Below are 238,639 nucleotides of genomic sequence, written 5' to 3'. Positions count from 1 at the left end.
CTGGCAAGGTCCATGTGTATAGCCACCGTTTACGCTGATGAAGGAAGGTATTTGCAATGAAGAAGTCATTGGTCTTACAAAATTCTATCATTTGGTCTCTGGCATTGTTTCTATCACCAAGGCCATATTTTCCAACTACTGGTCCTTCTTCTTTGCTTCCAACTTTTGCATTCCAATCGCCAGTAATTGTCAATGCATCTTGATCGCATGTGCAATGAATTTCAGACTGCGGCAGCTGATAAAAATCTTCTATTTCTTCATCTTTGGCCCTAGTGGTTGGAGCGTAAATTTGAATAATAGTCATAATAACTGGTCTTCCTTGTAGTGGTATGGATATTATCCTATCACTGACAGTGTTATACTTCAGGATAGATCTTGAAACGTTCTTTTTGATGATGAATGCAACACCATTCCTCTTCCAGTAGTCATTCCCAGCATAGTAGACTATATGATTGTCCGATTCAAAATGGCCAGGACCAGTCCATTTCAGCTCACTAATGCCTAGGATATCAATGTTTATGCATTCCATTTCATTTTTGACAATTTCCAATTTTCCTGGATTCATACTTCGTACATTCCAGGTTCTGATTATTAATGGACGTTTGCAGCCATTCCTTCTCATTTCGAGTCATGCCACATCAGCAAATGAAGGTCCCAAAAGCTTTACTCCATTCACGTCATTAAGGTCGGCTCTACTTTGAGGAGGCAGCTCTTTTCCAGTCATCTTTTGAGTGCGTTCCAACCTGGGGGGCTCATCTACCAGCACTATATCAGACAGTGTTTCTCTGTTATTCATAAGGTTTTTCACTGGCCAGTGCTTTTCAGAAGTAGACTGCCGGATCCTTCTTCCTAATCTGTCTTAGTCTGGAAGCTCAGCTGAAACCTGTCCTCCATGGGTGACCCTGCTGATATCTGAATACCGGTGGCATGGCTTCCAGCATCACAGCAACACACAAGCCCCCACAGTATGACAAACTGACAGACACATGGTGGATAAATCCATTAGTACTAATTAACTTTTCAATTACATGCAGGTAGTGCTTCGCTGAATAATAAAAATATACTTGTCTAATGCTTTCACTTTCTACCATGAGCTTGGGGGAAAAGTTCTCAAGCGTGAACTAAAAGATACTATGCCTTATACAATAGTAACACTAACTTGCTGGATGACTTTATCATCTAATTTCTCTGGCCCTACATTTACTCATATTTAGAATGAGTGTTTGTAATAGTCTGCTAATAAGGCCCCTTCCAGTTTTGAGACTTTAAAGTTTTAAGAGAGTCTCTTAAAATTTAAATCATTTAAAATCATCCAACACCAATAATTGTTAAGCTAAATAATTAGAGATGTTCTGTGATTTAAAAAATCAATATTGGCCAGACCTTTTTGGGGAGGGAGGGGGAAGTAATATCTACGTGCCTTCTAGTCTAAGGAAACTTTCAGCAGCCTGATTCCTTCAGAACTAACCTATATTGACACAGGTTGTCAGCTCCAAACTGTCTACACCTGTAACAAATTTCCTTCTTCAGTGCCTACATCTCCCCTAAACATCAAAAGGTTTTATGAGAAGTTTCCAAGTTATTACTTTATAGGAGCCCCACTCACTTTGGAATATTCTGAATGCCTCAACTTTTGAGTTTTAAGTTTGAGACAAAAAAAAAAAAGTGTTTTCTGAAACCATTAGCTTTTTTCTTACTCGAGATCATATGCATGTTAGGGAAAATAACTCATATGCTTCTGATTTACACTAAGTCACTAAGGCATTTCCAGTGCATGAAAAGTTCGGAGACAGTTTTGAAAGTGTTTAGTCCTTTTTTAAAATATTTCTTTGAAAAGCTAGCAAAGTTTGGTTAAGAATAAATTATTTCTAATGCCAAAAACTTTCAGTCTACAATTTATTCTAATAAGCTTTAAGGATATCCCAATCGTAGCCAAAAAGTAACCTACTCCTGTCAACATCACTGACAATGTGCTGTTTTTCGCCAATTATAATATCAGCTAAATTCAACAATGAACCTAAATGACTTCAGTAGTTTTAATCCTGTATTTAGTCTGTATTTTCACAGAGGGTGTGATTCTAATTTATTGAACTCCTTCTTAAACTGCAGGTGCTCTCAAATTAGAAGCCAGAGAAAATTGCTACTTCCTTCTTTTGAGTCAATTTTTGGAATCAGAAGGCAAGAACTTTGTCTTTCCAACAGTTTTTTTTTTTTTTTTTAACATATTCCTCACTCCCAATAGAATGTACCAGAAAATTTATAAATCACTCTGGGGAAATTTCCAGAGTTTCAAAATGTGAACAGCTGTGAGCTACCTAAACGGTTCATCTTGCCAGGGAATTGCTACTTGAAGAAATAAACAATTACTATTTTTTACTCAGAATATCCCACCATTCAATGAGAAAGTCTTTAAAAAGTTATGAAACTTTTCGTTTAACTCTGTATATTTCCTTTGTTTCTCCTTCACAAGCTACACACACACTGGGTCATTTAATTAGGAGGAAAGTCTTTAAACTTTTCTCTTCTGGCTGTCAATAAACTTTTCTATCTCTTCTGGCTGTCAAACTGTGACTCAAAGAACTATTGAGATTTAGAAGAAAAAAAATCAAACATCAAATTAAATATAATAACAAAGTGTTCGTATTCATATCCACATGGGGTTGAACCCAATGTAGCTATCCAGGGCTTGGAATCTTGACTCCTGTTTACTTGCCTGTGAAATGGCTTTACCCTAGCTCTTCAACAGATTGTACAGGTCAAATGAAAACATATAAAGTGCTTAGCATAGTGTGTTTCCCACATAATAAGTATCCAATAAAATCTTAGCTATTGGTACTATAATTTGATGAATATTTTTTAACATTTCAAAGTTTTAGAATATAGTTTTTGAGCTGTAATGACAATTATTCACTTAAATCAGACAGTTAAAAGTTAAAGTCAGAACTTGTAGGTAAATTTTGTCAGAGTAGCAATCTTATAAAATGTGAAATGGGGAGGATTTATAAAGTGATTTTATTTTTAACAAGATTAAGAAAAACGTAAAAATTATTTGATTTTTTAAATTTTCAATAACTTGTTTTTGTGACAATTGCCTAAGAGGTGCTAATAATATCTTTTAAGATGGAAACTTCTATAGTGTCAATAAAAGGGGTAATTGTTCTTTTTATTTCTGTAAGAAACCTATAAAAATGTTCCCATGAAATTTAAAAAGTTTTTTATAAAAAGAACATCATTAGTGCCTGTGCCATCCTCCGAAATATTCACAAACTTATCTTTAATGTACGAATATTAGAGTGTGTGCTCTGGACAGAAACTACGTAGGATACAAACATATGAAACCAGAAAGATAAGCAAGCTCGCGGTGATGTTCTATTTCCCTATCTTGCTAATAATCGCTATTTCTATGTATCTCCCTGAACCTCAGTAATTCATATCAATGCGACTTATATTCCATACAGTTTTCTTCCCAAAATACCTGAACTTGTTTGCCAGATTAAAGAATCTGAAAATCATGGTAGATGGCTGATAGCATGTTGTAATGAAGGAGAGCAGGTTTAATAAACACCTTAGTTTTCAAATTCCAGTTCTACCAACCTCCAGGTATGTAACTAAGATTCTGCTCCCTCATACACAAAGTGGAAATAAAATCTTCTTTGCAGAAATAAAATCTCCAAAATAATTAAAGAAAGAAATATCTAAAGCTCTTAGCATAGTTCTGAAAAAAATCTAGTCAGCAACAATGTCAGTTCTCTGCCTATTTTTCCCCTCCATAAGAACAGAGACCCAGCAGTTATAGTAGATACTGTTAGGTACTTAAATTAATGTAACCTAAATTAGGTATTACCAAAATCATGAAGAAGACACAGGACCGGACAACGTTTCATTCCGTTATATATAAGGAAGCCATGGGTCAGAGCTGGCTCCATGGCAGCTAAGAACAACAAAGTTGGGTACATAAAAATGCAAGGTAGGTATATAATTAACATAACCTAAAACTGAGTTTGTATGCTTTCTTACAATTAATCCAAAAAGAAAGAATCTTCTGAATTGTAGCATTTTTATTTTCTGAATATCCTCATAAACCACAAGAAATAAGTTTAAAGAATACCAATATGTAAAGGACTGTTGTTGACTCTGTAGACACTAACTTCAACTTACACTTTGCAGAAAGGCATACAAACACTTCCCAGGAAAAGTTTTGTTGTTGCCTCCCCACCCAGGCCACACCTGCAGTAAGAGCTTTCTTAAAACACGCTTTGGATCACATGAGTCATTGCACATAGAGTAAAATACAAATTCCTTACCACAGTCTACATGGTCCTACCTTCTACATCCTGATCCTTGTGCGTTCTTGCTCCTCTTGCTCGCTGGCCTTCTGGCTCCAGGAACACTCCAGGTGCAGCACTTGAAAGGTTTTCTTTACCTGAAACAGTCTTTGTGGAAGACTGTTTTGTTGCCCCTCCAACATGCCTTTTATTGAGCCAGTGCACTAATCTCCAAGCTGATGAAAGAATAGACAGCTAACAGCTCCCAGACGTAGCCTTCTCCAGAGAATTGTTTTCAGCTGATGGTAGTTGCTCTCCCTGATAATTATCCAGTCCTCATCCCCAGGAGTGGTTTGTGCAACATCTGACTAACAAGTAGCTACAAAAGACAAACTTCGAGGGACCTCTCTGAAATGCCGTTTATGCTCCAGGGTCCTCCCTCTGTGGATTAGGCCAGGCTCACCATTCACCATCCTTGATCATCTTGCTCTCCTCCCCAATCCTACTTCATCCTCTCTCTTAGTGCTTTTTTCTAAAGCTTGAAGACTCCTTCAGTAAATCACAGCACCCAAAACCCTCTCTCGGGCTCTGCTTCTAGGAAGCCCTACCAAGAACTGACCTCCTAAACTATGACAAGCCTGATATATCTTGCCTTTTCAGTCCCAGGGTAATTATTACTTCCAGAGAAAATGCTCTTCTACAAGAAGTAGGTTCTCCCTCCGTCTTAGCTACTCAGTCCTGGTCTGTTTCAGACATTGAACATATGATTTTTAAGTACTTATTTTTCTAATGTCTACCTGAGGGTAGAAAGTAAATTCCTTGAAAAACCCAAAAAAGGGATTATATCCCTACCACACTATCCAAATGCTTGGCACACACAGATAATCAATTAATATTTGTTCAATGAATGACTACGATCCAAAACCTTTGCATTCTGGTTATACAGATGTTTACAGAGATAGTTCCTGGAGGTAATTAATATGCCCCCAAACACTGTCTGTCTCAAATGTCAGCTGTATTAAGCCTAACAGGTGCTGGATCAGAGCCAATTAACGATTGATCTGTTTTTAACATATGGTGGTAGAACAAGTCATTTGTATGTTTAGATAGAGTAGGAGCCTCATTTATAAGGTATGAGGAGACCTTTATCACTCTGCTGTGAATTTCTGAAGATCTGACTTGTATTTCTGAAAAGATATATAGGAATTTATCCACTTTAGCCTAGCCCTGGGCTTCAGAGTTGCCCTGCTTTGAATTATTTTATGTATTTTTTAAAAAAATTCATTGGAAGACAAAAGAGTCTATATAATTTTAAATTGTAATATATTTGATTTTTATTGTGGTTTCTATGTTTTCTACCTTTTTTTAATGATTGTTGCCGTTATATTTCATTTTTTATGGGGCATAAGCTCTTTTCACTAGATATAATTTGATGTTTTAATCATATAAGAGATAATAAGTACCTGCCCATTATAGCTCTAGTTATCATGTGCGCCAGAATGTTTGCTTGGAAATCTTCCCTAGTCTTTGGGATTTTTTTTTTTTTTCATTAGAGAAAGACAGATAGAATTATATTTTTATTCCAAATAGAGAACAACTTTTTGTAATATGAGAATGTTTAACACTAGAGGGCAGGATGAGACTACAGATACCCAACTCCTCAATGCTAACTATAAAAAAGGCTCTCACACTTTGTCAATGGTATTACGGGTTCTTATGAAAATACATTGCATTATTTTTGAATCAATGCACTATACAGTAGCATATTCCTTTATATTTAAAACTGTTTCCTGTACATAGTAAAATGTGGTTATACATGAATGAGTCTTTGTAGAAAATAGAAAAAATATAAGTTTCTAATACTTTTACAAGTTACGTAACAATGAAGCTGAATAGAAGTCTGAAAAAAATTCATAGCATTTAGTGTCTTTCAAGCTTAATAATTAAAGTATTTAACAAAATAATGGACTTGGTCATTTAATTAAATGTTGCTTAGGCCAACATGCATACACACATAACTGAGTCTTTTATTTTAAAAATCAAGGTTGATACTAAGCAAATAAGCATTTCAGAATAAATTTGCAATAAATATATATACACAAAGATGAAAAGGACATCTTTCTCAATACCAATTTTAATTACCCTAGAAATAGGAAGAACTATTTTAAACTCGGAGCCTTGGTGGCACAGTGGTTAAGAGTTCAGCTGCTGTCCAAAAGGTCTACAGTTCAAATTCACCAGCTACTCCTTGGAAACCCTATGGCGCAGTTCTACTCTGTCCTATAAGGTCGCTCTGAGTCAGAATCAACTTGAAGGCAATGCGTTTGGTTTGTTTTAAACTCTTTTAGGAAGGAAGGATCTAGTTTCCCAAATGAATCACACACTCACTCACTCACTCACTCTCAGTATTTAAGGACCATTTGTGAGTACAGTATAGGTAAGTATGGTTAGGGGGATCATATATTATTTATCACCCAAACCAGGGCACCTTTGATAATGAAAGTATAAACTGGGACTACCCTAACTAGAATGTATGATCACTACCTTAAGGATGTTTACCCTCAGAAAGCTCATTCTGAACCTTCATTTTAAGAATGCATTTATAATATTTTGTATATAAAAATCTATTTTAATTAGTCCATCACATATTTCATTTGCCAGTGTTAGTTCTTTATTCTAGCAACAAACATTCTTTTTCTTCTGGGCTTAAATAATCATGAACACCCATATGTGAAAAACAAGCTTCCTGGAAGCTCCAATCCATCAGACTTTAATACGAGTTGATCAAAAGAAGACGCAGATTTTTTGGCCATTTTTTTTTATACGTTATTTAACTCTTTGGGGAAAACAAATTATAAAATACTAAGAAAAATAGTACATATGAATGAGTAAACCAGTTTTATTTATCTAAATATGGACCTCATGGAATGATTAATTTCAAATTTAAATGGTTTTCCGCTCTTTTCAAATTTTCATTCACCAAGGATATTTTTAAAACATTATGATTTCCCTCAAGATGATAGCTTAAAACATGTGCACGATTAGAGTGAAAAACCGGCTCATCGGTTTTAATGTAGATGGAGTACTTTACTGGAAAGCAACATGTTCATTCTCAGTAACTCTGCCGTTAGACCCAAGTCCTTTTAATAAAGGTGGTTTATATTGCTTAGCTTTGGGAGATAACTTGTAAAATGCTGGCAACAATTGCCAGGTATAAGAATAAAAAGTGAGATCAACTAATTAATTACCTTGCTATAAGATGTTCCTTTTAATGTAAAGATTCTAAGAATTTTTTGTTTTTTCCTCAAATTATTGGTATATTTTGTTAATAAAGCAGAGTATACGTAATTTTGCTGACTGAGTAAATTATCCTTGGGTGTAGATAACGACTTTCAGACAATTATGAACACAGGAATAATTAACTCTCAATATACTAACTGGAAAAGTTACTCTATTTTTGCATTCTCATCAAGGATGGTCCATCCACTATATGTTTCAGGTAAAAGTGTTTTGTTTTATTCTGTTTTTATGACAGAACTATGTTCCCAGGCAGTATCCACATGAATTCAGAAAAAGTGGTCAGTTCATCCATGAGAGAACTAAATTTTTCAAACCGCATTTTTGGTCTAATTTTACTAAGTTGGTCAACCTAAACAATAATCCAGAGAATTGAGTTAGCTTCCTTTGGAGGGTGAGTCCAAGCGCATTTCACGTGATAATCAGTACTCACTACTGGGGGACTATGGTGCTTGTGGGAACCCTGGTGGTACAGTGGTTACAGAGCTCGGCTGCTAACCAAAAGATTGGCAATTCAGATCCACCAGCCAGCCACTCCTTGGAAACCCTGTGGGGCAGTTCTACTCTGTCTCTAGGGCTGCTATGAGTCAGAACCAACTCGGCACCTAACAATAATATGGTGCTTGTGAGCCCTACATGAGACAACAAATCTATCTCTAGGCGAATATACTTATTGCTGAATGTGGGATTCTGAAATGAACAAGTGTGACTGTTCACCATTTATACATCGTTCTGCACTTATATATCCTACTTCACTTCTACAGAAAACTTATCAACAGAAAACCTATTGAAATAACTTCCATCTAAACTCCGAGTTGGCAGCATCAGTTGCTAATTGCAGAGAATACGGCACTTGATTCCTCATGTGCTAGACAATTTGTGCTGTAAACGCCTAGAAAGCAGGGCATGTCCCGTTCTCCTTCGACTCCCCAATGCAGCTAGCACGGTATCTAACTCAAAGTACAGTCTTGAGCATTACTTACTCAATGATTGCAAGTGTCTTTAATATGTTCTGGAAAAAGATTATGATATGAACATATACATATATATCACACATAAGATGAATTAATATATTAATAAATGCCACCTTGGCTTGGAATCACCCCATCTGTCATGATTTTGTTCTGCTGCAGTTTTCTAAATATTTGTCATCATTTTGGTGTGTCTTTGAGAAGTTTGTAGTATATACCTTTTCACTTGTCCCTTCATAACTTGGCATACCCTGAGCAGCTTCCTGGAAGTCCTCACACCATTTTATTCTTCTGGGGATTATAAAATGGCGTAAGGATATGATTAATGGGGTTTTTAAACCTATTGTTTCTAACTAGGCTTATAAGTGATACTGACAAAAATTCTTCCAAGAGTCTTCATGAACTATCGCCGTGCACCTAGGTGCCTGCTAAATAATTTAAGTATAAACACTATAACTCTATTAACCTTCCCTTTTGGAATAGAAGTTGATGTATAGTGTGGGGGGGTGGAAGCATTGAATTAAGAGTCTTATGACATAAATTAAAAGCATGGATCTCCCACTTACTAGACTTTTACTAGTGTTGGGCAAACGAAATTGATGAATTTTTGGGAAAATAAAAATATGAGTGCTTTCTCAGGCTTATGGGGAACAGTGTTAGTTTTCGTAATTCAATTTAAAAAAATACAGACAGGTCTTTTTCTAGGGGTCAGAAATTATGCTAAGCATAAAAAAATAAGAAGACATGGACCCTGGTAATTTGGATATTAAAATTCTAGTAACCAATTCTGCTCCGAATTTTAAGATGGGGATACGAAGGCTTAAAAAGTTTTTGGTAAAGGTCACACAGGAAATCAGGACTGAGATTTCATGTCTCTTGTTCCAATTTCAGTGCTTTCTCTTCTTTCTTAGTGGTCCCCTAAGCACTGTACTACCTTCACAGCAGAGTTCAGTATCCATGTTGTTTTTGATGAAGGGGTCATGATGTGTGTGAACGTGTGTGTGCGTGCAAGTGGTTATGTGTGTTTGCCACATTGACTTTTTTTCTTATGGACTAAAGGAAACAGCTCAGAAAGAAGTACAGTTCAGCAGTCCCCCAAAGAAAAGCAAAAATAACCCTTATCTGGAAAGACAATATTCTATAACTTGGCAAGTTAACTCCTTTGGTTGTTTTTACTACCCAAAAAACAAATTTGTGTGACTCAATTTCTTATAAGTTGTTTCTCTTAACTATAACTGATGGAGATTATTAGGTACTCTATTTTTTACATATATTGTATTTTTTTTTTTCTTTTTTACTGACCTTGGTCACATTACTCCTAAAATCAAAGACTGTGTAATAATTTTCTTCCATGGATCCAGGCAATAAACACGAAAAGCAGCAGGAGCATGAACTTTAGAAACAAGCTATCCCTTCAGTGTATGCTCCTTTGTTAGTCTACAAGAGGTATTGGCACCTCTTTTTTCCTCCTAAAAAAAAAAAAAAAAACACTATTTCTCAGTGTTTGTGATCTCAGATTCACTAAGAACTGAATGATCATCACCAAGTCTTATTTATTTCCAAATTTATAAAACTGATTAATTCATAGTCTTAGTGACATTAGGGAGTTTATATATTATTTGATCTAGTGCTTCTATTTTACAGCTGAGAAAATTCAAGTCTGGGGAAATTAAGTGACCTTTGGTGCTGTGTAGGCTTCAGGAATCATAATGTAATTATCATTCCATCTTACACATTTACCATATCACCAAAAATGATAAATGTATTTCATATTTACAATGTTCTTCCCTGGTCCTTTTCAATGATTTATTAAAAACATTCAGGATGTGTTTTTGACATAAAGATGATCTTTTTGAGGTAAATTTTTTCAAAAAAATTAAAGTATGTTCCATATTTTACATTTTATATATATATGTAAATCTACATTTTCTTCAAGCCTACTTTGAGGTACAAATCTTATAAATTATTTTATCTTATAAGTGGTAACAAATATAAGTCAAATATTAAAAATACATGTAATTATTTAAAATTATTCACATACTCTTAAAAGGTTCTATATACACTTAAACATACAGTCTGAAAAAATATTATTGCACACACAAACACACGCAGGCTTTGTTTAAGACACATGCATAGACATATGCTTATAAACAACACAGAAGAACAAACAAAAGAAAACTACAGGGAAAGGTTTCTTGGTCTAATTGTGGAAAACTGACTGGAAGCAGCATCTGATTATCAGCAGTTCTAACTTAACAAGAATTGGATCACAGAATTAATTGTGATGAATGCTATTATTATTTTTCCATGGTCATTTATGAAGAAACACATTAGATGATTTTTTTTCCCCCTGGATGCTTTGTAAACTATAATCCAAAACACACACACACAGGTACACAGACACACACTCCTAACTCTTTTGATTTGTTGAGCAGAGTATTACATTCTGACTTCCTTCAAATCATAGCAAGCTCTGGTTGGCAAATTCTAACAGAACTCAGTCAAGGTGAAAGCCAGCCAGCCTTTGCTGGCAACAATGTATTCATGCAGCATATGATGTCTTTCTGTTCAGGCTGCTTCTTGCTCTTGTCTCAGAATAAGAGAGGAGCGCTGCTTTCCTAGGGTGTGCTATTTGAGAAAGAAAGTAACCTAACACTAACTGCAGGCGGGGTCGGAGTGATGTAACAGGAAGCTCTGATGTTTCCCTTCTACTGCTGATCTCTTACAATCTGACAACAGTTCCAATCTACTGAGAACAAACCCTCTCTCCCCAGCACAGTGTCACCTCCTGCTTTAGGATCACCAAGCTCTGCTAACTGGATCTCACTCTGCCTGCAGGATCACATTGCAAGGCTTTTACTCTTCCCCACCTTGTCTGGGGGGGAATCTCTTCCACGGAATCTCAGAAAATCAAATTCCATCCTAAGAAAATTTCACCAAGAATTCCTTTAGGAGCTGTGCTGGGTAAGTGCATTATTCAATTTGGGTATATTTATTTCAGGGAGCATTCTCATGTAGATTAACAATGTTTCTGCTATTCAATTTACTTAGTAACATTGCATTAGTGACATAGTGTTGAAACGTATTCTCATTTATTTCACATGTCAGGGGACTGTACAGTGTATTAGCTCAAAATGCACATTAAATCTATTAGTACTAAAAAAAAAGTTACTACTAGATACCGTTATTCACAATGGTAGTCTAGAAAATAGATTTCAGAAGTAATAAAAATCGAAATGGATTAAAGCGCATACTTCTGAGCAAATATCTTAATCAGGGAACAATGTTTTTTTTGTTTTTTGGTTTTTTTTTTAGCCTTATTATTAAAGTTTATTAAAGCTAAGCTTTAATCTTAACACCTGGGAAGCCTTGTAGTAGGTCCGCCCGACACCAGGGAAGGCTCTTTAAACTTTCCACAGAATCGCTATTCTAAAAAAGGGATGAAAGAATATCTACTTTTTGAGTCTCAGAGTCTCACTCTGTGGTTGAACACAATAGTTAGAAGGAAAGTAATAGCTTTGGATTCATTATTTTTGCCTTCTATTTGTCTTTCACCTCTATATACACATACATCTCTATTGAACTAATGGAATTTTCATTATTCATTGTTGCCAGATGAGTTTAAAACTCTCTTTTGATAACCCTGAACTGTTTTCACTATGTTGAATGATGGAGTGAACTTCAAAGAAAAACTTACAGCTAGGGTTGAGAAAACGTAGAGATTGTTATATTAATTCTTAATTTCAAAACTTTAGCTAATAGCATATGTTAGTTTAACTTGTCTAGAATCCCTCTGCCAGCTTTCGGGGGAGGGTGTGATAGATATCTGTGGCCAGAGAAACATAACAGGGGTTCCTGAAGAAGTATATCGGATCATTAAGCTGGAAACTAAAGTATGTATTTAAAAAAGAGGAAGAATTTCCAGGATATAACTTACTGAAATGTTGAGATGAAACATCTGCTAACGATCCTTCCAACAGTACAGACTGTCCTAGACAATTTAAGAAAGTTGTGTCTATTTAATAAACTGTGGATATAAAGATCACAGATTTCTTGCTAAGGAAATTCAATGTCAGATTTGGATTCAAATTATGTTGATTGACACAATGTCTAAATAATATATTTTCTTACCTAAGTGAAATTATATGAACTGTGCAGGACTTCCTTCAATGGGAGCATCCTGTACTTAGTCACCCATAATCTGGCATATTAATAGTTGTCTGGTTACTCATCCTGAATAACTCCTTGGTAATTCTCTACTGGGGATTCAATATAATGGAAACTTAAAATAATACTTAGATTTGTGACTCTTTAAAAATATTGTATTCGATATCCTATCCCCTTGCAAGCTTTAATTATACTGAGTTCCCTGACACATTTGTGGAAATAGGAAAAGGACTATAAAATGTGACTTTGTAAATAGCCATTAGATAATTGGGAGAGGAAATGGAAAGAACATATTTAGACACTTAACCCAATGTCATGGAATAGAATAAAAATAATTTTATTTTTAATTTAGATTCATTTTGTTAGAAAGATATATCAAGTTAATATATTTTTATAATGAAGAACCCCCCAGATTTATCAAATTTTTATTTAATTGCTAGCCAAAAACCCCATAATTTTCTTGCATAATTTAATTAGCTATTCATAACTATACCAATAGTATGGCTTATAATCTTGATTTTCAACTAATACTGTTGAAAAATACTAGGCAATGAACTCTGAGGGTGATTAGGCAAAAGTCCATTATTTGAGTAAATCACTAGAAGTTTAAATTAAAATTTTATATTATTATATTCTAAAATTAGGTTCATTTAATAATAGAATGTCAGAGTGCCTATGAATGCTTTCAGTCATTAAGAAATAAATTTACTTTCTAGATGATATTTCCATGTAGCATCATAAAACAAATGCATTGAGTCAGCGGCCAGTTCTAAATATGAAAACCAAAACATAGAATTGAAAAATTACACAAATAAGGTGAGCTGAAATATGTTTTACCTGACAAGTTCAATTGTGTAAAAGAAATATTGTTACAAGCTCTCCTTTTTTTCCTATTGTATCTTAGCACATACAAAAATATTATTTTATAAGTTAAAATGTTTATTTTAGAATATATATTCACCCATTTTTAAAATATAAGAATAAAAGAAATTAGAACTTTGTAATTTTTTGAATTATTTTAAATTAATAATCAAGATATATGTACTTCACTCACCTGTGACTTATGATGAGATTTAAATGAAGTCAACATCCCAGAATATTTATGAAAACCTTTACATTCACCTGTATATATTGCACTATTCTTTTCACGAGTAACAGCAATTCATTTAAGTATAAATGTCAAAATAATATTAGAAAAAAATAATTTTTATATGCTTTATTTTCAAGTGGAAAAATTCTTTGATAAAGATGTAAAAAACAACTGAACCTCAGAAAATAGTATTGTCATATATCTCTAATTGATATTATATGTGGAACCATTACAACAATATGTTGCTATCAATTTTTATCTACATCATTAAAATTTGATAATAATTTAGTTTGTAATATTGTCTTAGACATTTATAGGAATATTAACAAAATAATTTTCAAGGGATCAAAATATGTATTCACTAAACAAAACTTTTATCATACTGTATATGGAAGCTTGAATGCAGCTTGAAAATTATTCTATTTTTAGAAACATAAGGATTATGGTGTCAACTTTTCAGGAAACAAAGATGTTCAAAAGAGCATGTCTTTAGCTTTATTCCTTATCTTATCTTTGTTAAGGATTCTGAAAGGTTTTTAAACCATAAATACAAGCTGTGTCATCGCAATGGTGTTCATGAAAGACACTTTTAGAGAACCAAGTTTGTAGCACCTCTCAGTTCTTGATTCAATCAGGATTCCAGAGACTACATTTAAATGGACAATGAGTACATAGCTATTTAAAACATTACTTGGAATCTGGGTCTGGGTGACTGCAAAGGCTATTTTCTCAGGAAATCTCTCCTTTTCTCTAAATATACTTGTATCACACCGCACCATTAATTTATTTAGCAAAATTCTCTTTTAATACCTGAAAATGTTCTGATGTAATTAGGTGGAAAAAAAGTCACAGTTTACCAGAAATGTAAGATCAGATCTGCATACTAATCAGATATATCAGTCATATACTCACTTATTCACAGAAAAAACCATTCTTGCCCAAATTCTGCATCAATAGCAATTATACAACTTACAGTATCTGGATAGTTTTTACACCTTAATTTTAGTTCACCTACCTATATGATGGTACATTACTTTGAAGATATGCGGTCTTAATTATTGTAAAAGTGAATGAATAATTGATAGAATACATTTAATAGTGGAATTTGGAATATAAATATTGAACTCTTAGAAAAGTTAGACTTAGAAAAAAGAAATTATGGAATATATGATATTTAAATCAATAAAATCCATTTAAATAACAAGAAATATATTTTTACACATTCTATTGTAATTTAGATTTAAATGGAAGAGTCCTTAATAAAGCCAGGTTATTATTTATTCATGTTGAATCTAATTAGGATCATAATAGTGTTCATTAAATCGAATTAGATCAGCTAATCTCTAAATTTTCCCATATCTGAGTAATCTTAAAATCAAATTTCTTTCTTATCTAATGAACTATTTTACAAAAAAGAAGTATATTTGATTAATGTTTAAAAATACAATAAAAAGCTCCCTAAAATTAAAAAATATATATATAATAAAATCACTTGCTCTGAATTGAGTTAAGGTCTATGTTCATTAGTTTATTAGTATTATTATCAGTGGATAAATTGCAAATATTTTTCTAAAACGCATTTCTTCCAAAATTTTTTCTTAAATTAATATGTTTACTTAAAAGAGAAAGTATTATTTAAAAAAGCTAACACATCAAAACGTTATCATTTGCATAAATGGCCAAATAATGTATTTATTTTCATGATCTCAAAAAAGGTTTATCCTTTTTTTCTTTTTAATTTTATTCCATACATTAATGTATGATATCACTTCGATCTTATTATCAATTTAAAAGACAAAACACCTAACCTAATTCAGCCCATCACAACCAAACCAAATAACCTCTATGGTGCTGAGGCTATTGGTCTATATTTTATTAAAGTCGTTAGACAGACCCAAATTCCCAGAGGAATTTTATTCCCCTTAACAAAGAACATTTTCTTTTTTTAATGAAAAACATGTTAAGATGATATCAACTTTTGCATAAATCTTAGTCATTCTCATTCAGGTTTAGGTTAACTTGAGTTTACTGGTGTTTCCCCATAAAATCATAGTGAATCCTTAGTATGTATCATGTGATATATTAAATGGCAATATATATCTAAATAGCTACTATATTTAACAGTTCTCCTTATAGCTTAGTCACATATTAATGAGCACAACATGCTTGGTTTTATCAATTAAATCTATGTTAAATTTGTCATATATCAAAACACTGATTTCATAAATTTTTATGAATGAGTGTTAATTTGAATCCATGTTCATTAATGAACCTGAGACCTATTATGCAAATATGTTGCACACAAACCTCAATTTTGCCTCCCTCTAAGGATAATTTGAAGGGGAAAATGGAACTTTGGTGAGCACTAGAGGAGAATAAATAACATTTTAACAGAAAATGAGGGAGGAGGACTAAAACTCTGGGAAAATGATGCCTTCACTACAAAAGTGTGATTTTTTTTTTTTGATCAATTCTGTAGTTATATTTAGATGTGAGGCAAATTAGGAGGCTTGTTTTTACTTGGTTAATGACAACTTAAAATTAGACTAACATAATGTTACTTATCAATCTGCAGATGTCTTTAAATATTCACTCAATGAAATTTTTCAGTTTGTTTTAAATCTTTTTAAAAAAACATATCAATACACTCTATTAGCTAAGGACAAAAATATCAAGCATTTGTATCTTAGAAATTTAGGCATAACTGTTGTTTGAAGCAATTGCCTAGAATGGATTACATCTTAGACAACAAGTATGTTATATACAAACCAAAACCAAACCTGTTGCTGTCGAGTTGATTCCAACTCACAGCGACTGTATGGGACATAGTAGAACTGCTCCACAGGGTTTCCAAGGAGCAGCTGGTGGATTCGAACTGCCAACTTTTGGTTAGCAGCTGTAGCTCTTAACCACTGCGAGATCAGGGCTCCGTGGTATATATAGTGCAGGGTTTTTAAGAACTCTGAAGGCCATTGCTACATTTTGAATGTGTTGAACGCAATTATCTTTAAATTCTCCGTTACCTAACTAATGTTCCTTGGAACGTGTCAAGTTTATTTGGGCAACAACAAAAGCTTTACCCATTGTTCTTTGACATTATGAGATGAAGAAAACTTGGATACATATGTCTTAACATCCGTGATGAACAAATAACTAAGACTCCTCTTTCTTTAGGTAAAATAGGAGAGTCCGCCTTTCAGCATGAGACATTACACACTGCACTAATACGAAACAACTCCTTATAAAAGGGTGGCTTGTTGCTGCTGAGGTTATTTAGCTCATTTTTGAGGGTTTGCCATGTGTCATATACTTAGTAATTCCTCATGAATTAACTCATTTAATTTTCCCAACAGCCCTAGGAAATATTATCATCCTCATTTGCTGATAATAAACTGCAAAACTGAGACACAGAGCTCCTAAGTAATTTGCCTAAAGTCACTTAGCTACTAAGTGGCAGAGTCAGGACTTGAATCCTGGACATCTGCCTCCAAAGCTCATGATCTGAACAACTCTGCTTTCCTTTCTAACTGGCAACTAGTGTCAAACTTGTCAGAACCTTAGGTTAAAGGGAACAATATGCCATCCTATTGAAACAACAATAAAGAATCTTAGTTTACGGGTTAATTTGTGAATTTATGTGCTCAGCAAGATTTTTTTTTTTTAATCGTATCTTCTGTTCCTCACTTCTTTCCTATCAATTGGGAAAAAATGGATTATTTAAAGTAGCTGACGTAGCACAGTTGCAATATGAGTTACATTACAGAAGTGCAGTTTCGTGGACTTTGGAATCAGATTGCCCACATATGAACCCCAGATTCACCACCTGTTTCCCCTTTCTCAACTTTAAAATGGAGGTGGTGTTTATACTGTTTTGTAGGATTTCGTGAGGAAGAGATAAAATAACCCATGGGAAGTATATTGACACATAGTAGGTGTTGAACAAATTTTAATGAGTACCATGTCTTTTGTAAACAGAACCAAAGAGATAATTGTTTCTGTGAAAAAGTTCATCTCAAACAACCAACATACAACAGGTTATTGTAATACAACCTGTTCATGAAAGAGGGAAAATGAGCTTGTGTGGTTGGTAACAACAGTTTTCAGAGTAATCACACTTTTGCTATCATTTAATACATGTGAGAACCTCATAAAACCAATATCATTAATCACCATTTCTATAGAACTTGAACACTTAGAAAATGTCTTCAAATTAACAATTTTAAAAGATATATTAAATGGAAATTATTATTTTTCTTTCTTTTACACATAAATTTCAATGAAGTGCATGGTCTGCCCAAAAGTCACATACTCATCATTGGCAAAGCTATGCCTTTAACCTAGTTCTGCTATGGCTCTAAATCCTAAATATTGTGTGTCACACTACTGCTTATTAACCCTATTACTGACACTGCACAAATTCGAATAATGGTAAAAATTCACCGAATTTAAAATTGAACCCCTCTAAAACAAAATAAGGAAACCCTGGTGGCGTAGTGGTTAGGTGCTACAGCTGCTAACCAAAGGGTCAGCAGTTTGAATCTGCCAGGCGCTCGTTGGAAACTCTATGGGCAGTTCTTCTCCGTCCTATAGGGTCGCTATGAGTCGGAAACGACTCGACAGCAGTGGGTTTGGTTTTCTGGGGCAACACAAAATAAAAAATGTAAAACTAATTAAGTTATTTATATGAATTTGGTAGATAATATAGTCTATCAGAGATAAATTTGGGTGTCTGTTGAGATGTGTTGAGTTTTGACCACTACAACAGCTGTACAAGCTCATAATTAAAAGAACATTAAGATCAACTGAAACTCAATTTGTAGGTGTCCAAGTCTTTGTGGTTATTTTGTTCCTAAATATGTCTTTCTTACTGAAACTTCTTACCACTGCCTAATGGTAGAAACCTGTATTCTCTTAAGTATTATATTTCAAAATACAAAGAAAGAGTACCTGTGCAATTGGATAGTATAAACACATTCAGTTTTCATGTTTAAGATAATTTATTCTAATTTATTTGTTTATAATACTTTATGAATTATGACCCACATTGAGAATGCCATAGAAACTATGAACCCTTTCTCCTTAAAAAAACAAACCAGCAAATGCATCTAAATATGTATGGAGTTACAGTTTGCCTGTAGTTTCAGGGAATTCATGGGATATCGCCTTTCTAACGCATGCATTAAGAATTCTTGGACTCTCAGTTTAAGAACCTATGTTCTAATTAATACAAATGACAAACATTCTTTAGATTGAGATAAACTATATGTATATATTTCTTAGCCACTTCAGATACTTTTTATAAAGACTCAGGAGCAGCACTCTAAAAACAGATGTGGATATCAGAAACAAAATGGTCTGCAAGATTATTTTAATCTAGCAGAGAGCATAAAAGCTGGCCTCTAGGAAAGAAAAACTACATAGTAGGTACAATCTTAAATTGGTTTTTTCCCATTTCCCATTCTGAACTTCTCTCCTTCCACTCAGTTTCTCACCTACACCTGCCTAATGCTCACCTTCCTCCATTAGCTACATTCTGACCTCATGTGGTTGAGAGTAGCATGTTTTTCTCTACAACATCCACATAGAACTTCTAGAATGCTCTTCCTTTGACCAAATTAAAATCTGTTATCATCGTATTGTATTTTATTTTGGAAGAAGCATTCTGATTTCTATTCACACCAGAGTATAATCCTGTCAGAGAACAGTTATAGTTTAAGTTCTGACAATTTAATGTTTGCTATAAGAGGATGCTATTATTAAATGTAGCATTGTGAGGATGGCACAGGGCTGGGCAGTTTTTTGTCCTGTTGTACATAGTGTAGCTATGAGTCAGAAACGACTCGACGCCATCTAGCAACATGATTAAACAGCATGATCTTCAGGTTAACAAACACTTCTGATGTGCCAGGCACTATTGTAGGTGGTCCCTGCTCTGGACAACATCACCTCCACCTCAATGCAATATGAAGGCAACGCAGATCAAAGTATGAACTTTGAATCCACATTGCTGGCTGCCATGGTATCAGAACTCAATGTCTTAACTAGGGTGCTTCCCAAAGTGGCAAAAACATCAGGTATTTTCTGTTTACATGTATTGTATTTGGGAAAACCATGGGTTATAGAAGAAATACACACACACATATAAACCTGAAATAAAGAACAGTCTAATAGATTCTACTTAGCTCACAATTTTATGTGTCTTGGTTAAGATATTCTGAAATAGCTTTTTTTTGATTGCTTCTAATATAACTTTTGGCTTTTCATACTTTAAAAGAAAGGATTTCCTTGCATTTTATTCCATTGTAAATGTCATGATTGTTATCAGAAATTGTTAATTTTTAGGATAAAAAGAACATGGTTAAATAAAATGATATCCTTAAGAATAAAGCTTTGAAGTGTTTGGTTTCATTAATTTTAACAGAAAGAACTTTCAAATGAGATATGAGTAAATACTAAGTTCTAGAAAAAATGACAGTGGTGAAATTCATAAAGTGATTTTCCTAAATGTTTAATTTTTTAATTAATTGAATTCCTCACAGTAGTCAATATCCTTAATTATTCACCTTCCAAGGAAGCTTTCACATACTACATTCCATGTTATCACTTCTAAAATTGTTAGAAAAGACTTAATAATGCCTTTCAATCCAAAAAAATAATATATATCCATGTTTAATATACCAGATTTCAGCCTACTTCCTTCAAAATAAATATACCTAAGTAAAAAGAAGTTTACCTTTGAGTCATGATATAACTCATGCATCCTTAAGAAAATCCATATATAGCGTTCCATTAGACATGGTAATTTTTAAGATTAACACTGAAAACTAGACTTGTTCAAAGAGTCAGCTGTCACAAGGTCTCAACTGCAGCCACTGAGGTACCATAAAAGGCTACATGTTCAAAACGAGTTTTATAACATGCAGCTTCTGAAGCTAGAGGTCTAAATAAGTGACATAAATCTAGTTAATGGGTTCCTAACTTAGAATTAGGAGGCTCCAGCTCACTGTGTCTTCAGAGGGTTTCATTAATTTTTTTTTTTTTTGACATAGGTCTTGAATTGGCATGTGATTTAAAAAAAAAGGATAGAGTTTTACACTTAGGCAACACTTTGCTCTTAATTACCCAAAATAGCTTAGACCTCAAACATGGGCCAACATCCTGGTCTATATTTGCCTTCCAGAAATAATTACATAATGTTGTAATCATGGAAGGGAAACAGTCTGTGAGTACAATATATAAACTTTTTCTTCTAGAACTCTATCCCAGGATAGAGTTCCAATTTGAATAACTCATTTGACTGAAATTGAGTTTGTAACAAGCAGTAAAGAACATTGTGCATTATATTACTTTGTTCAAATAAAATTATAATGAAAATCAATGAGGGGGCACCCATTTTCAATGAATTAACAGAAAATTTCTAGTTTATGTTGTCTTCTCTATTGTTCACATATGAATCACTACAGCAACTGAATAAGAAAAATACTAATTTCCCTTAACTGTGGCTGCATGTGGCTCTAACTTCCTGGATTCTAGATTTTAGCGTCATTTCTTTTTGTTGAGTCCTTCCCCCCAGACAAGTTTACTCCTTGCTAGTGCTTCTGAGATCAACTGACAACAAATTTAAAGGAGATGAAAAATGTACTGTTCTGCATTTCAACAGCTGGGGAGACCCCAATCCAGAACAATACAGATGTTTGAGTTTACTGTGGATCTTCTCGATACTGAGTGACAAGGTTTTATCATTGGTGTCTGTCCACGTTATTTTGCTAATGATAATTTCCCTATAGATCAGTTTTCTATTAATCTCACTTACAACCAATCAGTTTGCAGTTCAAGGAAATACTTTTAAAAGCAAAGAAATGTAAAAGCAAAATCTAAAAGAGAGTTAAAAGCTATTGTGGGTTATTTTTAGTAAAGGTGGGATGCTCCTCTTCCAGATATTTTTGGGCCCAACTTTGTCTTCTCCCTACAGTCTTGGCTCTCCTGTAAACTTTTCTATGGAACCTATCCCAACCACCATTTAAGACTACAACCTATACCTACACCACCACAGCTCTCTTGACTCTTGCCAACTTTCATCTGTTGTAGCTTGTTCTAGCTTTTTCCTATAATGCTAGTCACTTGCAACAAACCACCTACTATAATTTACATATTACTATGTTGTTTATTTTCTGACATCCCACTAACATGTAAGTTCCACAAGTGCAAGGATTTCTTCCCCCCACCCCCAACATATCCTGAGCACCTAGAAAAATGCATACACATAAAAAAAAAAAAAACATAGTAGGTAATTAAACACTGCTTAACAAATAATTAAATGATAATTTTCCTTTACACCAATCTCCAGTTCACAGGTAACTGAATATTGACTTTATGTGATTTTTATATCCAGCCTAGAATAGATGCTGGAGCTGAAATTTTGAAGGTGTTAAAATCAATATACATTGCCAAAGAGAAAATATTCAGATACTAATTACCATTTTATTATTCTTAGGCCAATGTAATATTTATTCTTTCACTGTCTTTGTAAAGGAAAACAAATTACTATAGATGCTTTATGCAATGTGCTTAGCCTTCAGGTTTCACTGAATTCCAAGGAGTGGCCTTTCAAACTAGGGTAAATGAAGAAGGTTACTCAGAATTTTAACACACAATGATGAAGCCTTTCCCCAAATGGCCAAACAATGTCTGGAATTGGCAGCAATTTCTTGTTGAAACTGGCAGACTTGCCAACGCTTGCCTCCCAACAAAAGCCTTAATCCATCACTTATTGCCTTTCTGGACAGTAGCTCTAAGGAGTCCATAGAAGGGAGAAGAAAAAAAAAATCTTAGCAGAGAAATGGGAAAAAAAAAAAATCATTTTTTGAAAAATGCATTAAGGCACAATGTTTTGTTGTTGTTAGGTGCCATAGAGTCATTTCAGACTCACAGTGACCCCATGCACAACAGAACTAAACACTGCCCAGTCCTGTACCATCCTCACATTTGTTGCTATGCTTGAACCCACTATTGCAGCCAGTGTGTCAATCCATCTCATTGAGGGTCCTCCTCTTTTTCTCTGTTCATATACTTTACCAAGAATGGTCCCTCATGATAACATGCCCAAAGTACATCAAACAAAGTCTCACCATGCTTACTTCTAAGGAGCATTCTGGCTGTACTTTTTCCACAACAGATTTGTTCATTCTTCTGGCAGTGCACGGTATATTCAGTATTCTTTGCCAACACCATAATTCAAATGCATCAATTCTTCTTCAGCCTTCTTCATACATTGTCAAGCTTTCACATGCATACAAGACAATTGAAAACACCATGGTTTGTGTCAGGTGTACCTTAGTCCTCAAAGTGACATCTTTGTAGCAGATTGCCCAATGCAATACATTGTTTGATTTCTTGACTGCTGTTTTCATGGGTGTTGATTGCGGATCGAAGTAAAATGAAATCTTTGACAACTTCAATCTTTTCTCTGTTTATCATGATGTTGTTTATTGGTACAGTTGTGAGGATCTTTGTCTTCTTTACGTTGAGGTATAATCCAGACTGAAGACTGTGGTCTTTGATCCTCTGCAGAAAGTGGTTCAAGTCCTCTTCCCTTACAGCAAACAAGGTTGGGTCATCTGCTTATCGCAGGTTGTTAATGAGTCTTCCTCTAATCCTGACGCCATGTTCTTCTTCACAGAGTCCAGCTTCTCGGATTACTTGTTCAGCATACAGATTGAATAAGTATGGTGAAAGGATATAACCCTAACACACACCTTTCCTGATTTTAAACCACCTAGTATCCCCTTGTTCTGTGCAAATGACTGCCTCTGGAGCTATGTACAGGTCTCAAATGAACACTATTAAGTGTTCTGGAATTCCCATTCTTTGTAATGTTATCCATAATTTGTTATGCTCCACACAATAAATGTCTTTGCGTAGTCAATAAAACAGGTAAATATCTTTCTGGGATTCTCTGCTTTCAGCCAAGATCGGTCTAACGTTAGCAATGATTTCCCTCATTCCAGGTACTCTTTTGAATCCTGCTTAAATTTCTCACAGTTTCCAGCTGATACACTGATGCAACCATTTTCAAAATATCTTCAGCTAAATTTTACTTGCATGTGATATTAATGATATTGTTTGATAATTTCCAGCATTCTGTTGGATCGCATTTCTTTAGAATGGGCATAAATATGAACTTCTTTCCATCAGTTGGCCAGGTAGCTATCTTTCAAATTTCTTGGCATAGACAAATGAGCACTTCTCCCTCTTTTTAAATGTAAATTTTAATTGTAAATGAAATTATTTCATTGTAAATTCTGTTTAATTTGCAAAAAAAAAAAAAAGATACCTCTGTTTTATAAGAAATGAGATACATAGTTAAAATTTATCAAGTTTTTAAGTGTTGATTTACAAACATTTAAAGATCATTCTAAAAAGAATGTCAACTGTCAATGGCCTTTCATCAGTGTATAGTTTGGGTCGTTTTCTAAACTTAGAGTCAAAGGACTATTTATAAATTTAAACATATATTTGGATTAAGGAAACCCTGGTGGCATAGCAGTTGAGTGTTATGGCTGCTGACCAAAAGGTCAGCAGTTCAAATCCACTAGGCCCTCCTTGGAAACCCTATGGGGCAGTTCTATTCTGTACTACAAGGTCGCTCTGAGTCAGAATTGACTCAAAGGCAATGGGTTTTATTTGGGTTAAGTAAAATTGTGATTTGTTTCAGAGCCTCATGGTGGGTCTTCTTGAAATTTATGTTCTTTATTGACACAACTCACAGTCATAACAACACAACTTTTTCTTTTCTAATTTAGATTCTCCATGTGTTTGAGACTCATATAGGTGACATTATTATCTTCTTTTAAAACAGAATGCCTATCATTCATTCACCTAGAAACAAACATTACCATTGAGTTTCACCTCCCCCCATCTTAGATATGTATCTCATTCAGGAAAATGATAATAATTTTCCCTAGAGGGAAACATTGATTTTCAAAAGATGTTCACAGTATTCAGAGAAAAAAACATATATATAATGTGTCAAAGGTAATTTTCGTGGTAATTCAGCATATTCTCTAATAATAGAACTGACTAGGTTTTAAATCACAAGCAACAAACTAGTTTGGATTAAACAACTCCCTCGTCTATATTGCTCAAAACATAAAAATATTTGCCAAATGGCTTCTTCTTACCACCATCCTTTTCGCTCTTTAACTCTTCTTCTCCAATTTTCTGACTTTATTTGATGTGGCCATTTTTGAATGTTGAACTTATGATAAAGTTTTTATTAGAAAACATAAGCAATAGTAAAATTCTTAACAAAAACTATATTTGGTTTAGTAGTTCATCTACATTCAAATTATTTCTGGCATGTTTATATGTGTAGCAAGACAACCCAATAATCTACAAATAGTTTCTTTGTCCCAAATACATTATAATAATAATAATTGGCAAAGTACAGGGTCAGCGGAAAAGAGGAAGACCCTCAGTGAGGTGGATTGACACAGTGGCTGCAACAACGAGCTCAAGCGTAACAATGATTGTAAGGATGGCTCACGACCGGGCAGTGTTTTGTTCTGTTGTACATAGGGTCGCTATGAGTTGGAACCGATTCGATGGTGCCTAACAACAACAATAATAAAATAAACCTGGAACTAAGGCTAATTTTAAATAGAGAAAAGAAAGACAATTTTTAAATTGCATGGGCTTGATGAAATGGTGGAAAAGCACTTAAAAATAAACTTAATATAAATAAATTTCTCAATAAGAATTTTCAATTTAAAATCTAAGTGAAAATATGACTGATTTTGAACAATGAGCAGAGTTCCTTTATACTTTCTCAGGCTAGTTTTATTTGCATCAGTCCGAATAAAGACAAATGGGTACCCCTTATATTCCTGTTCAGAAAAAGGCAGTGCCAAAATACTTGCCCACTTTCATCAGGATTCAGCAGAGGTACCAAATATTCTTCAGGGACTTTTCCAATAGAATCTTACTTGTAGGGTGAGGAAAGCCTAAAGTCTGAATAATTGCCTTATAATGAATTACATGTAAAAAATTTGCTATACATCTAAATGGTTTTGCTAATTATTACAATTTGTTCTCCACTGCATAGTGGATTTTAGCATATAGCATAAAATTCATACCTATTTTAGTAGTCCTCAAGCTTTTATATAGCCTGCATCACCTTGATTTTGTTAAGTATCTCTATTCCAGGACATTGAGAGTAATGCCAGAGACATAATTAGCTAGCCTATAGCATGAAATATGACCTTAAATCCATTTTTCAATTGATGATATGGACTAGAGATAAATGTTATTAAAATTCTCTGATAAGTCCTTTTTAAACTAATTCCTATTGCTAACTATGTCCTCACCTCAGGTGTTTCTAAAGGAGTGAATGTGCAGCCCATATTAACATGTATAACATTTTTTAGTTGTACATGTTATTAAATGTATAATTTAAAAATTTTACAGACCCTAAGCTTTGCTCTCCTGGAGTAAATCCAGATCACCACCACATCTTTTCCAGGTCTGGTAACAGTGTCATTGGCAGGTGGCAAGGTGAAAGGTTTGGAGATTAACCTAGATGTTGATGAAACTAGAAACAAAATGAACAAGAGTAGAAAGTGAAGGGCTAAACAAGAGAACATAGAAGATTCAGAAAACTTCCCACTGTTAGAATATACATATATAACAATATAATCAACTGAGTAATCATTGCTTACTGAGTAAAAAGACTGGTTTAAAGCCAGAGTGTGGGATAAAATCTGAAAGTTAAAGAAGCCCACAAAAGAAAAGGGAATTGCACAAAATAAAGAAGAGGAAAAGGCAAGATAAAAGGAGAGGTTCTAGAAGGAGATAGAATAATTCAGTAAGACATATTATTTTAGCCAAGAAGCTTAGTAAATGAAAATACAGCCCTGTGTCACATCAATTAAGATGGAAAGATGTTTTGGTACAAAGTCATGGACAAAAAGTTAGTGTGCAAATACCTCCCACCTACTTGGTTTAAAATTTAGGATGGGAAAACTTGATCTGTTTTTTGTCTAGGGAATGGAGTAGTGTATTGAGCCTGGGGTTCTTCTGTCTGATAAGAGCTTAGAAGTGTTTATGAAGAAGTTATGAAAAGTAAACACCACCCCCTGCATGATAATCACTGCCTTCATGCTCTAAAACTTGGCCCCAATTGGTCAAGACAAAGACTCTATTTTTAAGTGGAAAGTTCATAGATACTGACCTATTGGCAAGTCTCTGTCTCTCTAGGAAAGTTTCTCAAAAAAAGCCGAGAAATTGGACTACATTAATCATACCACTTTTAAAAGATCTTTTGCAGCAGATTTGCCCAATGCAATATATCGTTTGATTTCTTGACTGCTGCTTCCATGGGCATTGATTGTGGATCCAAGTAAAACGAAATCCTTGACAACTTCAATCTTGTCTCCATTTATGATAATGTTTCTTATTCGTCCAGCTGTAAGGATTTTTGTTTTCTTTATGTTGAGGTGTAATCCATACTGAAGGCTATAGTGTTTGATCATCAGTAAGTGCTTCAAGTCCTCTTCCCTTTCAGTAAGCAAGGTGTTGTTATCTGCATATTGCAGGTTGTTAATGAGTTTTCCTTCAATCCTGATGCCACAGTCTTCCTATAAACCAGTTTCTTGGATTATTTGCTCAGCATACAGATTTTGTAAGTATGGATACAACCCTGATGCACACCTTTCCTGATTTTAAACTATGCAGTATTCCTTCTTCTATTCGAACAAATGCCTCTTGGTTAGGTACAGGTTCCGCATAAGCACAATTAAGGGTTCTGGAATTTCCTATCTTCTCAAAGTCATTTTGAGGATTAGGGTGCACTGACCCAAGCCATCGTACTTTTGTGTGCATGCAAAAACTGGACAATGAATAAGGCAGGCAGAAGAAAAATTGATGCATTTAAATCACGCTGTTGGAGAACAATATTTAATATAACACTGGTCTGCCAGAAGAATGAACAAATCTGTCTTGGAAGCAAGGATGGCGAGGTTTCTCTCACTTATTTTTGGACATGTTATCAGGTTGGACCAATCATAGCTCAGATACATCAACAATTGTGAGGATGGTGCAGGACTGGGCAAAGTTTCATTCTGTTATACATAAAGTCACTATGAGTAGGAACAGATTCAAGGACACTTAACAACAACAACAGAAGTCATAACCCATTTAAAGCACAAAGGCTGTTTCACAAAATGCAAATCCTTTGGCTCACTCAAACGTACCAGATCAGTTCTGGGGTGACTTAGCATATGGAGGGAGTTAATACTTGAATGATCTCTGTGTTTCTTGAAAATATTTTGTCTTTACTAAATTGTGAATATTGTTTTTTAAAAAATGTATTATATAATACTATTAGGTTCAAATTTACAATAATTAAATAAAAGAGTGAACACGGCATATATTTAAATCAAATGAACAGACTATCTTTCTAAATAATGAAGCAGTAAGAATAAAATCACACTGAACTACTCATAAATAACAACACATATATATTACTTTCCATTCTAATCCTGGCTTTGAGGATTATTAAACAGTATTTGGTCTTGTAGCACTTCAAAAATGTCAAATTTGTGTTCGCAAATTTTTTATTTCCATTAACTCACATTGTGACTTGAGAAGCTTTTCTTGACCTTACCCTATGGACCGTCAATTTGCTGTTACTCTTAATAATCTCTGATGTTATTGCCAAGGATTTCTACGAAGTCAATGGAGATCTTTATATAAAAATGCAAAAATATCAAGAAAGCTTACTATTAAAATCAATCTCTGCAAATATTTTGTGAATTAAAAATCATTTTTAAATACTCTGTAAAAGTAGGCCTTAGTAAATTATTATTAAACTACTTATAATAAATTATTAAAAATACCATGTTTTCAATAATTTATTACATACTTATACTATATCAATAAATATTTATTACATTACAAATTGTCTAATATATGTTATAATTAGGATCATAATCTCATGTTAAAGAGATGAGTATTTTTACATTAACAGGAATTCTGCACATTTTTAGAATCTAGATTTTTCTACAAGCTATTTTGGAAAACAGCAAAACTTTTTTCAGTCTCAGGCTTTATTGGCATACATACGGAATTCAGAAGGTTCAAAGGTGAAGCTTTGGTATTTTCCCAACTTGTTAGAAAATGCCACTAAAAATAGAGATGACTTTAGAGATCTTTTTGTTTGCTTATTTTGGTTTTTGCATGGTTTTAAAATCTTTATTTTTTCATCCAAGTTGAAAATGTTATGAAAGTATCTCTCCACAGTTTTGGTGATTTTGGAATAAGTAGAAAGCTAAACTGTAAATGCTTACTCCTATCAGGAAATTTCCACCATGCATCTGTCAGGTTGTCATATTGTGAGGGCTTGTGTGTTGCTGTGATCCTGGGGGTTATGCCACTGGTTTCAGATACCAGCAGAGTCACCCATGGAGGACAGGTTTCAGCTGAGTTTCCAGACTAAGACAGACCAGGAAAAAGTACCCAAAGGTCTCCTTCTGAAAAGAATTAGCCAATGAAAACCTTATGAATAGCAAGGGAACACTGTCTGATATAGTGCTGCTGGAAGATGAGCCCTTCAGCTTGGAAGGCACTCAAAATACAACTGGGAAAGAGCTTCCTCCTCAAAGTAGAGTTGACCTTAGTGATATGGATGGAGTCAAGCTTTCAGGACCTTCATTTGCTGATATGGCATGACTCAAAACGAGAAGGAACAGCTGCAAGCATCCATTAATAATTGGAATGTGGAATGTACAAAGTACGAATCTAGCAAAATCGGAAATCATCAAAAATGAAATGGAACACATAAAAATCAATATCCTAGGCATTAATGGGCTGAAATGGACTGGTATTGGTCATTTTGAATCTGACAATCATATGTTCTACTATGCAAGGAATGACAACTTGAAGAGGAATGGTGTTTCCTTCATCATCAAAAAGAACATTTCAAGATCTATTCTGAAGTACAACACTGTCAGTGATAGGATAGTATCCATACGCCTACAAAGAAGACCAGTTAATGTGACTATTTTTCAAATTTACACAACAACCACTAAGGCCAAAGATGAAGAAATTGAAGATTTTACCAAATTTGCACTCTGAAATTGGTCAAACATGCAATCAGAATGCACTGATAATTACTGGTGATTGAGATCCAAGAGTGGGAAATAAAGAAGGAGGCTTGGTAGCTGGAAAAAATGGCCTTGGTGATACAAATGATGCCAGAGATTGCACGATTGAATTTTGCAAGACCAACAACTTCTTCGTTGTAAATACCTTTTTTCACCAACATAAACAGCAACTATACACGTAGACCTTGCCAGATGGAATACCCAGGAATCAAATTGACTACATCTGTGGAAAGAGATGAGGGAAAAGCTCAATATCACCAGACACAACAAGGCCAGGGCCTGACTGCAGATCAGACCATCAATTTCTTATATGCAACTTCAAGTTTCAACTGAAGAAAATTAGAACAAGTCCACAAGAGCCAAAGTACAACCTTGAGTATATTCCACCTGAATTTAGAGACCATCTCAAGAATAGATTTTACACACTGAAAACTAATGGCTGAAGATCAGACAAATTGTGGAATGACATCAAGGACGTCATACGGGAAGAAAGCAAGAGGTCATTAAAAAGACAGGAGAGAAAGAAAAGACCTAAATAGGGGTCAGAAAAGACTCTGAACCTTACTTTTGAATGTCGAGTAGCTAAAGAAAAGGAAAAAAAAAGATGAAGTAAAAGCTGAACAGAAGATTTCAAAGGGTGGGTTGAGAAGACAAAATAAAGTATTATGATGACATGTGCAGAGACCTGGCGATAGAAAACCAAAAGGGAAGAACACGCTCGATATTTCTCAAGCTGAAAGAACTGAACAAAAAATTCAAGCCTCAAGTTGCAATACTGAAGGATACTAGGGGAAAAATATTAACACAGGAAGCATCAAAAGAAGATGGGAGGAAAACATAGAATCACTATACCAAAAAGAATTGGTCAACATTCAACCATTTCAGGAGGTAACATATGATCAGGAACCGACGGTACTGAAGGAAGAAGTCCAAGCTGCACCGAAGGTATTGGCAAAAAACAAGGCTCCAGGAATTGATGGAATACTAATTGAGATGTTTCAACCAATGGGTACAGCACTGGAAGTGCTCACTTGTCTATGCCAAGAAATTCAGAAGACTTGGCCAACTGACTGGAAGACATCCATATTTTTGCCCATTCCAAAGAAAGATGGTCCAACAGAACGTGAAAATTATTGAATGATATCATTAATATCACATGCGAGCAAAATTTTTTCTGAAAATCATCCAAAAGCAGCTGCAGCAGCATATCAACAGGGAAATACCAGAAATTCAAGCCAGATTTAGAAGAGGATATAGATCCAGGGATATCATTGCTGATGTCAGATGGATCCTGGCTGAAAGCAGAGAATGCCAGAAAGATGTTTACGTGTGTTTTATTGATTATGGTAAGGCATTCAACTGTGTGGATCATACTAAATTATGGATAACATGGTGGAGAATGGGAATTCCAGAAGACTTAATTGTGCTCATGAAAAATCTGTACATGAATGGAGAGGCAGTCGTTTGAACAGGATAAGAGGATACTGCATGGTTTAAAGTCAGGAAAGGTATGTGTCAGGGTTGTATCCTTCCACCATACCTATTCGACCTGTATGCTGAACAAATAACCCGAGAAGCTGGACTATATGAAGAAGAACAGGGCATCAGGGTTGGAGGAAGACTCATTAACAACCTGCGTTATGCAGTGACACAGCCTTGCTTGCTGAAAGTGAAGAAGACTTGAAGCACTTACTGATGAAGGTCAAAGACCACAGCCTTCAGTGTGGATTACACCTGAACATAAAGAAAACAAAAATCCTCACAACTGGATCAATAAGCAACATCATGATAAACGGAGAAAAGACGGAAGTTGTCAAGGATTTTATTTTACTTGGATCCACAATCAACATGGAAGCAGCTGTCAAGAAATCAAAAGATGCATTGCATTGAGCAAATCGGCTACAAAAGACCTCTTTAGAGTGTGAAAAGCAAGGATGTCACCTTAAGGACTAATGTGCACCTAACCCAGGCCATGGTGTTTTCAATCGTCTCATATGCATGGGAAAGCTGGCAAGGTATAAGGAATACCGAAGAAGAGTTGATGCCTTTGCATTGTGGTGTTGGTGATGAATATTGAATACACCGTGAGCTACCAAAAGAAGGAACAAATCTGTCTTGGAAGAAGTAAACCAGAATGCTCCTTAAAAGCAAGGATGGCGACACTATGTCTCATATACTTTGGACATGTTATCAGGGGGGATCAGTCCCTGGAAAAGGACATCATGTTTGGCAAAGTAGAGGGTCACTGAAAAAGAAGAAGGCCCTCAACAACATAGATTGACACAGTGGCTGCAACAATGGGTTCAAGCATAGCAACAATTGTGAGGATGGCACAGGACCAGGTAGCATTTCGTTCTGTTGTGCATATGGTCACTATCAGTTGGAACTGACCCAATGGTACCTAACAACAACAACAATCAGGAAATTTATTAGATGGTTTAATTTTTGTTAGTAAATGTGTTGCAAATGTTAAAATAACACAGTGTATGTCTCATGTACTTACTGCCACTTTCCTCTGAGAAAGTATCAATATCTGCAGTAGCAAACTTTGTACTAAAAATAAATTAATGTCTAAGAAGAGAGGACACAAAGAAAACAATATAAAGCCCTAATAAAGATGATGGTGATACTTGAGAAAGCTCAAAAGAGTGTTTTTTTTTTAAGTAGCACCATTGGTTGAAGTGATTGAACAATAAAATCCAAATCAACTAAATCCTGAAAACTCAGAAATGAAATACAGCAAATGAGAATAATAGATGAACCTACTTGATGTAATGTTACCATGGTAAGGACAACAATTAAGTTAGGAAAAAAGAAAAAAGCTATTTTTTACATTTAATAAAAATAAAAAAGTATTTTTATTTTTATTAAATGGAAATCAGAACCTTGAAGAAAGGTATTGGCTAAACTCAGTCGATGCCTATAAAAGAAATCAAGTGTTGTCCAAAATAAAGAATATATAAAATCCAGAGCCTTCTACGTTGTTGTGTAGGTAAGAAATAATTTTTCCAATGGTAACAAGAGAGGCACCATCACTTTCATAAAATTTGTAGGCTTCATAAGTGATACTCTGTGTTCAACAGATAAACACAGACACAATTTTGAATGGAATTATTTATTTTCTCCCTCCCTTTATTTTCAGTGGAAATTTTGATAGGTATTTGATGGAGTTTTTGAGTAAAGAAAAGTGGAAAGTTAGGGGTATAATGCCAGGTATTATTAAACCATGTTCTCCTTTATGATGAGAAATGCTATTCACACATTTCCAGTTTTAAAAGCAATAAACCATATACTTTCCTATGTATGGAGCATCTGAACAAAAAGAAATAGTCCTTCTCTTAAAGAATTATAAGCACAAAGTAGTTTATTATAATTCTACAACATGGGGTTACTGCTACCAATTAGAAACAAATGTTTCAGAGGGAAATTTAACTCATTTTACATATAAAATTGGTTGTGATTCATAATCAGTAAAATGCAAATTAAAACCACAATTTGATCCTAAGTTACACCCACCAGACTGGTAAAAATTAAAAAGTATGAGACAACAACACAAAGTATTAGAAACGATGTGGCGCAATGGAAAGACTCATACACTGTTGGTGGGAGTATAAATTAGAACAAGCACTTCGAATTGCTAGAATCCTGTAATACCACTCCTAAATATACTCCCTAAAGAAACTCAGACACATGTGGACCACAAGATACATTAAAAAAAAAAAAAAGTTCATAGATTCATTATTTGTAACAGCAAAAAGGTGGAATCAATCCAGCAATAGAAAGGATAATTAGATTGTTGTACATTCACACAATGGAACCCTGCAACAGTGAAAAGAAAGAACCACAGCTACACACATGAACAATGAGACATCTCAAAACATAATGCTGAATCAAAGAAGCAAGTTACCGAAGATATTCAGAACGATTCCATTTTCATAAAAGTAATAATAGAAATAGCAAAACTGAAGAACACATTGCTTAGAAACACATACACATGTGGAAAAGCCATAAAGCAAAGTAAGGTAATGATCAGTACAAGTTTAGGATAAGGGTTTACGCCTAGGGATGTGTGTAGGGGAGGAGAATGATGGATTTCAAAGCTCAGTTCTAGGCACATGAGCATTTATTTTATTATTATTTGTTAAACAGCATATTTATACTATATACATGGATATTTTAGAAAATATTGTAAAAATTTCTGTGAATAGTATGCTGAATTTGATTCCACACTCTGGGATCATGTATTTATTGTTACTCTAGGGATCAAAATGCACAAAAAATGTAATGTGTTGGGCGTAAGGCCAGGAGTGAGGGGTGCGGGAGCTGGAACTGCCTTACATAGTACTGATCCAATGTGAAAGTTTACTTTCTCAGAATCAGTTATGATAAAGCCCTCTTTAAGATTTCAGTTAAATCACAGTCATCTACACAATTCATACACTTAAAATTTTACAAGCATGACTTTGGTGTGTGGATTCTATTAGCTATTTGGAGGAAATTTTGTAACACCAACAACTAAACTGGGAGTCAGTGTATGTGTGTGTGCAGGTGCACGCGTACTTGCCCCTGAGCCCAGTGGAAATGGAAAGGATTCCATAAGGCTGTGTTTGTGTTATGGTATTACCAATTTCCTAAGACTTTTAAATTAGGATGTTTCTGACATAGAAAATGTGCCCTCAAATCACTCAGTTAAATATAAGTCAAGGTAAACTGGACAATCTTCCTTTCAACATTAGTTTTGAGCCTGAAAAGGGGCACAAAAATCACACTTATATACATTAACTCTTTGCTTAGAAGTGGACAAATTTAAATTGTCAGTAGCTTCCCATGTTTTAAGGTGAGTTAAATCTCATTACTGCCATGATCTATACTCTGCCTCCCTCTTTGACTAGATCTCTGACCACTTGCCCCCCAGTTCACTGTTTTGACCACAATAGACTCTCTGTTCTTTGAATCTGTAAAGTTGTTCCAACCTCAAAACCATTGACTACACCATACCTTCTTCCAGGACCAGCCTTTCTCCAGAACTTTACAGGGTTGCTTCCTCACTTTATGTCACTGCTCAAATGTCACTTCTCAAAGGGGATTTCCTGGCCATTCTATTTAGAATATTCCATCTGCACCCTTGTTTTGTAACTCCCTTAGCCTGCCTTTTTTTTTTTTTCATTTTAACACACTCATCACCTGTGAACATATATATGTATGCATACATATGCATATATATTATATATATGTGTGTATACATACATATGCATATATATATATATTTTTTTATATACTATATACATATATACACACACACACCCAAATATATATGTTTGGAGCTCTGGTGATGCAATCGTTAAGAGCTCAGCTGCAAACCAAAAGTTTGGTAGTTTGAACCCACCAGCTGCTCCTTGGAAACTCTATGGGCAGTTCTACTTTCTACTACAAGGTCACTGTGAGTCGGAATCAACAACAATGGGTTGGGTATATATGTTTATTGTTTGTTTTCACCACAATAATATAAGTACCATGAGGGCAGGGACTGCTGTATCCCTAGTACCTGGACCACAGCCAGGCATACCTATATTCTACCTCTTCCTAGTGCTAAGTTCTTGAACAACAAGGACCATCTGCCTCCACACTTGTGCCCATTGGAGCCCCATTCTTAAGACATGCATCTTCCAAGGTTGCCAAACATGGTGGCAACCTAAATGTACCTGATAAATCTCCTCCCAACTTCTCTAAAATGTACCACTTAAAATGCATACCTTTATGATCTTAACAAAGAAATATACTAATTTATAACTTTAGGTTTTAAAAAAAGGTTTTAAGTTCTGTAAAATCCCACTATCTACTAAGGCCAAATTCACAGGAATGTTCTCTTGTCATCTAGGGTCCTACGATGACACACCAACCACTTGTGCTGCCACCTGTCAAATCTTTGGATGGTCCTACTTTCAGGTATTGCATACATTACAAAAGAACATTCTTAACGTAATAAAAGTAGCATGTTGGATTTCCAGTAAAGCCAAGGACAATATGAACATGTTAATAATAGTAAGAAAGCTTTCATAGGATAATATATAGTAAGCTTCTGAATAAAAGAGAGTCTTGAAGGGGAATCCAACAAAACTGAAAAACTGATAAAGATGGAATTATAGGTACCTGTGAAACTTATAAAATCATGTCCTTGGGACTTTGGGGGGTATGGATTTAATCCCCAGGCCCTTGTTTCCTTTGTCAGAGGACTGTTGTTGTAGGGTACCATCGAGTTGATTCTGATTCATAGCAACCCCACGTGACAGAGTAGACCTGCTCCATAGGGTTTTCTTGGCTATAATCTTTACGGAATCAGATTGCCAGGTAATTCTCCCACAGAGCTGCTGGATGTGCTCTAACTGCTAGCCTTTCAGTTTGCAGCCAAGCGCTTAACCATTGTACTACTAGGGCAGAGGACTAGGAGTATTAAATGAATTTCAATGTTTTATCAGATTTAGTAAGGAGACAGACAGACAGACAGATAGATAGATAGACCGACCAGACAGAGTCATGACATATGTGGCTAATTTTCCTGTATTAGTATATATTTAAAACGAGGAATTATTTTTCATATTATGAATATAAATAAAAATGATGGATAATGATATTAATATTACGCTCATTTAAATTAAATTCATTTTCTCTGTGGAGTTTTTTTTTTTTTTTCTGAGTCACATAGTCAATCTTATATGCCTATAAATGGGTGTGAAACTTAGAGGAACATAGAGGAAATATTAATTAATAAGGGAACAGAAAAATGGGGGGGTGAGTTGTTTTAAAAATTTAAACTGCGCTAACTACTATTTTTAGGATTCTGGCAAAGCAGTTTCAACTTTAATCCTGGGCATTAACTACAAGCTTCTAAAAAGACTACTTTTGCAGGTGGATGTGTCTTCATATTTATATTTGGCATTATAGTGCCAGGCCAAGTAAAATATTACTTGTGCAATATTATACCTCACTGCCCTCTTACCTACAAAATTAGTTTTACTGCCCTAACTTATTTTTGACTGCAAAGTATTTAACAATTCAACTATGTATCATCCTAATAAACTATGATAGCATTATATGACACATGAAAATACAGGCTACTAAATTGCTTTATCTTAAAATAAAAGCTAGATAACATAATTATTTTTTTCTGTTTTTAGGCAGTGATTTCTAAATTCTGAAGCCACACTTCTGGACCCAAAAATAGATCCTATATAATTGTTCTTTTCCCACAGCATGTTTTTTGAAAACTCATCATTGTTTTTCTGTCCTTTTATGTGTCAGCTTCCTTTGCACGTTACATTTTACATGAGTCACTACTCCTTACAGCAAGGTCTGAACACTCAAAATGCCTAGTTATATCTGACAGCTGGATTTTTCTTTCTGAACTTTTTTATGTGAAGTGGTGCCAGATCAGGCTTTACAAGTCCCCAATTTTTCTTAATGGAGTTATGTAGGTCAGAGCATAACATGGAAGAAAAACTACTTACTCGGAAAGAACTGGTTTCTGTCATTCTCTGTGTGCAGCAGACATCTCTTTTTGTGGAAATTAAGAGGATTAGGCAAGTTTTTTTCTGAGTCTTTCCTACCTCTAAATTATAGCATATATTTGATAGTTTGAAGGAGATAAATTGGACAGGGGTTGAAAATGAGGGTCGAAATTTAAACTGTTTTCATTAGCGTTAGCTCAAACGACTTGTAGACCATTGGCAAGATTTTTTGTGCTAAATTACTGCCCCCTTTGAAATTCATTGTATTTTATTTCTAGCAGTTTAAGGGGGGAAATGAACTTAAATTCCAGCAAGAAAAAGGTTGAAAAGTCATCTCTGGGGAGATTAAAAAACACACCTGAGGACCAGGATTATAGTTGGGTATCACATTAGTTTGAAATATGTATGCTTTAATTTTTACCACATAAAAGAAGCACAGAACTGAGATTTAGGAGTGGAGACTTCTAGTCCTAGCTCTTCCATCACTGCTTTGAAATCTAAGGCAAATAACTCATATCTACTGAGCTCCTACCTTCCATATCTGTAAAAGGAGGAGGCTGCACTCTAAGACTTCTCAGGTCCCTCCAGGCTGTGAGATTCTAGAACCTCTGAGTCCAAGTACCCTGAACTTAAAAGGTAGAAATAAAATGTCTTCTGAAGTTCTTTGTAACAAATGATGTGATTTGTAATAGTTCCTTTCCTCTGACTTTGAGTAGTTTTGAGTTGCTTTATTTATACAATTATTTATCAGACTCTGAGACTTGATGAGTAACAACTGGGTAAGAGAAAAACAAAAGGGGAACATCTCTAGCTAGAATGAATTTTGGTAATAAAAGGACCTGTTTCTAGTTGTCACTAAAGCTTAATTCTTTGCTGCTAAGTTTTTCTGACTCCCAAATAGTAAAAATGTGCCTTTATAAATTTCTAATAATTTAATGGCTCCGTTTTCACATTTAAATCTTAATCCAACTGAAATCAAATCTCAGATTTAAATGTTTCCCCAAAATGGAAAGATAGTTGTGTCAGCATTAAATAGTTCATCCTTTCTATTACTGAGTTGAAATTCAAAGTTTGCAGATAACTCAATTGTTTTGTATTCTGAAGTCCATTTGTTTTTTGTTGTTGTTATAATTGTGTTGTTGTTGGTCATCTGTTCAGGAGAACTTTAAAATTATTTTGTTATTACCTAGATTTATTAAATTTATAGATTATTTTGCAGGCAGTGAGCATTTTTAAAATTTTTAGTTTTACATGTATGAAAACTTATTTTATGTCAACCAAAAGAATTATCTATTTTTCTTCAAAACAGCTCTACATCTGGTGTGGGGGTAGGGAGAGTGCCTGGGTAAAGTAAGACTTTCACAACAAAGCAGGAGGAGGATTTTCCCAGAAAACAGTATGAATACTTCAGTCACTAGGTAGTGCCAGTTTCATTAGAATGGTGGGAAGCAAATTAAGATAAATCTTTTAAAAAATAGGCAGGTTTTCCATTAAGCTAATGAATTGTAAATTTAAGGGTCTCTCACTTGCACTTGCATAGGACCTTTCAAAGGTCTGGTATTCAATTTTGTGTTTGTGATTTTATGTTATTTTTCTTAAAGAGGACTCCCTTGTATTAATTTCCTGCAAACCATGAGCACAGCATGAACTCACGGAGTTATCAGTGATTCGATAACTCTATCTCATCAGGTAAAAGAGTCAGGGAAAATAAGAAACAAAGAGGGTTCTGGTGGGTAATAGGAGACTGGCCACTGGGAACTGGCCAGGTTTGTCATCATCTCTCTCCTTCTATAAGCTTCTGACCTAGGCCCAAAAACCAAAAACCCAAACCCATTGCTGTTGAGTAGACTCCGACTCATAGCAATTCCACAGGACAGAGTAGACCTGCCCCCATAGGGTTTCCAAAGAGCAGCTGGTGAATTCGAACTGCCGATCTTTGTGGTTAGCAGCTGAGCTCTTAACCAATGTGCCAACTGTACCACCAATTCGCATAAATAGATCAGAGTTTGGTTGCCTCATGTGCAGGAAATTGAACTAAATCTGGGAGTAAAATAGAAAGTTGCCCTAAAGAAACTGAGTTTGCCCTAAATCTAACTCTTTCTAGTTACATTGGCTCATGGTTTTATCTCTATCTCATTCTGTTTTCTGTCCTTTAATTTTTCATGTGCATGTTTCTTGTGCCCCAGGCACATCAAAGAAGTATCTGTGAACAAGAAGTATCTGTGAACTGCTTCAAATCTCTTAGGAGTACTTACAATGGCTACCGTATCCTAGAATCTCAATAAATGTGTACTAATGATTGCTTTAAGAAACTCCAGAAAAATTATGCCTTTAAAATGTGCTGAATATATCAACTTCATGACCTACCGCAAGGTTTTGCTACCCCTTGAAAACTTTATGGCACTGTGTACTATTGCTCAGAGTTAAAAATAGATACATTATCATTGGTATGGAAGACATAATTAATGGCTATAAGTTTTTAATGAATCAAAAGATGTACTTTCCTAATACATTGTCCAAAAATACCTATTCCCATGCTGCTGTGTAATGAGAAGTGTTTCCAATAAAAATGACCCAAATTAAAAAATACAAATTCCACGAAATGAAGTTAGTACAATAGATGAGGAACATTTTCTGTATATACTTGTCACTTATGTTAGCATTGAAATAGTTAAGATTATTGTGACCTCAGTCACTATAATTGTATGAAGGAAAAGTAACACTACTCTTAATGATATTATTTAATTTATGCCCCAAATACACAAATCATCAGTTTATCAGTGTCTTCTGGAAAGGCCTCCCAGGCATGAAGTCTATAAATGTAACATACCTTATATAAAAGAACAGATTAAAAATGATACTTCAAAAAGTATTATTATTTTATCTCACATGGGCATCTGTGGATTTATTGAATACATGAAGATAGTCTTAAAGTTTAAACCATTTGAAATTAATATCATTGTATTAATATCATTTTAAATGTATTTAAATTATTCACATAATTCTAAATTTATTTTTCTTGTAGTGATGGCAAATATCATATGCATATTTTGTTGCATATAAGTTTTTGAGCAAAGACTTCATTGGAGATTTTCATGAAGACTGTAACATAATATCAATAAATGATTTATTATATATCATTTGTGTTTACAAATATAGTGGCCACTCCATTTATGAATAGATAGATATTGGCAGAGGTATAGTGCTTAGTGGAACCCTGGTGATACAGTGGTTAAGAGCTCGGTTGCTAACCAAAAGGTTGACAGTTCGAATCCACCAGCCACTCCTTGGAAACACTATGGGGCAATTCTACCCTGCCCTACAGGGTTGGCATGAGTCGGAATCAACTCAATAGCAACAGGTTTGGTTATTTGGTTTGATAGTGCCTGGTGCCTAGCTCAGTGCTTAGAATTTAGTAAAGCTTCCAAAAGTGTTATCTCCTATTATTATCAAGATCATCATTTTTATCATTATTTCTGGTAAAAACTGAAATGATAATACAGCCTGGAAGGATTTTTTAAGTATTCATTTACAACCAAATAGAGAGAAAAATGTTTTTAAACATTCAATTTATGTGCATATTTTGTTGCATAGAAGGTTTTGAGCAGAGAAGACTTCATTGAAGATTTTCATGAGAAAAGACTAGGAGAAGTTTACATAAGAGCAATGTAAACAACTTCATAAGAAAGGGTGGAGATCAGGACTTTATCATAGTTCTTAAAACGTCACCTGGCCACCCAGTGATTGGTTTCCACCTCTCTCCATCTTTCTGGCTCCACTCTCCCTTCACTCCCTCCTTTTGCTTTATCATGCATTTTCCTGACTCTTTTCAGGTAATCAGGAAAAAGAATTTGAAACATAAAATGAATTTGAAGAGAATAAAATTCTCTGGGATGAGGGGATGGGTAGTAGAGTGGAACACAATTTCAAGGAGACAAAGAAATAAAGTAAAATTTCCAAGTATTAAGAAGAGCTCATTCATTTATTTTTAGATAAATGTGGTAGGTATTAAATTGCCCTTGTATTTGTATGTCATCACGGGCATTTCAAAGACTTGTATAACAGTTATAGTTTAAAATGCCAACATTTAAAATGTGCCACATGATCTGCAATTTATCTGTCACCATAAATAGGTGAAGTTTTTTCAAAATTATTTTAGAGAGATTGTCAACAGAAAGTTGGAAGAACACTGCTCTCAACTATTTCATTCATCTTCATGAAGAATATACTTACAATAAGTTTACAATAACTATATGTGTATTTTTATGATTTTTTATTTTCTTATGAAAATGAGTTATGCCTTTCATTATTCAGTGCATTTATTATCAGGAAAATAGCCTTCTTTTCCAAATTTGACTTAATTACAGGAGAATAAATTGGACCTGGGATAATAATGTGACTTGATTTTACAAGTATCACATGGTTATGTGCTGTTGGTGTTACTATTAAGCAAATAAATATAAGACTTTGCAAGAAATGGGTTGGTAGATACCAAAAAGTTTTACCTTTTTGTTATTAAGGATAATAAATTGTAAGGAAGTAAAGACAGCTCCTTTGCAGCTGGGGCTGTACAATTCTCTATATGCTCATTTATATTCTACTTGTGACAATAATAAGTAGCTTATTTTCATTTTTTTATAATGAAGAACATTATACATTTGCAAACACTTAAGAAATTGTCATTATTTATATTGTCATAAGTTGTGGGAAAACCCCATAATCTTTTTTCAAATTGAAATGACGTAAAATAAGCAACCAGTTAGAGAGAGAGTACCTATCTTAAAGGGGTTTTATCAGATTCCGAAGAAGCCCTGGTGGCGCAGTGGTTAAGCACTTGGCTGCTAACCTAAAGATCAGTGATTTGAACCCCCCAGCTGCTCTGCAGGAGAAAGATGTAGCAGCCTTCTTTTGTGAAGATTTACAACCTTGAAAACCCTATGGAGAAGTTCTACTCGGTCCTCCAGGGTTGCTATGAGTAGGAATCAACGCGATAGCAATGGGTTTGTGTTTTTTGGATCAGATTCCAAAAGTTTGTTCTATGGGCCGGACCCAGACCTTCCATTAACTATTAGACCCCTCAAAGCACATCTCAGCCACAGCTCATTAGACCCAGGTGAAATCTAATAGATTGCAGATGAATTCTAACTGTCAACGAAGTACGCGTTTCCCCTACGTAGGAAAACCCCGCATTTAAAAAAAAAAAAAAAAAACTTGTTCCTTGCTCTTAAATGATTTATAATTGTTTCATTTTCTTCCCATTGTGCTCCCCGGTCCTTCCTTAATCTTCTTAACTCTTTCAAAGTAAACTAGTTATCTTTTATGGAATATATCACTTTTGATGCAATGTTTTCCTAAAATATGCAGACCTCAGTATGAATATGATAAAGTGAAACTTTTAATTGGGCTAGGCTGCAATTCATGTATACCTATCCGAGTTGCAGATCTGCCAGTCGTTAACTTCCAGCCAGCTCTTCTAAACTTCCCATCGGTATACGACGTTTCCAGCACTGTTTAATTTTCTGTCAATATTACTCCATCAGTCACAAGATATTTATAAATGGCCAGATGGGTAAAACATTCCTCCTAGTGGCTTGTGGTGTAAATCTACAAATTGCTGCTAATATATTTAACAATATGTTACTTACATGCCTGCTAGTTTTTAAAAACAAAAGATAACACTTGTACATTTATAGATTCCTTTGGAAAGGAATAAATCTCTCCCTAAAGTAGTGGAGAAATGCCTAGACTTACAAAGAACCAAAGGGTGTGGCTTATGAAGAAAGTACAGTCATTTACTTCCTCTTTGCATGAAGCTCCTACTGGGGCCAAAAGTTCTTTGCTTTCAGACTGCTGTAGATATAAGACAAAAGGAAGCCCAACACCAATATTTGCAGCTTTTAATATGCTGAACCTAAAGCATTGCTGCCAATGAGAAACAGACTCTGATTTAAAGGAAAGTAAAGCTGATTCAGTAAGCCTGGTAAATAGGCCTGCCAACAATTAGTTAACTCAAGCAAGACTTTAGAATCACTCTTATTTTTTTGGGCCGCTTTACATGAAACCAAAATCTTGACAGGAGACTTCAAAACTTCTTCCAAATGTTCTGTCTACATAATGTCAAGGATCCACTAGACCTTAAGTAAGATAAATTTGAATGACCAATAACCAACTATTAATTCCCATTGAAAAGAATTACTTCACTGAGCTTATCCACATTTTAAATTACATTTGGCTACTGTAATCAGGTTTTAAGCAGGAGAACTCTAATCTATAAAGAAAATATGCATCTTTCAGTATTTTGTCCAAAGCCTTTGGGCATGTCAATAAAGGATTCAGAAAAACAGTGCCATGACACATAGACCTCCATGTCATTGGAAACACACACGTAAAATCACAACATACTTTAGAGTAAATTTTCCCACCATAAAAATAAGTTTTCTAAATCATAGCAGACATCAGAATTTATCTCTACAGCCACATCAGAAAAATATCCCTCAGTGATATCCTATTAAGAAAGATTTCTTGTTTTCTTTACAAGGGAAAAATGATACTGGATGCTTTTACAAAATCTTAGATTCGATATGACATTGGTTAGAAATATTTGGTGGAAAACTATATATGAATACGCACAGACACGCATGTATACATGGGACCTAGAAGCACATTGCCTAAATTTCAAATTCCTTCTGAGTAAAAATCTACGTAGTGAGAATGAGGAGAAAAAAGTATATTTGTTCACATAGATGTATTAAGTTAAAAAGAATAAAATGATATTTTATATTTCCTGGCTCCCATTTTGTGGTGTCTGGTTTGGAAAGATCTGTTTCTTAGAAGCCAGAACAATTCTTCTATTATATTCTTTTGTTGTTTTCGAGTCTGATGTCTTTGAAGGTCAAATTTGCCTTCAAAAAATTTTAGTAGTGTCAATAAATATTATTTTTGAATATGGAGGAACCATGTATTTCTGAGTCATATTTAAATATGTAATGTGAATTGTAATTTCTATTCTCTCTGATAGAACTCAATTCCTTGGAAATCTTTGGTGCCATTGCTGGGCGTGGAACTTTTCAAAAGCCTTATACTCAAAACTTCTAATATATTATTAGTGTTATAGCTTCACAGGACTAGAACTATCCTTCTAGTTTTGTATTTTTTTTTAATATGAATCCCCATATTGTTTAGATGAAAAACTGAGAAGAGACAAATTAAAAGACTGGTAAAAAGAAACAAAATGGTAACCTGGTGGCACAGCCAAGATTAATATCCACTTCTCTTCAATACACTTTTATTGACTATTGTACAAAATAGCCACAACTACCTCATACTTTCATTCTTCACACAAATTTTACCCCTTGTTCTTCAGGACATTTTCTTAAATGTTAAACTTGGAATTCGGCAAAGCATACTCTGATATTTACTGTATGATTCTTACTATTGTTAGACAGATTTGATAAATCTTCTCTTTCACAATGCCCCAATTTGTCACATAGTGTTAAGTCTGGACTTCAAGAAACCAACCCATTTTGGATTCTTATCCAATCCATTGTCCATTCAATTTGTCATAAAGTTATTTTTTAACTGGGTGCACATAATGTCCTGGTTTATCTTATATTTCGGGATAGTTGCTTCAAGAATTCTTTCAAGCAGTTGTGGTATAAACCCTATTCAAATTAGCGGTGTGATTGGTATTTGTATTGAAAAAAAAAAGGATTTATCAAATAACTTTCTGAAATTGCTGTCCACATCCTGGTATGATGAGGATGCTACTCAATTAACAGGGGCACATGTGTATATTTAAAGGCTTTGTGGCTACCGTGTATGTACCACATCTCTCGATTACCAGTTTATTGTGTTTCTCTTTAGGAAGCAAATTGGACTTATTTGGCACTACAGCCGTAAAAGACTGACTAGACTATTGAAAAAGGATTCAGAAAAAATGTATTCTATTACATGTGATGAAGCTAGACTAGTTAGCAGGGAGCACCAATATGGCTCGAAACCTTGGCAAAGTAGGCAAGAACAAGGATAATGCACAGACATTGTGTAAGAAACCGAAGCCTTTAAGTCATTGATTTTTTTAATCTGCCTAAACCCAGATGTAAATATGTTTTCTAAAAATACCAATTTTTAATTAAAATCTCAGTAATAAAGAACACTTGACCACTTGTGGATATAACTGGCATTCATACTTTTTCTTGAGGGTGCTGTTAGCTCGCTTCATGGAATTTTGCATTCCTAGAATAAGTTACAGAGACAGCATCAGGTACTCAAAAGGGCTTTGATTTAGACAGAATGTTTCTAGTCCCCCCTTGTCTCTGACCAACTGCATGAAGGCAGTCAAGACATTTCACTCTCTGGTCTTAACTATCCTCATCTATAAATTAAAGATGTTGCAGCAAATTGATCTTGTTTATATTGTAAAGAAATTATATTTAAACAAGAAAATACAAAGAAAATGCATACAGTGGGTCTCCAGCAAATGAAAGCAATTATTACTATTATTAATGGAATCATTAGGTCCCTCTAACTTTAATTGCTATAAATGGCATGGACTTAAGCCTTGGCACCTGATGGTCTGAATCTTTTCAAATGATCTATGTCTCTACTAAAATAGTATATAACAATTTGGATGCATATTGTATGTATAATTAATTGCAAGAGTAAAACACTGAGTTAACAATATATTCCATGGCCTAATCTCCTCTCTTTTTAATCTCCTAAAATGTCAGATAGTTATGCATGCATAATCTATCCAACAGGGAACACTTGCTACACAGTGTTCCAAAAACCATGTTGTGTACTATTTTGCTAATTCTAGAAAAGAGATACTTTCCTGAGTTAGAAAGGTTTCAAGTCTTATGTAATTGCCCCCAAAATGAGCAATTTTAAGGCAGAGGTTGTTTATTATTATTTAATGTAGCCTTTTTTTTTTCTGAAGTATTTTTAATGCTCTTAATATAAGCAAAGAAATTAAATGTAAAAGAAGAGTGAGGATTATTCATTTTAATAACCTCTCTCCAGGATCCAGCATGGTGCTGGGCACTTAGCAAACAAATGCTCCACAAACGTCAGTCTTTCAGCGACAGATTTTCTCTGTAGGAGGCATGCATTTCGTACGTGCTTCAAAATAATATTGATAAGTATCTACATAGCCTGTGACTGTTTGAGAGAGTGAAGTGCATCAATGTTCAGAGGTAACTCTGGCTAAGAACATATATTTAGAAGTCGGAGACTCGAGCTGTATTCACAAGCTCATTCACTATATTCGTTTCCTTATCTGCAAAAAAATAAATGAAAGGAGTGGACATGTCATAATTCCCTATTCTTAGAATCACTGCCAGGATTGAATGTAATAACATGCATATAGTGCCTAGGACAATGCTTAGCCCCCAGTACTCGTCATAGCAACCCTATAGTACACAGTAGAACTGCCCCATAGTGTTTCCAAGGAGCAGCTGGTGAATTCGAACTGTAGAACTTTTGGTTAGCAGCTGAGCTCTTAACCATTGTGCCACCAGAGCTCCTAGCCCACAGTAAACACTAAACAATTTGTAGCTATTCTTGTTTAAATTATGCTATTATTCTGACTTCAATTGTTATAAATAACACCAAATTAAACCTGGTTTATAATTATTTATTTCCTACTCTATTTTTGTTCTTTTAATAATAGATTACTGAATGTCACCTAGATGAATTTCTGTTCTTCTCTTACCAGTTAGGTAGAAAGAGGATATTTGGTTCAATTTTCCCTCATTTCCCCCACTTCCTAGTACCCTTCCACCAGCACCTATTTGCTGGAGATAATACGCAGAGGTTGCTATGAGTCGGAATCGACTCGACAGCACTGGGTGGGTTTAATATGCAGAGGACCTTTGAATTTTGCTGAGGAACAAAACAGGAAGGTGGTTTGCTGTGTTTTGTTTTATAGTACATATCTGGCAATGTTAAAGACCTAAAAGGTAAGAGGGTGATTCGCGTTTATTCTTCACTGGACACTTGCACTGGTTGGAGCTTCTAGGGAGCTGAAGATGAATTGAATTTTTTCATTTTCATGAACGAATTAGCAAAACTGTGGACGTGAGTCATGCTGCCTTAGGGCCTAGGTGACACCACAGCAGAGGGTATAGGTGAAGCCATTTTTCACCAGTTCTTCACAGAACAACAGCAATATTGTGCCACCCCAGGAATTGATGACTTTGAGAGCATATGGAGATAGTGCTTTTCTATTACTATTTTCAGGATGAAGTAGTAGTGGTGGCAATGAATTTTCTTCAGGTGACTCCAGGGCAGAGGATATAGACAGAAGAGGTCAACGCATTAGAGAAAGAATGATATGCGGTGCTCCCACAAGACAGACTGGCTTATGAAACATTTCTTTAGAGATTTCTAGAAATACTAGGGACTTGGTGGAATACTGGAGGTCCTATGATATCAGGTGTAGATAAAATCAGGAATTTGTGAATCACTGATACTGTGACTTGATATCCAGAGGCTGCAAGTGCCTAGCAAGACTTCACCACAAGAATAATTATGGAAGAACTTATTTAGGTATAATTGGTTAAAATAAATATTTGACTAATATGAGAAGAGTAGTAGGTTTCAAAGTGTTTGAATATTAAAACAACAAGTGAACGATAGGATTACCTAGCTAATATAAGACATAGCTTGTGCTTTCATATGAGTCTCCTAGCAGTGAGAAGGTATGTGATATTTCCTAATAAAGTTATTTTCAGAAGGGAAAAAATGAATACAGCTACTTCCACTTGGGCGGTCTTGCTGCTGATCTGTGTAACCATAAGCATTAATCTATTCCTGGCACAGATGGTTCTACCTAAGAAAAGTGACAAGTAAATTCTTGTAAGTCAGTCATGGTATAACAAAACAGAATTTTCAGATACCCTTTAGTATTTTTCAAAGGAAATTCTCAAATGGCTTTGAAATCCTTAACTCGATCCTTTCTCTAAATCCGTGCAACATACTCAACGTTCAGATATGTTGTCTACTTAAAAATAAAATCCCAGGCATGTGTTATTTATGTCTTTATGTATAAATAACCCAAGACTACATACTAGAATATTTATGTTACACATCTTCTGTTCTGAACACTAGTCTTCCTCCACACCTCTACTCTCTAATATCCTTTATATGTACATTTCAAAATTCTTTTTTATTTTTCCCTCAAACATGTCATACTCAAACATATATACTATTTAAATGTAAATTAGTTAGGCCTCCTCTCAACTTTAGACTCCAAATTAAGTTGCATGAGGCTCTTAATGACTTATTTTTCTCCTGGTACTACTTTAGTACTTAACAAGATCTTACAACTAGTTTCAACGTATTCTATTAATAGGCTTTTTCCTTCTTTCTTTTTTTGCCTGTACTGAGCTTTATTGAAGTTGTAGGCAAATACATGAAATCTAGTAAAGGCACCATGATCTAGAAAGATCTTTATCACTACCAAGTCAATCCTATCAATCAATCAACAAAGAAATGTATTTCTTGCTTTTTGGGAAATGAAATTCCCAGATTGATGAAAATAAAAGTGGAAAAACAGTATAAACATTTCTCTGGCTGCCTTAAAAAAAGAAAAAAGAAAAAAAAAAAGCACTTTTACTGATAATGCCCTTATGATTACAGCTCTCAGTCCTCTCAGCTTCAGAGAAAACAATAAACTTAGAGTGATGTGCGTGTCAACTTTTTGTCTTTTGGGTAGGCACTGGTTGTTTCTTAGTTCAGCTCTACATTAATGGGAATTCTTTTAGTCCTGAAAAAAAAAATCTGTCTTAAATGTCAGCATTTCCATAGATTTTTCTTCCACTTCTGTGTGTTCATGTGTAGTTAGCACAAAGATAAATAGCATACCATACATAGGCTGCCAATCTGATGCCATTTGAAGCCATAATTCCACATATGTACTTTGATTATGGGCACTATTTGTTCTATTATGAGGAAAGAAGGATTGAGTTTTCCATTTCTTATCAGTTTGGCTGCCAATAATTATGCAAAGTAGATTTTAAATGAGCTTATTAAGACACAGTGCTTACATTAAGATGTGAGTAATGGATTTAAAATGTGATCATGTATTTATATTTTCTTATTTAAAGTTACTTTTATATTTAAGAATGAAACATGATTGACTAATATTGAGAAATTCTAACAACTTTCTTGGATGAAAATTTGCTTTCTTAGGCAAGTATAATCATACCGTAATAAAACTTGGTAGGAAAAGCCACTTTTCTCCCATTTTTTGAGTATAAAATCTTTGGGCTTTGCACATAAACAACATATTTGCTACGCTAGTGTTCAAATTTAGATATGATGCTTTCCATTCCTCCTGATGGCTGACAATAATTAATAATATTCAATATTAAATTTGCACCATGATAATATTAAATAAGATTTATTGAGTGCCAAGCCACAGGAAGATCTCCAAAGAACAGAAGCCAAAAATAGACAAGGACCTTCCTCCAGAGCTGACAGAGAGAGAAGGCCTTCTCCTAGAGTTGGCACCCTTAATTAGGACTTCTATATTCCTCAATATGAGAAAATAAATTTTTGTTTGTTAAAGCCACCCACTTGTGGTATTTCTGTTAAAGCAGCACTAGATAACTAAGACAATGTTCATGAATGCAACTTTTAAGAAATCAAAGGATGCATTTCATTAGGCAAATCTGCTGCAAAAGCCCTCTTTAAAATCTTAAAAAGCATAGATGGTACTTTGATAATTAAGGTGGGTCTAACCAAACCTATGATCTTTTCAGTCACCTTATATGCACATGTCTGTCAGTTTGTTGTACTGTGGGGGCTTGTGTGTTGCTGTGATGCTGGAAGCTATACCACCAGTATTAAGATACCAGCAGGGTCACCTAAGGAGGACATGTTTCAGCTGAGCTTCAAGACTAAGACAGACTAGGAAGAAGGACCTGGCAGTCTATTCTGAAAAGCATTAGCCAGTGAAAACCTTAACAATAGATGCAGAACATTCTCTGATATAGTTATGAAAGATGAGCCCCCCAGATTGGAAGGCATTCAAAAGATGACTGGGGAAGAGCTGCCTCCTGAAAGTAGAGTCAACATTAATGATGTGGACGGAGTAAAGCTTTTGGGACCTTCATTTGCTGATGTGGCACGACTCAAAATGAGAAGAAGCAGCTGCAAACGTCCATTAATAATCAGAACCTGGAATGTACGAAGTATGAATCTAGGAAAATTGGAAATTGTGAAAAATGAAATGGAACACAAAAACATCCATATCCTAGGGATTAGTGAGCTGAAATGGACTGGTATTGGCCATTTTGAATTGGACAATCATATAGTCTACTATGCTGGGAATGACAACCTGAAGAGGAATGGTGTTGCATTCATCGTCAAAAAGAACGTTTCAAGGTGTACCCTGAAGTACAACGCTGTCAGGGATAGGATAATATCCATACGCCTACAAGGAAGACCAATTAACACGGCTATTACACACCAACAACTAGGGCCAAAGATGAAGAAATAGAAGATTTTTATCAGCTGCCGCAGTCTGAAATTGATCGAACATGCAAACAAGATGCATTGAAAATTACTGGCGATTGGAATGCGAAAGTTGGAAACAAAGACAAAGGATCAGTAGTTGGAAAATATGGCCTTGGTGATAGAAAAACAATGTTGGAGATCAAATGATAGAATTTTGCAAGACCAATGACTTCTTCATTGCAAATACCTTCTTTCACCAACATAAACGGCAACTATACACGTGGACCTCGCCAAATGGAACACACAGAAATCAAATTGACTGTATCTGTGGAAAGAGATGATGGAAAAGCTCAATATTATCAGTTAGAACAGGGGCCGACTGTGGAATAGGCCATCAATTGCTCATATGCAAGTTCAAGCTGAAACTGAAGAAAATCAGTGCAAGTCCAAGAGAGCCAAAATATGACCTTGAGTATATCCCACCTGAATTTAGAGACCACCTGAAGAACAGATTTTACACATTGAAAACTAGTGACCGAAGACCAAACAAGTTGTGGAATGACATCAAGGACATCATCCATGAAGAAAGCAAGAGGTCACTGAAAAGACAAGAAAGAAAGAAAAGACCCAAGATGGATGTCAGAGGAGACTCTGAAACTTGCTCTTGAGCGTCAAGCAGCTATAGTAAGAGGAAGAATTGATGAAGTAAAAGAACTGAACAGAAGATTTCAAAGGGTGGCTCAAGAAGACAAAGTATTACAATGACATGTGCAAAGAGCTGGAGATGGAAAACCAAAAGAGAAGATCATGCTCAGCGTTTCCCAAGCTGAAAGAACTGAAGAAAAAATTCAAGCCTCGAGTTACAATAGTGAAGGATTCCATGGGGAAAATATTAAACAATGCAGGAAGCATCAAAAGAAGATGGAAGGAATACACAGAGTCATTATACCAAAAAGAATTAGTCAATATTCAACCATTTCAAGAGGTGGCATATGATCAGGAACCAATGGTACTGAAGGAAGAGGTCCAAGCTGCTCTGAAGGCATTGGCAAAAAACAAGGCTCCAGGAGCTGATGGAATATCAATTGAGATGTTTCAACAAACAGATGCAGCACAGGAGGTGCTCACTTGTCTATGCCAAGAAATATGGAAGACAGCTTCCTGGCCAACTGACTGGAAGAGATCCATATTTATTCCTATTCCCAAGAAAGGTGATCCAACTGAATGTGGAAATTATAGAACAATATCATTAATATCACACGCAAGCAAAATTTTGCTGAAGATCATTCAAAAGCGGCTGCAGCACTATATCAACAGGGAACTGCCAGTAATTCAGACCAGTTTCAGAAGGGGATGTGGAACCAGGGATACCATTGCTGATGTCAGATGGATCCTGGCTGAAAGCAGAGAATACCAGAAGGTTGTTTACCTGTGGTTTATGGACTATGCAAAGGCATTTGGCTACGTGGATCATAACAATCTATGGATAACATTGTGAAGAATGGGAATTCCAGAACACTTAATTGTGCTCATAAGGAGCCTTTACATAGATTAAGAGGCAGTTGTTCGGACAGAAAAAGGGGATACTGATTGATTTAAAGTTAGGAAAGGTGTGGGTCAGGGTAGTATTCTTTCACCATACCTATTTAATCTGTATGCTGAACAAATAATACGAGAAGCTGGACTATATGAAGAAGAATGGGGCATCAGGATTGGAGGAAGACTCATTAACAACCTGTGTTATGGAGATGACACAACCTTGCTTGCTGAAAGTGAAGAGGACTTGAAGCACTTACTAATGAAGATCAAAGACCACAGCCTTCAGTATGGACTGCACCTCAACATAAAGAAAACAAAAATCCTCACAACTGGACCAATGAGCAACATCATGATAAACGGAGAAAAGATTGAAGTTGTCAAGGATTTCATTTTACTTGGATCCTCAATCAACAGCCATGGAAGCCACATTGCATTGGGCAAATCTGCTGCAAAGGACCTCTTCAAAGCATTGAAGAGCAAAGATGTCACCCTGAAGACTAAGGTGCACCTGACCCAAGCCATGGTATTTTCAATCACATCATATGCATGTGAAAGCTGGAAAATGAATAAGGAAGACCAAAGTAGAGTTGACACCTTTGTGGTGTTGGTGAAGAATATTGAATATACCATGGACTGCCAAAAGGATGAACAAATCTGTCTTGGAGGAAGTGTGGCCAGAATGCTCCTTAGAGGCAAGGATGGCGAGACTGTGTCTTACATACTTTGGACATGTTGCCAGGAGGGATCAGTCCCTGGAGAAGGACATCATGCTTGTCAGAGTACAGGGTCAGTGGAAAAGAGGAAGACCCTCAATGAGGTGGATTGACACAGTGGCTGCAACAATGAGCTCAAGCATAACAATGATTGTAAGGATGGCGCAGGACCGGGCAGTGTTTCGTTCTGTTGTGCATAGGGTTGCTACAAGTCAGAACTGACTCGACGGCACCTAACAACAACAACATATGCATGAGACAGTTGTATAGTGAAAAAGGAAGGCAAAGGAAGAATTGATGTGTTTGAATTGTGGTGTTGGTGAAGAATATTGAATATACCATAGACTGTCAAAAGATTGAACAAGTCAGTCATAGAAGAAATACTACCAGAACAGTTCCTTAGAATCAAGGATATTGAAACTTTAATTCACTTACTTTGGACACATCATCAGGAAAGGCCAATCACTAGACAAGGCATCCCAAAAAAAAAAAAAAAACCCCACAAACAAACCTGTTGCCATCAATTCTGACTCATGGTGACCCTATAGGACATAGTAGAACTGACCCATTGGGTTCCCAAGGAGTGGCTGGTGGATTCGAACTGCCAACTTTTTGTTTAGCAGCCGAGATCTTAACCACTACCCCACCAGGGCTCCAGGCCAACAAATATGAGGAAAACCCTCAATGAGATGGATTGACACAACAGCAAAAAATGTACTCAAATATTGCAACAATGAAGATGGCACAGAATAGGGAAACATTTTATTCTGTTATACATAAGGTTGACTTGAGCTACCAACTCAATGGCAACTGACAAAAACATAAACTTATTGGAAAAACACCTTTTTTTTTCTTTGTCAACTTTTAGTGGAGCAGGTATCCCTTCTACTTTCTAAACTAGACTGCGAGTGCTGCTTTGCATCCTGTTTCCTCCAGTTTCTCAGGAATTTTTAAATCTCTGATGTCTTGTATATATTCAAATTCTTCTACTAAAATGGATCCTCTCATTAATATTTAAACAAACTCGAGTCACTGTCACCTAAAAATCAATGTCCTCCCTCTACAGGCTCTTCCACATCTACCACTATTCTACCCTCTTCTTTTACAACCAAACTTCTTAAAATCTGCGGTCTCACTGTTTTTTTTCCTTCACTCCTTAACCGACTTCATCTGATTTTTGCTCCCCAGCACTAAGCCAAATCTTTCTAATCACCAACTACTGGAAACAGATTTACCAGCGTTGTAGGATAAAGGCCAAAGTTTTTAAGAATGGTACACAGACCAGCTTAAAGTTGCCACTGCCTACTTCCCCAGTATTATCTCATACTTCTCTTTCCCTTGTCCTCTGCAGTCTGTGCTTCTTTGACAGGAGACATTTGCACAAGCGTTTCCCATACCTCAATCCACTTCACTCTATCTTCGCCTGGTTAAACAAACCTCAGATACCCCCAATTCTCCCCAATTAGATCTCTATGTTAGGACTGTTTTAGGTCTCTGTGTTAAAATATTCTCAATGTGTTAAAGTGCTTCTTCCTTCATAGGACTTCTCTTCATTTGTAATGTTAAGTTTATTCATGTGATTATTTGATTAATATTCATCTTCCCTATTATAATTTTATTAGGAGCTGCGTCTAATCTCCTTTTACTCACCATTATTTTTCCAGCACATAGCCAAATGTCAGGCACATACTAGAAGCTCAATAAGCATTTGCTGAATGCAAGAATACAGTTAAACTTTTCTAGAGTACCAAATGTCATTCAATAATTTGACTTTTTATATTACGTTGTAGACTGTTGCTGTTTTTATCAGTATATGTAGTCACTGCACTCAGCTTATATTACTATCAGGTCAAATATTAATGACTAAGTCTCTTTTACTTAAAACTGAACCTATCAATTTTTACCAGTTGCCGTGGAGTCGATTCTGACTCACGGCAACCCCATGTTGTACAGTAGAACTACCCTCCGTGGGGTTTTCAAGGCTGTGACCTTTTGAAAGCTTCTGAGGTGCCTCTGGGTAGGTTCGAATCACCAATCTTTATTGTTAGTAGTGGTAAAGCATGGAACTGTTTATGCCACTCAGCGACTCCTATTTGAGCCCACTAAGGAGAAAAAAAAGTTTATTTTCTGACAGATGCTTGGCTCACAATAATGTCTCCTTTATTGGTCAAGAGAAAATCCTGACATTTTACTAAGGTTATTCTCTGAAACAAAACAAGCAAGTTTTGAAAAGCCGATCCACAAGAGAGAAAAAAAGACTTAATGTTGTAAACACTTTCCCAGGGGGATCAAGGCTATTATCCATCATTATTTGGTAAACAGAGTCAATTAAAGGCATTCACATGTAAAACATCCCTTCACAAAGAGCTCACAGGGGCTGTTAAGGTCTTGGTAGAAACTGGGGAGGAGGGGGGAGGGAGGAGGGGGACAGAGGAAGAGAAGGAAAAGACTTTAGACCTTTAACAACCAAGAGTAATTGTGAACATTTTACGTGCTCTGAATTCATTTATTCATGCTCTCTTTAAAATGTGATTGCTACTTAATTATATGAAAAAGTATATCTACACTTCATGAAAAGTGTGTTAATTACTTACAATACAGAGCCCTGGTGATGCGGTGATTAAGCACTGGACTGCCAACCAAAAGGTCAGCAGCTTGAACCCACCAGCTGCTCTGTGGGAGAAAGATGAGGCAGTGTGTCACCGTAAAGATTATAGTCTTGGAAACCGTGTGGGGCAGTTCTACTCTGTCCTACAGGGTCACTATGTGTTGGAATCCACTTGGTGGGAATGGTTATATAGAGCACAAAGGAAGATCCAAAAGCCAGTGCCCTACAGTCGATTCCAACTCATAGCGACCCTATAGGACAGAGTAGAGCTGCCCCGTAGAGTTTCCAAGGAGCACCTGGCAGATTCGAACTGCCGACCCTTTGGTTAGCAGCTGTAGCACTTAACCACTACACCACCAGGGTTTCCCAAAGGAAGATAGGATGGGATAAAAATGTTAAAGAAAAAGCACATTTAGAAATCTGATTTCTCTTAATCTAACTATTCTTTAGTTATCACTGGAATATAATGATTTCACTCTACTACCCCAAAAAAGAATTAAGAAAACCAAACCCATGGCTGTCGAGTCAATTCCAACTCATAGAGACCCTATAGGACAGAGTAGAACAGCCCCATAGGTTTCCAAGGAGCAACTGGTGGATTTGAACTGCCAACCATTCAGTTAGCAGCCATAGCACTTAACCACTGTGTGACACTATACAATGATTAAATTACCTATTTTTCTTTTACTAAAATTTTAATTTTCTGAAATGCAAGAATTTGTACTCAGAATGTGATAAAGCTCAGATGCTTCATGGCCCCATATTAAGAAAAAAAAATTATGTTGTTCAAAATAATTAAAACACACACACACACCTTAAATAGTCCAAGTAGAAGTATTTTCCTTAGAGCAAAATGTCTTGAAGTTCTTTCCCAGCTCTTGCATCCTAAGTATCTCTCAGTAACAGAGCAGCTATTCCTCAAAACTACCAAACTTTCTCCAAGTTTAACAACCACAGGCTTTTCTTTCTCCTTGCACCATTGGCTTCTATTCTAACTCCAGCTAATACCCCTGTGGTATTCCTGGATAATGTATCTGACACCTTGAGTTTCACCAGTTTTCTTCTTCACCCAGGAATTAAGCAAATAAAAGCCAAGAGTTGATAAGCAAATGCAGAATTCTTTTTAAAGCATATGTGACAAAACATAAAACACCTCACCTCAGGATCTAAACAAGAGATGAGACAGATAACTTTGGTCTTTACTACAATTCCTAGAGGGCAGGAGCCCTGGTGGTAAATGGTTAAAGCACTGGGCTCCTAACTGAAAGGTTGGAGGTTTGAATCCACCAGCTACTCTGTATGAGAAAAGACCTGGCAATCCGCTCCTATGAAGATTACAGCCTACAAAACCCAACGGGACAGTTCTACTCTGTTTTTTAGGGCCATGTTGAGTCTGGATACACTCAACAGCACACAACAGAGAAAGGGGCTAATATATTTTTTTAAAAAGGTACCTCCTAAGCAAGCGGGAGTCACCACTGTTATGTATACAGAGTAAAACAGTGTTGATAAGAAAACAAGTACATTTTGAAGACAGTGCCCATCCTCACTCATCCTTGAATACGTTAAATTTCAAGGTCTTCTGCCGACAAAGTCTTTATGTTAATCTGGGAAAGCTGGCTTGTTAAATGTGCACATATAATTTTACTCAAAATCATTATAACTCCAGTAGCCGAGAGTAATAAAAGCAAATAAAGGCATTCGCTTTCTAATCCACGGGAAAGAGAGACCATCACTTATTAAGCTTTATCACTTCCCAGACACAGGTTATTTTATGTAACCCCACAATATATTTGTGATGCATGCATTATTCCCATTTTAAAGCTAAAGAAACCAAGGTAAAGGTTGCAGATTAGATTTCTGACTACATTCCTAGATAGTAGATACTGTGGCTGTCTGATTTAAAAACCTGTGCTCTTTGGTGAGTAGCATCTGGGATCTTAAAATCTCATGAGCAGCCATCTAAAATACAACTATTGGTCTCTTCCTGTCTGGAGCAAAGGAGAGTGAGAAAAACCTAAGAGTTAAGGAAGAAATTAGTCTACCAGACTAATGGCCCATGTGAACCACAGCCTCTTCTAGCCTGAGACCTGAAGAACTAGATGGTGCCCCGCTATCACCACTGACTGTTCTGATCAGGAACATGATAGAAGGTCCCAGTTAGAACGGGAGAAAAACAAAACAAAACTCAAATTTATTAAAAAGACCAGACTTACCCTTAAGACTACCTCTAAGATACTCTGTTAACCTGGAACTAAAGCCACTCCCAGAGGTCACCTTTCAGCCAAATGATAGATTGGCCTATAAGAGAAACAACACCTACTGGGAGGAATGTGCTGCTTTAAACAATCAACTGTATGAGACCAAATGGTCAACATTTACCCAAAAGCAAAGATGAGAAGGCAAGGAGAGGCAGAAAAACTGGATGGATGGAAATGGAGCAGGTGGGGTGGAAATGGTAAGAATGATGACATACTGCAGGTACTGTAACCAATGTCATAGAACAATTTGTGTATGAATTGTTGAATGAGAATCTAATTTACTGTGTAAACTTTCACCTAAAACACAATAAAGTATTAAAAAAACAAAAACAAAACACCTGTGCTCTGTGCCCTGCATCTCGCTTTCTCCTGTTTTTCTGTCTTTTTTTTTTTTTTTTCCATTTCAAGTCTCCTACTTGTTATTTTTTCAAATGGTTGTTCTCTCCTGCCAAAGGCAGCATACTGTTGATAGCCAGATTGACTCCTGCCCCAGAAAGCCACATGTGATTTTTCCAGCCCTAGATGGCTTTTTTTTAGCCTTCACCAAAGCATCCATCAGGCCTTGTTTATCTTTTACTGACTTTCATATTTTTTTTCCCCCTTTTGAGATTGCCATCGTTATTGCCACTCAGAAAGACTTTTGGTGAGGAAATACTCTTCAGTGGAAAGGTAGATATACATCATATTGCAACCAAGTGATAGTTTGAGAAATATGCCCCCAAAATGCCTGGGATTAGTCTTGAAATGAACTGGACAGACTTCGGGATGTTGTGGTTATTTTCTTTCCTGCCAGAAAAGATTGACTTATTAGGTACTCTGGGAACCATTCTATATGACTCTTCTGATTATTTTCTCTTAAGTTATTTTAACTTCTACTAAAAAACAGTTCTAACTTCCAGAAACAGTTCTTAAAAAAACAAAACAACAACAACAACAAAAAACATAGTCATGTTTCTCTTTATGAGAAGAAAAAAAAAGAAGTCTACTGGGGGACCTTTTTTATTCGATGTCTTGATTTAAAACGGTGACATTTTCATTGTCTTTCAAGTTGTTGCTTCTTTTGTTTCGTCACAGTATTTTGCACTTTGATGAAAATGCACTGCTTTAAGCATTAGTGAAGGGGGCAGTCAGGTTAGAAAAACATTTTATTGTTGTTGTTAAGGCCTACTAAGCCATGTCAAGTGTGACAGGGCATTTCTTCTTTAACACATCCTGATCTAGTGAAGCCTGAGAATCAGAAAAAGTGCTTGGCACAACAATTTAGCAGGAAAGAAAGCTATTTTAAAAGTCTTTTGGGAACATGTTTGTGAAACAGGAAAAAACATACAATTGAGTTGATAATAGCACTCCATAAAGGTTAGCCCCAGTGAAATGGATTTGCCATCTTTTTTCACAGGGAACGTGTTGTCCTTAAGCAGCAGTTCTCACTTAAGCAAAGCTTAATTCGGTGAGGAGTTTCTTCCTGTGCAACTTCTTTTACACTGGAAAATCTATTTTTAAATTACAACCCAGACTTAGTCACAGTGGTAAATAATTAAAAATAAGCTATGTTTGGTGTATGCAAAATTAAAACAGCTCACAGAGTGCATCATGGAGTTTGTGTGCCTAGCCAACACTTCAAGTAACATATCTAGGTCTCCACTCATGATGTCCCCAAGAAATCTCAATTTCTCACAGACCGTACTTTTACCTTTACTCACACAAGCCTTACTCTTTCTGTCCTCAGGCCTTTGTATGTTTAGCTGCTTGCCCCCAGAAAGCCCAATTCTGTGTCCTCTGCCAACTTTAATTCTTGCTTTGAATCCCTTCAACACTAATGTATTGAAATGTGCTCTGGTTTGACTCATATACGCATCTCTGAGAATACACTCTCAACTCTCTTCGCATTATAGACAGTTCTTCTGGACAAAACATCACCATACTTGAACTACAATTCCATTATATACTGATGACTCCAAAATTTCTATTTCTGGGCATCCATTTGCTAATCTATGGAACTAAGTAGCCAACAGTACTAGACACTTTCTTCTTCAAAATGTCTGAACTTACTCAGATATTTTCCCACCATTACTTTCCTTCTGCCTTCTCTTTATTAGTGATTCGAAACTCTATCCAGATACCCAGCTTCAAATTTGGCGAATCTGTTTAGGATTCTTACACTCATTAATTTCTCAGATTCTTACAGATTAAATGTTTTTAATATCTCTTACTTTTAAATATTCCTCCCTACGCTAATAGTTTTTTTTAAGCTGATTTTTTTTTCTTAGTTTCAGCCCTCATAATTACTCACTTGTCTCACAGCAGTAAACTTCCAATTAGCCTCTCTACAACTGCCCTTGCCGCCATCTTTGAATTCATCCTCTTACCTATGAAAATGGATATCTTCTCATATGGCTGTAATGGTTTGTTCTCCTACAGTTAGTATCCATTTTTGCAGCAGACTTAGCAAATAAGTGGAATACATGTCATTCCTTCTCGATAGGGTCAGAATTTAATTGATTGCACACAACAACATTTTCCCCTACAAGTTTTCAGTGTTTCTGACAGCAGAAGTTGTAAAGCTTTTGGAATATAAAAAACAAAAACCCAGTGCCGTTGAGTCAATTCAAACTCATAGCGACCCTATAGGACAGAGTAGAACTGCCCCATAGAGTTTCCAAGGAGCACCTGGCAGATTTGAACTGCCATCCTTTTGGTTAGCAGCCATAGCACTTAACCACTATGCCATTTAGGTCTTAAATAAATATTTTTAAATAAATGAACAAATAGATGAATGAATATATTAAAAACTACTAAGATGAATTATGGTTAATGGTTGTAAGAACTACGAAGAAGCTGTAGAGAAACAAATTTCAATTTTGTCTACATGTGTGCTTTTTTATAAAAATAATGTAATGTTAATTTAAAATAAACTTTGCGTTTAACTGCGACACATTGCTCTTCCCCCTTCCTTCCTTCCTCCCTCCCTTTCTTCCTCCCCTCCTTCCTTTCTCTTTAGTTTCTTCCTTTACTTTAAAAAAAAAAAAATTTCTTTTTAAACCTAGTAATAACTCCATAGAAGGGAATTAATTGGGGTATAAAATGTTTAACCTACATTAATTTCCCAGAATGAATGAAGGTTCAATAATTTATTCTTTCTCACTAATCTTTCATATTTTTTGTTGTTATTTTTTGTAATAGCACAATTAAAATATTTTACAAATGAAATAAAAATCTATATTTTTATATAAATTGTCAGTTTTAGACTTTTACAAGAAGATGAAATAAAAGGCTGTAGAATACTTTTTTAAAAAATCACTAAGAGAAAAAAGATAAACAAATATAGATACTATCTAAAACTAAGGAAAATTTTATAAGTATATAACTAGATATTTTGCCTCAATTACATATATGGTTATTTCTGAAAAACTAAAATGTATTCCTCAAAGAAAATGTAATATTTTCATGAATGAATTCATAGTTCCTGAAAGCAAATTTCAAAAGAAATGTACTTTTTCTTACTAATCAAAACAGTTCCAAACATGTAAAATAGAGGGTTTTTTTAGGGGAGTGGGAGAAAATTAAACATGAAAAGATGTATCAAATTGAAGCTCAGAGTTTACATCCATGTGATGTTCTATAAGCCAGGCAGGTTTTCTGGTCAATGTACTTTATTTTGCATATGAACATTTGCTAGAGCTTTAGTTTATAATTAGGGTCACTATGAGTTGGAATCAACTAAACAGCAATGGGTTTGCTTTTTAGTTTATATAAGCTCAGTATTAGTAAATGTACAGCTATACTGACTAGATTGACATCGTATATGAAAATATACTTGCTCCCATTGTCTCTATAGGGCAGAGGGGTTCATTTTACCAAAAGAAGAAAGAAGTTGTGCTAGACAGACAAAATCAACAGAGCTCCAGTGTACACTAAGTGTTGAGAAATGTTAGTAGGTGTTGTATAAATTTTATTTTGAGAAATATTGGAAAGCTCCATTAACAAGAATACTATAACTTTGATGATGGATAACTATGTAATTTAAATAAAAAATTCCAGCAGAATTACATATTTTCCAATTTTATCGTTGATGGAAGAAAGCATGTTCATAGAAGTTGACTTCTGACTTTGTGGGAGGGAAATAGGTGTAAAGTTCTTAGTGCAAAGGCTGGAAGGATGTGTTTTGTTTCCGTGCTTTTTGAGCAATTAATTCTTTCCATATTAGATCTCCTGGACAGAGAATGTTCCATCAAGTTCAAAGCATTTTTTTCAGGCTCCCTCCACCTTTTACTAATTGGCCAAGATTTGGCCCCTTGCCTCCTTCAAATAAAACTAGAGTGACAAAAATCACCGGAAAATGACTAATTATGCCCACAATAGGAAAATTATTCTCATGATTAAATACTTCAGAGTGTAAAATGCAGCCACAAATTTAATCACAAAATTATCTCTTGTTAATAGTTATTCAACTATTCAACCTGGAATGTTCTTAGATAAGCAAGTAAGCATAGAGTGATAGATGGATACATAGATAGGTAGATAGATAGATGATAGATAGATAGACAGGTAGATGATAGATTGATCCAATGCACTGTTAATAAAGGCTATTATAAAACCAAACCAAACCTGTTGCTGCCAAGTTGATTCTGATTCATAGTGACAGACAACGTAAAATTAAAGTCAAGTTTAGCAGGTTTTATATTCTGTTTTTAATTAGATTAGCATGTTATACTCTTTAAGATATGACTATTTGATTACAATATTTACAAAAGAAATTGCTAGAGCTTTAGTGTATAGAGGCTCAGTATTAAAAAATGTACAGCTATACGGACTAGATTGACATCACAGCTGGATTATACTTGCTACCACTGGCTTTATTTGATATTTTTGTCACTGTCTTTAATGACAATAAAAACCAGTCATATTAATTCTGTAGATGACAAAAATCTCAAGATGCATGTGACAACCACTTTGAAATATAGGGTTAATTTTCTCTTACAATGCTATTGAAATTTGCAAATAAAGTAAAGCTTGTATATTGTTGTTATTAGGTGCAGTTGAGCTGATTTCAACACACAGCAACCCCATATGACAGAATAGAACTGCCTTTTAGGGTTTTCTAGGCTGAGGCTTTCTCCCAAGAAGCCATGATGGGTTCCAACTGCCAACCTATTGGTTAGCAGCCAAATGTTTAACCATTGCACCACCAGGGGTCCTAAAACCTGTATAGGTTTACTCATATTTCTAAAATTACCAGGGCTCCTCTTTTGTTGAGTTAACATTTGTTGAGTTCTAGAAGTTTATGTACATAATCTCATTTTTGGGGTGGTTAATTGATAGGCTGCTAACCAAAAGTTTGGCAGTTCAAATCCACCAACTGTTTCTTGGAAAGTCTATGGGGCAACTGTTTCACAATAGCCTTTTGGTTTGTGAACTATTTTGCAGATGAGAAAACTGTGATTACAGAAGTATTTAACTTACTATAATGTTTAATGTGTGGCTGAGTTGGGTTTAAAAACCAGGAAGTCTAATTTGTATTCGTAACCAATACGCTAGCTGTCTCTATCAGTATCTGGCATCAGGTATTGTCCCTCTATTATGCTAATTATTAAATATCAATTGGATGTTACTGCCTTAATTTCAAGACTTGGAAAAAGGAAAACTCTAATATTAGTCAATGGGATGATATTAGTAATATATGTTTTCATGTCTTGTGGAATCTAACAGTCATTGTAATTAAATTCATTTGTCTCTTGGAAAACAAAATACTTTCTGGGAGGGTTTACAAGAATTTTAATTGACTTTTTAAAGTTAACTATTAGATACACTAAGTCACCCATGGGATTTTGATGAATTAAATGTAATATTCTCTTTTATTACTGCATTGATTACCTTGCTGAGTTTATGCATTGTTGAATTTGAATCATTTCTTAGCATGTCCTGAAATTTGTATTAATTTATATTTAAAAAAAAAAAGCTAGATTATTTTCTGTTAAATCCAAAGAAGATAAAATTCCAATGTATCCAAAATTCAGAAACTGTGGGTTTCTAGTCACAGAAGTATTAGACCTATTTCAACAATGATGGCACTAGATTTAGCTTAGACTAGACGTACTTTTCAGATTCCATTCTGCAAAGTCTTGCAAAGAGGCTTCTGAAGAAGTATGTTTGCTTTTCTCTTCTAATGGAGAAGAGAACACTAAACTTTCCCCAAATGGCCTTTCAAAAGTAAGAATAGCACTAAAAGGACACAGGATATGAAGAGTTGATATCAAGATAAGTGATTTTTTTTGGGGGGGGCGGGGGATTTGGATACTTTTCCCTGAATTTCCATCTAAAAAAATAAAATTAATCTAGTCGAATGGTCTACAATTTCACGGTCTGAGATTCAAACACAAACTCCTTTGGGCTATTGGTAAGGAAATCTAGGGAAAGTATTCTCGAGCCAGAAAAAACAGTGTCAGGAGAAACTTGGTTTCAAGGATGTTTTGGATTTAGACTACTTTTAACAAAATCTGTTAGTATATACCACCTACTGTTTTCTTTTTATACAAATTTTGAATACTATACAGGTTCAAATTTATCTAATCCTACCCCCAAGTATTAAAATGAGACACCTGGGAAGGTATATAACTTGCCCAAATTCAGTGAATGACAGAGTTAAGACTCAGGCATTGAATTACTAACTTCATGTCTTAAATGTTGGTGAAATCATCTTTCTTTAAAACCTCATGAATAAGTTCTATGGGCTGTGTTACAAAGCAATGAGCTAACCTTCTAAAATCAGAATAAGATTATTGCTCCCCAACTTGATAAATACTTTCACTGAAGACAGAAACTTTATCTTTGATCTTACCTCTATCTTCTTACAAAACTAGGTGAAAGTACAAGTTCCATACATATGGTAGGATGACCAATTGAATTTCTGGAAGTATTTCTTAATTTAAAATGTATTTTAAAGTGTTTTAAAGTGAGATATAAATGTGGTTTTTATTTTGGTACATTTCCAGCATGGTACTTTGACAGTCTGAACTGTCAAGCCATTTACTCATGTAATAAAACCCAATAAAATATCAGTCCATCATTTAGAAAAAGAACTAAGATTAAAAGAAGGAACCAGAGGCGGGCCAAGATGGTGGAATAGACAGATGTTTCCGGCAAGCCCTCTTACAACAAAGACCTGAAAAAAACAAGTGAATGATTATATTTATGACAAGCTAGAAGCCCTGAACATCAAAGACAAAGTTAAAAAATGGACTGAGTGGCAGGGGGAGGAAGAGACGGTTCAGAAGCAGAGAGGAGTTACCAGCCCTGAATCACTGGGAGACCTCGGGCACCATTCCCAGAAGTAGCTGCAGTGGGCCAGTACTAGTGTTTGGCCACAGTTTCCTCAGGGAGAAGCAGCCAGCCACACAGCCTACTCATGCTTCTGGAACCAGAGAAGAAAGGTACTCTCGGCAAAAGCTAACTACTTGTGTATATTTTACTGTGCCCCCAACCCCTAAGCCAGCTTCATTGCCTGTTGATTTCCCTAGGCCTGAGATAGGCCCTTTTGAGTGCCTAGAGCTATCCTCCCGGCCTTGGAGAAACAATAAATTCGCAACTGCGGGAAAAGATAATTTGCCAGCTCCACTAACCTGGAGAGCTCAGGACAGAAGCAGCTCCTGTCCAGGCATAAACGGCCTGTTGACTTTGAGTACCCTTCCCCCCATATTGACCTGTGTGGGCCTATTTCAAGAGAATATGCCCTTGTTGGCAGACTACAACTGTTTCATCTGTGCAGTGGAGAGGTGAGTGTTTGTAGTTTGACACTGCTTTGCGTACTAACCAGGGTCATCACCTACCCACATCAGGGGCCTAAGGACTGGTGGCTACACTCAGGTCACCCAGCCACCCATGACAGGGGTCCGAGGATAACCGGTACCTCTCAGTCCTTACAACCAAAAACTTTGGGTGCCCGTGGTCCATCTGAAGAACACACCTACCTGTACACTCTAGGGAACAGGGACACGTGTTTTTCAGAGACACTTGGGGTATGATTCTCAGAGCATGACCCCCTGCTGCAGCCAGATACCAGTACCTACACCAATACCCCTGCCCCGCTAAGACTGTAGGACAGAGCCTGTACCACACAACTGATAACCAGCTACCTGGACACTTCAGCTGAAATCATAAAAGAAATGTGAATGGACTCCTAGACTGAAATACCTGATAACAGGGTTAGTCACTTTGTGACAGGATGTCAGAGCTTCAAAGGTGAAAATAATCAAGCTAGCTCACTCAAGCAACCCATTTGGGCATATCAAAACAAAACAAAGCAAGAAGCTAGGATATACTAAACAAATATAAAATAAACTAATACAATAACTTATAGCTGGCTTGGAAACAACAGTCAATATCAAATCACATAAAGAGACAGACCATGATTGCTTCAACAAGCTCTCAAAACAAAGAACCAAGGGATCTTGTAGATGAAGGTGCTTTCCCGGAACTACTGGATGCAGAATACAAAAGATTAATATACAGAATCCTTCCAGACACCAGGAAGCAAATCAGGCAATACGCAGAACAAGCCAAGGAACACACACATAAAGCAGTTGAAGAAATTAAAAAGGTTATTCAGGACCATAATGAAAAACTTAATAAACTGGACAAATCCATAGACAGAGAGCAGTCAGAAATTCAGAAGATTAATAACAAAATTGCAGAATTATACAACTCAACAGAAAGAGGAGCAGAATTAAGCAAATGGAAGGCAGAATTGGTGAACTTGAAGATAAAGCACTTGGCACCAATATATCTGAAGAAAAATCCAACAAAAGAATTTTAAAAAATGAAGAAACCTTAAGAATTATGTGAGACTCTATCAAGAGAAATAACCTATGAGTGATTGGCATACCAGAAAAGGGAGGGATAACAGAAAATGTAGAGAGAATTGTTGAAGATTTGTTGGCAGAAAAATTCCCTGATATCATGAAAGGTGAGAAGATGTCTATCCAAGATGCTCATCAAACTCCACATAAGGTAGATTTTAAAAGAAAGTCACCAAGACATATTATAATCAAACTTGCCAAAAGCAAAGATAGAGAATTTTAACAGCAGCTAGGGATAAATGAAAAGTCATCCACAAAGGACAGTCAATAAGAATAAGCTTGGACCACTCAGCAGAAACCATACAGACAAGAAGGCAATGGGATGACTTATAAAAAGTATTGGAGGAAAAAAATTGCCAGCCAAGAATCATATATCCAGCAAAACTGGATCCAGCTTCAAATATGAAGGTGAAATTGGGACATTTCCAGATAAACAGAAGTTTAGGGAATTGGTAAAAACCAAACCAAAACTACAAGGAATGCTAAAGGGAGCTCTTTGGTTAGAAAATCAATAATATCAGGTGTCAACCCAAGACTAGAACAGAAGTCATCCCAGACAGGGAAATACAAAAACACAAGGCAAGATTATAAAAAAAAAAAAGCCCAAAACAGGGTAACAGCAATGTTATTATATAAAAGAACACAACATTAAAATAATAAAAGGGACTAAGAGATGTAATCATACACCTTCCAAATGGAGAGGAAGATACGGCGATACAAAGAAATAAAAGTTAGTTTTAAATTTAGAAAAATAGGGGTAAATAATAAGGTAACCACAAAGGAGACAAACTATCCTACTCATCAAAATAAAAAACAAGGGAAAAATACCAACTCAATAGAAACAAAATCAATGACAACAAATATGAGGAAAGGACAATATATAAAGAAAATCTACCCAGCACATAAAATCAAGTGGGAAAAAGAAACTTTCAACAACACACAAAAAAATACATCAAAACGATAGCACTAAATTCATACCTATCCATAATTACCTTGAATGTAAATGGACTAAATGCACCAATAAAGAGACAGACAGTGACAGAATGGATAAAAAACAAGATCTGTCTACATGCTGCCTACAAGAGACACACCTTAGACTTAGAGACACAAACAAACTAAAACTCAAAGGATGGAAAAAAATATATCAAGCAAACAACAATCAAAAAAGAGCAGGAGTGGCAATATTAATTTCTGAAAAAACAGGCTTTAAAGTTAAATCCATCATAAAGGATAATGAAGGACACTATATAATGATTAAAGGGACAATACACCAAGAAGATATAACCATATTAAATATTTATGCACACAGTGACAGGGCTACAAGATACATAAAACAAACTCTAACAGCACTGAAAAGTAAGATAGTCAGCTCCACAATTATAGTAGAAGACTTCAAAACACAACTTTGGTGAAGGACAGGATATCCAGAAAACAACTCGATAAAGGCACGGAAGATCTAAAAACCACAATCAACCAAGGTGATCTTATAGACATATACAGAACACTCCATCCAACAGCATGCAAGTATACTTTCTTTTCTAGTGCACGTGGAACTTCCTCTAGAATAGACCACGTATTAGGTCATAAAGCAAGCCTTAGCAAAATTCAAAACATTGAAATATTACAAAGCATCTGCTCTGACCATAAGGCCATAAAAGTGAATATCAGTAACAGATAAAGCAGGGAAAAGAAATCAAACACTTGAAAACTGAACAATACCCTCCTCAAAAGAGACTGGGTTATAGAAGACATTAAGGAATTCATAGACATAAAGAAATCTATAGAATCCAATGAGAATGAAAACACTTCCTATCAGAACCTTTGGGACATAGCGAAAGCAGTGCTCAGAGGTCAATTTACATCAATAAATGCACACATACAAAAAGAAGAGCCAAAATCAAAGAGTTTTCCCCACAACTTGAACAAATAGAAAGAGCGCAAAAAAAGAAAGCCTCAGGCACCAAAAGAAAGCAAATAATAAAAATTAGAGCAGAATTAAATAAATAGAAAACAGAAAAACAATCAAAAGAATTAACAAGACCAAAAGCTGGTTCTTTGAAAAAATTAACAAAATTGATAAACCATTGTAAACCATTGGCCAAACTGACCAAAAAAAAAAAAAAAAAACACAGGAGAGGAAGCAAATAACTCAAATAAGGAATGAGATGGGCAATATTACAACAGACCCAACTGAAATTAAAAGAATCATATCAGATTACTATGAAAAATTGTACTCTAACAAATTTGAAAACCTAGAAGAAATGCATGAATTCCTACAAACACGCTACCTACCTAAACTAACACAAACAGAAGTAGAACAGCTAAATAGACCCATAACAAAAGAAGAAATTGAAAAGGCCATCAAAAAACTCCCAACACATACAGAAAAAAAAGCCTTGGTCTGGACGACTTCATTGCAGAGTTCTACCAAACTTTCAGAGAAGAGTTAATGCAACTACTTCTAAAGGTATTTCAGAGCATAGAAAAGGACAGAATACTCCCAAACTCATTCTACGAAGCCAGCATATTCCTGATACCAAAACCAGGTAAAGATACCACAAAAAAAGAAAATTACAGACCTATGTCCCTTATGAACTTAGATGCAAAAATCTTCAACAAAATTTTAGCCCATAAAATTCAACAACATATCAAAAAAACAATTTACCATGACCAAGTGGGATTCATACCAGGTATGCAGAGTTGGCTCAACATTAGAAAAACAATTAATGTAATCCATCATATAAATAAAACAAAAGACAAGAATCACATTATTTATCAATTGATGCAGAAAAGGCATTTGACAAAGTTCAACACCCATTCATGATAAAAACTCTCAGCAAAGTAGGAATAGAAGGTAAATTCCTCAACATAATAAAGGGCATTTATACAAAGCCAATAGCCAACATCATCCTAAATGGAGAGAGTCTGAAAGCATTCTCCTTGAGATCGGGAACCAGACAAGGATGCCCTTTATCACCACCCTTATTCAACATAGTGCTGGAGGTCCTAGACAGAGCAATTGGGCTAGATAAAGAAATAAAGGACATCCAGATTGGCAAGGAAGAAATAAAAGTATCTCTATTCGCCAATGACATGGTGTTATACACAGAAAACCCTAAAGAATCCTCCAGAAAACTACCGAAACTAATAGAAGAGTTCAGCAGAGTATCAGGATACAAGACAAACATACAAAAATCAGTTGGATTCCTCTACACCAACAAAAAGAACATCGAGGAGGAAATTACCAAATCAATACCATTTAGAGTAGCCCGCAAGAAAATAAAATACTTAGGAATAAAACTTACCAGAGATGTAAAAGTCTTATGCAAAGAAAACTACAAAACACTTCTGCAAGAGACAAAAAGAGATCAAATAAGTGGAAAAATATACCTTGCTCATGGATAGGAAGACTTAACATTGTAAAAATGTCTATTCTACCAAAAGTGATCTATAGATGCAATGCAATTCCAAACCAAATTCCAACAGAATTTTTTAATGAGATGGAGAAACAAATCATCGACTTCATATGGAAGGGAAAGAGGCCCTGTATAAGTAAAGCATTACTGAAAAAGAAGAACAAAGTGGGAGTCCTCACACCACCTGATTTTAGAAACTATTATACCACCACAGTAGTTAAAACAGCCTGGTACTCTCACAACAACAGATACATAGACCAATGGAACAGAATTGAGAATCCAGACAAAAATCCATCCACATATGATATTTGACAAAGGCCAAAGTCAGTTAAATGGGAAAAAGATAGTCTCTTTAACAAATGGTGCTGGCATAACTGGATATCCATCTGAAAAAAAATGAAACAAGACCCGTACCTCACACCATGCACAAAAACTAACTCAAAATGGATCAAAGACCTAAGTATAAAACCTAAAACAATAAAGATCACGGAAGAAAAAATAGGGACAACGTTAGGAGCCCTAATACATGGCATAAACAGTATACAAAACATTACTAACAATGCAGAAGAGAAACTAGAGAACTGGGAGCTCCTAAAAATCTAACACCTATGCTCATCCAAAAAAAAAAAAAAATGCTCATCCAAAGACTTCAGTAAAAGAGTAAAAAGATTACCTACGGATTGGGGAAAAGTTTTTAGCTATGACATTTCCGACCAGCACCTGATCTCTAAATTCTACATAATACTGCAAAAACTCAACTACAAAAAGACAAATAACCCAACTAAAAAATGGGCAAAAGATATGAACGGACCCTTCCCTAAAGAAGACATTCAGGCAGCTAACAGATACATGAGGAAATGTTCACAATCATTAGCTATTAGAGAAATGCAGATCAAAACTACAATGAGATTCCATCTGACTCCAACAAGGCTGGCATTAATTCAAAAAACAGAATAATAATAAATTTTGGAGAGGTTGTGGAGAGACTGGAACACTTATACACGGCTGGTGGGAATGTAAAATGGTACAATCACTTTGGAAATCGATTTGGCGCTTCCTTAAAAAGCTAGAACTAGAACTACCATGCAATCCAGCAATCCCACTCCTTGGAGCATATCCTAGAGAAATAAGAGCCTTTACACAGATATATGTACACCCATGTTCATTGCAGCACTGTTTACAATAGCAAAAAGATGGAAGCAACCAAGGTGCCCATCAGTGGATGAATGGATAAATAAATTATGGTATATTCACACAATGGAATACTATGCATCTACAATGAACAGCGATGAATCTGTGAAACATTTCATAACATGGAGGAATGTGGAAGGCATTATGCTGAGTGAAATTAGTCAGTTGGAAAAGGAAAAAATTGTATAAGACCAGTATTATAAGAACTCAAGAAATAGTTTAAACAGAGAAGAAAATACTCTTTGATGGTTATGAGAGGGAGGAGGGAGTGAGGGTGGGCGAGGGGTATTCAGTAATTAGATAGTAGATAAGAACTATTTTAGGTGAAGGGAAAGACAACACAGTACAGAACTATTTTAGGTGAAGGGAAAGACAATACAGTACAGGAGAGGTCAGCACAACAGGACTAAACCAAAAGCAAAGAAGTTTCCTGAATAAACTGAATGCTTCGAAGGCCAGTGTAGCAGGGGTGGGGGTTTGGGGACCATGGTTTCAAGGGACATCTAAGTCAATTGACATAATAAAATCCCACTTTGGAGAGTGGCATCTGGGGTCTTAAATGCTAGCAAGTGGCCATCTAAGATGCATCAGTTGGTCTCAACACACCTGGATCAAAGGAGAATGAAGAACACCAAGGACACAAGGTAATTATGAGCCCAAGAGACAGAAAGGGCCACATCAACCAGAGACTACACAGCCTGAGACCAGAAGAACTAGACGGTGCCTGACCACAACCGATGACTGCCCTGACAGGGACACAACAGAGAAACCAGGGGAGCAGGAGAGCAGTGGGATGCAGACCCCAAATTCTCGTCAAAAGACCCGACTTAATGGTCTGACTGAGACTGGAAGGACCCTGGCGGTCATGGTGCCCAGATCTTCTGTTAGCCCAAGATAGGAACCATTCCCAAGGCCAACTCTTCAGACAAGGATTGGAATGGACAATGGGATAGAATATGATGCTGGTGAAGAATGATCTTGATCAAGCAGACACATGAGACTATGTTGGCATCTTGTGTCTGGAGGGGAGATGAGAGGGCAGAGGGGGTCAGAAGCTGGCCGAATGGATACCAAAAAAGGGAGTAGAGGGAAGGAGTGTGCTGTCTCAATAGGGGGAGAGCAATTAGGAGTACATAGCAAGGTGTATACAAATTTTTGTATGAGAGACTGACTTGATTTGTAAACCTGCACTTAAAGCACAATTAAAAAAAAAAGGTATATAAAAAAGAAGGAAACATATAAAAAATATGACAATGTTTGGTGAATAAAAATAAAATGAAATGAGAAATTTGGATGGTTAGGCAGAATAACTGAATAAGTAAAGCAAAAATATGCCCTGTGTTTTTTAAACCTTAGTTACTGATATAATAGACTCCATTCTTTGAGCTCTTTTTTTTTTTTTCAATGACACAATCTATTCTACATAATGTAGAATAACAGAAAATTTCCTTTTGTCATACAGGTGTGGAATATTAAAATTGGAGAAGGGTGCTTATTCCTTGTTTTGATTCAAGAGAAATAATCTGTACCTTATTCATTGGTTAATATACCATATGTAATTCTTTTTTTAATGGAAGGTAAGGGCTTTTTTTTTTTTTTTTTTTTTAAGGACTAGAAAGGAAACAGCTAAGTTTTGTTCACACAAAGGTTCAGGATAATTAATGGCACATTAGGTCTGTATGGGAAATGTTTCTGTTAGCCAACTTTATAGTGACTGGATAAATCAATGGAGAAAAGAATATGGCTCAGGGCCTATAAAAATCTAAGCTATTTTGGAAATGGAGGTGTGGAAAACAGAAGTTTTTTTCTTGAAGTGAACATACATGTTATAATATGAAAATGATAACTCAACTGATAAGAATTATTATAAAGAATAACAAACTCTTAGAAAATTCCTATAAGAATAATAAAAATTTGAGAAAATAAAAAATAGGTTTGCAAGGCACTAGTATGCATTAGCAGTTCGAATCCACCAGGCTCTCCTTGGAAACTCTGTGGGGCGGTTCTACTCTGTCCCATAGAGTCGCTATAAGTTGGAATCGACTCGACAGCAACGAGTTTGGGTTTTGGTTTTTGAGTATGCATTTACAAAATTCATGTTTTTTGTGTTCTGATTTAAAAGTTAATACTGATTAAGTCAGACTGATTCATAATTTTGATGTGGAATAAAATATACTTTTATGCTACAGTAAGCCAAGAGCATTGTCTTCTTCAAATGTGTGCATTTAGAAATGTAGATCCATGGGGGGAAAAAATTGGCCTGGGGTGATTTTAGAAAATGAAATGAGAATAAGTTACATAAAGCTCTGAATGACTAGGTAGCTATATTTCAAAAGGTATTTGAAGTTCTCAGACAGTCTTCATTTTCCAAGTCCTTTCCTAATGAAATACATGTTAAAGATTCATTGGGCAAGAAGCATACAGAATATTCATATAATAAGCTAATTTCTATTCTATAGATGCAGTAAAGACAACTATCTCGTTTTTAGTAGCAGAAACAAATATTCCACTCTGTTCAGTTTGGGGAAGTAAGGATAATAGTACTATCGAGATTAGAAGCTAGAAATACAAAATGTAAATAACTTCTACTAGCACAACTGTGATTACAAATTCACTTAAAAATAGAAATTAGAGCTTTCCTAGTTTTTAAGAAACTCTTTTCTGACTAAACAAACCTAATCACACTTGGAAAAATCCATTGGCAGGCCTCATCACTTAACTTGACCTCTTTATTTACTTGGTCTCTCCTCAAAATTGAATGGGAAATACTATATTTCATGAGGCAACTTGCAGCTCAGTTCTCAGTAAATAATTTTTAAAGAGATATCCCATAAATTTCCTAACAGCTTTTGTTAGTTAAATGTATTTTAGCAAAGATAAATTTGGAGAAACCTAAATTCCAAAGAAGGAACAAATTGCTGAATGAGCCAATTAGAGGCAGTATGCAAAGGACAAATGAGCTAAACCAAAGACTACAATTAAACATACTTCTGAAAATAATCTTAGCCTTCCATCTACCAATATCAGACTCAATCTAAGTTGTCCTGTAGATGTATCCGCCATGGCATTCCCTACATGCCCAGTCATGACCCTTCCATTAGAGACCTAGAGAACTTGGTAAAAGGGGTAATCCTCCGTAACTACCACTTGCCACAAGTGTCTACTGGCAGGGAATCTTTGATAGGTCCTTTGTAGTGTAGATGACTCAAGTGAATTGGATGGCTACATAACATGACATTGCTAAAATTTATGGAGTGAGCAGGTTTCTGCCATGTGGTTTCCAAGGCTGCTTCCCAAACTTGCTGCCCCATTCTTGGTAAAACCCAGGGGCCATAGTCCTGCCCCCTTGATTAGGAGTTTTACTTACGTACACAAGACAAAATACAACCTTGCTCCTAGTAACACATTGTCCGGATTACTAGGAAATGGGGTGGAGAAGGAAAGCAACAAAAATGAAATTATTTGCATTGATAAATATTTTGTGAGTTGGATAAAATCCTTTTAAACTATTGCTGTCTGACTGATATAGTTTTTTTTTTTTTTGAGATACTTTACTGAGATACTTCTGTGAGTCTGATTTTCAAGCATATTAGATAAGAAACGTAACTACTAATGTTAGATGAAATGTTTTTCAAATATGCTGGATTTGGGAAAACTCCAAATATGTTTTGAAATACTTTCTATTCATTTTTTTTGAGTCCATATACATATTAAGGGTAAATTTAATAATTACTTATATGTAAGTTATCAAACTATTTTTTTTTTTGTAAAACCTATCTGATCTCCAAATACAATATTGCTCCTTTACATTCTTATTTGGATATTTAAATATATATACTTGGATACAGAAATATATGAGTTACTAATGTTTTAAATATGAACTACAAATGTTTTAAACTTGGCTTAGCTTTTAAAGCTCCAAATTCAATAAACTACAGTTTACTGTACAGTTTATTCAACATCCAACAATCTCAGAACTTGAATAACTAAAATAGTCTTTAGGACTTTATTTGGTAAGAAAGTAAATATGCTGATATAAGAGTTTGGTTTTTTTTGTTTGTTTGTTTTTTCAATATTCATTGTTAGTACAGGTTCAAACACTATCTAAAAACTTCTGATAAAGAAAATGACAATAGTTATGATTAGTGTTCTCCATTATTTCCATAACAATTTGTTGATACTTTTTTTTTCATTTATTTATTGGTTCATTGATACAGCAAACATTTATTAACTGCCAGTCACAAAGGATGCAAAGATCAATCAAGTCGATATGGCTCCTTCTTTGAGAAACCATATCGGCAATGGAAATACATATATATAAATAATAATATTTCCAATAAATGATCAGATAATGATAGCTGTTCAAAGAAGATTAAACTATAATTTAAAAGTCATTTTATTTCATCCCAGTTCTTTGAAATTTACTTAAAATAGTCAAACTGCCCAATTTCTCAACCATTCTAGATAAATGAAAATTTATTGATAGTGATTTTCTCTAACAGAAAACAACAAAATATTTATAACAAAATTACAACTGAGATTCCATAGAAGAGTCCTGATCAAAAGGGGTAGTATGTAGAACAGAATTTCAAATTCACATGAACTCTAGACTTTCTGGAGCCATGGAGGGTGGATGAATACCTGAAACTATTGTCCTGAGATAATCTTTGAAACTTGAATCAAACATATCCCCTGAAATCTTTTTAAAACTGAACAATAGTTTATCTTAACTAGTAAAAAAAGGTCTGCTTAGAGCATTATGCTCTTTTCAGAACCATCTATATGGAATCAACCTGACAACAGCAGCTCCAAAGACTGGACAGGAACCTTAAGGGACAGTGAGATTATGTTAATGAGGGAGGAACAACTCAGAAAAGGAGGGTGAGAATGGTTTCACAACTCAAAGAATGTAATCAATGTCACTGAATGGTACATGTAGAAACTGTTGAATTGTGTGTTTTGCTGTGTATATTTTCAACAATAACAACAAAATAAAACTTAAAAAAAATTACAACCATATATTACAACAAATGTACCTGAAAAAAAGGGTTGATGAACTTAACTGGCTTAGAATATGTTTGCAACTTTTCTAACATAGGTTGCTCCATGTTAGCTGGAGCTAGAAAGGACATCATGTTTGGCAGAGGGGCAGAGGAAAACCCTGAATGACACAATAGTTCCAACAGTTGGCTCTAACACACCAACAATTATGAGGATGGCACAGGACCAGGCGCCGTTTTGTTCTGTTACGCTTAAGATTACTCAGAATCAGAGTCAACTTGATGGCAACTAACAGCAATAACAAATATTATATAATCTTAGAGATAAGGGATTCGCTGCACTGTTTTCTACATATTTGGCAATAAAATAGTCTTCCACACCAAAGTATAACTCTCTGGCTTCATTCAATCTGACAGATTAGTGATTATTTTAAAAATAATAAAGAAAATTTGTGAGAAAATATATTTGTAGAGAATAGAAGCAAGGTAGCCAATTAGAAAGAAATGAACCTTAATTCCATGTTAATCATTTACTTAATATTTTAATCTCTCATTGTTTTAGCAAAAACTTTTTGAGTACTTACTTTGCGTCAGGTACTATGTGAAGCATTAGATGATGAATCATTTGCAAAAGCAAATTTTAATAGTTAAAAAATAAATTATCTTTGTATTTTTAGAAATGGATTAACTGATGTAGGGATTAAATGATATAGTTTTGCAACATGAATAATTATAAACAATGTGATTGTTTAAAATAACTGGTTTAAAATGGTATAAAATATGTCTGTACATAAAGATGTAAATGCTTTTGTATGCATACTAGATCGAGTACATTTTTATGCCAATCTAACAAATAGAGATAAATTGGCATCTCATCAAGTTATATTACATGGGAAAGAGAATTTAGCTCAGAGTATACCGTAAATCAGGAACTGTTCACAACTCCTTGATACACTCAAAATCATTTACTCATCATGATAATCTGTCAAGTGTGCAGTATCATCCCCTAGTTACAGGTAAGAAATGTACATCTAAGAGAGGACTCTAATTATGAATTTTAAATTGTTTTCGTTTCACATTCTCAAGTATAAAAGTAAGTTATTGATATGCTCAGATGAGTTTTAGGAATTATATTAAAACTGTAGCTATTCTCAACTCTAGGATATAAACATACAAAGAAACTTCCCTTTTTTTTTCTTTCTATTCATAACCCATTACCCATTGCCATCGAGTGGAACTCTGACTCATAGTGGCCCTATAGGACAAAGTAGAACTGCCCATAGGGTTTCAAAGGCTGTAAATCTTTACTGAGGCAGACTGTCACATCTTGCTGTCACAGAGAGGCTGGTGGGTTTGAACCACCACCCTTTGGATTAGCAGCCAAGTGCTTAACCAACGTACCACCAGATCTCCTCCCTTACAGAGTAGAACTGCTCCATAGGGTTTTCAAGGAGCACCTGGTGGATTCGAACTGCCGACCTTTTGGCTAGGAGCCTTAGCTTTTAACCTCTACACCACCTGGGTTTTCATTTCTACTCATAAAACAAAAACCAAACCAAACCCATCCTAAGTCCAGTCTATTCCGACTCATAGCGACCCTATAGGACAGAGTAGAGCTGCCCCATAGAGTTTCCAAGGAGTGCCTGGTGGATTTGAACTACTGACCTTTTGGTTAGCAGCTGTAGCACTTAACCACTAGGCAACTAGGGTTTCCACTTCTACTCATCAAAAACCCAGTGCCGTGGAGTTGATTCCAACTCATAGCGAGCCTATAAAAAAAAAAAAAAAAGGACAGAGTAATTTCTACTTATAAACCTAAAAAACCAAACCCACTGCCATCGAGTCGATTCTGACTCATAGCCACCCTATAGGACAGAGTAGAGCTGCCCCAGAGTTTCCAAGGAGCACCTGGCGGATTCCAACTGCCAATCTCTTGGTTAGCAGCTGTAGCACTTAACTACTATGCCACCAGGGTTTCCACTCATAATATCCACTCATAAAAAATATCCACTCATAAAAAATAGGGGGTAATAAATAAAGGTTCACTGAGATTAGAAAACCAAATTTATGGTTTGATCTAGAATTATTCTAAAATTATATAAAACTAGTTGCCCTACTGACCTCTCTGACTCGTGGGAATCCTCATGGAACTGTGCTCCATACGATTTTCAATGGCTGATTTTTCAGAAGTAGATCACAAGGCCTTTCTTCCAAGTTACCTCTGGGTAGACTTGAGCCTTTAAGTTAGCAGCTGAGTGCATTAACACTTTGCACCACCCCAGGACTCCAGAATTTATTTTACATATAAAATAAACATATATATATTTACCAAAATTATATTTCCATAAAATGCTTGACATAAATATTCAAGTTTCTATGAAAAAAGGAAAAATATATATTTTAAACCCAAAAATTTTTTTGTGTGCAAACAACACAATCACTCTTTTAAAATCTGTAATCATAGAAAATATATGTATTTCTAAAACAATTTTGCTTTCATTATATAGCTATGATTCACACTGAAGTATTATGTTTAATAAATACCTTAATACATAGCAATTCAAATACCAATATCATAAATGAAACGCATTTTTAAAAATTGTAATGGCTTAATAAAAATATCATTTTTTGTGATGGTTTTTACCCTGACATTTCCAATTTATCGTGAAAATAATTTTGGCTCATTAAAATAATATTAAATTTTTCATTAATATTTCAGGTCATGACCTCTGTATTTAAGAAATTCTTCAAGACGATGTCAAATTTGATCCAAGAGAAAATGTGATTTGAGTCTGGAGACAATTGTGCACGTAAGTATTAGAAAATTAGATTTTCTTATGATAAAATGTAATATAAAATATCAACTCATTAATTACTGAATTGCAGAAAATGTGATTCACTGTTTTTCTTCTATTGAAATGGTACATTTTTAGTTGTATTTAAAATTAGTACAATGCTTCCTGATTTCTTGGTTATATTTTTTTAAGGTCACTTAAGAAACTCCGTATACCTGATAGAAGAGAAGACATAACTCAGAAGTTTTTTTTTAAAAAAAAAAAAAAAGCTGCTTCTAGGTGAGTCATTGGTGAGGGCAAACAATGGCAGAGATTCTGTGTGCTAAATAATGTTGTGTGCTCTCCTTGCATGCAGTAAGAAAATCGATAAGCACAACATATGAAAGTGTTTAAATTCTGACTCCAACCTTAACTCTAATAATAAAAATAATGGTAAGTTTTTAAACAGAATTAAATCTAGGTTCCTAGTTCAATGGCAAACATCTATTGATTGGATTTTTTTTTTTTGTCTGCTTTAAAAAATATTTTATTACACATTCAGTTAAATGGAGATAATATTTTTATTGCTATACCATGACGGTACATATATCATAAATGTCAAAGTAGGTTGCTCAAGGACCTTACAGAGAGTAAACAATAGACAGTGTACCTCAGCAATGTTTGTCTTTCAGAATGAAGAGGCTAGTGGTTATTGTCACATACAGGCCAGTTTTCATTAGCTTGGAACTGTATCTCACATTAGAAATATTTAAACAGAAATACTTTTATTTGATATTTTCAATATCCTGAAATATCATTTCAATAATGTTGATGACTTAGGGAATCTTTTATATCCTAATTTAACAAAACAAAACAAAACCTTGATTTCCCGCAGTGAAGGATAATTTCTATTAAATTATTAGGCCATTTTTATGATGTATGAATGTTGATTCTCAAGAAATTGACCTGAGAACAATTTACCCCTTATATTACTAAGAAGTCAGCAGATTAAAAACCAGATTAATACTTATAGATAATAGTGAAAAGCTTTATAATAAAATCTATCAAAATTTGTGTTTTTATGTTTATGTAGAAATCTCTATTTTGACATTTTTATCATGTAATCCCATTTTTGGTAAAGGCAAATAAAGCAAAATGTTTAATAATGTCTTAAAAGTGTATATGTAAGAAGCTTTTCTTGTGTAAGATTAATTACAATTAGATTAAAATGTATTAAATTAACACATTTTAGTATAAAACCCTGATGCCCTTATCATTTCTTATGTATAAGAATACTAATCAAACACTTAAAGTAAAATTATTCTGTAGTTTTAAGAGAAATTTTCTGTTGAGAACCACCTATATTTCATAAGTATTGATGAATAATATTTCTTTCATTTCCTATTGCAGTTTGATTTATATTATATACCAAATTTCCTTTTGGCTTTAATGATGGAGAAAAAATGTACCTTGTATTTTCTGTTTCTCTCACCTATTTTTATGGTAAGCATAAATTTCTCTAATATATCTTCTTATCAGTGCTTCTTTTTGTTTTTAACTTCCAATATGCTTATAATGGATAAAGTTAATAACAAAATTGCATGCAGTTATTGGATACATAAAACAAGCACATTTTTAAAGTAATCAATGTACCTATGATTTATTTTTCAGTGAATGCTTTCAGTTCTCTCACAGGTAATGTAGGATGGTGAGCAGTTGGGGATCAGAATACAGGAGGTCAATGGATACAAATGCGCGAGACAGAGTCCGCCTTAACAGAAGAAAGTAATTATCAGAGTGTGAGGGGGGAAAAAAAAGGAATGGCTCTGTATAACGGTCACACATAATAGAGAAAATATCTCCAACCAGACTTGTTGATTCTGACCTAGTTTGTTAAAAAAGCAGATTCCATTCTGCTGATTTTTCTCTGATTCTGACTACTGATTTAGATATATTGGTCAAGAGGCAATTCAGAACCATGTACAGTGTTTTCAACTAATTTCTTCATCTGTTCAATCAAATCTGTGTTAAATGTCCACCTTCTGGCAAACACTGGTGCTAAGTTTGAGGCCAGTGTGTATGTCAGTGTGTTTTTATGCACTAACTCACACCTTTCCATGTATATGCTGGGAGCGTGGGACCAGAGGTCAAGAGTAGATAAAAAAAAAAAAAAAATTATAGATAAAAGGTGACTGAAAACAATTGCTATACTGGAAGGGCCATATGCCTTACAAATTTCATTTTATTTTTATTTGTAGAAAGGTCTTATTTTATCCACATTTTTCCTATGTCACAAATTAAATTAAAATCAAATTAAAACAATGACTGTTTATCTCATATATATGAGAAGCTGCGAGACATAATCTCATCTAACTTTGTGCCAGCAAATAATTTTCATAGGTATTTCCAAGCAAACCTCACAAAAGATTCAAGCAAAGAAACTCAAGAAAAATACAGAAAACCTAAGTGAGACTACATTCCTGTCAGCATTTGTACTTGAAAAATTCTCAAGTCTAGAAGTAATCCAAATTCTGTATTTCTTAGATGTTATCTTGAATAAAAGGAATCGAATTCAAGAAATAGGACTTGTGTTTCTTCCGCTCACACCCTCCATTGAGCCTGCCAATGAGCTGTGCAGGCCAGAATTGGTTTCCTAAAGATGATTCACTACCGGATGACCAATCTCATTATTGTAATTTAAGGAATTGTGACTGTCTCTGTTGCAGTCATTCACAATGTGTAAACCCGAGTATTTCAAGAATAAAGATGACATTGAATTTATGCAATTCTCTACACTTGCCCTGAGAAGAGGAGTTACATTTTTTTAAATATTAATTTTCTTATTTTTGTAAATCTCCATTTGTTACTGGTATAACAAAACTACTGCATAAATCTTTTCTTAGGAAATTAAAACTAATCAAAGAGCGAAAGAGTTAAGATTAAATGGTAAGGTGGTGGTGAAAGTTGAGTAGTGCCGTACTGTGAGGAAATATTATTATTTACACTTTACCATGTTCAATCAACTTCTTGCTAAAAAAAAAGCTAGAAAATAGAAAACTAAGAATGAGTGGAAAGACAACTGCTTATGGAAGATGGCTAATAGAAATAAATAATGCAAAAATGAAGGAGAAATAAGTTTGAAGAGAGCTTTATACAGGCCTCAAATCACAAACCAGGAAAAATGTCATGTAAAAATTAAAGTAGAAATGATACTTACAATTGTGCTACTTACTTAGAAGAGCACAAACGTATAACTTATCCAAAGCCCTTAGTAATGACCATTCAATACAGTTTTTTATATACCAACAGCACAAATGAACTTGCCATTATTTTGGTTGTCAATATATGGTAATAAAAATGGCAACAAATTTTTTGAGCATTTACAGTGTGCCAGAAGATACTTCCCCACTTTGTCTTCATACAATTTTATCCCACTTTACAATAAGAAAGCAGAGGGTTATAGAGGCTAAACATCTTGCCTTCTTTCACAGAGCAGGTAGAGAAGTAGAGGTGGGTCTTGAATACATCTCTATCCCCATTCCAGAACACATTTTTTTTTATTGTGCTTTAAGTGAAAGTTTACAGTTGAAGTCAGTTTCTCATACAAAAACTTACACACGCGTTGTTTTGTGACCCTAGTTGCTCTCCCTATAATGTGACAGCACACTCCTCCTCTGCACCCTGTATTTCCTGTGTCCATTCAATCAGCTCCTGTCCCTCTCTGCCTTCTCATCTCGCCTCCAGACAGGACCTGCCCACATAGTCTCATGTATCTACATGAGTTAAGAAGCACATCCCTCATCAGAATCATTTATGCCTTATAGTTCAGTCTAATCTTTGTCTGAAGTGTTGGCTTCAGAAATGGTTTTAGTTTGGGGCCAACAGAGAGTCTGGGGGCAATGTCCAGTCTCAATCAGACCGTTAAGCCTGGTCTTTTTACTAGAATTTGACACCTGCGTCCCACTTTTCTCTTACTCCATCAGGGATTCTCTGTTGTGTTCCCTGTTAGGGCAGTCATTGGTGGTAGCCAGGCACCATCTAGTTCTTCTAGCCTCAGGCTAATGGAGCCTCTGGCTTATATGGCCCTTTCTGTCTCTCAGGCTCATATTTTCCTTCTGTCTTTGGTGTTCTTCATTCTTTGCTCCAGGTGGGTTGAGACCATTGATGCATCTTAGATGGCTGCTTGCCAGCTTTTAAGACCCCAGATGCCACTCACCAAAGTGGGATGCAGAATGTTTTCTTAATACATTTTGATATGCCAATTGACCTAGATGTCCCCTGAAACCACGGTTCCCAGACCCTTGCTGCTGCTACTCTGTCCCTGAAAGTGTTTGGTTGTATTCAAAAAAATTCTTAGCTTTTGGTTTAGTCCAGTTGTGCTGATTTCCCCTGTATTGTGTGTTGTCCTTCCCTTCACCTAAAATAATTCTTCTATTTAGTGAATACCCCTTTCCCTCCCTCTCCACCTTCGTAACCATCAAAGAATGTTTTCTTCTGTTTCAACCTTTTCTCCAGTTCTTGTAATAGTAGTCTCAGACAATATTTGTCCTTTTGCAACTGACTAATTTCACTCAGCATAATACCTTCCATATTCATTCATGTTGTGAGATGTTCTCCGGATTCACTGTTGTTCTTTATCATTGTGTAACATACCATAATTTGTATATCCATTCATCCATTGATGGGCACCTTGGTTGTTTCTATTTTTTTCCTGTTGTAAACTATTGCAATGAACATGGGTGTGCACATATCTACTCCTGTGAGGGCTTTTATTTCTCTAGGATATATTTCAAGGACTGGGAGTGCTAGATTATATGGTACTTCTATTTCTAGCTTTTTTTAGAAAGCACCAAATAGATTTCCAAAGCGGTTGTACCATTTTACTTTCCCACCAGCAGGGTATAAGTATTCCAGCCTCCCCACAACCTCTCAAACATTTATTATTTTGTGCTTTTTGGATTAATGCCAGCCTTATTGGGATGAGATGGTATCTCGTTATAGTTTTGGTTTGCATATCTCTAACGGCTAATGATGCTGAGCACTTCTTCATGCATCTGTTGGCTGCCTGAAAGTCTTCCTTGGTCAAGTGCCTGTTCATACACTTTGCTCATTTTTAACTGGGTTATTTGTCTTTTTGTTGTTGAGGATTTGCAGTATCTTGTAGATTTTAGAGATTAGACACTGATCGGACTTTTTGTAGCCAAATTTTTTTTCCAGTCTATAGGTTGTCTTTTTACTCTTTTGGTGAAATCTTTTAATGAGCATAAGTGTTTGATTTTTAGGAGCTCCCAGTCCTCTTGCTTCTCTTCTGGCGATTGTGCATTGTTAGTAACATTTTGTAAACTGTTTACGCCATGTATTAGGGCTGTAGCATTGTCTCTGTTTTTTCTTCCAAGATCTTTATCATTTTACATTTTATATTTAGGTCTTTCAAACATTTTGAGTTAGTTTTTGTACATGGTGTGAGGTATGGGTCTTGTTTCATTTTTTTGCAGATGGATATCCAGTTATGCGAGCACCATTAGTTAAAGAGACTGCTTTTTCCCCATTTAACAGACTTTGGGCCTTTGTGAAATATCAGCTGTTCATAGGATGGATTTATGTCTGGATTCTCAATTCTGTTCCATCAGTCTATGTGTTGTTGTACCGGTTGTTGTACCAGTACCAGGCTGTTTCAACTACTGTGGCAGTCTAACAGGTTCTAAAACCAGGTAGTGTGAGGCCTCCCACTTTGTTCTTCTTCTTCAGTAAGGTTTTACTTATCTGAGGCCTCTTTCCTTTCCATATGAAGTTGGTGATTTGTTCTCCATCTCATTAAAAAATGCTATTGGATTGTGGATCAGGATTGCATTGTATCTATAGATTGCTTTGGGTAGAATAGACATTTTACAATGTTGAGTCTTCCTATCCATGAGCAAGGTATGTTTTTCCACTTATGTAGGTCTTTTTGGTTTCTTGCAGTAATGCCTTGTAGTTTGCTTTGTATAGATCTTTTAGTTCTCTGGTTAGATATATTCCTAAGTATTTTATCTTCTTGGGGACTATTATAAATGGTATTGATTTGGTGATTTCCTTTTTGACGTTCTTTTTGTTCACGTGGAGGAATCCATCTGATTTTCATGTTTATCTTGTATCCTGAATCTATGCTGAACTCTTCTAACAGTTCCAGTAGTTTTCTCAAGGATTCTTTAGGGTTTTCTGTGTATAAGGATCATATCATCTGCAAATAGAGATACTTTTACTTCTTCCTTACCAGTCTGGATGCTCTTTATTTATTTTTCTAGCCTAATTGCTCTGCCTAGGACCAGGAGCATACGTTGAATAAGAGTGGTGATAAAGGGCATCCTTGTCTGGTTCCCATTCTCAAGGGGAATGAATGCTTTTAGACTATCTCCATTTAGGATGATGTTGGCTGTTGGCTTTGTATAAATGTCCTTTCTTATGTTGAGGAATTTCCCTTCTATCCATATTTTGCTAAGAGTTTTTATCATGTTAGAGTTGTTATGTATTTTGGAGCCCTGTCTTTGGGTGCGTAAATATCATGTGTGTTGGCATTTGTCAAATGCCTTTTCTGCATCAATTGATAAGATCATGTGGTCCTTGTCTTTTGTTTTATTTATGTGATGGATTACACTGATTGTTTTTCTAATGTTAAACCATCCTATATGGTCATGGTGAATTATTTTTTTGATATGTTGTTGAATACTATTGGCTAGAAGTTTTTTGAGGATTTATGTGTCTAAGTTCATGAGGGATATGATATTGGTCTGTAATTTTGTTTTTTGTGGTGTCTTTACCTTGTTTTGGTATCAAGGTTATGCTGGCTTCATAGAATGAGTTTGGGAGTATTCCACTCTTTTCTATGCTCTGAAATACCTTTAGTAATAGCGGTGTTGACTCTTGCCTGAAAGTTTGGTAGAATTCTCCAGTGAAGCTGTCAGGGCCTTGGCTTTTTTTTTATTATTATTATTGGGAGTTTTTAAATTACTTTTCAATCTCCTGTTGTAGGTTTATTTAGTTGTTCTACCTCTGTTTGTGTTAACCTGGGTTGGTAGTGAGTTTCTAGAAATTCGTCCATTTCCTCTAGGTTTTCAAATTTGTTAGAGTACAATTTTTCATATTATTCTGTTATGATTCTTTTAATTTCAGTTGAGTCTGTTGTGATATCCCCCATCTCATTTCTTATTTGGGTTATTTGCTTCCTCTCTTTTTTTTTTTTTTTTTGGTCAGTTTGGCCAATGGTTTATTGATTTTGTTGATCTTTTCAAAGAACCAGCTTTTGGTCTTGTTAACTCTTTCAATTGTTTTTCTGTTCTCTATTTCATTTATTTCTGCTCTAATTTCTATTACTTGCTTTCTTCTGGTGCCCGAGGGTTTCTTTTGCTGCTTTCTATTTGTTTGAGTTGTAGGGATAATTCTTTGATTTGGGGCCTTTTTTCTTTTTGGACATGTGCATTTATTGTTACAATTTGACTTCTGAGCACTGCTTTTGCTGTATCCCAAAGGTTATGGCAGGAAGTGTGTTCATTCTCATCTGATTCTATGAATTTCTTTATTCCATCCTTAATTTTTTCTATAACCCAGTAATTTCGGAACAAGGTGCTATTCAGTTTCAGTATGTTTGATTTTTTTCCCTTGCTTTTCCCCTTACTGAGTTCCACTTTTATGGCTTTATGGTCAGAAAAGATGCCCTGTAATAGTTCAATGTTTTTGATTCTGTTAAGGCTTGCTTTATGGCCTAATATGTGGCCTATTCTGGAGAATGTTCCATGTGCACTGGAAAAGAAAGTGTATTTGGCTGTATCCCAAAGGTTATGGCAGGAAGTGTGTTCATTCTCATCTGATTCTATGAATTTCTTTATTCCATCCTTAATTTTTTCTATAACCCAGTAGTTTCGGAACAAGGTGCTATTCAGTTTCAGTATGTTTGATTTTTTTTCCCTTGCTTTTCCCCTTATTGAGTTCTACTTTTATGGCTTTATGGTCAGAAAAGATGCCCTGTAATATTTCAATGTTTCTGATTCTGTTAAGGCTTGCTTTATGGCCTAATATGTGGCCTATTCTGGAGAATGTTCCATGTGCACTGGAAAAGAAAGTGTATTTGGCTGCTGTTGGGTGGAATATTCTGTATATGACTATGAGGTCAAGTTCACTGATGGTGGCATTTAGATCTTCCATGTCTTTATTGATATTCTTTCTGGATATTCTGTCCTTCACCAAAAGTGGTATGTTGAAGTCTCCTTCTATTATTGTGGAGCTATCTATCTAGTTTTTTAATGCTGTTAGAGTTGTTATGTATTTTGGAGCCCTGTCTTTGGGTGCGTAAATATTTATTATGTTTATATCCTCCTGGTATATAACCTGGTATATAAAAAAAAAAAAAAATAGTGACCCTTTAATCATTATATAGTGTCTTTCCTTATCTTTTGAGGTGGATTTTAAAGTCTGTTTTGTCAGAAATTAATATTGCCACTATTGCTCTTTTTTGATTGTTGTTTGCTTGATATATTTTTTCCCAGTCTTTGAGTTTTAGTTTGTTTGTGTCTTTAAGTCTAAGATATGTCTCCTGTAGGCAGCACACAGGTGGATCATGTTTTTTAATCCATTCTGCCACTCTCTGTCTCTTTATTGGTGCATTTACTCTATTTACATTCAGCATTATTATGGATAGGTATGAGTTTAGTGCTGTCATTTTGGTGTCTTTTTTTGTGTATGTTGTTGATGGTTTCTTTTTTCCACTTAATTTTCTGTGCTGAGTTGTTTTTCTTTATATATGGCCTTTTCCTCTTTTTCATTGTTGTTGCTTTTGTATTTGCTGAGTCTTTATGTTTTTCTTGTTCTTTATTTTGATGTGTAGGATTGTTAGTTTCATTTGTGGTTATCTTAATATTTACTTCCATTTTTCTAAGTTTAAACAAGTCTTTTTTTTCTTTATATCATTTTGACTTCCTCTCCATACAAAAGATCTATGACTACATTTTTTAGTCCCTCTTTTTTTATTTAATATTGTCATCTTTTACATAATGACATCTCTGTTTCCTGACCATTTTGGCTTTGATTTGTTTTTGTTATTTCCGTATCCGGGTAGATATCTGGCTGCTGTGTCCTGTGTTCTAATCTTGGGTTTTTATCTGATGTTATTGATTTTCTAACTGAAGGACTCCTTTTAGTATTTCTTGTAATTTTGGTTTGGTTTTTGCAAATTCCCTAAGCTTCTGTTTACCTGGAAGTGTTCTAATTTCACCTTCATATTTGAGAGACAGCTTTGCTGGATATATAATTCTTGGCTAGCAAATTTTTTTCCTTCAAGGCTTCATATATGTCATCCCATTGCCTTCTTGCCTGCATCGTTTCTGCTGAGTAACCCGAGCTTAGTATTATTGACTCTCCTTTGTAGGTGACTTTTTGTTATCTGTAGCTGCACTTAAAATTCTCTCTTTATCTTTGGTTTTGGCAAGTTTGATTATAATATGTCTTGGTGACTTTCTTTTGGGATCTACCTTGTGTCTGTTTGATAAGCATCTTATATAGATATCTTCTCATCTTTCATGATATCAGGGAAGTTTTCTGCCAGCAAATCTTCAATGATCCTGTCTGTATTTTCTCTTATCCCCCCTGTTCTGGTACTCCAATCACACGTAGGTTATTCGTCTTGATAGGGTCCCACATAATTCTTAGGGTTTCGTCATTTTTTAAAATTCTTTTATCTGAGTTTTCCTCAAATATTTTGGTGTCAAGTGCTTTATCTTCAATCTCACTAATTCTGACTTCCATTTCCTCAGTTATGCTCCTCTGAGTTTCCATTGAGTTGTCTAATTCTGAAATTTTATTGTTAACCTTCTGGGTTTCTGTTTGCTCTCTCTCTATGAGTTCTTGCAGCCTTTTAAATTTGTCATTATGCTCTTCTCTAATCTTAAGTTCCTCTAATGCTATGTCTGTGTGTTGCCTGGCTTGTTCTGCGTTTCGCCTGATCTCCTTCCTGATCTCTTGAAGAGTTCCGTATACTAATCTTTTGTATTCTACCTCTGATAATTCCAGGAAGTTATCTTCATCTGAAAGATTTCACAATTCTTTGTTTTGGGAGTCTGCTGAAGCCATCGTGGTCTGCTTTTTTATGTGACTTGATATTGACTATTATCTCTGAGCTATCAATAAGTTAATGTGTTTATTTTATGTCCTAGCTTCTTGTTTTTTGTTTTGATATGCCCAAATAGGCTGCTCGAGTGACCTAATTTGATTACTGGCACCTTCGAAGCTCTAACGTCCTTACCCCAGGTAGTCAGAGATGTTACTAGGTATATGAACCCAGAAGTCCATTTACTTTTCTTGTATGGATTCAGCTTAGGTGTCCAGGTAGTCAGTCACCAAGTGTATGGTGCAGACTTTTACCTACAGTCTTCGATGAGTACTGGTGATTGATGTAGGCATAGGTATCTCTCTGCAGTAGTAGGTCACGCACTGAGCAAGCCAGGCAGGGGGCTGACAAACACCCCTGAGTGTTCACGAGGAAAGCATATCCCTGTTCCCTAGAGCAAGTAGGTGGTGGGTTTTGCAGCCAGACTATGGTCACCCAATGCTGTTGGCTGTAAGGACTGGGAGACACCACTTATCCTTGGACTCCTGTTGCAGGTGGCTAGGTAGCATGGGTGGAGCCACTAGTCCTCAGGCCCCTGATGTGGGTAGGCAAGAACCCTGCTTAATAGGCAGCGCAGCGGTGTGAAATGTCACAAACCTGCCTCTCCAGCATATAGCTGAAACGATTGAAGTTAGATTTCAGGTATATATCCTGTAGTACTGTTTAATGGATCCACACAGGTCTACACAGGGGTGAAAGGCATTCAAAGTCCATGAACCCCTTATGCCTATAACTAGGCAAAGGAGCTGTTTCTGCCCTGAGTTCCTGGCTTAGGGGAGCTGGCAGATTATTTTTTCCCTGTTTGTTAATTTGTTCCTTCTCCAAGCCTGGGAGAATGGCTCAGGATGCAGAACAGGTCCTACTTCTGGCCCAGGGAAAGCTGCTGTCACTGAAGCCAGCTTGGGGCCAGGTGCAGAGCAGACAGAGGTCAGAAAAATAGGAAGAGAATTTTTTCCCCAAAGTGATTTTTTTTGGTCCATGCAGTAGATTAGACACACATAGATTAGTCGCTGAGAACACCACTTTTCACTGACTTTGGAGGTGTGAGTGGACTCTCCACCACTCAGTCTCTCCTCCTATGGGAACACATCCCAAACACCACTGCTTACCTCACCATGTATGTGCCAGTGAATCTGGCCTGCGGGGTGCTGGTTCACACTGAGTCAGGTCTGGCAACCCCTTGCTGCTTCTGAACTGTCTCTTCCTCCCCCTGCCACTCAGTCTGATTCCTCAAATTTGCCTTTGATGTTTGGGGCTCCTAGGTTGTCATATATAATCGATTCACTTGTTTTGGGGGACTTTGTTGTAAGAGAGACTACCGGAAGCATGTGACTACTCTGCCATCTTGTCCCTACCTTCCAGAACATATATTTAAGGATGTACTAGAGCCGGCTCCCACAGGCTGATTCAAATTCCCAACTCCACCATTGGTGATGTCTTGTTGGTAGCTAAAATTGGACATGGGAGGAATATTTATACCATGAAAATAGGCAAATACTACAAATCAGGGATTTTCCCAGACAGCTGATTTGCCAATCCAACACACCACTGTACTTGCTGTTTCCATTGAGACAGACTACCTTGAAAATGACATTTTTCACAATTTTGAACTTTTCTTTCATCTTTGAATCCCTTAGATTCTTGTCATAGCAGAATCAGAAGAAAAGACACAAGGGAACCAAGAAAACATAATTCAATTGGGTGTTACTAGAAATAAAATCATGACAGCTCAATATGAATGTTACCAAAAAATTATGCAAGACCCTGTTCAACAAACAGAAGGTAACTGTGACTATTTAATTTTTAAATACATTTTTCATATTTTTAAAATAAAACTACTCTGTTCCATCATTATAGGTTTTTACGGTCTGTGATTAAATACAAGTTCAATGCTAGTTTTCCTGGTATGTGTGAAGTATTAATTAATTCATTTATGAAGAACTTTCAAAAAAAATCTATTCTGCTCCTTTTTCACAAATTCTGATAAATAATAAAATATGTAAAACAGTGAGCCTTTTAGTAACATTCTTTTTATCCATATAAAGTTATGTTTAAAATACCAAAAAGTATGCATCTTTAATTAAATCAGTGACTGACATTAAGTCTATGTAATTTGAATTTATTTTTTCCACAAGGTGCCTGTTTGGATCTTGCATAATATAATAATATGACAACACAAGTATATAATTTTGAATAACACATACTTTGTGTAATGGAGTCTAAGTGCTTCTGTTTCCGTTAAGACATTCTTTTAATTGTTTTATAACGTTTATTGAGTTCCTAAAACCCACTGCTACTGAGTCAATTCTGACTTATAGTGATCACATAGGCCAGATTAGAGCTGTCCTATAGAGTTTCCAAAGCTATAACCTTTATGGAAGCAGGCTGCCACATCTTTCTCCTGTGGAGAAGTTGGTGGGTTCAAATCACCGATGTTTTGGTTAGCAGCCAAGGGCTTTTAACCACTGCACCACCAGGGCTTCTCTATTGAGGACCTACTAAGTCCTCAACATCTGCCTGGATACTCATATCCTCTTAGATACATATATGAGTAACACAAGTAGAGTTGCCAGATTTAGCAAAAAGCAAATAGAAAAATCGACACTGTATTTTACCTAGCACAACCCTAATGACAGGACATCTTCAAAATATATAAAGTATAAAACTCACAAGGAAAGAAAACAAAATGTAGACTTGATATTTCTATTTTTTTTTTTTTTTAACTCTCAAATGAAATAAAGATTTTAAATTTTCGAGAAGGATTTTTTAGAAAGTTCTTTTAAAATTTTTTTAAAACCACCACTGCTGTCGAGTCAATTCTGACTCCTAGCGACCCTATAGGACAGAGTAGAACTGCTCCATAGAGTTTCCAAGGAGCACCTGGCGGATTTGAACTGCTGAACCTTTTGGTTAGCAGCCACAGCACTTAACCACTACGCCACCAGGGTTTCCAAAAACACTGATAAAAAAATTTAGCAAGTATAAAATGTTTGTTATTTAAATAAAATGTTAAAAGTAAATTATTATTAATATTATAACTGTCAAAATGATTCTTGCTTGTAAGAAAGAGGAAAAAGTGTTGTTTTCCCACATTGGTCAATTATCGAAATCTAAATTTAACTGAACAATATAATTTGTTCATCTTGGAAGAGCTAGCTACTGTTATATTTGCCCCAATATTTTTCCTGTAAGATATTTACCCAGTTAAAATCATTTTTAAAATATTCCAAACAATGACAGATTATCTGAGATTAGGTCAGTACATACTGTATAACCAAGTATTCAAAATATTTGGGTACAAAATGTGTATTAATGGATTCCGTTTCTCACATTAGTCCATTTAAGTCTGTGTCATTAGTTTAGAACTATTGAATTAACACCTTCCAAATCATTTAGATATGGTTAAAAGTAGGTTTCAAATTAAATTGTTGAACATTAACAACAACAAAAAATTCCATTGCCCTCAAGTCAATTCCAATTCATAATGACCTTACAGGACAGAGTAGAACTGCCCCATAGGTTTTCCAAGGAGCACCTGGTGGATCCGAACTGCCCACTTTTGGTTAGCAGCCGAGCTCTTAACCACTGTGCCACTAAGGCTCCAGCAATAAAAAAAAAAAAAAAATTTTTTTTATTCATTACGTACTCCAGCAATTTTTTTTTTCCAACAATAGGAGTACGTATATAAGGGTTTGATAATAAAATAATCCTGTCAAATAAATCAAATAGGTTTAGGATTAAAAAATAATACTCCTTAATAAACCTTTCTCTTGAAGTTTTGTAACGTACTTTGTAATTTTAAAAACTCCAGCAAGTCTGCGATAAAAAACTATCTTTATTTTAACTTAGTGTGTCCCAAATCAATTGGACCCCTAGAAAACTTTTAATGAATACTTAATCACTACTTTATGGTTAAGGTGAATCAGCAAAAATGTTTTGATTTACCGAACAAATAGTTATCTTTAAGAATTAAAATTAAAGCTAAACTAGATTAAAAAAAACCCAAAACCCACTACCATGGAGTTGATTCCAACTCATAGCGACCCTATAGGACAGAGTAGAACTGCCCCATAGAGTTTCCAAGGAGTGCCTGGTGGATTCAACCTGCAGACCTTTTGGCACTTTCATAGCACTTAACCACTCACTATGCCACCAGGGTTTAGATAGATAGATGGAATCAATTCCCTGCCATACAATATTTCCTGATTTAAGAATGTAAAATAAAGTGGAAAAAAAATATTGGGGAAAAAAAGCTTCTATACACTGTTTTTTTTTGTTTTTATAGTGTTTAAGACGCTCATAAAGAATAAGTTGAAAAATCATTAACCAATAGACTACAATTCATTCATTCACTAATAAATAGCCTAAATTTAAGGTATAATTACCTAGTTTTGAATGAAATTTATGGTTCCAGAGCTCATAGAAGCCAGAGAAGTTCAATGTTTTAGGCATAATTATTGTCATTGAGGTGTGATCATATCCTCTTAGATAACCTGTTAACCTGAAGAATGAAAGGAGTTGAATATTTTATTGTAAGGCTATGGTAAAACTTAAATTTTCCACACACTATCTCTATTTTCAGTGGTTCCTTATACAAGTGTTGAGATAAATTTGAGCCCTGGAGGTACAATAGTTTAGTGCTCAGCTGCTAACCAGAAAGTCGGAGGTTCAAACCCACCACTGTTCCCACGGGACAAAAGACCCGTAGATCTGCTCCAGTAAAGATCAAACCCATCGCTGTCAAGTCGACTCTGACTCATAGCAATCCAATAGGATAGAGCAGAACTGCCACATAGGGTTTCCAAGGAGCAGCTGGTGGATTCGAACTGCCTACCTTTTGGAGAGCGGCTGAGCTCTTAACCACAGACTAGGAAGCCAGCCCTACGGGTGGTTCTACCCTGTCATACAGGGTTGCTATGAGTCAGAATTGACTTAACAGCACACAACAACAATACACTATTTTGGTTAAAATATTGCTCGGATTTCTCAGGCAGCGTCAATATAGGCCTGGACTCAATACATGATAAATTTCAGGAGCCAGGAAGCTTCATCAAATATCCATTTAAATAGTCACTGACTTATAAGTTATTTTGACAAGTCACATAGGGACATTCTGCTTTTGGATATTATATAAAGTCTATTCCACTTTTGTAGGAACAATGACCAGTAGTAATTTCTACTATTTTATATATATATATATATATTTTTATTATTTATACAGCTGTCCCTTCACAATAAAGCTTTTTTGGTTAGCATTTTAATAAGTTTAAGTTTTAGTTACATTTGGCAAATTGGAAGTGTATTTTTAAGTTTGTAAAATTAAATTAGTGTATATCAAAGTATTGTTCCAAGTTCCCATCAAACACTTCTGATAAGCAATCAATCCCACATACTTAATGGAAGTATATCATTTAATATTTATTTTATGAATAAGAAACAGTGCAGTTTATTGCATTGAAATTCTGAGGTGTGTTCAATTAACTGAAAGTTGAATTCAATTGTGACATCTCAAGGTGTTTATGATTGCCAGCAACATATTTTTGTCCTTAAAAAATGGAATGCTTGGTTTTTTTTCAGCTTTCATAATAATTTTTTCAGATATTGCTAAATTTAAGTTAGAAATTAATTATTTTAATAATTGTTGCATTCTCCCAAGTTGATTCCAACTCAGCGTGTGATCCTATGGGACAAAGCAGAACTGCCTCATAAGGTTTCATAGGCTGTAATATTTATGGGAGCAGATTGTCAGGTCTTTCGTCCCTCAGAGCTGCTAGCAGATTTGAACCACCAACCTTCTGGTTAGCAGCTGAGTGCTTAAGCATTGTGCCACCAAGCTTCCTTATTTTAATAATAACTAGGTGAAAAATCCAAGTAAGTGCTATAGATTCTACATGATGTCTTTTTTTTCAGTACACAGTCTTTATTACACATTAGCATGGAACCACTATTAAGACTTTTATGTCTTCGTGAATAACGAGAAGGAGTTATTCCCAACTGACTTTACTTTTCACTTTCCTCCTTTAAGGTCTTTACTGCAACAGAACTTGGGATGGATGGCTGTGCTGGAATGACGTTGCAGCAGGAACTGAATCAATGCAACTTTGTCCTGATTACTTTCAGGACTTTGACCCTTCAGGTGAAAGCAACAATTTACATATAAATCTCCTTGACATCTACTTAATAAAACTCTAGGTTTATTAAATTATTGTTTCCCTTTTTCCTTTTTAATTTTCCAATTAAAGAAAAAGTTACAAAGATTTGTGATCCAGATGGAAACTGGTTTAGACATCCAGCAAGCAACAGAACATGGACAAATTACACCCAGTGTAATCTTAACACGCATGAGAAAGTGAAGGTACGTAATAACTGCAGATGGAAATTTAATTTTCACTATTAAAAAGTTATTTATCCAAAACAGTATTGGGAAAAATTTAGCCATTGTTCCATTCCATTGTAAAGACTTTTCACAGTGTAATTTGAGAACCACGATTAAAAAAAAAAAACTTTGTTGAAACCATTATTATCAACTCTGTCATTACACTGAGCAAGCTAGCCTGTTAAGTAATAGTATATTTACAAGTCAATGTCTCAGTATTGGGGTATCAAATTTTAAAAAGAAAACAGACTCTAAAAGTGTAAGAAAAGGAAAAAAAAAATTTGTTTGTGGCTGAATTTCTAGAATTACCTTCAGGAATTGTACTCAAGTAAACAAGATTAATCCAGTAGAGTTTAAACAATCCTGCTTATGGAAACCCTGGTGGCAGAGTGGCTAAGAGCTATGGCTGCTAACCAAGAGGCTGGCAGTATGCATCCACCAGGCACTCTTTGGAAACCCTATGGGGCAGTTCTACTCTGTCCTACGGGTTGCTATGAGTCAGAATCGACTCAACAGCAACAGGTTTTTTTTTTGCTTTATAAAGCAAAAGGGTCTCATTCTGACAGCCTGTTGAAATTTACTTTCACTCATTTTTATATATATTAAGGTCAAAGTTGGTCTTAGTTTGTAAACATCATAAAGTTTCAGTACAAAACACCTATATATTCTGCACGTGTATATACCATATTTTTAGCAAATAACACACACCTTCAATGTTTGCCAACCGTGCCCTCCGCCCTTGAGGTATTTTCATTAGTGCCACTATGCCATTTTTTTTTACATGTTGTCACAGTGATCAAAACTGTGAGTTCTGATATATGACTTCAGGTCCCTACCCTTTTACCAGCTTGTGACTTTGGGCAAGCTATGTAACCTTTCTCTACTTCAGCCCAGTCTCCTCAAGTATAAAATGGGAATAACAATAGATTCCACCCTTACGGTTTTCATGAGGATTGACTTAATACAAGGAAAATACTTAGAAGACTACCTGGCATAGAGAGTAAGCCCCTGATAAATACCAGCTGTCATGATAACTGCCATTATTAACGTATCCCCTACTTCCTTCAGTGAAGCATTTCAAGAGAATTACAATAATATACAACAAAATGGTAAGTTACAAATAAATAGGATACAGACAAATAAAAACAAAATAGAAAAATTTAAAACTAGGAGCAAGTTACAACATATTTATATAGATCATAGCATCCTGTAAGTTACCATATTGAGATTTGTCTCTGAGCCTCAAATATGTCAAAGAAAAGAGAGAAAGTCAGGCACAAATAAAGCGTTTTTTGGCATTTAGGCCTGAATCAAAACAATCATGAAATAGCATTTGATATAAGGTACACAAAGTAATAGAGTAAAAATGTCAGTGTCTCCCAAAATATAAAATTCTTCTTCCATATATTACAAAACCTAGATCAGGAAAATAATTATTTCATGCATTTAATGTATAACTCCTAATTTCTCATATAAAAAAGGGCATATCATTATATAAATTTTGATAAGCTACATGGTAATTTTGCATAGATAGTCTTTATCCAGATGTATTCAAGTGTTTATTGGTTTGCAAGTCAACAACCATTGTAAGGCTATTGTCATTTACCACATGTTTTTAAAAACCTAATATAGTTAATTGAATTTGAGCTTCTGCACAAATAGGATTACAGGTACATATAGTATTGAAATGAGCCTTAACTTTTATCCATAAAAATAAATTGTGTTTTATTTATACAAATTATAGACTGCAATGAATTTGTTTTACCTGACTATAATTGGACATGGATTATCTATTGCATCACTGCTTATCTCACTTGGCATATTCTTTTATTTCAAGTAAGTACATTTAAAATATTTAAAAATTTTACAAACGGTCTTTCTTTGGTAAATGCAATATTTTATGCATGTTTATATCATGTGCTGGTAAAATATATATAATTTATAGATAAATTTTATAGATAAAATATAGATAATTTATAATGCTTCAAAAACTGTTTAAACGAAGTTACTTATCTTGGCTTTGTAAACATGTAGAAAGGTCAATTTTAATGTTAGTTGTACATGACAATTATAGAAACCAGAATTTTGTGAGAAAATAGCAATGGTATTGAAAATATAATCTAGTAGGGCTTATTTCTGGGTTGGGGGTCATTATTAATAAAGTTAAATCATACTTTCTAATTTTACTTGAAATGTACTCCTCTGTTTTTTTCTATTTGGAAGCCTCTAGTTTCTTCATTCCACCAATCAACAAGTGATTTTTAAATTTACAGGAAAGTCAATTTCTAAGTATGCTTTATTTTATCTACTGCCTTAACATGGTTTTCATAATTTCGATTACCATCATTACTTACAGAATGCCATGTGGCAATAGTAAATAGCTATATTTTATTGTATCATCACTGCCATCACCATCATCATCACCATTAGCAGCAGAATCACCATCACCATCAGTCATTGATCATCCTGGAGCAGTAGCAACTGCAGAACTATGCGTAACAGTAGCACTTCAGAATCATCCAGAATTATCACACAGTTGGATTTTAGCCACTTATGTATCTGGAGCACCAGGTTATAGCACAGAGTCCATCAAATGCATAAAAATAATGCAATTGGCTGCCTTTAAAATCTATGCATTACTCAAGAACTCAGATTTTTAGCTAATGAAAGTTATATATCTACTACATACACACATGCATACCCAAACACACAGACAAAATTAATTTAAATGCAGCTTATATTAGCTAAGATTTTTTTAACAAGAAGACTGTTACAATTACGACTAAAGATAAAGTAGTTCAGTGTCTAACTTATGGGTATAAGGTATAAATCACGAGGGTTATTTGTAGGCTGTTTTATCAAGTCTTCTGGGGGGAAAATTTGAAAGTTTTAAATATTTCTATACTCAGAAAAAAAATTACAACCCTCAAAAAACAAAACGTTATAGTCTTAAAAAATAAGAAATCCTATATATTGTATGTAAACCTGAAATATTTTTTTAAATAAAAAATGATATAAGCCTGTTAATAATTTTTAAAAGAAATATTTATCATTCCAATATCCTATCAACCTATTTCTTGTATTTTTTCAGGTTTACTTAATAGTCATTTCTCTTTACATAGTTTAATTTTCATGTGAAAATTATTTTACATTTTTTTCATAATTTAGCATTTTAAAATATTTTCTGTGTTGCCACAATATTCTAAAATCTATCATTTTAAATGACTAAATAATATTTTATTTGGTAGATTCAGGGAAGTTTATTGTATCATTACTCTATTTTTCAACACTAACATTGCTTCCATTTTTTTCTATTAATAAAAAACACTGCAGTGAACATTTTCAGCCATAACTCTTCCCACGTTTTTTCAGTTTGTTTAGGCTACATTCCCAGAGTTTGGGGACTACTTGGTAGCTCTTTTTACAGCTCTTGAAATTCATCATCTCTAAAGTATCTCAAAATCAACATGTTAAAAACCAAATTCAAAACATCTACCCTTTCCTTACCCAAAGCTGGGTTTCTTCCAGAATGACCCATTTTAACAAATAATAGAACCAGCAATCCAGTTATATTAGCCAGTACTTAGGAGTGACCTGTGGCACCTTCCTCTCCCTTTTCTTCCATGTCAATCTGACCATATACCCTGTGCTTTCTACCTCCCGAAATCTACTTCTCTTCATCTCTGCTGCTTACCACCGCCAGCCTTATTCTGTCTGGATTTCTGTCTCAGTAAATCCACTTTTACCCTCTCTTTATCCAATTGTCCACAATGCAGCCAAAATAATATTTTTAAAGATTTAGATAAAGTATAGACTTTATTTTGCCTTCTTTCACTTTACAAGTTTCAGACTTCCTATTATAATTCAGTGCTTCACGTGGTTAACATGCTTAGTTGCTAACTGAGAGATTATAGGTTTAAGTCCACCCAAAGTCACCTCAGAAGGATGGTCTTGCAATCTGTTTTCAAAAAAGTCAGCAACTGAGAACCCTATGGAGCACATTTCTACTCTGACACATATGAGGCTGCCATGAGTCAGTCAACTTGACAGCGACTGGTTAACTGGTTGAGTTCATATATTATAAAAATCATTTACATACCTTACAATTGAATATGGTTCCCTCTGCCTATTCTCTTTCCCCTCTTAGTCTAGTGAAATATTCTCATCTCTCAGATCTAATCTTTAGCATCATTTCCTCAGTTAAATCTTCCTGAATTCCTAATTGTAGTACCTCTGAAACTCAACTAATTGTATTGTACATAGGGTAAAATTTTAATTACCATTTGGATGACTGCCATCTCTGCAGTTTTAAAACTAACACAGCTGAAATTCCTCCCATTAAAAAAAAAAAGCACATAATAAGACAAGATGTCCTAGCTCATTAAGTTTCTGAAGGAAATGACGTTAAGAAGAATATTATATAATTATGCTGTGCCAAAACCAGTAGTCAGAAAGAGAACAACAGTCTCCTAGAATTATGAGTCCTACAGCCCCCCAAAACTTGAATTTAGGAAAGATATAAATAAAGTCCTGCACCGATTAATAAAGTCAAATGGAAAATTAGCAAAGCTTGATATGAAAGAGCCTAAGATTTAATGGAACAAAAGATCACTATAAACTAATGAGGCATTCATATGGCTGCCAGATGAAAACAATGCTGCAAGCCAAACTATACCAATAAATGCACAGTACCCAAGTTTTTTTTTTTTACCCAAGTTCAGATCACTAATCAGACTGCTCATTCACTCAGTACACTATAGACCGGCTCTATAAGAGGAAAACAGAATGTCATAACAATTGGCTTCTCAGGATAGATGCAGTAAAGAAATTGAAGACAATATTGTCAACTGATTGGGGAGTAAAGGTATCAATAATGTTAGCCCATAAAAAGAGAAAACACAGGGGCACAATAGATGACTTTGAAATCCAGATGACTGTAATTAGGAAAAGAGTGTAATAACATAGAGATAATTTTTTTTGTTGTTTTAATTAAAAACAAAAACGCTAACAATTAAAAATGGCTTGAACTACCAATTGACCGATGAACTTCCTGTCACTAAAGGTTTTCAGACAGAGATTAGACATCAAACTGTTAGGATTATTGAAGAGGAGGGTTCTGGTATTGAGTTCATAGTTGGGCCTGATGATCCCTAATGATCATTCAAAGCCTCAGATTCTGTGACTAAAGTAGTAATTTAGCAAAGAAGATAAGAATGAAAGTTTTTTTTAAAAAATCAAATTCTAATTTTCCTGTTGTTTGAAATCTTACATAATGTCAACAACAGGGATGTTATTTGTGAAGCCTTATATAAGCTGAAAACAATCTACAAAGATAAATTATACTTATTATCAATTAGGAAATGAAATAAAATCTGATTCAATATTCTTGTATCTGTATTTATATATGTTTTATTAAAAAATAAAAGCTGTTCAATATCGTATGATCCTACTTTTATGAGACGACAATAGATCCTAGTGTGGTGGGTACCGTCTGGGGTAAAAGCTTGTGAGAAGCTATCTGAGATACAACTATTGGTGTCTATTTATTAAGAGGAAAAGAAAAAGAAGGAAAACAAAGTCTCGGATAAGAAATTAGTCTACAAGGCTAACAGCCTACACAAACCATAGCCCCAGCTGAGACTAGAAGAACTACATGGTGCCAGATACCACTACCAGCCATTCTGAAGAGGGCCAAAATAGATGGACCCTGACAGAACAGGAGAAAAACACAGACCAGAACTCAAATTCTTAAAAAATCCAGACTTACTGAACCAGTTGAGACTAGGAGACTCCCTGACACTATCGCCCTAAAATAATCTTTAAACCTTTAACACTTTTTTTTTTTTTTTGGTTTTGTTTTGCTTTGCTATTTTATTAATTACAAAGGCCAGATCTCACGATGTTTCCAGCCCAACCCCAGAAATCAGTGGTAGAAAAATAACAAAAGGAAAAGCCCCAAGCCATATAATAAAAATCTGGGAGTGCAGGCTAGGTGGGTGGAGCAGGAGGGGAGTGTTAAAGTTGTCCAGACCCTGAGCTCAACTTTTAGTGAAATAACAGATTGGAACACAAAATAAAGGACATTATTTATGAATATAGGGCTCCATTTAAAAGCCATCTATATGAGACCAAAAGGTCAACAATTATTTAAAGCAAAAATGAGAAGACAAGGGGGGCAGGGAAACTAAAGTACTGGAAATGGAACAACCAGAGAGCAATTAATGAGAATGTTCCCACATTGTGAAACATGTAGCTAATGTCACTGAACAACTTGTGTAGAAGCTGTCAAATGAGAACATAGTTTGCTTTGTAAACTTTCACTGAAAACAATAAAATATTACTTAAAAAATAATAATAAGTTACTAAAGCAAATGGAAGAAATCACGAAGTAAAAGAGCTGAACTGAAGATTTCAAAAGATGGCTCCAGAAGACAAAGTAAAATATAATGAAATATGCAAGTACTGGGGTTAGAAAACCAAAAGGTAAGAACACACTCAGCATTTCTCAAGCTGGAAGAACTGAAGAAAATATTCAAACCTCAAGTTGCAATTTTGAAGGATTCTATGGGCAAAATATTGAACGATGCAGGAAGCATCAAAAGGAATAAACAAAGTCACTGTACCGAAAAGAAATGGTCAACATTCAACCATTTCAGGAGGCAGCATATGATCAAGAACCAGTGATACTCAAGGAAGAAGTCCAAGCTTCACTGAAGGCATTGGGGAAAACAAGGCCCCAGGAACTGACTGAATACTGATTAAGATGTTTCAACAAAGGAATGCAGAGCTGGAAGCACTCACTCGCCTATGCCAAGAAACCTGGAAGACTACCTGGTCAGCCAACTAGAAGAGATCTGCATTTTTGCCCGTTCCAAAGAAAAGTGATCCACCAGAATGTGGAAATTATTAAATAATATTGTTAATATCACACACAAGTAAAATTTTGCTAAAGATCATTCAAAAGTGGCTGCAGCAGTATATTGACAGGGAACTGCCAGAAATTCAAGCTGGATTCGGAAGAGGATGCAGAACCAGGAATATCGTTGCTGATGTCAGATGAATCCTGGCTGAAAGCATAGAATATCAGAAAGATGCTTATTTGTGTTTTATTGACTATGCAAAGACATTTGACTGTGTAGATCATAACAAATTATGGATAACATTGCAAAGAATGGGAATTCCAAAACATATGCTCATGTGGAACCTGAGCAATTGTTCAAACAGAGCAAGGGGATACTGCATGGCTTAAATCAGGAAAGGTGTACATCAGAGTTGTATCATTTCACCATACTTATTCAATCTGTATGCTGAGCAAATCTAAGAAGCTGGGCTATATGAAGAAGAATGAGGCATCAGGATTGAGGAAGACTCATTGACAACCTGTGATATGCAGATGACACAACCTGAAAGTGAAGAGGACTTGAAATGATGAAGATCAAAGAGAACAGCCTTCAGTATGGATTACACCTCAACATAATGAAAACAAAAATCCTCACAACTGTACCAATAAGGAACATCACAATAAATGTAGAAGAGATTAACGTTATCAAGGATTTCATTTTACTTGTATTTACAAGCAAAGCCCATGGAAGGAGCAGTCAGGACATCAAATGACATTTTGTATTAAGTAAATCTGCTGCAAAAGGTCTCTTCAAAGTGTTGAAAAGCAAAGATGTCACTTTGAGGACTAAGGTGCACCTGACCTAAGCCATGATATTTTCAATCGCCTCATATGCAGAAGAAAGCTGGACAATGAATAAGGAATACCGAAGAAGAATTGATGCCCTTGAATTATGGTGTTGGTGAAGAATACTGAATATACCAGGGACTGCCAGAAGAATGAACAAGTCTGTCTTAGAAGAAATACAGCCAGAGTGCTCCTTGGAAGCAAGGATGGAGAGACTTCATCTCACATACTTTGGACATGTTATCAGGAGGGATCAGTTTCTGAAGAAGAACATCATGCTTGGTATAGTAGAGAGTCAGTAAAAAAGAGGAAGTCCCTTAATGAGATGGAATGACACAGTGGTTGCAACAATGGGCTAAAACATAGCAAGGACTGTGAGAAAGGCACAGGATCGGGCAGTGTTTCGTTATATTGTACATAGGGTTACTATGAATTGGAACCAACTTGAAGGCAACTACCAACAACAACATTTTTTTTTTTAACTAATCCATTAAAAGCTTTTAACAAATACTTAACCCAAATAGGCATATTATACCAGTAAGCACTATAAAACAAAATTAAATAGCACAATTTCTAGCCTTAGATGTACCACATTTATAAAGAAATTGTTACATTCTTCATGTAGAAAAATAAGTAAACATTGAATGAAAATATGCATAAAACAAATTCTTAATATAACATATAGTAATAACCTAAAAATACGTTGTTAAGGACATCAGTCAAAAACAATAAAACTTTTTTTTTTTAAATGCTTATCAGTCGACAGCACTGGGTACTGGGTATTAGGTACTGGAGTCTACATTAAAGAAATTGCTGTCTTTGACTTTGAGGTACTTCATTGTAACTGTCTATTAAAATAGCAGGAATCATCCCTGCTTTGTTTCTTTATATACCCCAGAGCTTAGCATAGAACCTTGCACATAGTAGGCACTCAAATTTTGTGGAATGAAGACATGAACTGGCTTGGAAACTTACTTCTAGGACTGACTTTCCTATGTCTTGCTATGACTTTGGACCATCAGCAAAGCAAAGGCATTAGACTAATGCTCTCTGACTCCTTACATTATTAATCAGAGGGACATCTGTGTAAAGCAAGTTGTGCGACTCTGTTGTCAGATGGAAAAATAACAAGAGTCTTCTTAAAATATGTTGAAATTGAATGGCTAATAAAGCACGTTTATGTAGACAATGATCCAGAAATTAACCTTTTTCCAACTAACCTGGAAACAATTCCTGGAGTAGCCGATGGTTCGCATAAAATCATTATGTATAAACAGTCTATAACATCTTTCTGCTTCTTAAACCAGTTCCTCATACTGCAGTTATTCTTGCTTTGTCTTTGGTAGAGGAAACGTTTTTTTTTTTTTTCTTTTTTCTGTAAATGAGGGTTATTGACCCATCATAATAAAAATGAAGAACCATTCAAAAAGTTGATTTAGGGTGCTGTTTGTTATTTTTTATTTAGAGAGAGAAAAGTCTACTACTCATCCATGCTTTAAATTACAAACAGAGAACATGAAATACTATTAGCCAGATATACTTCAGTTTTATATTAGAGCCAATTAAAGGAAAGACTCAGATTAGGAGATAAAAGGAAAGGGGAAAGAAAGAGAGGGAGACATAAATTTGGGGTTTGCCAAGCCCTGAGAGGCAATGACTCTTAGTCATAAGGTTCCTTGGAAAAACAAAGCAGAACCCTTTAGATAAAAAAGAAAGAAAGAAAGAAAGAAACTTTACTGGAATTAGTTATAAATTATCTTTTAATTACTACTTAAAATTTGAGAGCATAGCAAAACCTCATGCTAACTTTCAACCAGGACAAAAGACCCTATCTTCTTGCATGTAAAAGATGGTATCTGATTTGTATGGAAAAAAAATAGCTCATTTTTTAAAGAACATCTTTGTTTTGCTGACATCTCAGTCACTGATTCAAAACAATTATAAAGCCAAGTTGTATATTGACAACTATATAGACAAATTATATCATTTCTAGGTAATTACCAAAATGTCTTAAATAAAATTCAACAAAAAAGCCTTTATTCAGTTGGTAGGCCAATGCTTTCGCAATTTAACTTACTAAAACTCGTTGCCGTCAAGTCGCTACTGACTCATAGCCACCCTATAAGACGGAGAACTGTCCCATAGAATTTCCAAGGAGCAGCTGTTGGATTCGAACAGCTGACCTTTTAGTTAGCAGCTGTAACTCTTAACCACTTCACCACCAGGGCTTCTAATTTATTAAAATAACCCTTAAACGCTTGTATTTCTGCTTTTCGGGAGATATGATCCAAATTCTAAACTTTTGCTTAGATCATGTCTCACTACATTTAACCGATACTGTGAACTTTTATCTCCTTTCCAGTTTCTTTTGTATTTCTCTTGAATTAAAACAACAGTAGTTTTCTTCTTTAAGCTATCATTTTTTAATCCTGAAAATTGCTCATGATTCAGTCTTTAAATCAGTTCTAAACACAGTAGGGAAGCTAGCTAGTTAAATAAATCCAAAGAACCTTTCTCTACAAATCATACCCTGATGTACCTGTTTGGCAAATCAGAAGTCTTACTTAAAGAATTTGCTTAAAAAGCCTGGCAAATCTGCACTGTCAATGGTTTGACAAAGGCTGCGTTCAGAAATACACTCATCCAATGGCCCCTGAATAACATACCTCTCAGTGCTATCCATGGGTCCCTGGGTGGTACAAATTGTTCGCACTCAACTATTAACCCAAAGGCTGGAGGTTCAAACCCACCCAGTGGTGCCATGAAATAAAAACCTAGCAATCTGCTTCGGTAAAGCTTATATCTAAGAAAACCCTATGACGCAGTTCTACTCTGTAACACGTGAGGTCGCCATGAGTCGGGATCAACTCAGCAGCGATGAGTTTTTGCTTTGGTCAGTACTACCCAGGATTACTTTCTTAACTCTTATGGTAATTTTCATTCTCTTTAAGCTTGTTATTAACTACAATCCTGAGATATTCCCTATTTTGTTGTATGCGTCCCAGCTTCCTCCATCTTAATATTGGGTATTGTTTTCTTAACTACATGTATTTTTAGTGTTTTCTTAAATCATGCTTACTGATTCTATTTCTAAATTAATGAATTATAATCAATGTATTGAAAAAGCCATCTCCCTCACACCAAATATGGTGAGAACTGAAAACATTCCTATTCGATAATGCAAGTCTTGGTTGGAAAGCTTTTAAAATATGTCCACTTTAATTATGTAATAAAAGCACTGCAGTTCCACATTAGAGTATCAGATGTGAATAAAAACAGAGTAGTGCAAGTAACAGATTTGATCTAAAAAAAAAAAAAGTTTCCTTATAATGTAATTTCTATTACTGGTTTACAGAGGAGAGTCCCAAATATGGAAATATGAAGTAAATAATTGAATTAGATAATTTGGACTTGTTTGAAATCATAAGTTTATTATTTAAAACTATAATTGCATGTTAAAGATCATATATTTTCATTTCTATTGGTATTTTTGAGAAATATGCAAGTCCTCTGTAGGAGAATTTCATCTATTTTGTTTGAGCAAGTTGAAACATAAATGCTACTTAAACATATCTAAATTTTCATGGGGATAGAATGAGAAATCTTTTTAACAAAGCTGATGATTCACTGCCTGGTGTAAAACTTATGTAGTTATTTGAATGAAGTAAAATTTTATAAATTTAAATAGAGAACAGAAACAACTTTTTTCTCCCAAAAGACATAATACATTTTGCAATCTGGTTTCTACTCTTGCAGACATAGTTTATTTTCCTAGACCATCACCACAGATATGCCTGTATAGGAGGAGAAAGTCAAAGTAAAACCTCCAAAGTATAGTATCTTTTTAGTATTTGGGACTAAGAAAAACCAGAAATAGCTGGATATCATGCTGGTAGCATTTGCTGATGGAAGATTAAGGTGTAATACAAAAGAGCATCAGTGTCACAATCGAAACTTATTAAGCAAATTACGGTCTTCAAATTTAATTTTCTTCCTCTATCGTACAGAAAAAAAAAATGTGGACTTTTGCCTTGTGCTTTATTCTCATTGTCTGACTTTTCTGCTCCTCAAAAAATTTAAGCTCAAGGCTTTCACTTGGGGTGTCTCCTCTGGTTGGAATGTTTTTTTCCCCCTATCTTCTCTTGTTTCAGTATTATCTTGAGTACAGGAAGTTTCTGGGTTACAAACATCCGACTTACAGACAACTCATACTTAAGAACAGACTGCCATAAAGCCTCTTAAAAATTTGAGTTAAATACAATGGTTTGTCATAACAACACACGCAATACTTTGTAATGCTCATGAAAACATTGCGTGGCTTCAGCACTTCATCTAAGCTGTTTTAAGAAAAGTTTTTAAAAATTTTTTTTACAGTACTGTATACCTATGCAAGCACACACACACACACACACACAGATTCTCTCTCCCTTTTCAGTACAGTACCATGTCGTTATTTTTATTATTAATGTATTATTATTACTATTATATACTGTATTATGTTTAAGATGTTTTTGTGTATTTGGAAGTGTTTCTTAAGTGTTATATACATAGAAAGGTAAAATATATACTATATTCTAAGACAAACTGACGCTAAATAAGAACCGTAAGTACCTGTTTCGACTTACCTACAAATTTGACTTAAAGACAGGTTTAGGAACGGATCTCATTCCTAACCTGGGGATTGCCTGTATTCCCCTCACCCTGGCCAAATTGTTTTTCTGTCCTTTAACCCAGCTTTAATTTTTGAAAAGCACATAGCAGTATCTGGAATTACAGTATTTATGTATCTACTTGCCCTCCATTGTTACATGAATAACAGGAAGTCAGGAGCTTGCTCTCTTATTCATAGCTGTTTCCCCAGTATCTAGAAACAGGGCCCAAATGGATTCATATGCATCAATAAGTAGTTGTAAGTGAATATTAAACTAGACAAAAGCCTTACTGCTGATTTTTACTTTCTTCAGAACTTCAACATTCAAATTCAATGGACTACCTGCTGGAATTGTGATATTGAGCAATTTACCTCAATTTTATTAAAGGATAATGATACTTCAAAGGGTTGTTAACTAAGGTGATGAATGTAAACTGCTGATCTCTGTGCCTGGGATATTCTAAGTGTTCAGTAAATGGTGGTTGCTATTATTATGAATTTTACATCTGAAAGTTTTTTTTTTTTAATTTTATTTATTTACTTATTTTAGTTTTTGAGTGTAAGAATCACAGGCATTCAGAAAGCCAGTTTCTTCTTCTCTTTGTGTCTTGCCTGTTTGGAAACCAGGACCATTTACAAATGGGAAGAAATCATTTGGCCACATAAAATGAACACAGCTGTTCTTTTATGCAGCATTGTACTCATATGTTATTTCAAATGAGTAGCCTGAAAATGGGGTCATGGGAGAGGCAGCATGATAGAACAAGAGCAATCCTTCTTCCCCCCAGAGGGACTTTCACTGAGCACCTTGGCTAAAAACACTCTGGTGCTCTTTCAGATCTGGCCAAAAGAATCACTAGAAGCCTCCAAAAAGAAGGCTATTGATCGGGGTTATATCTATTCCTTGTCATACATCACCAAGGTTACATTCAGTAGACAAAAGCTATTCATACTGCTAATTCTTTTAATATGTTTGTTGTATTCTGCCTGTTGTTTTTGGCAGTGTTCAAATATAACATGCACTTTCCTCTTGGATACATGGTTAGTGTTTCCTTGAGAAAAGGTCTGGGCATTTGGAAATTAAATTAGATAAGCTAGAATAGGAAAGCAGTGCCTCATAGACTGGGCTGCTCTTACATTGCTTATATTTCCTTTTTTCATGATTAGTATTGCTCATGATTAGTAGAGAGGAAAATAGTTTGAAAATTTCTAACTCATGTCAAAATTAAATGCATAACAAAGATAAACAAATTTTTGTCCAACTATGGGAAGGATGAAAGTCCACAGGAACAAAATTTAGGTTGCTTGACCCATTGCCCTTCATTTTATTGAAATTCTCATTTTAACGATAAATACTTGTGTTTTGTAATAAAAGGATGACAATGTCTTTACTGTTTTATTACTTAAAACATTGTATATATTTTTTTAAATAAAGAGGCAGTTTTGCACTACTGAGATGAATCTTAATGCTATTTTATTACTTATGGTAGAAAACCATTAGAGAACTTAACCAAAATCAGTCATATAATAATTGCATTAAAAGATGATAACTAACTTACAACTACAGCTCGCCAGAGTTTCAGTATTATGCCAAGCACTTTATATGATTTATCTCATTTAACATTCAAACCAATCCTATGAATTATTATTGTTATTGTTTGTATATTACAGATGAGAAAGTGAGACTTAGAGATCTTAAATACATTGCCCAAAGTCACACTATTATGGCAGAGCCTGGATTCACACTCAGGTCAGGCTCCAAATCCACTCTGAATTACTACCCTGTAATGACTTGATTTTAATGACTTGAGTGGCGTAGTGGTTAAGTGCTACAGCTGCCAACCAAGAGGTCGGCAGTTCAAATCCGCCAGGTGCTCCTTGGAAACTCTATGGGGCAGTTCTACTCTGTCCTGTAGGGTTGCTATGAGTCAGAATTGACTCGACGGCAGTGGGTTTGGTTTTGGTTTGGAATGACTTGATAAGGAGTTGTTGGGTGGTACAAACAGTTAAGTGCCGGGCTACTTACTAACCAAAAAGTTGGCTGTTCAAACTCACTCAGAAGTGCCTCAGAAGAGAGACCTGGTGATTTGTTTCTGAAAAATCACAGCCATGAAAACCCTATGGAGCACAAGTCTACTCTGGAATACATGGAATCATTATAAGTCAGAACCTACTCCATGGCAACTGGTTTAATAACTTGATGAGGAGACAGTTGTGGTTCAGTGGTAGAATTCTCATCTTCCATGTGGGAGACCCAGGTTCGATTCCCTGCCAATGTACCTCAAGCGCAGCCACCACCCGTCTATCACTGGAGGCTTGCCGTGTTGCTATGACAGTGAAAAGGTTTCAGTGGAGCTGACAGAGTAAGAGAGACTAAAAGAGAAATGAAGAAAGGCCTGAAGATCTACTTTTTGAAAATTCAAACCAATCAAAACTCTATGGATCACAATGGTCCAATCCTGTTGTGCATGGGGTCACTGTGAGTAATGGCCAACTGGCTGGCAGCTAACACAACAACTGACTTGATGAAGTTCCTGGGTGGTGCAAATGGTTAATGTGTTCAGTTGCAAATCAAAAAGTTGGAGGTTTGAGACCACCCAGAGACCTCTGAATAAAGGCTTGGTGATCCACTTCCAAAATGATCAGACGTTGGAAAACCCTATGGAGCACAGCTCTACTCTGACATACATGGGTCATCATGAGCACAGTCGACTCGATGGCAACCGGTTTTTTCTTTACTGACTTGATGCTACTTGTCTTTTATTGTTCCAAATGAGAGACGAAGTGTCATGGCTACTTTACACACATACTGTAATGGTTTTCTTGATACTCTTGTAGCAACTTTAGAACTCTGTCAAAACTGGATACTGAGATATTGCATAAAAAATTATATGAAGAGAATATGAAGTGGAAACAATCCAAACCCACAAACACATTTTCTGTTCTGTGGTCATGCTAGGATAGAAAGGGATATTTTAAAATTTAAAGACAGCTGAGAAAGTTCTTTTGTAAAACACTCTCTAAGCTTATAAAATAATTGATTTTAATATTTTGAGTAAAATATGGACAGGTCAGTGTTTTGTTCTGTTATACATAGGTTTGCTATGAATCAAAACAAAATCAATGGCACCTAACAACAACAACATGGACGTTTTTAAGAATGTAAAGTAGGTAAAATTGGTTACAGGTTAAAATTTGGGAGAAAAAAAAATACCCAAGTACTGCAGAGTTTCATTTAAACAAATCAGTGTGTTTACCAATTACATGGTTTGGCTTTCATTTACGAGTTGGTTTTATTTGTACCAATCCACTTACATGTGTTAATGAATATGCTTAGAAGGAAAAAACATGTACCAGTAGAAAAATCTGAGCCATTTCTACTACTAACGTTGATAGAAACCATATGTCAGATAGCATCTGTCTGCATTTGTTTAAGTTGCACAGCGCCTGGAGGCAGAAATGAAAGAAACTAAAACAATAGGATAATATTTTAGACAGTAGGACATATTTAAAAAATACAAAGTAAAATGATTTGGCAATGCTCCAGCCTATTACAACAGTTTGGACAGCTAAACTGGATATCAGAGTTTCCAATGCAGACGACTTCGGTTTGAGTTATATAGGGTGGATTATCTAGGTTGACCATATTAATTGGATAATTTTATAAAACACTCAAAACAAACTCTAATGTCTTTTTAATAAAATGACTCCATGTGTCCTCTTAATTATTTGTTTAGTTTTGATATTAAATGTTTCATCAGTTTCAAGTGGCTTTCATCCTGTTATTTCAAAACTGTTTGTAATATGACATTGTGTCTAAAAGAGGGAAATACTATGTATCATTTTATCACAAAGTAAGAGAAAAAGAAGTCTTTGTGTGTGTGTGTGTGTGTGTGTGTGACTGTACTCACAATTATAACACCCTTTGAGGAAAATAGATACCAGCAGGTCATTTGCAAGTCTAACTTTCAAGTCAGATTGAGATGGCAGCAGGGTCATGAGAAAAGAGGAATTATAAGAGGAATAAAAACACAAACCCTCATAGCTAAGTGCAGGAAGTTTAAATGTACAAATGGAAAATTAAAATTGTTTTTAAACTAACTTCAGTTAGCATTTTATATTACTTCATTCCAATCTTTTCACAAGTGAATATTAAAATAACATAGTTATAGTATAAAAGTTATTATGTTTCTTAGCTTCTTCATCTACATGTCAGCTTACTTCTACCAATCGTTGCTTTTATTGCTATTATTGAAAGTCTTCTTTAACATTTGTTTTTATTCACCCCAATTTACTCCTTGCAAATATTTCACATCTGCTGTCTAAGCAGAACTTTCAGTCTCTGGGTCATAATTTGAGAACCTTAAGATTTTCTTGTTTATGTATGTCTTAACCAATTGATCTGAATATAAATGTGTTCAGCAGAAAAGGGCAGAATAGCTCAATTAAGGAAAACTTTTTTTTTTTTTCCCCCATGATAGTGACTGAGGAACTTGGGTTCTATTACTACAAAAATGTTTGTTAGCAGGAAGAAGCAGTTCCTCCCTAAACAATATTATTGAGTTTACACATGGTAAACTCAAGGCAGGCATTTTAAAACAAGATCTTGTAGACAAATTTTATATGTTGATTATGTTCATTATAGAAGAAGAGTGATAAATTATAAGAAATAAAACACACACAATATAAATGATTTGAAAGGAACGATCTTTTACTAAGCTTTTCTCATATTTATCACTTCACTCCCAAATGAACACAAAGCATTCAGGTCATTACTGTAACATTTTAGCCAAAATAGGGGCATCTTTCTCTCAGTTTCCCTTGAATTTTGTCATCTGTTGGTTTGAATACTTTCAAGGATTCTTCATTTCTTCAGAATATCATCTTACGCTCCGCAGCATGATTTCTGCCTGCCTCTCACTACTGCCCTTGCATTACAAAGTCAACCTAAATAACTGGCTTATTACTGTGGAAACACTGGCAGTTCCCAGCTGTGTTCCATTTTGATGGACTCCAGCTATATTTTACATACTTGTGGGTCTATGACTAACTTATTTATACTCAAGGATCTATCCAATAGCCATCTTGTCCATGAAGCCTTTCTTGAAGTTTCTCCTCAGAGCACCTAGTTCTGTGAATGGCATGTATTGACAATCCATAAATAATGATTTGGATTTAATTAACTTCCAAGTTCTTTCAAAATACTAGAGCTATATATAGAATCACTGGAAGAATATTCAGAGATAATATAGCCTGAACTCTGAATTGTATTTTTATAAATAGACATTAATCTCATAACCAAACTATAATCTTTTATGCACATGATCTCTTTATGATAAGGGAAGACAGTGAAAAAATTGGTGAAAATCTCCTTAGAGTTTCCAAACCAGAGGTTTTGGGTTTGAATTGTATAGGGTAATTATCTAGGTTGGCCATATTAATTGGATAATTTGATAAAACACTGAAAATAAGCTTTTATGTCTCTTTAACAAAATAATTCCTTGTTTCCTCAAGTATTGGTTTGGTTTTGATATTAAATATTCAGTTTCAAGTAGATTCCATTCTATTATTTCAAAACTTGTCCATAATAAGCTTTGAAAGAAAGGTTTCCTGGAGGAGTGTGGGTAAGGCAGTCATATACCTTTGACTTGATCCTTGAAGGCAGTTATATTTAGCAACCTTCTTAGACTGGATTCAATCTGAAGAGTGGCATTGGTTATAATTAATTATGATTCTCCCTGAAATCTACTCTTATATGAATTCCATAAAGCCAGCTGTTTTGTTTTGTATGAAAGAAACACCACTAAAATTTGGCACTATTTTATATCTTATGTGTGGTTGGGCCAAGTAGAAAAATTCAGGAAAGTGAACAAATCTCATTGGTTGCTATGTCTGTATGTTATCAGTTTATATATTCTAAACAAAATATTATCTTTCTCATGGTTGTTCTGCCTAACCATCACCCAAAACAAAACAAAAAAACCACAGGCCATGTAAATAGAAGAACTTAAATGGTATAATGAAAAGAGAATTATGTTTGTTAGAATTTCACAAAGCCTAGGTTTTCAATTTAACTAGCTGCATGAGTTACCTAACTTCACTGAATCTCAATTGGTGCATTCTCAAAATGAATCAAAGTATCTGTCTTGTTGAGAGATTAACAGAATTGGGATAATATCTTATTTGAATGATTATTATGAAAAAATATGGAAATATTGCATGATGTTAACACACTTTGCTTTCTCTTGTCCTTTAGGAGCCTGAGCTGCCAAAGGATTACCTTGCACAAAAACCTCTTCTTCTCTTTTGTTTGTAACTCTATTGTCACAATCATCCACCTCACTGCAGTAGCCAACAACCAAGCCTTAGTGGCTACAAATCCCGTAAGTAAAACAAGGCTGTGCCCTTAGGTTCGCTGGGCAGAGGCAAGGCCTTGATATTTGTGTTAGGTATATAATTAAGCATATATATGTATATATTTTAAGTTCTGACATGTAGAGAACATATGTAACTATTTTCAATTTAGTAAGATGAATATTTCCCAATGTTCTCAAAGATATAAAATTGAAAATCAAAGGGAGGAATAAATGTCTTTAACTATTTATATATTCTGGACATATCTCCACCTCATTTTATGGCTATAGAGTCCTACAGCTGGTGGGACATTAGGGTTTATGAATAAGCAACATTTACCCAACTGAGTTTAAAAAATTGATCAAAGCAACTAAGTGTAGTACAAAAATAGTTCATCAAGATGAAAAATTTTATTTAAAAAATGTTTTTGGTATCAGGCTGACTTAACGAAGTCAGTAAAAGCAGAAGGTGAGAAATGAATTATATATTTCCTACATTTTATTAAACTTTATTAATTATAAAATTTCAAAGGGATCTACCTAGTCCTCATTCCCTAAAGAGACATTTAAAAAATTGTCTCCTTCAAATCTCTTTGAAAACACAATTTTTAAGATGAGCCTCAAAACATTCACAAAAATAAGCACACAACCTGTCATAAGATAAAAGCCAGTTTTTTAAAAAACGTGAGTTAAATTTTATTTATACAAATTTATGTATTTTTTATGCATGCTACATGCATACATAAACAATATTTAAATCAAAATATCTGCATGTATAGCTTAAACATACATGCTCATTTTAAAAATCATCTGCTTTCATGAAGTTTGTACTGTGTGCACATATACACACATACATATTTGGGTATGGATTTGTGTGCGTGTACATAAGAGTTTTTCTTTTTTTTTTTCAAGACTAAGATATCTAGTTATGGAAATCAGGGAAAGGAAGGAATTTTCACTCAGTGAGTCAATAAACAACACTCTCGTATGTGTGTTTTTAGGGTTTTTCCAAAATTCTAAAATTCCCTGCATTGTTTGCACATGTGCATCCGGATTGCTTTAATCTTGTGTATGTTCCACTAAAGTCACCGGGATAGGAAACACTCTGGAGTATAATTAGCAATATAAAAGACTGCCCAACGTCCTGACATTCTGGAATGAATCTCTGTAGGGCAAGGAGATTCAGAGTTTCATCATAAAGCTGCAAAGCAACAGATTTTAATCCTTGTATTTATACACAGGAGGAGCCCAGTGGTTAAATGGCTCAGCTGCTAATTGAAAGGTGGTGGTTCAACCCACCAGCTTTCCACGGAAGAAAGATGTAGTAGTCTACTTCCATAAAGATTTATGGCTTTGGAAACCCTACACGGTAGTTCTACTCTGTCCTACAGGGCTTTTATGAGTCAGAATCGATTCGATGGCAGTGGGTTTGGTTTTGGTTTTTGGTATTTATATACGAGGATATTTTGTTTATCACACAAATTGCAAACTGCAGCATAGGTATTTTTAAATATTTCCTTAGAAAAATGTATTCTGTTTATACCACCAGTGCCCTACATCATATTTTTTTTCTAAAGCATGCTTTAAGCTCTTTTTATCATATCAGTTATAGATTTCTTTAAATGAAATCAGGAACTAGAATTCCAAATAGATATGAATGTCTAAAAATATGTTAAAATATATAGATAAGAAAGTTGAATGAAGTCTGTCATTTCTATACAATGTACTTGAATAACTCACTTTTACCTTTAAGAGCACTTTCTTAATATAATGCTGTGTTTGATATCAAGGTGTATTATTCAAAATTTAAGAATATTACACGTTCTTCAGATTATTTAATGAAGGAATAGGTTTTATAAATATCCATCAGGAGGCATTGTGTATACTGGTGAAAACAGAATTGAATAGGATTTATGTCTGGGGTGTAGCTTTGATTGATGTTGCATGGACATTAGAAAATCATTTAACTTCTCCAGTAATTAGCTTTTTTAATCCACAAAATATCTAAATAGTGATAATGCATACTCAGGATTTTTTTCAGGATTTAATAAGACAATGTACATAAAAATATTTTGTAAGCTAACTCCCATGCAAATGCTATTACAGTTCTATGATAACTCAACATTTATTTTCCAGTGCATTTCATTTTCAATTTTCTATTTAGTGGGATGATTTATTTCAAAAATACCAAAGGTTACTGCTTAGCATTTATTAAGTCCCAGAATGTAAACTGAACCTAATAGAGGAGCTTTAAATTTATTACTTCTGTTGAGGAGTAATCTGTATCTCTCACTCCCTTGTGTTTTCTTTATTTTATGTTTGAACCTCTCTCTTCCTGTCCCTTAAGAGTACAGAGGAGAAGGCAAGGAAACGAGGAAGGGAAACTATAAAATTTTCTTTCTTTTTTTTTTAAGTACATGAAACCCTCAAGCCTCATATTTGAATAGCATAAGCTATGGGCTCATGAGGCTATTACTTTATAAAAATTTTGACTGGTAGCCCATAATCCACAGGACTTTCCAAGTATTTGAGTACTTTTAATGAATTACTCTCATATATATTAGTATTTTTCCAACAGCATAAAATTATCAAGGGTTTGTGTTAACATATTTACAATAAGTGTAAATAGATATAAAACCATCCATGTGTGAAATTTTTATACTTATATAATAACTAAAACATATTAGGAAAATATGTATTAACTAAACAATAAATTTGGAAATATGAACATCAAAGATACTCTTGGAGCAAAAATAACTTGTCAGCATATATTTTTAATGTAAAATATATGATAAACTACTAGGTATTTATATTTTTGTGTTTGTGTATGTGTATACATTCGTAGCCCCATAAGGTTGGCCGTTTGAGTCCACCAGCAGCTCCTTGGAAACCTTATGGGGCAGTTCTACTCTGTCCTATAGGACTGCTATGAGTCGGAATCGACTGAAGGGCAATGGCTTGGTTTTGGTTTTATACATTTGCATGTAGATTTTATACATTTTTTTAATGAGTTATACCATTATAAACCTTCGGGGTCTGTGGCTAAAAACTTAGAAGCACCATTAGGTGAATACAAAGACTGGCATTTTACAAATCTGAATCTTTGGTGTATAAAAATTTGTGTAGAAGAGAGAAAATTCCATGTCCCTAGAAAACTGAGATAAATGGAACTATTGCTTTATATGTGAATTCGTAAGCAACTAAATATAAAGTGCTCTCTTTTTCCCTCACAGGTGAGTTGTAAAGTGTCCCAGTTCATCCACCATTACCTGATGGGCTGTAATTACTTTTGGATGCTCTGTGAAGGCATTCACCTACACACGCTCATCGTGGTGGCTGTGTTTGCAGAGAAGCAGCACCTGCTGTGGTATTATTTTCTTGGCTGGGGTAAGTGCCATTACACACACCTGCTGCTTCACCTGATTGAGAATGCTTTTGGAGAATGTGAGATTCCTTTGTAATAAAAATATACTACTAATTATTTTTAAAGAAAATCAGGTGTAAAACTTTTGCTTCTACTGTAAACTGAGATATTTAAAGCAAACTAATTTTCACAAAGTTATTCATTGTTTGCAGTACTTATAAGTTAATTAATAATACAAAGCTTTTTTCTATTTAGTATTCCTATGAATTAGTGAATTTTGGCTGACTTTATGTAGTAACTAAAACAATGGAATTAGAATGATGATTAAGCGATCTAGTCCTTGCACTGTTCTGAATCTCCTTTTTCCTGATGCGTAAGATAAGGATATTGGTCTTAACTGGAAAAAGGACATTTAAACAACAACAACAAAATTAACTTATAAAAAGCATTCATGCTTTTATGTTAGGAGTGCAGGGGTCAATAAATGAATAAAGGCATGCAAAAGATTTTTTTTCCACACATTCTACTTGATATGATATTGTTCATAAAGCAGACGTAGATACACTTCTAGCATTATAAATCAAAGGATAGTGCAAAATATAAAATGTAGAAACTAAATCCAAGATGATGAGTTTCCAGAAACCTAACTGAAATATCTATTTGTCTGTCTCTTGAGATATCGATATAGGTATAGATGTAGATATAGATAGGTATGCATACACAGACACAGACTTGTTAGCAAATTCAGATTATCTTTAAAGAGAGTATCTTCATTTCATGTTTGAAAGATCTAATTTAGGATGTTTAAATCACAGGCCAAAGTTCTGGTCCGTGACCCATCTCTCATCCTTTTCCTCTTCTTCAGATACTGACATTTCTATTAAGCTTGTCTCTCACAGTAGAAACTCTAATGTTAACTTCTTCTGCCTGAACATCTGTCAAATATTGACCAATTCCATCTCACAGGGGAGGAGGAGAACGAATGTCCTCTAGGCCTCAAGGCTTAGGCAGTAAACTTAGGGATTTAGGCTCTGAAGTCAGACCACCTGATGCAAAACAGCTTAGAACAAAACATACACGTATTCATAAACACAAAAATATAAATACCCAGTAGTTTATCATATTTTACTGCTTGTCTAGTACAGATAACAATTACAAAATAAATATATGTTGACGAGTTTTTTGCTCCTACTGTATCTTTGATTTTCAAGTTTCGCAAAATATTTTAGAGCTCCATCTAGAGGTAAATTCACCTGTTCACTTTCTTTTTCATTGATATTTACAGGATTTCCACTGGTTCCTGCCTGTATACACGCTGTTGCCAGAAGTTTATATTACAATGACAAGTAAGATAATCTTTCTTTACGGTTTCTATTGAAACCAAGTGAAAGGAAAATCTTCAACGGTATTTCCCTGTGTTTTCCCCTAGCTGCTGGATCAGTTCTGATACCCATCTCCTTTACATTATCCACGGCCCGATTTGTGCTGCTTTACTGGTATGTCATTACAATTCTCCTTATTTTCATCATTGCTATATTTCAGTGTTATTTCCTGAATCACATGCTCTATAGTACCTACCAGAATCCCAGTAAGACACAGATGATGAGCTTACAGGGTTTAACTGAAGAGAGTTTAATGAAGGTGTTATATTCGAGGTGAGGGCAGGACAAGTAAAGGGAACTCATAAGCCACTCAGGAACCAGCTACACTGGGAAGCTGTTATCACCACTAGACTTGTAGAGAGGGTATACCAGTGCTACTGGAGTTAAGCACGTGCTGGGAGGGATCGCTCAACTGGAGCTTTGACTTTGGGTAAAGGAATACAGTCTTTTGGAGTGATACTCTGATTATAAACCAAAAACCAAATCCATTGCCGTCAAGTCAATTCTGACTCATAGCGAGAGTCTAACAGGGAAAGAAATGGGGAAATGAATACCCACACTTCTCTCTCCTCCCATGCTCTTATCTGTTGGTTCCTCTCATTGACCGAATTCATAAATGTCAGAGGACAAAAAAACCTGGGTGAAGGGGCAGTCCATAGAAGTCCTCCTCCTGGGGCACAGGGCACAACAGAGAGGGGAGGAGAAGAACTTTGGAAGTGGGGGTGGCAAACAGGGAAACTCAACACACTTACATTGGTAGTAAGAGTAGCATTTCATAAAGTCTTTAATTTAGAAAAAAGGTATTATTCAAACTGTTGCATTATTATTATAATCATCTTTTAATGTAAGTGCACTAATTGGACTTTTTTTTTTTTTAAGTGTGGATGCAGGGAAACAGAAGTCCCATTTGATATTTAATTTCATTGTTTGAATGAGGAAGTAAATTAATCCCAATTGGCATGTTTTCTCTCAGAGAGTATTAGAGATCAGGCTATAATTATAGTCTCTTAGAGTGATACTTTAATTATAAACCAAAAACCAAACCCATTGCTGTCAAGTGGATTCTGACTCATAGCTACCCTGTAGGACAGAGTAGAACTGTCCCGTAGAGTTTCCAAGGAGCACCTGGTGGATTTGAACTGCTGATCTTTTGGTTAGCAGCCATAGCACTTAACCACTATGCCACCAGGGTCTCCACTTTAGTTATAGCTAGTATTAAAAATCGATTATTAGTTATGTGTAAAAAGATAAAGGCTGCATGTTTCTCAGCTAAAGTTCAAAGCTTCCAGATCCTTTTTCTTTTTCAGGCTCTTTTTTTAAAAATAAAATTCCCTTGTTTTTACTATATTTGCTAGCTGCATTTAGGATATGTTTGTGACAGAATAAAATTCAAGCCATCCCCAAAGTTGATACACTTGTTCAGAGAATAACTATAGAGACAGGCTGCCTGCATTTGAATGCTGCCTTCAGCTCTTAGGTGATGTGTGATTATAGGCAATTTACATAATCACTCTGTGCCTCAATTCCTCATTTGGAAAATGGAAAATGTCATAATAGCAAATTGAAGCTTTTTTTAATGGGGATTAAAGGACATCATGCATGAACAGCGCTTACCCTGGCATGTAGTAAGTGCTCAACAAGTGTCAAATGCATGGTTTGTGCCTACCCACACTAGACGGCCAGTTCAAAGGTCAACACGTGGAATCGATTATGCTCGTGGAAATGTTTAATATACCTTAGTGTATAGTGAAAATGTCAAAGGCAGAAGCACTTCTTCCCTTGATCCCTCCCATACTAGGAGCATGTGTGACACACTGTGTTTAAGCTGTGTGGTGAGACTGCCTGGCTCTGTATTCTTTGTCATCAAAGAGCCAGCTTGGAACCCTGGCTCTATCGCTGTCAGCTGTGTATTGCAGGGCAACTTCTGTTTTGTTCTATTTTGAACTTTGTGATTTCTTTTCTCATCTGTAATTACGAAATAATAAGAATAGATAGCTCATGGAGTGTTGTAAAGATTAAATGAGATATTTCTTGTTAAGTGATTAGCACATGCATAGAGTATAATACGGAAACCCTGGTGGCTTAGTGTTTAACAGTTCAACTGCTGACCCAAAGATCAGCAGTTCAAATCCACCAAGCACGCCTTCGAAACCCTGTAGGGCGTTCTATTCAGTCTTATAGGGTCGCTATGAGGCCGACTCCACGGCAACAGGTTTGGTTTTTTTGGTTTTGGAATATAATAAACTCTCAGGAAAATGCTTAAAAAAGCTCCTTCACTTGCAATTTCTGTGGGATACCATGATTCTGTACTGTGGAGGTCTCAATAGAAATTAAGATACATTGGGCTGCAAAGGAGCTTCCAGAAAAATACAACACACAATTTTATCACAGATCTGACTATGTAGAGAAGGATGTGACTCAAGTTCCTAAATCAGAGGTTTAGGAAGTAAGTAAAAGCACCAGGCAAGTGAAGGATTTAAGAGCAAACGCATACACTTCTTAACAGAACCCAACCCTGTCAACTTCGGGAGAGAAAAGTAAACGGTGCAGCTTGACTAAAATATCGTATGGATATATAGCCCGCCAGGCTGCTCAAGAAGGAACCCAAAATCCACGTTATTTGAATAAAACTATTTTTTCCACCTTCTTGGCCTGAAAAAGATTAGGAGACTACTCTTCTACCAGGTTAAATTGTTCTGTCTTTGGCAAAGGCAGAAATTTAAGTTTCAAGACCCCTTACTGGTCCAAGCCACTTCCAATATCCTGGGAGGGGACCCTAGCAATTGTCCATGTGATCAGATGTTTTTGTATAATTTTCATAAAAAATATCTTTTAACTGCAATTGGTTTCTTTTCCCTCAGACTTCCTTTTTGTCCCATTTCCCTTTGAGTTAGGTTGTTGCAGCATTTTTGAGATCCTGCTAAGTGGAAGTTGAGAGGAAATACATTTACTTCAGTTTCAGTGAGAGATATTTAGGGCAGTTCTATGTATAGGTAAGTGATTGCTGACTGTCCTAGTACACAAATGGCTTCCAGGAATCCTCCTACCGCCACTGCACTGGTTCACCCTGCTTCCTGCTGTGACCCAGGGGTAGTTGAAAGTGTCCTGTTGTGCTTGTCAGCTCTCTGAACTTTGTGGGTGTGGGAGAAAAATCAGGTTTGAAATGCATGGAGCCAGAAACCATTCTGTGGAAAATTCTTCCAAATATTACAACTCTGTAAGAAAGAACCTACAAAGATTTTCCTAAGTAGATGATAATTCTAAAATTTTGCATGATAAGATTGTTAAAAATGGTGAAATGAATTGAAAAATGGTTTTCTAAACCCTCAATATAAAAAATAATTGTGAATAATCGCAGAGGAAAAAAATTGAATTATGTTTCTATAAAAAGATTTGAGAGTTTTTTTTTTTCTAGGAAGAGGAAATGAAAAAAATAGGCTGCGAAAAATAGGAAAAATAAATTATAGGAGAGTATCAAGCAGTTCATTCATTTTTTTTTTCTGAATTTGTGATGTGTTTGGCATTTGTCAACTTTTCCAATTTTTAATTTTTTGTGATTTCTCATTTTACAAAAAGATTCCCATTTATATGAAACTTTGTATTTGCAGTTTTATATTTCTCTTAAAGCAGAGCGCTCTTCTCCAAATTGTTTGAGCTTCTTAAATCCACCCCAGGTATTTGGCATATATATTGCTTCCGTTGCAGTGACGGCTGTATAGAAATATCATGTTCAGTGCAGAGGCTTTGGAGAATACAAATCTGGATCTAGTTGTAGTTTTGGACTCCCTGGAGATAAGTCAGAATCAACTCGAAGGCAGTGGGAGTGGGTAGGTGGCTATGTGATTTAAGATAACTTCTTCAATATTCCCAAGCCTGGATTTCCTTGCATGTAAAATGATAAGATACAGAGTAGTTAGAAAGAAAATGAGGGAGGAGCAACAGCAGAAGGAAACAGAAGAGGAAGAGAGTCAGTACTTTCTGGGAATGTGCCTTTCCTAGGCACAATGCTAATTCCCTTGAGGATATTAACACTCACCAAAGCCTTCTCCTAAATTTGCTGTCCCCTTAAAAAAAAAAAAATTTTTTTTTTTTTTTTTTTTGCCAGGGACACCCTTTCTCATCTCACTCTGGTCCCTGCTCACCTTATCAGAGAGACTTTTTCTGATCAAACTCTTCATTCTTCTTCTATTCTTGGAATTCCCCACTTTTCTTCCTTGTTTTATTTTTCCCTGTCTTACTTATCACCAACTGACATATTGCATAGAATAGTGGCTCAGTGCCTGTTCTGTTCACTGCAATAGTACCTAGGACAGTGCCTGGCACAGAGGAATGCCCAATAATGTTACATAATTGAAATAATCAGTGATGCTGATTCACAGGGAAAAAATAATGTGAAGGTGTGTTGTCTTGGTTTCCTTTATATGGAAAGTGATCAGTGAAAAGTTAAAACGTACTTTTCTATAATATAGTAACACCTACTATTTCAAATAATATCAATTAATATGGTTTCTTTTTCACTTTTAATTTGGGTCAAAAACAACCTGAACACATACTATTGTATTGACATCATTATTCTTTTTTATTGTACTTTAGATAAAGGTTTACAGAGCAAACTAGTTTCTCATTAAACAACTAGTACACATATTGTTTTCTAACACTGGTTGGCAACCCCATGCATTGTCAATACTCTTCCCTTGTTGACCTTGGGTTTCCCATTTCCGGCTTTCCTGTCCCCACCTGCCTTCTTGTCCTCTCCCCCTGCCCCCTGCCCTGGGCTGGTGTGCCCAGTTTTGACATGAACCCTAAACAGGACAGATCAGGCAAGGGAGGTGATTATATAATTAACCAAAGTCAACTGATCATGCTTTCTGAAAACTGTAATTCAGTATGATTGTAGGAGCAGTGCAGCAATACAGCAGGCGGGAATGGCTCAGAGGCAAAGGGCTCTGTTTCCCTGGTATTTCTTGCAGCTGCATGGTTGTATGATCCTTGGAAATGCTCAATTCACATTCAAATCCCAGCAGAAACAATGCTGCATATACGCCCTTCAGGCATGAGAAGTGGAGAGTAGGATCCATTCATTAGGGGAAAAAAGTACTAGTACTAGTACAGTGGCTGCAACAATGAGCTCAAGCATAACAACGACTGTAAGGATGGCACAGGACCGGGCAGTGTTTCGTTCTGTTGTGCATAGGGTCGCTATGAGTCGGAACTGACTCGACAGCACCTAACAACAACAACAATGCTTAATTTTCAGGCATTAAATTGAATAAAATAATATAAACATTAAAGTTGCTAAATATCTGAAACGTGTTCCTATGGTAACTATTAACATGCGTTTTACTCATTATTTCTGCATCCACAATTATTAAAATTTCAAATTGTCGGAGGATTTTGTCAACAGCTGGGCCTCATTTCTTCTAAGTATTTGTATATTTGTGAGTATAGTTGTAGATTTTTCTGGTTTTGTTTGTAAAGTGATTGAGGAAATAGAATTCCTTTCCTCTTTATATTTAAAAGTCTTCAACTGAATTTTGCTTTTATATCAATGGATCTTGGTGGCTATGATTATATTTAAAATTCCTAGTCTATTTTAATTAATACTTTAATGTGAGAAATCATATCTAGCTTTCCAAATGAAATGTTATTTTTAAATAATTCACAATTAACATATAATGTAATTTCAATTTTTATGCAGTCTGTGCTTAGCTTCTACATTTTAGACAGATAATTTATACCTGATATACTCAATTTCATAGCATAAGAAAAATCAAAATAAGTTATATAATTTTGTATTTGTTCTCATCTCCTTAACTATAAATATTCAACTAGTTTTGCATTTAAATGAATGAGATTCAGATATAGTTTATCTGAAATTTAAAATTCTTATTCTATTTTCATTTGGAATTAATGCAACTATTTACAGAAAACAGTAATATGATAGCATCATAATTCTCAAAACTATGTTATGTGGAGAATGGCATGGAGAATAGTGTCCAACTCACTCTAGGACAACTATATATAGAATAGCTAAAGTAAGTATTAATCCCATTGCCAATTCTAGTTTCAAGTTTCGCATGTTAAATCAGACTTGCTTTTTAAGAAGCACTTTGTATTTAGAAATTTTCATCTAATGGGGACCTAAATGGTAACATTCCTTTGTTATTTTCATCACCCACGTATATATATTATAATTGTACATATTAAGATTGTAATATATTCTACATTATAAACGTATAAGCAGATAACAGCATATTTTTTATCTCTTCTATTAGTTGGTAGTATTTCTCACTTAGGCAAAACTTTTAAAACAGCAATGAATGCTTAGGACGAGAATATATTGAGATAGGTGGAATAACAGCTGACATGTTGATTTGTCACGCTTCATTCTTACACCTGTTGAAATGGTTTATTTGGCTTTTGTCTTTACCAAAGACATTCCTGGGTCTGTAAACTTGTAACTTTTCATAGATGTGTTTCTATCAGGATTAGTGTGGTATATATTTCTGAAGCATATGTTCCATTGAATTCTCTAAGAATAGTAATGGCTTATTTTTATGCCCTAATGTATACCTTAAGTTAGCAAACGCCTGTTATTAGTTCATTGTTTTCTATATAAAATGTCACGCTACCATATAAATTATTTAGTTGTATGTAGTTTGAAATTTTTAGATTATTAAACAAAGGATAAAAACCGATAGTTGCTTCAATTTGGGGGCAGATAGCAATTAGCCCTTAGCAACTCTCGTGTATTTAATATTCATAACCTCACGGAAAGGAACCCCGGTGGCACAATGGTTAAGTACTTGACTGCTCATTGAAAGGTAGGCGATTTGAACCCACCAGCGGCTCTGTGTGGAAAAGACTTGCTGATCTACTCCCTCCCGTAAGGTTTATAGCCTGGGAAGCCCTACAGGGCAGTTCTACTCCATCGTATAGGTCGCTGTGAGTTGTAATCCACTCAATGGCACACAACAACAATATTCCTATTGAAGGCATAGGAATAGGCATAGAGAAAAAAGAAAAAGAAGTAAAAGATGTTGACTTAAATGAAGATAAGAAAGAGAAAAGAAATAGTGAGTGAAAATGAAAAAGAGAAAAAAAAAGGAGAGGGTGAGAAAGAGAAAGATGTGTTTCAGCAGAACTCAGCCCTGAGTCTCTTAGATATCCATGCTATATTTTTGAAGTTTCATGTCTCCCTTTCAAAACAGATAGGATTTCTTGGGAAAAGTTGTTACAGCACAGTAAATATATAACTAGAGAAGGTAATTAACAGAAGGCCTAATGAGTACCAAAAAGATTTAGCCATAGGGTGATCTATGTTGAACATAAACATTTAATTGTGTGATTCAGTCTCCTCATAGAACGAAAAGAATTACACTACTGTCTTGGAGAGTTGTTATGAGGATTAATATTACAAAAAGAAAGTAAAAGTTGATAAAAATGGTTATTATAGTATAATATATATTGGAAAATACCCAGTGTAGACATTGATACAGAAGAGCTGCTAACAATTCTTTAGCATTTGTTATAAACTATTATTTTTATTTGTTTGAGTTGAAGATGATCAAAAGCTTTCATTTTGGGTCTATAACAAAATCCAAAAATTGTATACAAAAATGAGCTGACAAAAAAACTCTCTCAAATAAGATACAGTAGTTTAAAAGAATAACCTTCACTCAGTCTGCTTCATCATATATTTGCTTTTCTAAAGCATAAGTCCGTTAAAATTGATGTATTGATAAATGAATAAATAAAAACTTCAGAAATGCAAATTAGTATCTTAGACAAATGTACCCTTTAATGGGACATATCCTTGAACATTGAAAATATTCTAAGTTTATGAAATTTGAGGTCCTTCAATAATTCTTTTTAATACTAAATATGAAATAAATTTTATTTTCCTTTTAGGTTAATCTCTTTTTCCTATTAAATATTGTACGTGTTCTCATCACCAAGTTAAAAGTTACTCACCAAGCAGAATCCCATCTCTACATGAAAGCTGTGAGAGCTACGCTTATCCTGGTGCCACTGCTTGGCATTGAGTTTGTGCTGCTACCATGGCGACCCGAGGGCAGAACTGCTGAAGAGATATACGACTACACCATACACATCCTTATGCACTATCAGGTATGGCTTTCTTGATATCAGGGAGGCAGCTAGAGAAATCTGGTTTTAAATTTACATATACCTTTGTATTTGTATATATATATACATATATCTTTAGTTTTATTTTTACTATGTATGCAGCAACTTGTTTACAAAGATATATCTTCTTTCATTTGGAATCAGAATAATTCTGTTTTTATCTTACAGGGTCTTTTGGTCTCTACAATTTTCTGCTTCTTTAATGGAGAGGTATGGATAGTTGATTTTATTCCTTTTATCATTTTATATTTGCAATATATTTTTTATCCTTAAAAAACACAGAGACAGCATGAGACAGAATTAAATTTCCCTAGTTAATACTACTTCAAATTCCATTTCTATCAAGAAAAAAAACATGACATCTCTTTTTTCATAGGTGTAATTCTCCTTTCCAAAAGCTCAAGTCAGATTGCACATCAAGTTTAGGCCAAATTCAGTCTCACTTTAAAATATTCTATCAGTGACTTTTAGTCTTCTAGTCTTTTTGCATACTTTTTAAACTAATACCATTAAGTGTGAAATTTGTCCTAAGTACATTTCTTGGAAATCCTTCACCTCGTAGAACATACACTTAAAGAGGAAACAGAATCAGCTCATTTTCTCCTTTCTTCTTTTTTGCCTTCCCAACCAAGTAGGAGGTAACCTTTGGAAACTGTTTTCTGGTGGATGGGAAAGGATTTAAAAAATTAAACTCTCAGTTATATAGGAAGGAGATGAGGTAGGTTTGGAAACTTAGGAGAATAGAATGCTGTAATTTGTTACATGGCAATGTACCCATGGATATTTCTAGATTTTTATTGAACGTGTCCCTAAATCAAAAGTTTCAAGGATTTTGGAAATGATATCATATTTTCATACATATGAACAGTGGTATAGCTCATGTACAGGTCCCTGGGTGGTGCAAACAGTTTACACTCGTCTGCTAAGCAAAATGTTGTGGATAGAAACCCATCCAGATGCATTGCAGAAGGAAGGCCTGGCAATCTCCTTCCAAAAAGATTACTGCCAAGAAAACCCTATGGAACCATTCTACTCTGCAACACACGGGGTCACCATGAGTTGGAATCAATTCAACAGCAAAATTTATTTTTTGGTTTTAGGTTTGTTTTGTTTTGTTTTACTGTGAGCTATACTGTGAGCTATACTGATTTAGCTCTTTGCATGTTTTTTAACTACTTGACAAATATTACTTACAGGAGAATTTTGGCAGAATTCACAAGGTTTAGAAATCCAGACAGCAACTGAGTGAGAAATGGACACTTGATAACTATGAAGCTTATTGCTAAGCTTCAGCTGAGAAACACATGGAACCAACCTGCATAACTTTATAAGAACCATCAGTATAAAGCAAATCAATATTGAAAATTATGAAAAACTATAGAATTTTTATTTTCTTTGCTTAAGTAATATTTTAGTTCTTTTTCAGCACATAATAAAATTTACTGTTTAATTTCTTAATGCAGATTTTAAAATATAAGTTCAGAACTGATGAACTTAGCAGGCTACATTCCATAGCTTTAGGTGGTGCTTCTATGATTATTCTGGTATACAGATGACAAGAGGGACTGTTTTTCTGAAGTTAATGAGAAGTATAGGCAAAAAATACAATTAGGAAGAATGGATAAATCAAATAACATTTATTATCGACCTCTAGAAATTTATCGTTGCATAAATGGAATTAGACAATCTAATATGTTGCCCATATAACCTGTTGCCATCAAGTCGATTCCAACTCATAGCTACCTTACAGGACAGAGTAGAACTGCCTCATTGGTTTTCAAGGATCAGCTGGTGGATTCAAACTGCCAACCTTTTGGTAAGCAACTGAGCTCTTAACCAGTGGATGTCCAGGGCTCTGCCCATACAGAATTTTACAATTAATATAGATAAGAGTGATATGGACAAAATGTCAACCAACATGCATGAAATATAAAAGGCACACCTTTGTATCATCAGACACAGATCTGTTTTTATAAAGGGTACTTTTTAAATGTACAAAACGTAATCACTAGTAAAATATTTTGTAATAGGAGATAGTGTAAAACAAAGACACTGACACAGAGATACATTTAAACCCCAAAGATGCCACTTTGTTCCAGGCTGTGATATTTTGGGCAATGCTCTGAACATCCTGGGGTCTTAGTATCTACCTTTATTAAAGCAAGAAAAGCACGTTCCTTACAAGTCTCACCAGGATTAATGTAATTAGGAAATGTAAAGTATATTATAGTGTTTATTAAAGAAAAAAATTGCTGTTGAGTTGATTCGGATTCATAGCAACCCCACAGGACAAAACAGAACTGCCCCATAGGGTTTCCAAGGTTGTAATCGTTTATGGAAGTGGACTGCCACATCTTTCTCCCATGGAGCAGCTGGTGGGTTTGAACCACTGGCCTTTTGGTTAGCAGCCAAACGCTTTAACCACCAGAGCTCCTCAGAGTCTTTATTAAGTGTACCAAATCACTCGTTTTCAAAAACATACATGAACAAATGGGAACATTAATCATATTGGAATCAAAATCTCAGATCAGCCCTTTTATCTAGAAAGTGTGTCCAGGGAACAACTAAACTCATGCCTAACACTCTTGTTATACTCTATTTGTGTAAGCAAAAGCGACACAGAACCTTGATTATCTGCCATGTTGAGAAAATTTGGCACTGGAAAATTACAATAACACAAAATTCTCAGGCCAGGTCGTTGCCAAATCTTTCAGTTCTTCACAACATCTCTAATATCTATCCCCTTCTCCTCATCTCTAGAGATGCAATTCCTGTTTGTGTATGATTCATTTCTCCATTTAAGACTACTATAATCCCTCCCTTTTTGTCTTTTTACCTCTCAGTTTTTCCCACTCTCTTAACATGAAGACACAGCTGCCAAATTCATTTTGTGCTGTTCCAACTATGTCATGTACTTCTAAAAATCACTTGCTCAAGCTTAGTTTCCTTCTTGTTTTCCACATTAGGTCAAATATCTGCCTTTCTCCTAATGTCTTTTTTCTTCTCTCTCTCACAACTTTTATTTGATTTTTAGCAATATCTTCCTGTTTTCATTTCTCACTAACTATATAACTGTGACTTGACTAGCACTCAAGCCACTTTAGTCATATCTCTAATCCACTCAGACAAAAATGTATACTGTGAACATGGACTAGAGACTCCCCTCATCAAGAAGGGCCCTCTCTACTCACATGGCTATGCTTAACTACACCAGAAAGTAGATATTTTTATAAAGTCAACACAAAGATTTTTTGAGAATCAATGAACCTACATTCTGTACTGTGAACTAGGCAGAATTTTTATACCAAAAAAAAAAAAAAGCCACTGCTGTTGCATCAATTCCAACTCTCAACAACCCTGAATCCATAACTTCTTTTTCTTTCTTTCCTTCTTATTTCATACTATCACTAATTATCTTCTCAATCTAAATTAGGTGTTAAACATACCATCTTGTAAGTGGGAGTCTAGAGTAACTATTTGTTTAACAACAATGCATAGATATGCATTATTAAGCTTCAAAGATAAGGCATAAAAAAAAATCAATGAAATCTGAAAATACAGGGTAATCACAATGTATGTCCTAATATGAATATGGTTTACTCATTATAATGTTTTAAATTAAATTAAAAAAGAAATGTTATTAACAAATTAACGTCAATGTTTTCATAGTTAATTTATTGTGCTATTAAATTCAACATCTTCATTTCAATGAATGGATTAATCTTGTTCTTTCTGCTTCTTTTTGGTGGATAGGTTCAAGCAATTCTGAGAAGAAACTGGAATCAATACAAAATCCAATTTGGAAACAGTTTTTCCCATTCAGATGCTCTCCGTAGTACATCTTACACAGTGTCATCAATCAGTGATGGTCAAGGTTACAGTCATGACTGCCCTAGTGAACACTTAAATGGTAAAAGTATCCAAGATATTGAAAATATTGTTTTAAAACCAGAAAAGTTATATGATTGCTAATGGATCAGTGCTTAACTGTTTTGTACCACTCCTAGTTTCAAGGACTTGGTTCTACGTCTTTATAGACAGAAGACTTCAGTATTAAATGAGTTTTTTGAGTGCCACAAAGAAAACTCTCACGTGAATTCAGTCTGTGACGGTAAAAATGTTTAACAACTAACTCTATGGGAGTAAAAACAACAACAACAACAATCCTAATTTGTAGCATTTGCTAGTTTCCATGGTGTAAATACTCCCACTGGGGCCAATTTTGGGCTACCAACTTGACGTCACTGAAGGTGGAATTGAGAAGAGATGAACACAATCAACTCTTGTGAGTTGGTGTGAGCCAGCTCCAGCACACCACTGAATGAATTCATAAATGAATAAGACTGTGAAAGTTCATTATACAGATTGGGCATGATTCGACTCTTGTCTAAAGAGACCAAGCCTGTAGACATCGAGATAAAATCAGCTTTAAAACAAACAAAAACTTCATCCCATATTCATTGGTGGAGTTGATTTTTTGCCCAGAAGGTGTTCTAACCCTTTTTATAATTACCTTCTCAAATGGACCAGATAGTTAATTAGTCCTGCTGGTTTGCCCTATTCTGCACAAGAAAAGCAACCGAGTAGAATTGCTGTGGACTACTCATTTGGTGATCGGTCACAGTTGCACCCTGTGTGATCAGGATGTACAATACGCAATCCTACTTCTTTATCATCAGGAAGACATCTTGATCAATGCTATAAAACACTTTATCAGCTACTTTCCTGTCTTACTACACAGGTGGGAGGGAATTAGTTTCCCTGTTATCTGTAGATAGAAACTTTGCCCCTTCCCATTTCTACTGTGTAAACATAGTAGCAGTCATTTTATATGAAGGAAATCAATGAAGAATTTCTTATTTTCTTGGGAGTTTGTAAAAAAAAATGTTGTGAAAATGAGCTTGTAAATACTGTATTCTGTTATTTTATTGTCTCAAATCAAATATATACAACCTACGTTAAGTATTTTTTTTAAAGTAAATACATAATGCAACAATTTATGCATATCAACATCTGATACTGTGTCTGGGTTGATTTTATAATTAAATAAGGCCTGGAATTCTATATTTGGTAAATATTTTAGACAACCAGATGCCAGCATCAGCAGTGTGAGATCTAAGAGAACAGAAACATCTATGATAAGATAAAAAATATTTATTTAAAAAACTCAAGACAATTGTTTTATTAAATATATTAACCTTGATGAGTCACATACTTTACTAATAGGTGTGCTTGACATATTTTTCCCTTTTATTTTGACGATGAATTTGCATTCTAATTCAGAAAAGGGAAACAACCCCTATTGCAATAAATGCCAATTTGCTACTCTTATGGATTTAACCCCATTAAAAATATTACTTTACTGACTTTTAATATATAAAGAAAAATCATTTCAGAAATGTTCCCACTTAATTTAAAAAGAGAGAGAGAGGAACAGTACATATCAATTTATAATGTTTGGTTTTCTTTTTTTGAAAAATGGAAATTTTAATAGAACTAATGTGTATGATAATACAAATCAGTGAAGGACCTGAATGTATTATTGAGGAAGAATTGGTGTAGGAGGAGAAGTCATTGTGTACATGTTTTTGAACTGTATCAATCTGTTAAAATGGATTAAACAAATAACGTAGCCATCATAGGTTGTTTCTTAAGCACCCAAAAGATGATGAATTCAGGTGTTATTTGAAATTGTCCAGGATAATTATCTAAATTAGTAAGAATTAACGTATGTTTTAATGGTCTGGTCAATACAGTTATAATTTATCTGTATATGTAAAGTTACTATTAAGTTAGTTTCAATTTTTTGGATTTCATAGTAGCTGTCATAAAAAGGAACACAGGCTGTTCTGGACATTCTAATGATTAAATTATACAACGATTCCTTTAAATAAACTCACTTTTTTGCTATTTATTATTCAAAGGCACAGATTTAAATGCTTTGCTAACAGTGTTCACATATTTACGCATTATTCCAGACAAGCTGTCAAGTCAGCTATAAATGACAGTACAAAATGTTGAATTATCTCTGATAATTATGTTAAAACAATATTGTAATTTTCAAGTATTTTTTTAATGTGCTTTTCTCAATATTACGTTTAGATTAGATTTCTTCAATGGCCAGTGTTCATCTATTGTACAGTCTTCGGGTGTAGGCAGTCCATGATTAATCAGTGTTAGCTCTAGATCTATATATATGGAAGTAATACTTTTAACTGTTAGATTGCCCTAAAGCTTAATTGCTAATTAGTGTCTTCTTTATATCTTTTACTCATAACAAATAAGTAAAATTTGATATGTTTTAAAAACAAACTACTTTGCTATGAAAAACTAATTTTGGAAATATCTAGCTTTTAAAATATAGGTCTGCTATTTTTATGCAATTACTGATGAAACATTCTGTCAGTTTTTGTTTTTTTTTCTAAAGTTATTTTCCAGTGCTTTTATTCATTAAACATCTTCCATACTAGAATTTATTGTTTGTTCAAATGTAATTCAGTGTACATAGAACTAGTGGTAACTGTGGGACTGTATTTATCATTTATAATTTTTTTTTAATGTGAATTTCTTTTAATTTTCCTTTGGTTTTAATCTGCTAGTGAAAACCACTATTTCTGTAAAACATACTTTAGATATTCTGATCTATTAAAACAACTCATGTTATGTTTAAAGTATTTTTTTTTTATTGTACTTTAGATGAAGGTTTACAAAGCAAACTAGTTTCTCATTAAACATCTAATACACATATTGTTTTAGGACATTGGTTACCAACCTTGGGTTCCCTACTACCATTTTCTTGTCCCTCCCTGCCTTCTCATTCTACTCCCGGGCTGGTATGCATATTTAGTCTCATTTTGTTTTATGGGTGTGTATAACCTTTGGCTGAATGGTGAACCTCAGGAATGACTTCATTACTGAGCCATAATGGTATCCAGGGCCATACTCTCAGGGTTTCTCCAGTCTCTGTCAAACCAGTAAGTCTGGTCTTTTTTCTGTGTGTGTTCTAGAATTTTGTTCTACATTTTTCTCCAGCTCTGTTTGGGAACTTCTATTGTGATCCCTGTAAGAACAGTTGGTGGTGGTAGCCAGGCACCATCTAGATGTACTGGACTCAGTTTGGTGGAGGCCGTGGTAGATGTGGTTCATTAGTCCTTTGGACTAATCTTTCCCTTGTATCTTTAGTTTTCTTCATTCTTCCTTGTTCTAGATAGGGTGAGACCAGTGGAGTATCTTAGATGGTCACTAACAGGCTTTTAAGACCCCAGATGCTACTCACCAAAGTAGAATGTAGAACATTTACTTTATAAACTATATTATGCCAATTGAGCTAGATGTTCCCAGAGACCGTGGTCCCACAGCCCTCAGCCCAATAATTTGGTCCCTCAGGGAATTTGGATGTGTCTATGGAACTTCCATGACCTCACCTTGGACAAGTTGTGCTAGCTTCCCCAGTATTGTGTACTGTCTTACCCTTCACCAAATTTACCATTTATGTATTGTCTATTTAGTGTTTTTCCCTCCTGCCATTCCCCTCCCTCATAACCATGAAAGATTGATTCTTTTTGTGTGTAAACCTTTTCATCAGTTTTTATAGTAGTGGTCTCATACAATATCTACCCTTTAGTGATTGACTTATTTCACTCACCATAATGCCCTCCAGATTCATCCATGTTGTGAGATGCTTCGTAGATTCATTATTGTTCCTTATTGTTGCGTTGTATTCCATCATGTGTATGTACCATGGTTCGTTTACCCATACATCTGTTGATGGGCACATAGGTTGTTTCCATCTTTTTGCTATTGTGAACAATGCTACAATGAACATGGGTGTGTATATGTCTATTCACGTGATGGCTCTTATTTCTGTAGGATATATTCCTAGAAGTGGAATTGCTGGATAATAGGGTGTTTCTACATCTACCTTTTTAAAGAAGCACCATATCATTTTCCAAAATGGTTGTACCATTTTGCATTCTTGCCAGCAGTGCATAAGAGCTCCAATCTCCCTGCAGCCTCTCCAACATTTGTTATTTTTTTTTCGATTCATGCAGTAATGTCAGGGTGAGATGGTATCCCATTGTGGTTTTGATTTGCGTTTCTCTAATGGCTAGTGATCATGAGCATGTCTTCATGTATCTGTTAACCCGGCTGCTTGAATATCTTCTTTAGTGAAATGTGTGTTCATATCCTTTGTCCATTTTTTAATTGAATTATTTGTCTTTTTGTTGTAGAGGTGTTGGATTTTCCAGTAGATTTTAGAGATTAGAACTTTTTTTTTCCCTCATTTGATGGACTTTGGGCACTTGTGGAAGATCACATGACAGCAGATGGATAGGCTTGCATCTGAGTTCTCAATTATCTTCCATTGGTCAACATGTCTGTAGTTGTACCAGTACCAGGCTGTTTTGACCACCATAGCTGTGTAGTAGTTTTTAAGGTCAGGTAATATGAATTCTTCTACTTTATTCTTCTTCTTTAAAAGCATTTTACCTATCTAGGGCCTCTTCCCTTTCCATATAAAGTTAGTGGTTAGTTTTTCCATCTCTTTAAAGAATGCTGTTGATATTTGGATCGAGGTTGCATTTTATTTGTAGGCTGCTTTAGGTAGAACTTAAATTTTCACAATGTTAAGTCTGCCTATCCATGAGCATGGTATGTTTTTCCATTTATGTAGGTCTCTTTTGGTTTCTTGCAATAGTGTTTTGTAGTTTTCTTTGTGTAGGTCTTTTACATCCCTGGTTAGATTTATTCCTAAGTATTTTAGTTTTTTAGGGTCTATTATAAATGGCATTGCTTTCCTGATTCCTTTTTCATCATTCTCGTTATTGATGTATGGGAACCCAACTGATTTTTGTATGTTTATCTTGTATCCTGCCACACTGCTGAATCTTTCTATTAGTTCCAGTAATTTTCTCATGAAGTCTTTCGCATTTTCTATGTATAGGGTCATATCATCCCCAAATGGGGACAGTTTTATTTCTTTCTTACCCATTAGCACGTCCTTTATTTCTTTTTCTCACCTTATTGGTCTAGCTAAGACTTCTAGCACAATGTTAAATAGGAGTGGTGATAAAGGTCATCCTTGTCTTGTTTCTGTTCTCAAGCCTCTCTCCATTCAGAATGATGTTGGCTGTTGGTTTTGTATAGATGCCCTTTATGATGCTGAGGAATTGCCCTTCCGTACATATTTTATTGAACGTTTTTGTCAGGAATGGGTGTTGGACTTTGTTGAATTTTTTTCTGCATCAATTGAGATGCTTATGTGATTCTTTTATTTATGTGGTGGGTTATGCCCACTGATTTTCTAATGTTGAACCATCCTTGCATATCTGGTACGAATCCTACTTGGTCACAGATTTTTTTTTTTTTTTTTTTGATACGATGCTGAATTCTACTGGCTAGAATTTTTGCATCTATATTCATGAGAGATATTGGTCTGTGATTTTCTTTTTTGTGGTGCCTTTCCTGGTTTTTATATCAGGATTATGCTGGCTTCATAGAATGAATTTGGAAGTATCCCTTCCATTTTTATGTTCTGAAATACTTTGAGTAGTACTGGTGTAAGCTCTTCTCTGAATGTTTGGTAGAATTCTCCAATAAAATCATCTGGGCCAGGGCTTTTTGTCCTTGGGAGTTTCTTTCTTTCTTTCTTTTTTTATGACCTTTTCAATCTCTTCTCTTGTTATGGGTCTGTTCAGATTTTCAACTTTGGTTTGTGTTAGTTTGGTAGGTAGTGTGTTTCTAGAAATTTGTCCATTTCCTCTAGGTTTTCAAATTTGTTGGAGCATAGTTTTTCATAGTAGTCTTTTATAACCGTTTTTATTTCAGTTGGGTCTGTTTTAATGACCTCCATCTCATTTTTTATTTCATTTATTTGTATCCTCTCCCATTTTTATTCTGTCAGTTTGGCCAGTGGTTTGTTGATTTTGTTGATCCTTTCAAAGAATCAACTTTTGGTTTTGTTGACTCTTTCTATTGTTTTTCTATTCTCTATTTCATTTATTTCTGCTTGATCTTTATTATTTACTTTTTCTGGTCACTGTGGGCTTCTTTTGTTGTTCTCTTTCTATTGGTTCAAGTTGTGTAGCTAATGTTTTGATTTTGTCCCTTCTTTTTTGATGTGTGCATCTATTGCTATAAATTGACCTCTAAGTGCTGCCTTTGCTATGTCCCAAAAGTTTTGGTATGACGTGTTTTCATTCTTGTTTGATTCCAGGAATTTCTTGATTCCATCCTTTATGTTTTGTATTACCCATTGTTATTTAAGCAGAGTGTTATTCAGCTTCCATGTAGTTGTGTTTTTTTTTCCCCCTTGCTTTTCCTGTCATTAATTTCTACTTTGATGGCATTGTGGTCAGAGAAGATACTTTGTATTATCTCAAAGTTTTTAATTTTGTTGAGGGTTGCTTTGTTGCCTAAGATGTGACCTATTCTGGAGAATGTTCCATGCACATTGGAAAAGAATGTGTACCTTGCAGCTGTTGGGCAGAGTGTTCTACATATGTCTATGATGTCAAGTTGGTTGGTTGTGGCCTTTACATCCTCTGTATCTTTGTTGAGTTTCTTTCTAGATGTTCTGTCCTTGGCTGAGAGTGGTGTGCTCAAGTCTCCTACTATTGTTGTGGAACTATCAGTTTCTTTTTTCAGTGCTGTTAGAGTTTGTTTTATGTATTTTGGAGCCCTGTCATTGGGTATGTAGATATTTATTATGGTTATGTCTTCATAGTGGATTGTCCTTTTAATCAATACATAATGCTCTTCTTTGTCTTTTATGGTGGATTTTGTTTTAAAGTCTATTGTATCTGTGATTAGTACTATCACTCTTCCTCTTTTTTTGGCACCTGTTTGCTTGATATACTTTTTTCTATTCTTTGATTTTTAGTAAGTTTATGTGTTTGTTTCTAAAGTGTGTCTCTTGTAGACAGCATATTGATGGGTCCTATTTTTTAATCCATTTCTGTCACTCTGTCTTTTTATGGATGTATTTAAGCCATTTATGTTCAGTGCGATTATTGATAGGTGTGTGTTTATTGCTGTCATTTTCTAGTGCTTTTTTATTGTGGTGCTTATGTTTTCTTTGTTCCTGTTACTCTTCTGTGCTGAAGTTCTTTTGTTGGTGGATTTTTTTTTTCATTTCCTTCTTTATTGTAGATTTTGTATTTACTGAGACTTTATGTTTTTCTTCTTTATTTTGACGAGTAGGTTTGTTAACTTTCTTTGTGGTTACCTTGAAATTTACCCCTATCTTCCTAAGTTGAAACCAGTCTTTTATTACTTGATAATGCCTTGACTTCATCTCCAGTTGAAAGTTGTATACCTACACCATTTATTCCCTCTTCTATTGTTTCAATGTTGTTGTCATTTACAGGTTGACATCTCTGGGTCCCTGCTGTAAAATTTTTAGTTTTGTTTTATCCTTGAGAGTTCATTATCTAGGTTGGTATCTGGCTGATGCTGTCTTATGTGCTAGATTTAGGCTGTTGTCTGATGTTGTTGGTTCTATAACTGAAAAAAAAAAGGACACCCTTTAATAATTCTTGTAAGTTTCATTTGATTTTCATGTATTCCCTTAATTTCTGTTTATCTGGAAATGTCCTAATATCACCATCATATTTGAGTGCAAGTTTTGCAGAGTATATTATTCTTGGTTGGCAGTTTTTTGTTTTTGTTTTTGTTTTTCTTTCAAGATTTTAAATATGTAATCCCATTTCCTTCTTGCCTGTGTGGTTTCTGCAGAGTATTCAGAGCTTAGTCTTATTGTTTCCCCTTTGTATGTGACTTTTCATTTTTTCTTAAGCTGCTCTCAGGATTCTTTCTTTGTCTTTGGTTTTAGCAAGTGTGATCATGGCATATTTTGGTGTTTTCCTTTTGGGGTCTATCCTATATGGGGTTCATTGGGCTTTTCATCTTTCATGATATTAGGGAAGTTTTCTGTCAGCAAATCTTCAATGATACTCTCTGTGTTTTCCATTTTCTCCCCCCGTTCTGGAACTCAGATCAAATGCATATTTTTACTTTTGATGGTATCCCACATCGTTCTCAGTGTTTGTTCATTTTTTTTGTTCTTTTCCCTGATTTTTCCTCAAAGTGATATCCAAGGATTTGTCTTTAATTTCACTGATCTTGTCTTCCATTTTTTCAAATTTGCTCCTAAAGCCTTCTATTGCACTGTCCATTTCTGAAATCTTGTTGTTTGTCTTTTGGGTTCCTAATTGCTGTTTTTATATGATTTCTAGCTGTTCATTTATTTTGACATTTTGTTCCTGTATTATTTTCCTGATTTCTTCCATTGTTTTGTCTGTCTTTTCCATGATTTTGACTGTCTTTTCCCTGATTTTATATATTTTTCCTTATTTTTGTTGCATTTTCCTTCATCTATGGGAGAACCCTGAATATTACAGTTCTGAATTCCCTTTCAGAGAGTTCCAGTGCCTTTTCTTCTAGCAGAAGGTCATGTGGTGCTTTATTTTTTGCTTTCTGTAGCCATCCTCTCCTTTTTTTTTTTAAATATGTTTTGATATTGTCTGCTGTCTCTGGAACATTCAGGAATTTTTTCCCCATTTATTGATTGTAGATTTGATTGTTTCATCTTGCTCTTCTATTTGGTTAGGTCTGGGAAAGAGGGCTGGGTGTGTTTTGTTGCTTGCTTTACCTATGCGCATGATACTTCTCACCACCTTCTCATGGAGGGTAGGGCCAGTCATTCAGCTATGGTGCACCAAGGCAGGTCCAGTTGGGGTAGAGGGGCAGGCATGGGTAGTTGGTGGCACAACCTGGCGGTGATGGGGCAGGGCTGGGGGTAGTGTAGGGTGGGTTCCAGGGACCACATCAGTACCACTTGGGGACATGGCACTCGGGTCATGGTACAGATAGACAGGAAAAAAAGGAGAGGATGTGATGTGCACAGCTAAGTGGGTGGGGAAAAGAAGAGAAAGGAAAAAAAATTATAAAAAACAAGAAATGAAGTAAAAAAGAAAAAAGTAAATAAAATGATGGTGTGGTAGGATTCAGAGGGTGAGGTGGGGCAGGTATGGAAAGCCTGAGTTCTGGTGGCTGTCTAGCCAAGCAGTGTGGCTTGGCCTGTCGAGAAGCAGCATGGGTGGTGCATGGGCCTAGATGGGTGGGTAAAAGGAAAGGAAAAAGGGGAAAGAAGAAACCAACAATCAAACAAAAATAAAAATAAAGACAATAATAACAAAAAATATGGTGGTGGGGGCACCTGCCATTGGGGGCGGGGTGGAATCGGGGTGGCAGCAAGCTGATGTCTGTCTCACTGGGTGGCACAGCACAGCCCATTTCAAAGAGGCAGAGGAAGAACAGGGAATAAGTGGGAGGGAGAAGGAAAAGGAGAAGGGGAAAGATAAAGAAAAATAAAAAAATTATGGCACTGAGGGAGCTGGAGTGTGGCAGCGACACAGACTTGGGGAGGCCATGTGCCAAAGGCTCTCCAGCTAATTGGAACAGCACAGCCAACCATAAATTGGGGGCAGTGCATGGGGCTGGATGAATGGGAGAAAGGAAAGGAAGGTAGGTAGAGAGAAAAGAAGCAATAACCACAAAAGGAAAACAAATAAATAAAATGGTGCTGAGGGAGCTAGTTGATGATGGTGGCACAGACCCGGGAGGCTATGTATAGTGACTCTCCAACAAAGCTGTGCAGCATGGCCCCTCCAGAAGAGGCAAGGACAGTACACAGGGCTCAGTGGGTGGGAGAAAGGAAAGGAAAGATAAAAAAAGAAACAGAAAAAAAAAAGAACAAAGCAAACAAACCAAAAAATCACAGCCCATTAGGAAGGGGAGGGGGAGGAGATGGTATACAGGGCTAGCTGGGTGGGAGAAAGGAAAGGAGGGAAGGGAGGGGGAGAGAGAGAGAAGCAACAAAAATGCTAAAAAAAAAAAAATCAAAAAACAAACAAATGAACAAAACAGAACAAAGCAAACAAACCAAAAAACTGCAGCCCCTCAAGAAGGGGAGGGGGAAGGTATGGCACATGGGGATAGCTGGGTGGGAGAAAGGAAGGGAAGGAAGGGAGATAAAAGCAACAAAAAAAGGCCAAATTTTATACACATGCACACACAAATAAACAAAACAAACCAAAAAAAGAAAACAAATAAAAAAAGTCACAACCCATCAATAAGTAAAGGTATGGCACCCTGGACTTAGCTGGGCAGAAGAAAGAAAAGGCAGGATGGAAGAGAGAGAGAAAAAAGCAACAAAAAAGCCAAAAATATATCATAAAACAAATACACAAATAAAAAGCAAACCAAAAATACATAAAAAGAACAAAGCAAACAAACCAAAAAATCACAGCCCATAAAGAAAGGGAGGGGAGGGGATGGCACACTGGGCTAGCTGAGTAGGAGAAAGGAAAGAAAGGAAGGGAGAGAGAGAGAGAAGCAAGGACAACAACAAAAAAAAAGCCAAAAAAAAAATATATATATATGTATATCAAAAATAAACAAAAATGCAAACCAAAGCAAACAAACAAAAAAAAATGGCACTGAAGGAGCCCGCTGGTGGGGTGGGGTGGGGTGAACCCTGGCAGCATTGAGCTAGTGTCTCTCCATCCAAGCAACCATGGCCCGTTGGCAAGCAGCAGAGGCCACACAGAGGGAAGAAGGGTGGGAGGTGGGAAAGCATGTATCCCTGGTTACCGGGTACTCTGTCTTCTGCTGGGAGCTCCGTAAAGCTGCCTTCCCATACTCCCTGTCTGCAGTCCTTGGTGGTTGAGGTCCAAGATGGCGAATCCAGGAGGCAGTGAGCTAGTATCTCTCTAGCTGAGTGACTATGGCCTGTTGCCAAGCAGTGGAGGCCTGATACGGGGAAGGAGGGTCTGGGGTGTGAAAGTGTGTATCCCTGGTTACTGGGTGCTCTGCCCCCTGTTAGGAGCTCCATGAAGTTGCCTTCCTGTATTCCCTGTCTGCCCTTTTTGGTGGCTGTAGCCCAAGACGTGGCAAATCTGGCAGTGTTAGCCCTTCTTGTTCTCTGTTCCCTGTCAGTTTCTTATTCCATTTGGTGCTTGATCGAGTTCTTTATTCCTTCATTTGGTACTTATGGTTCCAGGATTGACATTTGTATCTTTTTTACTTAGTTTTTTGGGTCTGTGCTGCAGAGGGATGGTGTGGTGCTTCTATTTCTAGCACCATGTTGGCTCTGCCTCCTACAGTATCTATTTTTGATTGAAAATATTAAAGTTGAAAATGATTTTCATTCATATTTAGTAGAGTGCTAAATAATCTGATTTATGAACACAATTTTTTACAGTAATCAGTGTAAGACATCTTAAAATCAGTGAGTGTATCTCTATCATCCTCTTTAGATTCTTCAATTAACCAGTAAATCAATTCTATAAAGCAATTTAGAAGAAGCCATGAATTTGTTTCAAAGCTGAAAAAAATCCACATAAACTACAACATATGCAAACTGTTCCTTATGCTAAAAGAAGGGAAAGGACCCCCAGAAACATGAGCGTGTACAGACAGTTCTCCTTTTTCTATTATGGCTTCTATTGTGTCATTCTGTTTTGCATGGCTGAAAGATAAAAAATAAGAATTTACAGATAATTTTAAAAGGAGAATTATGACTGTAATACAAATATAAGAAGTACAGCTATCAAAGCTATTTGAACTTATTAAAGAATGAGGAATCAGTAAGCTGTTACAATTCATTCAAAAGAGAATTCAAACAATCCCACATATGCAAGAATATAAGAAATCTCGAAATGAATTTGCAAATAGATGCAAAATAGCATTATACTTAGAGCAATAATCATTTTCATTCCACGGAGCTTAAGTAATTTGTATTTCTATGACTAAGAATGATATACATTATTATCTATGTTCTGTAACTTACATAGTTGTAAAATAGCTCAAAACAATGAAAGGTAGAAGTAACCTACAGTGGTACACTAGAAAAGACACTCTAATAACTAATATATATATTATAGATATATAATGAGAAAACACTCTGATGTTCTAATATATTAAAGTGGGTATACACACACATATACATATAATATTCTAATATATATGAATATATATGTAAGCATCATTTCCAAGGTTTTCACATTTCCTTATTGTCTTCCCTCCTTGTGATCATATAATTTCAAATAACAAATATTCTTGATCAAAAGTAAGACTGGTCTCATCAGATTTGACCTGATTGCTCAGATAAATGTAGCAAGTGTGTTAACTTAAGATACAGTCCTCTGAAGCTTGTTTCGCAAATCTAGAATCATAGGATATTGAACAAACACCACGGCCTAGAAGTTTTTATAAGGAATTTTGGATTTAATTTTTAAAAGCTTCTGTTATTTCCTATCTCGAGGCTAGAAAATCATGCCAAAGGAAATCTCTCTACCAGATTTCACCCACTGTTGCACATAGGGTTTCTATGAGTCAAAACCAGCTCACCCTCAGCAGCACCTAACAACAACAATAACCCATAAATTTGGGTGAACTCCTTTTTCCTCAAGGTCCCCAAACTTTTTTTTAACTGTGATTTAGATGAAGGTTTACAAACAAATTAGTTTCTCATTAAACAATTAATACACATATTGTTTTGTGACATTGGTTGCCAATCCCACGACACGTCAACACTCTCCCCTTTTCAAACTTGGATTCCCCATTTTTATTCTCGCACCTTTCCTGTGCCCTTCTGCCTTCTCATCCTGCCTCCAGGCAGGTGTGCCCGTTTAGCCTCATCTATGTGGTTGTGGTTGAGCTACACTTATTATTGTTTGTTTTGTGGGCCTGTCTAGTCTTTGGCTGAAAAGAGAACCTCAGAAGTGACTTCAGTCCTGAACTAAAAGGGTGTCTGAGGGCCATACTCTCGGGGTTTGTCCAGTCTCCGTCAGACCAGTAAATCTAGTTTTTATTTGTGAGTTAGAATTTTGTTCTACATTTTTCTCCAGCTCTGTCCAGGACCCTCTAGTATGATCCCTGTGAAAGCGGTCGGTGGTCGTAGTTGGCCACCATCTAGCTATGCCGGACTCAGCTTAGTGGAGGCTGTGGTAGTTGTGGGGTCCGTTAGTTCTTTAGACTAATTTTTTCCTTGTGTCTTTGGTTTCCTTCATCCTCTCATGCTCTAGACAGGGTTTCAAGGTCCCCAAACTTTGATGTGATTCCTGGGAAGTCAGAAATTGGCCTTCCTTACCACCTATAAGGGAGTAGTGGTTGATCAACGGTAGAAATCTTGCCCTCCACATGGTAGACCCTGGTTTGCTTTCTGGCGAATGTACCTCGTGTATAGCCACCACCCATCTGTCAGTGGAGGCTTATATGTGTTGCTATGATTAACAGGTTTCAGCAAGCACTTCCAGACTAAGATGGACTAGAAAGAAAGGCTTGGCAATCCACTTCTGAAAATCAGTCAATGAAAACTTTATGGATTACAATGGTCCAATCTGCAACTGATCATGGGAATAGCGTAGGACCAGGCAGCATTTCATTCCATTGTGTATGGGGTCACCATGAGTCAGCGCCAACTCAACTGCAGCTTAATCGCCTATACAGCCGGTAACTGTAAGTCAGGTGCCTGACCAGTTATCCTGGGAGAGCTTTGTAGGCTTTGGCACCACAGAGCAGCCAAACTTTGTCCCCCAAAATGACCATCATTAACAAATATAACCAGGTAAGTCCTTTGGTGTCCAAACTGTTAGTCCAATTATATACTGGTAATAAAGAGGATATATTTTTACTGGGCCTATCCAAATAACTATATTACCATGAAAAGTAAGGAGATTTAATAAGCTTTCTTTTTCCTAAATTCTGGGGGATCAGTTAGAATCTAATATGCATTTCTTAATTTTTTATTTCAGTTTAAAGACAAAATTTATGAAACTTTTGGGTTAGATATCTTAAAATGAAAGAGGAAAGGTTTACTTAATATATCCAGTTAATATAATATTTAAAAAATTTAGAGTATTTCTCACAAATAACTACAATAAAATTTCCTTCATCAGCTCAATTACTTCTATGAAATTAAGTTTTGTACTGCTGAATCTCAGATTAGCAGTCTCATGAAGCCATCTCTTATGCAACTAAAAACTGTTCTCAAAATCATGGTCCACCCCACTGGTACAGTCTGAAAGTTTAAGCATGTACCCGAATATCTATTCTTTAAAGCACCAATAGTTTGAGGTACCCCGTGCATTTCTTTTCTAGGACCTTGTAAGACTGTCCTTCTGCATGGAAGACACAAATTCTGGTCTATAGTTTATAGCAGAACCTTCAGGGAAGCACCAGAGTAAAACACAACAAAATATGCATGACCAAGACTTAAACTGGTTGTAGTTAATTTAGTTGTGATAATTTTCAGAAGTGAAAGTTGGGAGGAGGGTAAATAATAAGATTAATGCAACTTTGGTTTTTTCTCTGGCACGCAAAACAAAGATAATAGAGCCATTCCAAAAATATTAGACAAAATGTAATTAATTTGAACTAGAACAGATAATAATTCTGAGATATATATTTATGCTATGAATATCAAGCAAAGTGATTCAGTAAATTTGGAATATGTTTCAGATACCTGTCTTTTTATAAAACTTCACTGGTAAGTATAATGTGCATTTTCAATTACGAATCACTGGTCTAGAAGATGCTAGATTAAAACTAAATAAATAAGGCTGTGGCCAATCAACATTTTTTAAAAAATGACTGAAATTATGATAATACTTCACTGCTTATGTCTAATCTCATTAGGTAAAGCAATGCCAGGACACTGGTAATTATAGGAAAACTTGGCAGATTCTTCATCAGTGTTTCCCCAAGACTAAATCATATTATGGAAAAGCAAGGTCATGACAATCTTTCCATAAAGCATACAATTTCTGCAATGTTCATATTAATTGTTATGTATAGAAATTTAAACTAGGGAAGACTTGATGTTTCCCGATTTGGCAACTGTTTTTCTGTAACTATTTCAATAGTAACACATCAAACAAACATAACTATTCTAGCATCTTTTTCATAAGGCAAAAGAATTAAAATTTGAGATTTTACAGGGTCCTCTGGGAAAACTGAATGATAATTTTAGGTGTAAAATATGTCCTGAAATTTTATTTTTTCAAAATTTTGAATCTGAATTTTGGAAAAGGGAAAAAAAGAAAAATTGGACACTTCAAAAGATAAAATCATGGATGCCTGAAAACAATACCTAGTTACCTATTTAATCAAAGTGACCAAATTCAAAGCCAATCCTGCTGCTGTCAAGTCAATTCCGAGTCATAGTGGCCCCATAAGACAGAGTAGAACTGCCTCACAGGGTTTCCAAGGAGCGGCTGGTGGATTTGAAACTTTTGGTTAGTAGCTGAGCTCTTAACCACTGAACCACCAGGGCTCCAATCAAAGTGACAATATACATTTAAAAACAAAAATATATGGTAATACATCTGTAAAGAACTTTAGTTCTTTGATAAGTGAGGAAACTTTTTTCTCAGTTTTTTTTTTGTTTTGTTTTGTTTTGTTCAAGTATATAAGCAAAGTAAATACAAAGCACAGAAAAATAATTTGGTAAGACAAGAAATCTTTGCTATCTAGACAGATTGCACAGAAAGTAAAGAATATATTGTAGGCAAAGATATTAATCAGTAAACCACAGAACTGAGCCTGGAACCAATCAAGATTGAATAAACTATGCTAAAATTTAACACATTTCTCAGCTCCTTTTTAGACTCAGGTATCATAAACCAGGGGAAATGGGATCACTTTACTAGTTTTGTCCTTTATTACATGCTTTTATATTCTAAACAAATTAACAATTTAGAACAAATCTCAAGGGATGTATGAGGTAAAAACTAATTTTGCATTAATACTAAGATGTTACTTTAGCATGCAATGCATTCCTCATTGCTAACTTCAAACAAATCAAAAAATAAATGTTTTAAATTCACAATTTTAATTTCAAATACAGTAAATACCAATAATTATAACCTATAAAAGGTAGCTCTTTGGGTTCCTCAATATGTCTCAAAAGTCCAGAAACCAAACAAACAGAACTGAAGTTCAAGAACTGATGCTTTAGGACAAAACTACTGGCAGACTCTGGGTTACAAACATCCAATTTGCGTACAATCTGTAGTTACAGTAAGTCCTCCCTTATCCATGGGGGATATGTTCCAAGACCCTCCATGGATGCCTGAAACTGCAGATAGTACTGAACTCTATATATACTATGTTTTATCCTATACATACATACCTATGATAAAGTTTAATTTATAAATTAGCCGCAGTACGAAATTAACAACAATAAGTAATCAGTTATAACAATATACCGTAATAAAAGTTATGTGAATGACGGAGGGGGAACAGAATGAGATTTCATCATGCTATGTACTCATTTAACATTTTCAAATCACAGTTGACCGTGGGTAACTGAAACCACAGAAACTGAAACGGTGGAGAAGGGGGGACTCCTGTATATTAAAATTTTGAGGTACATACAACGGTTCGTAATAATAAATGGGTGCTACTTTGTGACACTCATCAAAACACTATTATTATTGTAGTATTATGTTAAAGATGCTTTAGTGTATCTGGCACTGTTTCTTTAATTTTTTTATGCACAGAAAGGTACACTGTATCCTATATACTAAGACAAACATTTGACTAACTGATGTTAGATACAAAGTGTATCTAACTTACATACAAGTTACATACAAATTTGACTTAAAACACAGATTTAGGAATGTAACTCGTTTGTAATCTGGAGGCTGCCTGTATTTTTTCCTTGAAAAACAAAACGAGACACAGTTGTATTTCTCTGTCACTACTGCTCCCAAGTGTAGTCTCAACCATTTTTCCAAACTATAAGTATTAACTAAAGTAACTAACATTCATTTTAGAGAAATCAGGGGTAGATAATTGAGAATTCTCTGCCATAGCCAAAATTTTAGCAGATAAGCAAGGCTCATAAGCACAATATAATAACTTTCTACAGCTACACACATCCTTTTTCCGTTCTACAGCTATGCAATATACCAAAAGTGAACATGAACCAAACGTATAGCATTCTTACAGTGTATAAAGGAGCCATGGTGGTGCAGTGGTTAAGAGCTCAACTGCTAACCAAAAGGTTGGCAGTCTGAATCTGCTAGTCGCTCCTTGGAAACCCTATGGGGCAGTTCTACTCTGTTCTATACGGTTGCTACAAGTTGGAATTGATGCACGGCAATAGGTTTTTTTTTTTTGGTACAGTGTATAAAACTAAGAAGCAAAAATATATGAACCTGGGTGGGGCAAATGGCTAAGTGCTACACAATTAATTAAAGGTTAGCAGTTCAAGGTGCCCAGAGATGCCTCAAAAGAAAGACCTGGAACTCTGCCTCCAAAAGGTCACAGCCTTGAAAACCCTATGGAGCACAACTCTACTCTGCAACACAAGGGGTCTCCATGAGTTGGAGTTAACTCAACTGGAACTTTTTTTTTTTAATATACTTAACAAAATTTTCAATATTTTCTCACTGAGAAGTAATCCACGTATCCAATGATTATCCATTAATGAACTCAGCTTAAAAAAAAAAAAAGTATTAGTCAAATATTTTATATTACTTATATTCAAACTGGCATACTACAAAACCTAATTACTGTTGAAATGGAAATGTGTCAAGGTAATGATTTGATTTAGTTGAACACAAATGTACATTTTTCATAATTTAAACATTGTATTGGAGTAATGTTAGCTTATTAGATCAATAAACTTGAAAAAGCTTAAGAAAAATGAGCCCAAGTAAATACAATGTATATTTGTGTATCGTTAATATTAATAAATGAGATAAAAAACATAGTTGCATTTATTGAACCAAAATTATTAAGCTAGTCTCATATGCCAAAGATTTACTTTAGTCATATGATTTTGGATTCTTAAAATGTTTCTGAGTTAGTTTTTGTTTATATACACATATACATACCTATACATATATGTATATATATCAGCAGTTAAGAAATAAACGACATATTGCATCGGACAAATCTGCTACAAAAGACCTCTTTAAAGTGTTGAAAAGCAAAGATGTCACTTTGAGGACTAAGGTGTGCCTGACTCAAACCATGGCATTTTCAATCACCTCATATGCATGCGAAAGCTGGACAATGAATAAGGAAGACCAAAGAAGAATTGATGCCTTTGAATTATGGTGTTGGCAAACAATAATGAATACATCATGGACTGTTAGAAGAAAGAACAAATCTGTCTTGGAGGAAGAAGTATAGCCAGAATGCTCATTAGAAGCAAGGATGGCAAGACTTCCTCTTATGTCCCCTGGAGAATGACATCATGCTTGGTAAAGTAGAGGGTCAGCAAAAAAGAGGAAGATGCTCAACGGAATGGATTGACATAGTGGCTGCAACAATGGGCTCAAAGATACCAATGATTGTAAGGATGGCACAGCAGAATGTTTCATCTTGTTGTACATAAGGTCGCTATGAATCAGAACTAATTCAGTGTCACCTAACAACAACAATAGCATATATACAGTGTATGTATATATACAGATATAGATATAGCACAAAAAATAAAAACCAAACCCATTGCATGGTGTCAATTCTGACTCATAGAGACAGTAACCCCATAAGACAGAGTAGAACTGCCTCATAGGGTTTTCAAGGAGTGACATTCAAACTGCTGACACTTTGGTTAGCAGCCAAGCTCTTAACTAATATGCCACTAGGGTTCCTTATATAAAGTGTAGCATATTTGAAGTATTTAGAAATTCAATTTCCTTATTTTGGGAAGAATTTTCTCATTTGGGAGGTATTCCATTTATGTAAGCATTTTTATATCTTTATAAATTGATTAGAACAGAGTCCTTTAAGAAACTTTGTTATTTGTTAATAACCTCCAAAGACAGGTAAACATTATATGCTCACACAATGAGAAGTAAAGGAATTACATACATACAGACATACAGATACGTAAAGAGCATATAGCTTCAGTCTACAATTTAACCACATCTCAAAGACACGAGTCATAGAAAAACAAAAATGCACTGGTACAAATACCAAAGAGCTGTTCTCCTTCCAGATGGGCATAAAATCCTTAATTAATTCTAGATTAAAATAAGTAAACAGACGGAAAAAAAAAAAAAAAGGTGGGAAAACTGGCAAAACAGATTCTCTCTTTCTCGCCCTATGGAAAATAGATCTATAATCCATTGATCCATTAACAAAAATCACCAAATGGCTACACATAAAACAAAATTGCCAATTATGGCTACCACTACTGGGAAATTATTTATCACCAACAAACAAACCAAAACAAAAAACAAAACCAAAAAAAGAGAGAGAGAGAGAGAGAAACAGAGAGTCAGCAAAGTCTGATTGACTTTTATGATTTACTTCTGTTCACCAAGAGAAAGTACATGCCTCAGTTTAAGCCGTTCCTGAGGTGCACCTTCCTGGCACAGCAGCTTACACATAGCTCTATCAAATCCACTGGGTAATTCATTGAAAAATCCCAAAACTCTTTAAAGAAAGTTTTTTAAGCAGTGTATAATTATGACTCTCATGCAAATATAAAATAAATATATGTCAAAGATTTTATTTAACTCATTAGTCTATAAGGGAGCTACTAAGAGGTTATGACCATTCAAAGGGTAATTCAAAATGCCATACATATACAGGCAGATAAAGAATGCTGAGACGATTCACAAATAAATGCAAAAGGGGTCTATCCAAGGGTAATAGCAAACAGCATTCTATGGAACATAGTGAATTTGCGTTTCTGTGGAAGAATCATTTGCACTGTTATCTGTTTTTTTTAGTAACTTTCATAGTTGTAAAATATCTCAAAGAAAATGTAAAACAATCATAACCCAGAAGGTTGCAGTAGAAGTGATACCATAATCTTTTTTTTCGCACCATCTTAAAATATTTTAATTTTTTCCTCACAGAAGTAGATGTAGAGAGAGAGAGGAATAATGTGGCGATATGAAGGCCAGATTAGATAGCAAAGGTCAGAGTTTGTTAAACAATTCAATATGATTTAAAAGAACTCTATAATACAGTATTATCTCCAGACATCAGCATTATGAAGGTGTGCATTACTATGAAATAATCTGAAAAGACACCAGATTAAACATTAACTGAGTACAAATACAACATAAATGATCTACAAATTTGAGAATTTTGACATATATTTTAAGACAAACATCAGGCTGATATCAAAATGAACATGATTTTCAAAATGCAGGAAAATTTTCGTATGTGTTGCCTTCAAGATTGATAATCAAATAAGTTGTCTAGAAATTAAGCTAGGCATTAAATGTAGACTGTAAGCATTCAGAGGAGATAGGGACAACATTTAAAATATTATACTAACGTATTAAAAAAATAACGAAAAAGGACTGTTTTGAGCCATTCAAAGGTGAAAATAAAATATTTAACTAGTAGTAAAGATGCCACCTATTGTGCACTCATTGACTACCAGCCCTGAAGGAATGCCATTTGGTGAAAAATCACAAACTGCGATATAAATTAACAAATGCCATTTCATTCACAATACTGAGCTAATCATATGATCTTAAAACAAATCAGATTATTAAATACATTTAAATAACTAAAGTGTATTGAGCATCTACTATTTCAAAAGCACAATCCTAGGAACATCACAACATACAATGGTGTTTCTCCATACAAATTTTAAAATCCGAATGGTATTTTACAATCTAATATGTCTCAGTTTACTTTCAAACCAACATTTCTGAACCTTTTCTGAACCTTTGAAATCTTTTGCATTACGCAACTTTGTTTTTAACCTAGGAAACCTACAATTCAAACTACACAAACAATTTCACAACATAGGCAGATGCAGTTATGAAAAAAGAGTCAAATTAAATCTGGTGTCATTGCTCCCAAGTGCAAAATAAATTTTCTATGTTCCAATTGGAGGCTATATCAAAAAATCCCAGGGTTTGATCCAGACACAACTCCTCCCTTAGATCAAAATCCTTCATGCTATATTCCAAAAGCGTTGTAAACATTATGCTAAATAGCTTGAAACATTTACCGCTGCATACAAAGAACAAAGGCTGCAAATAGAAAAAAAACAGAATGACAGAAAGTCACCACTTTCTCTATGCTCCACTTGCTGTGTGTGGCCACGACTTGACAGTACTCTCAGTGGAGCCACACCTCTGCCACTTCAGAGAGTTTCACAAACTCCGTATTCCTGGCTGCACATTCATGCTACACAAAAGCAGGACACACCCAGCAAATAAGCAACTTATCTCAACACAAACACCAGAAGAGTTCCCTTTTTTTTTTTTGTCTTTTATTTCTTGCTCTTGTTGTTAAAAGTACACTGTGTTAATAGGTAAACAACCTTCCTAGGGGACATTCATTCAGTCATTTAGCAGATATTTATTGTATAGGAGAAGGATTGTTTCAGATCTGGTGAGCAGGAAGTTTCCCTGATGGGGTGACATTTCAGCAGAGACCAGGATAAAAAGATTAAGAGAGCCAGCCATGTGGTTACTGGGGCTGGGGGGTCATTACTGGCACCATGACCAATAAGTACCAAGGTTCTGTGGCAGGACTGTGCTTAAGAGTTTGAAGAACCACAAGAAGAATATGCAGGGGAGACAGAAGAGAACTGAAAGAGCTGAGATCAGAGACTCACAAATAACCATATCATCTAGGGCCTTGAGAGGCACAGTATTGATTTTGGCTTCTAATCTCTAGGAGAACAGGAAGTTTAGGAGAGTGTAGTGACACAATTTAACACTGAAGTTTATTTGAAAAGGTTCATTGTGACTGATGAGTGGAGAGTAAACCTAGGGCTGTTATTAGTTGCCTTCAAGTTGGCTCTAACTCACAGCGATCTTATGTATAACAGAACAAAACATTGCCCAGTCCTGTGCCATCTTTAGACTCATCGGTATGTTTGAGTCCACTGTTGCAGCTATTTTTCTCAAGGAGGGTTTCTCTAGTTTTCATTGATCCTCTACTTTACCAAATATGATGTCCTTTTCTAGTGACTGGCCTTTCCTGATGACTCATGGAAGGTAAGCAATCCAAAGTCTCACTATCCTAGCTTCTAAAGAGCATTCTTCTAAGACTGATTTGTTTGTTATTCTGCAGTCCGTGATATATTAAATATTCTTCACCAACACCACAATTCAAATGCATTAATTTGTCTTTTGTCTTCCTTTTTCATTGTCCAGCTTTCACATGCATATGAGACAAATGAAAAGACCATGGCTTTGGTCAGGTGAACCTTAGTTCATCAAAGTAACATCTTTGTATCTGGGCAAGAGATGTTGATGGCTTGAAATAGTATGTTAATAGCAGAGGTGGTGGGAAATGATAGGATACTGGACATATTTAACAGTGCAACCAACAGGATATGTTCTTTGAATTGGGGTGTGAATTTAAGAGAGAAACAAGAGTCGAGGGTGGCTCAGATTTTATTTTTTGTTTGATTTTGTTTCTGTTGTTTTGTGTTCTGTGAACCATGGGGAGAATGAGGTCACATTTGCTATTTACTAAAAGACAAAGGAATGGGGGAGGGGCACACTGGTTGGGGGAATCAAGAATTCAGTGTTGAAAATGAAGAGACTGGATTTCCTATTCAGTATCCTAGTGGAGATATAGAGTAGGTTATTTAGTCTGTGAGTCTAAAGACCAGGGGAAAGATCTGGGCTTGAGATATAAACATGGGAGTTACCAGGAAGGCACTGTAAACATTGAAGTTGGATGCGTTCACTCAGGAAATAAAAGCAAATAGATAAGAAAAGTACAGAGCCTTGGGGCCTCTTTTTCTAATATTGAATGAGTAAAATTTGGCAGAGAGGCCAGCAAAGAAGGCTAAGGCAGAACACTCAGCATGGTAGAAGAAGTACTATGTAAGAGTGGTATTCCAGAAGCCAGTTGAAGAAAATGTTTCTAAAAGGGCAGAGTGGTAAGCCCTGTCACATGCTTTTGAAGTTTCAACCAAAGTGAAATTGAAAATTAGCCATTGTTTGTGGCAACATGGGAGCATGAGTGACACAGACAAAGGCAGTTTCAGTAGAGTTGTTGGGATAAAATCCTGATTAGAGTGACCTCCAAAGAAAAGAACTACATCATGAAATACTTTTTAAACAATCGGAAAAAAAATTTAAAAAGTATACCATAAAACAATATGGCATAATTAAATCCAATGCATCTGGATTTTAACTTACACATTAACACAAGGTTTTCCATCTCTTTGAGGTAGACAAAAGACAAATCAAACAAAGTGATTCAGAAAATTTGAAAATAAAAGGATGGGCAAAGGTAGGATAAGAGGCAAGTCCAAACAAACAAATGAAAAAGCACTGGTCCTTATCTTAATACCAGACAAGGAAAAATTCAGATTTAAAAAGGCATTGAGAAAAAGAAGTCCAATCTACAGTGTTAAAGGGTACAATTCCCAAAGAAGGCATAATATTAATGAATATCTGTGCAGGTCCGAATATAAACCCGAAATTTAAAAAAAAAAAAAATTTTTTTTTTTTTTTTTTTTTTATTGTTAAGGACTAAACGAACTGTATGAAAGGCTAGTGGCTCAAGCTCACCCAGGAGAACGTCAAAAAGGCAGGCCTGGCGATCTGCTTCCAAAAGCTCGGAATTGAGGTTACAGCAACTAACAACAATAACAGGAGATATAAGGACCCTTCTCTGACTCCAACTGAAAAGCACATATGAAATGGTTAAGCCTGTTCTTTTTTTTTTCCGTAGATGTATTTCAGGCTTTATGCATAAAATTATAAATACTAAACCCCACATATACCCGCTATTTCAACTAATCACAACTTAATGATTATTAGCCGTAACAATAAAAGCAGCTAATATTTGACTAATAAGATTCTAATAACTCCATAGAGCAAATATTATACTTTTATGGTGCATACAGCACTCCGGAAACTAACTGTGTTTGACTTGCTAAGTGGAATTGCCACAGATTTCCTTCATAAGTAATACGTTTTTTATATTGATACGCTTTAATTCCAACGTATTGTTGTTCTAAAGCTCACTTAAAAGCCTTTATTTCTGGCATTGAAATAATAGTAAACGCCCACCAAGTTCCTAAACATTGAATTAAACATCATGGTATGTGGGACAATGCTGGAGGCGCTGGTTCTCAGGAAGTCCCCCCCCGCCCCTTAAAGGCACCTCCCACCCCCTATCCGCAGGAACTGCTTAAGTGTTTCTCTCTCCTTTTGTCCAACTCTCCAAATGTCGACATTATGTATGGTAAGTAAAACTAACAGAAAACGCTGCTTCTCCTCCTCTTTGCCCTATAAAAATGCTGTCAGTTCTGTTCCACATTAGAAAGAATTGTTCTGTCTTGTATCTTTTTTAGTTTCCATCTGCAGCTGCCTGTTGATATTTCTACATCCCTGGCAAAAGCTAAAGGGAAAACAGCGTTCTGCGTAACCAAAATACTTTGGTTTATTTTGCTACTAGCTGATTTTTTGCAGACACACCCCACCAAGATGCTCCCTGGTTCTGCCTGTTCTGTAGTCTCAGTCTTCTGTTGTCTTCTCATCTGACTCCTTGAATAGCTGTAACATCCCCAGAGGCTCACGCTCCTTTGCCCTGCCCCCACCTGCTGCATCAGCCATGTTGCATTTTCTCCAGTATTACACTGCTTCACCTACATTATTAGAGCTTGGCGTATGGTAATTAATCAGTAAATCTTTGTTTCTCTTCCCTTATCTATTTATATATATATATAAACATTAAAGATACATACATATATACATAAAACCAAAAAACAAAACCAAACCCAGTGCCGTCGAGTCGATTCCGACTCATAGCGACTATAAACGAAAAATCCAGTTGCGTCCGATCAAGTCTGACTCATAGTGACTCTATAAAACCCGCCATCGAGTCAATTCTGACTCATAGCTACCCTGCTATAGGACTCTATAGGACAGAGTAAAACTGCCCCATAGGGTTCCCAAGGAGCTGCTAGTGGATTCGAACTGAAAACCTTTTCATTAGCAGCCAACTCTTAACCACTGGGCAACCAGGGCTCTCTCTCTCTCTATATATATATATTTGAAGACTGTACAGCAAATGTAGGTCCCTATGTAGCACAAATGGTTTGCCCTAGACTGCTAACCTAAAGATTGCCAGATTGAATCCACCCAGCAGTACCAGTCTAGCAGTACCACAGAAGATAGGCTTGGTGATCAGCTTCTGTTAGGATTATAGGCAAGAGAACCATGTGAAGTTCTACTTTGCAGTACATGGAGTTGCCATGAATCAGAAAACAATTCCACCACAACTAACAACAATGAACAAATGTAATCCCCAACTGATAAATAATGAAACAGAGCCTTTGAAAATTTGTCACTGTCACACTTATCTAATTATAATGTTAAGACTAGATATCAGTGTTTCTTTTAGGTTATCAAACTCTTCATAATGATAATAGACTATGTAGAAAAAAACATTTTATAAGAAATTCCCTCCAATAGAACTTTTCTTTGCTACTTGATAATCAGAGCTTTTGGGAGGAATCTGGCAAATAAAAGGAGCTTCTGAAAGAAGGAATTGGTGAGAATTCCTATTGTACAAAATCCTATCTACAAAATGAAAATGTGTTCCTTTTCTCAGAGTTTGTTGTCTCTTCTGTCTCATGAAGAAAGTAGACTCACGATTTTTACTTTGATTATTTCCCGCTTGAATAGTCTGTCAGTAGTGGCTGAAATGGAAAGAATCCTTTCCATTGAACTCATATCGCCTCTCAGCTCTCTCAAATGGTGGCCAGATTGCACTGGCTTCCTGCCTCTCTGCAGCCATGACCATCCAAGCCAGAATACAGAACCATAAGTACGGAACTGAGAGGGAGTGCTGACCCTGAATTGTGCTCCATGACCTTGAGTTGTTTATGTGATCTTTGAATACCCGTTTCCTCAAATGGGGCTAGCAGTGACAACATGAAGAGAGGAACTGAAAACTCAAGGTTTCTCAGTGGTTCTGAAGGATTGAGACATGTCAACAAATATATAAAGTGACAGAAGCAGGTACACAAGGCATGTGAAAAGAAATTTCAGCCTATACTGAGTACAAAGGTCTTGTATAACGAGGAAGGAAAATACGTAGCACTATTAGTAATTCCCAGAAAACTAATAGCCCAGCCACGCCTTAAATGTCACAGGTGTTAGACCAAAGGGTGCCTTAGAAAGAACAATTTATTCTATGACTTCCAGCATACAGTTGATTCACATCCTGTCTCCTATGTTGTTTTATAATGTATCATATTTATCAGATTACAAGATAAGCATCTTTTAGATGGGCTAAAGATTAACTATCTTGTCAGGGTAATTTACCCCAAGGGTATTTGTGGACAGAATTCAGAGAATCTATGAGCTTAAACGAAAGGAAAATTCTTATCTTTATTTTCATAAACCTCTGACTAAAATTCAGCACCTCCTTCAACTATATCTGTACACACAAACCACAATAGTATTAGTGATATCTGTAACTTTGTCACCAATGTAAATAACAGCTATGTTCATATCACATTATAGTTGCAGATATCTGAAAATAACTTTTTTGCTCATCAGTATTTCAAAACTGTAATAGTTATTAGAATCACCCATAGATCTTGTCAATTACGTGTTAATAAAGAAGAACATGTATTATTATATCAAAAATTTGTTTTAATATTTGGATAACTGAATTTCAATAAAATTTTTTCCTTTGTCATCTCTGTATTTTATTTTAGACATGTAAAAACATTCCCCCGTATCTGTCAGTTTGTCGTACTGTGGGGTCTTGCGTATTGCTGTGATGCTGGAAGCTATGCCACCAGTATTCAGATACCAGCAGGGTCACCCATGGAGGACAGGTTTCAGCTGAGCTTCCAGAATAGACAGACTAGGAGGAAAGACCTGGCAGTCTACTTCTGAAAAGCATTAGCCAGTGAAAACCTCATGAATAGCAGGAAAACACTGATATAGTGCTGGAAGATGAGCCCCCCAGGTTGGAAGGCACTCAAAAGATGACTGGGGAAGAGCTGCCTCCTCAAAGTAGAGTCGACCTTAATGATGTGGATGGAGTAAAGCTTTTGGGACCTTCATTTGCTGATGTGGCATGACTCAAAATGAGAAGAAACAACTGCAAACATCCATTAATAATCGGAACCTGTAACGTACAAGGTATGAATCTAGAAAAATTGGAAATCATCAGAAATGAAATGGAACACATGAACATCAATATCCTAGACATTCGTGAGCTAAAATGGAGTGGTATTGACCATTTTGAATTGGACAATCATATAGTCTACTATGCTGGGAATGACAACTTGAAGAGGAATGGTATTGCATTCCTCAAAAACAATCTTTCAAGATCTATCCTGAAGTACAACGCTGTCAGCGATACGATCAAATCCATATGCCTACAAGGAAGACCAGTTAATACGACTATTATCCAAATTTACACACCAACCACTAGGGCCAAAGATGAAGAAACAGAAGATTTTTATCAGCTGCTGCAGTCTGAAATTGACTGAACATGCAATTGGAATGCGAAAGTTGGAAACAAAGACAAAGGATCGGTAGTTGGAAAATATGGCCTTGGTGATAGAAACAATGCCAGAGATTGAATGGTAGAATTTTGCAAGACCAACAACTTCTTCATTGCAAATATCTTCTTTCACCAACATAAACAGCAACTATACACATGGACCTCACCAGATGGAACATACAGAAATCAAATTGACTACATCTGTGGAAAGAGACGACGGAAAAGCTCAATATCATCAGTCAGAACAAGGTCAGGGGCCAACTGTGGAACAGACCATCAATTGCTCATATGCAAGTTCAAGCTGAAACTGAAGCAAATCAGAGCAAGTCCACGAGAGCCAAAATATGACCTTGAATATATCCCACCTGAATTTAGAGACCCACTGAAGAATAGATTTGACGCATTGAACACTAGTGACCGAAGACCAGACGAGGTGTGGAATGACATCAAGGACATCAGCCATGAAGAAAGTAAGAGGTCATCAAAAAGACAGGAAAGAAAGAAAAGACCAAGATGGATGTCAGAGGAGACTCTGAAGCTTGCTCTCAAACGTCGAGCAGCTAAAGCAAAAGGCAGAATTGATGAAGTAAAAGAACTGAACAGAAGATTTCAAAGGGCGGCTCGAGAAGACAAAGTAAAGTATTATGACATGTGCAAAGATCTGGAAATGGAAAACCAAAAGAGAAGAACACACTCAGCGTTTCTCAAGCTGAAAGAACTGAAGAAAAAATTCAAGCCTCAAGTTGCAATAGTGAAGGATTCTATGGGGAAAATATTAAATGACACAGAAAGCATCAAAAGAAGATGGAAGGAATACACAGAGTCATTATACCAGAAAGAATTAGTCGATGTTCAACAATTTCAAGAGGTGGCGTATGATCAGGAACCGATGGCACTGAAGGAGGAAGTCCAAGCTGCTCTGAAGGCATTAGCGAAAAACAAGGCTCCAGGAATTGACAGAATATCAATTGAGATGTTTCAACAAACAGATGCAGCACTGGAGGTACTCTCTCACCTATGCCAAGAAATATGGAAGACAGCTTCTTGGACAACTGACTGGAAGAGATCCATATTTATGCCTATTCCCAAGAAAGGTGATCCAACCGAATATGGAAATTATAGAACAATATCATTAATATCACACTCAAGCAAAGTATTGCCGAAGATGATTCAAAAACAGCTGCAGCAGTATATCAACAGGGAATTGCCAGAAATTCAGGCTGGTTTCAGAAGAGGATGTGGAACCAGGGATACCATTGCTGATGTCAGATGGATCCTTGCTAAAGCAGAGAATAACAGAAGGATGTTTACTTGTGTTTTATTGACTATGCAAAGGCATTTGACTGTGTGGATCATAACAAATTATGGATAACATTGCGAAGAATGGGAATTCCAGAACACTTAATTGTGCTCATGAGGAAACTTTACATAGATCAAGAGGAAGCTGTTCAGACAGAATAAGGGGATACTGATTGGCTTAAAGTCAGGAAAGGTGTGCGTCACGGTTGTATTCTTTCGCCATACCTATTTAATCTGTATGCTGAGCAAATAATACAAGAAGCTGGACTATATAGAGAAGAACGGGGCATAAGGATTGGAGGAAGACTCATTAACAATCTGTGTTATGCAGATGACACAACCTTGTTTGCTGAAAGTGAAGAGGACTTGAAGCACTAATGAAGATCAAAGATCACAGCCTTCAGCATGGATTGCACCTCAACATAAAGAAAACAAAAATCCTCACAACTGGACCAATGAGCAACATCATGATAAATGGAGAAAAGATTGAAGTTGTCAAGGATTTCGTTTTACTTGGATCCACAATCAACAGCCATGGAAGCAGCAGTCAAGAAATCAAAAGACGCATTGCATTGGGTAAATCTGCTACAAAGGACCTCTTTAAAGTGTTGAAAAGCAAAGATGTCACCTTGAAGACTAATGTGTGCCTGACCCAAGCCATGGTATTTTCAATCGCATCATGTGCATGTGAAAGCTGGACAATGAATAAGGAAGACTGAAGAAGAACTGACGTCTTTGAATTGTGGTGTTGGTGAAGAATATTGAATATACCATGGGCTGCCAAAAGAACGAACAAATCTGTCTTAAAAAAACTACAACCAGAATGCCCCTTAGAGGCAAGGATGGCGAGACTGCATCTTACATACTTTGGACACGTTGTCAGGAGGGGTCAGTCCCTGGAGAAGGACATCATGCTTGGCAGAGTACAGGGTTAGCAGGAAAGAGGAAGACCTTCAATGAGGTGGATTGACACAGTGGGTGCAACAATGAGCTCAAGCATAACAACAATTGTAAGGATGGCTCAGGACCGGGCAGTGTTTTGTTCTGTTGTGCATAGAGTTGCTATGAGTCAGAATCGCCTCGATGGCACCTAACAACAACATAACAACATGTAAAAACATTATTCTGACAGAAGATCTATGGGTCTCATCATAGTGCCAACCAGGTGAAAGACATACAAGACTGTGAAGAATCCATAGTTCAGAAAAGCAGTGGTTCTCAAATGTGAGCATGCAACAGAATCATCTGAAGGGTTTGTGAAGACACAGATTGCTGAAAGCCACCCCCAGAGTTTCTGCTTCAGTCTAGGAGGTCTGAGACCTTGTATTTTCAAAAAGTTCCCAGATGATGTTGATGGGACTGGTTCAGGGACTACTTTGAGAACCACTGCAACAGCATTGCTTAGAAGAAAGAATGAGCAGCTCTTTACAGCTAAAGCCTAGAATAATTTTAAAATATTATAAGAATGCTAGAAAGTAATAGTTCAGAAAATACTGCATATCATATACATTAAAATAAAAGAAATGCTATTTTTTCCTATAGGGTGTACTATATGAAGGTTTGTATCTTAAACAGCTGGTTTCCTCTCATAAATATAACAATACGAATCAATTCAAAATAAATGGAAAATAATAGCAGCTTTATCAAAGATTAACACATTTTTAGAATAATCAAAGAGAAAAATCTTCCACTAGCCAGGATGCTATATTCAAGAATCCAAACCTGAATAAATATGTATAGTTTTGGTATTTTCAAATTCACATTCCTCAAAACTCAACACCTCAAAGTGTACTGTGCTTCTGAATATTACCCCTGACAGATGAGGGACTCATTGTAATGACAGAGAACTCATTCTTTCCTATCCATGACACTTTTTACAAAGCTGCCCAAGATATCAAATTTTTAAATCCAATTGTGTAGCTCTCAATGTGAACTGATGAATAGTGAAGAGATATTTACAACTATGTTGCTGTTAGGTGCTGTCAAGTTGGTTCCAACTCATAGCAACACTATATACAACAGAATAAGACACTGCCTTGTGCTGCGCCATCCTCAAATCTTTGCTATGTTTTAGCTCACTGTTGAAGCCACTATGTCAGTCCATCTCTTTGAGGGTCTTCCTCTTTTTCACTTACTCTCTACTACATTATGAGCCCTGGTGGCACAGTGGTTAAGAGCTACAGCTGCTAAACAAAAAGTCAGCAGTTGAAATTCATTAGCCGCTCTTTGGAAAGCCTATAGCGTAGTTCTACTCTGTCCTATAAAGGGGTCCCTATGAGTTTGAATTGACTTGACAGCAACAAGTTTGCTTTGGTTTTTCATATTAAGCATGATATCCTGATTCAAGGACTGGTCCCTCCTGATAACATGTCCAAAGTGTATGAGACAAAGTCTTGCCATCCGACCTTTAAAGAGCATTCTGGCTATACTTCTAAGACAGATTTGTTCGTTCTTCTGGCAGTCCATGGAATATTCAATGTTCTTCGCAAATACCGTAATTCAAATGCCTCAATTCTTCTTTGGTCTTCCTTATTCATTGTCCAGCTTTTGCATGCATATGAGGTGATTGAAAATACCATGGCTTGGGTATTTTGGGTATACCTTGGTCCTTGGGTGACATCTTTGCTTTTTTTTTTTTTAATTGTGCTTTAGGTGAAAGTTTACAGCTCAAGTTAATTTCTCATACAAAAATGTATACACATATTGTTATGTGACCCTCATGGCAATCCCTATAATGTGACAGCACATCCCCCTCTCTCCACCCTAGTTTTCCCGTGTCCATTCAACCAGCTCCTACCCCTTTTTGCCTTCTCAATCCGTCTCCGTTCAGGAGCCGCCCATTTAGTCTTGTGTGTCAACTTGAACTAAGAAGTACACTCTTCACGAGTTTATTATTTTATAGTTCAGTCTAATCTTTGTCTGAAGAGTTGGGTTCAGGGATGGCTTTAGCTCTGGGTTAGCAGAGAGTCCAGGGGCCATGTCTTCGGGGGCTCCTCTAGTCTCAGTCAGACCATTAAGTCTGGTCTTTTTAATGTGAATTTGAGTTCCATATCCCCACCACACTTTTCTCCTGCTCCATCAGGGACTCTTTATTGTGTTCCCTGTCAGGGCAGTCGTTGGTGATAGCCGGCACCATCTAGTTCTTCTGGCCTCAGGCTGATGGAGTCTCTGGTTTATGTGGCCCTTTTGTCTCTTCAGCTAATATTTTCCTTGTGTCTTTGGTGTGCTTCATTCACCCTTGCTCCACGTGGGTTGAGATCAATTGCTGCATATTAGATGGCTGCTTGCAATCTTTTAAAACCCCAGACGCCACTCACCAAAGTGAGATGCAGAACATTTTCTTAATAAGCTTTGTTATGCCAGTTGACCTATATGTCCCCTGAAACCATGGTCCCCAGACCCCAGGCCCTGCTACTCTGTCCCTCGAAGTGTTTGGTTGTGTTCAAAAAATTCCTTAGCTTTTCGTTTAGTCCAGTGGTGCTGACTTCCCCTGCATTGTATGTTGTCCTTCCCTTCACCTAAGATAATTCTTGCCTACCATCTAGTTAGTGAATTCCCCTTTCCCTCCCTCCCCACTCTCATAACCAACAAAGAATGTTTTCTTCTGTGTTTAAATCTTTTCTTGAATTCTTATGATAGTGGTCTTATAAAATATTTGTCCTTTTGCAACTGACTAATTTCACTTAGCATAATGCCTTCCATGTTCGTCCATGTTGTGAGATGTTTCCCGGATTCATCATTGTCCTTTATCGTTGTGTAGTATTCCATTGTTTGTATATACCATAATTTGTTTATCCATTTGTCTATTGATGGGCACCTAGGTTGTTTCCATCTTTTTGCTATTATGAACAGTACTGCAGTGAACATGAGTGTGCATATATCTGTTCATGTAATGGCTCTTAATTCCCTAAGTTATGTTGCAAGGAGTGGGATTGCTGGATCCTATGGAACTTCTATTTCTAGCTTTTTAAGGAAGTGCCAGATCAATTTCCAAAGTGGTTGTACCATTTGACATTCCCACCAGCAGCGTAGAAGTGTTCCAGTCTCTCCATAATCTCTCCAACATTTATTATTTTGTGTTTTTTTGAGTAATGCTAGCCTCGTTGGGGTGAGATGGTATCTCGTTGTAGTTTCGATTTGCATTCCTCTAATGGCTAATGATCATGAGCATTTCCTCATGTATCTGTTAGCCACCTGAATGTCTTCTTTGGGCAAGTGCCTGTGCATATCCTTTCCCCATTTTTAATTGGGTTATTTGTCTTTTTGTTGTTGAAGTTTTGCTGTGTCTTGTAGATCTTAGAGATTAGACCCTGATTAGATATGTTGTAGGCAAAAATTTTTTCGCAGTCTGTAGACTGTCTTTTTTACTCTTTTGGTGAAGTCTTATGATGAGCATAAGTGTTTGATTTTTAGGAGCTCCCAGTTATCTTGTTTCTCTTCTGGTGTTTGTGTATTTTTAGTTATGGTTTTTATTATCTTTATCCCATGTATTAGGGCTACTAGCATTTTTTCTATTTTTTCTTCCATGATCTTTATCATTTTAAATTTTGTATTTAGGTCTTTGATCCATTTTGAGTTAGTTTTTGTACATGGTGTGAGGCAGGGGTTTTGTTTCATTTTTTTGCAGATGGATAGCCAGTTATGCAAGTACCATTTGTTAAAGACTGCCTTTTCCTCATTTAACAGACTTTGGGCCTTTGTCAAATATCAGCTGCTCATAGCTGGATGAATTTATGTCAGGATTCTCAATTCTGTTCCATTGGTCTATGCATCTGTTGTTGTACCAGTACCAGGCTGTTTTGACTACTGTGGCAGTATAATAGATTATAAAATCAGGTGGTGTGAGGCCTCCTACTTTGTTCTTCTTCTTCAGTAATGCTTTACTTATCCAGGGCCTCTTCTCTTTCCATATGAAGTTGGTGATTTGTTTCTCCATCTCATTAAAATGTCGTTGGCATTTTAATCAGGATTATATTGTACCTGTAGATTGTTTTGGGTAGAATTGACATTTTTACAATGTTGAATCTTCATATTTATGAGCAAAGTATGTTTTTCCACTTATGTAGGTCTCTTGGTTTCTTGCAGTAGTGTCTTGTAGTTTTCTTTGTATAGGTCTTTTATGTCTCTGGTTAGATTTATTTCTAAGTATTTTATCTTCTTGGGGGCAAATCTTTGCTTTTTAACACTTTAACACTTTTTAACACTCTTCTCCAGCAGATTTGCCCAAATGCAACACATTGTTTGATTTCTTGACTGCTGCTTACATGGGCATTGATTATGAATCCAAGTAAAATGAAATCCTTAACAACTTAAATCTCTTCTCTGTTTACCTGATGTTTCTTATTGGTCCAGTTGTGAAGAGTTTTGTTTTCTTTATATTGATGTGTAATCCATACTGAAGGGTATAGTCTTTGGGATTCATCAGTAAGTGCTTCAAGTCCTCTTCACTTTCAGCAAGCAAGGTAGTATCATCTGCATATTGCTGTTTTTCATTAGTCCTCCTCCAAACATGATGCCACATTCTTCTTCGTGTAGCATATAAACTGAATAAGTATGGTGAAAGGATATAACCCTGAGGCATACTTTTCTTGATTTTAAATCACGCAGAATCTCCTTGTTCTTTTCGAATGACTGCCTCTTGGTCTATGTACAGGTTCCACATCAGCACAATTAAGCGTTCTGGAATTCCATTCTTCACAATATTATCCATAACTTGTTATTATCCTCACAGTCTAATGCCTTTGCCTAGTCAATAAAACACAGGTAAACATCTTTCTGATATTCTCTGCTTTCAGCCAGGATCCATCTGACATCAGCAATGACATCCCTGGGCACAGGTTTTTGTTTTTGTTTTTCTGTCCTCTTCTGAATTTGACTTAAATTTCTGTCAGTTACTTGTCAATGTACTGCTGCAACCAATTTTTAATTATCTTCAGCAAAATTTTACTTGTGTGTGACATGGATGATATTCTTTGATATTTTCTGCATTATGTTGGATCACCTTTTTTTGGAATGGGCACAAATATGGATCTCTTCCAGAAGGCTGGCCAGGTAACTGTCTTCTAATTTTCTTGCATTGGCAAGTGAGTGCTTCCAGCATTGCATCCATTTATTGAAACATCTCAATTAGTATTCCATCAATTCCTGGAGCCTTGTTTTTTGCCAATGCCTTCAGTGCAGCTTAGACTTCTTCCCTCAATACCATCGGTTCCTGATCATATGCTACCTCCTGAAATGGCTGAACATTGACCAAGTCTTTTTGGTACAGTGACTTGGTTTATTCCTTCTATCTTCTTTTGATGCTTCCTGCATCATTCAATATTTTGACTTTTTTCTTCAGTTCTTTCAGCTTGACAAATGCCAAGCGTGTTCTTCACTTTTGTTTTTCTAACTCTGGGTCTTTGCACATTTTATTATAATATTTTAGTTTGCCTTCTCAAGCTGCCCTTTGAAATCTTCGCTCACCTCTTTTACTTCATCATTTCTTCCTTTTGCTTTAGCTACTCTACATTCAAGGGCAAGTTTCAGAGTCTCATCTGACATCCATCTTGGTCTTCTCTTTCTTTCCTGTCTTTTCAATGACCTTTTGTTTTCCTTGTGTACAATATGATATCCTCACTAGTGTTCAATGACTATCTTGAGATAGTCTCTAAATTCAGGTGGGATATATGCAAGGTTGTACTTTGACTCTTATAGACTTATTTTAATTTTCTTTAGCTTTAACTTGAACTTGCATAGGAGCAATTGATGGTCTGTTCTTCAGTAGGACCCTGGCCTTGTTTTGTGTTTCTGACGATATTGAGTTTCTCCATTGTCTGTTTCCACAGATGTGGCCAATTTGATTCCTGGGTATTCCATCTGGCAAGGTCCATGTGTATAACCATCATTTATGTTGTTGAAATAATGTATTTCCAATGAATAAGTCATTGTTCTTGCAGAATTCTATCAAGTGATCTCTGATGTCATTTCTATTACCAAGGCCGTGTTTTACAACTTCTGTTCCTTCTTCCTTTCCAGCTTTCACATTCCAATCACTAGTAATTATCAGTGAATCATGATTGCGTATTTGATCAATCTCAGACTGCAAAAATTGGTAAAAATCTTCAATTTCTTCATCTTTGGCATTAATGGTTGCTGAGTAAATTTGAATAATATTCATATTAACTGGTCTTACTTGTAGGCCTGTGGATATTATGCTTCCATTGACAGCATTGTACTTCAGGATAGATTTTGAGATGTTCTTTTAGACAGTGAATGCTATGTCCCTCTTCAGTTTATCATTCCTGGCATATTAGACCATTTGATTGTCTGATTCAAAATGGCCAGTACTAGTCCATTTCAGCTTCCTAATGCCTAGGATACCAATCTTTATACTGCCCATTTCATTTTTGATAATTTTCAACTTTCCTAGATTCATACCTCATACATTCCATGTTTGGATTATTAAAGGATGTTTGCAGCTATTTCTTCTCATTTTTCACTGTGCCATATCTTGACTCCATCTATGTCACTAAGATCGTCTCCACTTTGAGGAGGCAGCTCTTCTCCAGTTGTATTTTGAGTGCCTTCCAACCTGAGGAGCTCATCTTCCTGCACTATACCAGACAACATTCCGCTGCTATTCATAAGGTTTTCACTGGCTAATTTTTTTCAGATTTAGACCACCTGAAACCTGTCCACCATAGGTGGCCCTGCTGGTATTTGAAACACCAGTGGCATAGCTTCCGGAATCACAGCAACATGTAAGCCACCACAGTAAGAAAAACTGACAGTGGATTTACATCTATAATTGATTCAAATTCTGAAAATTGATTTTGCATTTTCAATTATAAGTTAGTCCTGCTCCAAATTAGATCACCTGTGTCTGAGGTCTTTAATTTCTACTTGACTGTGTCTATTTCTTCTCAAAAAAAAATTTTAAAAAAGCCATGTTTTGTCAAGCGTTCTTGTTTTATAGCTCTCTTCCCCACCTTGTGACTGTGAATTTTAATTAATTAACATTAGCACCTAAGTTATATGTGTGAGTATTAATAGATTAAGTTATACATGTAGCAATCCTTTCTAGCGAAAGGAAGAGATAGAAACATAGAGTTGAAACAAAAAAAGATGGTAAACCTGTTAATCAACATGCATGGTATTCTCTACATATTATGTTCTAGAAATTGATGCCCAGCTCAGAGCTCTATTATCCTTCTAATCTCCTGAAACCAAATATGTACACTTTCTTTGTCTTTGCAGTGATTCCACTCAAACTAGCTCATATATTTAAAAGAATTCACATTTGACTGTGCTCAGGGGGAGCCCAAGCTAGAAAAAGTATGGGGGCTGGAGTATGGATGTGTGTTATGTAAAAGGAGACTTGGATATTTCAACATATTCCCAAAATCATGGGCACCTTCCAGAGCTCAGAGTGGAGCTACATTGCTAAACACATGGGAAAATCAACAATCAAAAAGACTTACCAAATTTAAGTAAGTCTTGCCAAATTTGAGTGCAAGCTTTTTTAATTTGAGAATCCCTAGTAAAAATCCACTTTGACTTCTCCAAGGATAAGGTCTGGATCACTTTATTGTTAAACATTATTTTTACTGACAAAATAAGCAGTAGTGAGAATGATTGAAATACAGATGCTAAATGATAAAAGAAAAATAACTTTTTCAATTTTCTCTCTAACAAAATAAATGAAGGCTTTCATTAGCATCCAAGGTCTTCTACACATTCCAGGATTTTTTTCTAGTTCAGAGAAAGAGTAATTGAGAAAGTACTAGTAGAATCATTGTCATCTCAGACCTTTTCAAATGTTCAAGGAAAGATTAACACTTCTTATTAAGTAGTAAATGGTAATAACTAATCACTTGATTAATCTGATATTGTCCCCTGTCATTTTTCTACCTTTTCCAGGTAATCTTCCACACATTGCACCCAACATTTACTGTTTAAAAAAAAAGTGTAAAAGTGAAATATATATATAATGTAGCTCTGAAACAGGTTACTATTGCTTCACTTATCAATACAGTTACTATTGATAAAAGTTTGAACTATTATTTAATAAACTAATAATAGTTTATTAAAATATCTGAATTTTCCCCACTTCCCTGTTCATGGGATCCGTTTTTCAGAGTGATTCACTTGAATAAAGATATAATTCTATGGATCTACCAGAAAGGGAAAAAAAGGTCTCAGTGAAATATTTTGAACTGTTAGATAAGTCAAATATCAATAAATCTAATAAAAATCATTGATACCTCTGAAGGGATTTCATACCCTGGTGGTGCAGTGCCTAAGTACTTGGCTGCTAACCGAAAGGTAGATGGTTTGAACACACCAACTGCTCTGTGGGAGAAAGATATGGCAGTCTGCTTCTGTAAAGATCACAGACTTGGAAGCCCTATGGGGCGGTTCTACTCTGTCCTATTTAAAAAAAAAAAAAAAAATCAAATCCGTTGCAGTAGACTTGATTCCAACTCTTAGCAAACCTATAGGACAGAATAGAACTGCCCCATAAGGTTTCCAAGGAGCAGCCGGTGGATTCAAACTGTGAACTTTATTGATTAGCAGCCAAGCTCTTAACCACTGTGCCCACTATTAGTTGGAATCGACTCTACGGTAATGGGTTATCCCTATATGAAACTGTAAGCTGATTTCCCAAGTAGCTAAAGGTGTTTCAGAAAACCAATCACTTTTCTCAATGCCTGGTGGTATAGTGGTTAACAGTTCGACTATACAGCCTATAGGACAGAGCAGAACCGCCTCATAGGGTTTCCAAGGAGCAGCTGGTGGACATTTTGGTTAGCAGCCTGAGCTCTTAACCACTACACCAGCAAGGCTCGTACCCATGAATAATTTTAAGAAAAACTGTAAATTACATCTATGTACAATTTTTCTTAAATATGATTTGGCTTAAAGATTTGAAGTATAATTTTGTTAGGAAGAATAGATATGCTTTAAGAAGAATCTATTGGCCTTAGAGAATAAAATCTATGGTTTCAGTGGTAAGAGTTTTGTGAAGACATTGTGGGTATTTCAAATATCTGTTTTACTTTCTTGCAAGGGTGGAGGGCTGTATTCAAGAATGTGACTGAAGAGAATTCACCCATTGCCATTGAGTCAATTCTGACTTATAAGACAGAGGAGAACTGCCCCATAGGGTTTCCAAGGAGTGGCTGGTGGATTCAAACTGTGCCGTCAGAGCTCCTGAAAACAGTTAGGAACTACTGTAATAGACTTCTACCCACTGCCTTCGAGTTGATGTCAACTTATGGTGACCCTATAAGACAGAGTAGAACTGACCCATAGGGTTTCCAAGGCTGTAAATCTTTACAGAAGCACACTGCCACATCTTTCTCCCGTGGAGTGGCTGGTGGGTTCAAACTGCCGACCTTTTGGTTAGCAGCTGAGCACTTTAACCACTACATCATCAGGGCTCCTTAATAGACTTCTAACCAGTGGGAATTGCAATATTCTGCCTAGTTCTATAATCATGCTGTCATTCATTCATTCATTCAATAAATATATATTCAGTATCTATTATATGGCAGTTTAAACCCACCCAGGAGCTCCTTGAGATAAAGTCCTGGCAATCAGTTTCCATAAAGATTATAGCCTAGAAAAACCTAGGAGGCAGTTCTACTCAGTCACATGGGTTCACTTTGAGTTGAAAATTGACTTGATGGCACCTAACAGCAACAACACAGGCCAATATGTTTGCAAACCAATGCTTTACTAAAAACTCATCATGAATAAATTTCTGTAGTAAACCATTGTTAAGTAAGAAGATAAATCAATATGCTAAGTATCATGGCAAAGAAAGAAGGCAGGTAATTCAATAGTTAAAACAGCTAATAAGCAAGTGGGATGTGAAAGTTTTAAAAGAGTATATAGGGATATTTGAAAAATATTATTTATCCAGTTATGCCACCATATTGTCTATTTGAAGAATGTGCAAATTTCACAACATCAGTGAACTCTTATTTGAAATCTATAAAAGGAAAGGTGCTTTTCTTTCCTTATTCTTTGCCCTAAAATAATAAGTGTTCTTTGATATACATGCAAGCAAGACTCAGCCCAGAACAAAAATACTAAGCCACTTAACCAAAAACATAGTTTTTAGGTCATTCCCACTGAACAGGATCATCATTCCCCTTTACCTTCATATTGATATGACTTTGTCTACTAAGATGTAGCTAGGAGTATGGGTGAGAGGAGAGAGAGAGAGTGAGATTTAAAACCAAATTTACCCATGTAAAAATGACCTTATTTTTTCAAATGATTAGAAAAAGTGTTAGTCAAATGCAATGAATGCTTGCATAAAATTATTTGAAAAGTGTAGTTTTGAATATAGTTTTTGTGCCATCCTTTTCAGGGTTGTGAGAGTTTACTTAATAAATGAATTACAGCTCTTCTTTACTGAAGTCACTTCTTGATAAACAGCCAACACAAAGAAATAAATAAATATAAGGCAGTTTGTGAATTCCAGGCTTCTTGGCTAGTCACAATTGGTGTGTTGTTATCTTGGCTTGGGGACAATAATTATAATTACTTTTCTCTAAACAACTGAATTCAATCCAACTCAGAATGTCCTAAGTTTACGGGTCTGTTCTAGCAAAAATTAAGATTAACAAAAAAGGCAAATGCCACTGGAATAACACTTTTTAAGTCTTTACTTTTCCCTCACCCCCATTCTTGTTTCATCAAATTGGAATCGTTCCCAAATTTAAAGGAATCACAGATTGAATTGTACTTTCCCAGCCACTGTTTGTCCAGGAAATTAAACAAACACATATGTAGCTAGAAAACATCATCTTTCCTTTTGTATATGTGGCATTTTGTGTGTATTAAAATAAAGTGATTTTTTGCTTTGAAAACTATGGTTTTTACATCATTATAAGTATACCTACATACATTTACACTAGATAACAGTTTCTAAGACATGTTTAAATGATAGTAAAATGATTATGCCTCTTGAGTTAGATTTTTGCTAGATTTGAACAAATAAAAATTATTGATCTTTATATTACCCTATTTTCAAAACAATATTATTAATATAGTAATACTGTTCAATAATGACTAATAATCCTAATAAATCTTAAAATTATTTGATATATAAAAGGAAATTGAAGAAAAAATGTGTAGCTGCTGAAGTAGAAAGAGAAAATGATTTATAAGGGGAAATCTGAGGAGCTGGAGGTTCTTGTCAATAAATTTCACATTTCAAGTATAAGAGAATATGCAGTTTGGTTAGGTGGAGAATTTGTCAAAGGACAATGGAACATTGATTTGAAAAAAAACTGCATGATATGACTAAAGCTTTCACCAGGGATTAGTCTAGTGGGGTAGATAAGAAGGGACAAATGAAATCGAATTTTTCTCAAAGGAATATTTTGCAAGAATTTGATTATGTAAAGAGTGAGAGAAGGAGGAGCTGTAGAAGACTGAAATTTCATGCCCAACGGCCTGGAAAGATGATAGTTGAAGTCATACAAGAGGAAGGACAGCGAGAGAACATTTAAAGGAAAACAGATGGGCTAAGGTCAAAAATTGATAATAGCTGTAATAGAGAAGTGATTGATATTAATTTTAAAAGTATAACATATATGTAGTGCATTTTGTAGCACCAATGTTTTTATATGCATGTTGCTTTGACTTAATAGGGAGGAGGAATGGCCATCTAAGAGCAAGATGAAAAATTTAGGTCAACCAATTACAAAAAACCTTGCTCAAAAAAAGCTGAAAGACTTTTCCTAAATAGCAACGAAACTCAAATTTCTTGGCCACTATTTCCCAGTTGAGGACTCTGCTCTTTGTGTTAAAGAGTAATTGAATGCAAAATAATCTTATAAATTCTTTGAACCAAAGTAAAGGTAATAGGTAGGTGAACACATTTAATATGTTCTAAAAAAAAAAAAATTTTTTTTTTTTTTTAATATAGCAAGGCCTCTTCTAAATTCTTTACAATCTGGTCTTTACAATTCCTCTGATACTACAACAATTTCATTCTTTCATTTATTCTTGAATTTCCCAGGGTCTCCAGGACAGAATTATGATACAAAGTCTATGTATTTCCCCACCACCACCAATAGCAGCTAAGGATCCCAGTTGCTCGATAGTTAAGCACTAGACTGCTAACGGAAACCCTGTTGGTGTAGTGGTTAAGTGCTATGGCTACTAACGATAGGGTTGGCAGTTCAAATCCACCAGGTGCTCCTAGGAAACTCTATGGGGCAGTTCTGCTCTGTCCTATAGGGTCACTATGAGTCGGAATCGACTCGACGGCACTGGGTTTGGTTTGGTTTTTGGTTTAGACTGGTAACTGAAAGGTAGTTGATTTGAACCTACCAATGGCTCCTCAGGAGAAAAGATCTGGCAATCTGCTCCCATAAAGATCTCTGCCTAAGAAACCCTGTGGGGCATTTCTACTCTGCCCTATAGGGTGTGGCTATGAGGAATCTACTCGACGACAAACAATGACATTTTGTGTAGTTCTATATACCAGGGGGTGTTCTAAGCATTTTACATGTATTAACTCAGTTAATCCTCAAAATGACCTTATGAAGTAAGTACAATATTTTGATCCCCACTCTACCCATGTATAAAAGGAGATACAGAGAAGTTAAGTAATTTGCCAAAGGTTGAAAAAACAGTTGCCTTGGAATTGATTCTGACTCATGGTGACTCCATTTTTCATGGTGACTCCATGTGTGTCAGAGTAGAACCGTGCTCTAGAGGGTTTTCAGTAGCTGGTTTTTACGGAAGTAGGCCTTTCTTCTGAGGCACCTCTGGGTGGACTCAAACCGCCAATCTTTTGGTTAGCAACAGAGCATGTTAACCGTTTGCACCACCCACGGATGAGAAGAGGCAGCAGATTCAGGATTTGAATGGAGACACTCTAACTCAAGAGCCTGTTGCTATAGTAAATACATTATACTGAAATTGTGCAAGTTAACAAAGGACACTTAGCGCACGCATGATGGTTTTAGAAGCCTGCAAAAGTCTGGGTTAGAGAAAATGCTCACCATTCAAGGAAACAGAACATAAAAACAGGATGAAGAGCTGCATTTCTGGTTACACCCTGTACCCCACCAAAACACAAACACACACATACACACACACACACACACCCCAAACATATATTTACATTTTATGAACTTTTATAGTACATGGGGCAAAGAGATTTTGAAAATATCCCAACAATGAGCAGTTAAATTAAGAGACAGAAATAGTTTCTGATGACATTTTCGCATCTACCTTTGAAATGCCAAGAAAGTCTGAGAATGTCTAATTTTAGACATCCAAAGGGTGAATGTACCTAAATATTCAAAGGGAAGAGGAAGAGAGGAAGATGCCCTTTTGTTCCCCAGTACAATCTAAAGAACTGTAGCTCTGGAAAATACAAATATAAATGAAATTAACACTAGCTATAAATAGCCATATATAATAATCCCAGGATTTTTTATATTCTGAAGGCAAAGACATGATTTTATGCTTAACTCTCTATACTTTTTTTTTTATATAAATTGATTGTTTCCTTTTGTTGCAGTCATGGTTTAAAATTTTTGACTCATACTTTTATGTAGGTATAACTTACAATGTTAAAAAGTGACACAAGTCTTATAAAACTGTTTCTGCTAAATGTAGATTGACAGAATTGAAATATGCTAGGTACCACTTAAGAAGTCCTGGTGGCGAAGTGGTGAAGCTCTCGGATAGTAATTGAAAGGCCAGTGGTTCGAACCCACCAGCTGTTTCCCAGGAAAAAGGTGTAGCAGCCTTCTTCTGTAAAGATTACAGCCTTGGAAACCCTATGGGGCAGTTCTACTCTATTCTGTAGGGTCGCTATAAGTAGGAATTGACTCAATGGCACACAACCACAACAACACCAACAGGTAACATGTGGATTTCTATGCATGATTAACACTTAGGGTCCAAACCAATATCAGACAAAGCAATACTGTACGCATCGCCAGTCAGTTATGCGGAGTTAGGCATTGTGAGAAGTCCTTTTGATATACTTAAATACATCTCACTTTTAGCAGTAACTAATCTAAACTAAGCCACATTTCCATCTCCTATCCTTTGCATATGAACACTAAACAAATTCCAGAAATAATGGCATCCTTGTTCTCAATTGCCCTTATATAAGAAAAAAAAAAATTCCTATGGGTGATAACAAGGCTTTCAGGGAAATATTAAAAAAAAAAAAAAATAGAAAGTCAGTCATGAAGGTGACAATAGTATCTACACTTTATGTGAAGGACAGTCTGGGTAGAGTCTCTTTCTTTGTCTCTCTCTCTCTCCGCTAAAATCTAATACAGTTTTGTAGATCTGATGTTTCATTAATATTAGATTTGGAAACTAAAACCAAGAAGATCTCTCATATTCTATGCTAAGGTTCTGGAAAAATAAAACGATTCTTTGCTTATTTTAATTTATAATTTAATCTAGAAATTGATTTACACCTTTAAATTTATTATTTATCAGGGTTCTATTTGGCAAGCCAGGAACTGTAGAATAAACGAATGACTGAAGCACAACCTTACCAGTAATTTGCCCAAGATTAAAAAACCTCAGCATGTAGCTAATTGATTTCTTGAAGATCTCAGAAAAAAAAAAAAAAGTGGCATTTTTCTTACATACTCAATTCATTAACTGGGCCCTCGTGAATTAGGGCAAATGTCACCTCCTCAGAGCACTCTTCCCAGATATCTTTTCTAATGTTTTCTCCCACTCCTCTTTCCCACCCAGTTACTCTTCATTCTATTAGCCTGTTTGGGTTTATTTTCTTCATCACAGATATCACAGTCTGCAATTATCTTTTTATTTGCTTACATGTTAATAGTCTGTATGCAACCATTGGAACATAGGCTCCATGTTGTTGTTGTGTACTATCAAGGCAATTCCAACTCACAGCAACCCTGTATGACAGAATAGAACTGCCATATAGAGCTTCCTAGGCTGTAATCTATGGGAGCAGATTGCCAGTTCTTGTCTCTCATGGATCAGCTGGTGGCTTCAAACCACTGACCTTTCGGTTTGCAATCTAACACTTAACTGTTTTGCTACCAGGGGTCCTTCAGGCTCTGTGAGGGCAGGAATATATTTTGCCTTACTGCCTGTCATCTTACCAGTGTCTATGGAGTGGCTGAAAAATGATAGGTGCTCAGTGACCATTTCTTGAACAAAGGAACAAATAAAAATATTTGATGATTGATGATGATGATATGGTATATTTATTTTAAGCACCTGAAATTCTAATTTGCTGGGTGTGTTCACAATTTTCTGCCTGTTATTTTTGGTTTTACTAAATATTGAGGGCAACTTATGAAGATGTGCTAGCACCCATCAGGTAAAATGTGTATGAATTTAATAATAAATCTAATATAATGGATTGAGTTATTCCAATGGAAAAGATTTAAAAATTCATGTATTTATTCATTGACTCAACAATCATTTATTGAGCCTGTACTTCACGTCAGTTAACTCGCTACGTGCTGGGGATGCAGGTACAAATAAGATGAATAAAGATGCATGTAATGTGTGACTTTATAGAGCTTAGAATTTGCTTATGGGAGAAGTAGAATATAACTACTAGCCAAGTAACTAGAATTGTACAGTATGTAATAAAAAAGGGGACTATAGCCAGGGGAAAGGGGAAGGGTTCCAGCAAGGCCTCCCAGAGGAAGTAATGTTATGAGTGGGCTCTAGACAGCCAAACAAGCAGATGAGGCAGTGGAAAGATTGTTCCAAGAAGAGTGATCCAGATTTGAAAATTTAGTTAAAATTGAAATCTACTAACTAAACCACCAGTATGAGACCAAAAGGTAAACAATTACTCAAAAGCAAAGATTAGAAGATAAGGGAGCAGGGAAACTAGAGTGCTAGAAATGGAACAAGTAGAGCACAATTAAACAGAATGTTGACACATTGTAATCAATGTAACTAATGTCACTGAACAATTTGTGTGGAAACTGTCAAATGGGAACCTAACTTGCTGTGTAAACTTTCATCAAAAACTCAATAAAGTATTACTTAAAAAATGATTTCTCTAAATTTTATGCATACATACAAGTGCATCATAGAGAAAACAATTTATCAGTAGTAGTATCTCCCAAATATCTTAGAAAAAAAAGTGTGACATAATAGGCCTTTTGCCCTAATTGTGCTATGAAGAATTTATAGCCAAACAATCATCTAATGGTATCATTTTAGAATATCCAGCATACTTTTAAAAACAGGAGGTCTCTACTTTCCAGGGATGGATCTATTTTTCCTTTTTATGAAGAGATGATATTGACACTTAGAATGCCCACAAAGTTATGGGGAGATAAAGAATCCACATTAAAATTGAGCAGTTTAGAAAAATAGTCATTTGGATACCCTGGTTTAGGAAGATAGAAACTGCTCATTACGTGTAAGTACCTTAGAACAAATTGCAAAAAAAGGACCATGGTCTGAGGCGATGATTTAAATGAGTTATTTCTATGTCTTAGAATCTGCCCCTATTTTCATAAACAAATGGTTTTCAGTAACCAGTAAATGAATATTGGCAGTGATGGAAAACTCTTCTTCATGTTTTCTGTCTAGAAGGAAACCCTTCTAATGAAAAGATAAATATTTTGAAAACAAAATACAAGTTTTATTATTCCTAATTATGACTTAAAGCATAAACAAATGCATTGCTTGTGTATTAGAAATTAATGTAGATTTTAAACAATTATTAATCTTCACTATAAAGTATTTTTTATAAAGTATTAGGCAAAGTGGAGGTAAACCTTTCCAATTTTGCATTTTAGGCTGATATATTAAAATATAAGCATTCTTGTAAAAAAAACAGTTTAATTATAAGATGTCTTCATTTCTTGTCATTTTAAGATGATGCTGGGAAAAGATCTGAAAATAAGTTTTCAAAATGGTATACATATTCCTAAGACAGAACCTGAGACAGAACCTTTGTTCCCTCTGAGAATATTTTTGCTAGCTTGTCTTCTTTATCCTTTATGATACAAATAAATAGAGGCTTTATATTTTTTTCTCCCTCTGGCTTTGAGAAGTAGGGTACCTTGCAAAGATTTGCAGCTGGCTGTTTCTCTAGCTTAATGAATATTCAAAACCATTGGCAAAGATAGGACAGGCAAGGAAAACCCTCAGTTCTTTTAATATATAACCGTGTTTGGTCCACCCTTAATGACTGCTTCCTGTTTTTGTACATCAAGTTATACTGATGGGGGATAAATAAAAGGAAGCTCACCTGAGAAGGAGAAGAAGAAAAAAAATTGGAGGGGTATGAACTGGCACAATTATAAAAATTTAAGAAGTTTAAAAAAAAATGAAGAGTTTCAAATAATTCTCTGGAATTACATGGTCAATCAAAAATATAACTTAGTGAATTAATATTAGATATTTGTTGTTTTTTTTTATTTGTATTAAAATCACTTGAATGAATCTTGAAATGGACTAAAGAAATGATCACTTTGGATGCCAGTGGAAGAAACTACTAGAATAGCATACTCTTCTTTATTGAAAATGAAACATGTTTCATTGTCAACACCCCCAGATCATAATGATATTGTATTAAAGTTCTTATTTGTCTTGCTGAGAAGAGCCTTTTCTAGGTAAATTATGAAGGCTGATGTGAGATGTGAAGCTTTTTTAAAACTCTCGCCACGTGGATATTGCATCCAGCATCACTGAGACTTTTGCTTAACAATATAATTGAATTCAAAAAAGAAGATTCAAAAAAACTTCTGTTGCTATCAAGTAAAAGGAAGTACAATCCATTTAAATAAAAACAAACAAGTAAAACAGAAACAATAACCAAAAAACAAGTATTTATAAATATACACAATTTCTCATTTTCTTTCTTTTGTCACCAACTCTTTTATTTAAAAAGTGTTCAAAATAAATAATCATTATAAAGTAGTACAATAAAGAATAATAATGAGAAACATTACGTGCACAAATATTCCCCACTGGGATATTGGTTCACCTAAAATCTATAAAATGCAGTATACATTAAAAGGGAGAAAAAATTAGAAAGTTTTAAAAGTTTACTTAAAATCTAACCAGGCTATTAAGATTAAAATCAAGAAAAATATGTTGTTGTTGAGAGAAAAGGCTGATATTCAAATTAGATAAACATTATACCTAAGAACCAATATATTCTTTCAAGTCCTTAACATCTTAAACCATTAAACGATTCTTTATGTAATCAATTCTGTGGTGATTCTTCAGCAATGTTGTGAGGCTATTAAGTGTTAAACACCCACACATAAGGTCGGCTTTCCTGAACACTACAACAACAAAACTATTTTTGTTCAGACATTTTATACTGGAGAAAGCTATTTTTAGAGTGAATCACATCCTGGTCTTCAAAAACAATGGGATAAAACTGGGTACTAAGTATAAGGGCAATATTTCCACTGCGAAAAGGAAAAATGTGTGTGTATGTGTGTGTGTGTGAGTGTGTGTGTGCAAAATCTCTCCAAAAAGCTGTCAATGTTTGACTGAATCTGCTATCTATTTTATAATCCATTTTATAACAAGAATAGTGTGCTTTCAAATTGTTCTAAATTACGCAATTGTATTTGCTTCTTTTGGGTTCTTCTTAAATAACACTATATATTAGTGGTTGTATTTTGTTGTCAAAGTATAATTCTTATTTTTATCAAATTGAGGATTATTAGTTTCATTGTTATGTGCCCATTTCTCCTTCTGGGCACCACTAACTTTGCTCTTTAAATCTTAGAGAAAGAGAGATTTGTGCCCTTTACCAAGAATGGAATAGCTGTGAATCAAATGGTTCAAGGCAGCTTACAAAGAGATGAGCAAGTCCTGCTGCTTTTGCACTTTTGTCCTGTAAAGTTAGTACACACAGAAAGGCACTCTTCGAAGGCCACTTAATTGTTTTCTCTAAATGGAGGTATTGTTATTCAGACCCATATTCTAAATGATTTTTGGTTTTTATGAAAAATACAAAAAAGTCTTGCCAAATCCAAGCTCTAAATATAATACAAATTGCAGCAAATGGGTATTTATTTCAATATCAACATGACATCTGCAATATTTACTCATTTTTTCATTCAAAGAAAAATAAAAATGCCTGTGAAAGTTGTTAATGGAAAGAAAGTTAAGGAGAATATTTTTCTCTCTTTAAGCCAATCTTTTATTTTCAATTAAAATTATTCTGCAATGTTAAAATATATATAGCTGAAATTAATAGCAAATATGATTTTACTATGTGATGTTCTATAGAAAAGTTACAAATCAATATTTTCAATCCAGATTGAAGCATTTTTTTTAATGTTTAGATACTGGAAGTGGAAATTTTAAGAAATATTTTATAATATATGTGTCCTTAATTTGCCAGCTAAATTGTAAGGATATTATTATGCTTTAATATTTCATGCTTAAATCTATATTCATAATTGTGTTGTTAATACAATTAAAATCCTTCTTTGGTACATCAGATTCTGGTTAAATCACTTAAAAATCTTCATTACATGGCCATTGCCTACATATTTACTGAAAGCATTACAGAGTGAATTAAAATTAAAATATTTAGAAACAAATTGCATTATTTAACACAGGCTTAAAATATGCTAAAATAACTACCTTTTAGTAATCTCAGAATTTGTAATCTCAGTCAATATATAAACAAAAAAAAATTTCCTTAGAGGAACAGTGAACTTATACTATATTATTACATGCTTTTAAGATATAGATATGAAATTAGATAAAGACCTCAGAAGGTTTGTTTTTGGCACTTAAGTGATTAAAATAATATTTCTCAGATAAACCTTTCAACCATGATATTTGTATATTGACTTCACTATTAAAAACCCAAGAAAACCAAACCCACTGCCGTCAAGTCAATTCCAACTCATAGCAACACTATATGAGTTGACTTCACGATTAAAAAAAAAAAAAAAAAATCACGATTAGATCTGTTAAAATGGACAATGGAGTGGATAAAGCTTCTATCCAGTAATTAATTCTCTTTATTAAACAAAATCAACTTTTTTCTTTTCACTTTGTTTCAGTAAGTTTTACACATGCTGCTTTACTGGGCACAATAAAAAAAAACACTGATAAAAATTAAAAATAGAAAAAATGTAAACAAATATAATAATAATTAGAAACCACTAAGTGTGATTCAAATAATTAGGAAAGTAAATATTTTGTGTGTACGCCAAGGAAAAAATGTCTTCACGAGTAAAAAAGAAACTATGGGAATTGCATTTATAGGGAAATCTTTTCTATCTATAAAGGACTTCAAAAAAAAGTAGAGATACTGAGAGAGAAAGAGAAAAAGACTAGGTAAGGAAGTACTCATAATGTGTATTTTTATGAGTGGCTGTCTGTCAATTTGTTCAAATGTGAGTAAAATGGTAACAATTTTTTTTGTGAAGTTCTCCATATTGTCAATTTTCTGACAGGCTCATCAGGTAGACAGGGCCTCTAAGGACCTACTTCCCCTACGAAGCCATTTGCTGTTGAGCTGCTTCTGACTCATGGAGACTCCATGTATGTCAGAGTAGAACTGTGCTCCATAGGGTTTTCATTGGCTGATTTTTCCAAAAATAAATCACTGGGTCTTTCTTCTCAGATGCCTCTGTGTGGACTGGAACCACAAACATTTTGGCTAGCACCAATTCAGGGAAACCTTCTGTCATTAGAATAGAAATGGAATTGTTAATTTTGGCTATATAATGATCACCTTAGTTACCAGTAGAGAATGAACTATAATTAGATCGTAAAATATTATGCTTTATGACTATGCTAAAAGGTAAAATTACTGTTTAGTGCATTCATTCAACAAAAATTGTTTGAGAGCTTACTGTAATAAGATCCTATCCCTACTGTCTTAGTTATCTAGTGCTGCTATAATAGAAATACCACAAGTGGATGGCTTTAACAAAGAGAAATTTATTTTCTTACAGTCTAGTAGGCTAAACCAAAAAAGAAGTCCAAATTTAGGGGAAGGCTTTCTCTCTCTGTCGGCCTTTTCATCAATCTTCCCCTGGACTCAGCAGCTTCTCTTCAGAGGGACCCCAGGTCCAAAAGACGTGCTCTGCTCCTGGCACTGCTTCCTTTGTGGCATGAGTTCCCCCAACTCTCTGCTTGCTTCCCTTTCCTTTTATCTCTTGTAAGATTAAAGGTGGTACAGGCCACACCCCAGGGAAGCTCCCTTTACATTGGATCAGGGATGTGACCTGAGCAAGGGTGTTACATCCCACTCTAATCCTCTTTAACCACAGGCAGAGATCATCACTTGTAACACATAGGAAAATCACAAAATGGAGGACAAGCACACAGTACTGGGAATCATGGCCTAACCAAGTGACACATATTTTTGGAGGGACATAATTCAATCCATTATGCCTACCTTGATCAGTTCAAACTTGATGAGGGGTTGGGAGGAAAGAAACAGAAGGCCTTTTAACAAAAATGTATAGGTAGTTCACAAATTATGATGTATGTGAGTTATGATAAACTGCCCTTACAACCGTCTGTTTTTATTTTTTGTACATCTTAGTAATATGTACTATACAAAATGTTGCAGCGTGTAATTTGCTTATGTCATCATATCTGTAAATTTATATGTAATGTTTCCAACCCCCAAAGACAAATAAAGATCAGATTTATAAAGATACTGATAATAAAAGGTATCATGTATCCTGACTCTTACTGTGCCTTGTAATTTTCGCCTCCAGACACTCTTGTTTTGCTTCTGATATGGGGACCCTGTTCTTGGTCTTTGTTTTCTAGTTTGAAATATTACTTATTCTGCCCTTGCCAAACTAGTATTCTCATGTTCATCTTAGCTGGGTTATCTGAGAAAAGTCTTAGCTCTTTCTTTCCTAGTAGTTTCCCTCTTGGCAAAATGGCTTATCCTCTTTGGGTACTGTTTCCCTCAGGGGGTATCTAGTATCTATACCACAGACAATAGTTTAAAAGATTAATAATCAGATAAAGAGGGTAAAAACAATATTGTTTTATATTCTTTTTATCTTATCTATTATACTGGCTACTACTGTTGGTACAAAGTCAATGAATTGGTTTCTTGGGTCACCTACATTTTTCCATTGCTAAATCCTGCACTCATCCTTTAGAACTCTCTCAGGCATACTCTTCATTTTGTCAAGGCAGATTTCCGGACTGGGCTGCACTTTGCTGCCCTCTTCTGATCCACAATCATCATGGTCATGACCTGGCAGAAACTGATCAATTTTCAAGCTCTTTCTGGAATTAATTCTCTTCAGGTTTCTATTATGCTATTTTTCATATCCCTACCTAGAGTAATAAAATATATTTCTATCATATTTAAGCAGAGTAAATATATATAATTATTGGACAAAGCAGTGCAGTTGTCTACATCTGAATTTACAGTAGCAATAAAAGTTAACCTATTTTCGTGACCATCTCAACTGTCTCAAATTATTAGACATGATCTATAATTAAAGGAAGATTAAAGATAAAAGCATAACTAGACGTCCAATAATTATAATACACAAAATCAGTTTCTTAATTTGGTGTTGGCCAAAAGAATTCTAACATGGATGTATTTATTCATTCATCCACTCAGCAGGTATTTGTGTTCATGAGGTACCCTCTACTATCCTATGGAATGTATCATTTATTCATTCATCCACCCAGCAAAAATTTCTGTTTGCCATGTGCAAGCTACTATCCTGTAGTAGGTAACACCATGATTCAAGAACTTACAGTCTAGTAGAACAGAAACACCTGTCCTCAAATATTTTCATTTCAAAAGAGAATGCTAATAGAGATATATGAAAAAATTATAGAGGAGGGTTAACTAATTGTACTTAAGGAAGTCAGAGAGAGAAAAAAAAAAGAACTGTCTTCCTGCCTACTTCCAAGCATTATCAAGGAAGAATAACCAAATCAAACCAACCCATTGCTGTTGAGTAGATTCCGACTCATAGCGAACCCATAGGACAGGGTAGAACTGCCCCATAGGATTTCCAAGGGGTGCCTGTTGGATTCAAACTGCCAATCTTTTGTTTAGCAGCTGTAGCTCTTAACCATTACGCCACCAGGGTTTCCATCAAAGAAGAATAGAAGACATGAAAACAGACAAAAAGAAGCAAAATATTGTAGGTAGAGATAATGGCAATTCAAAGTCATAAAACATGCCATTGACAGAAATTATTTCTTCATGATTATTACATAGGAAAATATTCGAGAGGGATGGGAGCTAAGTCTGGAAAGAAAGGCAAGAGTCAGATCATTTAGTTATTTGAATTCTTGGTCAAAGATCTTAGATTTAAGCCTGTAGGCAATTAAGCAATGGGGAGTCATTAAATTATTTTGAGTAGAGGAATAACGTGGTGTAAACTGAATTTTGGAGTTGAATCTCGACCTGAAGTGTGGGATGCTATGAGAGTGGCAATAAGAATAGGAGTGCAAAAGACAGAATAATTAAAACGTATTTAAAAGTGTATTTATTGACAGCGGGTTTATTGAGTCTCAGATGAAACAGTGGAGAATGCTAAAACAAAGTGAGATACCAGAAGCCAAGGTATATTTTGACCCCATGCAATAAAACTAGAAACTAACAAAAGAAGACTTGGATCTCTTGAAAATATTCCATATTCACACATAAAAAAAAAAAAATTCTAAATCTTGACAACACCAAGAAAATCCTAAATATTTTCAATGAAAAGATATTCCTAAAGCTAATCTGATATCGCCACAGTCTGCTGCTCAGACTCCTCACAGATTTCCCACCGCCTACTGAAGTTGAGACTTCGGCTGTTGAGGATGTCCTCATCACAACTCTTTATGTCAGTCAAAGCACATTTCATTTTTTCTCCTAAAATCATTATGCTATTTTCCTGCTTCTCTTCTTCCACCTCCATTAATTGAAATGCTATAAATTTTTTTTCTGAAATACTTTAATACCTCTTTCCTTAATCTTTTACTTACCCTCTGAGCTGCATGTTCTTTTCCTTTTCTGGGTCATCATAATACCACCCCCCGCTCCGTAGGGTTCTTAAAATCTTTAAGCTGTATTATAGTTCTTTTTGTACTTGTCTAAACCCTCTGCCCACAGACTAAAATCTACCTGAAGACAAGATTCATGTAACTTTCTTTTTTTTACCATCTGAATTTCCTAACTTAGGACTTTGCCCAAAAAAATTTTCAATAAATAATAACAAAGTGAGAAAGGGAAAGAAAGAAGAGATGAAAGGAGAGAAAAATGGAATATTATTTAATTTAAAACAAAATTCTGAAAAATCATTTTATATGACTGGATTAAGAAAGAAAATACCTTTGTTGGCTAAAAGGTTTCATTGTTTTGATTCGTAAGTCCTCATTAGGCAAATATTTTCTGAGATGCATAATTCCATATATTATGTGACTGTGGCTCAGTAAAGTAAATGAAATTAAAGGTGAATTACATAACATCGCCTCGGAATCAGAAACATAAAATCATAGGTATTTTATGAAAATACCATTTATAACAGATTCCACGGGAAGTCAATTTGAAAATATGGTCAGTTTCTGTTATGATGAAACGGTATTGCACAGCTTTGATGAATGAACACAAAAACACATTCTCGTGCAAGAACAAGAAAGCCCTGGGGTCCATCAAGTCAAACTGATCCACCATTCAGACACTGTTTTTTTATTCCTATGATACCTATCTCCTGCATTCTTGAACAACACTAGTTGTTCATTTTGCTAAGACATGTCTCCGCGTAGTCTAGCTGAAGCTGTTTCTTCTCTCTCTCTCCCTCTCTCTCTCTCTCCTATCTCTCTCTCTCAGAGCTATTAGTTAGGAAAATTGCAATATTTTATTGCTTTCTTTTTCCAAATATAAATATCTGGTTTTTCATCACTTCCTCCTATATACCTCTAAAGCCAAGCCTGTTTTTCAGCTTGATGAGAACTGGCTATATTGAGGCCAAGATATATTTACAATCAAATGTTTTTCATTTTTCAGTCACTAAAATGTATGTCCCCCACAACTCAAAATGAGAAGAAACAGCTGCAAACATCCATTAATAATTGAAACGTGGAATGTACAAAGTATGAATCTAGGAAAACTGGAAATCCCATCAAAAATGAAATGGAAAATGTAAACATCGATATCCTAGCCATTAGTAAGCTGAAATGGACTGGTATTGACCATTTTGAATCAGACAATCACCTAGTCCACTATGCTGGAAATGACAACTTGAAGAGGAATGGTGTTGCACTCATCGTCAAAAAGAACATTTCAAGATCTATCATGAAGTACAATGCTGCCAGTGATAGGATAATATACATATGCCTACAAGGAAGACCAGTTAAGACGACAATTATTCAAATTTACCCACTGGCCACTAAGGCCAAAGATGAAGAAAAAGAGGATTTTTATCAGCTGCTGCACTCTGAAATTGATCGAACATACAATCAAGATGCATTGATAATTACTGGTGATTGGAATGCAAAAGTTGCAAACAAAGAAAAAGGATCGGTAATTGAAAAATATGGCCTTGGTGATAGAAACAATGCCAGGGATCGAAGGATAGAATTTTGTGAGACCACCGACTTCTTCATTGCAAATACCTTCTTTCACTAACATAAACGGCAACTATACACATGGACCTCACCAGATGGAACACACAGGAATCAAACTGACTACATCTGTGGGAAGAGGCAATAGAAAAGCTCAATATCGTCAGTCAGAACAAGGCCAGGGGCTGACAGTGGAACAGACCATCAATTGCTCACATGCAAGTTCCAAGCTGAAACTGAAGAAAATCAGAGCAAGTCCACAAGAGCCAAAATATGACCTTGAGTATATACCACCTGAATTTAGAGACCGTCTGAAGAATAGATTTGATGCACTGAACACTAGTGACTGAAGACCAGGTGAGTTGTGGAATGATATCAAGGACATCAGCCATGAAGAAAGCAAGAGGTCATTGAAAAGACAGGAAAAAAAGAAAAGACCAAGATGGCTGTCAGAGTAGACCCTGAAACTTGCTAATGAACGCTGAGCAGCTAAACCAAAAGGAAGAAATGATGAAGTAAAAGAACTGAACAGAAGATTTCAAAGGGTTGGCTTGAGAAGACAAAGTATTATAATGACATGTGCAAAGAGCTGGAGATAGAAAACCAAAAGGGAAGAACATGATCGGCATTTCTCAAGCTGAAAGAGCTGAAGAAAAAATTCAAGCCTTGAGTTGCAACAGTAAAGGATTCTATGGGGAAAATATTAAACGACTCAGGAACCATCAAAAGAAGATGGAAGGAATACACAGAGTCATTATACCAAAAAGAATTAGTTGATGTTCAACCATTTCAAGAGGTAGCATATGATCAGGAACCGATGGTACTGAAGGAAGAAGTCCAAGCTGCTCTGAAGGCATTGGCGAAAAACAAGGCTCCAGGAATTGATGGAATATCAATTGAGATGTTTCAACAAACAGATGAAGTGCTGGAGGTGCTTACTCGTCTATGCCAAGAAATATGGAAGACAGCTTCCTGGCCAACTGACTGGAAGAGATCCATACTTATGCCTATTCTTAAGAAAGGTGATCCAACCGAATGTGGAAATTATAGAACAATATTGTTAATATCACACACAAGCAAAATTTTGCTGAAGGTCATTCAAAAATGGCTGCAGCAGTATATCAACAGGGAACTTCCAGAAATTCAGGCTGGTTTCAGAAGAGGACGTGGAACCAGGGATATCATTGCTGATGTCAGATGAATCCTGGCTGAAAGCAGAGAATACCAGAAGGATGTTTACCTGTGTTGAATTGCCTATGCAAAGCCATTCGACTGTGTAGATCACAACAAATTGTGGGTAACATTGCAAAGAACAGGAATTCCAGAACACTTAATTGTTTTCATGAGGAACCTTTACATAGATCAAGAGGCAGTTGTTCAGACAGAACAAGAGGATACTGATTGGTTTAAAATCAGGAAAGCTGCGTGTCAGAGTCATGTCTTTTCACCATACCTATTCAATCTGTATGCTGAGCAAATGATCTGAGAAGCTCGACTATATGAAGAACAGGGCATCAGGATTGGAGGAAGACTTAAAAACAACCTGTGTTATGCAGATGACACAATCTTGTTAGTTGAAAGTGAAAAGGACTTGAAGCACTTACTGATGAAGATCAGAGACCACAGCCTTCAGTATGGATTGCACCTCAACATAAAGAAAACAAAAATCCTCACAACCGGACCAATGAGCAAAATCATGATAAACAGAGAAAAGATTGAAGTTGTCAAGGATTTCATTTTACTTTGATCCGCAATCAACAGCCATGGAAGCAGCAGTCAAGAAATCAAAAGACGCATTGCATTGGGTAAATCTGCTGCAAAGGACCTCTTTAAAGTGTTGAAAAGCAAAGGTGTCACCCTGAAGACTAAGGTGTGCCTAACCCAAGCCATGTTATTTTCAACTGCATCATATACACGTGAAAGATGGACTATGAATAAAGAAGACCGAAGAAGAATTGATGCCTTCGAATTGTGGTGTTGGTGAAGAATATTGAACAGACCATGGATTGCCAAAAGAACGAACAAATCTATCTTGGAAGTACAATCAGAATGCTCCTTAGAAGCAAGCGTCGCAAGACTGCATCTTACCTACTTTGGACATGTTGTCAGGAGGGATCAGTCCGTGGAGAAGGACATCATGCTTAGGAAGTACAGGGTCAGTGGAAAAGAGGAAGACCCTCAATGAGGTGGATTGACATAGTGGCTGCAACAATGAGCTCAAGCATAACAACAATTTTAAGGTTGGAGCAGGACTGAGCAGTGTTTCGTTCCATTGTGCATAGGGTCACTATGAGTCGGAACCAACTTGACAACACCTAACAACAACAAAATGTTATGTACTCTACTCCTGTGTTTGGAGTTTAATCAGTTTCTAACTATGGGACATATATTAACAGATAAACAATATAACATGTCCTCTTGTTTTGTTTTTTTTTTTCTTGAGAAATAACATAAGGCTATTTAATTTTCTAGCCTTTTATCTGATACATCAAATCATAATGGCTGAACTTTTGCCTGGTAAAAACTGTGATTACACAATTCCTTTTTATAACAGGCAAATCAAAAAGCACATATCTTGGAAAAATTAGCATCTTCATTAATTAAAACTGGGCACTTAGTACAGATTGCAAATTTGGTATGAAAAACAATATGTATCTTGTATTAAAATATGGCATGACAATGATAAAAGCCAAATTCATTTGCCATCTCTGGGGTGAGAAAAAGAGGAAAAACTGTGGCAATTTAAACTGCATCTTTTATGTTTTAATTTTTAAAAATGAGACAGATCTGAAGCACACAGGATTAGATATAAAGATTTCACAAAACTTAATATTATGTATTAAAACAGATCTTAATCATTGAGGTTACACTAATACTGGTGTTTTACCCCTATTATCACAATAACCTATACCCCCCACAAAAAACCAAACCCATTGCCGTTGAGTCGATACCATATTATTCTCATTTTATAGAATTAAAACTGACTCAATGAAGCTGAGTAAGCTATCCAAAATAACACAGCAAGTAATGTTGAGCTGGGTTTGAATCCATGCATTTTGGCTCCAGAGACCATGTTCTTAATCACTGTTGTTGTTAATGCCATCGAGTCAGTTCTGACTCATAGCGACCCTAAGTACGACAGAACGAAAAGCTGCCTACCCCTGCGCCCTCCTCACAATTGTTCTGTTTGAGCCCATTCTTGTAGCCCTGTGTCAATCTATCTCGTAGAGGGTCTTTTCTTTTTCCCTGACCTCCTAATTTATAAGCATGTTGTCCTTCTCCAGGGACTGGTCCATGCTGATAACATGTCTAAATTACGTGAGACAGCCTTGCCATCCTCATTTCTAAGGGACGTTATGGCTGTGCTTCTTCCAAGCCAGATTTATTCATTCTTCTCACAGCCCACGATATATTCAGTATTCTTTGCCAGTGCCATCATTCAAAGGCATCAATACTTCTTCAGTCTATCTTATTCATTGTCCAGGTTTCTCATGCATATGAGGTGACTAAAAATACCATGGCTTGGGTCAGGCACACCTTAGGCCTCAAAGTGACATCTTTGCCTTTTAACATTTTAAAGAGTTATTTTGCAGCAGATTTGCCCAGTGCAATGTGTCTTTTCATTTCCTGACTGTTGCTTCCATAGGTGTTGATTGTGGATCCAAGTAAAATGACATCCTTGACAACTTCAAATTTTATTCTGTTTACCATGATGTTGCTTATTGGTCCAGTTGTAAGAATTTTTGTTCTCTTTATATTGATGTGTAATCTATATTGGAGACTGTAATCCTTGACCTTCATCAGTAAGTGCTTCAAGTTCTCTTCCCATTCAGCAAGCAAGGTGGTGTCACCTGCATGTCTCAGGTTGTTAATGAGTCTTCCTCTAATCTTGATGCCGTGTTCTTTTTCATATAGTCCAGCTTCTCAGATTATTTACTCAGCATACACACTGAATCAGTACGGTAAAATGATACAGCCCTGACACACAACTTTCCTGATTTTAAACCACACAGTATCCCCTTGTTCTGTTTGAACAACTGCCTTTTGGTCTATGTACAGGTTCCGCATGAGCACAATTAAGTGATCTGGAGTTCCCATTCTTTGCAGTGCTACCCATAATTTGTTATGATTCTCACAGAACAATGCTTTTGCATAGTCAATAAAACACAGGTAAACATCTTTCTGGTATTCTTGGCTTTCATCTAAGATACATCTGACAGCATCATATCCCTCTTTCCATGTCCTCTTCTGAATCTGGCTTGAATTTCTGGCAGTTCCGTGTTGGTGTGCTGCTGCAACCGTTTTTTAATTATCTTCGGCAAAATTTTACTTGTATGTGATATTAACAATATTGTTTGATAATTTCCACATATTGGAGGATCACCTTTCTTTGGAATGAGCACATATATGGATCTCTTCCAGTAGGTTGGCCAGGTAGCTGTCTTCCAAATTTGTTGGCATAGGCAAGTTATCACTTCCAGCATTGCATCCATTTGTTGAAACATCTCAATTTGTATTCTGTTAATTCTTAGAGCCTTGCTTTTGCCAATGCCTTCAGTGAAGTTTGGACTTCTTCCTTTGCTACCGTCTTAGTTACCTAGTGCTGCTATAACAGAAATACCACAAGTGAATAGCTTTAAAAACCAGAAATTTTTTCTCCCACAATCTAGTAGGCTAGAAGTCCAAATTCAGGGTGCCAGCTCCAGGGGAAGGCTTTCTCTCCCTGTTGGCTCTGGAGGAAGACCCTTGTCACCAGTCTTTCCCTGGTCTAGGAGCTTCTCAGTGCAGGGACTCTGGGTCCAAAGGATACACTCTGCTCCTGGCACTACTTTCTTGGTGGTATGAGGTCTACCTGTCTTTCTGCTCGCTTCTCTCTTTTATATTCAAAAGAGATTGACTCAAGATACAACCTCAACTTGTAGATTGGGTCTTGCCTTATTAACGCAACTGCCTCTAACCCTATCTCATTAACATCATACAGGCAGGATTTCCAACAGATAGAAAATCATGTGAGATAACAAAATGATGGAAAATCACACAATACTGAGAACCATGGTCTAGCAAAGTTGATATACCTTTTGGAGGAACAAAATTCAATCCATAACATTCCACACTTTGGCCCCCCAAAATTCATGTCCTTGCCACATGTAAAACATATTCACCCCATCATGTCACAGCAAAAGTCTTAAATCAACTCCAAGTCCAAAATCCAAAAAATTCCTCTTAATCAGAAATCTAGAATACAAGTTATCTGCTTCCGAAGTACGATGCTCGAACAGGCACAAGGTAGACATTTCCGTTACAAATGGAAGAAATTGGAGGGAAAGAAGGGATAACAGGCACCAAGCAAGTCATCAGGACACACTGTATCAGCTCTCAAGGTTTGAAAATAATCTTCTGTTCTCTGAGACCATTTAGACAATGGCCCTGCCCTCCAGACACTAGGTATTGACCACACCTAAGATAGACCCCTCTGAATGGGCCTAAGAAGTGAAGATATTTGTGTCCCATGTGAATGCTTACCAAACAGTGACCTTGATAGAGAAGAATTTTAACAATTAAGTGGATAGAATGATGCATTCTGTGGAAACCAGTCATCCTCTTCCCACAGCAACTCCCATCATTGCCCAATGGGCTTATGAACAAAGTGGCCATGGTGGCATGGATGAAGGTTAAGCATCAGCTCAGCAACAAGGACTTTCACTCACCAAGATCAACTTGGCTGCAGCCACTGAGTGCCCAATTTGCGAGCAGCAGAGGCCAACACTGAGTCCCCAATATGGTATCATTCCTCAAGGTGATCAACCAGCAACCTGGTGGCAGGTTGATTATATTGGACAGTTTCCATCATGGAAAGGGCAGTATTTTGTTCTTACTGGAATAGACACTTACTCTGGATATGGATTTACCTTCCCTGCACGCAATGCTTCTGCCAAAACTACCATCTGTTGACTTATACACATCATCTGTTGACTTACAGAATGCTTAATCCACTGTCATGGTATCCTACCCAGCATCATCTATGATCAAGGGACTTACTTCACAGTAAATGAAGTGTGGCAAGGGGCCCATGCTCATGAAATTCACTGGTCTTACCATGTTGCCCATCATCCTGAAGCAGTTTGCTTCCAGCTGGCAAGGCCAGTGTCTTAGTTATCTAGTGCTACTATAATACAAGTACCATGTGTGGATGGCTTTAACAAACAGAAGTTTATTCTCTCACAGTTAGTAGGCTAGAAGCCCAAATTCAAAGCACCAGCCCCAGGGAAAGGCTTTCTCTCTCTGTCAGCTCTGGAGGAAGGTCCTTTTCATCAGTCTTCCCTTGGTCTAGGAGCTTCTCCGTGCAAAAACCCAAGATCCAAAGGATGTCCTGTGCTCCCGGCACTGCTTTCTCAGTGGTATGAGGTCCCCACATTTCTCTCTTTTATATTTCAAAAGAGATTGGCTTAAAACACAACCTAATCTTGTAGACTGAGTCCTGCCTCATCAACATAACTGCCACTAATCCCACCTCATTAACATCATAGAGATAGGATTTACAACATTTAGGAAAATCACATCAGATGACAATCACACAATACTGGAAATCATGGCCTAGCCAAGTTGACAGATATTTTGCAGGGACACAATCCAATACATGACATTCCACCCTTCGGTCCCCCCAAATTCATGTCCTCGCCACATGTAAAACATATTCACCCCATCGTATCATAGAAAAAGTCTTAAATCAACTCCAAGTCCAAAATCCAAAAAGTCCTCTTCATCTGTGAAATATGGAATACAAGTTATCTATTTCCAAAGTACAATGGTGGAACAAGCGTAAACTAGATATTTCCTTTACAAATGGGAGAAATTGGAGGGAAAGAAGGGATCAAGCAAGTCAACAAAACACATTACTTTAGCCCTCAAGGCTTTAAAATGATCCTCTGTACTCTGAGACCATTTACACAACGGCCCTGCCCTCCATACTCTAGGTATTGGCCTCAGTTTCCGGATTCTGAGTAGAGGGCTCTCAGCCCTGGGCTTCAACTCTACCTCCCAGGCACACAGGAATGGCAATTCTGCTCCCTCAAATTTGGGCAGCCCCATTCTCCTAATCCATCTGAGTGATGAGTCCATCCTTTGAGACCCCAGAGGTCACGGCCCTACCCTTTGAGACTGAGGCACCTCTGTTTCCTGTGTTCCTAGTCTTTTCAGCTTCTGATTCCTGATTCCTCGGCCTCTTGGCCCCTCAGGTCTCACCAACATTGTTTGTCCTGCTGGGGCCAAGTGTTCCAAAGCTATTTAGCTCTACCGATAAGTGCCTGGAGACATTCCACTCTGCCAGCAAAATTTTGCTGGAAGGCACTCAGCTCTCTTGCTATATGGGTCAGCAAGCCTAGCTTCACCAATAAGTTCTCAGAAACACCCTACTCTGCCAGGAAGCCTCCTGTGCAAAGGCACTCAGCTCTCTGACTTTGTGGGTTGGCTCCAGCACTGTCTTGTGCCAGTCCCCAGGTTCTATTGCTGCTGTTTCTCTGCTGTTGCCGTTTCTCCACTGCTGCCATTTCTCCACTGTTACCATTTTCTGCTGCTGATTCTTACCATCTGTGCCCTTCCAATGTAACAACTTCCCTCACTTCCTTCTGACTCCTCACCAGAATTGTCTTTAATGTCATAATTCCACAAACAGTCCCTTCAAAGCAACCTTAAAACTCTTCCAGCCTCTACCCATTCACAGTTTCAAAACCACTTCTACTTCGTAGCTTATCTGCTAGAGCAGAATCCGACTCCTGATACTAAATTCTGTCTTAGTTACTTAGTGCTGCTATAACAGAAATACCACATGTGGATGGCTTTAACAACAAGTTTATTATCTCACAGTCTAGTAGGCTAGATGTCCAAATTCAGGGTACCAGTCTCAGGGGAGAGGCTTTCTCTCTCTGTTGGCTCTGGAACAAAGTCCTTGTCATCAGTCTTCCCCTGGTCTAGGAGCTTCTCCATACAAGAACTCAAAGGACGCACTGTGCTCCCGGCACTGCTTTCTTAGTGGTATGAAGTCCCCGTGTCTCTCTGCTTGTTTCTCTCTTTTATAACTCCAAAGAGATTGGTTTAAGACACAACCTAATCTTGTAGATTGAGTCCTGCCTCATCAACATAACTCCCACTAATCCCACCTCATTAACATCATAAAGATAGGATTTACAACACATAGGAAAATCACATCAGATGACAAAATGATGGACAATTACACATACTGGGAATCATGACCCAGCCAACTTGAGAGATATTTTGGGGGGACAAAATTCAATCCATGACAGCCAGCAATATGCCTTCAGTTGCCTATCTCAGGGCTAGATAATTCTCCAGCTTTATGTCTTAATTTAGTCAATAGGGAACTTGATCACCTTTCACTTCCACAAGTTATCACACTGGTCCATTACATTGATGACATTATGCTGATTGGACCAAGTAAGGAAGAAGTGACAATGACTCTGGACTTGCTGATAAAATATTTGGTGGGAAAGTAATCCCACAAAAATTCAAGCACTTTCTACTTCTGTGAAATTTCTGGGAATCCAGTGTTGTGGGGCATGTTGAGATATTTCTTCTAAAGTGAAGGATAAGTTATTGCATCTGGCCCCTCCCACAACTAAAAAGGAGGCACAATGCCTAGTGGGCCTCTTTGGATTTTGGTGGCAACATATTCCTCATATGGTGTGCTACTCTGGCTATTTATCAAGTGACTTGAAAAGCTGCTAGTTTTGAGTGGGGCCCAGAGCAAGAGAAGGCTCTAGAACAGGTTCAGGGTACCACACAAGCCACTCTGCCACTTGGACCATATTATCTGGCTGGTCCAATGGTGCTTGAAGTGTCCATGGAAGACAGAGATGCTGTTTGGAGTCTTTGGCAGGACGCTTTTTGTGAATCACAGCACAGACCCTTAGGATTTTGGAGCAAAGTCCTACCATACTCTGCAAATAACTATTCTTTTGAGAAACAGCTTATGGCTTGTTAGTGGGACTTAGTAGAGACCAAATGCTTAACCACGGGCCACCAAGTCACCATGCAGCCTGAGTTGCCCATCCCGAACTGGGTGTTGCCTGACCCACAAAGCCATAAAGTTGGATGTCCACAACCACAGTCCATTATTAAATAGAGGTGGTATATACGAGGTCCGGCGGGAGCAGGACCTGAAGGCACAATTAAGTTGCAGGAGGAAATGACCCAAATACCCATGGTCTCCACTCCTGTCAATTACCTTCCACCTCCCAGTCTGCATCTATGGCCTCATGGGGAGTTTTCTTATGATCAGATAACTGAGGAAGAGAAAACTTATGTCTGGCTTACAGATGGTACTGCATGATATGCAGGCACCACTTGAAAGCTGACAACGGCGGCACTTCAGCCCCTTTCTGGGACTTCATACTACAGAGAGAGCAGTGCTAGGATCCGTAACACTGAGAAACTCCTAGACCAGGGGAAGATTGATGACAACGGCTTTCCCCCAGGACTGACAGAGGAAGAAAGACTTCCCCTAGCACTGGCACCCTGAATTTGGACTTCTAGCCTCCTAAACTGTAAGAGAATAAATTTCTCTTTGTCAAAGCCATCCGCTTATGGTATTTCTGTTATAACGCAGCACTAGATAACTAAAACACCTACCACCAGTTCTTGATCATATGCTACCTCCTGAATGGTTGAACGTTGATCAGTTCTTTTCAGGACAGTGACTTTGTGTATTCCTTGTATCTCCTTTTGATGCTTCCTGCATTGTTCAATATTTTGCCCAGAGAATCCTTCACTATTGCAACTTGAAGCTTGACTTTTTTCTTCAGTTCTTTCAGCTTGAGAAATGCTGAGCATGTTCTTCCCTTTTGGTTTTCTAACTTCAGGTGTTTGCACATTTCAATTAATACTTTGTCTTCTCAAGCTGCCCTTTGAAATCTTCTGTTCAGATCTTTTACATCAACATTTTTTCCATTCACTTTCCATTTTTCCATTAGCTACTGTACACTCAAGAGCAAATTTTAGAGTCTTTTCTGACACCCATTTTGTTTTTTCTTTTTTTCTGGTCTTTTTAATGACCTTTTGCTTTCTTCACGTGTAATGTCCTTGATGTTCTCCCAAAACTGGTCTGGTCTTTAGTCATTAGCATTCAATGTGTCAAATCTATTCTTGAGATGGTCTCTAAATTCAGGTGGGATATACTCAAGGTTGTACTTTGGCTCTCGTGGACTTGTTTTAATATTCTTCAGCTTCAACTTGAACTTGCATATGAGCAAGTGATGGTCTCTTCTGCAGTTGGCCTCTGACCTTGATATGATATTGAGCTTTTCCATCATGTCTTTCTTCAAATGAAGTCAATTTGACTCCTGTGTATTCGTTCTGGTGAGGTCCACCTGTAGAGCCACCATTTGTGTTGCTGAAAAAAGGTATTTGCAATGAGTAAATCACTGGTGTTGCAGAATTCTATCATGCAATCTCTGGTGTCATTTCTATTGCCAAGGCCATATTTTCCAGCTACAGATCCTTCTGATTTCCAACTTTCACATTCCAATCACTAGTAATTATCAATGCATCTTGACTGCACGTTTGATCAATTTCAGACTGCAGAAGTTCTAAAAATCTTCAATTTCTTCATCTTTGGCATTAGTGGTTAGTCCATAAATTTGAATAATGGTCATACTAAATGGTCTTCCTTATAGGAGTATGTATATTATCCTACCACTGACAATATTGTACTTCTTTCTAACAATGAACGCTATGCTGTTCCCCTTCAATTTGTCATTCCCGGCATAGTAGATCATATGATTATCTGACTCAAGATGGCCAATACCGGTCCATTTCAGCTCATTAATGCCTATGATATTGATAATTAGATGTTTTGTTTCATTTTTGACAACTTCCAATTTTCTTTGACTCATATTTCATACATTCCACATTCTGATTACTAATAGATGTTTGCAACTGTTTCCTCTCATTTTGAGTCGTGCCACAACAGCATATGAAAATTCCAAAAGCTTTACTCCATACATATCTTTCAGGTCGACTCTACTTTGAGAAGGTAGCTCTTCCCCAGTTGTATTTTGAGTGCCTTCCATTCTGAGGGGCTCATCTCCAGCAGTATATCAGATAGTGTTTCACTGCTATCCGTAAGGTTTTCACTGGCTAATTTTTTTTAGAAGTAGATTGCCAGGTCCTTCTTCCTAGTCTGTCTTAGTCTGGAAGCTCTGCTGAAACCTGGCCACCATGAGTGGCCCTGCTGGTATTTGAAATACCAGTGACATAGCTTCCAGTGTCACTTAACACACAGTACAAAAAACTGACAGACAAGTGGTGGTCTTAATCATTACACAATTTTATTCTTTCTTTTACTTTTCTTTGTGCTTTAAGTAATACATAATTTTTTAAAAAAATATAGAAAACTAGAATATAAACTTTAATTAAGCTAAAAAAATTTTTTAATGTTCATGTAAAACTTGGCAATTTGCGTTATGATTTGTGAATATATAGAAAATTAGTGATGGACTTTGTAATGACACTTATTCTCATGACATAAATTTTGAGTATTTTCACAAAACATGTCTGAATTATAATGGCTTAAGATATTGATGCAGCCATTCTTTGGACTGAGCACATTAAGGTTTTTTGTTTTGGTTTTCACCCTATGCATCTCTTTTTAGAATAATGGTTTGAGATTTTCTCAAAGGTCAGGGTAGGGGTTCAAAAAAAAAAAAAAAAAACCCAGTGCCATCAAGTTGATTCCAACTCATAGTGACCCTATAGGACAGAATAGAACTGCCCCATAGAGTTTCCAAGGATCGCTTGGAGGATTCGAACTGCTCATCCTTTGGTCAGCAGCAGCAACACTTAACCACTATGCCACCAGGGTTTCCAGGTAGGGATTAAAAAAAAAAAAAAAAGATTAGGAGTATGATATTTAGATGTTCCAAATCTAGAGTGATCAACTGATTAGATATTTCTGAAATATTTCAAGGATATCTGTTATGGATCGAATTGCCCCCCCCTCAAAATATGTGTGGGAATCCTAACTCCTATACCTGTGGATGTAATCCCACTTGGGAATAGAGTTTTCTTCATTATGTTAATAATAAGGTCATTATCTGTTTAGGGTGTGTCTTAAACTCAATGACTTTTGAGATAGAAAAAAAGCAGATCATATACAAAAGGAAGCAAGTAAGCACAAATGGGGACAATATAGATGCCACATGGAGATCTCTAAGGAACACTAGGGTTACAAAAGCTAAGACAAGTATATTCTCTCAGAACCACCAGAGAGACAGCCTTCCCCTAGATCCAATGCCTGGAATTTGGACTTCTAGCCTCCTGAACTGTGAAAAAATACATTTCTGTTCTTTAGAACTACCCACTTGTTGTACAGCAGCACTAGCCCACTAAGACAATGTGTAAGTAGCAAATTCTTCAAATAGATTTTTTTCCCCTAGGGGATGTGTCTGACTTAAATATTTAGAGCAAGTTACAGAATCAATGGTGTAAGGACTTCCAACTCTCAGTAATTCTGTTGTTTCTCTGCAAAACTTTCTTTACTGTAGCATCTGCCCCAACAAATTTCAGCCACTTCAACAGCTATAAATGTCTGACTTTTGCTCCCTCTACTCAGCATGACTGATATGCTGTTGTTGCACTCCCTTTCTCTGTTCTGTCACCCCACCAAGGGCCTCCTGGCAGAAAACCAGGCAATTTTGAGACTTAGTTATTTAAGTATCATAATTTTGTTACTTTTCTGTTCAAAATCTGAAAATAGTTATTACATATGTTTTGTCCAGCATTTTAATTGTTTATGGAAGGCTGCCATGCCTACCAGTTATTCCAACATGTCTGGAAGCAGACGGTGCCAATATAGATTTGAAAAAAATTAGAAACTATTCACCCTTCTGATATACACCTGCTAGTTATATATATAAATATAACATTTATTAAACTAAAATTTGTGGAATGATGAGCAGTTCACAATGTTATTTCACAACCACTGTCTAATCTTGGAGACATATTTCTATTAGTGTTATTTTTTCCTCTTTTTTATGGATCAAGATGCTTACGCTTAAAGTTGTTAAAAGCACTTGCCCAAGACCACACAGACAGGATTGGAACTAAATATTTTGATGCTACTTTCGATGCTCTTTTCAAAAGAACACAATGCCTCCTAAGATGAAGGATGTGAAGAAGGGACCCAGGGAATTAAGGAACATCTTACTGTCCACTCAAAGTTTTGGCAAGCTTTTACCTCAATGCACATACTCATAGTCCATCATCCAGCTTTAATTCTGACAAGTTAAGCTACAGAAGCCATCTGGAAAAAAGAAAAGAAATTTCCCCACCCATAGCTTCCCACTGACTTTAATATGACCCATGAACACTGTTAACAATTACCAGCTGTCTTGACTTGATACAACATTTAACTCCTATTTGTTTGCCTCAGCTTCTTACAACGATTTCAGGAAGGAAAGGGTTTGAACTCATCATTGACACCTTGAACTACAAGAATTAGTTTGAGTTTCTTTACTTTAGTCTCTTCAATGTGCTACTTGTATGACTATACTCTTTATCCAAAGAGGTTAATAATATCAGCCAAAAAAAGCATTTCTGAAGTTTAGGAAATAGCATTTTAGATATGATATATTTGGAATCAACTTGTTGGCAATGGGTATGGGTTTTTTATATTGTGGAAAATATACTCTGGGTGTGAAAAAAAGAGGAATTGTATACTATAGTCACTGAATAATGGTCACTTTGTTTTCTCCTATTATTTTATTTACTAGATTAGGAAAAATTAAATTTTGTCTCCTTGGTCCATATTTATAATGTTTTCAAATTGTTTATAACAGTTTCTTTGTCTTTAAAATGAGTGGGTTGGATCACTGAAATCTTCTGTTTCTTCATGATTTATAATTCTATAGAGAAAAGTAGTTCCATTAAAAGAAACAGTGCCAGCATCAATGTCTGCCCCTTCCCCTGCCCCTTGGTCTTTACTCAGTAAACATACACAGAAATCTAGACTATAATCAGAAAAATCTGGATTCAAATCCCCTTTCCTTTATTAGGTATCATCTTGCCTTAGTTTTCTCATTGGGAAAATGAAGTGCAAATACCTACTTCAAAGTATGTTACAAGGAAAAAATAAACATCAGAAAATCTGTTGTAAACTTCAAAGTATTATGCAAATATAGGGAAGTCAGTGTAACAGTAACAAAGACATGCCTCTGGAGCAAGACTGCTAAGCTCAAATCCTGGTTATTCCACATAGTAGCTTTGTGATTTTGAAAAATTACCTAACCTCTCTGTGCCTCAGTTTCCTTACATATAAAATAGGCATAGCAGTTGCGCGTTATAGAGTTGTGGTTAGGAGTCAAGAGTTAATGCTGTAAGTCACTTAGAACAATGTCCGCCACTCAATGACTACTCAATAAATGTTCCAAAAACCAAAAAAACCAAACCCAGTGCCCTTGAGTCGATTCTGATTCATAGCGACTGTATAGGACAGAGTGGAATTGCCCGATAGAGTTTCCAAGGAGCACCTGGCAGGTTTGAACTGCCAACCCTTTGGTTAACAGCCGTAGCACTTATCCACTACGCCACGAGGGTTATGTTAGTTATCATTATTATCTATGAGGAGGTAAGCTTCCTGAGAGCAGAATTCTTTTTCACTACTCTCTCCCCAAGACTGCCTTCTAATTAGTACCCAAATCAAACCCATTTCTGTCAAGTCAATTCCAACTCACAGTGACCCTATAGGGCAGAGTAGAACTGCCCCATAGGGTTTCCAAGGCTGTAATCTTTACAGAAGGAGACCGACACATCTTTCTCCCGTGGAGCAGCTAGTGAGTTCAAACCGTCGACCTTTTGGTTGACAGCCAAGTGCATAACCACTGCACTACCAGTGCTAGCACTCACTAATTATAATATGTGCACTTCTTTTTGAATAATAATTTCTTTTAGTCTAGACTCTAATAAAAATATATGGCTAAAAACTTAGTAGCACATTTCATGTATCATGCTCAGGAACTGATTTGGTCTTCAAAATAATTTAATTTTATTAAACACTCTTTTTTCCTCTCCTGATTTAAAAGCTGTATTTGTACTCCCTTTCCCCAGATAAAATTTTATAATATATGGAAGTTGACTCTACCACACTTTATTCATTCTGTCTCTGGACTCAAAGTCAGTATCACAATGAGAAAGTAGTTAAGGGGGCTGCCATTTCTTCTGCTTCCTTTGAAAGAACATCACTACTTCTGAACAAGACATGATGAGTCTGCACTCTCACTGATATTGTGGAAACTGCCACCAATGTGCTAGAGTCCACAGTCACTCACAGTTGCTCTCAGTTTTCTGCTCATGCTGCCAATTCAAACAGATATCATAGTGGAAGTTAGAAGGAAATAGCTCTTCTTTCCTCCCTTTAATCTCTTATCAGTGCCACCCACTAGCATAATATAACAAGAAGCCAGAGAGTATTGAATTACTTTTCAGTCTTCTAGCCCCAGTGGTGAGGAAAAGAATATAAATGGATAATTAAGCACATAAGAAACAAGAGAAAGAATAACTCTTGTATCTTTAGCTTGAATACCATCAAATCTCAACATCAATCATAATTTATCCAGATAGTCTCACAAATGTCATATTCAGAGACTACTATCTGGGTTTAAGTATAACATGTATGTAAAGTACTACATTTATTTAGCGCTTAAAGTGTTTAGTAGTTCTGGGTTGTAATTAGTACTGTCAGGTGTACTTGCAACTAATATTTATGGTGAAAGAGAAGTGCTGGAGTCTAGTTGTCTGGGGGAACCCTGGTGGCGTAGTGGTTAAGAGCTCTGGCTGTTGTCTTTGACTGATTAAAGCAATAAGGGATCAAAATATAATGCTCATTGTGCTCTGCATACATTATTTTTTATTGATATGACAGAAATGAAGTTTAAATAACAAATTTCTATATCTGGTGCTTTCTGTAGTATCTCTATGTCTTCTAAATGTATCAGATGTGGGGCTATTTTTGTGAACATGATTATTCTTGAAATTTGGAAAACATGGAAGACATAAGAATCAGCATTGAATTAATCAACTTTGAATGTGCTTAACTGACTACACCCATGCCAATGAAAGTGGCCCATGTTGCAAAAGCTATAGAAGGGATTCAGACCACCCAGACATATGAGAGAGAATCTTTCTGAGATGAACAAAATAAGACAATAAGTGAGAAGAGAGTAATGGACTTTAGTTACTTTGGAGATTCATTTAATCCTGAGAAGAGAAGTTTCATTTTAGGAACTTTACTATCTCTGAAAGAAGACATGGCAGTCTACTTCTAAAAAAATTAGCCAGTGAAAAACTTATGAATACCAGTAGAGCGTTGTCTGATATAGTGCTGGAAGATGGGTCCCTCGGGTTGGAAGGCACTCAAAATATGACTGGAGAAGAGCTGCCTCCTCAAAGTAGAGTCAACCTTAATGACATGAATGGAGTAGGGCCTTTGGGACTTCATTTGCGATATGGTGCGACTCAAAATAAGAAGAAACAGCTGCAAATATCCATTAATAACAGAATGTGGAATGTCCAAAGTATGAATCTAGGAAAATTGAAAACCAAAAAAAAAAAAAAAATCAAACCCAATGCCGTCAAGTCAATTCTGACTCATAGTTTCTTATAAGGCAGAATAGAACTACCCCATAGGTCTTTCAAGCACTGGCTGGTGGAGTCAAACCGCTGACTTTTTGGTTAGCAAGTGAGCTCTTAACCACTGTGCCACCAGAGCTCCAGAAAAATTAAGTCATCAAACATGAAATGCAGGAAGGCACAGCCAACATGACGCTATAGACAGAAGCACCATTCTGTCCCTCTGCAGCAAAGACCTGAAAACCTAAGTAAAACAGATACAAACATCAATCCTGGAACCCTAAGCATCAAATGAAGGGATAAAGAACAAGATCAAGTACCAAACGGAAGAAGAAATTGACAGAGAACAGAGAACAAGGAAAGCTACAGAGTGGAGATCCCATACCAGTTAACATGGTATGGCTTCACCAACTTGGAGTACAGCCACTGTCATGGATTGAAATGTGTGCCCCCAAAAATGTGTATCAATTTGGCTGGGCCATGATTCCCAATATTAAGTGATTTTCCTATATGTTGTAAATCCTGCCTCTATGACATTAATGAGGGAGGATGGGCGGCAGTTGTGTTAGCGAGGCAGGACTCAATCTACAAGATTGGATTGTGTCTTGAGGCAATCTCTTGAGATATAAAAGACAGAAGCCAGCAGAAAGACAGGAGGACCTCATACCACCAAGAAAAAAGTGCCAGGAGCAGAGCGCGTCCTTTGGACCTAGGGTCCCTACACCTGAGAAGCTCCTCAACCAGGGGAAGATTGAGGACAAGGACCTTCCTTCAGAGCTGACAGAGAAGGCCTTCCCCTGGAGCTGACGCTCTCACTTTACTGTGAGGAAATAAATTTCTCTTTGTTAAAGCCGTCCACTTGTGGTATTTCTGTTATAGAAGCACTAGATAACTAAGACAGCCACCAATGACCCCAGACAGGGATTACAGGAAGGCAATTTCACAGAGCTCCCAACAGGAAACAGAGCGCCTGGTAACCAGAGATACATGCTTTACCACCCTCACCATTCTGCCCTGTATGCTGCCTCCACTGTTTTCAAACAGGCCACGATTGCTTGGCCAAAGAAACACTGGCTCACTGCTGCCCCACGTCCACTTCGCCCTCACTGGCCAGCTCCCTCAATGCCATATATATATTTTTTTCTTTATCTTTCCCTTTTCTTCTCTCTCCCACCTCAGCCCTGAACTGCCACCGCCCCTTCCTGACACACCATGCCACGGTACCACTGATACCAGTGAGACACCACATCACCACTACTGTGGTTCTGCCCTGCCCTCAACAGCCGTTCCCTCAGGATCATTTTGTTTTTGTTTTTGTTTTTTTTTCTGTTGTTGCTGTTGTATCTTGTCTCTCTTTCCCTTCCTTCCTCTCCTTTCTCCTACCCACCTAACACAAACTGAGGTAGAAAATGTGAACAGGCCCATAACAAGGGAAGAGATTGAAAAGATAATAATAATAAAAAAAAAAACTCCCAACACAAAAAGTCCTGGCCCAGATGGCTTCACTGGAGAATTCTACAAAATATTCAGAGAAGGGCTCACACCAGCACTACTCAAACTATTTCAGAACATAGAAAAGGAAGGGATACTTCCAAATTCATTCTATGAAGCCAGCATAATCCTGATACCAAAGCCAGGCAAAGACACCACAAAAAAAGAAAATTACAGACCAATATCTCCCACGAATGTAGATGTAAAAATTCTCAACAAAATTCTAGCCAATAGATTTCGGCATTATATCAAAAAAATAATTTACCACGACCAAGTGGGATTCATACTAGGTATGCAAGGATAGTTCAACATTAGAAAATCAATGTAATCCACCACATAAATAAAAGACTCACACGATCATCTCAATCGATGCGTAAAAGGCATTTGATAAAGACTAACACCTATTCCTGATAAAACTCTCAATAAGATATTCCTGATAAAACTCTCAATAAGATAGGATAGAAGGGGAATTCCTCAACACAATAAAGGGCATCTATACAAACCTAACAGCCAACATCATTCTTAATGGAGACAGGCTGAAAACATTCCTCCCTGAGAAAGGGAACAGGACAAGGATGCCCTTTGATGCCGCTCCTATTTAACATTGTACTGGAAGCCCTAGCTAGACCAATAAGGCAAGGAAAAGAAATAAAGGGCATCCAAATTGAAAAGAGAGAAGTAAAGCTATCCCTATTCACGAATGATATGATACTACACACAAACCAAACCAAACCAAACCAAACCCACTGCCATCGAGTCGATTCCAACTCATAGCGACCCTATAAACATAGAAAACCCAAAAGACTCCACAAGAAAACTACTGAACTAATAGGAAATTCAGCACAGTTGCAGGATACAAGACAAACATACAAAAATTAGTTGGATTTCTATACACCAATAAAGGTAACTATGAAGAGGAAATCAGGAAAGCAATATCATTTATAATAGTTGCTAAAAAAATAAAATACTTAGAAACAAATCTAACCCAGGACATGAAAGATCTATACAAAGAAAGCAACAAAACACTACTACAAGAAACCGAAAGAGACCTACATAAGTGGAAAAACATGCTCACAGGTAGAATCAATGTTGTAAAAATGTCAATTCTATCCAAAAAAAAAATCCAAAGCAATCTACAAATATAATGTAATCCCGATTCATATACCAGCAGCATCCTTTAATGAGATCGAAAATCTAATCCTTAACTTTATATACAAAAAAATGGCCCCGAATAAGAAAAGCATTATTGAAGAAGAACAAAGTAGGAGGCTTCCCACTATCTGACTTCAGGACCTACTATACAACCATGGTAATCAAAACAGCCTGGTGCAATGACAGGCACATTGACCAATGGAACAGAATTGAGAACCCAGATGTAAATCCATCCACCTATGGTCACCTGATCTTAGACAAAGGCCCAAAGGCCATTAAATGGGAAAAAGACAGTCTTTTTAACAAATGGTGCTGACAAAACCGGATGTCCATCTGTAAATAATGAAACAGCACCGATACCTCATACCATACACAAAAACTAATTCAAAATGGATCAAAGACCTAAATATCAAACCAAAAACTATAAAGATCTTAGAAGAAAAAATAGGTATAATGCTAGGTCCCCTAATATGTGGCATAAATAGGACACAAACCAAAATTAACAATACACAAACACAGAAGATAAGCTAGAAAGCTGTGATCTTCCTAAAATTAAACAGTTATGCTCACCCAAAGACTTCACCAAAAGAATAAAAAGAGAATGTATAGACTGGGGAAAAATTTTTGGCTATGACATATCTGAAAAAGGTCTAATCTCTAAAGTCTATTGGGAAGTCCAAAATCTCTACAACAAAAAGACAAATAAGTCAATTAAAAAATGGGCAAAGGATAACTATGAGCCCAAGAGACAGAAAGGGCCACATGAACCAGAGACTTACATCATCCTGAGACCAGAAGAACTAGATGATGCCCGGCCACAACCAATGACTGCCCTGACAGGGAGCACAACAGAGAACCCCTGAGGGAGCAGGAGATCAGTGGGATGCAGACCCCAAATTCTCATAAAAAGACCAGACTTAATGGTCTGACTGAGACTAGAGGAATCCCAGCGGTCATGGTCCCCAAACCTTCTGTTGCACCAGGACAGGAACAATTCCCAAAGACAACTCATCAGACATGGAAGGGACTGGACAATGGGTTGGAGACAGATGCTGACGAAGAGTGAGCTACTTGTATCAGGTGGACACTTGAGACTGTGTTGGCATCTCCTGTCTGGAGAGGAGATGGGAGGGTAGAGAGGGTTAGAAACTGGCAAAATTGTCACGAAAGGAGAGACTGGAAGGGCTGACTCATTAGGCGGAGAGTAAGTGGGAGTATGGAGTAAGGTGTATATAAGCTTATATGTGACAGACTGACTTGATTCGTAAATGTTCACTTAAAGCTCAATAAAAATTATTAAAAAAAAAAAAAGGGCAAAGTATATGAACAGACACTTCACCAAAAAGCCATTCAGGAGGCTAACAGACACATGAGGAAATGCTTGTGATAACTAGCCATTAGAGAAATGCAAATCAAAACCACAATGAGATACCATCTCACCCCGACATTACTGGCATCAATAAAAAATAACAAGCACTGGAGAGGCTGAAGGGAAATTGGAACTCTTATGCACTGCTGGTGGGAATGCAAAATGGTATAACCATTTTGGAAATCAATATGGCACTTCCTTAAAAAGCTAGAAATAGAAATACCACATGATCAAGCAATCACACTCCTAGGAATATATCCTAGAGAAATAGGAGCCATCATATGAATAGCATATGAACACCGGTGTTCATTGTAGGATTATTCACAATAGTAAAAAGGTGGAAACAACCTTGGTGGCCATCAACAGGTGAATAAACCATGGCACATACACATGATGGAATATTACACAATGATAAAGAAAAATGGCAAATCTCTGATACATCTCACAATACAGATGAATCTAGAGGGCATTATGCTCAATGAAATAAGTCAATCACAAAGGGAAAAATACTGTAAGAGACCACTATTACAAAAACTCATGAAAAGGTTTACACACAGAAAGAAACAATCTTTGATGGTTAGGAGGGAGGGTAGGGGTAGAGAGGGAAAAACACTAACTAGACAATAGATTAGTGGTAACTTTGGTGATGGCTAAGACAGTAGCACAATACTGAGGAAGTCAGCACAACTGACCAAGGAAAAGTCATAGAAGCTTCATGCTGTTGTTGTTAGATGCCATTGAGTCAGTTCCAACTCACAGCAACCCTATGCACAACAGAACGAAACACTGCCCGGTCCTGCGCCATCCTGACAATCGTTGTTATGCTTGAGCTCATTGCTGCAGCCACTGAGTTGATCCACCTCGTTGAGGGTCTTCCTCTTTTCAGCTGACCCTGTACTCTGCCAAGCATAATGTCCTTCTCGGGACTGATCCCTCCTGACAACATGTCCAAAGTACGTAAGACGCAGTCTCGCCATCCTTGCTTCTAAGGAGCATTCAGGTTGTGAGAAGACTTGTTCGTTCTTTTGGCAGTCAACGGTATATTCAATATTCTTCACCAACACCACAATTCAGAGGCGTCAATTCTTCTTCGATCTTCCTTATTCATTGTCCAGCTTTCACATGCATATGATGTGATTGAAAATACCATGGCTTGGGTCAGGCGCTCCTTAGTCTTCAGGGTGACGTCTTTGCTCTTCAACAATTTGAAGAGATCCTTTGCAGCAGATTTGCCCAATGCAATGCGTCTTTTGATTTCTTGACTGCTGCTTCCATGGCTGTTGATTGTGTATCCAAGTAAAAGGAAATCCTTGACAATTTCAATCTTTTCTCTGTTTATCATGATGTTGCTCATTGGTCCAGTTGTGAGGATTTTTGTTTTCTTTGTGTTGAGGTGTGATCCAAACTGAAGGCTGTGGTCTTTGATCTTCATCAGTAAGTGCTTCAAGTCCTCTTCACTTTCAGCAAGCAAGGTTGTGTCATCTCCATAACGCAGATTGTTAATGAGTCTTCCTTCAATCTTGATGCCTCGTTCTTCTTCATGTACTCCAGCTTCTCGTATTATTTGTTCAGCATACAGATTAAATAGGTATGGTGAAAGAATACAACCCTGACGCACACCTTTCCTGATTTTAAACCAATCAGTATCCCATTGTTCTGTCCCAACAACTGCCTCTTGATCTATGTAAAGGTTCCTCATGAAAACAATTAAGTGTTCTGGAATTCCCATTCTTCGCAGTGTTATCCATAGTTTGTTATGACCCACACAGTCGAATGCCTTTGCATAGTCAATAAAACACAGGTAAACATTCTTCTGGTATTCTCTGCTTTCAGCCAGGATCCATCTGACACCAGCAATGATATCCCTGGTTCCACGTCCTCTTTGGAAACCAGCCTGAATTTCTGGCAGTTTCCTGTCGATATAATGTTGCAGCCGTTTTTGAATGATCTTCAGAAGAATGTTGCTTCCATGTGATATTAATAATATTCTATAATTTCCACATTCGGTTGGATCACCTTTCTTAAGAATAGGTATAAATATGGATCTCTTCCAGTCAGTTGGCCAGGAAGCTGTCTTCCATATTTCTTGGCATAGACGAGTAAGCACCTCCAGCACTTCATCTGTTTGTTGAAACATCTGAATTGATATTCCATCAATTCCTGGAGCCTTGTTTTTCCCCAATGCCTTCAGAGCAGCTTGGACTTCTTCCTTCAGTACCATCGGTTCCTGATCATATGCTACCTCTTGAAATGGGTGAACATCAACTAATTCTTTTTGGTATAATGACTCTGTGTATTTCTTCCATCTTCTTTTGATGCTTCCTGCATCATTTAATATTTTCCCCCATGGAATCCTTTACTGTTGCAACTCAAGGCTTGAATTTTTTCTTCAGTTCTTTCAGCTTGAGAAACGCCAAGTGTGCTGTTCCCTTCTGGTTTTCCATCTCCAGTTCTTTGCACATGTTAGTATAATACTTTATTTTGTCTTCTCGAAAGGCCCTTTGAGATCTTCTGTTCAGTTCTTTTACTTCATCAACTCTTCCTTTTGCTTTAGCTGCTCGATGCTCAAGAGCAAGTGTCAGAGTCTCCTCTGACATCCACCTTGGTCTGTTCTTTCTTTCCTGCCTTTTCATTGACCTCTTGCTTTCTTCGTGGCTGATCACCTTGATGTTATTCCACACCTTGTCTGGTCTTTGGTCACTAGTGTTCAATGTGTCAAATCTATTTTTCAGAGGGTCTCTGAATTCAGGTGGGATATATTCAAGGTCATATTTTGGCTCTTGTGGACTTGCTCTGATTTTCTTCAGTTTCAGCTTGAACTTGCATATGAGCAATTGATGGTCTGCTCCACAGTCGGCCCCTGGCCTTGTTCTGACTGATGATATTGAGCTTTTCCATTGTCTCCTTCCACAGATGTAGTCAATTTGATTTCTGTGTGTTCCATCTGGCGAGGTCCATGTGTATAGCTGCCGTTTATGTTGGTGAAAGAAGGTACTTGCAATGAAGAAGTCGTTGGTCTTGCAAAATCCTATCATTCAATCTCCAGCATTGTTTCTATCACCAAGGCCATATTTTCTAACTACTGATCCTTCTTCTTTGTTTCCAACTTTTGCATTCCAATTGCCAGTAATTATCAATGCATCTTGATTGCATTTTCGATCAATTTCAGACTGCAACAGCTGATAAAAATCTTCTATTTCTTCATCTTTGGCCCTAGTGGTTGGTGTGTAAATTTGAATAATAGTCATATTAACTGGTCTTCCTTGTAGGTGTACGTATATTATCCTATCACTGACAGAGTTGTACTTCAGGATAGATCTTGAAATGTTCTTTTTGATGATGAATGCAACACCATTCCTCTTCGAGTTGTCATTCCTAGCATTGTAGACTATATGATCGATTCAGAATGGCCAATACCAGTCCATTTCAGCTCACGAATGTCTAGGATATCGATGTTTATGCATTCCATTTCATTTTTAATGATTTCCAATTTTTCTAGATTCATACCTTGTACATTACAGGTACCGATTATTAATGGATGTTTGCAGCTGTTTCTTCTCATTTTGAGTCGTGCCACATCAGCAAACGAAGGTCCCGAAAGCTTTACTCCATCCACATCATTAAGGTCGACTCTACTTTGAGGAGGCAGTTCTTCCCCAGTCATCTTTTGAGTGCCTTCCAACCTGGGGGGCTCATCTTCCAGCACTATATCAGACATCATAGACACATCCAAACTCCCTCAGGGACCAAGTTATGGGGCTGAGGGTTGAGGACCATAGTCTTAGGGGTCATCTAGCTCAATTGGCATAACATAATTTATAAAGAAAATGTTTTATATCCTACTTTGGTGAGTAGCATCTGGGGTTTGAAAGCTTGCGAGCAGTCATCTAAGATACATCTGCTGGTCCCACCTTTTCTGAAGCAAGCGAGGGTGAAGAAAACCAAATACACAAGGAAAAGATTAATCCAAAGGACTTATGGACCACAACTACCACAGCCTCCACCAGACTGAGTCCGGAACAACTAGATGATGCCCAGCCACCACTGACTGCTCTGACAAGGATCACAATAGAGGTTACTGGTCAGAGAGGGAGAAAGCCATAGAATAAAATTCAAACTCACTAAAAAAGACCAGACTTACTTGTCTGACAGTGACTGGAGAAACCCCAAGAGTATGGCCCCTGGACACCTTTTTAATTCAGTACTGAAGTCACTCTTGATGTTCACCCTTCAGCCAAAGATCAGACAGCCCTGTAAAACAAACAGTAACACATGTCGTTCAACCATGTATATGAAGGCAAATAGGCACACCAGCCCAGGGTCAAGGATGAGAAGGCAGGAGAAGACAGAAAAGCTGGACGAATAGAAATCAGGAATCCAAAGTCGAGAAGGGTAGAGTGTTGACATGTGGCAGGGTTGGCAATCAATATCACAAAACAATATGTGTATTAATTATTTAATGAGAAATTAATTTGCTCTGTAAAATTTCACCTAAAGCACAATAAAGAAAAAAACAAAAAGCAGTTATTTCCAGGACCCAAGACACTAACTATCCTTCCTTGGGCTTTCCAGAGTACACTGGATCCTTTTAAAGAAAGAATCTAAATGCTTGGCTTGGATTGAACACCTGCATTTGTATTCCGTGGCAGTGGTTTAGGTCATGGGTGTTTTACAGTAAAATCGATAGTACAGAAATGGTTTAACCCAGGGCTCATTTGCTACCCTGTGGTTCATTACAGTACTTAATATTACCATGATTAGAGTTCCTCCCTTGTGAGTTCAAGGAATGAACAGTATTTTGAATGTATGAAAAATTACTGTATATTCCTCTAAATAACTTCCAAATTGTCTTTACACCCCAATGGGTATTTGGTATTGTATAGCACTGGGGGGCCTCAGCCAGAATTTGAAACATGAATTACAGGTCAGGCCAGCTACAGGAGAGGAAAAGCAACAAAAACAGCTATTTCAGTCCCTCTTTTCTATGTTTTCTCTTGAAGGCAGGGTGCTTTTAGTTCCAAAGAGAGAATAAAATATACATTTTTAAAAAAATGAATTTGGAATGCATAAAGATCAATATCCTAGGCATTAAAAAAAAAATTAGTGAGCTTAAAATAGACTAGTATTGGCCATTTTGAATTGGACAATCATATGATCTACTATGCTGGGAACAATAAATTGAAGAGAAGTGGCATTCATTCATCAACAAAAAGAATATGTCAAGGTCTAAACCAAGTACAAAGTTGTCAGTAATAAGATAAAATACACCCACAAGGAAGCCCAGTTAATATGACTATTATTCAAATTTATGCACAACCACTAATGCCAAAGGTGAAGAAATTGAAGATTTTGACCAACCTCTGCAGTCTGAAATGCAGTCAAGATGCATTACTGGTGCCTGGAATGCAAAAGTTGAAAACAAAGAATAGGACGTAGGAAAATTTAACCTTGGTGATAGAAATGACACCAGAGAAAGCATGATAGAATTTTGCAAGACCAATGATTTATCATTGAAAATACCTTTTTTTCAACAACATAATCAGTAAATACACATGTGAAACTTGCCAACTGGAATACACAGGAATCAAACTGGCTACACCTGTGGAAAAAGAAAATGGAAACCCTGGTGGCATAGTAGTTAAGAGCTACAGCTGCTAACCAAAAGTCAGCAGTTCGAATCCACCAGGTGCTCCTTGGAAACTCTATGGGGCAGTTCTACTCTGTCCCATAGAATCGCTATGAGTCAGGATCGACTCGATGGTAACAGGTTTGGTTATTAGCTTTTTTGTGGAAAAAGATGATGGAGAAACTCAATATCATCAGTCAAAACAAGGCCAGGGGCTGATTGCAGAACAGGCCATCAATTGCTCATAAGCAGGTGCAAGTTGAAGCTGAAAAAATTAAAACAGGTTCTTAAGAGTCAAAGTACAACTTTGAGTATATCCCACCTGAATTTAGAGACCATCTCAAGAATAGGCTTGACTCATTGAACACCAGTGATCAAAGACCAGACAAGTTGTAGGATGACATCAAGTACATTGTACGTGAAGAAACCAAGGGTCAATAAAAGACAGAATAGAAAAAAAAAAAAAAAGACCAAAATAGATGTCAGAAGAAACTCTGAAACTTGCTCTTGAATATTGAAGAGTGAAAGCAAAAGAAATGATGAAGTAAAAGAGCTGAACAGAAGATTTCAAAAAGCAACTAGAGAAGACAAAGTAAAGTATTATAATGACATGTGCAAACACCTGGAGTTAGAAAACCAAAAAAGGAAAAAACACCTGGAGTTAGAAAACCAAAAAAGGAAGAACAGGGTTGGTATTTCTCAAATTGAAAGAACTGATGAAATAACTTAACCATCGTGTTGTAATGTTGAAGGATCCTATGGGTTCTGGGTTTTATGGGCAAAATATTAAATGATGCAGGAAGCATCAAAAGAAGATGGAAAGAATACATAGAGTAACTTTACTGAAAAGAATTGGTCGACATTCAACCATTTCAGGAGGTAGCATATGATCAAGAACTGGTGGTATTGAATGAAGAAGTCCAAGTTGCAGTGAAGGCTTTGGGGAAAAATGAGGCTCTAGGAATTGACAGAACACCAATTGAGATGTTTCAACAAATGGATACAATGCTGGAAGTGTTCACTTGTCTGTGCCAAGAAATTTGGAAGACAGTTACCTGTTTAACAGACTAGAAGAGATCCATATTTGTGCCCATTCCAAAGAAAGGTGATCCAGCAGAATACAGAAATTATTGAAAAATATTATTAATATCACACTCAGTAAAATTTTCCTGAAGATAATTCAAAAGTGGTTGCAGCAGTACACTGTCAAGGAACTACAAGAAATTCAAGCCTGATTCAGAAGAGAACATGGAATAAAGAATATCATTGCTGATGTCAGATGGATTTTGGGTGAAAGCAGAAAATACCAGAAAGAAGTTTACCTGTGTCTTATTGACTATGCAAAGGCATTGGACTGTGTGGTTCATAATGAATTATGGATAACATTACAAAGAATGGGAATTCCAGAACACTTAACCGTGCTCATGCACAGTCCAAGAGACAGTCATTCAATATAACAGAACAAGAGGATATTGCATGGTTTAAAATCAGGAAAAACGTGCATCGGGGTTGTATTCTTTCACCATACTTATTCAATATGTATGCTAAGCAAGTAATCTGAGAAGCTGGACTATATGAAGAAAGACGTGGCATCAGGATTGGAGGAAGACTCATTAACAACCTACGATATGCAGATGACACAACCTTATTTGCTGAAAGTGAAGAGGACTTGAAGCACTTACTGAAGGAGATTAAAGGCTACAGCCTTCAGTATGGATTACACTTCAACATAAAGAAAACAAAAATCCTCACAACTGGGCCAATACGCAACATCATAATAAATGGAGAAAGCATTTCATTTTTCTTGGATCCAGAATCAATGCCCAGGGAAGTAGAAGTCAAGAAATTAAACGATGTATTTCACTGGGCAAATCTTCTACAAAAGACCTCTTCAAAGTGTTAAAAACAAAGATGTTACTTGGAGGACTAAGGTGTGCCCGACCCAAGCCATGGTATTTTCAATTGCCTCATATGCAATCCAAAGCTGGACAATGAATAAGAAAGAGTGAAGAAGAACTGATACATTAGAATTATGGTGTGGGTAAAGAATACTGAATATACCATGGACTTGGAAAAACTACAGCCAGAATGCTACTTAGAAGTAAGGATGGTGAGACTTTGTCTTATGTACTTTGGACGTGTTATGAGGAAGGACCAGTCCTTGGAGAAGGACATCACGCTTAGTAAAGTAGAATGTCAGCAAAAAGGAGGAAGTGCATCTACAAAATGGATTGACACAGTGGCTGCAACAAAGGGCTCAAATATACCATCAACTGTGAGGATGGCACAGAAATAGGCAGTGTTTTGTTCTGTTGTATCAGGGTAGCAAGAGTCAGAATTGACTTGACAGCACCTAAGAACAACCATCTCTGAGATGTTTGAGATATTTTTCATCTTTGGTATTGAACTTGAGGTGTTACGAAGGGGTGATTAGAGACTTTTACATTAAGGTATATAATGATCTCCCCCACATGTCTGTCAGTTTGTCATACTGTGGGGGCTTGTGTGTTGCTGTGATGCTGGAAGCTATGCCACTGGTATTCAGATACCAGCATGGTCACCCATGGAGGACAGGTTTCAGCTGAGCTTCCAGATTAAGACAGACTAGGAAGAAGGACCTGACAGTCTACTTCTGAAAAGCATTAGCCAGTGAAAACCTTATGAATAGCAGCGAAACACTGTCTGATATAGTGCTGGAAGGCACTCAAAAGATGACCGGGGAAGTGCTGCCTCCTCGAAGTAGAATTGACCTTAATGACGTGGATGGAGTAAGCTTTCGGGACCTTAATTTGCTGATGTGGCATGACTCAAAACGGGAAGAAACAGCTGCAACATCCATTAATAATCGGAACATGGAATGTACGAAGTATGAATCTAGGAAAATTGGAAATCATCAAAAATGAAATGGAACGCATAAACATCGATATCCTGAAATGCTCTCCTTAGCATTAGTGAGCTAAGATGGGCTGGTATCGGCCATTTTGAATTGGACAATCACACAGTCTACTATGCTGGGGATGACAACTGGAAGAGAAATGGTGTTGCATTCATCGTCAAAAAGAACATTTCAAGATCTATCCTGAAGTACAACGCTGTCAGTGATATGAAAATATCCATACACCTGCAAGGAAGACCAGTTAATACGACTATTATTCAAATTTATGCACCAACCACTAGGGCCAAAGATGAAGAAATAGAAAATTTTTATCAGCTGTTGCAGTCTGAAATTGATTGAACATGCAAACAAGATGCATTGATAATTACTGGCAATTGGAATGCAAAAGTTGGAAACAAAGAAGAAGGATCAGTAGTTGGAAATTATGGCCTTGGTGATAGAAACAATGCCAGAGATTGAATGATAGAATTTTGCAAGACCAACAACTTCTTCATTGCTAATACCTTCTTTCGCCAACATAAACGGCAACTATACACATGGACCTCGCCAGATGGAACACACAGAAATCAAATTGACTACATCTGTGGAAAGAGATGATGGAAAAGTTCAATATCATCAGTCAGAACAAGGCCAGGGGCCGATTGTGCAACAGACCATCAATTGCTCACATGCAAGTTCCAAGCTGAAACTGAAGAAAATCAGAGCAAGTCCACAAGAGCCAAAATATGACCTTGAATATATCCCACCTGAATTTAGAGACCCTCTGAAGAATAGATTTGATGCATTAAACACTAGTGACTAAAGACCAAATGAGTTGTGGAATGACATCAAAGATATCATACTTGAAGAAAGCAAGAGGTCATTGAAAAGACAAGAAAGACAGAACAGACCAAGGTGGATGACAGAGGAGACTCTGAAACTTGCTCTCAAACTTCGAACAGCTAAAGCAAAAGGAAGAATTGATGAAGTAAAAGAACTGAACAGATTTCAAAGGGTGGCTCGAGAAGACAAAGCAAAGTATTATAATGACACATGCAAAGAGCTGGAGATGGAAAACCAAAAGGGAAGAACATGCTCAGCGTTTCTCAAGCTGAAAGAACTGAAGAAAAAATTCAAGCCTCGAGTTGCAATAGTGAAGGATTCTATGGGGAAAATATTAAATGACACAGGAAGCATCAAAAGAAGATGGAAGGAATACACAGAGTCACTATACCAAAAAGAATTAGTCAATGTTCAACCATTTCAAGAGGTAGCATATGATCAGGAACCAATGGTACTGAAGGAAGAAGTCCAAGCTGCTCTGAAGGCATTGGCGAAAAACAAGGCTCCAGGAATTGACGGAATATCAATTGAGATGTTTCAACAAACAGATGCAGCGCTGGAGGTGCTCACTCCTCGTCTACGCCAAGAAATATGGAAGACAGCTTCCTGGCCAACTGACTGGAAGAGATCCATATTTACGCCTATTCTTAAGAAAGGTGATCCATCCAAATGTGGAAATTATAGGACAATATTATTAATATCACACGCATGCAAAATTTTCCTGAAGATCATTCAAAAACGGCTGCAGCAGTATATCGACAGGAAACTGCCAGAAATTCAGGCCAGTTTCAGAAGAGGATGTGGAACCAGGGACACCACTGCTGATGTCAGATGGATCCTGGAGAAAACCAGAAGGTTGTTAACCTGTATTTTATTGAAAATGCAAAGGCATTTGACTGTGTGGATCATAACAAATTATGGATAACATTGTGAAGAATGGGAATTCCAGAACACTTAATTGTGCTCATGAGGAACCTTCACATAGATCAAGAGGCAGTTGTTCAGACAGAACAAGGGGATACCGATTGGTTTAAAGTCAAGAAAGGAGTGTGTCAGGGTTGTATTCTTTCACTATACTTATTTGATCTGTATGCTGAGCAAATAATATGAGAAGCCAGACTATATGAAGAAGAATGGGGCATCAGGATTGGAGGAAGGCTCAGTAACAACCTGCGTTATGCATATGACACAACCTTGCTTGCTGACTTGAAGCACTTACTAATGAAGATCAAAGACCACAGCCTTCAGCATGGATTGCACCTCAACATAAAGAAAACAAAAATCCTCACAACTGGACCAATGAGCAACATCATGATAAACAGAGAAAAGATTGAAGTTGTCAAGGATTTCATTTTACTTTGATCGCAATCAACAGCCATGGAAGCAGCAGTCAAGAAATCAAAAGACGCATTGCATTGGGTAAATCTGCTGCAAAGGACCTCTTTAAAGTGTTGAAGAGCAATGATGTCACCCTGAAGACTAAAGTGTACCTGACCCAAGCCATGGTATTTTCAATCACATCATATGCATGTGACAGCTGGACAATGAATAAAGAAGTCCGGAGAAGAACTGACGCCTTTGAATTATAGTGTTGGCAAAGAATATTCAATATACCATGGACTGCCAAAAGAACAAACAAATGTCTTAGAGGAAGTACAACCAGAATGGTCTTTAGAAGCAAGGATGGCAAGACTGCATCTTATATACTTTGGACATGTTGTCAGGAGGGGATCAGTCCCTGGAGAAGGACATCATGCTTGGCAAAGTACAGGGTCAGTGGAAATGAGGAAGACCCTCAACGAGGTGGATTGACACAGTGTCTGCAACAATAAGGTCAAGAATAATGATAGTAAGGATGGTGCAGGACCAGGCAGTATTTCATTCTGTTGTGCATAGGGTGGCTATGAGTCGGGACTGACTCAATGGCACCTAACAACAACAGATATAATGATCTATTTCTACAAGACCTTAGAGATGGGAGTGATTTGCATTGGTATAGCTAAAAATAAAGTGATTATTTGTTTCACATTCACTATTATTTAGAAAATGATGTCAGGACAGAGGTGATTGACAAAGCAAGTTTCAGATGTATGAGGGATGTAGTCTAATACTATCAACTACCATCAAATGGCAGGCACACTTACTTCCAATAGTTAATAGTGATGGATGCTGCTAAGAATTCAAAGAGTATGAAAATTTAGACTGGTTTTCAGAATAGAAGTGGTAATAAGAGGCAAATTCAAGTTGTGTATGATGTCTGAGAAAGCAGAAATGAGTAACTTAGACTATTAAGTGGTTGGTTTAGTCAAGAATAGAAGGTCAGATAAAATGGTATTTTAAAGAATGGTAGAAAGAGTAAAATATTTTTTTTTAGGATGAGAACTTTCAAAAACACTTTTAGTTAGAGAAGACAGAGCTAGAGAGTGAAACATTGAAGACACTGATAAGAAAATGAATCTAATGAATTCTGAAGGAAACGGGAGTGGAGGAATTAAGGACACAGATCAAAAGAGTGGCAATTTTCCTTTAAGTCACATGAAAGAAGAAGGAAAAAAAAGAACAGGGAATATTTAGAAACAGAATAGGCAGCTCCTTCAATGGCAAATTAAATGCTTAAAGCACTAGAAAGTTTTAAAGTTCAGGTGTATTGAGACGACAAAGTATTATGAACCAAATGAATCTAATTTCTTTTATAATTATTAGCATGTTCATCCTGTCATTAGAAGAAATATTGCAGTGCACTGGGTTTGGGTCATCTTTATTCAGCTAATAAGTTTTGAAAACAAAAGCACTAACTCATACTATTACAACTTTTACTTGGACATTGTACATACCACAGGCAAGGTTAACAAAGGCAAAAAGATTTCTGATCTAGGTTTTTTACATTATTCTTCAAATTAAATAAATCCCAGGGTCCCTTGCTACAAAAAAAAAAAAAAACCTGTTGCCATTGAGTCGATTCAGACTCATAGTGACTCTGTAGGACAGAAGTAGAACTGCCCCATACGGTTTCCAAGAAGCAGCTGGTGGATTTGAACTGCTGACCTTTTTGGTTAGCAGCCAAGCACTTAACCACTGCTCCACCAGGGCTCCTCCCTTGCTATAATAGAAACAAATTGATTAAAATGGTAATAAAGTAGGATTAAGCCTCCCATCTTATAAACAAATGACATGGCATTACTCTCAAGTCATCTTTTTCAAATCTTCTATGCTTCAAAACAGCTTTGTGCAGTATTTATTTTCCCCACTTGTCAGGTATAAGTAATGCGATTGTGTTTAGATTTACAAAATGCTATTTCAAGAAAAAATACATTTACGATAATCCAGTCTTATGATAACTTATTTCCAGATAATATTATTAATTACAAAGGGGTCTCACAATTCAAGTTTATTTTGATTACTATGAGATAGACATCATTATAATCAGTTTACCATAAGGAAACTGGAATTCAAAGGCTAAAAGCGACTTTTGCCGTCATCACGCACCTAATAAAGACAGCCAAGGCTTGCTGGTTTGTGATTCCACACTCAGTATTAATACCACTTCACCATATATTCATAAACCCCATAAAATAAAAATATTGATCCTCTACTCCAGTTTCAATTTCAGACCTAATTTCCATGGTGATAATATAATAGTGATACATCTGCTTCCAGTTGAGAACATTATACATTGTGTTTTTCAGAAGTAAGAAGGATTTGTTTAAGATTTGAGGGATAGGTACAACTAGTATTCTAGTTTAATTAAAATCTTACTTGATGTTTTTACTTCATCATATTGAATTTTGTCTATCATGATTATATTCTTGATTTTTAAGTTAACAAATTAAATTACAAATGTCATCTATTTAAACATACTAACTGCAACTTAAGACACTTTTTTTGTTTTTCGTTTTTTGAGAATAGAAAAACTCATTTTTTTTGTAAATTTTATACATAGTTGTCATGATTTTACCTTGAAGGGATGGAATTTTTTCCACTATCAAGCTTTAGGTGGAAACTGTTACTTTCATTTTTGGTGCAGAAATAATATAGAAAATTTATTCTACTTCTGAGCCTAGACCTCAAGAGACCTTGATTGTTTCCACTTTTTCTCTTGTAACTTTGCCATTGCCATGAAAACAAACTTGGACTAGACTGCCAGAAGATGAGACACCATGTGGAGCAGAACCAAGTCATTACAACCAAGGCCACCTTAGATCAACTAGCCCCCAGTCCACATACCTACTGATCACCTGAGTGAGCCTAGCCAAGATCAGTCAACTCACTGACTCATGAGAATTAATAAATGATTATTGTTTTAATTTGAAAAGTTTTGGGGTGACCTGTTAAACAGCATCAACTTAACTAATACAATTATGTAGCTTCAAATCTTGGGAGATGGTACTTAACAGGGAAGCTGAGCGCTCCATGATTAGATACAGCAAAACTTTTTTACCATATATTTAATAACATAAATGCATGACTCTGAAAATTGAGTTGTGGATGTATAAACTCATAAAGAAGTGACTATTTTTTGAATTGCTTTATTGAAAAGAATTCATGGGAAAGAGCTAGGCTAATTTTACTTAGATTCTTTAATTCTGACTTTCTTGATAGTAGTCATGTGACCGTCTCAAATCTGTTTCTAGGCGTGTGAAAAAGAAAATAGAAAGTATTCATAAAATATTGCAAAATGTCACATTCAAAAAATATTGCAAAATGTCACTAGCAGGGTACAATTTCCAGTTCTGCCAAGGGACTCACTGAAAAAGTGAATTTATCTTTCTGTCCTTCATTTTCTTTCCATTTCTCAGGAACAGAAATTGATATCACTTGCATTCATTAGCCAATCTCTTCTTAACTGGGGACTGATGATGGAGATATTTACTCTTACAAAGCACTGTGAAGTCTTCCATTACATAGCTACAAATATAAATAACATTATCATTACCACTAACATTGTAAAGATAAAGTCAGCAATGATTTAAGTATGAAAAACAGTATTCCTGAGATTAAAGCTATTCCAGGTTAAAAAAAAAAAAAAATCCAGGTAGATGCCTTGAAATTCTAAAGTCACAGGATACGCTTCACTTGGAGCAGCTTTCATATTACACTTTTCTCTAAAAAATAATACTTCTGCTATATAAATTTTCAAATTTTTTCTTCAAGTTTAAGTGACAATACATTTTCAAAAAAGCAAAGTGAGACCTCTGCAAGGTAACATTTCCATTAAGGCAAGCCCCTTTTGTAAGGGGTACTTCCTTATCTAATAAAAGAAAACCATTAGAGTCTAAAGAATAGGGAAGAGTTTGCTAAACATAGTCCCTGTACAAGAAAATTGCCTTTCATTTCTAGTTACAATCCACATTAAATTCAAAACATTAAGTTTTCCAATTTATAAAACTGTTTATTCTTCCCTCTCTAATCTTCGGGTATGCTGAGTCCTTGTAAAATGTTACTTTGTGGCATTCTTTCGTGCCACACTTAAACAACAATAACTTTGACGACAGTTTCTGAAAAACACTTTATTATTTTTATTGTTACATAAATATATATTTTTAGTAACCAGAATTCATCTTGAAAAAATAATGAGCAACGCCTTCTTTTGTACTACAGAAGTAATTGTCTCAAGTCTCTCTTTCCTTTACTCTCAGCATAAAAGTTTAGGATACAACTAGGATTCAAAACAGATGGATTTACACAATTGGTCACAACCATTTCTATGCAAACTTGACAATTCAATGGCTTGCTCCTCACATAAACAAAACATATCACTGATGGGCTATTTTTCCATTTGAATTGACTGTTATGTGGGAAAATACAACAAATTCTCAAGTAGAGCTTTTCCTAACTTTTTAGATTACTTTATTTTACATTATGATCTAAGATATTTATTTGGCGTTGTTAAGTGCCGTAAAGTCTATTTCCACCATAGAGCAACACCATGTGACAGAGTAGAACTTCCTTTCAGGGCTTTATTGGCCATAACCTTTACAGGAGCAGATCACCAGTTTTTTCTCTGGCAGACCCACTGCATGGGTTTGAACTGCCAGCCTTTAGGTTAGTAGCCAAGTGTTTAACCGCTGCACCACCAGGGATTCAAAAAAATTGCAATACAATTTCTAGCTTTGTCACGTGAGAGATACTCTTACGGTTTCTATTCTATTTTAATTTTAAATGTGCAATTGAACATTAAGTTGATTTCAGAATCTACTAATGAGTCACCTCCCCCATCAAATATGTTCACTTGCAAAGTCTCTAAACTTTTAATATCTCCCTACTCCTATTACCATCCCAAACTTAATTTTGAGATACAAATACAAGAGGTTATTTTTATCATCAAAATTTCCTTTCTCATTTTTATGTACGGTTAATACCAGGTAATGTTTACTGTATTTGCTATCATTTCATAGGAGGGCAGAAGAGACATGTTACTCTGCTTGATAAAACTTTCACAAAGTATGGCAATGAATTCTCATACAGCCAGCATAGTGTGTTTTCTGCAAATGCAATACAAGTGAAGACGGTACAGGTATCTTTTAAGAGCCGTTGCATTATTTAAAGAAGGAGAAAAAAACACTAGGTTCTCTTGATCCCCTATTACTTGAATTTTTTTTTCTAAAGGTAACAAAATAAATTCAAAAGAAACAAAATTTTAATTGTCTTTATTATATATACAAAACAGGGCTTTATATTACAGGAGCAAAAGTGAATGATTATTATGTTTTTTGACTGACTGATAGTCCTGGAAAATGATAGTCACAAACCCTATCAGAGTAGAATTAATTCTAATATTTATAGTACTTAAGGAGATCTGATCACCTGAACAATAATAACACTGCACAAAATTGTTTGGATAGTGAAATATATATAAGTTAAAGAATTGTGTGGGTGTTATTTAAGCCCATCAGACATTTTCAGAAAACAAATTACCACTTGAAATTAAACTTTGCAGTATAATCTGATCACCAAACATTTCCTTATGAAATTGTTTAATTATTATTTTTTAAAAAATCTAATTTTGAGCTTTGTTCATATACTATGCATTGTATCCAAGTATATTGCTACAGACAATATATGTATCAATTAAAATAAATGAAATGAATCTGAAACTAATGTAGAAATGGTTCTACTTATTTTAATTGAGAATGGAAAAGTTATTCTAGAATCGATAAAATATAAGACAATTTGCAAAAGTAATCCCTGCCTAACCCCTAAAAAAAAAAAAACAAAAAAAAAACTAGCTAAATGAATTAGAGCCGTTAGCTCATTAATTTTATTCTAATTCATCTGAATATTCTCGTAGACTTTAAAGCAGGCAATTATAAACACAAACAGCAAAACCTAAAGGAAAACAGGGCATTCTGAGTTATGGCTCTATTTTTCTATATAGTAATTAATTGTTGACAACATACACTGTCCTTAATCATCATTTTCAATTTTTACCTGGCTATTTTTTTTTTTTTTTTTTAGTTTTTTCAATTGTGTTTCAGGTAGAAGTTTACACAGCAAATTAGGTTCCCAAATAATAATTTTTATACAAATTGTTCTGTGACATTGGTTACATTTTTCACAACGTGTTAGCATTCTCATTATTTCCATTCTGTTTCAATTGATCTAGCTTTCTTTCCCCTCCTGTCGTCCCATCTTTGCTTTTGGTCTCATATATTTGATTGTTTAAGGGAACACATTACTCACAGGTGATATTGTTTATTTTATAAGCCAACCTATTATTTGGTGACCTCCTGAAATAGCTTCAGTTTCAAGTTGAAAGGGTATCATAGAGCGATAGTCTCAGGGGTTCCTCTAGTCTTTATGGGACCAGTAGGTCTGGGCTTTTTTAGGAATTTGAGTTTTGTTCTACATTTTTCTCCCATTCTATCTGGGACCTTCTACTGTCTCCCTGGTCAGAACAGTCAGTAGTGGTAACCAAGCACCGCTGTTCTGGTCTCAGGTTTGAAGAGGTTTTGTTCATGTGGGCTATTAGCCATGGACTAGTTTCTTCCTTGAGCCATTGATTGCCTTCATTTTCTTTTGCTCCATACAAGTAGAGACCAATAGCTGTATCTTACATGGCTGCTTGCAAGCTTTCAAGAGACCAGATACTACTCACCAAACTAGGCTGTAGCACATTTATCTTTATAAACTATTTTACATCAGTTGACTAACTTGCCCCACGAGACTATGATCCTAAGCCTTTTAACCCAGTAAAACAACTCTGCAAGTTGTTTGGCTATGTCTAGGACACCTGGTTATTCTTTTTTTTTTTTAATTGTGCTTTAAGCGAAAGTTTACAGTTCAAGTTAGTTTCTCATACAAAAATTCATACAGACATTGTTATGTGACCCTAGTTGCTCTCCCTATAATGTGACAGCACACTCCTCCTTTTCACCCTGGATTTCGCATGTCCATTCAACCAGCTCCTGTCTCTTTCTGCCTTCTCATCTTGCCTCTGGACAGGAACTGCCCATTTAGTCTCATTAGGATACCTGTCTATTCTTACCTACTTTAATTCTTTTTTGAATCATGTGTTTATTTTTGCCAAATGATATGGTTTATACTAAAAATGGTTGCTCTCAGATGGGATACCAAATGTTGTGAATACTGACTTCATATTGACTTCCACAAAATTAAAGGTGGTTATTTAGCAACTTAAAGAAGAAAGGTCATATAATGGGAGTCTAGCGACAGTAGTACAAATTTTAAGTTTGAATTAGCTTAGATTAAAAAAATGATTTTGGCTAGCCCTTACCCACACTTTGAACCAATAACACTACAGATGATTCATCCTCATTTAAAAAAAAATGGCCATGTGAGTCAGTTTTTACTAGAGAACTTAGAAGCACAGGGCAGAAGAGATAGGCACCAGATCCAGGCTGATACCTACAGGCAGTAGGTGTACTTTTTCTGGATTCTGTCTCCCTTACCTGCTAGCTGGAAAAGCAATGGAGACAGTGGCTTTGCAAGCCGCATGTGCATCAAAAACAATAATCCATGATACCCTTCTTTCTAGGAGTTCCATTTCTAGGAATGCAACTTTTAGAAATTCAAAGGGATATGTACATAGATATATATACAAGGTGTTTGAGCATTGTTCATAAGAGAAAAAAAAAATACAGCTCAGTAATGATTCTTGCTCTAAAAGAAATGGTACAGTAACCCCTTAACTTGATAGATAGCCATTATTTAGTAAACTATCTTCCTGAATTGAATATAATTATATAATTAATATTTCCAAATGAAAGTTGAGATCGTTTAGTTTTTTCCAAGATTCCAAATCAAATCTCATTCTAAATGAGATTCTATCTAAAAGCACACTAAACTGAATTAGAACAGTTTGTTCCAATTTCATTCATTTTTTCAACAAACATTTTTTGAGAATTTATTACCTCATGGGCACTGTGCTAAATACTGATGATAAACAAATACATCAGAGTACTATTCTTTAGGGAGACAAGAATCTTGTGAGGGAGTACAATGGGAGTGATAAGAAGGGTGGGGATTTTTTTTTTTTTTTTTTTTGGTTTTCCTTGAGTGTTTTCTGTAGACGTTCTTTGACCATGGAATATAGTCACTCAGAATTGCAGATATTTTTGAAGAAGTACATGCACTGTTAAAGAGTTGCCTTTTTTGGTACAAAAACAAAACAAAATAATACTCAGACTCTGTTCTGGAGACATAATAAATTTCTGTTTACCCCCAAAACCAAATTACCCATACTGCTCACAGGAAGCCTATCTAATCAAAATAAACAACTTTGCTCTATTTTCTAAAGTGGCAAAATAGAGTATCTACTTGGAGAAGGTAAGCCACTTGTAGGTTTAAATTGCCAAAAAACAAAATCACAAACCCTGGATTTGCCCCCAAATATTATTTTTTCCAGAACCTAGATTATATTTGGATGTTCAGGACAAAGGACCCATCCTTCAAGAGAAGACCTACCTTTTCTATTTGCGTTCCCAAGTTTATGCCACATTTGCACATAATATGTATTCTGGGAAGAGTCAAAGGTCACAGCTTAGGATACATAGTACACTAAGACAAAGCATCTCTTAAGCATTCACTTGTATTTTGTCCTTTCTATCTCCAGTTTCAAGACAGGACTGGTTATGAAACAGGACATTATAAAAAACATCCACTTCTGAATGCAAAATGGTATAACCATTTTGGAAATCAATATGGCACTTCCTTAAAAACCTAGAAATAGAAATACCATACGATCCAGCAATCCCACTCCTAGGGATGTATCCTAGAGAAATAAAAGCTGTCACACGAATAGACATATGCACATCTATGTTCGTTGTAGCACTATTCACAATAGCAAAAAGATGAAAACAACCTAAGTGCCCATCAACAGATGAATGGATAAGCAAACTATGGTACATACACACGATGGAATACTACCCAACAATAAAAAACAGTGATGAATCGGCGAAACATCTCATGACATGAATGAATCTGTAGAGTATCATGCTGAGTGAAATAAGTCAATCACAAAATGATAAATATTGTATGAGACCACTATTATAAAATCTCATGAAAATGTTTACACACAGAAAGAAACAATCATTGATGTTTACAAGGGAGGGAAGGGAGAAAGGGAAAACATTAAGTAGATGATAGATAAATGGTAACTTTGGTGAAGGGTAAGACAGTAGCACAATACTGGGGAAGTCAGTATAACTTGACCAAGGAAAAGTCACAGAAGCTTCAAAGACACATCCAAACTCTCTGAGAAACTGAGTTACTGGGCTGAGGGCTGGGAACCATGGTCTTGGGGGACATCTAGCTCACTTGGCATAACATAGTGTATAAAGAAAATATTCTACATCCTACTTTGCTGAGTAGCACCTGGGGTCTTAATAACTTGTGAGCAGCCATCTAAGATATGTCTACTGGTCCCACCCTGTCAGGAGCAAGGGAGAATGAAGAAAACCAAAGACACCAGGGAAATAATAGTCAAAAGGACTAATGGACCAGATCTACCACAGCTTCCATCAGGCTGAGTCCAAGCCCAACTAGATGGTGCCCAGCTACTACCACTGACTATTCTGACAGGGATCACAATAGAGTGTCCTGGTCAGATCAGGAGAAAAATGAAAAACAAAGCTGAAACACACAAAAAAAGATCAGACATACTGGTCTGATAGAGACTGGAGAAACCCTGAGATTATGGCCCCTGGACACCTTTTTAACTCAGTACTGAAATCATTCCTGAGGTTCACCCTTCAACCTAAGATTAGACAAGCCTATAAAACAAATAAGAGCACGCATAGATGAACCATGTATATGTGACTAGATGGACACACCAGCCCAGGGGCAAGGACGAGACGACAGCAGGGAACAGGAAAGCTGGACAAACGGAAATGCGGAATCCAAGGTCAAGAAGGAGAGAGTGTTGACACATCACAGGGTTGGCAACCTATGTCACAAAACAATATGTGTATTAATTGTTTCATGAGAAACTAATCTTCTCTGTAAACTTTCACCTAAAGCACAGAAAAAAAATTAATTAAAAAAAAACCCTACTTCTTTCTACTATGACACATCAATCTTGCCGTAACATGGCACCTTATTTTCTGAGTTCTGTTGAATACTACATACACAAGATAGTCTTTATTCAAATCACTAAAAATACAAATAAAATCTTGAAATGAGTGTGATACAATTAATTGGTTTATAGATACATGTAACAAAGGCAATGCATATGAAATTTCAGAAAAATAGATCATTCTTAGTAATATTCCCCAAAACTTTACTGATTTAACTGATGTAGAAATTTTTTAAATGATGTGAATTGTACTTTTTTAAAAAAAGCTTATTAAAATATTATGACGAACTATGTGACAATGCAGAGCACTGTACATATTCACAGCAATATACTTAACCAAAGCTGGGATTTAGTCATTCTTAGTTTATGGAAGCAGCAGTCAAGAAATCAAATGATGTATTGCATTCAGTAAATCTTCCACAAAAGACCTCTTTAAAGTATTAAAAAGCAAAGATGTCACTCTGAGGACTAAGGTGCACTGACCTAATTCATGGTATTTTCAATTGCCTCATGTGCATGCGAAACCTGGACAATGAATAAGGAAGACAGAAGAAGAATTGAATTTGAATTATGGTGTTGGTGAACAATATTGAATATACGAAGGAATGCCAGAAGAGGGAACAAATCTATCTCGGAGGAAGCACAGCCAGAATGCTCCTTAGAAGCGAAGATGGCAAGACTTTGTTTCATACACTTTGGACATGTTATCAAGAGGGACCGGCCCCTGAAGGACATCATGCTTGGTAAGGTAAAGGGTCAGCGAAAAAGAGGAAGACCCTCAACAAGATGAATTGACAAAGTGGCTGTAACACTGGACTCAAACATAACAATGACTGTGAGGATAGCAGGAACATGCGGTGTTTTGTTCTGTTGTACATAGGGTCACTGTGAGTTGCAACTGACTCAACAGCACCCAACAACGGCAACAACAGTTGTTGATGCATTAGACTTTACCTTTATTGAAAACTAGATCTTGCCTTGAGCACTAAGTTACGTTATATCTACCCACAGCAGCATAATGCTTCTTCTAGAAAAATCTTTTCCCATAAAATGAGTGTTGCCATCTTACATGGCTCATCCCTTGGTCACTGTCTGGACTTCAACGATATCTCTTTCCTTATAGTTTTGAACTTTGTATGATTGAAAGAAAGTTTCCATTTCTTTTGTGTTGACAAAGATGTCAGATGTAAGCCTAACTGCAAATAGCCAACACAGGTTTCCCCTGCTATCCAAAAGTAGAGTGTTCATTCCTATGAGACTTTTTGTGAGCTGAAATGGTATAAAGTGAAGAAGCAATTAGCATTAATGTATATGGGAAAAATTTTTAACCAAAAAGATAATCTACCAAATCATACCAAATAACACAAAACCTAAAATAACACTCACATACAGTAAAAGCAGGAATGATATGATAAATATACACCCCATATAAAAAAAACACTGCCGTTGAGTTGATTCCGACTCATAGCAACCCTATAGGACAGAGTAGAACTGCCCCATATTTCTACCCTATATAAAGTAGAAATAATATATACACAGTGTAGTTTCACTTACCAGAATCAGGAAGACAGCAAGCACACTGGAAGGCTGAGGTGGTGGTGGTGATGATGGTAGAACCAGTAGTCTAGCCGGCAATGGAACATGGAGCTCTTAGGCTTTTCTGATACCTTAGTACACATTTCACTAATGGATGCACAAAGAAAATCAAGACAAAGTGCGGATACTTACAGACACAGCTCAAAGCTATGGTGACTTGATGCTGATATGCTGAGGTAGTTCCCGGGGAAGGAGCTTGGCAATGCCACTCTTGCTGCTTGGAGTATGCGTTGTCTGTTTAACTGCTTGCTGCAAAACAATTTTTGTAAAAGTAAACATGCTCTTCAGGTTTCTTTTGATTCGTGAAAACATGCACTAATGTAGGTCTTTCGTAAGAGCAAGGTGGTGTAAAGCAAACTTCCAAAAAGTGGAGGATCCCTGTAGCAACACTGTCACTTCTTCGGAGAAACAAGTGAGAGAGATGAAGCCAAAACGCAAAACAAAAAAGAAGTGAGAGATGAGGAGGAGGTCTGCATCTAGTGCCAGGTTCCAGTTATCCTTATGCTTCAGCTTCCTCTCTGTCTCTCCCATAGTTTGGTATCATGAGCCAATAAAATCCCTTTTTGCCTAACCCAGTTGAGATTAGGTTTCCGTCTTTGCACCCAAAAGAGTACTAAATGATTTCAATTATTACTTCTTTCTTAAAAACACATTAAAGTAGCTGTTATAAAGACTATTACATTGCTAATGCCGCTATGAGTCGGAGTTGACTCGATGGCACTAGGGCACTAGGGGGGAATGACCTTGAAATGAAAACACTTTCATTTGAAATAATACTTACATGTTTCCTTAAAAGAATGAATTTGTTATAACAAGATGTGATTTTAGTTACATGATTAAATACATTATCACAAACTTTAAATGACAGGAGGATACTCCATCACTAATTCAGTCTAGCACAAGAAAGGATTGCATTCTCCCAGATATGAGATTTATTTATTCTCGTAGGCTTGGTTCTCTAGAGAAGCAAAACCAGTAAAGCATATAATATATATAGAAAGAGATTTATGTCAAGAAAATAGTTGTTACAGTTGTAGAGGCTGGAACGTCTCAAGTCCACATGTCGTGATAGAGGCTTCTCCTGATTCAAGTAGCCGCAGGGGCTGGTGAACACAAGATCAGCAGGTCAGACAGCAGAGCTCTTGCTCACAGGCTGCCAAGATCAATGAATCCCAAGATCAACAAATAAGATGGCAAGTAAGCTGCTAGCTCAAGTCCCAAGAACTGGAGATCAGACAAACAGGAGCAAGTACAGGATCCAGAGTGAGCAAAATCCCACAAGTCTTGCCAAAAAGTCCACTTACATATTTGATGCAGGCCACACCCACAGAAAACTCCCTTTCAAGTGATCAACTACTCACAGCAGATCCCATCATGGAGGTGATGGCATTATATCAAATCTCATCATGGAAGTGATCACATCATCAAATAAACACCAAACTTCATCATAACTGCCAAATCACTGAGAATCATGGCCCAGCCAAGTTGACATATAACCTTAATGATCACATTTATTTATTCATTCATTAAACAAATACTGTATTTCTCTATTTCTACTCACTCTGTTAAAACATTAATACCTCTAAGATCAGAATATATCTTATAATAAATGAAATCTTACTATAAAAATTGATAATGGTATTCTTTTCAATCTTAAATTGTTAAGCATTCAAGATTTGATAAAATCTTTGTTATTGAGGATGAACTATGTGCCAAGGACTGTGTGAAATGCTATATAGTGATAATCAAAACAAATAATGTCATCCCTGCAGTGCACTTAAAATCTGTAAGATAAAAGGAAGGCAGAGTCAACTTGGCGCTGTAGACAGAAGCACTACACTGTCCCTCCACAGCAAAGACTCGAAAAACTAAGTAAAACAGAGACAAATGTCAATTTTGGAACCCTAAGCATCAAATGAAATGATAAAGATCTCAACTAAGCACCGAATGGAATAAAAAACTGACAGAGAACAGAGAGCCAGGAGAGATATGAGCAGAGGTCCCCCATCAGCTAATGCAGAATAGATACACCATCTTGGACCCCTGTCGCAGATCAGCGGACAGGGAGTAGGGGAAAGCAGCTTCACAGAGCTCCCAGCAGGAGACAGAGCACACAGTAACCAGCAATATACACTTCCCCACCCCCTACCTTCCTTTCCCCTGCTTAGTCTGCACTGCTTCCCAGCAGGTCGAGGTTGCTCCGCTGGCCAGGAGGTGCCTGCTCTGTGCTGCTTGGATTCGCCCCACCAACACTGACTGGCACCTTCAGTGCCATTTCTTTGTTGCTGGTCTTAGTTTTTTCAGTTTCTTTTGGCTTTTTCTCTGCATCTCACCTCCCTCCCCCTTCTTTCTCTCAAACACCTGGCTCTGTGTACCACCTTTGTTTCTTCTTGACAGGCTGTGAAGCGCCGCTCGACTGGGAAACTGCTTCCTCGTCCGTGCTGCCATGTTAGTGTAATCTCTGGGGCCTTTTTGTTTGTTTGTTTTGTTTCATTGTTTTCTCTTTCTTTTTTCCTTTTTATTTTTCTTCATTTCTCAGTTTCTGTACTTATCTTCTTTTCCTATATCCTGAATACCTGGCTCTGTGTGCCATCACTGCCCTTTCCAGCAAGGCTGTACTGCACAACTTGGGAACCATTTCCCCGGTGTGCACAGCCACATTAGTGAGATCCCTGGGGGCCTTTTGTTTGTTTTTCCCTTTTTCTGTTTTTCTTAATTTCTCAGTTTCTTGTCTCTCTACTTTCCTTCTTTTCCTGTCTCCTGAATGCCTGGTGCTGTATGCCATCTTTAAAGTTACCTCTTCTAAATAGGCTGTAACCTGAGGCCTGGGAGCTACTTCCTCGCTAACCAGTGGGATCCCTGGGGACATTTCTGTTTCCTTTTTCTAATTTATTTTTTCTGTTCTATTTTTATTTTTTCCTTTTTGTTTTTTCTCATTTCTCACTTTCTTATTTCTCTGTATTTTCTTTCTTTTCCTGTCTCCTGAATACCTGGCACTGTGTGCCATCTCTGCCCCTTCTAGATGGGCTGTGTCCCTAGACCTGGAAGCCACTGCCCTGGTCGCTGGTGGGATCCCTGGTGGACATTTTTTTTTATTATTATTTCTCTTTTTCTATTTTCCTTTTTGTTTTTCATTTCATGGTTTCTCATCTCTTCAATGGTAGGCTCCCTCAGCACTTTTTTTTTTTTTTTTTTGGCTCCTGTTCCTCTTTCCTCCCTCTCTTCTTTACCATACCCAACTGAGCTCCACACATCACAACCTCCCTTCTCCCTCCTGCCTATCTGCACCATGCACTAAACATCGCACCCCCAAGCAGCATAGGCATGGCCTACAGGTGCCTGCCCTAAACTGATCCCAGCCCACCTTGTTGGCTCCAGTACATGTCACAAAAAACCCATCTCAGCCCTCTCCTTCAACTGGACCTGCCCTGCTGGACCATAGCTGAGTGACTGGTCCTGCTTGTTGGACAAGGTGGTAAAAAGTATCATGCCCACAGACAAGCAAACAACAAAGCATACATAGCCTGCCTGCTCAGGTATAACCAAATTAAAAAAAAAAAAAAAAGCAGGATGAAACAAATCTATAATCAAGAAATGAAGAAAATAACTACTGAATATCCTGAAGATAGCAACAATATCAAAGCATATTTTAAAAAAAAGAACAGGATGATACAGTAGGCATCCAAAATAAAACACCAGATGGCTTTCCAGTAGAAGAAAAGGCACTGGAACTACCTGATAGGGAATTCAAACCTCTAATATTCAGAGCTATCCAAGAGCTGAAGCAAAAACAGACAAAAATGAGGAAAAAATAGACAAATTCAGAGAAAAGGCAAACAAAATCATGGAAAATACAGACAAAACAATGGAAGAATTCAGGAAAATAATACAGGAACAAAATGTCAAAATAAATTCACAACTAGAAATCATGCAAAATCAACATTTAGAAATCCAAAAGATAAACAACAAGGTTTCAGAAATGGACAGCACCTGAGAAGCAGGTTTGAAACAATGGAAGACAGGATCAGTGAAATTGAAGACAAATCCTTGGATACCACTTTGAGGAAAAATCAGAAAAAAGAATGAATAAAAATGAAGAAACCCTGAGAATGATATGGAATATTATCAAAAGAAAAAAATTGGGAGCGATCAAAGTTCCACAACAGGGGGAGAAAATGGAAAGCACAAAGAGGATCACTGAAGAATTGCTGACAGAAAACTTCCCTAATATCATGAAAGATGAAAAGTTGACCATTCAAGAAGCTCAATGAACCCTACTAGACCCCCCAAAAAAGTCACCAAGACGTATCAGTCAAACTCGCTAAAACCAAAAACAAAGAAAGAATCCTGAGGGCAGTTCGAGAAAAACAAAAAGTCACATACAGAGGGGAAACAATAAGACTAAACTCTGATTACTTGGCAGAAACCGTGCAGGCAAGAAGGCAATGGGATGACACATATAAAACCTTGAAAGAAAAAAGTTTTCAACCAAGAATAACATATCCTACAAAACTCTCATTCAAATATGATGGTGAAATTAGGACATTTCCAGATAAACAGAAATTATGGCAATATGTAAAAACCAAACCAAACTTACAAGAATTATTAAAGGAAGTACTTTGGTTTCAGAACAAACAAACATCAGAAAACAGCCTGAATCTAGAATGCAAGATTACACCAGCCAGATACCAACCTTGGAAATGAACTCTCAAGGGTTATTCACAGCCAAAGAATTACAACAGGGAACCAGAGAGGTTATCTGTAAATGACAACAACATCAGAACAATAAAAGAGTGATAAATAGATGGTACAGGTATAGAACTTTCTAATGGTGAGGAAAGCAAGGTGATACCAAGTAATAAGAGACTGGTTCAAACCTAGGAAGGTAAGGTTAAATTTCTAGGTAACCACAAAGAAAGTTAACAAATCTACTCAACAAAATAAAGAAGAAAAACATGAAAGTCTTAGTAAAAACAAAAGAAATGAAAAAAAAAATCCACAAACAAAAGGAACTCAGCACACTAGAGTAGGAGGAACAAAGAAAATGTCAGCACCACAAAATGACAGCAATAAACTCACACCTATCAATAATTACACTGAAAGTAAATGGCCTAAATGCACCCACGAAGAGACAGAGTGTGACAGAATGGATTTAAACAAACAGGATCCATCAATATGCTGGCTATAAGAGACACACCTTAGAAACAATGACGTAAATTTATTAAAAATCAAAGGATGGAAAAATACATATCAAGAACATAGCTACCAAAAAACAGCAGGAGTGGCAATACTAATGTCAGATAAAACAGACTTTAAAACAAAAAATCCACCATAAAAGACAAAGGAGGGCACTATATAAGAATCACAGGGATGATCCATCATGAAGACATAACCATAATAAATATCTACACTCCCAATGACAGTTCTTCAAAATACATAAAACAAACCTTAACAGCACTGAAAAGAGAAATCAACAGTTCCACGATAATAGCAGAAGACTTCAACGCACCACTCTTGGTAAAGGATAGAACATCTAGAGAGAAACTCAGCAAAGATGCAGAAGATCTCAGGGACACAATCAGCCAACTTGACCTCATAGACATATATAGAACATTCCACCCAACAGCTGCAAAGAACACATTCTTTTCCAATGCACATGGAATATTCTCCAGAATAGACCATATCTTAGGCCACAAAGCAACCCTCAACAAAATCCAAAACACTGAGATAATACAAAGTATCTTCTTTGACCACAACACCATCAAAGTAGAAATTAACAACAGGAAGAGCAAGAAAGAAAAAAAATCGTTTACTTGGAAACTAATAACACCCTACTTAAAAACCACTGGGTAATAGAAGAAATCAAAGATGGAATCAAAAAATTCCTACAACCAAACAAGAATGAAAACACATCATATTAAAGCCTTTGGGACACAGCAAAGGCAGTGTTCATAGGTCAGCTTATAGCAATAGATGCACACATCAAAAAAGAAGAAAGTGGGTCACATAAACCAGATACTCCATTAGCATGAGACCAGAAGAACTAGATGATGCCTGGCTACTGCCAATGACCGCCCTAAAGGGAACACAACAGAAAGTCCCTAATGGAGTGGGAGAAAAGTTTGGTGCAGAACTCAAATTAATGTAAAAAGACCAGACTTAATGGTCTGACTGAGACTAGAGGAACCCCTGAAGACAGAGCCCCTGGACTCTCTGTTAACCCAGAACTAACACCATTCCCAAAGCCAATTTTTCAGGCAAAGATAAGACTGGGCTACAAAACATAAAATAATACCCGTGAAGAGTGAGTTTCTTAGTTCAAGTAGATACACGAGACCAAATGGGCAGCTCCTGACTGGAGGCAGGATGAGAAGGCAGAAAGGGACACGGGAAACCCAGAACAGAAAATTGGAGTGTGTTGTCACATTATAGGGATTGCAACTTGGATCACATAACAATATGCATATAAATTTTTGTATGAGAAATTAACTTGAGCTGTAAACTTTCACCTAAAGCACAATAAATTAAAAAAAAGAAGAAAGGGACAAAATCAAGTGAGCTATACAACTTGAACAAATAGAAGGAGAACACCAAAACAAGCCCACAGCCACCAGAATAAAGGAAATAATGAAGATCAGAGCAGAAATAAATGAAATAGACAACAGAAAGAATCAACAAAACCAAAAGTTGGTTCTTTGAAAGGATCAACAAAATTGACAAACCACTGGCCAAACTCACAAAAAAAAAAACAGGAGAGGACCCAAATAAGAAATGAAATGGGGGACATTAAAACAGATCCAACTGAAATAAAAAGGATCATCACAGAGTATTATGAAAAACTACACTGCAACAAATTTGAAAACCTAGAGGAAATGGATAAATTTCTAGAAACACACTACCTACCCAAACTAACAAAAATGATGTTGAAAATGAACAAACCCATAACAAGAGAAGAGATTGAGAAGGTAATTAAAAAAACTCCCAACAACAACAACAAAAAAGCCCTGGCCCAGTTGGCTTTACTGGAGAATTCTACCAAACATTCAGAGAATAGATTACACCAGTACTACTCCAACTATTTCACAGCATAAAAAGGAAGGGATACTTCTGAATTCATTCTATGAATTCATTCTATGAATTCTATGAAGCCAGAATAACCTGATACCAAAACCAGGCAAAGACATCAAAAAAAAAAAAAAAAGAATCACATGATCATCTCAATTGACACAGAAAAGGCATTTGACAAGTCCAACACCCAATTCTGATTAAAAGAACTCCCTATAAATTATGTACAGAAGGGCAATTCCTCAACATAGTAAAGGGCATCTACACAAAACCAACAGCCAACATCACTCTGAATGGAGAAAGGCTAAAAACATTCCCCTTGAGAGCAGGAACAAGACAAGGGTCACCTTTATCATCACTCCTATTTAACATTATTGCTAGTAGAGCAATAAGGCAAGAAAAAGAAATAAAGTCCATCCAAATTGGTAAGGAAGAAGCAAAACCATTCCTATTTGTGGATGATGTGATACTATATATAGAAAAACCAAAAGACTCCATAAGATAACTACTGGAACCTAATAGAAAGATTCAGCAGAGTAGCAGGATACTATATCAACATACAACACTCAGCTGGATTCCTATACACCAATAAAGAGAATGACAAAAAGAAAATTGGGAAAACAATACTATTAGTAACAGCCCCTAAAAAAGTAAAATACTTAGGAATAAATCTAACCAGGGATATAAAAGACCTATACAAGGGAAACTACAGACCACTACTGCAGGAAACCAAAAGAGATTTACATAAATGGAAAAACATACCATGCTCATGGATAGGTAGACTCAACATGGTAAAAATGAAAATTCTACCCAAAGCAATTTACAAATACAATGCAATCCCGATCCAAATACCAACAACATTCTTTAAAGAGATGGAGAAACTAACCATTAACTTTATATGGAAAGGGGAAAAAATGGAAAGGGAAGAGGCCCCAAATAAGTAACGCAGTATTGAAGAAGGAGAATAAACTAGGAGGACTCACATTACCTGACCTCAGAACCTACTATACAGCTATGGTAGTCAAAACAGCCTGGTACTGGTACAACAACAGATACATTGACCAGTGGAACAGAACTGAGAACCGAGATGTAAATCCATTCACCTATGGTCACCTGATCTTCAACAAGGGCCCAAAGCCCATCAAGTGGGGAAAGACAGTCTTTTAACAAATAGTGCTGGCAAAACTGGATATCTATCTGCAAAAAAATAAAACAGGGTCCATACCTCACATCATACACAAAAACTAATTCAAAATGGATCAAAGACCTAAATATAAAACCAAAAATTCTAAAGATCGTAGAAGAAAAAATAGGATCAACGCTAGAGGCCCTAATACACGGCATTAACAGAATACAAAGCATAACTAACAACACACAAACTCCAGAAGATAAGCCAGATAACTGGGATCTTCTAAAAATCAAACACTTATGCTCATCAAAAGACTTCACCAAAAGAGTAAAAAGAGAACCTACAGACTGAGAAAAAAATGTTTGGCTATTACAAATTCAAAAAAGGTCTAATCTCTAAAATCTACAGGAAAATTCACCACCTCTACAACAAAAAGACAAATAATCCAATTAAAAAATGGGCAAAGGAAATGAACAAACACTTCACCAAAAAGACATTCAAGCAGCTAACAGACACACGAGGAAATGCTTGAGATCACTAGCCATCAAAAAAAAAAAAAAAATTTTTTTTTTTTTTTAAACCACTATAAGATACCATGTTACCCCAGCATTACTGGCACCAAGTTAAAAAACGG

At 36.0% G+C, this 238,639-nt stretch overlaps 1 protein-coding gene across 5 annotated transcripts; it reads left to right on the top strand.

The window, feature by feature from the left end:
* Positions 1-11,099: 11,099 nt before the first annotated feature.
* Positions 11,100-134,040, top strand: CALCRL (calcitonin receptor like receptor). Of its 5 annotated transcripts, XM_049887624.1 has the most exons (17): positions 11,100-11,497; positions 27,383-27,468; positions 35,829-35,896; positions 79,216-79,306; positions 79,484-79,570; positions 80,681-80,773; positions 91,043-91,187; positions 95,431-95,541; positions 95,648-95,760; positions 97,526-97,617; positions 114,376-114,502; positions 117,706-117,859; positions 119,122-119,182; positions 119,266-119,332; positions 127,130-127,348; positions 127,535-127,576; positions 131,120-134,040. In XM_049887624.1, exons 6-17 carry the CDS (start codon positions 80,720-80,722, stop codon positions 131,336-131,338), a joined length of 1,404 nt encoding a protein of 467 aa, XP_049743581.1. In that variant the 5' UTR covers positions 11,100-11,497; positions 27,383-27,468; positions 35,829-35,896; positions 79,216-79,306; positions 79,484-79,570; positions 80,681-80,719; the 3' UTR covers positions 131,339-134,040. The 5 variants fall into 5 exon arrangements, with proteins under 5 accessions (XP_049743581.1, XP_049743582.1, XP_049743580.1 ...); XM_049887623.1 differs by lacking the exon at positions 27,383-27,468 and having other exon boundaries at positions 11,235-11,497; XM_049887625.1 differs by lacking the exons at positions 27,383-27,468; positions 35,829-35,896.
* Positions 134,041-238,639: the final 104,599 nt, after the last annotated feature.

This window comes from Elephas maximus, chromosome 6 (assembly GCF_024166365.1).
Source record: "Elephas maximus indicus isolate mEleMax1 chromosome 6, mEleMax1 primary haplotype, whole genome shotgun sequence".
Classification (NCBI taxonomy): Eukaryota; Metazoa; Chordata; class Mammalia; order Proboscidea; family Elephantidae; genus Elephas; species Elephas maximus.
Note: the sequence above shows the minus strand (reverse complement) of the source record. Positions and strands in the feature narration are given on the sequence as shown.

Excerpts from the sequence above, each read along its gene's own strand:
- CALCRL (XM_049887625.1), top strand. The coding sequence starts at position 80,720 with ATGATGGAGAAAAAATGTACCTTGTATTTTCTGTTTCTCTCACCTATT. Across the intron at positions 119,183-119,265 it reads AGTTTATATTACAATGACAA|CTGCTGGATCAGTTCTGATA; the intron begins GTAAGATAATCT and ends GTTTTCCCCTAG. Across the intron at positions 119,333-127,129 it reads CGATTTGTGCTGCTTTACTG|GTTAATCTCTTTTTCCTATT; the intron begins GTATGTCATTAC and ends TTTTCCTTTTAG.